The 263053-nt window shown below is 42.0% G+C and overlaps 2 protein-coding genes, 2 non-coding genes and 2 pseudogenes across 5 annotated transcripts; 3 read left to right on the top strand and 3 right to left on the bottom strand.

Annotated features, from left to right (window-relative positions):
• Positions 1-32114: 32114 nt before the first annotated feature.
• Positions 32115-195560, top strand: Mast2 (microtubule associated serine/threonine kinase 2). Of its 2 annotated transcripts, XM_051171943.1 has the most exons (30): positions 32115-32303; positions 56445-56592; positions 63457-63599; positions 110200-110231; positions 148746-148837; positions 160477-160552; positions 164391-164411; positions 167695-167773; positions 173417-173571; positions 175714-175789; positions 179073-179282; positions 181592-181693; positions 183649-183781; positions 184887-184948; positions 185296-185381; positions 185802-186010; positions 186891-187029; positions 188019-188151; positions 188789-188954; positions 189467-189568; positions 189768-189890; positions 190015-190124; positions 190455-190609; positions 190855-191126; positions 191222-191416; positions 192376-192602; positions 192787-192909; positions 193284-193420; positions 193534-193724; positions 193985-195560. In XM_051171943.1, the coding sequence occupies exons 1-30, from the start codon at positions 32130-32132 to the stop codon at positions 195505-195507; spliced, it is 5394 nt and encodes a 1797-aa protein (XP_051027900.1). In that variant the 5' UTR covers positions 32115-32129; the 3' UTR covers positions 195508-195560. The 2 variants fall into 2 exon arrangements, with proteins under 2 accessions (XP_051027900.1, XP_051027901.1); XM_051171944.1 differs by lacking the exon at positions 164391-164411.
• Positions 36687-39251, bottom strand: LOC127211902 (small nuclear ribonucleoprotein E-like; annotated as a pseudogene).
• Positions 47743-48092, top strand: LOC127211855 (60S ribosomal protein L34-like; annotated as a pseudogene).
• LOC127212128 (U6 spliceosomal RNA) lies at positions 51402-51503 on the top strand. Its single transcript, XR_007833510.1, has one exon. It is a non-coding gene; the product is annotated as a U6 spliceosomal RNA (small nuclear RNA).
• A 6660-nt stretch (positions 195561-202220) lies between the features above and the next one.
• On the bottom strand, positions 202221-256413 carry Pik3r3 (phosphoinositide-3-kinase regulatory subunit 3). The gene is made up of 10 exons (XM_051171934.1): positions 256262-256413; positions 233081-233189; positions 228614-228712; positions 220434-220614; positions 218743-218868; positions 212208-212350; positions 211951-212127; positions 210124-210195; positions 209546-209716; positions 202221-202800 (listed from the first exon to the last, which is right to left on the bottom strand). Exons 1-10 carry the CDS (start codon positions 256365-256367, stop codon positions 202602-202604), a joined length of 1383 nt encoding a protein of 460 aa, XP_051027891.1. The 5' UTR covers positions 256368-256413; the 3' UTR covers positions 202221-202601.
• Positions 228370-228435, bottom strand: LOC127212156 (small nucleolar RNA SNORD58). Its single transcript, XR_007833528.1, has one exon. It is a non-coding gene; the product is annotated as a small nucleolar RNA SNORD58 (small nucleolar RNA).
• Positions 256414-263053: the final 6640 nt, after the last annotated feature.

Below are 263053 nucleotides of genomic sequence, written 5' to 3'. Positions count from 1 at the left end.
CCAGCAACCACATGGTGGCTCACAACCATCTATAATGTAATCTAATGCCCTCTCCTGGAGTGCAGGTGTACATGCAGGCAGAGCACTGTATACATAATAATAAATAAATCTTAAAAAGAAAGAAAGAAATTATCAAACCAGGTTATTGAGCATGAAACCCATGTACAGATTCTTGGACCTAAATCTTTATAGGGGGCTGGAGAGATGGTTCAGAGAGTAAGAGCACTGACTGCTCTTCCAAAGGTCCTGAGTTCAATTCCCAGCAACCACATGGTGGCTCATAACCATCTGTAATGAGATCTGGTGCCCTCTGTACATGCAGATAGAACATTGTGTACATAATAAATAAATAAATCTTAAAAAAAAATAAATCTTTATAGGGTTAACAAAAATAAACATGTCAATAGTCATTTTAGAATTCTTGGGTTCCAGCACTTGGGAGGCAGAGGCAGGCACATCACTGTGAGTTCGAGGGCAGCCTGGTCTACAAATTGAGTCCAGGACAGCCAAGGCTACACAGAGAGAGAGATCCTGTCACGAAAAAAAAAAAAAAAAAAAAAAAAAAAAAAAAAAGAACTCTTGGGTTCAAGTAGGCATGGAGTAGGAGATAACAAAAATCTAATCCTTTCATTATTTTTAAAAATTTTATGTACACTGGTGTTTTGCCTGCATGTATGTATGTATGAGGGTGACAGATGCCCTGGAGCAAGAGTAAGCTGCCATGTTAGTGCTGGGAATTGAACCCAGGTCCTCTGGAAGAGCAGCCAGTGCTCTCGACTGCTGAGCCATCTCTCCAGTCCCCTCATTATTTCACAAGCAAAAGTTGAAAGTGAGGCCAGGCGTGGTGGTGCATGCCTGTAATCCCAGCACTCAGGAGGCAGAGGCAGGTGGATCAACTCTGAGTTCGAGGCCAGCCCTGGTCTACAAAGTGAGTCTAGGACAGCCAAAGCTACACAGAGAAACCATGTCTCATAAAAAAATAAAATAAAATAAAATAAAAGTTGAAAGTGAGCAACATGACAAATTGCAATAAGAATAAAAGGGATGGGGCTGGAGAGATGGCTCAGAGGTTAAGAACCCTGTCTGTTCTTCCCAAGGTCCTGAGTTCAATTCCCAGCAACCACATGGTGGCTCACAACCATCTATAATGAGATCTAATGTCCCCTTCTATTGCTCACATGTGGGCAGAATACTGTATAAATAATAAGTAAATTTAAGAAAAGAATAAAAGGGATATATATATATGTGTGTGTGTGTGTGTGTGTTCAAGTTACTGAATAAAGAAACCATGAATTCTTGAAAAATAAGATAGATAAAGCAGAGGAAGTGTTTGATTAAAGTCTTATAATTTAAGCATCAACGAAAACTAGTAATAAAATTGAAGAACTAGCCTGGTGCGGTGGCACACACCTGTAATCCCAGCTCTCAGGAGGCAGAGGCAGGCGGATCTCCGTAGTTTGAGGCCAGCCTAGTCTACAAATTGAGTCCAGGACAGCCAAGGCTACAGAGAAACCCTGTCTCCAAAAACAACAACAAAAACAAAAACAAAACAAACAAACAAACAAAAAAAAGCCAGACCAAACCAAACAAGCAAATTGAAGAACTGCTGTATGCTGACATTAAAAAACAGTTCATTAGCCGGGCCTGGTGGCGCAGGCCTTTAATCCCAGCACTCAGGAGGCAGGGGCAGGAGGATCACTGTGGGTTCGAGGCCAGCCTTGAACAAAGTGAGTCCAGGACAGCCAAGGCTACACAGAGAGACTCTGTCTTGAAAAACCAAACCAACAAACAACCCCAGTTCATTATATAGCATTCCGTCAAAATTATCAGTAAAAACAGGCTGGGGCTGGGCGTGGTGGTGCAGAGGCAGCCAAGACTGCATAGTGAGACCTTCTCCTAACAACAACAGCAACAATAACGACTACGTGGCTACCTAGAGACAAACTTTTTGAGTCTTGAAAGAAGCCACTAAAATTTCAGCTCAGCATGTACATGATGCCAACATATTACAAGGAAATGGCGCATAAACACAACCTATTTCCCTCCATGTGGATGTTATTAAACACGGCACGGCTATCAGGCTTGTTTCTGCTTTGTATTCTCCCCGGCAGCAGATTCTGAACCCCGGTGGTGGTGTGATTCCAGGTTACTTATGTTTGTCTCTTACTCAAGGTATCAAAATACAACCTACTCTACAGAGGGAGTTCCAAGACAGCCAGGGCTACACTGAGAAACAAAACCAAAACAGAACAAGAAACAGTTCGCGTAATATTCCCTCTGGCAACAGAGAACTGAATCGTTTGGTAACATCCTTCTCAGTAAATGGTGATACATTGCCACTGCCAGCGGAGTACCCCATCCCAAAACGCGGCACGGGAAATTGCAGTACATAATAGGAAAAGCATAGTTCTGGGATAATGCATAGGGATCCAAGGACTATGCCTCAAAAGATCCAGCTTGTAAGGCAGTTTATTGGCTAACGATGAAGAAGATCAGAGGAACTAGAGAGGATCTGTGCTTTGGTGGCCTCGATTTCCCTCTTAAGAGCATCTGAAAGTTGATTCAGGAAGGGCGCCAGAACTCCAGCGGAGCACCAAAACAACTGAGACTCTTTGTGCCTGAGCTGCAGGCTGCAGCCAGAGTTCTGCCTAGACTGGTCGACACTAAAGGCCGAAAATCAACTCGGTGCTACTGACGGCTCAAGAAGGGAAGACTTTCAGACCACCGAGCAGGCAGAAATCAGGGACAGGGACCCGCCTTGGGTTTCCCGAGTGGGGTCGGGGAAAGTAGAGGCCGCGGCGCTGCAGACGGGAGGAAGCGCCGGTGATGGCGACAACACTTGGACGATCAGAGCACCTCCGGAGGTGGCAGGAGTTAAGCCGAAGCACTGTGCGTTCCAAAGCGCCAGTTACTCGCATCGGACGCAAGGAAGTTCCCAACCCTGTGAGAAACACACAGACGGGGACGCAGTCCTCGCTTACCAGCCGCGTCCCTTGCCGCCGGCGCCCTCGGAGGCTCTGCGCGCGCAGTCGCAGGAGCAGCGGAGGGGGCAGGGACAGCCCGTGGTGACCGGCGCAGTTGGGGGCGGGGAACGGGGGGGGGGCGGGGTACCTACTGCGCGTGCTCGGCTCCTTCGCCCGCCTCCTCACAGCCGGGGGCGCTGAAGACCCGGGTAGCTGCCAGCCCCGCGCGGGAGTGGGTTCTGCAAACCTTCTTCCCGCCTTGGGTCGGTGGGCTCCCCTGTCCGTGGCGCGCACTTTCTCAATTCTAGAGAAGTCCTAGGCGGGGCACCGAACGCGTGCACAATGCTTCTCCACCAGTTTCATTAGATCGTTTCCTGAGCCTCTGTTTGATAGACAGTGTAGAGCATCGTACTGTGTCTCATTAGTGATTTCCGAACTCCTTTTTTTTAAGATTTTATTTTTAAAACTGCAGATTTGTGCATGGAAGTGCAGTCAGTGCCCATGGAGGCCAGAAGAGGGTGCTAGATCCCTTGATGCTGAAGTTATAGGGCTGGGAACGACTCAGGTCCTCCGCAAGCAAAGTGGGCTCTTGGCCAGGAGTTGTGGTGCACACTTGTGATCCCAGCACTCAGGAGGCAGAGGCAGAGGCAGAGGCAGAGGCAGGAGGATCTCTGTGAGCTCATGGCCAGTCCAGTCCACATAGTGCTATGAGTTCCAGGATAGCTAGGGTTATGTAGAGACACCAGAGAGACACTCAGAGAGACAGAGGCAGGTGAATCTCTGTGAGTTTGAGGCCAGCCTGATCTACAGAGAGAGTCCAGGACAGCCAAGGCTACACAGAGAAACCCTGTCTGGGGAAGGAAAAAAAAAAAAAAAAAAAAAGAGGCTGAGCAAGTCGTGGGAAGCAAGCCAGTAAGCAGCATGCCTCCATGGCCTCTGCATTGGCTCCTGCCTCAATGTTCCTGCCCTGTCTGAATTCCTGCCCTCACGGCCTTTAATGAACTGTTATATGGAACTGTGAGCAAAATAAAACCTTTTCTCCCCAACTTGCTTTTGCTCATGTTGTTTCATCGCAGAAACAGTAACCCTAAGACAATAAGTTTATGAAGGGAAATACAGATGAGGACATGGGGAGAGAGTTCTGGGAGATATATTATATATTAAAATGAGAATACTGAGATGGTCTCACTGAGAAGGTAAAATCTGAAGAAACAGACCTGAATGAAATGGCAGGAGAACTTACAAAAGAACAGTCTAGAGTGCAAAATGCCATGCAGGAGTGTTTGCTTATATCATGAAAAAAGCACCAACAGGAAACTAGAAAGAAGACAGGTGGTGGTGGTGGCGCACACCTTTAATCCCAGCACTCTGGAGGCATAGAGAGGCAGACAGGCTTGCACCACCACACCAGCCTGCAAAATAGCTCTTAACCACTGGGTGATCTCTCTCTCTCTCTCTCTCTCTCTCTCTCTCTCTCTCTCTCTCTCTCTTTCTCTGACTCCCTGCTACAGAGTCTTTTTATGGAGGCAGAAATTGACTTTTGCTCTAAATGAAATGGAAAGTCACTGGAGAGTTCTGAGCACAAGAATAACATAATCTAACATTAAAAAAATACACCAGCTTTTATTGAGCTATAATTCACATGACGTAACATTCACTCTCTTATGGTAAGTATATAATTCAAGGATTTTTTTTTTTTTTGCTTAATAGTTGTGCAACTGTCACCACTACGTAATTTTAGAATGCTTTCATTATACTAAAAGAAGTCTTTTCCTCTTATTCTTTTCTGTTCTGTTCTTTTTCCTTTTTTTTTTTTTTTTTTTTTTGGTCTTTCAAGACAGAGTTTCTTTCTGTAACAAGCCTTGGCTGTCTCTGGACTTACTTTATAGCCTAGGCTATTTTTGAACTCACATAGATCTGCCTACCTATCTATGCCTCCCAAGTGCTGGGATTAAAGGCACACACCACACTCTTTTGCTCAGTCCTTTGTTTGTTTTTTTTAAAACGAAGCAGACCCAAAGTCTAACTTCTCAGTGACTTTTTTCCCCCAAGACAGGGTTTCTCTGTGTAGCCTTGGCTGGCCTGGACTCTGCTCTATAGACCAAGCTGTCCTGGAACTCACAGAGGTCCGCCTGCCTCTGCCTCCCTAAGTGCTGGGATTACCAGCGTGCGCCATCAGCCGACTCTCAGTGACTTCTATACAGTTAGAGTAGCCATTTTGTACCTGTGGAGCTTCACTTTCAAAGAGTGAAAAAAAAATCTATGACAGAATTAGAACAACAAAAAGACCTAGCTTTCCTTTTTTAAATTTATTTTATTTTATTTTTTTATTTTCAAGACAGGGTTTCTCTGTGTTAGCCTTGGCTATCCTAGACTCTCTCTGTAGATCAGGCTGGCCTCAAACTCACAGGGATTCACCTGCCTCTGTCTCTCTGAGTGCTGGGATTACAGGCATGTGCCACTGCAACTGGCTTTCTTTGCATGTACTTTTTTTGAAGATGTATGTATGTATGTATGTATAGTGTTTAGAAGGGGGCATCAGATTTCATTATAAATAGTTGTAAGCAACATGTGGTTGCTGGGAATTGAACTCAGGACCTCTGGAAGAACTCTTAACCTCTAAGCCATTTCTTCTTCAGCCCAGCTTTTTTTTTTTTTTTTTTTTAAACAGAATGCTAAATTAAATGCTAACCTGGAATACACAGCAAGACCCTGTCTCAAAAATAAACAAATAAAACAATCTTTGCTTTCAAAAGATCATATTAACAAGTAAGAGAGTGCAGACTTCCCAATGAACCTATTTCACAAAAACTAGGTTTTTTGTTTTTTTTTTTTCGAGACAGGGTTTCTCTGTGTAGCCTTGGCCATCCTGGACTCGCTTTGTAGACCAGGCTGGCCTTGAACTCACAGCAATCCTCCGGCCTCTGCCTCCCGAGTGCTGGGATTAAAGGCGTGCGCCACGACGCCCGGCTCTAAAAACTAGTTTTAAAATGTATTTTTGTGTTTGGTTTTTTGAGACAGGGTTTCTCTGTGTAGCCTTGGCTGGCCTGGACTCGCTTTGTAGACCAGGCTGGCCTGGAACTCACAGTGACCTGTGTGCATGTGTGGTGGTGTACACCTTTAATCCCAGTGCTAGGGAGGCGAGGCAGGCACATCAATGTGAGTTCCAGGCCAGCCTGGTCTACAAAGTGAGTCCAAGACAGCCAGGACTACACAGAGAAACCCTGTCTCAAACAAAAAACAAAACAAAACAAAAAATAAGGACACATAAAAGATACTGTTTTTAGGTTTGGATGCAAAATTTGCTGTAGAACTATCAGAGACAGAGGTGGAGGCAAAACAAAATAGTTTGAATTGGCCAAAGAAATGTCGAAGCCCGAAGTGCAGAGCTGTGGTGGTTTCTAGAGAAGACGACTAAGAAATTAAACCTTCTGTCTGTTTTGGGTGCTGAGCCCAGGAATATTCAACTGCTCTGCCGACTTGTTTGAGAAAGAAGTCAACAGAAAATCCGAGGACAAGTAGCTTCTTTGCTGCAGCAGAACTGAGGTCAAAGTTCCTCATGCATCTCTGTCTTACTTCCCTCATTCCTCAGCCATCCCTGAATAAGTCAGGGCAAGAAAGGCTGGCTTCGGTTTTATGAAACATCCACGGTTTTGTTTTGGTTAACAGGAGAAAGGTAGATGCTGGCTGGATTATATTTCCTGGTGATCTGAGGTCAGTTCCAGTACTTCCAGAAGTTGGGCTTAGCCAGAAATTCACAGTCCAAATGAGCCACAAAGTGCTTTCCAAAGACAATTATCTATTGCATTGGGCATTGGTTCTCAGCCTTGGCTGCCTGTTAGTCTCAGGTGTCCATATGGTGGCTATGACTACCCATAGCTCCAGTTCCAGGGGGCTCTGACACCTTCTCTGACCTCCAAGGTCATCAGGCATGTACATGTAGCACAGTCACACATGCTGGCAAAACATTCATACATATAAACTAAAATAAATTAATCTTTTTGGAAAATTAAAATGATAGGGTATGCAATCAAGCAAGGAATGAAACCTACAATGGAAAAAAAACCAGCAACTGGACAATAAATCTAGAAATTACACTAGCCTAGGCAACTAAACGACTGTTATAACTCCATTTTATACTTTCAAGATGGTAGATGAACCTGGGACTGGTGACAACTGCCTGTCCCCCAGCTACACAGGAAGCAAGGGGGAATCACAAGTTTACAACCAGCTTATGAAGCAGAATAAACTGTAGGACAATTTAGCAGAGCCTCATGTCAAATTAAAAGGCGAAAATAGAAATGTAAGGATGCAGCTCGGGGGTAGAGTGTTGGTCTAGCCTGCACTAGGTTCAATCTCCTGCATGCCGAAAATAAACAAAAAGAGATAGCTGGACGATACTATTAAAACTGACTCCTAAAACCCGGTGCCAAGACTTGTGATACAGCTCAAGGGTACAGGGCTTGCCTAGCACACAAGAGGCACCAGGATTGGCTTCCAAGGGCAAAAAAAAAAAAAAAAAAAAAAAAGAATAAACAAATAAAAACAGAGAGAAAGAGAAAGAGAAAAAATGTGTTAGATGGAGCTAACAGCAAATTAATCAGTTAGCTCAAAGACATAGCTGTAGAGACAATCTGAAAGGAATCATGGGATGAGCAACTCGGAAAAATAATTGCTACAAATACATATACCTGTAACTGCAGGTGGAACCTACATCATATAATACTCTGTCCGAAAAATAACAGTAAAAAATAAGAGCTTCAAGTACAAGCTAGATGCCTTATGATAGTTACCCTATATCAGAAAACCTGTGTCAGTTCCGTTGTCTCTGACCTTTCCAATATGTGTATCAAACTGGAGTCCTTGAATGACACTATCAACCTTATTACCTAAATGACACGTAGAAAACCCTAATTCAAGCCAGGCATAGTGGTGAACACCTGGAATCCCAGACAGGGTTTCTCTGTGTAACAGCCTTGTCTGTCCTAGACTCACCAGGCTGGGCTTGAACTCACAGAGATCCTCCTGCCTCTGCCTCCTGAGTGCTGGGATTAAAAGTGTACACCATCATGCCAGCCTGTGTGTGTTGTATTATACTAAGGATTTAACCTAGAGTTTTGTGCTTGCTAGGAAAGTACTCTACAACTATATCCTGAGCCCTTCACCCCAGCAACAGCAGCGGTTTCTTCTCCTCCTCCTCCTCCTCCTCCTCCTCCTCCTCCTCCTCCTCCTTCTCCTCCTCTTCCTATTTCCCCCCCCTCCTCCTCCCCTCTTTTCCTCCCCCTCCTCCTCTCTCCTCCCCCTTCTCCTCCCTCCTTTTGCTCCTCCTCCTCCTCCTTCTCTCCTCCTCTTCTTCTTCCTCTTCTGGCTTTTCAAGGCAGAGGCAGGTGGATCTCTGTGAGTTCAAGGCCAGCCTGTTCTACAAAGTGAGTCCGGATAGCCAGGGATACACAGAGAAACCTTGTCTCAAAAAAACAAATAAAAAAAGTGCACAAGACCACAGCCAGGAAATTTAAATTTGTTTATTATTCTATGTGTATGAGTGTTTGCCTGCATATAAATCTGAATACCATGTGCATGTCGTAGGCCCTCAGGGTCACTGGATCCCCTGGGACTGGAGTTACAGACAGTGGTGAGCTGCCATGTGGGTGCTGGGAATTGAACCTGTGACCATCACTCCAGTCCTACCTCAGCTTCTTTAGGTCAGTTCTCTTAGATCATTCATACTGTATTCAGAGATCTAGACCTTTCTGTTGCTGTTATAACTTGCTAGGATCACAAGAAACTCTAGGGCTTTCTGTGACCATTTGACATTTCTATGACTCTAGGGAACAGTAGAATCTTGTTACTTCCTCTCTGGAGACCCCGGAAATAGGGTGTGCAGAGGCCACAGACTTGTCTCCCCTAAGAACACCACCAAAGCATCCCTATTGAGGCTTGCTGCCTTTTGTAGGCTCTATCTAAAAGGATGCCAAGGTCCACATTGCAACCGGGATTCTCTCCAGAACTGAAGGTTCTGCTATAACCCCACCAATCAAGCCTGGACTCAAGCCATCCTCCTTGCTTCCCCTCAACTCTTTTCTACTTCCTATACCCAAGCTAGTCTTAAGCACAGGAAGCTTGTTCTTTGCCATCATACGCACTTGCAGTCCAAAGTTTTAACTCCAGAAAGCCAAGGTACATATTTTTTGATACGCCATATCATTTCTTTCCAGCAGTAATAAGTGAAGCTATGAGTTCACTGAACTGTTGGAGGAGAAAAAAAAAAAAAAAGACAGGGGAATGGACTGAAATGAAAAGGGATTGTTTATGCACTCTGGTGCCCATGATTTGGTCACTGCCTCTAGGCAAGATGGCCTTGCGGGCACACAGAGGAAGGGCATGCAGCCTATCCTGATGAGACCTAACAGGCTGTGGCCAGACAGTGGGGTAGGAGGCCCCCCCCCATCAGAGGCCTAGGGGAGGGGAATAGGGCAGAATGGGGAGGGAGGGAAGGAACGAAAAGATAAGAGCATGCAGATAACAATCAGGGTGTAAGACGAATAAATTACAATTAAAAAAGAAAAGAGACTGTCTAATTTACTTATTCTCCTATAAATTAGGGTAAATATTATTAGTAATCTAAGACTCTTTAAGAAGAAAACTTGATATTTTCTTTTTTTTAGTTTTATTTTTATTTCATTTTTAAAATAATATTTATTATTTATACAGTATTCTGCCCCTATGTGGGCCTGCCCACCAGATCTCGCTACAGGTGGTTGTGAGCCACCTTGTGGTTGCTGGGAATTGAACTCAGGACCTTTGGAAGAGCCAACGGTGCTCTTAACCTCTGAGCCGTATCTCCAGCCCTGAAAACTTGATATTTTCATGACCAGGTACTGAGGACATTCAGGTCCCTTCCTGGGATGAGGGACATAGTACTTGATTCTGATGGAGGATACTAGAGTCACTTTTGCCTTCTCTACCTGAGCTGAAATGAACCAGGACTGACTATATATAGTCAAGATATCTATCTATCTATCTATCTATCTATCTATCTATCTATATCTCTCTATCTTTATATATAGACATATATATATATAGACATATAGAGAGAGATAGAAAGATAAAGGGAGAGAGCAAGATTCCTCACACATCTGAAACTTTCTGTTTACAAATCTTTTGCTTTGCCCAGCTCATACAAGTTTCTCTGGGTAAACATCCAGAAAGAGAGAGAACTGTGTGTGAGAGAAGTGAGGGCAACGTACTGAGGACAACTAAGTTCTTAGACTCACTTGAAAGAGAACCCTGTTTTTCTAGAGGACTCCATGCGTTTCCACAAAGGGAGCAATGAAAAGACCAACGTATGGAAGGCAACAAAAAGCCAAAAACAAACAAACAAAAAAAACCTAGATCTTTCTGGCTTTGGAGATACACATCTAAATTCCACTTTCAGCTGTGTCACCAACCAGTTATATAAACATGGGAAACCACTTAACCATTATGCATCGTTTTATCTATCTGTAGGTAGGGCATTGTCTCCAAGGAAACTAAATAAGGTTCAAATAGGGCTGCCAAGATTGTTCGGTGGGTAAAGGCAAATGACAAACCTAGTGATCTGAGCAACGGAAGAAGAGAACTTACTCCTAGAAGCCGTCCTCTGATCTCCACATGCGCACCATGACACGTGTGTGACCCCCCCCCCCACATAAGTTAGCAACTAGAAAGGAAAGTGTGATAACGTAGTTAAAGCACCTCATGCTCTGTTTGTCCCTGTGTAAACACAGCATTGTTACTGCGAGTGTGATTGTTTCCTGTATGGTCAAATAGGTTAATGGATTTCCTGCATGTGGGGCCTGCATCTGCTCAGGCTCTAGCTGCTGTGGGGCTCCCTGGGGAGCCAAGCTCAGTTTCCTCCTTCATGCAAATGGTTTATTTTGCGATGTGGCCCTGCTTCAGCTTGGGCTGGCATTGACCAGACTGCATCCAGGAAGTTCTGCCTGGCGGATTGGCGTCTCCTGAGGCAAGCCATTGGAAAATCATTATCTGGATCCTGTACGTTGGAGATAAGGGCTTTGCTGCTCTTGATCTTTAGCTCTAGTCCCGCCCGCCCTCCCTCGGAGATAGGATTTCCCTGTAGTAGCCTTGGCTGTCCTGGACTCACTTTGTAGACCAGGCTGGCCTCGAACTCACAGTCATCCGCCTGCCTCTGCCTCCTGAGTGCTGGGATTAAAGGCGGGCGCCACCACCACCCGGCTCTTAGTTCTAGTTTTTATGCTGCCTCATTCTGTTTCTGTTCTCATCAACCACTGCTTTCCCTGTTTTCTTGTTCATGCTTATTAATGTGTTCCTATACTCCGGCCCGAGGCTTGGGCCTCTCTCCAAACCGTACATCGTCAATTTAACCCAATCATCTACCTAGTCTATATTTACCTAGTCTGTATTTAGTTGGTTGCAAGCGGAAAGCCTGTTGGGTAATTTACCTCTATACCTTCTTCCTAATATACAGCCATAGGGAAGCTTTGAAGTAGAAGCACTGGCATTGGTAGAAATGATGGAGGAGAGTGGGCGCAATACTGAAATCATGCCTGTCTGTCACACATGGACCGACACATGTGCCCTCAGACACTCACAGTCCTCACACGTATTACGCATATGTATCGAAGATATGTATGGACATGCACACACCTACATAATGACAGAACCCAACATATACACATGTATACACAAACATGTATACACAGATGCACACTCCTTAGATCAGAGGGTCTCACTCAGTGAAAAGGCAAAGTGATTGTCTCCGATTCATTTCTATTCCCCCAACTCTGAGCCAGGATAGGAAAGAATTTTACCCAAGAAAAGACCTGGATGTTTGAAGGCTATAACCTCTGTCTTTGTTGACAACCTGTGAATGTTCTGAGATCATACAGAAAAGATGCCCTTTTTTGAATGTGTCTCTGTGCCTTTGTTGCTTTATCCCCTTGGTATATGCTACCTCGAGTACTCACCAAGCCTTGCACGCTGAGGACATTCTTGTCCTTACCAGTTGTAAGATTACTCTAACATGCTATCCAGTCACTGAGATAGTCTCCGTCGATTCATCTAGGACCCTAGTCTTCCTCAGCCATTCCAAGAGCCTCAGGGGTATCGCTCATACTCAGTGGTGTCTCTCAGTTATTGCTTACTATTGTGTCCCTGTGACTAAATTCCGGACAAAAGCATGATGCGGGAATGTAGTGAGAATTTTTGAGGTGTTTCGTTTTGTTTTTTTCTTTCTTTTTTTTGGTTTTTCGAGACAGGGTTTCTCTGTGTAGCCTTGGCCATCCTGGACTCACTTTGTAGACCAGGCTGGCCTCGAACTCACAGCGATCCACCTGCCTCTGCCTCCCGAGTGCTGGGATTAAAGGCGTGCGCCACCACGCCCGGCTCGTTTTGTTTTTTTTCAAGACAGGGTTTCTCTGTGTAATAGCCCCGGCTGTCCTGGACTTGCTTTGTAGACCAGGCTGGCCTTGAACTCACAGAGATCCACCTGCCTCTGCCTCCCTGAGTGCTGGGGCTAAAGAGGTGCGCCACCACACCTGGCTCAATTTTTGGTTTCTTTAAAAACACAGAAAAATTTCTAGGCATACACCTGTAATCCCAGCAGGTGTGAGTTCAAGGCCAGCTTGGTCTACAAAGCGAGTCCAGGACAGCCAAGGCTACACAGAGAACCCCTGTGTCGATAAAACAAACCAACAAGAACCCCACAGAAATGTTATGGAACTATGTTTTTGTTTTAATCTAGGTTTGGGAGATGACGCTGCTCACTATGATTTTGCCTCGTGCACTGGCAGGGGTGTGAAGACAGTTTACCTTTGGAATTCTGGGAACTTTTTCAGAGAATAGATAAATGCTAGAGCCCTGAAAGGGCCTGAGGTGGCTGCTGCTCTCCCTGCTGCTGTTTGCTCCTGCTGTTTCTGGTTGCTGGTTGGACATATCCTGATGACAAAGATCAAACTAGCCCCAAGGAACTTGAAGTCCCTAATCAACAGGAAGTATCGTAACAATATTGACACTCCCTTCCCCCTCTAACCTTCTTTCTCTTCTACTTAGCATTGGGGGTTGGTAGGGACAGGCATGGTGTAGGGAGGTAGGAAAAGTGCCCAATAAAATGGCTAGAAGTTTCAGTTACAGGGGAAGAAGTTATTTTAGATGACAATTTTAGAGGTGACTGTCTTGGAAAAGAGGGGCATGGTGGGGCAGAGCAGTTCACATCCACATCGTTGCATCCAAGAAGTCGAGAAGAGGCATATAGGACCAGGCTAGGTTAAGACATGTCCCTTAAGGACACCCCCAGTGACCTGCTTCCTCCAAGTAGGACCTACTCCTATGTTTTACCATCTTCCTGTTACCAGACGTTTTAGGATATAAACCTGGGCTCCAGCAGCCCTAACAAGCTAAGCTTGACCATCCAACCTCAATACTCCAACTGAAGGTAGAGAAAGGAGATTTTCCCACGTTGGGAAAAATGAACAAATAAGGAGGTCCAGTGACCTTTCAAGTCCATCTTTAGGGTTCGGTCATTAAGTTTAGGTTTAAAAAGAGGGCAAGAGGGTGCCTACCCTAGGAGTCCTGGTCAAGGTTAGTTCCACCTTCGCCATGAACACATCACTATCTCTACTGCGGTCTGTCCCGCAAATTGATTGCATAAATTGGCAAAAACTGTGAAATTTCTTCCTGGAAGACAAGTTCCTTCCTCTGGCTGGCGCCAGGAGTTCCAGTTTTTCTCTTGCCTGATCATAAGATTCCTGGAGACATTCCAATTCTTTAGGAGCCCCCCCCCGTTTGGGGTCCTTTGCTCGAGTATTCTGATAGACAAAGGGAAGGGCATGTGTCTTTTAGAATAATATCTTTGCTCCTGCCAAGACCATTTTGGGTAACACGCTTATAATGCCGTGGTATTAGAAATCTGTCAAGGGGTTAATTTGTTCGTTAAGTCAGAATCTTCATGATTTAATTGGTTCTAGGGACATCCTCACAGATCTACTCAGAGGTTGGCTTTAACACTCTTCCAGGCATTCCTCACCCCGATCAGGCTGACAGTTGAGGCTAAACATCATTACTCAGAAATAAGGGGACTTGTTTCTACTCCTATGCGCTAGTCATCTCTTTTGGGAACGTTGTCTTTACCCAGCATGCTTTGCCAGAACTCTCCAGGAGGCACAGGCATTCTCCTGCCTGTTTATAGTCGGGAAGGGAAAGAGGGCAATCAATTATCTGTTCCTCAGCTCTGTCTCTGGAGCCCCAATGATTCCCCAAGTATGCCACAAACCACACAAATATTTAATATTCTCTCTCTCTCTCTCTTCCTTCCTTCCTTTCCTTGCTGTTTGTTTTGTTATTTGGCTTTTTTTTTTTTTTTTTTTCTGTTTGTTTTTGGAGACAGGGTTTCTCTGTGTAGCCTTGGCTGCCCTGGAACTCACTCTGTAGACCAGGCTGGCTTCAAACTTACAGGGATCCACCTGCCTCTACCATCCCACCTCCCCTGGTTCTTTGCATATTTTTTGAGACTAGGTCTCACATAGTCCAGGCTGGTTTGGAACTCACTATGTAGCTGAGGATGACCTTGGATTTCTTGTCTTACTGTTTCCACCTCCCTAGAAGTGGGATTAGAGATGAGCACCATTATGCCAGGTTTCTTCCATTCTAGAGATTAAACCCAGGGTTTCACACACATTAAGAACACTGTCTCAGCCGGGCGTGGTGACACACGCCTTTAATCCCAGCACTTGGGAGGCAGAGGCAAATGGATCGATGTGAGTTCGGGGCCAGCCTGGTCTACAAAATGAGCCCAGGACAATCAAGGCTACACAGAGAAACCTTGCCTCGAAAAACAAAAACAAAACAAAACAAAACAAAAAACAAGAACACTGTCTCCTGACCAAGGTACCTCCTTCACCCCATGTCAGTCCATTTCTGCCCTTCCTTTTTTCCTTCTTCCATTCCAAACTCAACTATCTTTTGTTTGTTTGGTTGGTTGATTGGTTGTAGTTGTTGTTTTTGTTTTTTCAAGACAGGATTTCTCTGTGTAGCCTTAGCTGTCCTGGACTCACTTTGTAAACCAGGCTGACTTGGAGCTCACAGCGATCCGCCTCCTCTGCCTCCCTAAATCTGGGATTACAGGTGTGTGCCACCGTGCCCAGACAGATCTCAACCCTCTTATTTAACTATTTAACTTATTTAACTATTATGTTTCTATAAAAGAACAAAACTTGGTACCTAGCATAAAAACTCCAACCCATAGTATATTATGATATAATATATTGAGATATAGCATGTCTCAAATCAGAGCTGATGTGCTTTAGGCAGGCTCATCGCTGGCATGTAGTAGGATGGCATGTGCAGTGGGAAATGAGCATATCGTATGTTCCAAACCAAGGTCATAGTGAAGTTGCATGATCCAACACAGTGAGCATGCCCAACACAGTGAGCGAGCCCAACACAGTGAGCATGGCTCTTAACCTCTGGGCCATCTCTCCAGCCCGCCTGACCCACAATTTAACAGGCTGGGAAGTAGCGGCTTCAAGGCTACTTCCACCAAATACCAGGGCATTATCTCTCGTCTTCTAACCTGCCTGATGTTGGGCTGCAGAGTTTTCATCTCCTGAACACTAGGATTCCTACTCCTCCAAAATATGTGTTGAGCTAGGCTTGGGATTACAGGCCTATAATTCCAGCACTCAGAAGGAGGAAGGGGGAGAGGGAGAGAGAGAGAGAGAGAGAGAGAGAGAGAGAGATTTTTGTCTCCTCTGATTCCCATTTGGAGCTTGGGACTGAACCCAGGACCCTGTGCTTGCTAGGCAAGTGTTCTACCAATTTGACAAATTCCTAACCCTTTGTCTCCTCTAACAAGGCTTTAGACGTGTTGAAAGCTTTAATTTTGAAGACTGTCTGGTCAACCAGTTGCAACTGTAAACTGTAACACAGAGAGATCCAGGCCAGGTTTGAGAATTCACCGAGTCCTAGGAGAGTCTAGAGACCACTGCATCTCTGTTTTAAATCATCCAATACCTCTTAACTTTTATCAGCTTTTATTATTCATAGAGCCCCACAGTAGCTAGGGAGTAGATTACTCTAGGCAGGAGAAATCAATTTTACTACTTTGTCTGGAAACAGAAGAGAGATAAAGAAGCCCAGGGGGCCTATTTGGCTTTACTAAGGAGCCATGGTTGTCAGAGGTACCTGGACCAACTGGCCTGGGGCCTGCCTTGTTATTACTGCTGTTGCTAAGTTATAGAGAGAAAGTGTCAGCTGTGCAGACAGCTGCTGAAATCAGGACCATCCAGCCAAAGCGGATGCTAAATACACATGCTCACACGTGCTAAATTGGATCTAGAGAACACGGTCAGAAAAATACTTCTTTTCCAAGCCCCTGATTGTTAGATAGGTCTGTTTATTTGTTTGACTGAAAAAAGTATTCTGTATTTTTCTTCTTTTGTTTGTTTGTTTGTTTTTTGGTTTTTCGAGACAGGGTTTCTCTGTGTAGCCTTGCCTGTCCTGGACTCATTTGTAGACCAGGCTGGCCTCGAACTGATAGCGATCCACCTGCCTCTGCCTCCTGAGTGCTGGGATTAAAGGTGTGTGCACCACCATGCCCAGCCCGTATTCTGTATTTTTCATGTGACTGAATTTTAAAAGGATTAATGTGGGACAGTAGGACACCATGTCACCTAGTGTAAAAATCAGCATTTTCCAGAGAAACAGAGGGTAAAAACATTTACTAACCAAGCCTGACACCCTGCAGGCCATCCCTAGAATCCATTGTAGGAGAAAATTGACTTCTGAACATTATCATTGGCACTGGAGAGATGGCTCAGCAGTTAAGAGCACTGACTGCTTTTCCAAAGGACACAGGTTCAATTTCCAGCACCCACATCGTAGTTCACAACTGTTTGTAGTTCCAGTTGTAGGGGGATCTGATACCCTCACACAGACATACATTCAGGCAGAATACCAATGTACATAAAACTAAAAATATGAAAAGAAGTTTGAAAGTTATCCTTTGGAGCTGGGCGTGGTGGTGCTCGCCTTTAATCCCAGCACCCAGGAGGCAGAGGCAAGCAGATCACTGTGAATTTGAGGCCAGCCTGGTCTACAAAGCGAGTCTAGGACAACCAAGGCTACACAGAGAAATCCTGTCTCGAAAAACAAAACAAGAGCCGGACGTGGCGGCACACGCCTTTAATCCCAGCACTCAGGAGGCAGAGGCAGGCGGATCGCTGTGAGTTCGAGGCCAGCCTGGTCTACAAAGTGAGTCCAGGATGGCCAAGACTACACAGAGAAACCCTGTCTCGAAAAACCAAAAAAAAAAAAAAAAAAAAAAAAAAAAGAAAGAAAGAAAGAAAGAAAAAAGAAAAGAAAAACAAAATGAAAGAAAGAAATTTATCCTTTGACCTCCACAAGTGCACCTGTGCATATATATACACATGTATACATACATATACATAATATATAATATGTATTTATTTAGAGACTGGGTTTCACTATGTGGCTCTGGCTGGCTTGGACCACATACAAACCAGGCTACCCTCAAACTCACAGAGATCCACCTGTGTCTGTTTGCTAAGCTTTAATACATATGCCACCCCAACTGGTAATAAGTCTATTTGTAAAAGTGAATAGGATGCTAGAGAGATGGTTCAGTTGTTAAGAGCACTTGCTGCTCTTGCAGAGGACCCAGGTTCAGTTCCCAGCTCCCACACTATGTCTCAAATACTCTGTGACACATGGGCCACCCCTGCCCACCCCACGTTCTCTCGCACTCACAATAAATACACATTTTTGTTGTTATTGTTGTCGTTGTTTTGAGACAGAGTTTCTCTGTGTAGCCTTGACTGTCCTGGATTTGCTCTGTAGATCAGGTTGGCCTTGAGCTCACAGAGATCCACCTGCCTCTGCCTCCCAGAGTACTGGGATTACAGGCATGCGACACCACCATGCCTAGCTCTATAAATGTTTTTTATTTTAAAGTAAGTAGAGAAAATAGAGGGGAAATCAGTGTGAAGGATCAAGTAATCATGTGTGTGTGTGTGTGTGTGTATGTGTATGTGTGTGTAAAGAGAAGTGAGAAGGAAGTAGGTCACATAAATGGAGTGTGACTGTGTTTTGTCTCAAAACAATCCCAGTTGCTTGGGGACTGATGATTCTGTCTGGGCTTGACATTTCCTGTTTGTCCTAACACCAGTTCTGAAGATCTACCAACGAGGTTTACTAGCAGATACAACTAGATTTACTAACTGTCCTTTCTGCTGGTCTGTTTTGAGATGGAGGACTCTCTATGTTACATAAACTGGCCTAAAATCTGGTCTCAAAGGATTTCCTGCCTCAGTCTCCAAAGTGATTGGGATCACAAGCGTATACCATCAAACCCAGAATTATTATTATTAGCTTGCACAGCCCTAAGGACTAAACCCAGTGACTCATGCATGCTAGACAAATGCTTTTCCCTTAGCCTGAGAGTGGTGGCTTCCTCCTCCTTCTCTTCCTCCTCCTCTTTCTTTTTCCTTCTTCTCCTCCTCCTCCCCTTCCTCCATCATTTCCTCCTTCTTTTCCAAACATTCATTTTTCAGGAGGTGGTGAGACATGTGCCATAAGTGTACATATGGAAGTCAGAAGTCAACTTGCAGGATTCAATTCAGTTCTTCAACCATTCTGGGTTCTGGAGATTGAGCTCAGGTCGTCAGGCTTGCTGCCTTTACCTGTCCAGCCACTTCACTGAGAGAATGTAAGTCTGGGGATCCTGACTGCTCTCTTTCCCATAGGCAGAGGGGGGAAAAAACCAACAAACAACCAACCAGCCAACCAGAGCGAGTGGAAGAGAAAGAACACCACAAAATGGCTAGCACTTTGTACTTGGAAAATGTTAGTTTCCCTTTACTTGTTCTTCAGTTTTTCAGATGTCAAATACGTCTTCTCTACCAGGAGTTATCTAAGGGGGCCTGAGCGGTGCTGGCTGTGAAAACTTTGTAGGAGAGTATTCTAGCACTGAGCACAGGAGATAAGCGGCAGGTCAGAGGCAGTCTCTGGTCTTCTGCAGTTGATACTCTGCTGCAGTGGGGCAGAGTCGGAATAAAAACACAGTGATAACACAGTGTACCAAGTGCACTAGGGGCTGTGGACTGGATGGGCGGGCTTTCATGGAGGGATGCAGGGCAGGGGATGAAGGGTTGGTCTGTGTTCACACTGTCAATATGGATAGGTTCTCCAGGCAGCAGATGGCTCTGGGAGTACAGATAAGAACTTGGCTTCTGTGCTGAACGGTAGAATTGCTATATTTTTGACTCTTCCTAATGGCAAATAGAGTTAGGAGATCAGGACAAACACAGCCACGGCTCCTGGGCAAGAGGGAAGGTGGCAGGGGTGGGGTGTGGAACCAGGCAAGAGCCAGTGATGGCTGGAGAGCAGGTAAGAACACCCTGGGAGAAACACTGACAGAGATACAGCTGCTCCACTGGCCCTATCCAGTCGCCTGTCCTATCAGAAATCCAAATTCTGATAGACATTTCTATCAGAAAGCCTTGTAAGGGAGAACTTTAAGGTCTTTGCCAACAGTGTTGGAAGAATAGTTCTAGAACTTCTGTTCATCAGAAGTGTCAGGACACAAAGCTCTGACGAAGCATTCAATAGTACTAGTGGTTTTAAAAGTGCAAATTAGGGGCTGGAGAGATGGCTCAGTGGTTAAGATCATTTACTGATGGTGCAGAGGACCCAAGTTATATTCCCAGTAGCCACATGGTGGCTCGGAACCATCTATAACCCTAGTTCCAGGGGATCCAACAGATGCATTCATGCAGGCCCAACACTGTACCCCTAAATAAAAACAAATCTTTTTTGGTTTTGGTTTTGTTTGTTTCTGAGACAGTGTCTTTCTACATAGCTCTTGCTATTCTAGAATTAGTCATGTAGTCCAGGCTGGCCCTGAATTCACGGAGATCCTCCTGTTTCTTCCTCCCAAGTGCTGGGATCCAAGGTACTAGCCTGGCCAAAATAAATCTCTTTGTTGTTGTTTTTGTTTTTTCAAGACAGGGTTTCTCTGAGTAGCCTTGGCTGTCGTGAAGCTTGCTCTGCAGACCAGGCTGGACTCGAACTCACAGAGATCTGCCTGCCTCTGCCTCCTGATCCCTCTGTCCCTATCCTCTGCCCATGCTCAGCACTGCAGTTTAACCAAGGAGCTGTAACACTTTGGTATCACCACAGGCCTGTGGTTCATCTGAGGTTCATCTGTGGTTGAAGTTCATCTGTTTTCGTCCAGAAGCAAGCAGTGCCTGGACCAGCTGCGGAACATGAAACCCAGGCCACCTGCTGGACGATGAATGATAGTAGCCAGTAATATCTCCCAGCAATTTTTGAAAACCATTAAGAGTTTGTAATTGATCTCTCCTGATTTGTACTTTCTGTATAACTTATCTTATTGCCTAGATAAGTGATAGGACCTCCTTTTTGTATTTTTTTTTCAGGAGCAATTTGTAATCCTCAACAAAGCAAAATTCTCTTTACTTCACCAAACACTTTTTCCCTAAGGTTTCTGCATCTGAATCAGCCAATAAGATATCACCCATATAATGATAAATTATAGATTGAGGAAACTGTTTACAAATTATTTCTATTGGCTGTTGTACAAAATATTGGCATAAGGAAGGACTGTTTAACAATCCTTGTGGTAAGACTCTCTGATGACAGCTCTTTATTGTCAACTATTATTATAAGTAGGTGCTGAGAAAGCAAACCTTTCCCTAGCGTACTCATGCAGAGGGATTGTGAAGAAGTGGTTTTTTAAAATCAATTACTATCAAAGGCCACAACTTAGATAATAAAGAAGGCAATGGGATTCCAGGCTGTAAAGGCCCATTGGCTCTTATCTATGGCTCTTAAATCTGTTAACAGCCTCCATTTTCCTGATTTATTTTTTTAAGACAAACACGGGGGGGGGGGGGGCATGGATTGGTAGATTCCTGGATATGTTGACCAGTTAGCTGTTCCTGTATCAGCTGTTCCAGTACCTGACATTTTTCTTTGGTCATAGGTCATTGTTGCACTCACACAGGCTTGTTAGTTAACCATTTTAATGGTAGAGCAGTTGGTACTTTTGAAAGACCAACAGCTGTTGTGTCCTGCTTATGTACAACTTGGATAGTCTGTGGTTGTTCTTAGTAATACCTTTTAATATTTTTCTCAGAAGCACTTTTTATTTTATTTTATGGTTTGTTTCTGAGATTGGAGCAATGTTAATCCGTGTTTTCCATTATTGCAAAATATCACATCCCCATAAATTCATGTCTATATCAGCCGCATATGGTTTTAATTTTTCTATTTGTCCTTCTGACCCTATATACTCAACCCATCTTGCAGTTTGCTTTACCTGAGATAAAGTTCCAATCCCTAGAAGCTGAATATTTACCTCCTGAAGAGGGCAATCTGGAGGCCAAGATTCTCATAAAATTATTGTTATATCTGCTCCTGTGTCTATCAAATCTTCGATTTCAATGTCATTTATTTGTAGTTTTAGCTTAGGTCTCTGATCGTTTATAGCAGTTTGCCAAAATACTTGTTTTCTGGTCTCTTCTGAATCTGTTCTGTCCTTGATTTCAGCCAGAGCAGTGTTGTTTTTAACAACAGGCATTAAAAACCTTTTAACTGCTCTGTGGATGAGTTTCTCCAGCTCTGACAGGGACTGACTGAATCAAGTTGGGGCCTGCAGAAGGCCGCCCAGGGCATTCCCTGATGGGAAAGGGTTTCCTTGTTTGTCACTTGTTGGTCTGCATCCATTAGTCCAATACCGGCCTTTGCCAAACCTCCTGCATACTCCAGAAAGCTGGGGCCTTCTTTTTGGATTATCTCTAGAAAAAAACATTATTTCTAGGAATGCCTTGCCCACAATCCCTTTTCAAATTACCTAGTTTACCACAATTAAAACATCTGACACTTGGATTATTCTTTTTTTTTTTTTTTTCTTTTTTACAGATTTGTTTATTATGTATAGAATTTTCTGCCTGCACATGTGCCTGGCCATCAGAAAAGGGCACCAGATCTCATTATAGATGGTTGTAAGCCACCATGTAGTTGCTGGGAATTGAACTCAGGACCTCTGGAGGAGCTGTCAATGCTCTTAACTGCTGAGCCATCTCTCCAGCCCCCTCTACTAAAAAAACTTTACAGTTGTTTCCCTGATAATTTAGATCAAAGATGACTTACTTTGTCCTATAAGACTGTCTGTAATCTGGCTGTGTACTGCTGGTTTTCTCATTTTATTCATGTCTGTTGAGATAATACTTCTTTAGGAGTCTTTCTTAGGCTGGGCATGGTGGCACATGCCTTTAATCCCAGCACGTGGGAGGCAGAGACAGGCACATCGCTGTGAGTTCGGGTGGGGGCGGGGAGCTGCTAAATGACATAGCATCAGTTTGTGATCATCAAATTCAAGCTGCCTTTGTAACTCAGCATATGGCCTTCACCTAGGAACTGATCCCGGCAAATGCTAATACCTCTCGCCCTGTTTTGTTCTTCTATGGCCCTAGATTCCTCTTTCCACCATGAGTGCCACTGTAACTGAGGACCAGTTTCTAATATTGCTATTGCCAAATCTATCCAGTCCTGGGGGATAATTCTGTTCTGAGTTGCCAATGAATTTAATATCTGCTTCACATTGGGTAAATTCATACCCTATGAAATGATTGTTTCCTCAAATCTAATATTTCTATAGGATTCTACTTAACTTCTTCATAATCTTGGAGGTGACTATCATCTTCTGGCAGGTCTTGTATAGTAACTGGATAAACTAAGGTGGGCTTTCTTTCTTTCTTTTTTCTTTTTCTTCTTCTTCTTCTTTTTTTTTTTTTTTTGAGACAGGGTTTCTCTGTGTAGCCTTGGCTGTCCTGGACTCATTCTGTAGATCAGGCTGCCTCGAACTCAGAGATCTGCCTGCCTTGGCCTCCTGAGTGCTGGATAGGTTGGTTTTCTAACAACCATGGGCAGCCCTCTCTTCAGTTTCATCACACGGTGCCATGGTAGGTTCTTGTCTAAACTCTCCTGTCTGTGTCTGAATATTTTTCTCATTTTTATTTATAAATCTCTCTAATTTTTCTTCTAAGACTTATATCTTTTTGTTTTCTTTTTCTTTTTAAGATTTATTTATTCGTTATGTATATAGTGTTCTGCCTGCATGTATGCATGCATGCACACCAGAAGAGGGCATTAAATCACATTGTAGATGGTTGTGAGCCACCATGTGGTTGCTGGGGATTGAACTCAGCATATAGTGCTCTTAACTTCTGGGCCATCTCTCCAGCCCTAAGACTTGTATCGTATCAACCCACTTTTTATATTTTTCTTTTTCCTGTATCTCTAAAACTCTTTTCTTTGAGAGGGCACAGATATCCACTATGGCTATTAAGGATAAAATAGTATATACCAAAATGATAATAGTCATAATTGGTACTAATCTAATTTCAGTTACGTCATTTAGATTTTCATTTTCTGCTTCTATTTCCAAGCCACATAAAGTAGCACTATAAAGGGTCCTAACACTGTGTATTACGGTATTTCTCACCCTTAGCTCTCTCTTTGAGGACGTCCCAGGTGACTTACTGAATCTGATATCTTCTCAGTTTGTCCGCAGCTGGAGTGATTTCTCGGTTCCTGTTTTTGTGTCATGCATTGGAGTGCCTTTTTAAAAACAAAACAGAACAAAACAAAACAAAATCTCAGTAGGTTGACTTTACCAATAAAGACTCGGGAGGCAGATGCTGGAGTGAAATCCCGCTAGCTCAGAGAGGCAGGGAGAGCGCCCAGCTGGCATTCTTCCTCAGCTGACGTCCCAAAAGAAGGAAGCCTCCTGTAAAACGCAATGGTTTTTTTTTTTTTTTTTCCTATGCCCACCCTTGCTTTTTGTTTGTCTTTATTTAATTCTGTTCAAGCAGAAAGCTCTTGGATTAAAGATGTGTGCTATGGCTGACCTACACCATAACTAGAAACAAGGTTTTTCCAGTAAATAACATAATCTTGGAGGTCGTAGTGTGTTCAAATATCTTGCAACAATGTATTTAAAAATAATTTACATTTATTTATGTGTGGGTTGGGGGGAGTGTGGGCACTGTGTGGCAGCCAGAGCGAACAATCGAACAATCGGGGAGGGAGTAGGTTTTCACCTTTCACCATGTGCAGTGGCTCTTTCTCAACGTGCCCTTCCACAGGGATTTGTATCCTAAATGCCAAATATTTACATTACAGTTCATAACGGTAGCAAAATTAGAGTTATGAAGTAGCAACAAAAATAACTTTATGGTTGTGGGTCACTGCAACATAAGGCATGGTGTTAAAGGGCCACAGTGTTAGGGTGTTGAGAACTGCTGATTATGTGGGTTCCAGATAATCAGGGCACCAGGCTTACTGGCTGGCATCTCTGTGTAGCCCTGGCTATCCTGGAACTCGCTCTGTAGACCAGGCTGGCTTTGAACTCACAGAGATCTGCCTGTATCTTCCTCCTGAGTGCTGGGATTAAAGGCACGTACCACCACCACCTAGCAACAATTTTTGCCTTTTTCCAGACAGGGTTTCTCTGTGTAGCCCTGGCTGTCCTGGACCCATTTTGTAGACTAGGCTGGTCTCGAACTCACAAGTTATCTGGCCGCCTTTCCCTGAGTGCTGGGATTAAAGGCGTGCACCACCATGGTCTATGAGAGTTTCTTAAGTTTGATACTCACAGAGCTTCTTAGATCTGGCCACATCCATCTATATTCCTCATTACTTTCATGCTCAATATGGCTCATACTGAACCAAAACACCATTCACTTCAAACGCCTGCGTTTTCCTAAGGCTGTTTTCGTTGCTGTTGTTGATGATGCTGACGCTGTTGCTTTCATGTCTCTAAACATTGAAATAGGGCAAGGCTAATGGCATATTCTTGAGGTTATTTTGAACTCACAGCTGCAAGTTATCTATTCTTCTGTTGAGCTCTCACAAAACAGGTGATGCCTATTTCTGATCACTTGCACATGTTTCTCTTCACGTGCTAGACTCTGGTACCCTTGACTACAAGTACTTGACCTCTTTCCTTTTTGTGCCTGCCTGGAATATGGCATGAACAACGCTCAAGAACTGAAATATGGAATTCATGATTGAACACTAAAGGAGCATTTCTAGTAGGGAGTTAGCCTAGCTTCCAGCTCCAGAGAGACATTGTGGGAACAACTCCTGCCTAATTGCCAGGGCTGGCTCTAGGAGCTCTTCAGTCCTAATGTTCTTCCTTGTACTTTGATGGCTGATGGAGCGGCATTAATTCTTATGGTCTCTGTGTTCTACTTAGTTTAATTATATCTGTCATGTTCTAGTCAGAAAAGCAGAGGCCATGCCGTTGTAGCTAATTTAGATAGCAGGAATTTTACACACACACACACACACACACACACACACACACACACACATACACACTATTCCTTCCAGTGTTTCTACATCTCAAATTTACAATATAGGCCTTAGATATCAGGCCTTGGTTTGGCATACTGTGATGGCACAGGAGGATTTAGGGTACAAGGGAAGTGTCTGGGCTATGTAGAAAGAGCCTGTCTCAAAGCCAAAACAAAGGTCAAATGAGGATTCTAGTGATAAGGTTATTAAAGTTGTGAATATAACGCATAATAGTGGATTTGTAGGTGGTGGTAGAGATTAGGCAAAGTACATTGAAGAAATGAGATGCTTCTGTTTTGGTTTATATGTGGGGGTCCAGACAGGGTTTCTCTCTCTCTCTCTCTTTTCTCTTCAGTTTGTTTGTTTGTTTGTTTGTTTTTGAGACAGGGTTTCTCTATGTAGCCCTGGCTGTCCCAGACTTGCTTTGTAGACCAGGCTGGCTTGGAACTCACAGAGATTCACCTGCCTCTGTCCCCTGAGTGCTGGGATTAAAGGCGTGTGCCACCACACCCAGCATAAATCTCTTATTCTTATTGTTATAAAAATGGAATCTCAGCCGGGCGTGGTGGGGCACGCCTTTAATCCCAGCACTCCGGAGGCAGAGGTAGGCGGATCGCTGTGAGTTCGAGGCCAGCCTGGTCTACCAAGTGAGTCCAGGATGGCCAAGGCTCCACAGAGAAACCCTGTCTCGAAAAACCAAAAAAAAAAAAAAAAAAAAAAAAAAGGAATCTCTTGTCATCATGTGCTTCCTTTAATAATTACTTTTATTTTATGTACATTGGTGTTTTGAGTACATGTATGTCTGTGTGAGGGTGTCAGATCCCCTGGAACAGGAGTTATAGACAGTTGTGAGCCGCCATGTGGATACTGGGAATTGAACTAGAGTTCTCTGGAAGAGCAGTCAGTACTTCTAACCACAGAGCCATCTCTCCAGACTCTACTGCGTGCTTCTTAATATGGGGCACCAGGAAGTACACAACACCATGTATGGAATATTCCTGCAAAGGAAAACATGTCTATTCTTGCATGGTGATACCTGCCTGTAATCCCAGTATTCGTGACTAAATTAGATATTTGAGTCTTGTGATAGCTATTCTTGATTTTCAACTTGATTACATCTGGAATTAATTAACACCTCCAAATGGAGGCGTATACTTGTGAAGGATTTTTGCTTAATTTGAAGTGGAAAAGCACACCTTTAATCCAGATCTTTTGAGGTGGAAAGGATCTGTACTGCAGGCCACACTTTCTGATGGAAGCCTATGTTAGGACATGGAAGAAGGAAGATTTTGCTATGTGTCTGCTTGCTTTCACCTTGCTAGCAAGTCCATTCCTTCACTGGCATTAGAGTCTGCTTCTCTGGGATTCTTCTGGTATATACGGAAGACCAGCTGAGACATCCAGCCTCAAGGGCTGAACAACTACTGGATTCTCGGACCTGCTATTCATAGTTAGCTATTGCAGGATTATCTGGACCACAGCCTGTAAGTCATTCTAATACCTCTCTCTCTCTCTCTCTCTCTCTCTCTCTCTCTCTCTCTCTCTCTCTCTCTCTTCCCCCTTCTCTGTTTCTCTTTCTCTGTCTCTCTTTGTCTCTGTCTCTGTGTTTCTCTGTATCTCTCTGTGTCTGTCTCTCTGTGTCTCTGTCTCTGTCTCTCTGTCTCTGTCTCTGTCTGTCTCTCTCTCTCTCTCTCTCTATATATATATACATACATATATATATGGCTAATGCAGGTCTTATGACATCATTCTTCCCTTCCTAGTGTTTCATAGTATCTAAATGTGTGATGAGATTTAGATAGTTTTCTGGGTCTGGATCTCCCTAAAGTAGCATTCAGCTGGTTTGGAATCATGATCCTCATGCTCACTCTCCCAAGTACTGAGATGCCCGACTTCAACGTGTACATCTTGGGGTAGCACAAACATCTGATCCATAATATAGTTTCAGGAGACAAAAGCTATAATAGGCTCATTCAGTTATGTCTGGACTCAGATTTCAGAGAGAGTCACAGATTTGTCCCTTTCCTGAATCCTCTTTGACACGTAACTTTAGTTCCTTCCCAAAGGACTGTCTTTGGCAGTGACACAGTTGCCAATGTGGAACCAACAGAGACTTGAAATGTACTTTCATCATAAGTCAAGCTTTCTTCTTGGGATTCCTACTACTGTTGCCATGTGAAGAAGCTCATAGATGCCTAATGGATGGTGCAGCACATATGCCCTGTTAGCTTTCATTGCTATAACCAATTGCCAGATGTGTGAGAGAGGCCTGATGATCTAGTCACCAACCGGATTATCCTCAGCTGCTTGCAGAAATATGTGCAAGGCCAGCAACGACCATACAGTTGGCCCACATAAGTGCCAACTAAAAACTATTTGGGGGGGATTTGTAGATGGCTCAGTGGGTTTTGTAGATGCTCAATACTTCCTATGAAAATATAAGGACTTGAGTTTGAACCCCTAGAACCCAGGCAAAAAGCAAAAATTGGCTATGTGTGCTTATAAGCCCAGCATTTGGTGTGGGGGGTGGGTGGGGGCAGCAAAGATAGGCTGATCCTAGGAATGTGCTGGCTAGCAAGCCAGCCTATCATGAACAGCAAGCTTCTGATTTCATGAGAGACCTTAACTCTGGGGAATAAGAAAGAAAGTGATAGAGAAAGACATCCAAAGTCCTTTGGCCTCTGCATGTAAATGTGAACCCACATACTCACATGCAAACACCGTATACACATGAGAGAGAGAGAGAGAGAAAGAGAGAGAGAGAGAGAGAGAGAGAGAGAGAGAGAGAGAGAGAGAGAGAGATATTAAGGTAATTGTCTGAAAACAACAAATCCTTCTTCCTCTCCCCCCCCCCCACCCGTTCACCAAGTCTGCCTCCTGAATGCTGAGATTAAAAGCATGTGCCACTATGTATGCCTGGTTACATTAAAAAAATTCTTAGGCCGGGTGGTGGTGGCGTGTGCCTTTACTTCCAGCGCTTGGGAGACAGAGGCAGGAGGATTGCTGTGAGTTCAAGGCCAGCCTGGTCTACAAAAGCAAGTCCAGGACAGTAAAGACTACACAGAGAAATCCTCTCTCGAAAAACAAACAAACAAACAAACAAAAATTCTTATATATGTGTATGAATTTGTGAGTGTGTGCACACGTGCATGCAGGATGCACAGGTGGCCAGAAGAGGGCACGGAATCCCCTGGAGCTGTTATTATAGGTGGTTGTCATTGTCCTGACATGGGTGCTGGGAATCAAACCCAGGTCCTTTACAAGTGCACCAAGTGTTCTTAACCACTCCACCATTTCTCTAGCTCTATTCTAGCTTTTTTTCCCCTAGTTTGTTTTATATAGTATTGTGATAAAACATCATAACCAAAAGCAACCTGTGGAGGAAGAGGTCTATTTGGATTATACATTCCAATCACAGTCTATCATGAAAGGGAGTGAGGGTAGGGACTCAAGACAGGAACCTAGAGGCAGGAAGAGAAGCAGAAGCCATGGAAGGGTGCTGCATTCTGGTGCTTGCTTCTCCTGGCTTGCTCAGCCTGCCTTCTTATACAAGCCAGGACCACCTTTCAAGGCATTGCACTGCAGTATGTTGGACCCAATCATATCAATCATTGATCAAGAAAATGCCCCAAAGACTTGATCTATATGCCAGTCTGATAGAGGCAATTTTCCAGTTGAGGTTCCCTCTTTCCAGGATACTCAAACTGACCAACAAAACTGACGGGCACAATTTCCTGAGATTATCTCATGGTTCCGGTGGGTTGCAGGTCTGCTTCTGCCTTTGCTGGGTTCTCTGTCTCAGGATCTCACCAGGCTCACCAGGCTCCCATTGAAGCAATGTGGAGACACAATTGGAAGATGGCTTATTTTCAAACTAACTCTCAATATTGGGCTGTTGGGCACCAGCTATTCCTAATAGTTGAAGATGAGAAATTATGATGCAGTTCTGGTCTCAAGGTTGAGTCAGTGGATTATCTTTGTGGAGATGAATTGGCCTGAGCCTAGAGGAATTTATTTATTTTTTTTAAAGATGTATTTAGTTCTTAAGTATACAACATTTTGCCTGCAAGTGTGCCTGACCGCCAGAAGAGGGCACCAGATCTCATTACAGATGGTTGTCAGCCACCATGTGGTTTCTGGGAATTGAACTCAGGACCTCTGGGACAGCAGCCAGTGTTCTTAACCTCTGAGCCATCTCTCCAGCCCAGGGAATTTCTTTAGAAAAGACCACTGAATCATATAGAGGTTGGAGAATCAGCCTTATGAAACATCAGCAACAAACCCAGGATACTGTTTGTTTTTGTTTTTGTCCCTTTCCCACTAGACAGGGGTTACACTGCTTTGCAGGGGTGCGTAGTAATGAATTTTTCTTTCATTTTGTTTTGAGAAGGTCTCCTATTTCTCTTGAATTCTCTTGCCACACTGTTCATGTAGTTCTGGGATCAGACTCAGGACTGTGCATATGCTGGCCAAACGCTCTACCAAGTGAGCTACATTTCCAGTCCCCAAACAAAATCTTTTTTTTTTTTTTTTAATTCTAGGGATTGAACTTGAGACCTTGTTCAAGATAGCCAAGCACTCTAGCACTCAGCTATATCTCTAGCTCCTAGGAAGGGGAATTCTAATCTTCTCTTGTATGGTCATTCCAGATTCAGCATGTGTTTCTGCTGTTTGTCAGCAAGAATGTGCAGGCCCTATCGTGTAGCAGGGGTAGCTATAAATAGTGCTAACAGCATGGGCTAATAGAAGAAAGAGGTAGGCAGACTAGAGTTTGGATGATGATGGGCTTGCCTTCTTAGAAGGAATACACTTCGTCTTGAGATTTATTTTACGATTCTAATCAAGACAGTATTATGAAGGTTCTTCTTCTTTTTTTAAGATTTGTTTTTTTATTATGTGTACAATGTTCTGCCTGCATGAAGAGGGCACCAGATCTCGTTATAGATGGCTATGAGCCACCACGTGGTTGCTGGGAATTGAACTCAGGACCTCTGGAAGAACAGACAGTGCTCTTAACCTCTGAGCCATCTCTCCAGCCCTTATGAAGGTTCTTATGAGAGTCTTTGGGAAGGTGGCTCCTAACAGAATATGACTCGATGCACAGGAACTAGTCTGGAAGAGTTTCCCAGTCAAACAGGTGATGGAAGATAAAACTGGATGAGCTAGTGCCAATGGGACGACAAGAGAAGGCTGACTGGAGACACAGTGAGGTTACAGAGCAACAGGCCTTCTTCATTATTAGATATGAGAGAACGAGAAGGAAGGAGCCAAGGATGGCTTTCTGTTTCTACTTGAGGTAACCGGATGCATGGGGAGGACCTGGGACAGGGAGTGCAGAAGCAAACTGCATGTGTTGTACAACACACGGACTATGTATGTGTGTGGGTTCTGGTATCTCACAGACATAGGTTTGTGTCCTCTTTGCTGTTTCCTCAGCCGTAAAATGGAAACTGTAACAACTGACCTCTTTTGTGTGTGTAGGCGAATTGGATGCAGTGTCTGGAATCCAGTAGGCTCCACTGCACTAGCGGTTATTACTACTTAATTAAGGATTCAGGGAGGAGACCAATGACAAACGGATGGAACAGGCAGGAAAGGCTTCTGGAAATGAACTCCTCTTAGGCCAAAGAGGAAAAACAGCGTTGTGGCAGACCAGCTGAAGCCAGGGGGCCAGGCATGGCTGAGCTGTCTGCCACGTGTTGTTAGGCAGATGAGTCATTGGAAGGGGCAGGTCAGGCTACCCAGGCCGCAGCGGGCTGGACCGTGGCTACAAGATGACTTCATTGTCAATGAGAAGCTCAGATCTTCCGGAAGCCTTTTTAGTCTCCACACCCCAAAGAAATACATCATTTAAAAAACAAAAACAACAACAACAAAACAAACAAACAAACAAAAAACCCAGGACTTTACATATACTGTCTTACTATCTGGAAGGGTCAAAGTCAGTGTAAACAAGACAGGTCGACAAGAATTTTGGAGTCCTCTCTAATGGGACTGGGTTCGTTTCCCTACACCTCAGCCTCTAACATGAGGATGAGCTAACTTGTCTCTCAGGCGTGAGGCGACTTCCAGGTGAGCGTCTGCTGGCAAATAATATGCTGGCCTCTCCCGTTCCGTTGGAAGTCATTTTCGGATCCCGAGCCTGGCCAGCGCTCGGTCCCGCAGGCACGCACTTAAGAGCAAAGGGATGAATGGAAGGATCAATGGGGCGTGCCGCGGGTGCAGCGGGAGCGTCGGGAGCCCCGCCCCCTTCCGTTCAGACCGCGCGGCGCGGCCGCGGGCGGGTCTTCGCGACCGTTCGCCAGCGCGTGCGCGGCGGGCGGGCAGGCGGGCGGGCGGGCTCGTCGTGTGCGCGCGCGCGCGCGAGGGGCGGGGCGGGGCGGGCGGCGCGGCGGACAGGCGGGCAGGCGGGCTGGCGGGCCGGCAGCTGGCGGCGGAGCCCGCGGCGGCGGCGGTGGGCGGCGGCGGAGGGTGGCGGGCCGAGCGTGTGCCGTGCGGCAGAGGGCGCGGCGGCGGCGGCGGCGGCGGCGGCTATGCTGCCTCTGTGAGGTGCGCCGGGAAGGTCTCGGCGCCTGAGCCCACAGGAAGCGCGGAGACGCCGCGGGCCGGGTGCGGGTGGCTTCGAGTGCCCGCCCGGGCCATGGTGGCTGCGGACCGGGCTTGCCGCGGCAGCGCTGCGGCCGGGGGCCGAGCCAGGCCGGCGCAGTCGCGGTGCTGACCGACCCCCCGCGGGGCCCAGACGCGGAGATGAAGCGGAGCCGCTGTCGCGAGCGGCCGCAGCCGCCGCCCGCCCGCCGGGAGGATGCGGCTCCGCGGGCGGCCGAGTTGCCCCAGCCCTTGCCCCCGCGCCGGCGAGCGCCGCCCGGGAGGCAGCGACTGGAGGAGCGGAGCGGGCCTACGGGGCACGACAGCAGGGAGCAGGTAAGGCGGGCAGGGGTCGCAGGCGAGGGTGGGCGCGGTGGGGGAGGGGACCTCCGGGGAGGACCGGGCTGCGGCAGAGAGGGGTGGGGACTGAGTCGGTTAGGAGGAGCGGGAGGCCTGAAGAGGTTGAGGAAAGCGGAGCGGAGAAATGAAGGTGGGGGTCCTGGGGTTGCAGTGGGCATGGGTAGGGCGGGTCGGAGGAATGAATAAAATGGTTTTTTGGGGGGCATTTTTAGTCCGGAGTTCTGTATGGAGAGAAGCAGGGCTGGAATGTAGGCTGGGTGAATGAGCAGCAAAGAGTAAGTAGTCTTAAAATTGAGTTATCTCGAGGATAGTTTAAGGAATGCCAGGTTGATAGCGTTGACTGGTTTTAGAGTTAAATCTGCACAGTTATAAAAACGGGGCATTCCTGAGCATTCAGATTTGGTGGTCATTTTACTTTTTTATAGACACGTGCTCGGAATCGTTAACATTCTCCTCAGTAACCATCTATTTAACGGCAAACCGCTTGTAAAAAGTACCTGCAAAAGTGCAATCTCAAGGCCAGTGATAACGTAGATGAAGGCTCTGTCTTCTAGTTTACCTTTAACGGGAAAAGAGATAGAAACGTAAAAGTACTCATAGGACTTCGGAATGTACAGGATGTGTTTATATAATTTATTAGACGATAGTGTATTTATGAATAGGGAATAAAGGTCAGCAATATCAGAAAGGATAAACTGCCACTCACAGCGGTAGGAAGTTCAGTGAAAGGCGATTGGCAAAGGACGTTGGAAGATCCTTGATCTTGGATTTGTAGGAAAAAAATGTTGTGTAGTAATGAACTCCAGGCACCGCGTTGCTTTTTATACAGCCCTGCTTCAGACCCGGTTGAGATCCCATCTTTGAGCCTTCAGAGTTCCAGGTCTCCTATCTTGTTTCTCACATAAAATAAACTTCCCTAGGCATCACTTGAATTAGATGTTAGGCTATGGTTTTTAATTTTTTTCCACTGCCCCTACTTCCCCACTTTTTATTATCTGAGCCATGGCTTCTACACTACTGATTTGTGTCAATTGTCTTCTCTTAGTACCTGTTCAAAACTTTTGAAATGTGTTTCTTCTGGTTTAGTTTACCTGGTGCAGTTGGCCTTATTGCATGCCTCTGTGAAGTGCTCAAGGCTACTGGACACCCCCCTCCCTTTTTTTTTTTCTTAAATATGTTTTAATGATTTATTTTCAGTTTGTATGTGCATTGGTGTTTTGTCTTCAAGTATCTCTGTGTAAGGGTGTCAGATTACCTGGAACTGGAGATACAGTTGGAGCTCTCATGTAGGTGCTGGGAATTGAACCCCAGTACTCTGGACGACCAGCCAGAAGCTGAGCCATCTCTTTAGCCCCAGTTTCCCTCTTTTAAAAAAGGTGTTGTTTTTATTTTATTTATTTATTAAATTTTATTTATTGCATATGAGTGCTTTATCTGCAGAAGAGGGCATCGGATCACATTATAGATGGTTGTGAGCCACCATGTGGTTGCTGGGAATTGAACTCAGGACCTCTGGAAGAGCAGGCAGTGCTCTTAACCACTGAGCCATCTCTCCAGCCCTTATTTTTTATTTTATTTATTTATTTATTTTTTTGTTTTTTGTTTTGTTTTGTTTTGTTTTGTTTTTGGTCTTTTCGAGACAGGGTTTGTTTCTCTGTGTAGCCTTGGCCATCCTGGACTCACTTTGTGAAGCAGGGTGGCCTTAAACTCAGAGATCATGCTGCCTCTGCCTCCGGAGTGCTGGGATTATAGTGTGCACCACCACAGCCTGTCAGTCCCCTCTTTTTAAATGTAAATTTTATGTTCATCCATAGCAGTTACGGAGGAAGGAGTGTTTATCCTTCTCTCTGAGGCTACATCCTTGATATGCATCCCCTGTCTGTTGTAAAAATCTTAGTTATGGGGCCGGAGAGATGGGTCAGTGGTTAAGGGCACTGCTTGTTCTTCCAGAGGTCCTGAATTCAATTCCCAGCAACCACATGGTGGCTCACAACCATCTATAATGTGATCTGAAGCCCTCTTCTGGCATGCAGATAGAGCACACATTTACATAAAAAAAAATCTTAAAAAAGAATCTTAGTTATATTGTTCTCATACCTCAAATAAAATAAAATTAAAATTTTCCTGAAATGTGTAATTCCTTCTCTCTTAATACACCTTATCTTATTGTCTTACCAGCAACCTTCTTGAAGTTTTCTGTCTCAATTTCTTCACCTTTTATATATAATCCTAATATTATGGTTTGTCTTGGATACTTAACACTTTCCCCAAACTGCCTTTAAGGTCATGAGTAACTTCTTTTTATGGCTTGCTCTGTCTGTCTGTCTGTCTGCCTTTTGTATGCATTGGTGTTTTGCCTGCATTTTCTATGTGTGTGTGAGGGTGTTGGATTCCCAGGAATTGGAGTTAACAGATAGTTGTGAGCTACCATGTGTTTGCTGGGGGGATTGAACTTGGATCCTCTTGAAGAGCAGCCAGTGGTTTTAACTGCTGAGCCATTTCACCAATTGACAGGGTCTCTGTGTAGCCTGTCCTGTCCTGGACTCGCTTTGTAGACCAGGGGATTACAGGTGTGTGCCGCCATGCCTGACCTCTTGGCTTGCTTTGTTTGTTTGTTTGTTTTCGAGACAGAGTTTCTCTGTGTAGCCGTGGCTGTCCCGGAATCACTTTGTAGACCATGCTGTCCTTGAACTCACAGTAATCCACCTGCCTTCTGAGTGCTTGGATTACAGGCATGCACCACCACGTTCAGCTCTGGCTTGCTTTTTAAATTAAGATTTGAGTTACTTAGTTTAGTGCATACATTTAAGGTTCATTCAACTCATGAATTTTCTTTTTTTCCAAGACTGAGTTCCTTTGTGTAGCCTTGGCTGTCATGGAGCTCTATTTGTAGACCAGACTGGCCTCAAACTCAGAGATCCACCTGCTTCCTAACCCATCACTACCTGGCCAGCCCATGAACTTTTACAGACTATTATACACATGTCCATTACTAAGGTTAAGGTGGAGAACATTTCCAGTTCCCAAAATGTTCCCTTATTCTTCGTCTTACTTACTACCCTTCTCCAAAATAAACCACTGCTCCCACCCCTAGCACCACAGATTATTTTTTAGCTAATGCCTCATATAAATAAGATAATGAAGCCAGGCGTGGTGGCTCACACTTTTAGTCTCAGCAATCAGGAGGCAGAGGCAGGTGGATCACTGTGAGTTCAAGGCCAGCCTGGTCTACAAAGCGGGTCTAGGACAGCCAAGGCTACACAGAGAAACCCTGTCTTGAAAAACCAAAAAAAAAAAAAAAAAAAAAAAAAAGATAATGAAGTTTGTGCGCTTTATTACTGAATTACTTCATTCAATTAATTTCTGTGCATTCTTCTGTGTTGTATAATTTTCCACAATGTAGCCATTCTAAAATTTATTTTGCAACATAAAATAGGGTGTGGGTACTTGTGAAAAGACTCATTGTAAAGGAATTACAAAGAGAATTCTGTGAATGGCTCAGAGAACTTTTTTTTTTTATATAATTAAATCTGATTATTTTTCCTTAGTCCTCATCTTCGCAAGCTATGTGACCTGTTTGCTACTGTTGACCATATGTTCTCTTGTCATCCTCCTCCCTCCGTGTCAGACTCATTTCACTGTTGTTTGGTGGACTGTTCTCCCGTGTTTTCTTCTTGTTCTTAAAACATTTCTAGCTGGGTGTGGTGGCGCCAGTGTTTAATCCCAGTACTTGGGAGGCAGAGGCAAGTCAATCGCTGTGAGTTCGAGGCCAGTGTGGTCTACAAAGTGAGTCCAGGGCAATCAAGGCTACACAGAAACACTGTCTTGGAAAAACAAAAACCAAACAAATTCCTTGAAGACATGTCCTTGGTTTTAGCTTGCTTCTTATTTGTACTCCATTCTGTAGCAAGTGCTAGGATGTAGAGCAAAGGTCTGTAGTCTTTCATTCGTACATTGCATTATAGAACCTTCTGGCAGAGTCATTTGAGTCTTTAGGCTTGACTTTCTTTTTAGATCTACCTTGTTAACTTTGTGCTTAGTGTTTCAGCCAAAACTGAGTGAGTGAGTGTGTGTGTGTGTGTGAGTGTGTGTGTGTGTGTGAGAGAGAGAGAGAGGGAGAGGGAGAAGGGGAGAGTGTGTTTATGTAGACAGAGGACACCTTTGGATAATGCCTCAGGTACCATCTACCTTTTCTTTTTTCTTTTTTTATTTTATTTCATTTTTAACAAAAACAATCTCACAGCACTTATTATCACTGGATAGGGGGCATTAAACAATACAAATAAACATTTCAGGCTATTCTCGGAGCAGAAGACACTTTTAAAACCACTGAACTGTCTTCTTAGCTTCTCCGTGTGTGACCATTTCTAGTTGGAAACACTGTGGAGCAGAGTAATGTTATCTTCCTTTAGCATGATCCGACCCAGTTGTTTTCTTGACTTTGTTTTTGAATGAATCTCTTCTGTATCATCTAATACGAGGTTCATGTACTCATCAAAGCCAACAATACAACCCTCTATCTGCATGTTCACCTCCTCATACAGTTACGCCTGAATCCAAGATCTATTTTGCAAGTATCTGAAGATGAGGTTGATGGGCTGCACCATTGCCTTCTGCGCCTTCTGGCCCTAGCCGCGGTACACCGTGGTGGAAGGCACAAAGACCACACAAGTAAGAAAGCCCTACCTTTTCTTTTTAAAAGATTTTATTTATTTTTTTCAGTTTTTTGAGACAGGGTTTCTCTGTGTAGTGCTGTCCCGGAACTCACTCTTTAGATCAGGCTGGCCTCAGACTGAGAGATCTGTCTGTATCTGGCTCCCTAGTGCTGTTATTAAAGGCATATACCACCACTGCCCTGGCTTATTTCATTTTTAAAAGTGAATATCTACACATGTGTGTGTTGCATGTGGGTATGTGTATGGGAGTGCAGGTGCCCGTCAAGGTCAGTGAGGGTGTTGGATCGCCCAGAGCTGCAGTAATAGGCAGGTGTAAACCACATAGTGAGTGCTGGAAATTCAGTTCAGGCCATCAGAAAGAACAGTGAGCGCTTTCAACAGCTGAGCCATTTTTTCAGTTTCTACTTTGTTTTTTGAGACAGGATTCCTCACTGTACTAGAACTCACCAAGTAGGCGGTGCTAGCCAGTGAGCCCTTGAGATGTGCTTGGCTTTGCTCTTTTTTTTTTTTTTTTTTTTTTTTTAAATTTTAAAAGGAAAAAAAAAAAAAAAAGCCTTACCGTATGGCCCTGCCTGGCCTAGTAAATCAGGTTGGAGTCAGACACACAGAGATCTGCCAGCCTTTGCCTCCTAAGTGTTGGGATTAAAGGTGTGTGCCATCATGCCTTTTTTTTAAGCTTAAAAAAAAAAAAGCCATTTATATATTTACTTATTTATCTACCTAGCTACCTGACTCTGTGTGAGTATATATATGTGAATGTGTATGCGCAGCACCATGTGTTCCTGTGCATGTGGCCTAATACACACGTGGAGGTCAGAGGACAACTGTGGAGTTGGTTCTCTCCTTCCACTGTGTGTCTCTTGGTGCTCAAACTCAGGTTGTCAGGCTCAGCAGCAAGTGCCTTAACCCGCTCACCCATCTCACTAGTCTGTGTTTGTGTTGTTATTTTTGATTTCTTTGTTTTGGTTTTCTCCTTTTTTTTTTTTTTTTTTTTTTTTTTTTTAAGATTTATTTATTGCATATGAGTGCTTTATCTGCATTATAGATGGTTGTGAGCCATCATGTGGTTGCTGGGAATTGAACTCAGGACCTCTAGAAGAACAAGCGGTGCTCTTAACCACTGAGCCATCTCTCTAGCCCCCTTGTTTTGGTTTTCGAGACGGGGGTTTCTTTGTGTATCAGAGCCCTGCCTGTCCTGGAACTCACTCTGTAGACCAGGCTGTCCTCAAACTTACAGAGATGTGTCTGCCTCTGCCCCCTGGGATCAAAGGTGATAGTGACTGTGAGAGTTTATAACTTGCAAGAACTTAAGAGTTTGAAAAGACACATGTTTCAGGTAAGTAGATGGATCCTGTTCATTAATACAATAAATGACACCCTGTCCCCACCTTGACAGGGTCTCATTTAGCCTAGGCTGGCCTTGGAACTCTGTAGGGAGCTGAGGATGATTTTGAACTTCCCCTCCTGCTTCTACCACCTAAGTGCTTGGCAAATGACCTGTATAGAAGGTGGGTAGACAGGTGTCATGAAATGCATGTGGAGGTTAGAAGCCAGTCCTGAGTGTCTGTCCTTGCTGTCTACTTAGTTAGAGATAGAGTCTCTTGGTGGTTTTCCCACTGTGTATAAGCCAGGCTAGCTGTCCGTCTTAGTCTTTGTTCTGTTGCTGTGAAGAGACACCAAGATCAAGGCAACTCTTACAAGAGAAAGCAGTTAATTGGAGGCTTTCATATAGTTTCTTTTGTTTTTCTTTTTTTAGTTTTTTTTCTAGATAAGGTTTCTCTGTGTAGTCTTGGCTGCCCTGGATTCTTTGTAGACCAGACTGGCCTCGAACTCACAGAGATCCGCCTGCCTCTGCCTCCTAGAGTGCTGGGATTAAAGGTCTGCGCTGCCACTGCCTGGTTCAGTTTCAGAGGTTTACCAGCCCATTATCATCATGGCAGGGAGCATAGTGATAAATGTGGCAGCATGGTGCTGGAATAATTTCTGAGGGGGGTATTGAGATTGAGATATTAAAGCCCATTTCCAGTTACACACTTCCTTTAACAAGACTGCACCTGTATGATATTATAGGGGCTTATCTTATTCTTCCAGTGATTTTTGTCCTTCATCTAGTAGAAATAGAGAGATTACAGACACCGGGCCTAAGTGTCCAGTTCTACAGGTTCGGACGATTTGCGCTCAGGTCTTTATACTTGCACAGCAGCGTTTTACCCGACTGAACCATCTCCCCAGCTCTTTTGCTCTCCATTTCTTATGTTTGGCAGCAGTATGTGTTATACTTCAAGTTACTAAATATTTCTATTTAGAAATAAGGGCTGTCAGAGGCCAATGGCTTATTACATAATTAAAGTAGATGTATAGCATTATTTCTCCTTTGAAATATGCTCCTCTCCATCTGGTCTTTGCCATCTTCTATTCCCTTGTCCTAAGTCAGTCACCTGTTAGGCTATGCCTTCTTCTCTCTTCTTTTTGTTTTCTCCAGAGACAGGGTTTCTCTGTGTAGCCTTGGCTGTCCTGGACTCACTTTGTAGGCCAGGCTGGCCTCGAACTCACAGTGACTCACCTGCCTCTGCTTCCCAAGTGTTGGGATTAAAGGTGTGAGCCACCATGCCTGCAGGCTATGCTTTCTTACCTTTAACCCTTTACCCACTGTCCCTACCTCAGCACATAATAAATGTTTCTTGCTTGTTGCAATGGTTTAACTGAATTTATTCAATTGTTTGTTTGCTTTTTTGTTTGTTTATTGAGACAGGGTTTCTCTGTGTAGCCCTGGTTGTCTTCAAACTTGGAGATTTGCCTGCCTTTGCTTGCTTTGTGCTGGGATTAAAGGTGTGTGTCAGCCACCACTGTTTGTCTCACAAATCCACTTTTATTCATTTGCTCTCCATTAGTTTAAATCTATATGAAGTACAGCATCACATGGATTCTGTGTCCAGTGGCCTTTACAAGAGGCTGCTTCTGAATTTGGCAAGAACTATGTTACGTTCCCATAGGTGGAGTCTCCTTTGGTTTAGTTGGGATCATCTCACGCATAAACACCTTCAGTTTTGAGAAGAGCTTTAGACCTGGCTGTCTTGGACTCTCTTTGTAGACCAGGCTGGCCTTGAACTCATAGAGATCTGCCTGCCTGTCTCCTGAGTGCTGACTCCAGTTGACAAGTTGATCATTTTTTCAGTTGACTTCTGGTATTAGGATCTGTTGGTTTTCATCCTGTCTCATTGGAAGTGTTTCTGGGTGGTCAGTGTTAATCTGATTCTTTTATTCTTGTTGTTGATGTCATCAGGCTCTTCTGGCTTGACAGTTTCCACATTGATTTCTCTGTTCTTGATCTTTCTCTTGAGGTCAGGATTTATGTTTCTAGGGGTCTAGAGAAATGGCTCAGAGGTTAAGAGCACTGGCTGTTCTTCCAAAGGACCTAGGTTCAATTCCTAGCACCGACATGGCATCTCACAACTGTTTGTAACTCCAGTTCCAGTAGACTTGACGCCCGTACACAGACATACATTCAGGCAAAACACCAATGCATGTAAAATAAATTATTAAAATAAGATTTATGTTTATAGTTTACTCTACATTTCTATTTGAATAGTTTATAGATCTTTTAAGCCTAATATTTCCCTAAACTAAACTTTGTTTTAAAGATTTTTTTTGCTTTTATATTTATTTATTTTTGTGTATGGGTGTTTTGGTTGCATATGTGTCTGTGTGTCATATGCATGCTTGGTTCCCACAGAGGCCAGAAGAGGACATTAGATCTCTTAGAACTGGAGTTACAGACGTTTGTGTGCCACCATGTGGGTGCCGGGAATCAAATCTTGGTCTTTTGCAAGAGCCCAAACTAAATTCTTGATGTTCACCTTCCAGTCTGTGTCTTTCCTATTTATTTATTTACTTATTTCAGGTACATGTGGAGTTTGTCCTGTTGGGTATTGAACTCCATTCCTCTGGAAGAGCAGTAAGAACTAACAGATGAGCCATTTTTCCATAAATTTTGTTGTTGTATGGGCTGGGAGGTGGTGGTGCATGCCTTTAATCCCAGCGCTTGGGAGGCAGAGGCAGGCGGATCGCTGTGAGTTTGAGGCCAGCCTGGTCTACAAAGCAAGTCCAGGACAGTCAAGGCTACACAGAGAAACCCTGTCTTGAGAAACAAAACAAATTAAAAAAAATTTGTTGTTGTTGATGCAAGGTCTCACTATGTAGCCCAGGGAGGCCAGAGACTCATAATTCTCCTGCTTAAACCTAATAAGTACTGATTTGATTCATTCCTTTTCTTGTTATAAGACTTCTTTTCTCTCTTTGGTTTTTGGTTTTTGGAGACAGGGTTTCTTTGTCTAGTCTTGGCTGTCCTGGACCTGATTTGTAGACCAGGCTGGCCTCGAACTACCAGAGATCTGCCTGCCTCTGCTTCCCAGAATGCTGGGATTACAGGCGTGCACCACCACACCGCACTTATAAAATTTCTTTATTGTGTATCTGTGTGTGTTAGTTAGGGTTTTATCCTGTGAAGAAACACTATGACTATGGCAACTTTTTTTTTTTTTTAATATTTATTTTATTTATTATTTATACACATTCTGCTCGCGTGTATGCCTGCATACCAGAAGAGGGCACCAGATCTCATTGTAGGTGGTTGTGAGCCACCATGTGGTTGCTGGGAATTGAACTCAGGACCTTTGGAAGAGCAGACAGTTCTCTTAACCTCTGAGCCATGTCCCCAGCCCCAACTATGGCAACTCTTATAAAGGAAAACATTTAATTGAGGCTGGCTTGTAGTTTCAAGGGTTTAGTCCATTGTCGTCATGATGGGAGGCATAGAAGCATGCAGGACAGACATGGTGCTGGAGAGGAGCTGAGAGCTCTCCACAGGCTCCACAGGCTGAATGAAGGGAGAATGAAATCTCAAAGCCCACCCTCAGTGATACACTTCTTCCAACAAGGCCACACCTCCCAAGGGTGCCTATGAGCCCATGAGGGTCTGTTTTCATTGAAAGTATCACATTGTGTGTGTGTGTGTGTGTGTGTGTGTGTGTGTGTGTGTGTGTGTGTATGGGTAGGCTTGTACCTCTGCACACATGTGGAGGTCACAGGACAGGCTCAAAGAGTTGATTTGCTCCTACTTTGCGGATTTTAAAGATGGAACTAAGGTATCAAGCTGTGTGACAAGCGCCTTTACCCACTGAGCCAATCTGTTATCCTATGATTCTGTTTTTAACCTTTTATTTTACATTCAGTCCCCCATTTCTGTTAGGTACTACATTCGAGTTGAGGAAACTGCTCTATTTGTTTCCACCATTACTCTATACTATAAGACCAGTTGCTGGTGGCCCCCATGCCTTTAATACCATCACTTGAGAGGGAGAGGCAGGTGGTTCTCTGTGAGTTTGAGGACAGCCAAGGCTACATAGAGAGATCCTATCTCAAAAAAACCAAAACCACCCACCCAAAAAAACCACCTATCACCTTCTACCCCAAAGACTATAGAGTCTATGGTCTTACCCTATTTTGTCTTTCATGTAAGTTACTGTAAGTCTCCTGATTCCTCTGGTTCTAATCTTATTGGTCTCTTCCTTCTGTGATATTTTGCACATAGAAAATTAACTCTGTAAAACCTAACATATGAGCATGTCACTTTTCTACTAAAAAACTTAAAAAAAAAAAAAGATTTATTTATTATGTGTACAGTGCTCTGCCTGCACGTACATTGCAGGTCAGAAGAGGGCATCAGATCACATTATAATAGATGGTTGTGAGCCACCATGTAGTTGCTGGGAATTGAACTCAGGACCTCTGGAGGAGTAGTCAGTGCTCTTAACTCTGAGCCATCTCTCCAGCCCCCTCTAGTAAAAAACTTTACAGTTGTTTCCATCATAATTTAGATCAAAATCCAAAGTGCTGATGACTTACTTTGCCCTATAAGACTGTCTGTAATCTGGCTGTGTACTGCTGATTTTCTCATTTCATTCATGTCTGTTGAGATAATACTTCTTAAAGAAGTCTTTCTTGCTGGGTCGTGGTGGTGGCACACACCTTTAATCCCAGCACTTGGGAGGCAGAGGCAGGTAGATCGCTGGGAATTTGAGGCTAGCCTGGTCTACAATGTGTGTAGGCTCAATTTTCTTAACCAATATATTTTATTAACAACTTAGTGACCGAGCATACGTCACTTATAACCCGACTAACCAAAACAATAGGAAATGAGGATTAATGGACACAATAACAAAACCTTAAGGATATCAGTTCGAAGGAATGATTCTCTGGGCGTGAGCCACAGGATTTCTTCTGCTGGAACTTGGGGTAACCAGAATCCAGAACCTCAGCAGGAGCCGGAGCCCCTAAGCCGTCCCTCGAGCGGTTTTCTCTAGGAGCGTCTTGAAGTGCAGTGTTGAACAGCCAAATCTATCCCAAGTCTCCAAAAAGCCCCTGCCTCCAATTCTGGGCTCATTTATATATCTCCTCCCAGAGTCTGTTCACAGGATCTTTTCAGCTGGCAACAATTAAGCTCCTGCACGAGGTGGTTGGTCTTCTAGTGAATTAACATCACCTGTTCTCTGACAAGACCATTCTGATCCCACATTTGGGATCCTAAAAAACAGGTTTATCTCTCCTTCAAATGTGAGTCCAGGACAGTCAAAGCTACACAGAGCAACCCTGTTTTGAAAAACCAAAAAGAAAAAAGAAAAGAAAAGAAAGAAAGAGAAGTATTTCTTAGGCCGTGCATGGTGGCACATGCCTTTAATCCCAGCACTTGGGAGGCAGAGGCAGGCGGATCACTATGAGTTCAAGGACAGCCAAGGCTAACACAGAGAGACCCTGTCTTGGGGCGGGGGTGGGGGGGCGGCTGTGGGGGAAGGGGAAAAAGTCTTTCTTGACCGTTCTTTCTAAAGTTACTCTTGTCACTCTCTTTTCTCTTTGTCTTCTTATCATGGTATTTATTATTTTTTTCCACATTAGAACATTTGCTTCTTGAGAGTAGTAATTTGTGTCTGTTTTTCTGACCTCCAGATCTCCATGCTTTTTGAATTCTGTTCTTTACAAAAGGTAATAAATATTTCATGGTTGACCATACAGTGAATGAGATAACAGTCAGGCGCTGGGCTGCTGAGATGGCTCCTATAGGTAGGTGCTTGCTATGCAAGTCTGGTGACTGGAGTTAGATAACTTGGAGCCAATGTAAAATGCAAATCTGTAATTCTAGCTCTTCTATGGGCAAGATGGGATGTGGAAATAGGAGAATCAACCAGAAGCTCATGGTCCATCTAGCTTGAAGTATGAATTACTGCAGAAACAGCAAAAAAGATCCTCCTTTAAAAAAAAAAAAAAAAAAGGAAGGAGAGAACCAATTCTTGAAAAGTTTTCTCTGACTTTCACACATGCATTGTGGTGAGAGTGTGCCTGCGCTTGAAATGGAGGCTTTAATTTGTACATTTTTCCCTTCGGGGAAATGTACAGTTTTCTTTATTAAGAAACTGTCTTAGAATGGGATATATCTCCATTGATTTGAGAATGTAATTAAGTTCAGAGCTCTAGAGGCCCTCCTGTCTAAATTCTGAGGTATGCTGTGACATCAATAGTGTTAGGAGGGCTCACCGAGCGGGAAGTTGAGCTGTTGCAAAATCCTTTAATACTTAATAAAAGGAGATTAATTCACTACATAGACCTCTTGCCTATCTTTCACCAAAGTAGAGCTACTTTCTAGTATTGTTAGGCTTTCTGTTAGGTATTTATGAAGATTTATGAAGCAGAACATTTAGATATAGTTGGTAATAGTTTTAAAAGTTATTTCAAAGGGATGTTATTAATATGATTTTGTTCAGGTAACCCTGGATATTTAGTTCCTGCCTTTGACTAGTAAAAGAAAAGGGATATTGTTATTCTAGCGCAGTCTTTGGTCTTTATATTAGGGAACACTGGTTCCTGTAACAGATGCATTCAGAGTGACCTAGACTGATACAAACTTTCCCAGTTTCTGTCCAGGTTCTTGCAAGGTCAGCTGAGGAAAGTGGATGACGGGCCAGCACAATCACTTTCACTTGTGTTTTACTTCTCAACTCAGTTACAGGCCTATAGCTCAGTGATGGAGAGCTGAAAACATTATGTAGCTGCCCAAGAGGAAGGGAAATCATGTTTTATCAACTTGTAGCTACTCTCCCCACTGTATTGGTAGAATTTTAGGTTTTTCTTTTATTCCTTCAGAGCCCACAGAATTTTGAGTCACAGCCATTTTAGGTATAAGAAAAAGCCTTGCCCCAAAGCCTGCTAGAAATTCTGAAAAAGCTTCTTTCCCTTTGTTTTTGGCATAGTAGATCTTTGACACCCCGCCCATGAGCCCTTGATTTTTATCTTTATCCAGTGTTAAATTGTGATAGTCCTATAAAATAATGTCGATGGATTATCTTATAAGGGCTGGGAGGTAGCTCAGTATTTAGGGTACTTGCGTAGCATATGTGTGAAGCCCTGGCTCAATCCCTAGCACTGCAAAAACAGATGTGACGGTGTACTATAATCAGGGGACGGAGACAGGACCATCAGAAATCCAGAGTCATAGAGTTTGAGGCCAGCTTGGGAATACATGAGGCCCCATCTTAAAAAAGAAAGGAACAAAAGAAAAAGAAAAAAGTGTTAACTGATCCAATACGTTACATAGTGCCCCTGAAGTTGGAATTTCATGTAACGTCTATATTTTTCACATTGATACTATTTCATGAAGTAGTATTTTTATTTGCTTTTCAACTTTTAAAACATAAAAAAATACTTTTAGCTTCTTGCCTGGGCCTGATAGGTAGGTTTTGGCTTGCCAGTCCTGTTTTATGTTACTATATTCAAATCAGTTTCTTTAATTTGTAGTAATACTTTGATTGATTCATATTCTCTCCGTCCTTCCCTCCCTCTCCCCCTCTTTCCCTCTCTCTTTCTTTTTGAGACAGAGTCTTTATACCCTTGGCTAACCTGGAACTCTGTATAGACCAGGGTTGCCTGTCAAGTGCTGGGATTAGAGATGTGCCACCGGGTGGTGGTGGCACACGCCTTTAATCCCAGCATTTGGGAGGCACTCACCTATGTGCTCCTTTGCCACCATACCACACAGCATGGACAGAAGATGTCACCCAAGGGCCTTCCAATTGCATGGCCAGCCTATAGCTGAACCACCACAATGTACAAATATATGGTGGACCAATGGGAGCAGCTTGAGCATTATGAAGAGAGATGGAACTGGAGACTTGAGGGTGGAGAGGAGTAGCCTGTTGTGAGTGGCCAGCCCCTCCACCAGGGGCCAGGGTGAGGTCCTACCCCAAACTGCTGCTGAGGACCATGTCTAGGTCTCTGGCTGTGAAGCAGCAGCAGGGGTCGGTGCCGATGTCTGTGGCTCACATGACCACTAGAGAACATGGGGATGTCTTTGGTTGGGGCAGCTGCCAAGGACTATGTGGATGTCCAGGGGATGTGCAGAGCTGGCCCCATTCCTCACTGGCTGCAGAGCTTTGGAGAATTGGCTACACCTCTCACTGGCAGCAGAACTTGGAAGAGCTGGCACTTTGCCTCAATGAGGCAGTACAATGGAGCTGGCCCTGGTGGCAGTGGTATGGGAGAACTGAGTCCAGCAGTTGGGAAAGCTGACCACAGAATTAGAAGCATGGGAGAGCTAGCTTTGCTCTCACCAGCTTCAGCACTCCAGAAGCCACCTTGCCTGGGCAGTACAGTAGTGCTGGCTGTGGTCGAGGGGGTGCAGCCCTGAGGGCAAGAGCCAGAGAGAGCTGGCCCCACCACTCATCTGCCTTGAGGTGGAATGGTGTATGTGTGTGTGAGAGGGAGAGGGAGAGGGAGGGAGGGAGGGAGAGAGAGAGAGAGAGAGAGAGAGAGAGAGATGCGCCCCCCCTTACCCTTCATTACCTTTGGTAGTTGGGACAGTGGCCCTAGATTTATGAGAGCAGATGAGCTGCCTGGCTGCAGCACTCAGGAGAGCCAGGGTGGGGCGGGGGTCTGTGGGTATAGTTTGGAGTGCTGGCCATGAGAGCAGGAGAGCTATTCCTGCTCCCTCACTGGCAGTAGCACTTAGGAGAGCGGGCTGTGAGCATCTCACCTGGGCAACACAGTGGAGCTGGCCCTGAGGTGAAGGCTTGGTTGTGAGAGCAGGAGAGCTGGTCCAGTCCCTCACAGGTTGCAACACTTTGCACCTTGATTGGAGCTGGCTCTGGAGGTATGAGGTGAGGGTGAGCTGCCCTGAGGGCATGAGAACAGGAGAGCTGACCCTGCTTCCTGCTGATGGTGGCAATGGGTGGCCTAGCTGGAGCAGTGCTAGAGAGCTTGCTCTGGTGGTTTGGATAGGGGAGAGCAGCTGTGTGGATGATTGATATGGGTTATGGGAGCACTGTTCCAGTAGACCAAGGAGCATGTTATTTGTTGAGTAGGGCCAGTCCTTGCCTGCTGAGAGGCCTGGGCCACCACCAGCCACTGCTATTGCCACCCAGTAGCTGGCCTATTTGCCCTGCTGTGGTTAAGAGAGTGAGGCCCCACAGTGTTGCAAGCACAGAGGTCTTACTAGGGAGCCATTGGTGTGGCTGGTGCTATGAGGGCAGGGAGGCATACAAAGGCCTGGAACTCTCAAAGCACTGCCTAGCTGCAAGGTCACCCTGATTCTAGCCAACTACAGGATACCCAAAGATGAGTCTCAGTGATAGTACAGTATTACTTTAGAAACCTTGAACCAGCTCTTCCGGGGATGGTGCTTAGAGGCACTCAAAATGGTCCAGCGTTTGACATACCGTTGTAGGCTATCCTACAATACAGCCTCTAACAAAACTAGGCTGTCTTGAAACCCCGGCAACAGAATTTACCTGTATACCAAGAAGGTTGGGAAAGCATCTAAATCCGCATGAGGTGTGTGCCCAGGCCAACTGTGAGGGGTTCGTGCTGTGAGGCCTAAAGTCCTGATAAGACTGTCCAAGTCAAAGAAGCACGTCAGCAGGGCCTACGGTGGCTCCATGTGTGCCAAGTGTGTCTGAGACAGATCAAGCGGGCTTTCCTTATTGAGGAGCAGAAAATCGTTGTGAAAGTGTTGAAGGCACAAGTACAGAGTCAGAAAGCAAAATAAATATGTAGCTTTTTTAAGTAGTAAAAGTCAAGGTTTGGTCTATGGTTCTGTTAAAAACAAACAAACAAAAACCTTGAACCAGACCAATGACTTGTTGCATTAAGTATTTGTGTGTAAAGATGCTTAGGCAAAAACCAAAAACCAAAACCCCAGAAAGTGTGTGATACATAGCAGTTTGCTATGCCACTTTAATACATGAGTGTGTGATAGAGAGATGGAAAGATGGTGGAGTGGGTGGGGGATGCAGCATGAATGCCTGAGGCAGAGAAGGGTGACAGGTATGGGAGTGTGGCCAGCGGACACAGGAGCATGTCATTGCCAAGTCGTGCAGAGTGGTGTACAGCAGCCTGGAGCTTGAGCAGCTTCCGCCCCCTAACTCTCTGTCCCTCCGTGCTATCACCTTGGCTCTGAGCAATGACAAGATACCTTGGATGAAGAACGGTTCATCTTCTGGATTAAGCCTCCTCAAAAGACCTCCACGCTGATGTCTGTGGTCCCTGGTGCTACTTTGAGCCGTGTTGATGTCGTGTCTGCTGCTGCCAGAGGACATTTTTTTTGTTTTTCGAGACAGGGTTTCTCTGTGTAGCCTTGGCTGTTCTGGACTCACTTTGTAGACCAGGCTGGCCTTGAACTCACAGCGATCCGCCTGCCTCTGCCTCCCGAGTGCTGGGATTAAAGGCGTGCGCTGCCACGCCCGGCTCAGAGGGCATTTTCTATGTTGATTGACAGAGTAGAGCCTCAGGAATCCACTTACCTCTTTGCCTGTCTGTCCCACCCAATACTGGGGTTTCTAATCTTGGAGCCTGGGTTATTTGCTTGTTTTTTTAGAGATAGGGTTTCTCTGTGTAGTCTCGGCTGTCCTGGAACTCCCTCTGTAGATCAGGCTGGCCTTGGACTCAGAAATTGACCTGCCTTTGTCTCCCAAGTATTGAGATTAAAGGAGTGTACCTCCAATTGGCCGAGCCTGGTTTTGTATATGGCTTTTGGGAATTGGAGCTCATTTCACCATGCTTGTGTGGCAGGCACTTTGCCAATTAAGCTAGCTTCCCAGGACACCTTTTAGTAAAATTTAAAACCATAGATTACAGAAGGAAAGGCTAATCTATTTATTTATCTATGGTTTTTTTCTTTCTGATTTTCCATGGTTTATTCTTGTATTGTTTTTCTTTTGTTCAGAGAAATTCTCTTAGTTAACTATTAGGCTAAGTCTGCATTAAATTAATTCTTTTATCTTTTCAAAAGATATTTTCATGTGTCTTGCTTCTGAGCTGACTTTTTTTTCTTTAACATTTTATAAGTATTCGTTCTCCTTCCTCTGGTCTCAACAGTTTTTAATGAGAAGTTTGCCATTCAGATGATTTCCCCCTAGAGTATGGTTTTCTTCCAGCTGTTTCATTCTTTGCTCTTTGTTTACGCTTGTCTTAGTCAGGGTTTATGTTGCTGTGATGAAAACATCATGACCAAAGAGTTAGGTGGGGAAGAAAAGGTTTATTTGGCTTACTCTTCCAGATCATGGTCCATTACTGGAGGAAAAGAGGACAGGAACTGAAGCTGGACAGGAACCTGGAGACAGGAACTGATGCAGAAGCCTTGGAAAGTGCTGCTTATTGGCCTGCTCCTCATGGCTTTCTTAAAGAACCCAGGATCTCAAGGATGGTACCACCCACCATGGGCTAGGCCCTAACTTGTGTCAAATTGACACACAAAGCCAGTCAGTACATGCTTTTTCAGATTTTTTTATTTTAAGACAGGTCTCTGTGTATAGCCTTGGCTATCCTGAACTCACTTTGTGCATCAGGCGGGCCTCAAACTCACAGAGATCTGCCTGCCTCTTCCTCCCAGAGTGCTGTGATTACAGGTGTGGACCACTATTTTCAGCTGGAATTTTTATTATTATGTGTCTATCTTTAAAAAAAGAAAAAAAAAAAAAGATTTATTTATTATTATGTATACAGTGCTCTATCTGCATGTGCACCTGCCTGCCAGAAGAGGGCATCAGATCTCATTATAGATGGTTGTGAGCCACCATGTGGTTGCTGGAAATTGAGCTCAGGACCTCTGGAAGAACAGACAGTGTTTTTAACCTCTCAGCCATCTCTCCAGCCCCTATTATTTATCTTTTATGTATTTCTTTAAGTTTTATTTTTGTTTGATGTTCACTTATCTTCTTTGATTGGTAGGTTTGGGTCTTTGGTACATTTGGAAAAAGTAACTTTTTACTCTAGTACCATAGCAGCTGGTCTGTTCTTTCCTTTGAAACTGGAATAATGTGGACTTTAATTTTGTTAATTCTGCAGGTTCTCGAGTCTCTCTTATAGTTTTAAATCTTTTCTTTTTCTTTCTTTTTTTAAATTGTTTTTTTAGAGACAGGGTTTCTCTGTGAAGCCTTGGCTGTCTTGGACTCTTTGTAGACCAGGTTTGCCTCGAACTCAGAGATCGCCTGCCTCTGCCTCCCCTACTCCCCCAGCAAGCTAGGATTAAAAGTGTGGGACACCACTACCCGCTAATCTTACTTTTCTCAATTGATCATACTGAATGTCTTCTAGTCTGTGTTTCAGCTCAGTTTCCTTTTTCCCCCTTCAGTTCTAAAGCAGGATGTGATGGTGCATTTTATCAACTGAGCTATACATTCTCAGTGCCCTGCTGATTTTTTAAAGGTATTGCCTTTCTGGTCACTGTGGAGATTATATATAACATTCTAAATGTATTTGTTTTTATTTTTTGCTGTGCTGGGAATCAAATCCATCATCTTAGATATGCTAGGCAAGTGCTGTACCACTGACTTACACTCCTAATCCTTAAATTTCTAACAATCTAAGTTGAATTGGTATCAATTTAACTTTGATTGTATGCAAAACCAATGTTCCCTCCCTCCCTCCCTCCCTCCTTCCTTCCAAGATTTCTCTGTGCAACAACTCTGGCTGTTTTAGAATCTTCTGTAGACCAGGCTGGCCTCAAACTAGAAGAGATTCACCTGCCTCTGCCTCCGCAGTGCTGGGATTAAAGCTGTGTGCCACCACCATCTGGCAAACTTTTATTTCTTTTTCTTTTGGCTTTTTGAGACAAAGTTTCTTTGTGTACTAGTCCTGGCTGTCCTGAAACTCTGGCCTGCTGGCATTAAAAGCATGTGTCACCACACTGGTTCCAAAACTTTTAGTTCTGTATAGCTTCTTTTCTACCCATGTATATAGGATTTATTTTTTTTTTTTTGCAAATTACATTTTTATACATTTATATCCAATAACATAAATTCCTAATCTTTGAAATGTGCTGCTCTTTAATAATGTAGTTTTTTAAAAGTTCTCTGATGTTCTCTTCGGCAGCACATATACTAAAATTGCAACAATACAGAGATCAGCATGGCCCTTGCACAAGGATGACCTGCAAATTCATGAAGCATTCCATATTTAAAAAAAAAGTTGTCTAGTGCCATAATTGTAGCAGTAAGTACTTGTCTAGTCCCAGTTTCTTGGGGTCTGAAGCAGGAAGATAGTGAGTTTGAGTCCAGCCCAGGCAATATAAGAAACCTTGTCTCGGGGCCTGGAGAGATGGCTCAGAGCTTAAGAGCACTGTCTGCTCTTCTGGAGGTCCAGAGTTGAATTCCCAGCAACCACATGGTGGCTCACAACCATCTGTAATGTGATCTGGTTCCCTCTTCTGGTGTGCATAAAGACAGTGTACTTGTATACATAAATAAATCTTTAAAAAAAAAAACACCTTATCTCATTAAATAAAACAAAGCAAAAAAAAAAGTACAGAAATGCAGAAATATTGGCTTCATATTTGCTCATGTAAGTTGTCTTTATTGAGATGTTTATTATTATTTTCATAGACCACCAAGTTTCTGTTTACTGTCTTTTAATTTTAATGAAGAGCCAGTTGTGGTGGCCTTTGCCTTTAATTCCAGCCCTTAGGAGACAGAGGCAGGTGGATCTCTGAGTTGGAGGCTAGCCTGGTCTACAGAGCTAATTCCATGACAGCCAAGGCTATACAAGAGAAAAAAAGAAAAAGGAAAAAAAAATCATTTTAACATGAAAAACTTTTTTTTAAAAAAAGATTTATTTATTATATATACAGTGCTCTGCCTGCATGTACACCTGCACACCAGAAGAGGGAACCAGATCTCATGATAGATGGTTGTGAGCCACCATGCGGTTGCTGGGAATTGAACTCAGGACCTCTGGAAGAGCAGACGGTGCTCCTAACCGTTGAGCCACCTCTCCAGCCCATGAAAAACTTTCTTGTTTTTTGTTTTGTTTTGTTTTGTTTTTTTGAGACAGGGTTTCTCTGTGTTGCTCTAGTTGTCCTGGATTTACTTTGTAGACCAGGCTGGCCTTGAACTCATAGTAAATCCATCTGCCTCCGCCTCCAGAGTGCTGAGACTAAAGGTATGCATCACCATGCCAGGCTGAAAAATTTTTATTTAGCACAAGTGTAGGGGCTGGAGAGATGACTCAGAGGTCCTGAGTTCAATTCCCAGCAGCCACATGGGGGCTCACAACCATCTATAATGATGGTGTGCAGGTATATATGTAGGCAGAACACTATACATAATAAATAAATCTTAAAAAAAAAATGCAAGATTAATGGTAATGGACTTCTGCTTTTGCTTGTCTAAGAATGTCTCTTCCTTATTTTTGACATAGTTGACATATGTTTGAATAGTTCTGATAGACTTAATTGCAAGTTAACAATTTATCATTTAGCAGATTAAGCATTTTTAAAATATTTAAAAAATACATTTATCAATATATTTGTTGTTGTAGATGTGTGTTTGTGCCTTGCCCACATTGTAGGTATATGTGTTGAGGTCAGAAGACAGCTCAAGGGAATTGAATGAAATACATTCAAAACACCTGACCACATCATGTCTTTTGTAAACTTGTAAGCACGTCGAGTAAGCAATAACAGCTTGATTTAAAAATGACCTTAAAAAAAAAAATCCCTTTTAAGCGGAGCTTGGTGGCGCACGCCTTTAATTCCAGCACTCGGGAGGCAGAGACAGGTGGATCTCTCTGAGTTGGAGGCCAGCCTGGTCTACAGAGTGAGTCTAGGACAGCCAAGGCTACACAGAGAAACCTTGTCTCAAAAAACCCAAAAAAACCAAAACCAAACAACAACAAAAACCCTTTTACTTTCTGAATTTTGGAGGTGTGAATGTATGTAGGCTCGACAAAGATAATGACTTTGAAAAAAATATTTTTTTTTATTTATTTGAGACAGGGTTTCTCTGTATACCTCTGGGTGCTCTGGAACTCACTCTGTAGACCAGGCTGGCCTTGGTGGCACACAGCTTTAATCCCAACACTTGGGAGGCAGAGGCAGGTGGCCAGCCTGGTCAAAAAAGCATGTCCAGGACAGCCAGGACCACACAGAGAAACCCTGTCTTGAAAAACCAAAATACCAACCAACCAACCAACCAACCAACCAAACCAAACCAAAACCCGAAACCCCTAACCTCTGAGTCATCTCTCTAGTCCTCACCTAGAATTCCCTCTGTAGACCAGGCTGGCTGTAAACTCAGATTAATCTGACTGGGGTGAGAGAGGCAGTGCTGAGACTAGAGGTATGCACTATCATACCACCATGCCCTGCCTCAGCCCTGTGAAGATTTATTTATTGTGTATAATGTTCTGCTGTATGTGAGCCAGCAGGCCAGAAGAGGGCACCAGATCTCATTATAATGGCTGTGAGCCACCACGTGGTTGCTGGGAATTGAACTATGGTCTTTTGGAAGAGCAGGCAGTGCTCTTAACGTCTCATCCATCTCCCCAGCCCCTCAGTTTTGTTCTGTGAGGAGGAGACAAAGAAGGAAGAAGTAAGGTTAGAGAAGGTAGATTGGAATAGGAGGCTAAGGAAAGTTAGGTACCTGAGAATTTCTCTGTCGTTGCAGCATAGCCCTGGCTATCCTGAATCTCATTCTGGAGATTAGGAAGGCCTTGAACTTAAAGATCTGCCTACCTCTGCCCCTTGAGTGCTGGGAATAAAGGTGTGGGTCGTCATACTTGGAAAAGTTTTTCTATTTCCTAGGTATTTTTAACATCTCTTAACCTAGATGAAATTTTAAAAACTCTTGGGTCTGGAGAGTTGGAAATGGGTCTGGAGAAATGATTCAGTGGTTAAGAGCACTGACTGCTCTTCCATAGGACCTACACTCCATTCCCAGCAACTACATGGCAGGTTACAACTATTTGTAACTCCAGTTCCAGGGGATCAACACTCTGACACATACATATATGTAGGAAGACACCAATGCACATAAAGAATGAGACAAGCAAAACTCTTAATTAACAGGGTTTTTGTTTTGTTTTGTTTTTTTGTAGTCCTGGCTGTCCTGGACTTGCTTTGTAGATCATGCTGACTTTGAACCCCCAGAGATCCATCTGCCTCTGCCTCCCAAGTGCTGAGATTAAAGGTGTGCACCACCATCTCTGGCTTTATTAAATACTTTTATAAATTACCAGTCTTATGATTTTTAAAGATGCTTTTGATTTAAAGTAGATTGTCTATACAAGATAGCAAAATAGCAGCAGGAATAAAAACCCCATAAAGCCTAATTCAGAAATATCAGTATTTCCCACAGAGGAAAATCTACAGCCAGATTATCTTTAAGTAGATTTTTTCCTAATTTTGCAAATATTTGCAACTTTAATCAATACAGCTGTCATATATAAAATCAGCTGGAGTACCAACTGGCAGACTTTTTCAAAAATTTCTACTTCCTCTGTTTTATACTTAGAAAAATTAATAGTTCTCTCATTTCCTGAACCCTAGGGTTGCTTCTTTTCACTGAATCTTGGGCTTGTGCTGCACATTTCTGTGAGCATGAGGAGGCTGAAGACATTAATTTACTCTTATATGCGTCTTTGTGGCTGAGCCAATGAAGTTCCTGCCTCCCTTGAACAGTGGCCTATGTCTTATAGATTTTCTGGTGAGGCAATTACCTTCACCCTGTGGGGATGAACGGGACAAGCGTCTCCTCAGCATCTTCATGATCAGACAGTCAAACATCTCCTAAACTAAGAAACACTGTAGTAAGCAGAAGCCACAGGAAAACACAGAATTAAATACTGGAACAGTGGCAGAAGAAAAAGACTAGCAAATTAACAAACTGCAAGTTTTGAATGCTCTGAAAACAGATGACTGGAGTGGTTTATTTTAAAACAAGATTCTGTCCGTGAGCTGGCTCATTGGGTAAAGGCATTTGCTGCCAAGCCTGATGGCCTGAGTTTGAATCCTGGGACTCATATGGTAGAAGATGAAAACTGACTCTTGCAAGTTTTCCTTTGACTCCTCATGTTTCCGTGGTGCCTATGAGTGTTGGGACCTAAACCTGAGCACTCTGCAAGCCCAGTAACTACTTAACTGCTGGGGGTTCACTCTGTAGCCCCAAACCTTCTGTTTGGGTTGCTATCACAAAATACCTTAAACCAGTTAGCTTACAAACAGTATAAAATTTTTTAAAAACAATTCTGTAGACTGGGATGTCTGAGCTCAAAGCGTTGGCAGATTTGGTGTCTGGTGAGGACACTTCTTGCTGTGTTCTCATGTAATAGAAGTGGTGATGGGGGCAGGGGTGAGAGAATAAAAAGAGAAGTAAATTAAGTAAACAGAATTGATCTGTATATCAAAATGTTGTAAGTTGTCTTGTGAGCTGATTCTTCCATTGTTTCCTTTGGCATTTTGTGGTTAATATTTCAGGTTCTTGAATAGCACACTAAGCTTTATTTAAGAAATATATTTCTGATTTAGCTGTATCATTCCTAGGTATTTGCCTAAAAGACTTCATATTAGTCTCTCAGAGATATGTGGCCATTAGTTTTTATTGTAGTACTTTTGGGGTCAGCAAGAGGGGTCTGCAAGTAAAGGTACTCACTGCTCAGCCTGATGACCTGAGTTCTGTTTTTCCTACCCACACAATGGAAAGAGAGAATAGGTTCCCGAAAGTTGTCTTCTGACGTCTACACTTGTACTGTGCATATGCATAACCCCTCCAATAACTGAATAAATGTTTTTAAAAATCGGTACTTTTAAAGTTTATGTTTACTTTATAAGTATGAGTATGTTGCCTGCATTTATGCCATATGCATGCAGTTCCTATGAGGACGGATGAGGGCATTGCATCTTCTGGGTGTGGAGTTACAGATGGTTGTCAGCTGCCACTCGGATGCTGGCAATTGAATTCCAGTCCTCTGGAAGAGCAGCTGGTGTTCGTGTTCTTAGCTGCGGAGCCATCTCTGTCAGCTCTCATGCTCCCTTTTTTATTGGAATGAGTGTTGCATGCATGTTTAATATACAGTTCTTTAGAGAAGATATTAAAGATTCACGTTTTACTCCTTTTTTTCATTGAAGGATATGGTTGCTGGACTTAGTCCCCTGCTCTTCAGGAAGCTTAGTAATCCTGACATATTTTCACCTCCTGGGAAAGCTAAACTCCAGCGACAACTTAGTCAGGATGACTGTAAGTTACGGAGAGGAAGCCTGGCCAGTTCTCTGTCAGGTAAATACCAGACTTATTTTTTTAATGGAATGTGGGGGAATGAGCATATTAGTATGTGGTACGTAGTGCTTAGCATGCACAGAACCTGCTGGGTTCAATTTCCAGAACCAAAAAGTGGAGATGTGGATGATTGTGGGACTGTGTTGTTAATACATAAAGAGACATCAGTCGACTTGGCGTCTTGATGGCCTCTTTGATGGAATCCCACAGGATACGGTGGGAAAGCCTGTTACCCTTCTACTACTTTATAGATGATCTGAGTGCTAAGCACCTGAGCATCACAGGCAGTTGTCAGCTAACTAGTACTCTACGCTGTTCCAGTGTGGGTTTTGCTCCTTCTGCAACTTTGTAGATCTCACATTCCTTTCTTCTCACCCCGTTGCTCCAGTCCCTGTCTCTACCCCTACACCCCCCACACCCAAGCCATGCTGGAAAAACTGAGGGTCTTGTGTATGCCAGGCATGCGCTCTGCTACTGAGCTGTAACCCTAGCAAACCCCCATAGTTATCTTCTTAATTCGTCCAAAGAAAAGGTGATTATCCAAGATACAGAGTTGTAAAAGTCCTGGTCTAAATAGAATTCAGTTAAGATACAGTATAATTTTAATCAATCAATAGATTATGGACTATGAAAAAAAAAAAGTATGACCAGTAGTGAAGATCAATAGAGAAAAAATGTCCTGCTGTGCTTCTTCCCCAGTAGTGAGCCATTATCAATTCTTTTCTTTTTCTTTCAGATCCTTTTCAGTGATATTCCTCTTGGCTTTATTATCTCATTGTTGCACTGTCATTTTTATTTTGTTATTTCTGCTTTTATTTTTCATAGAGCTTTATTTATCTTTTAAGAGCAGGATTGTCTTCTGACTGTTCATGATAAATTGAACTTTTAACAATCTTACTGATTGGTGTGTTTAGGGGTGTGTGCCATAGCTTGCATGTGGAGAGCAGAGGACAATTTTTAGTCATCTCTACCATGTTCTCTCTGCCATGCTGATCTGGAAGATCATTGAAGTTATCAGTCTTGGCCACAATACCTTTACCCTGAGAGCCATTTCAATAATCCTATAAATTGAGTTTTGAATTAAGAATTAAAAAGAAAAACAAGCTGGGCAGTGGTGGCACACTCCTTTAATTTCAGTACTTGGGGAGGCAGAGTCAGGCAGATCTCTGTGAGTTTGAGGCTAGCCTTGTCTACAAATTGAGTCTAGTCCAGGATAGCCAAGGCTGCATAGAAAAACCCGGTCTCAGAAAACAATAAAAGAGCGGGTTGGCGGTGGCACACACCTTTAATCTCAGCACTTGTGAGGTAGAGGCAGGCAGATATGGCCAGCTTGGTCTGCAGAGTGAGTTCCAGGACAGCCAGGGCTACACAGAGAAACCCTGTTTCAAAATACCAAAAATATATAGAGAAAAAAGAATGTATAATAAATTAATAAATATAGTATGCAAATAATAACATAATAAATAACACATAAAATATAATAAATATATAAAGAAAAACAAAACAAAATAAAACTGTAGTTGAATAGATAGTGTAGCTGTTAAGAGCACTTGTGGCTCTATTTGATTCCCAACACCCACATGTTGCTTTATGACCCTCTGTAGCTCCAATTTGAGGGGGTCTGACTCTTCTGACTTTTTTGCAGGCACCAGGCATGCATAGACACACACACATGCAGACAAAACACTCATACGTTTAGAGTAAATACATTAAAAAATATTTTAAGAAGGAAGAAAACTGTAAGTGTTGGGATAACTAAGTTGATTAGGTCATGTGTGATGGCGTCACTTAGAATCCATGCCAATGTGGAGGTTCCTAGAATTTACTGAACTGTCCAGCACACAGCCCAGCCTATTCTGTGTCTCACACAAAAGAACCTCCAAGGCTGTCCTCTGTTTTCCACACACATGTATACCTTCATACACACATGCATTTCTATACATAGGCAGTTTTTTTTTTAATATAAGACTGGCCTCGAACTCACAGATTTCTCCCCCTACCCCTTTTCCGAGTTATAAGGATAAAGTATGAGTTACCATGCCTGGGTGGTGGTTTTGTTTTGTTTTTTGTTTTGTTTTGTTTTTCTGGGTGTTTTATTTTTTAAGTGGTTAAAATATCCACTCCAAATGGGTGCCAGGAAGGGAACAAAACTCTGGTCCTCTGAAAGAGCAGCAAGTAGTCTTAGTCACTGAGCCATCTCTTCAGCCCCATTTATTTGTTTGTTTGTTTATTGCTTATTTATTTAGAGACAGGGTCTTTGTAGCCCTTGCTAGCCTGGAACTAGCTACATAGACCAGGCTGGCAGCAAACTCACAGTGATCCACCTGCCTTTGTCCCTCAAGTGCTGGAATTAAGGTGTTTACCTCCATACTGGGCTTTTTTTCTTTAGATTAAAAAACAATTTTTTTTTTCAAGTCAAGGTTTCTCTGTGTAACCTTCATTGTCCTAGACTCACATTGTAGACCAGGCTGGCCTTGAACTCACAGAGATCCGCCTGCCTTTGCCTCCCGAGAGCTGGATTACAGGCATGTGTTACCTTGCCTGGCTAGATTTAAATTTTTTATTTTATATGTATGAATGTTTTTCTTGCATGTATGTTTGTCACTTGTGTGCCTGGTTCCTAAGGAGGTCAGAAGTGGGCTGGGTCCCTTTAGAAGTTGACTTATAGTTAGTTGTGAGCTGCCCTATAGGCACGAGGAATCAAATTTGGGTTCTCTACAAGAGCAGCAAGTGCTCTTAACTGTTGAGCTATCTCTTTAGCCCCTTAACTTTTCTTTTAATTACTTAAGCAACTCTAGTTCCTATGTTGTGATTGTAATGTTTATCACTTCTATTCTGTGTGGAAGAGTGTTCTAAAATGTGGAAATTGTTTGACTATTCTATTTGTGATATTTTTAGTTAACTTGATTTCAGCCTTGTATCTGTTGTAAACATTTATTAATTTATGTTCTAGTGTTTTGACTATGTATGTCTGTGCACCATGTGTATATACTGCCCATAGAGGCTAGAAAAGGCCTTCGAACTGGACTACAAATGTTACCCACCATGTAGTTTCTGGGAATCAAACTGTGCCCTTGACTACTGTGCCATCTTTTCATTACCTCAGCCTGCATCTTGCTTTATGCTTTAGGTGTTTTCATTTTTTTCTCCTTTTCTTTTTGTTTTTGGTTGTTGTTGTTTTGTTTTGTTTTTGAGACAGGGTTTGTGTATCCTTGGCTGCTCTGGACTCGGTTTGTAGACCAGGCTGGCTTCATTCGAACTGACAGTAATCCATCTGCCTCTGCCTCCTGAGTGCTGAGATTAAAGGCGAGCGCCACCACTCCCAGCCCTTTTCTGTTGGCTTTTATTGCAAGAGAGTCTTACTATGTATCCTTGAGTACTCTGGAACTTATTGTGTAGACCAGGGTCATCTCAGAACTCATGGAAAGAGATCTGTGGGTTTCTGCCTCCCACGTGTTAGAATTAAAGGCCTGTGCCACCATGCCCAGCAGTTGTTTTCATTTGTCAATACTGTACCTATCTAAGATTTTGCTGGGCAAATGAATATTTTTCTTAGCTGCAACTTAAAAAAAATATTTTCCTGGTTATGTTCCACCTATCTCCTTTTAGTCTCTCTCTTTTTTTCTTTTCTTTTTTTCCCTTCTGTTGTGAAATAGGGGACTGTGCCTTACGTCAAAGCCAGGGCCTCATACCTGCTTTTTATTTTTATTTTTATTTTATTTTATTTTATTTTTATTTTTTTTCATACCTGCTTTTTAAATGCTATATGTCTGATCTATATTGAGCTAGTTCTTGACAAAATATTTTTGTCCCTTTTGTCCCTTTATAGGCACTGTTTGTCTTTGATATTTTCTTTCTTTATTTTACAACTTCATTCTTGTTTTCATGGTATTTCCTGAAGGACGGAAGGTCAAAGGATGCACTTATTCTGTCTTGTATGAAGGGCTCTAACCCAGCTGCTTATACATGCTAGCCACCCTTTTTATGTGAGTGACGCTCCATCACACTTCTGCTATGTTTAATGAGCAGTTTTCCATTTGTAGCATGTTACTTGTTTATTTGAGGAGCTAGTTCTGTTTGTTCATATTTTTTCTTTAATTTTATGTTACTAATTTTGTTCAAATTATTAACAGTTTATTACAGATATTTGACCAAATTGGTTTCTTCTAAAGCTGTATAAACCTCTCTCAATAAGCCCTCCTCCTCTCCCTTGCCTTCCACTTACTCTGTAGACCAGACTGGCCTCGAACTCATAGAGATCCACCTGCCTCTGCTTCCTAAAGCCTGGGATTAAAAGTGTTTGCCACCACTGCCTGGTTTGTCCCTCCCTCCCTTTTAATGGTGACACAGGATCTCCTTTTTTATAAGGAGAATTTGTGATCCTCTTGTCTTTAACCTTCCTGAGTGCTAGGATTACAGGCATAAACCACATTGCCTATCTGTCACCTCTGCTCTTTGAGACAGTATTCCCGGTTTTGAAAGTTTTGAGTAGAGAATCCTCCTCCTGTTTTTACTGTAGAGATTGAGCCAAGGCCGCACAGATACTAATGAAACACTCTACCATTGAGCTATGGCCTTAGCTTTATTATCTTTTTTGTTTGTTTGGTTGTTTTTTTTTTTTTTTTTTTTTTTTTCAAGACTGGGTTTCTCTGTGTAGCCTTAGCTGTCTTAGACTTACTTTGTGGTCCAGGCTGGCCTTGAACTCACAGTGATCCACCAGCCTCTGCCTCCCAAATGCTAGGATTAAAGGCGTGCGCCACCACTGCCCCGCCTATTAACATTTTTTTTATCAAGGGCTTTATGGAAAGACATTTTAGGAAAACGTCATTTGACAAGATAAATAGGCTTTAAAAATCATTTTATTGCTGATCGTGGTGGCACATGCCTTTAGTCCTAGCACTTGGGAGGCAGAGGCAGGTGGATCGCTGTGAGTTCGAGGCTAACTTGGTCTACAAAGCAAGTCCAGGACAGTCAAGGCTACACAGAGAAACCTTCTGTCTCTAAAGAAATTTTTTTTAAAAATATTTTTCGTTTTAAAAAGCAAAGCAAAATAGTTATAAAAATTTGAGTATAATCCTGGGTGCTGGTGCATGCCTTCAATCCCAACACTCTGGAGGCAGAGGCAGAGTTCATCCCTCCAGGGTGACACAGAGTGACCCTGTTTTGAAAAACTAAACAAAAAGTTTGAATATAAAATAAGTATCATGGGCTGGAGAGATGGCTCAGAGGTCAAGAGTACTAACCGTTCTTCCAGAGGTCCTGAGTTCAATTTTCAGCAACCACATGGTGGCTCACAACCATCTATAATGTGATCTGATGCCCTCTTCTGGCAGGCAGGTGTATATGTGGACAGAGCAATGTGTACATAATAATAAAATCTTTATAAAAAAATAAAATAAGTGTCATGTCAAAGTGAAGTCATTTTTTTCCTTTTTAATATATAATTTACTCTTTTATGTGCATTGATGTTTTGCCTGCATGTATGTCTGTGTGAGGGTGTCAGAGGCCCAGGGACTGGAGATACAAACAGCTGTGAGCTGTGATGTGGGTGCTGGGAATTGAACCTGGGTCCTTTGGAAGAATAGCTAGTGCTTTAACCACTCAGCCATCTCTCCAGCCCTTGAAGTCATTCTTTAGAAATATTATTTTTGTTTTGTTTGTGGTGCTGGTTTGGTATAGGGCTTTGATATAGCTTATGCTGCTCTCAAGCTCACTGTGAAGCCCACGTTGGCCTCAGACAGTTCTCATGCTTTCTCTTTCTCAGTGTTGGGATCCTAGCTATTTGTATCATGCCAAGTAGATTGTAGTCATTCTGAATCTTTATTTTCTCCTGCATTTTAATTTCCTTTGTTTGGTTTTACCAGGTTGCTATTCAAATGAATTGCATCATATTTTGTTTGCAACAAATACAAGAAAAACTCTAAATAGCTAAGATTGTGTCAGGTACAGGAAGAGTTTTCAAGTGAACCGAGTAATCAAGATAAAGCCAATGGAAAGTGCACGGCAAAACAGTCAAGTTAGATAAGAGAAGAATGTGAAAGGAGTAGGAGATGAGGCCAGAAAGATAATCTGAATTTTGGAGTTCTTTTTAGAATCATTAAATGTTAGATTTACTTCTTTTAAACATGGGGGAAGCCATCAGATGGCCTTTAAGGGAAATAAAGGACACAATCACATTGATTTTGGTTAGCAGCAATATGAAGGATGTGAAGAAAAGGGGGAAAATGGGACTGGACATCTCCTGCAAAATCATTGAAATTCTAGGTACTTTGTCTTTATAGGTGACTTTCCCTTAGTTGCCCCTCCGTACCCCTAAGATAGGATCTTACTGTATTTTCCTGACTGGCTTGATACTTACTATGTAGCCCAAGCTGGTCCTGAACTCATGTCTCTACTACTGTGTCTAGCTTGACTTTCATTTATATTTCAGTGAATTAATGTAGTGGGTAAGCCTGGAATGAGCACGTGGAATCTGGTAAGAACAGTATAGATTCAGTGTCTGTCTTCCAGAATCACACTGCTCAAACTTGTTTTGAATAATAGTTCTGCACCACTCATTGCACTTCATTAGGGTTGTAGAAGGGCTTAGAAAACTCTTAAGACTGCTAGTTTAAGTGTTAAGGCGTGAGGTTAGCATGGTGGTGACTGTTACTGAGAACTGAGTATGCGCAATGTGCTTTAGTGTCCCACTTGCACGTCTCATCACTAAGACATTTAGCCCTTTCAAATTCTAACATGGGTACGGATGAACTTCTTTTGGTTTGGGTCAATATTATTTTGTCTACCTGACACCATTGTGTTTGTATTTTTTCATTCATTTGTCAACATACAATTACGTTAATGTTTTCTGCCTTGTGTTTGAAGGTAAGCAGCTGCTCCCTTTGTCCAGCAGTGTACACAGCAGCGTGGGACAGGTAACTTGGCAGTCTACAGGGGAAGCATCAAATCTGGTTCGAATGAGAAACCAATCCCTTGGACAGTCTGCACCTTCCCTTACGGCTGGCTTGGTAAGTGTAAAGCTACGGGCTGCTCTAGGAATGATTCCGTGACCTTCATTTATCATTGATGTTTGTTCTCTTTTCATTTTTAGGGTTTTTAGTAATTCTTCCAATTGAATAAGATTGGCATTATAATAAAAAAACGTTCTGATCTCTTGATTAGTGATTATCAAGAGAGTAATTGAGTATGGTTGTAACTTTTGTTTGGTTTTTAGAGACAAGAGTTTCTCTGTGTAGCCTTTAGACCAGGCTGGCCTTGAACTCAGAGATCCACCTGCCTCTGCCTCCCATGTGCTGGGATTAAAGGCGTGCGCCACCACCGCCTAGCCATATTTTGTATATTTATCATTTGTTAGGTACTTCGCCTGCTTCCACCTTTTGACAATTATGAACAACGTTGCTATATTAATAGATTTTTATGTGGACACATGTTTTTATGCCCTTTGTGTGTGCATGAAATTACTGTTTATAAGGTTTAATCATTGAGAATTTTGCTTTCTTGTCATTTTTAGCTATTATTTTGATTTTAGTCATTCAGATGAGAGTAAAGTAGTATTTTGTTACTTTGATTATCTCTGTTATAACTAACGATGTTCATTGTCTTTCATGTATTTATTGGACAGTATATCTTCTTTGAAGTGTTTGAATTCTTTGCCAAGTTTAAAAACTGAGTACTCTCATTATATTTATTTTCACATTGGCTTGATTTTTGTTTTTGTTGGCTCTCTGAATTCATGAGAATTCCAGAAGTTTAAAGATGTTCAACTTGAATTTGCTGCATACCAAGCTCTACCCTAAACCCGCTTGAATGAAGTGATGAGTTGTGGGCACACACAGTTCTTATCTGACCATTTGTACTTTTGGCTTTGATTTTTTTTTTTTTAACCTGTGCTTAGCAGTGTATTAGACATTTTTTTCATTCTACAAACAGTACAATAATAACCAGTTATAGAGCATTGATGTTACAGTAGACATTATAAGTAATCTAGAGCTTATTTAAAGCATATGGAGGGATGCGGTTGGGTCCCTTAAACTTAAAAGATTTTTAAAGATGTTTTTATAGCTGGGTGGTGGTGGCGCATGCCTTTAATCCTAGCACTCGGGAGGCAGGGGCAGGCAGATTGCAGTGAGTTCAAGGCCAGCCTGGTCTACAAAGCAAGTCCAAGACAGTTAAGGTGACACAGAGAAACCCTGTCTCGAAAAAAACCAAAAAAAGAAAAAAGATGTTTTTATTTCATATGTATAGTAAGTGTTTGCCTGCGTGCATGTGTATGACATCACATGTGTACATGGTGCTGAAGGAGGCCAGAAGAGGGTTTCGGATCCTCTGGAACTGGAGTTATTAGATGATTGTAAACTCTGTATGTGCTGGGAACTGAACCCAGGAACTCTGCCAAAGCAACAAGTACTCTTAAGTGCTAAGCCATCTCTCTACTATGTGGAATTTTCTAAAAGGAGTTTAAACAGTCCTCTGATTTTAATGTCACTGGGAGATTTTGTAATTAGTGGATGTCTCAAGGAAAGAGTTAATTATTTTCTCCCAGCAATCTGCCTTTTATTTTCCCTGGTGCTCTTCTCTTAGTTGTTTACTCATCTACTGTATCCTCAGGCAAGCTTGTTTGATTTCATTGCTTAGAAATTTCCAGTTGGACATTTATGTTTGTTGACACATTTACCTGTTTGTATTCGTCTTCTTTCTGCTTTCCTATTGCATATTGAGATGTATGCTCTGGCTGTTATATATCTGAAAATAATCTAAATGAAAATTTGTTAGCGTCATTATATATAGAACCTAGAGAGCTTTTAGGTTATACATAACAAGATCATATAGAATAAACATCCAATTTCAAAGTAATAAAATGTAACCTTTATAGAAATTATGTGTTGATTATGATTTCAAAAGTGACTAAAGGGTGGCTGGGGATCTACCTCAGTTGGTAGAGCCCTTCTCTAGCATGCACAGAGTCCTAGGTTGACTCCCTGGCACTCCATAAACCTGGTGTTGTAGCACGTTTGTATTCCTGCACTCAGGAGATGAAGGCAGAACTTCAGCGTCGTCCTTAGCTGTATGGTTATAAGCCAGGTTGGGATACATAAGATTCTGGCTCAAAACAAACAAAATTCCTAGACCTAAAAAGTATCCAAAGGCAATCAAGAATCATTCTGGCTATAATTATCTGGGAGGTAACATGCCAAAGGTTAGACCTAATTAGAGTCTGGAAAACAGGGAAGCAAAAGCCTTTAATGAAGCAAACACTTTAATTGTTAGGCCACCTACATGACGCAGCGGTTCTCAAGCTGTGGGCCTTGATCCCTTTGGAGGTCTCACATCAGATACCCCGCTTACCAGACACTTACATTATGACTCATAACAATAGCAAAACAGTTAAGAAGTAGCAAGGAAATAATCTTATGGTTGGGGATCACCACACCATGAGGAACTGTATTAAAAGGTTGAAGCATTAGGAAGGTTAAAACCACTGATATAATGTGTCTAATCAAGTGATATTTGGACATCTCTCTCATTTTAAGCATATATTGAAGGGGACTTGTTGAAGTGTGTGTGTGTGTGTGTGTGTGTGTGTGTGTGTGTGTGTGTGTGTGTTTGCATGCATATTTACCATCATGCTTGTAAGGAGGTCCCAAGATTCCAAGATAGCTTCTGAGAACTGGTTCTTTCCTTCCTTAGTGTGGGTCTTGGGGAACAAACATAGGTCAATCATCAGGCGGGACAGCAAGCACCTTTACCTAATCCTGAGCTGTCATCCCTGCTTCTCCTCTCCTTTTCTTTTTTGAGACAGGGTCTCTCTATGTAGCCTTGGCTTTCCTGGACTTGCTTTGTAGACCAGGCTGGTCTTGAACTCACAGCAATCTCCCTGCCTCTGCCTCCCAAGTGCTGGGATTACAGGTGTGCACCAACCATGCCTGACCACTGGCTCTTTCTTGTTTTGAGAAGACTGCCTTTTTTATAGGTATGATCATTTGTAAGGAGTATGTCTTTCCATTGTTACGTTTCTAGTAACATGAATGTATCTGGTACATAATAATTGTGTTATTAATGGAGTAAAGAACTTTTACGCTATGAATTAAGTATGTGTTATATCTGATTGGGTTTATAAAAGTTGTTTGAAGTATGATGTCCATATAAGAAGGTTGTTCAGTATGTCCTTACCAGCCTGATACAATGTCACACAAACCTCTCTATTTTTCTTTTACTAATCACTACTTTATAAACTTGTTGAATAATGCATTCTACATGATAAATTTTGTAAAAAAATAGTGGTTTAAAAAATGCCTCCCTCCCCAAATTACCCTCAGCAATGGGACTAGGACTATAATTTCAGTGGTAGAACTCTTGCTTAATCTATACATACTGAATATGATATGTTATTTCAGAAACCATGTTATTTTGAATTTTTTTTTTATTAATGTGAAATTGCTAAAGAAAAATTCATTTCAGTTTCTCCTACTACGTATCACAACATAGACTACTCCTGTGATCCTAGATCGTTTGAAGATCCTACATTTTGAAGGCTCCGTTTAAGATATTAGTTGCCTATCTGGACTCCTGTAATTTCTGATTGACTGGATACAAATTTACATTTTTATGACTGTCTGATTAGGGTTGTTTAATTTGCTAGTCTTGTGGAAGCCAGGGAACTACGTATTGTCTGGTTTATTATAAAGGGTATTTAAAGGATAAAATACAAGCTGATAAGAACTAGGTGAGGTGAGGTTTGGAAGAGTCTTGAGTGTAGGAGCTTCTGTCCATGTGAGTTGGGTGCGCCCTCCTCATGGCACATGGGTGAATTCTTGTTGGACTACCTGTAAGCCAGGCCTCCGTGTCTTCAGCCATTCAGAAACAGTGGAAACTTGGTTTTTAGGGTTTTTATTGAGACTTCATTGCACAGGTGTGATTGAGGAGTCTATAGTTGGTATATAAGTGGATATTATCTGGTGCTAACAGTTTGTGGAAACCCAGCTAAGTTTGTCTGTTTGGATTCTTAGTTTCTTTGTGCAGCAGCATTTCTTCTTCTCATATATAAAGCAAAATTCCTTTCAAAGTGGTAGTAGTGGTGGGCTATTACTGTTACACAAAGGTGGTCAGACTTTTCATTGTTTTTGTGAATTTCACATCACGCACCCCAATTCCATTCATCTCCCTGTGCCTTTGTATCTACCCTCCACCCTTGCAACTTCCCCCCAAATAAAAACAAACAAACATCTCATCGTGGAATCTGTAATGTATCACAATATGTCCCATAGTATACTTTTTGTCCACACATCTTTACTCTGAAATGTTTATTTGCAGTGAGTCATTGGTCTGGTTTGAGTCTTCTGACTTCTGTTATACTATCAGTCAATACTGGATCCTCACCAGGACTCCTCTCAGATAATTCTGTTGTTACCATGGCTCATGGAGATCCTGCATCTTTGGGTCCTTTTATGCACTCCAGCAGTTCATAGATGGGGTAGATGTTGGGGTGGGTCAACTGAAAGCCCTGGACCTGGGCCTGGGTGATAGCTGAGTTGGGTGCTAGGTTTCCTGCACCCATATATACCACTAGGGCTAGCTCTTCAGTGCTGCTCCAGCTAGTCACTTAATGCTGTAGCTGCCAAGGGGCAGGGCCAGCTGTCTTGCACTCATGCCCTTGGAGCGGGCTTACCTGAACCCACACCAATACCACAGCCTCAACTCTACTGTGTTACCCAGGAATGGTGCAGGGCCCACTTTCAAGTGTCTCAGTCAGTGAGGTGAGGGGCCAGCTCTGCACAGCCCTTGGATAGCAACATGTTCCTAGGCCCAGACCAGAGACATCTGCATGGCCACTGGTAGTAATATGAGCCTCAGACATTGACACAGATCCTTGCTGCTGCATGGCCCCCACATCAGACCCAGACATGGCCCTCAGCAGCAGCGCAGCACAACCGTGACTTCACCATAGCCTCAGGTGGCAGGGCAGGCTACTCAACATCAGGCTATTCTGCTCTACCCTTGAGTTTCCAGTTCTGCTTCTCTTCATAGTGCTCAAACTGTTTTGCTTCTTTTTCTCTATCTCTCTCCCACAAAACTTGACCATCACAGTAGCTCCACCTGTAGGATGGCCATGTGGTAGACTGGTGGGCCTCTGGGTGTCTTGCATCTGCCCGTGCCACCTCAGATAACTTTTCTTCCTTCCTTCCTTCCTTCCTTCCTTCCTTCCTTCCTTCCTTCCTTCCTTCTTTCTTTTCTTCTCTTTCTTCTCTTTTCTTTTTAAGGTTTATTTTTATGTATATGAGTGCTTTATCTGCATGTATACTTGCATGCCAGAAGAGGACATCAGATTAAATTACAGATGATTGTGAGCCACCATGTAGTTATTGCGAATTGAACTCAAGACCTCTGGAAGAGCAGAGAGTGCTCTTAACCTCTGAGCCAGCTCACCAGCCCTCAGATAGGTTTTTTTCTTTTTCTTCTTCCTTTCTTTTTTTTGGGGGGGGGGTTTCGTTTTTTGAGACAGGGTTTCTCTGTGTAGCCTTCACTATCCTGGACTTGCTTTGTAGACCAGGCTGACTTCAAACTCACAGCAGTCTACCTGCCTCTGCCTCCCAAGTGCTGGGATTAAAGGTGTGCACCACCACTGCCCAGCTCAGGTAGTTTCTTAATGGTCAGTTTTTAAAGATTTTCTTTCCATTGTAACATGCATCAAATTATTTTGTATTGGTGAATGATGTTTCATTGTGTGGATATACACTTGTTCCTATTTATTTATTTATTTATCTGTTTATTATGTATAGTGTTCTGCCTGCATGTACACCTGTAGGCCAGATCACATTACAGATGGTTTTGAGCCACCATGTGGTTGCTGGGGATTGAACTCAGGACCTTTGGAAGAGCAGGCAAGCACTCTTAACCACTAAGCCATCTCTCCAGCCCTTTACCTGTACTTTATTATCCAAGGTTTTAATAATCTAAAAATATTTCATAAAAATTTCCAGAAACAAATAATTTAAAATTTCAAATTGCATGTTATTTTATATAGATTGATGAAATCTTGCATTGTCTTGCTGTGTTGTTCCCAGGATGTGAGTCATTCCTTTGTTCAACCATCTATGTTGCTCATCTGATAGGATCTTAATAACCATCTTAAAACCATCAGACCAGCCATTCTATTGTCACTGTACTTAAATGAAAGTAATCCTGATTTTACTTACCCTGGAGCATAAAAGCAGTTATATTAGACATTTTACTACAGTATATTATTATAATTGTCTTATTTTAATGAAAGTTTCTAACTTAAACTTTATTGTAGATATGTGTGTTACTATGGTTTGTTCCCCAAGGGCTCATATAGTAGAAGCTTTGCTCTCAAGATGGTGATATTAAGAGAGCATTGAGGTAGAACCTAGTTAAATGTCTTCAGGTTTTTGGAGAGTGCTGCTCTCAGAAAGATTAAGGTAGGTCTTATAAGATCCTTGTTCTTTCTGGGTAGAGGTTCATTTTGAAAGAGAGCCTGGGGCCTGGCCAGATGGATAAAGGCTCTTGCTGCCAAACCTGACATACCCTAGACTCACTCACATGGAGGATGGAGAGAACTCGTTTCCAAAGGTTATCTTTTTACCTTGCATAAACAAATAGTTTTCTTGATAGAACATTGATTTTTATTACTTAAAAAAGCTTCATATTTATTTTGCTTTCTGACTCTGTGATTGTGCCTTCAACGCTTGGAAGGATTTTCTGCTCCTCAATAAAGGAAACCTGTTGGCCCTGTTATGGGCAGACTTAGCACACTTGAAACCATCATAGGGCCTCATGACTGCTTCCTTTTGATAATCTCATAAGGACTTTAAGTCTTAGAACATGAGCCCCTTGAAATCTGCCTGGGCACATACCACATGTAAATTTTGGTGCTTTGCGAATCTTGGTATAAAGGTAAACAACCCTATTACCAGGGGTTCAAAGACAGTCTAGTTTTGTTAAAGGCTGTATTGTAGGAAAGTTTACAATAATATGTCTGTAGGGCTTTTTGTTGCCATGGTAGCAGCTGTGGTGGAGATGGTGGCCCACCCCTCTAAGCCTTCTGCCCCTCTGCCTCAAGACATAGTTATTTGCTGCCACACCCACCCTTCCCCCACCTCCGTCATAGTGGCCCAATGCACCTCTCCCCTCCCAAGAGCTGTGTCTAGCCCCTGAGCAGCCGCCCACTATAGCTTTAAGTGGCAAGCAGTCGGCCCCTTTTTCCTTCCTTGGCACTTCTCAGCCCCTGGTTTGTGCCCTGGGACAGTGGAGACAGGAGACAAAAATGACTCCTCAGTGGGAGCTGTCCTTAGGGACTTTTCCTGCCTGGCTTACTACTATGATGGGGCCCTACACCTTTCCTGCTTCAGAATGCCTACTGTGGCCATGGGAGCTGTCCATGGTAACAATAACTTTTCCTGCTTCAGCCTCCTGCCTTCACTGGAGCTGTCCACAAGGGCACTGCGTCTTCTTCAGTCTGTCAGCTAGTCAGTCATGCTGCAGGAAAAGGCTTCCCTGCTCTGGACTCTCTGTAAATTTTGTATCAGGGTGACTCATCTCCTTCCTTTTGGACACTGGGGCCATTTTTTCTGTTCTGAGGAGTTTTGGGAACCCACTTCTCCTTGTTCCCCTGTTGTCAGAGCAGAGGGACAGCCTTATCGATCTCATATCGTCTCACCACTTAGCTGCAGTTTTAAAGGTTTTCCCTTTACTCACTCCTTTCTAATGATGCCAACCTGTCCTGTTCCTTTATTGGGAAGGGATCTTTTAGCCAAAATGGGAGCCTCTACTATTTTCTTTGCTCACCACATCCGCTTAACTCCAGCCTCGCCAGCTGTTTCTCTCCATCTTTTCCAAACCATACAATGTGACACACTTTTCCTTTACCAGCTTCCCAGGAGGATTTCCAGGTATGGAACACCCAAAACTCTCCATAGCCAAGCACCATCTTCCTTTCATCATTCAATTACAAAGTACTTGTGCTCAATACCCACTCTTTCTCCAAAGCCTCAGGGCACTTATCTTTGACTTTTTAAGAAAATCTGTTCTACGCCCCACATCTTTCCCCTTTAGCACCCATACTTGCAATTAAAAAACCCAGTGGAACCTACCACTTTGGGATCTCCGGCTTATTAACTCTACAGTGGTTCGTTCCTCTTCGCCCTGTGGTACCAAACCCCTATGCCCTTCTCTCTACCATCCCCTCACAGACTGCTCATTTCTACGTCACAGCCTCAAGGATATCTTCTTCTCAGTTCCTCATTACCCACAGTCACATGTTATACTTGCTTTCATCTGGATCTACCCAGATAATCATCTATCTATCCAAATCACTTGGACTGTCCTATCCCAGGGGTTCTGGGCAGCCCACATTTATTTGGTCTGGCTCTGGCCTCTGACTTTTCCAAAATCCAAGTTTATTCAATGCGTACATGATCTTCTCCTTTGTAGTCTGACCTTACAAGTTAGTCAGACAGACACCTCCACCTTATTAAACTTTCTGTCCAGCTGGAGATAGATGGTCTCACCCACTAAGGTCCAATTGTCCACCTCTCAGGTTACTTATCTGGGACTATATATTACTTCCACTCACAAGGCCATTACCCTAGATAGAAAACATCTAATCTAGTCACTCACAGTCCCCACCACTAAGGACAAAATTCTGTCATTCTTAGGGATGCCTGGTCTCTAATGCTCTTGGATTCGGCCTTTATATGGGGTGGCCCATGGCTCCTCTCATGACCCACTCCTTTTGCCCATTACCAAGCCCTTTCCTAGGCTTCAGCAGGCCCTCTTCCAGGCCCCAGCCCTACATCTTCCAGATCCTTTTCCCCCTCTGTTACGGAGAAGGAAGGGTATATCCTAGGAGTCTGTGTCCCCACCCAGGACCTTCCTTTGCCCTTGTCGCATACCTTTCGGGGAAATTAGACCACACTATGCAAGGATGGGCACCTTGTCTGTGAGCTGGACTTCCTATATGTGAGTCACAGCAGTTAGCCTTTGGATTGCCTGTCGCTGTCTTACCTCCTCACCACCTTCCTTCCTTCCTTCCTTCCTTCCTTCCAGAGTTTCTCTGTGTAACAGCTCTGGCTGTCCTGGCCTTCTCACAGAGATACACCTGCCTCTGCTTCCCTTGTGCTGGGATTAAAGGCGTGCGCCACCACCACCCCTGAGTTCTTTCTCTTCAGGTAGCTTTAGTGAGGATACCACACTCACCTATCAGCTATGTCCACCTCTGAACATTTCAAATCTTCTTCCCCCCACCAATCCTGGAATTTCCCCCATCCCACTCCTGCATTGAAACCCTAGAAGAACTGCTTTCTCATTCCATACACGTACATGAACAATCACTGCCTCAGCCACCCACACACGGTACACAGATGGCAGCTCCTTCCTACTTGAAGGAGTATACAAAGCAGGTCATGCTATTGCTTCAGACACTATGGTGTTTGAAGCACAGGCCCGTCTAGCTTGAAGTAGAAACCAATAGCCAGACTGATAGCTCTTACTCGTGCCTTCCATCTAGCAAAGGGACAGTCCCTAAACCTTTAGACAGACTCCAAGTATGTTTTCCACATTCTCTTGTCACGTGCAGCTATTTGGAAGGAGTGTGGGCTACCAACAGCCAGAGGAGGATCCAAAACCAATTCAGAACAGATTATGGCCCTGATAGAGGCCTCTCATCTTCCCACAGCCACAGGAATTGTACACTGCCCATCACACGAAGAGAACAATTCTGTTTCCACCAGAGGAAACAATGGAACTGATGAGGCATCTAGAATTGTAGCTCTTAGAAGCTTGAATCTCTCTCACATGCCACAAGGCTCCAGATCTTTCACCCTATTAGCCAGGCTTGTCTCCCTTTATTAAAACTTATTTAGAGTCTACCTCTGAAGATTTATCCTTCCTTAAAACTATCACTGCTTCTTGTAAAAATGGCCAAACCTCTAATCCTACTTCTAGGCTTAGGGAGTCCGCCTTTCTCCACTCATCAAGCCAGGGGATCCCTCCCTGTGTCAGACTGGCAGCTCGACCTTACCCACATGCCCACAGAGGTTTCAAATACTTCTTGGTCCTGGTATACACATTCTCAGGATGGGTAGAAGCATTCCCCACCACTAATTAAAGATCACAGACAGTTTCTGATTTTTTTTTTCAGTGATTGTTCCCCATTTAGGAGTTCCAACCTCCCTTCAATCAGACAATGACCCTGGATTTACCTCTCAAATTTCTAGCCAAAGCCCTTAACATCCCATGTCCCTTATCACATCCAGTCTTCAGGCAAGGTTGAACAAACACCAATTGCTTTCTCAAAAACATTCATTAAACTTTCCCAAGAACTTCATACACATCGGGCAAAACTACCATTAGCTCTCCTGCAATTTGGAGCCCTCCCAAAGAAACTCCTCACCTCCCCTTTCGAACTCATGTATGCACAACCTATTCTGCCTCCTGGCCTCACACCTCAACCGTCACCTCTCTCTGACCCTTCTCAACTCATTATGCTACCTTCCCACTTTCCTTTAGAACTTTACCCACCACCATTTGTCTCAGCCTCATCCTGATCCTTTTCTCTCTTCAGTCAGTATTGGAGACTTAGTCTTCCTTTCTCCTCCTGGTCATAATCCTCCCTCCCGCAATGGAAGGGCCCTTTTAGGGTTGTTCTGACTACCTCAGCGGCTGCCAAGTTCAATGGTTTTCCTCACTGGATTCAACTTTCTCATATCAAGTCCTTTATACTATCATCTCAAAATATTTTTCCTTACGTTTCCACCCCAACATGACCTTGTTCTCTCTTGGAAGACACCAAGGTTGACCAGCCTGTCCCTAGGCTCGTACATCTGCTGAAAACCAGCCCTGACCCTATTGGGTCCTGTTATGCCTCTTTTCATGCCTCCTCTTGGTCACACCCATTGGTAGTGACTCTATGTATGGATATTTCAGGTTCAGAGAACCTATACTCAGCAGTTTAAGCAGACCACTCATGTGATGGGGTCTGGAGACTGCTCACTAACTGGTTGCCAAAAGGGGACAATTATCCCTTTAACCCCCAAATACATTTCTAGAGCACCTGTCCCCTATGCTTGCTTTCTCTATGATCAAACTAAACTTTACTGTCAACACTGGCCTGAGAGTTATGGAGGCTGTCCCTATTAGTCCTGTGGAGGCACAGTGCATACTTAGTAAGGCGATCTGCCTTAAGGGCTACATAGCTGTTGGGTTGGGGGCAGTAGGCTCCCCTCAGCTTGGGGAAGGTATCCTGTCACAGGTCTGGGGTGTGGTGGTGGTTGGTAGTGTTAGGTACGGAGAAATCCCTAAGTGTGTGTGTGTGTGTGTGTGTGTGTGTGTGTGTGTGTGTGTGTGTGTGTGTGTGTGTGTTTTGATGGCTGAGATGGCAGCAGTAGCCACCCACCTCAGGGTTTTGGAGACCTGAGGAGACAAAATGGCAGCTTCTGTTAGCTTCTCAGTGGGAAATGGCTATGGTTACCTTTCCTGCCTTAGCCTACTGTTAAGATGGGAGCTGACACTTTTCCTACCTCAGAATGCCTTCTGTTACCATGGGAGGTGTCCATTGTAACATGAACTTTCCTGCCTCAGGTTACTGCCTTTACTGGAGCTGGACAGCCTTTATCAGAGGCTGAAATTATGACACTTCCTGATCTTGGACTTTTTGCTCCATTAAGATTGAGCCAAACCTCTTTCTTATACACTATCTAATCTTAGAATCTTAGCTAATAAAGATATATAGGATAGGGGCTGGAGAGATTTTAATTGTAACTTTGATTGGAAAGGTATCATGGCAGTCTGAGAGCCAAGGAATATCACAAAGTGACACTGCACAACCAAACCTCACGAGAGATTTATTGGGAGGGAAAAACCCAGGAAGGTGGCTACCTGTTTGGGTGAGAAATAGCAGGGAACTGAGCAGACATAGTATTACATAGGGATTTTTCTGGGGAACAGAGTGCAGAGCCTTTCCAGTGTGGAGATTCCCAGGGAGAGGATTAGTAATATTTCAAGCCTTGAGCTTCTGGGAGCTCCAGGATTGGTGTGTTTTCCTGTTTTAGGGTTGGTGGATTTCTCTGATAAGCCCAGGTATTCGTGGATTTTTTGTTCAGTGATTGGTTGGATTTTTTTCCCCCGTAGGGCAGGGCCTGGCCATCTCCTGCTTCAGGGTTGGGAATGGCCATTACAGCCATTAGAAAATGACAGTTATGGCCATTAATGAAGTCTTAGCTGGGTCCTGGCTGGAGCTCCTCAGATGGAGGGTGGGTGAGGACTTATTTACTTTTCTGCCTTGAGGGTTTACAAAGGGAGTTCACAACAGAAAGGCTTTCTCTGATACTTAAATGGGAGTAAAAGCCAACAGATGATTCAGTGGTTCAGAGTACTGGCTGTTCACAGAGGACCTGGGTCCAGTTCCCAGCACCTACAAGGTGGCTCACAACTTTCTGTAACTGCAGTTCCAGGGTGTCCAACATGCTCTTCTGTGTGCACCAGGCAGAACATGGTGCACAGACATTATGCAAAATGGCGATACATAGAAGAGGAGATAAAATAAAAACACAATTTAAAACATATATACTGTATATATACTGTCCTTCCTGCTATTCCGGTTGAAAGGTGTCCTGGTACTTGGGAGCCCAGGAACAGCACAGCTTGGGATCCACAGCCCTGTGCCTCCTTCTCATTTCCAGCTTCCAGAAGGGAGTATCCCCCGCTGAGCTGAGGCGCTCAGGAGCCTCAGGCTCACTCCTCCTCCGTACAGTTCCCAGAGGAGGGTCATCTCCAGCTGAGCTGAGGAGCCCAAGAGCTGTAGCCCTGCTTCTCCTCTGGTGTCTTCTTTTTGCTTCTTCCAATGAGTGAGTCATACTAGGCAGTAAATCTCTTAGCAGTAAATCTCTTAAAAGAAATTTATTGGAGGGACGAATCCAGAAGAGTAAGGAGAAATCCACGTGTGGCTGCCTCTGCTCCCTGGAGAAGGCAGAGGGAACTAGGCAGACACAGCCTTTATATAGAACTTCTTAGGGGGGCAGAGATTTCTAAAGCAGTGATTTTCAGAGTGAGGATTGGTGGGATTTCAAGTCCTGAGTTTGAGGAGCTCAGGGATTGGTGTGTTTTTGTCCAGACTTTCAGACTTTTTACCTCTAATTAGCATACTCTCAGGTGGGTCTTGTTGAAGGGCTGGAGATGACCTTAGTGGCAGATGCAGAGATCTGGGGTAGGGACTAGGCTGCTGGAGCTTCCTTAGGAAGGAGTCTGGCCATTTTCCTGCCTTGAGGGTTTACAAAATTTGTAAAGTTTACAAAGGAAGTCTATGACAATAGGCCGAGGCAGGAAAGGCCACCATGGACATATCCCGCTGAGGAGGCATCACTCTTTTGACAGGAGATGTCATTTTCTCTGCTCCTGTCTCAACAGCCTGGGTTGGGGAAGAGGTTCTCTGACAACCTTGAGGCAGGAAGGAAGGGTTTGACAGCCCTGGCAGCACACTGCTTAAAGCCTTTGTGGTGCACTGCTCAAGGACTACACTGACAGTTCTTGTGGAGGAGGTATGGCGGGCTGCCACATGCTTGCTTTGACTGATCACTGTCACGCCTGCAACAACCATTTTGATCACTGCCACAGCAGGGGTGTTGGGAATATATAGGATTTGGTACTATCCATAGCCTTAGCTATCCACTGGAGGTCTTGGAACATAGAGTACGGGGGAGAATTATAGTATCGGATTTTACGTATCAGTTTGTCACTTGATGGACTTTTGGATTGCTTTCACTTTTTGGCTGGCTGTCATGAAATAGTACTGCAGTGAACATGTGGTTTTAGCACTTAGGAGTAGATACCTAGGAGTGAAATTGCTAGCTTGTCTGATAATTCTATGTTTAACTTTCTAAAGAATAACCCAGCTTAAAAAAAAAAAAAAAAGAATAACACAGCTATGGATTGTTATACCATTTACATTCCTACTAAAATGTTAAAATGTCAGTATTCCAATATATATTTGTAAGAATTTCTTTCTTTCTTTCTTTTTTTTGCTTAGGTTATTAGTGTCACGACTGCTTTGCTCAGTGGAAGGCCAGATCTGAAGCATAGGGAGACCCTATTTAATTTTTGTTTTTTTTTTTTTTTCAAGACATGGTTTCTCTGTGTAGCTTTAGGGCAGGCTGGCCTCGAACTCACAGAGATCCTCCTGCCTCTGCCTCTCCTGGTGCTGGGATTACAGATGTGTTCCACTATGCTTGGCTGTTTTGCTTTGTTTTTTTTTTTTTTTTGAGTGTTAATGTCTGTCTCATGAGTGCGCATATGTGGATTCATGTGTGGGGGTGCATGTGGTAAAGTCTGTAACTGGGCTGTTTGACCACTCTCCTGGGCTCCTGTATCCACCACCCTTCTCCACTCCCAATTTTTTCCAACCCCCCCAACACTAGGTAGATGAGTAAGAAGGTTAGAGGGCAAAGGAGGTGTATTCCCCTCTAGATAAATTCCTGCTAATTAAGGGCATTGAGTTTTATGGGGCAAGTGTAATCTTCATCATCAGGAAACCAGCAATCCAGCAATAGCAAAAGCATCAGCAGGGACCACCAGCCAAGGCAGTAGCAGCTACACAGGCCTTTTCCATTGCTTACATATGCCTTCCAGGAGTCCCCAGAATTCCAAATGTAAACTATCTGTAGCTGGCAAAAATCACGCCTCTCCTTGAGCATGAGACAATTAGTTAACAGCGCTGGACAATCTGAAGTAGCCACATACCCTACACCTGTGATTAAAAACAAAAACATATTCATATAACACAACTGGGTTTTGGGGTGTGTGGTTTAAGACAGTTTCTCTGTGTAATCTTGAATATCCTGGACTCTCTTTGTAGACAAGGCTGGCCTGTAACTGGGTTTTTAAAGAAATCAAAATTTGTACCTAAATGACTTTCTTATCATAACTTGCATTTACCACTTTTAAAACACCTTAGACCCTAAAACACTTTCTTAGATCCTTCACAACTCAAGTTTTTATGTCTTATAAACTGACACTTCTTTTGTGAGTTTTCTTTTTGTATCTGATAACAAGGAAAACTGTAAGACCATAATTGTCTAATCTTCAACCCCATCAGAGATGGAGAAAGATACATTTTATCTGAGTGAACAGAAGTCCAGGACAAGCAGCTTCCATAACTATAGAAATGACAGAGACTGTTGCCTATCTGAACAATCACTCAAGGTTTCTCTGTATCAGTGAAGGAGTCAATCTTTGGCTGACAGGCCCAGAGTATCTGGCAGATTTCTGTGAAGCAGGAAATTTGAAGGACTGGCCTACCTTGTCTCAGCAGCATGTCTGGGCAGCATGCTGTCAGTAGTCCAGGCAAGAACAGTTTTTGGCCTGGTGGCTAGCTTTGCCACATTTGAAGCAAACTCCATGTGGAGTTTCTTCAGTGCCCATTGTCATCTTTGAAGTAGATTGGGGTGCTTCCAGGAGCTGATGTGTCTCTCTTGTCAATCATCATCATCATCACCGTCATCATCATTATTATTAATTATTATATCTTAAATGCCATATTCTATAGATCTTTGAAATGTTTGAGGATCACCTATTTACCTCAGTATATCTAAGTAGACAAACATTGCTTGTTTGTAGCTATTTACTTCTGCTTAACTTCAAAAACGTACACAGGAGACTAAATAAAGCTTATTTCTGTAATTAACTAAACTAGTACCTAACAAGCCTACTAGTTTGATTATATATTACATTTAAAAAGAAGTTGCATATGTACAATACCTTAAACAAAAGTATGGTATATTATAGCAAATATAACCTTAAATTTCCATCAGTATACAATAATCTATACCAATATAAAATGTTTGAGACTTCCTTCCTTCCTTCCTTCCTTCCTTCCTTTCTTTCTTTCTTTCTTTCTTTCTTTCTTTCTTTCTTTCTTTCTGTTTTTGTGTTTGGTTTTTCGAGACAGGGTTTCTCTGTGTAGCCTTGGCTGTCCTGGACTCACTTTGTAGACCAGGCTGGCCTCAAACTCACAGCGATCCTCCTGTTTCTGCTTCCCAAGTGCTGGGATTAAAGGCGTGTGCCACCACCACCCGGTGACTTGTTGCTTTCTTAATCTAAAAGGAGGTGAAAAGGCATCTGTGAATATTATAAGTCTGTTTGGATTGCATAACCAAACTGTAATTTAAATCTCCATCCATGCCATGTGAAAGGATGGCATGTAATAATACATCATGAGAAGCAGGTAACGAAAAAGATGTATTAGCTGTGTAGAGAGATTCATGCCTCAGCTAGTCTCCTGAGCTGTTCCCGTGTGAGGGAACTAGCGGTTGTGTCTTCTGTTTTGTTGTACTTCTGGGTCTCTTCTTTCACATCTGGAGCAAAGATTTTCAGGAAATCTTTCCTGATCAAATCTAATCTTTATAAGTTTTTATGGTATCCATATCTTTTCATTCTCTCTAGAAATGAAAGCAAAACAGTGTCCTCAATTGAAAACTATTTCTGGCTTCCACTCTGATATTAGCACAACCTTATTGTATATAGGCTGATTTTATGCTACAGCCTTTTGTATAACCCAGTGTCCCTTAGCTGCTGTTGTTCCTTTTTCATTAACATTAAGAAAATTTAAAGTTAACAAAGCACTATTTAGTCTGTCCTTGGTGGTTTTCACTCTCTCTTTTTGTTTTATAAGCATTTCTTTTAAAGTTCAGTTAGATCTTTCTACAACTGCTCATTTTGTAGGATTGTCTGGTATACCTTTATTGTTCTTTGTTTATCAGAATATGCAAAGAATTGTTTCATCTTACTGTAGACATATGTAGTGGCATTATCAGTCTTAATTTGTGCAAATATCATCATAATTGCCATTATTTCCAATAATTGTGTAATTACATAATCTGGTTTTTCAGAATTAAAAGCAGTTGCCAATTGAAACATCAAACGTATCAATGGTATGGTATATAAACTTTAGTTTTTCAAATTCTGCAAAATGAAATAATCCACCTGCCAGATTTCCTTTTTTCTTTTCTTTTTTTCTTTTTGGTAGCCATTGGGTTACTTCAGGGGGCAATGAAGTTTGGTTATACAGGATCAAGTAGCTACTTTTTCTTACAATTTCCGTGGCTTGTTGCCAAGTGATAGAAAAGAAAATACCATTACTGTTAACATGGTATTTTTCATGAAATTTTAAATCTTCTATCACATTTTCTAATACTAATTGATCAATTTCCTCATTTTCTTGGGCCAATAGACCTGGCAAACCTCTATGAGACTAAATATGAGTTATTTCTGATTGCCTGTGCAGTTGCATAAATAACAAAGTTAATTCTGAATTATTAGGAATAAATGTAGCGTTTTTTTGTTTTTGTTTTTAAAGATTTATTTATTATGTATACAGTGTTCTGCCTGCGTGCATACCTGAGGTCAGAAGAGGGCACCAGATCACCTTATAGATGGTTGTGTGCCACCACATCATTGCTGGGAATTGAACTCAGAAGAGCAGCCCGTATTCTTCTGAGTGCTGGGATTAAAGGCGTGTATCATTCCAGGACCTAAGCTTTTCTTTACCTGGAGCTTGCTGTGTACCTGGCGGCCTTTGAACTCAGAGATCTGCTTGCCTCTGTCCCATGGGATTAAAGACTTGTCTATATTCCAGCCCCATCTCATAGACCTAGGTCTTCAAATATGACCCCTAAGAAGATCAGAAGCATTGGATCCCAGCTATTTGACGTGGGTGCTGGGAACTGGGCTTTTGTTCTCTGGAAGAGCAAGAAATGTTTATTAATCATTGAGCCATTTCTCTCTCTTTTTAAATAAACGATTTATCTTTATTTTATGTACATTGATGTTTTGCCTGCATTGTATGTATATGTGAGGGTTTCAGATCCCTTGGAACTGAAGTTACAATTGTGATCTGCCATGTGGATATTGGGAATTCTGGGAGAGCAGCCAGTGCTCTTAACTGCTGAGCCATCTCTTGTACCCATGAGCCATCTCTTCAGTTCTTGTTTTGATTTTCATAACAACAACCTTTAAAGAATAGAAGTTCTTAATTTTCTTTCTTTAAAAATTGTTTTTCAATAGCTGGAGAAGTGGCTCAGAGATTAAGAACACTGGCTGTTCTTCCAGAAGTCCTGAGTTCAATTCCCAGCAACCACACGGTGGATCTGGTGTGCAGGCACACATGTAGGCAGAACACTTTATAAATAATAAATAAATAAATAAATCTTTATTAAAATTGCGTAGCCAGGCACTGTGGCTCATGCCTGTAATCCCAGCACTGGGGTTGGGTGGGGGACAGAGGCAGGCAGATCGGTGTGAGTTTGAGGCCAGCCTGGTCTACAAAGTCCAGGAGTCCAGGATAACTAAGGCTATACAGAGAAAACCTGTCTTGAAAACAAATTCCCCTTTATTATTATTGTTGCTACTGTTATTTTATGTGTATGAGTGTCTTACCTGAATGTATACATGCATACCACGAGTGTGTCCATGAAGGGTAAGGGATGGTGTCAGATCTTCTGGGACTGGATGTACAGATAGTTGTGAACTGCTGTGCCTATGCTGGGAATTACCTGGTCCACTGACAGAGCAGCCAGTTCTCTTAACTGTTAAGCCATCTATTTAGCCCTTTAAAACCTCCACAATTTTCAAATCAAATATATAACTTTTAAAAATTTCTGGTTTTTGCTTTTGATATGTCAAAGATGTCCTTGCCTAATCTAAATTCTATCTGTAACTCCAGCCAAGGCACCTGACACCCTCTTCTTGGCCTCTTTGAGTAATCAGGCATACATGTGGCTACACAGATACATGTATGTAAAACACTCATACACATTAAATAAATAGATATTTCTTACTCTAAATCATAAAATCATAGGGAGCTTAATGAAAATTGCATTTTACACGTAAGCACTTTTCTGTTTGTTTAGATCTTTGACTTTTTATTTTGAGACAGAGTTTCTACGTAATCTTGGCTCTCCTGGAGCTTGCTCTGTATACCTTCAGCTCACAGAGATCTTCCTGCCTCTGCTTCCTGAGTGCTGGGATTAACATACCCAGCAGATAATTGATTTTAAAGAGGGGGGGGGTGAGAGAGAGACAGACACACACACACACACACACACACACACACACACACACACACACACACACACAGAGACAGAAATTTTGCTTGCATGCATGTCTATCATTTGTGTGCCTGGTATCTGCTGATGCCAAAGAGGGCATTGGGCCACCTGTACCAGGAGTTTTTGGACCTGCAGTATGGGTGCTGAAAATCAAACTCAGCTGAGCCATCTCTCCAGTCCCACAATGATTATTTTTTCTCTTCTGAGGCTGGGTGTCTTGAGGGAGATAGTTAGATTATGGAGGACCTGTTATACAGAAAAGTTCTAACAAATGCTTGTTGAACAAATATTTAAATGACTCAATGGCTCTTCTTGTATGATGCCTTGAGAAAACATTTTCTGACAAGAGGTACTGTAACTCAAGATGGATAAATAAGTGAGAGTCTGTTTGTGCTTGCATGTGCAGTTGCATAAACACTTTATTTATTTAAAAGATTTATTTATTATGTATATAAGCACTCTATCTGCATGCCGGAAGAGGGCGTCAGATCCCAGTATAGACAGTTGTGAGCCACCATGTGAGTACTGGGAATTGAACTCAGGACCTTTGCAAGAGCAGCCAGTGCTCTTAACCGCTGGGCCATCTCACCATCCCCTACTTACTTATTTTTTGCAAGTAATTTGTGGGCTTTGTTGTTTTGTTGCTTTTCTTTCTCTGCATTTATGCTTGATTGAACAATGAATTCTTGCCCCATTGCATGTGACTTAGTTAATTTTGCTATGGATGTATAAAATACATCTCATTGTGTAGCTGAGAGTAGTTTTGAATTTTTGGTCTTTTTGTCTCCGCCTGAGTTTTGTAGGATTCTAAATATGTACCACTACACCCAGTTTTCCTCATTATTCTAAAACATGGTACTTCCCAGACCTGCCAGCACCTCTCTAGATTCTTCTACCTTCTTCCTGGTCTTTAATTTTCACTTCCCTCTAAGTATAGACTTCATAGCTGATTAACTCTTATTCTTTACATATTGTGATAAATCTTTACCCTCATATTTTAGTTAGTGTACTTTATAAATTTTTTTCTGGCAACATTTTTATCTCTGTGTTACCAAGTTCTGTGAAATGCATACAGAGGAGTTTTTATAATTTTTCAAGATTAAAATATAATTACATCATTTACCCCTTCCCTTCTTCCCTCCAGGTCTTCCCATGTTCCCACCTTACTATCTCAAATTTATGGCCCCTATTTTTTTGTTTAACTGCCCCCCTCCCCATATACCTAAATAGATGTAATTTGCCTAGTCTGTATAATGTTACTTGTCATACGATTTCAGGGCTGACCCTTGGTATTGGATAGGTCTTTTGGAACCTCTCCCCTGGGGGAGATTATTTCTCCTGTGCCCACTCTTAGCATTCCTTAGCTGCCTGTAGTTCTTGGTCTATGGATGGGAACTAGTGAGGTCTCTCCTTTACATGTTAGCATGTCTATTCGTGTCATCTTGTTTAGGCAGCATTGTTGGTAGACTTCATGAACTTAGCATCTCTGACATTTGTAGAGGTTTCTCAGTGTCTCTTACAGCCTCTGACCTGCGCTTTAGCAGTGGTCCCTGGTCCTTAGATGTAGGAGTTACACTGTGGATGGATTAGTTGAAGCTGGACACCACACAGTCACTTGTTCTCTGCGTTTTGATCAGCTGTGGGTTCTTTTTGGTTTTGTTTTTGTACTGGGTTCCATCTGCTGTAAGGATGTTGTGATGAGGGATGTGTTCTATAAAATCTTCATAAGTGTTAATGTCAGTGTTTTTTCACTAGTAATCATTGTCATTTTTCCCCTCTTTCAAGTAACACCTGGTCTTTCCTATGTAGCTCTGACTGGCCTTGAACACTTCCTCTTCCTTTCTCTACCTAAGTTTTAGACAGGTGCATCAAACCTGAATCTTAATTATATTTTTGTTTCCCAGTCTTCTTAGTTCTCTAATATTTTTGCTATCTAATAATTTTATTATTTCATAGGATAAATTGTGGTTTGTAAGCTTTGGCTTCTTTACCTGTGAGGTTGAGCTTATACTTGTTTAAACATCCCTTTCGTCTCTTCCATTCATGGTCTGCATCCCATCTCTTCTACTCAACATTAATTTTTTTGGCTGTGAAGGTGGGGAAGAGTTCACTTGGAAAGGCTAGAGAGATGACTTAGTACTGTCTCCCTTTCCAGAATCACAGCTGTCTGTAACTCCAGATTTAGGGCATCAAACACTGTCTTCCAGCCTCTTTTACCACTAAGCATGCAGCTGGGGCACATACATACATAGAGGCAAAATACCCATATATAAAAAATGATAAATTAGTAAAATTTAAAAACTCAGTTGAAGCTGTCTAGATATTTTTATTTACTCTCTTAATTTTCTCATTTTGTACTCATTATGTAGCTCACTGTTTCTGGACTTTGGTTCCTACCACTGACCCAGCCCTTAAATCACTATTATAAAGATACCAGTAGCTTCCAAAAGTATTAATTCAAAGCATCTTCTTTGGCAGTGGGCCCCTCTGCAGCTTCTCTAACTGTTCACTATGCTTATTTTCTATACTATTCAGTCTTGGGTTTCTTTCTACTTCTTTGATAACTCATGTTCAGTTTCCTGTGGTTTAATCAGTAATTACAAATGCTATTTTAATACTATATATTTATTAGGAGGCTGCAGAGTTTAAAAAAATAAACTTTAACAAAATGTTAGGCTGTAAAGACTCCTGTTGTTCTTACGAAATGTCAGTCATTTGATTTTACCAATAAAGACTCAGGAGCCAGTTGCTGGAGTAAAAGCCTGCTGGCTCAGAGAGGCAGAGAGGGCACCCAGCTGACCTTCCTCCTCAGTGAACATCCCCAAAAGATTTCCATGCCATCTCCAAGGCACCTCAAACTCAGTGTTCGTCCCTTCTACTTCCTGTGCGTCTCTGTCCTGACTCCTTCTTACTCTCTATGGTTTGTTTTTTTTTTCAATGTTCACTCCATGTCCACTCGTTGCTAGCTCTGCCTCTTGAGCTATGGTTGATTTTGTTTAATTCAAGCAGAAAACTCTGGGATTAAAGGTGTGTGCTAGGGCTGAGCCACACCACAACTAAAACCAGGCTTCTCCAGTAAGCAACACAATCTCATTGTTCACAGTGTGATCAAACATCTAGTAACAGAGTCCAGGTTGTAAGAGGAAGTTTTCTTCAGCGTGTACACTCTATGCTGTTAGATACTCAGAAAGTTTAAGAGGCATCTGTAAGATGGTTCAGTAAGTGGAGGTCCTTACTGCTGCGCCTAACAATGATCTGAGCTTAAGGTCCAGAGTCTACATGGTAGAAGGAGATAACCTCTTCAGGCAGTCACATACACACCCCCTCTCACACACAACATAAATGTTAAAAAAAAAAAATTAGGAGCTGGAGAGATGGTTCATGGGTTAAAAGTGCTCAACTGCTCTTGCTGAAGACCTTGGTTTAGTTCCCAGCAGCCATGTGGCAGCTCACAAACAACTCTTACTCTAATTACAGGGTATTTGGCAACTCTGGCCCCTGTGAGCACCTGCACAAACATGGTGCACATAAACTCAATAGGCACACACATACATGAATAAAAGATAAATCTCAAAAAAGAACTTTCTTTTTTAAAAAAAGGTATTTATAATTTCAATGACCCTTTCTAACAACCTTATAGGATAAGCAGCTGAATTCCTGTTTAGTCAAAATGTATTTGAGGGGGATTATGTTCAGAAACAATGTTCTTTCTGATTGAAAAACTAAGTTCTAGTAAGGGATAGAGTTAAACTCCTTTGTGTTGTGGGGCTTTGCGTACCAAGGGAAGGAGCTGTTACTTAGCATGCTTAGGTAGATAGATGGTGTTTAGACAGTAAGTTGCTTTTATTTTTCAAATAAAAACCATAACAGGTTCTTACTGTGTAGTCCTGGTTTGCTTGTAACTGTAGACTGTGCTATCTTCAAACTCAGAGGGTTCTACCTACCTCAGTCCACTGAGAGCTGGGACTAAAGGCGTGTGCCGCCATGCCCAATTAAAAGATTTTACATCCTTAAATATGAAGTTCTTTTATAAGCAAGCACTGGTATTTCTATAATATTAAGCATTCAGTAATCAGATGACAGTTTCCTTGGAGTCTTTTTGCAGCTTCCCCCATGTAATGAACTAACTCCTCTTACCCCCTGTAACACTTTGTTTTACTTGTGTTAGTTCATTACTTACTTCTCTTCGGCTTCCACTGTGTATTTGAGCTTTTCTAGAGTATACTCAAAAGCTTGTTAGTAATTGGTGTTATAGTCTTTTCCATCCCTATTTTAGGAATTAGCATTATATAAATGATTTTTTAGTAAATGAGTAGGTGTTTTGAATCTTTGATTTGAACGGCTTATCAGAATGTACTTCAAAAATATTTCTATAGAGCTGGAGAGATGGCTCAGAAGGTAAGAACACTTACTGTCTGTTCTTCCAAAGGTCCTGAGTTCAGTTCCCAGTAACCATATAGTAGCTTAAAAACATGTATAATGAGATCTGGTGCCCTCTTCTGGCATGCAGGCACATGTGTGGGCAGAATACTGTTTAAATAAATCTTTAAAACAATTTCTGTAAATTGGATTTGAATGAATTAGATATTATTCCTCCTTGATTTCTGCTCATATATGTATGTTTTGGTTAGCAAAGTTATTTTTGATAGATTCTGTGGTTTTCAAAGTCAGTGACTTTGTAGATAGTAATATACCATGTTGCATACCTTATACCAACCAGCTGTCTGCTCAGGTCTTGTTTGTTTTCCGCATAGACATAGTCTAGTTGTTTAAAAAGCAGCAGATGGACGAAGGGGATTAGAGTTATTAGCTTTCCCAATGAATGGCTACACTAGTTGTGTTAAAGGACTTAAATTTTTTTCATGAATGAAAAAGATACGCGTTTTGCTTTCTGTGCTATTTTCAGCAGTGAGGATAACTCTTGTTCCTGTAGTCAGCTGTAAGAGAACCAGAGAAAGATCTTTAAAATAGAGCTTCCGTGTAAGCCCCAGACTTGGTTGCAGCTGGCATAGCTATAGGAGAGGCAGCCTCTTCTACTTGCGGGATACATACTGAATCTGCCCTACAGCTATTGCCATGTTTACTCCTTAGGGAATGTGAAAGGTTGATTTAGGTGTTCTGTACATACTTTTTTCTGTCAGTATAGGAAATTTGGGTAATGGAATCCTTTTGGGCTTAATAACTTAGCAGTATATCCTATAGTTTAAAAAACAATGGTTGTAAATTAAAAGGTAATCTATTAATCATCTTGATAATGTAATCCTACTTTCATGAATTTCCATATGACTTATTAGAAGAATTACTAATTTGCTTCAGTTTTTCACTTTCTTAGGATTTTTGCCATTTTTACAATGTTAGAAAATCTAAACACTTATGAATATTTAAGTGACAGACTCCTATTATAAGAGCTAACCTTTTTGCTCTTGAAATCTAAAAAGATGTGTTTTGATCCATGAATTAAGGAATTGACATTTGGCTACTTTGAGTATGGCAGGCAGTGACCAAAGAAATAATTCTGAGTTTATTATAGCTTGGTGAAGCTAAGCTTTTGCTTGCTGTGTCCTTTTAGACATCTGGTGGAATAGGGAGTGTTTTCTGTGGCAGCACTGTCAGCGATGAATAGATGAATGAATTCATCCATGCTCAGAACTCATAACACGTGTACTTTCTTCTCCCAAGGACATAAAAGAGCCGTGAGACCAACCTTAGCAGTGGCCCAGGCTTCTGGGTAGGGGGTGGGGGAAGAGGCTTTGGGATTGTCCAAGAAGGGAAGATCTGCGTATCTAGCGGTAAAGAAACAAAAGAGCCTGTGACAGTATCGAAAGAATCTGACATTTGCTTTGTCTATACAAAGGATGAAAGGAATTTTGCCGATTTAACCAAAACAATAACTGGTTTTGTATCATTTTGAGCCTGAAAACAGGCAACAGAATAATATGGTTTTTTTTTTTGTTGTTTTTATATTTCTGAAGAATTTTTACTGTAAGGAATGGATGTAGAGCAGTTTTGTTTTTGGAAAGGAAAACGGGGTACTGAATTTATGGCTTAGTAGCTATAGGTGGAGATTCTTGTTTGCCAAACCTTTTTATTAATAAGCAGTGAAGTCTAGATAAAAAAGATTGGAATTGTTTTTCCTGGGACCTTTGTTCTTTTCTTGGTATTTAAGATAATTTCAGACAAAGGAGCGCATGTTTGGAAAAGAAAGCAAATATCAAGTATTTTCTCGGTTTCTGCTTTGATTCTAGTGAGAGCTTTCTGTATTTTTTAGCATTAGGCATAATTGTGTCCTGACGCTGGCTGGGTTAGCAGTGTGCTGGATTACTAGTCACAGCCTGCTGTTCTGAACGGACTGTTTACCTCTTTATTCAGCAGCAAGTAGGTGCTAGTAGTTGGTGTCTGGGGAGTGGCCTTTTTTGGGGGGGCGGGTGTCTGATATTTGCTATGGATGATTCCAGTATTCTGAGAAGGAGAGGGTTACAGGTGAGTAAAAGAAAGCCTCCTTTTTAATACTGTTAGTGCCTTTTGAAGATGTTTCAGATTGTTGCAATTTTATTCAGTGAATGGGGGAAGGGAGTATCACTAAGTACTTTATTCTTTTATATATACTTATGACTAGAAAATTTTTGTTAAGATCTTGCTACTTTGTTTTCTTTTTGTTTTGTTTTGTCTTGAAATGGGGTCTGGCTATGTTGCTCATGTTGATCTCCAACTCTTGGGCTCAAGAGATCCTCCTTTTTCAAGCTTCCCGAATAGCTGGCACTACAGGGAGTGTTACCACACCTTGCTTAGCTATTACTACTTTTGATAGAAAAATGCTACTTGGGTTAAATGAGTGGATCAATTAAGTCAAACCTATGTAGGATACAGATCTAATTTTTGGACATTAGATATGCAAATATTCTGTTTCTGACCATCATGTTTATCCCTACCTCATAATGATGTCATATGTGTGTGCATGTGTGTGACATTTGATTTTGTGTAAAATATTAAGAACTTTTCTAAATCTTTGCTTTGCCTATATGCCATCCATTTATATCTTCCTGCTTCTATGTCTTTCTTTCTAGCCATCTGCCCATCTATCCTTCCATCTTTTTCACTTTTTAGATGTTTAGTATATGAAGAGGCACATAAGGTATTTAAGAATGAGAGGAAATACAGAGACTGACAGGCAACCTAAACCGAATTTTAATCAATACATTTAACATTAAAATAACTTGTCAAATTCTTTCAAATTTGGTCATGTTTATTATGGGCTGTAAATCAGATCTTCTTGCCCTATTCTTATTTGTAAAGAACAAGCTTAGCACTGAATGTTTTTGAGAACTGACACAATGAAGGTTCCAGTATAAATTCTAGCTAATCAACCAACTTAGGATGGTCTATCTATGTGAAACATAACAGTTTCTCTTGTTTTTGTTTGGCTTATTTGACAGTTGTAAAACTATCCCCAACCCTCCCCAAAAGCATCTTGACTCCTCTTAAGTATTATTATTTTATTTCATAAGTATGTTCAGAATGAATATGTGTAGGATAGGATTAGTAAACTTAAAGCTTAAGGTGGAACAAATGCTACTTGTAGTTATGATTATACTTTTTATTTATTTTTTCTGTGTGTGTGTGTGTGTGTGTGTGTGTGAGAGAGAGAGAGAGAGAGAGAGAGAGAGAGAGAGAGAGACAGACAGACAGACACACACACACACACACACAGTAGTGGAGGCAGACATCAGAGGTCCCTTGGAACTAGAATTATAGGCATTTGTGAGCCACTAGATGGTGCCAGGATCCAAACTCCAGTCCTCTTAATGGAGCAGTAAGTGCTTTTAACCACTGAGTCATCTCTTAACCTCATGCTTGTTTGTGCCTCACTAATATTTTCATATTGCAAACACTCAAAAACCAAGAGGAGCACCTCCTGAGTTCTTCAGTGACGACGATCCAGCATGGCTTGAAGTTGAAGTCATCACAAAACCTAGCAGGTTATATTGTGTCCTTCTGGTACAGTGGGTTCAGTGACTTGTCAGAAATTCTAAAATATATTTAAGAAGTATTCAGGGCCTCTTATAAGTATAGCTGCTAATTAAAAATGACTGGTTCTAGAAGCATGTTTAATTGTATTTTCTAATATAAATGCATTTCTCTTTAGTTGCTGGGATTCAAAAATGGAATCTTATTCCTCTGGTGATAAATTTTAGGTTTTTGTTGTTGTTGTTGTTGTTTGTTTTGTTTTGCCTACTTTGTGTTAAATCAAACATCTTTTTTTTTTTTTTCCTCTACTGACTAAGGCATTTTCAGGATCTGTTGCTTTGTTTATTGATGCCCTCTCTTTTGAATCTATTTTTGTCTAGTAAGAGTACCAAACTGTCAGCTTACATAGCTGGAGGGTGGTTTTGTTTTGTCTTAAATAGCTGTATTATTTTTTTAAACCTTAAGGTTTATTTTCTAGAAGACAGCACTGGCAGGTTCTGAAATAGAAGCAAATATTTGATATTAAGATTGTTTAGTTGTACAAAGAAATAAAACTTTCAAGGCAAGTGTTAGGTTTATGTCCCTAAGCATATAAAAATTGACTTAACTTTCTTTCTTTCTTTCTTTCTTTCTTTCTTTCTTTCTTTCTTTCTTTCTTTCTTTCTCTTTTTTGAGACAGGGTTTCTCTGTATAGCCTTGGCTTAGACTCACTTTGTAGACCAGGCTGGCCTCGAACTCACAGAGATTGCCTGCCTCTGCCTCCTGAGTGCTGGGATTAAAGGCGCACGCCACCGCACCTCCCATAATGCAACCAATGTTGGTACACACTGGTTTTTGTTTTTGTTTTGTTTTTCAAGACAGGGTTTCTATGTGTAGCCTTGGCTGTCCTTGACTTACTTTGTAGACCAGGCTGGTCTTGAACTCACAGAGATCCGCCTGCCTCTGCCTCTGAAGTGCTGAGATTAAAGGCGTGCCTCACCATGCCCGGCTCTAAAGTAATTGTGTGCCTAGCTAAGCAAATACTCATGCTATTTTGTAAAATAAGTTAGACTACCTAAAAGTTTTCCAGAAAAATCAGCCAAGATACAAGCTGCTTTCATCTTACCAACTTCTTTTACCAAGTTTCTTGGAAGAAGCAACATAGTAAATATTTAGCCAAGAGAAGGGGCCATGTCTAATTAGTTTGCCATTCTATAGCCAATGATGAGAACTGGCCAAGTACAAAGCTACATTTGCGGAATGCATGAATAAGCACAGCATTGGCTATCTCTTTTTACCATTGTTACTAATTTTTGTTTGTTTGTTTTTGTTTTTCGAGACAGGCTTTCTCTGTGTAGCCTTGGCTATTCTGACTCAGTGTGTGGACCAGGCTGGCCTCGAACTCACAGAGATCCACCTGCCTCTGCCTCCCAAGTGCTGGGATTAAAGGCGTGCACCACCACTGCCTGGCGTTAACTAAAAGTTTAAAAAAGTTCTAAATGGTTGGATGGTGGTGGCACACTCCTTTAATCCCAGCACTTGGGAGGCAGAGGATGCAGAGGCAGGCGGATCTTAGTTTGAGGCTAGCTCCTCTCCTCTACAGAGTGAGTTCCACGACAGCCAGGGCTGCATAGAAAAACTTGTTTCAGGGTGGTGTTGGTGGTTTTAGACAAGATAATAAGTGAAAAACAAAGCAATGCATAAATACTGATTAAAAAGAAAAAAGATACTAATAGATACTATTGAGGTAACTACTGGAAATGTCAAAGGAGTTAACTAAAAGTTATTAAAATAAAAAGTTTAGGTCTTGATCAGGTACATAGTTCAGCTGGCAGAGTACCTTCTAGGCATTCATGTGGCCTTGGGTTGGATCCCCAGTACATATAAACTAGGCGTGCCTCTGGTGCCTGTGACCAGGAGATGTTGGATGTCCACGGTGTCTTAGCTGTATAGTGAGTTTGTGAGATCAGTCTGGGAAACATGAGATCATTTTTTCAGAAGGAAGATGGGGGAGTTTAGGATGGGAGTGGTGTAATTCCTGCACCGAGGAGGCAGAGGCAGGAATTTCAGAAGTTTATGGCCAGCCCCAGCTATGTAATGAATTTGAGACAGGCCTGAACTACATGAGACTGGTGTCAAACAGTTGATGGAAATTGCTAGACATAAGATCAAAAAATAATATTCTAATATACTAGCAGTAGCCCATTAGAAAATATATAGAAAAAAATGTCACCACTGTTAACAACAGAATTTCCCAAATAGAAAAGATAAACTTTACCAAGAAACATGTCTATTAAAAGAAAACTATGAAATGTTTTGAGAGACATAGAAGGAAAGAAGTGTTATATAGAATGAATGGTGTAGAGAGCAGTGTTGTAAAAACACTAATTTGTAGAGTTGATGAGAAAGACCTAGTGGTGTGGCGTCAGGTACTCCTTTGATCCTTGCACTAGGTGTTTCCCTGAGTTGGAGGTTAGTCAGGGCTGTATAAGTGATAACTCTGTTTCAAAACAAGCAAATGAAACAACTAAGTAACTAAATGGCCCCATACTTTTTGGGAGAAAATTGCAATAACTCTAAAGAAGACTTTTAAAAAGCAAACAAAAGCCAGACAGAGCAGTGTACACCTTTAACCCAAGCACTTTGGAGGCTAAGACAGGCACATCTCTGAGTTTGAGGCCAGCCCTGTTGAAACAGTTAGTTCCAGGACAGTCACAACTACATAGTAACACCCTGTATCAACAAAACCTAATTAAAACCAGAGAAACAACAACTACACTCCCCCAACCCCAAAATTAAGTCTAGAGGCTAGAGAGAAGGCTCATCAACTAACAGTGTGTACTGCTCTTGTGGAAGACCTGAGTTCAGTTTCTATAACACCCTTATAAAGTGGCTCGTTATTGTTTTTAACTTTAGCTGTAGGGGGATCTGATGCCTTTGGCCTCTTTGGGCATCTGCACTCATGCTTACACACCCATACCCATACACACATAGTTAACAATCATGGTGGTGGTGGTAAATTTTTAAGAACTAAAGAACAACAATAACAACAAAGCCCATCAATTATGAGCAAAGGCAGCCTTTGCCAGATCAGCTGCTTTGAAAGTAAAAGAACTAAACCACTATAATTTTGGTACAAAATAGTGATAATAAATACTGAGTAGAAACACACTGGTTTATTTAATCACTTAATATGAAAGAAGGCACAAGATGGGAGAATAATAGCTTGGCATTATTGTTCTGTGTTGACCTTATTCTCAGGCTGGAAAAAGAAGAGGATAAAAAAGTCATACACTGCACATCCGTACTTCTTACTGGTAAAAGATGCCTGGAGATTGTATACCAGCATCTTTTCTAGAGGTATTAGGATTGACTGTTTTGCATGAAAAGCAATTTAGATTTAAGTTTTATAGTAAAACTTGACTTTCACCCCCTATTTCTGCTTTCGGAACAACTGCAACATTTGATGTCAGAGTTCTTTGTGAATCGAAAAGGGCGTTTCTATAGTGCCCTATTTCCCGTTCACTTTGTTGGAAATAATTTTATTTGAACTTCGGAAGTTCAGCTGACTTGTCACCACAAACAGATGCATTTTGTTCTCAACTCTCAGCACCATCCTCTCCACACCAGATATTTGCCATAAAGTCTCTGTTACATAGAGGTTCTATCTTCTGGTTCTAAATTCAGAATACTTATTGTAGGTGAAGTTATTGGCCTCTGGTAAAAACGAACTTGTCACCTCTCGGTCTTTTTCTGCCTGTGCTACTCAGAAATGAGGGTTTTTTAAAGTGCCGTTGTTCAGAAGTATTTAATACTTAGGGCATACTGGGAAACATTACTGCTGCTGAAACTTAATTGGGATTTTTATTTAATAACTTATGGTCATAATATAAAAGGTGGTTCAGCTTTCATCCTTAAAAACAAACTCAAGAGGCACAGGAATACCAAACGTTCTTTTTCTATTTTTCTTTCTTTGAGATAGGGTTTCTCTGTGTAGCCCGGGCTGTCCTGGAATTCTGTAGACCAGGCTAGCCTCAAACTTAGAAATCCACCTGCCTCTACCTCCTCAGTACTGGGATTAAAGGCGTATACCACCACTATTTGGCTTCCTTCTATTTTTGTTTTTTAATTATTTTTTTTCTTTTCCTGAAAATAGATTCTCAGCAGGGCAGAGGCAGTGCACACCTTTAAACTCAGCACTCAGGCAGAGGCAGATGGATCTCTGAGTTTGAGGCCAGCCTGGTTTACAAAGTGAGTTTCAGGACAGCCAGGAATACACAGTGAAACCCTGTCTCAGGACAAAAAGAAAATATTCTTTTTCATACAAAATAAGACCTGATTATAGTTTTCCATCCCTCTACTCCTCCCAGTTCCTGTCCACCTCTTCCTCTCTGGATCCACTCCCTTTCTGTCCTTCAGTAGAAAAGAATGGGCTTCTAAAAGATAAATAAACATGACAAAATAAAACAATAGTACAAAGGGAAAACTAAATTAGACACCAATTTGTATCCTGGGAGCCTAGATGGAATAAATAAGGAAGAAGGAAGCTCATTAACACTGAAGTTTGTCTCTAATTCCTGGACATATGATGTGAGTTCTTCTATATGTCAACCTCTTGCGAGACACCGAAGCCTATGAAACCCTGAACAGAGGAAATCTTTCCTTAAGATATTTCCTTCCTTCCTTCCTTTCTTCCTTTCTTCCTTCCTTCCTTCCTTCCTTCCTTCCTTCCTTCCTCCCTTCCTGCCCCCCCCACCCCCTGTTTGTCTCTGTCTCCCCTCCCCCCTTCCCCCTAGTTGTTTAGGTATTTGGTCACAGGCACAGACATACACAAGCCTGCACACTGAGAAGTCTTTAGAAAGTCTGTGGGATGTTCAGGGTGGGAACTGCCTCAGGAAGAAACAGCTTAATTTATAGACCTGAACTGGACTGGAATGTAGTTTAGAAAGGGAGTGAAGCCCTGGTTTCAGTCTCTAGCACTGGGGGGATAAAACACAAACCAAACTAAACCCAGTCACAAGTCAGCTTACCCATAACTGGTGACTATGGACATAAGGACAAATGCCAGCCTATTACTTTTGCTCGCATATTGTGGGAGTAATGGATATTATAGCCTTTGGACTGTTGGCTTTTGTCCTTTCTTTGAAAATATTTTAAAGGTGTAAGTATTTCAGTACTGAGTAATGCATATATAGGCAGTGATTCTTGATCTGTCTGGCATCATTTAATGTGTTGTATAATACCGTTAGAGATTTGCTTTATGGGTAGGTGAATGGAATTAAGTGATTTTTTTAGGATTTAGTGTGTGTAGTCTGCTCTACAACTTCAGAATATACTTCATGGACTTTTGCTTTATTCAGATGTAATCAGAAAGCTTCCTCCCCCCTGTGGGAAGTATGCAAATGCTGAATTTGAAGGACTTAAAGGGTATGAAACTTTAGACTCTTCAGACAATATGTTAGAGTTTTGGGGATAGCAATCGTTTTTTAGAGACTAGCATTTTGTTTGCTAGAGTTAGATCTTTTCTAAACATGTTTAACATATTTTTTAGTTATTAAAATGTATATGTGTGTGTGTGTGTGTGTGTGTAGGCTATATATAGGCATGGGCTCCTCCCAGAGTTTGAGTTACAGGCTACTTAAACCTCCTGGTAGGGCGTGAAAATTGAACTTTGGTACTGAAAAAGTAGCGCCAGCCTTTAACTACTTAGCAGTCCTTCAGTCATGTTAGTCAGATTAGAAAACTTAACTTCTCGTCAGTTATAGTAATCTAAAATATCTAACTTTAAACTTTTTAAGTACAGTTTCTCATTCTATTTTTGGAAATAATTTGAATATGATTGTTGTTCTTTTGAGGCAGGATCTTTGTCTGTATTGCTGGCTGTCCTGGAACAGTTACATATACCAGACTAGCCTCGCAGAAATCCTCCTGCCTCTGCCTCCCAAGTGCTGAGATTAAAGGTGTGAGCCATCAGGCTTGGCTGTTGCTTTTTATTTCTGATACGTAGAAAGGAAAAATAAAGTTTAGAAAAGCTTAATTACTACTAAAATTTTATGGAGCATATCAGTAACAGAACTTACTATTTCCTTTGGTTTTGAGCCCTGTGTCCTTAATAGCATGTAGATATAGCCTGATGGGACCATCACACTGTTTCCAAAACTCACCCGAGAGTGACAAATCTACCACTTATCCATTAAGGTACTTTCATATGCACTGATTGATTTGACTTTTATAAGCATTGTTTCTGAGCCTTGGAGATTAGTGAAATCCCAGGTTAAATTTTATTAAGCCACGACATGAACCTAATTGAATCATATTCTTTCACTCACCCACTCACTCACTCACTCACTCACTCTCTGTGTGTGTGTGTGTGTGTGTGTGTGTGTGTGTGTGTAAGTAAGTAAATGAAGTCTCACTGTATAGCCGTGGATGTCCTGGAACTCACTTTGCAGACCAGGCTGGCCTCAAACTCACAGAGATCTGTCCGCCGTTGCCTTTTGAGTGCTAAGATTAAAGGCCTGGCCTATATGTTTGTGTTCTTAACCACAATTTATTATTTATTTTTCCAAGACAGGGTTTCTCTGTGTAGAGTTGGTCACCCTGGATTCTCTTTGTAGACCAGGCTGGCTTTGAATTCACAGAGTTCTGCCTGTCTCTGCCTCCCAAGTGCTGGGATTAAGCGTGTGCACCACCACACCCGGCCATAACCACATTTTAAAATATTTTTGTATACTATAACTTCTCTATATTTTTGTCTTAGTTATTTTTAATTACTGTGATAAGATACTATGACCAAGACAACTTACAGAAGAGTTTATTTTGGACTATTTTTAGAATCCATAATGGCTGGACAGAGGCAGCAGGCAGCTGAGAGCTTATATTTTGAACCACAAGCAGGAGGCAGAGAGTACTAAATTGAAATGGCAGAAGTCTTTTTGTTTGTTTGTTTTTGTTGTTTTTCAAGACAGGGTCTCTCTATGTAGCCTTGACTGTCCTGGACTCACTTTGTAGACCAGGCTGGCCTTGAACTCACAAAGATCCACCTGCCTCTGCCTCCCAAGTGCTGAGATTAAAGATGTGTGCTAGCACCACCGGCTGAAATGGCAGGAGTCTTAAGTCCTCAAAGCTTCTCCCCGAGCAAGGCCACACTTCTAATTCTCCCCAAACAGCCACCAAATGGAGACACAATATTCAAATATTCTCAATTTATAGGGGATATCTTATTCCAAGGAGTGCATCTTGAAACCTGTTTTCAGGATAATACCATGGAGATATAATGGAGAAAGCAAATGATTGAGAAAAATAAAATTCATAGAATTTCAGAGGTTCCATAGCTGCAAATACATTGGCTTCTATCTTGGCTGCTGTCCTCAAGATAGACTTGTTTTAAGCTGTGAATAAGTGAAGCTGTAACACCACAGTGCTCAGAGCAGACATGTGGTAAATTATTACATAAAAAAGACAGGCTTTGAGTCATTAAGCAGATTTACTTGCTTCCAAAGCTGAGGAATGCCTATATTTGAAATAATCATCTGGTTTGTTTGTTTTTTTCTTTTCTTTTTCTTTCTTTCTTTCTTTTTTTCAAGACAGAGTTTCTCTGTGTCGCCTTGGCTGTTCTGGACTAGCTTTGTGGACTAGGCTGGCCTTGAACTCACAGCGATTCGCCTGCCTCTGCCTCCGAGTGCTGGGAGTAAAGGTGTGCACCTCCACGCCCAGCCTGAGGTAATCATCTTTTAAAGGCCAGTTAATAAATGGTATTATAGATTTCCTTGCTAGCTGTTTCTCCTTAAAACATTATTTCTGATGCCTACTATGATAAGTACTAGCCACAAAACTCTGTTATATATAGATGTGCTGGCTAGTTAATTGTCAGCTTGATATAAGCTAGAGTCATCTTATAAGAAGAAAGCTTAGTGGAGATTAAGCTGGTGCCCCCACCAGATTGGCAAATGAACAAGCCTCAGTACATTGTCTTAATCGATGATTGTTTTTTGGAGGTCCCAGCTCAGTGTAGGGGATGTAGAAGGTGTAGATGGTGCCACATCTAGACTGGTAGTACTGGGTGCTGTAACAAAACAGGTTGGGCAAGCTGTGAGGAACAAGCCAGTAAGCAGCAATTCACCACGTCTAGGTTTTCGCCTTGAGTTCCTGTCTTGACATCCCTCAGTGATGGACTTTTGCCTGGAAGTGTAAGCAGAATAAACCCTTTGCTTCCCAAGTTACTTCTGGTTATAGTGTTTTAAGACACGAATAGAAACCCTAACTAAGCCATGTGATAATAATTTTGTTCTTTTGCCAGTGAAGTTTCTTGGTAATCTTAACTGCAGCTGAGAATTTTCATAAATATAACTCCAAATTGGCAGATGGGATCCTATTATGATTCTTAGAATAATGGTGATAATAGCAAGTACCATCAGCTTGTTTGTTTGTTTGTTTGTTTGTTTGTTTGTTTATTGTGCTACTTGGCGTCCATCACTGTAACCAAGTGCTTGAGATAAATCAGTTTATACAGGAGAGTAATTTCATTCACTCAACTGGTTTTCAGGCTTCTGTGGTTCCATTGCTTTTGAGACTGTGGTGAAGCAGCTTATCATGTAAGCTGAAGGTGGAGAAGGAGCTTGTTGCTCTTCTCATAGTGGCCAAGAAGCAGAGAAAGCGTCCAGTGGTTTCTGTCAAGGGACCTAACTTCTTTCTACTTTCATGAGTTATTCAAGATGGAAGAGTAAATAACATTGAATGCTGCGTATGAGTCAAACATAAGAATTGTGAGCTATAAAGTACATGGTACCTTTAGATTGTTGGTAACTTGGCAGCATTGTTCAAATGGTGTGTAAGGTGTATGCTGAAGAATGTGTAGGTAGTGAGAAGTTGGAGACTATGGATATAGATAACTTATTCAAAAATATGGCATTGAAGGAAGTTGATGAGGTAGTTCTTGAAAAAGGTATATAGGAAGATTTTGCTTTCTTACTTCAAGAGGGATAGGTATTTGGAATGCTAATTGAAAGTTTAAAAAGAATAAGGAGAGTTTGAAGTAATGGGGACAATTCATAAATCAGAGAAAGCTGTGATGAGCTTCTTCTGATATTACAATGTATTGTCAGATAATTCTTACTTTTTTCTAAGAGAAGATAATCAATCAGAGAATTTATGGTTAATTACCTAATCGGGAGTGCTGTTACTTCATCCAGGTTTCTGATTATGTAGCTTTTTTTTTTTTTTTTTTTTTTTTTTAAACCAAATGTTCTATTCTTACTCCCTGGGATAGGGAAGATTGGGAAGTCATTGCTCCTTTTCTTGCCCTTACCAGTTTGGAGGCTATTTCTTGTTCTACTAGAATTTAGTCCTTTTATGTATCCAAGACTTTGGCTCAGAATGTGGTAATCCAGAGCACCAAGTGTGAAACATAGGACTTATGGTACAAGGAATGATAAGGAAAATAGATCGGGAAGGTCAATTTTTATGTATTCATTCTATGGATACATTTTTCTTTATCCCATAAGGGGTTTCATTTTATCTTGTTGTGCTTATCACTGTTAACCTAAAATTATGCCCCATGATACTCAGTGAAATTATTTTTTAAAAACTCAGAAAGTTGCCAGGCATGGTGGTGCACACCTTTAATCCCAGCACTCGGGAGGCAGAAGCAGGCATATCACTGTGAGTTCGAGACCAGCCTGGTCTACAAAGTGAGTCTAGGACAGTCAAGACTACGCAGAGAAACCCTGTCTCAAAACACACACACACACACACACACACAAAGTCAATTATTTCCAATATTTTGTATCGGTTATTTTAGATGCTAGGAAAAAGGAATATACTTCCCAAGCATTTTCTGAATATCTTTTTCATTCATGCTGCTATAACAAAATGCCACGGACTGTATAATTTGTAAAAATGAGACATTTTTGTGAGACAGCAATGGTACATGCCTTTAATCCCAGCACGTGGGAGACAGAGTCAGGGGGAGGATTGCTGAGTTGCCTATAGTGTAAGTTCCAGGACAGCCAGGGCTACACAGAGAAACCCTGTCAGGGGCGGCGGGGGGGGGGGGGGGGGGGGGAAGAAGGAGGAGGAGAAGAGAGAAGGAGACAGAGGAGAGAGGAGATCCTGAGTTAGGCCTCTAATAAAGGTGTTAATCTCATTTAGGAAGGTAGGACCCCTTGTGAGCTATTCCCTTCTGAAGATCCGAGTTTGTAATATTGACACATTGGAGTTTAGCTCAAACATGAATCATGAAAATTAATAGCATAGCAAATGAGGTTAATATAAATAAGAGATGGACAAGAACAATTTGAGAAGAGGAATAATCCATCACTTAGTACAGAGGCCAAAATCCTAAATATGAAGCTTCCAGGCCTAGATGATTATGTATCAAAGTCTAGCTTTGACAGGGTCAAGGAAAACTGAGGCAGGTCATGTAGAGTCCACGCATGGGGCCAGGGGCTAGTGGTTCCTGGCATCTGGAATTGGATATTTTCTGTATCCTGACTTTGCCTTAGCTTGAAGTAACAGGCAGTTTAACTCTTCAGGGGCCAGTACTTTACGATTGAAACTCTTCTGAGGTCAGAGTTACAGAACCCTTCCTACTGATTATCAGCAGGTGGCTAAGAAAAGAACCTTACTTACCCAAGCCACCAAAAAACTGTGGCCTCTTTTTCTCAGAGACTAGAGGCCTGGAGCAGGCTGAGGCTGGGGCTACTTCCCTGCACCAGATCTCATTAACTCTTTGTGAGCTGGAGAGGAAGAGAAAGAAAAACAAAACAAAACAACCAACCAAACAAACAAAAAAACCGGGCACTCACATTCAGTGGATGAAGCAAAGCAGGCTCCAACACCTCACGCGTACACCATGCCTACATAAAGAACAACAAGTATGTAGACATGCAGACTTATACATAGTCACACATTTCGTGGAGCAAAGCTCAAACCATTTTACATACGTGTGTGTGTGTGTGTGTGTGTGTGTGTACACATGTATGAGCTTATATCTGGTAGACAGAGCAAAATCAGACAAGCAAGCTCTAACAGTTTCATACACAACATACATACATCTATACATAAACACATCTGTTGGATAGAGTCAGCTTGAGTGGCTCCAGTAGTCTTTTATTTTTGTCCATGAGCTTATGTATGTGTCAGACAGCATTCTTAATGTAAGAAGAAAAATTGCCTCATGGCCATAAAAGCCATGTGTTTACCATTAAGAATCCTATCTAACTAAATATTTATTATCTCTGTCTTCATTCCACAGGTTTATTGTGAGTTTAAAGCAACTGTTTTTCATATTATAGATTAGCAATATTTAAGGTTAACAGGACTCAAGGGGTTACAGCAGGATTATTGTTTATATGTCTTTCCATTAAGACTCTGACCAAATGTTCTTCAGCTATCCACGAGTTCATTGAAAGTTCAAAACAACAGGTTTTTTGTTGTTGTTTTTTAAATGTCACAGGTTAACAAGGTTTACAAATCTGCTTTTTAACAAGAAACAGGTCATCTTTTTGTTTGTTTTTGGTTTTGGTTTTTCGAGACAGGTTTCTCTGTGTAGCCTTGGCTGTCCTGCCCTGGACTCACTTTGTAGACCAGGCTGGCCTCAAACTCACAGAAATCTGCCTGCCTCTGCCTCTCAAGTGCTGGGATTGCTACATATATATACACTAATCTGAAACCGACAGAATTTATGTAATATTTATGTGGCAGGTACGAAGAAAATTTTATTAAACAGTAGTTGTTGAACTAGGATAATGATGGCAGACCCTCCCACTGCCACAAACTATCAAAGAACAAATAATTGTTATACATATTGAAAAAATCTAAACAACAATTTAATATGTTCTTTGTTAAGCATTCTCTGTGTTGTAAATATATGAGGTCTGTCAAGGTCAGCTCTAGATTGAGCATGTTGTCAATCCAAGTATATGTCTACAAGGCGATTTGAAAGTGTATGTGCAAGAGCTGAGCCTTAAGAGGAGCTCCTATAATTTTGATTAGTAATAAAGAGGTAGGATGGATATTGCCTTATTAGTATAAACATGTAAAGCCAGATTATAGCACTTGAACCATGCGGTGTAGCAGTGTCCGACAGCCCAGTGAGATAGCCAGATCCCTGCACATAATGTGTGATGCTGCGTGTCACTTAAAAATGGGAACATTTGAGGGTAATTGATTTTCTTATAGAAATAAATAGAATGGCATTTCTATCTTTCATATTTCAAAATGTTTCAAGATGTTAACAGACTAGGTATATCTTCATGTCTTAGATAGAGAATTGGTTTCTTGCATATACAAAAGATTATAATATAAAGAAAAGTCTGATACATTTTGAATAGACAAAACCAAAACCTTCCATGGCAACAATCTGATGAGTGCAAAGATTGAGAAAATGTTTTCAATGATTATAACGTACAATAATTATTTAATATTTTATTAGTAATAAAATAAAAATTATTTGGCAATAGTTATTTAATATTTTACCTTTTTAATTGATAGGTTATAAATGTGCATCTTTAAGAATACTAAATGTGCTGGTGGTGGTGGCACACACCTTTAATCCCAGTACTGGGAGGCAGAGAGAGGCAGGTGGAGTTCGAGGCCAAGCTGGTCTACAGTATGAGCTCCAGCACAGCAGGAACTACATAGTAAGACCCTGTCTAGGAGTAACCCCCTCTCACTTATACATTACATGGCAATCAATCTAGAACATTAGGCTATTCATTATGCATTATATAAATATATGCCATTTCTTTGTAATGAGAAAATTAAAAATCTTAGGTGGCTCAGTGGTTAAGAGCACTTGTTGCTCTTTCAGAGTATCAGAGTTTGGTTCCAAGTACCCACATCAAGTGACTCACAACTTCCTGTAACTCTAGCTCCACAGCATCTGATGATGCCTTCTGTCTTCTGAGGCATCCCCGTGGGTGTGTACACACACACACACACACACACACACACACACACAGAATAATTCTTAAAAACACTTCTGTAACTATTTCGAATTACACAATTCAAGATTATTGGCTACATACCCGTTTATAATTATTCACTGCCACCATTTCTGAAACAGAACAAATAAACTTTTCTATAACTGTAGCTCAGTCTCTTCTCCCCTCTCTTTTTAAACCTCTGATAACCACTGTTCTTCTGTACTTGATAAACTTTGCATTTTTAGATTTTGCACATGTAAAATCACTATGTTTCTATGTCTGGCTTATTTCAGCTAGTATGATTTGTTGTCACAAGTGACAGGATTTTCAGTTTTCATAACTCAATAGTGTTCCTTTGTATGGCTTGTATGTGTTTGTGATTGCATTTTCTTTATCCATTTTCTGTTGATTGACACTTAGGTTGAGCTGGGCGTGGTGCCGCATGCCTTTAATCCCAGCATATGGGAGGCAGAGGCAGAAGCAGGAGGATTGCTGTGAGTTCGAGGCCAGCCTGGTCTACAAAGCAAGTCTAGGATAGCCAAGACTACACAGAGAAACCCTGTTTAAAAAAAAAAAAAAAAAGATACTTAGGTTGCTATATGTCTTGCCTATTGTATAGGTTTTAGGAATTAAAATAATATAGCCAGGGTTGTGCTTTTAGCAGCTGAAGCCATTCTCACCAGACTGCAGATACTATTTGACATACTGATTTTGTATCCTTTGGATGCTACATACCCAGAAATAGAATAGCTGGAGCGTATGCTGCCTCTACATTTGTTTTGTTTTGTTGTTCGAGACAGGGTTTCTCTGTGTAGCTTTGACTGTCCTGGACTCACTTTGTAGACCAGGCTGACCCCGAACTCACAGCGATCCACCTGCCTCTGCCTCCCAAGTGCTGAGATTAAAGGCATGCACCACCACCACCCGGCCTATGGTTCTACTTTTAATTAATTTTTGGAGGGGACATTATAATGTTTTCCAGTGGCTGTACTAATTTATATTCATATGAACAATATTTAAGAGTTTACCTTGCTCGACATTCTTAATAGCAGCTGGGTTGTTGGTTTTTGGTTTTTGGTAATTGAGTGTTAACTAAAGACTGATTTTATTTGCCTCTAATAATAGTATTGTAAAATTTCTTATGCATTTGTTGGCCGTTTGTAAGTCTTCTATTTTAGTTTTCTGCTACTGTGATGTTATTTAGTGTAGTAACATGACCAGAAGCAACTTTAGAAAGAAAGGCTTAATTTATTTTATTTAAAAAAAATTTTTTTTAATTTAATTTTAATTTATGTGTGAGGGTGTCAGATCTTAGAGTTACAGACAGTTATGAGCTGCCATGTGGGTGCTGGGAATTGAACCCAGGTCCTTTGGAAGAGCAGGCAGTGCTCTTAACCACTGAGCCATCTCTCCAGCCTGAAAGAGCTTAATTTAGATAACAACTACAGGTTAGAGTTAGGGGGAAAGTGGCAGGACTTACATCTATGTCTGTCATTGAGAACAGAGAGAAGTAAATTGATTTGTGCTTTTTACTTAGCTCACTTCATAGACTGCTATACAGTACAGAACTCAGACTCAGGGAATGATGCAGAACCACAGAAGCTGGTTCTCCCCATATTAAAGTAATCAAGAAAATCCCTCAGACCTGCCCATAGGCCAACTCAACCTTTATTGAGATTCAGTTCCCAGGTAATGCTAGGTTGTATCAAATTGATGAAATCAATCATTGCAGCTTTTTCAAGTGGTACCTATTTATTCTAATTCAGATTATAATAATATTTGGCCTTTTTTATGTTGAGTTCATTATGCACTCTTTGTCAGATATAGAGATTATGACTGCTCTTATTTGCAGGATGGTAGTAAAGGCCAGGCTGTTCATTTACTCTGTTGCTTTTTTTGTAAAGAATCTTTTAAATTTGATATCCCATTTGCATATAATTTTCTGTTGTTATATCTCATTCAAATATTCCCTTACCTAGGAAGGCGTGGCATGTACTTTTAGTCCCCACAACTTGAGAGGCTGAGGTGGGAGGATCAGTGGTCATGAGTTTCAGAGCATCATGGGGAACTGAACATGACATTATCTCAAACAATTATTTCCCATACCAATATGTAGAACACTTTTATGTTTTCTCTTGGTAGTACATACAGTTAAATTATCTGAGATGGGATGAAAGACTTAGGGGTAGAATCCGGCTTGATTTTTAAAAAAAAAAAAAAAAGTTGATTATTGGAAGTTTCAGCCTTGAGATATTATATAGGCAAGTAGTTAGAAGTGTTTAGGATTAGAACTAAGTCTGAGAATGAAAAATGTGCAATGTGTTGGAAGTGGAGGGTTATTGGTCCAGTGGTTCTTTGGGAAAATTTGTAATACTGATACTTTATGACTTAACAATACCACATCTGAGTGGGTAATTATTTCTAAGAAACCTTTTTTTTTTCTTTTTTTTTAAAGATAGGATCTGATGTAGCCCATGTTGACCTCAGATTTACTATGTATCTGAGGATTACTTTGAACTCTACTCCTCCTGCCTCTACATTTCCAATGCTGATATTATAAGTCTGCAGCACTTTGCCCAGTATAAGAAATGTTTGGTAGGGCTGGAGAGATGGCTCAGTGGTTAAGAGCACTGGCTGCTCTTCCAAAGGTCCTGAGTCCAATTCCCAGCAACCACATGGTGGCTCACAACCTTCCAAAATGAGACCTGGTGTCCTGGTGTGCAGCTGTATAGGCAAAACACAACATTGTATACATAAATAAATTTTAAAAAAGAAATGTTTTGTAGATGTATCCTAGGAAATAAATACAAGATTTTTTTTTTTTTTTTTAAATAGGAGTGTATGGAACTCTGCTGGATAAGGTTGAAGTCTGATGTCTCCAGATAACTGTTTTGTGCTTGGTCTATAATGGGGGACTCCTTTTTTTCAGTGGAGTTCCCACTCCACCTGATCTGGTAACCCCATATTTGTAAGGAGCCCTCACATAGCCTTTAAGGAAGATTACAGGCCAGGCCCCTTCCTGATAAGGAACTTACTCAGAAAGCACAGAGAATTCCTGGAAGTACTTCACCATATGCTAAGGAGATCCTAGCCTCAGCAAATGACCTTTAATAGTACTTAGAAGTTATTCTCTTATCCTTAGGATAATTAAGTACTTTGTTTTCCTTCTTGTGATAGGACCCCGGCTACTGCATGTAAATGAGGTACCGTGCCACTGCATGTAGATTAAGTATCCTGGCACCTTTAGCCCAAGCAAATCAGACACATTCTTCCACAAACCCCTCCCCACTGCCCAAGGTTTATAAATAAATGCTGGACATCTTGCTCGCTCTCTCTTGCTTGCCATTCCCCGACTGTGACTGCCTGAGACTCCATTTATTCTGGGGAAGAATCACCTCTGGACACCCGGTGTTCAGTCAGTGATGGTGGAACTACCTTGACACGCACTTTGTTGCTGCTGGCTAGGTGGGACCCGTGGTGAAGCGCTTTGGGCCTGCATCTCACTGGACCTGCCTTTGAGATGAGTTGGTTTTAGGTTTCCACCTGCTTCCTCTGCTTAGCAGGGCAGAAAGGGTTGTAACACTTGATATCAGTTCAGGCTTGTGGAGCTCCTGAGGCTCCACTGCTGTCTGATACTAACCATCTCATATCTTCTCTCTCTCTTTCTCTCTCTCTCCTTCTCTCTTCTCTCTTCTCTCCTCTCTCCTCTCTCCTTAAATAGCCTTAGTTAATCTGGGGCAGGGCAGATATTAATCCTCTAAACTACTTCCCATTGTGGGGCAGGTATGGGATGCCTGCCCTTATTAATTTCTATCAAGCTACTTCCCGTCCATAATCCCAAATACTTGCTAATTATCATCATCTGGGCCAAGTCTCCATCCATCCTGGCCATGTGCTTCACCTCCACCTAACCATGGCCCAGCCTTCTTCTCCTTCCCTCTCCTTCCCAAGATTCTTTCTGTCTCCCCAAGTCCTGGAACCTTAGCCATGCCTATTCCATTTGCCCTGCCCAGGTGTGATGGCCTTTTATTTGGTCAAACAGGTTAGGCTCTTAGGCAAGGTACAGGTGGGGACATAGAGACAGCAAGCAGTAATTAGCATCAATATATACCAGGCCAACCTCCAACAATTCCCCCTTTCTGTGTAAATAAAAAGGCCAGTTTTAAAAATATATAGTAAGAACAATTATGAAAAATTGTAAAAACCAATAGGTAGGACTTACATACACGATGTCTAATCAAAAGGTATTTGGCAACCTTGAAGAAAATATTATCTATTCTAACTTGGTGAGTCAAAAGTTTTGAACCTAAGTCAATATCTAACAAAGCTCCTATTTATCTAGATCTAAAAGTACCTTCTTAACTCCTAAACAAGTAAGCTTAATTTTAAAACTACCTAGTCTTCAACCCCAGCAGACTTGAGAAGGAATAAATTTACCTACTTAAGTAAACAGGAAGTGTAGGTTGGCAGCTTCCAAAATGGGGGAAAAAAAAAAATGACAGAGACAGTTTGCTGCCTGAGCAGTCACCCAAAACTCTTGGAACATCATCTTCAGCCTTCTGGCCTAACATATCTGACAGACATATTTATGAAGCAGGAGCTATTGAGGACTTGTTTACCCTGTCTGGCAGAGTTTTGCTGTCGACTCTGCCTGCATTTAAGCTTGCCCATTTTAGGCAGAATTCTGTCTGTGGGAGAAATAAGGACATTTTTGCCCAGTGGCTGCTTTGCCGTACTCAAAGCCATCTCCACAAGGAGTTTCTTTGATGCTCTTCATCTTCTTTGAGGTAGGCTGGTTGTTGCCAAGAGTTAACCTGTGTTAGAGTTGTCAAAGAATCCTTAAAATAATAAAAACATCTTTAAATGCTATATTCTATAGGTCTCTGAGGATTTTGAAGACCTTATCTATTTTACCTTATTTATCTATAGAATCATATCTATCTGTTAAACCTAGGATGTATATTCCAATACTTTGATAGTACTATTGCAAGCTGTTTTGGATAATTAAGTAATACAAGTCAATTGTTAGTTGATCAACTCATGGTCAGCTATCTCATTCTAAAAGATCTAAATTGTAACACTGGTGAAAACTCATTTTCCACCTCCCCAGTAAGACCAGGAACCTGGCTTGTCACCCAGGTCATGGACCTCACATTGAGCTCTCCAAGATGCCCCTAAGTAAGAAATGGGACCTTGAGACCTTTGATCTTAAGGTCCGGACGTGGGACCCAGGCCACCTGCTGAACACTGACCAACAGCAGTGTAGTTCTGATGGGGAGTAGAAAGAGAATTAAAGAAAATAATCTTATATTTGAGAATGGATAAATACATATTGGCCTATGTACAAATCAGACTATATGCATAATAATAAGACACATAAAATAACAAAGGAATTATAGTTCTAGTTACTCCAGATGACTCCGCTCTGTAATCTAGCTTTCTGGAGATTGAGGCCGAGGTTTGCAAGTCTGAAGCCTGCCTAGGCCACAGAGTGGTTCAAGACTAGCACGGACAACTTAATGAGACCCTGCCGTGAAATAAAAAGTAAACTGTGACCTGGGGATATAACTTACTAGCACGTACAAGACCCTAGGTTCAATTTCTGGACTAGCCAAGGGGGATAAGGGAGGAATTCTTTTTTTAACAGTTTTTTTAAAATTTAAACATTTTTTCATGTGATATATTTTAATCATATTCTTTCCTGATCCCAGTTTCCTCCTAGATTCTTCTCAGCTTCCTACCCAACCAACTTTATGTTCTCATTGTTGGCTCTGTTTCTTAACAATTAGTCTTTATTATACAACCCAGCTATCCTATATAGGAGGGAAAGAAAAAAGGTTAAATGGAAATAAGAATAAATCTTCTGGGTATCAACTCCACGGAATGGATCCCTAGGTGTCTCTGGGCCTGCACGCTGATCCTCTCCCTGGCTTAATGAGTACTTTCAAAGCAACATTTTAAGTCTTAGCAATTCATTTGAAATGGAGAGCCTTTGAAATCCTTAAGTTCTCAATTTTTGTTTTATATTGTTATTTTATTGTTATCCGTATTTTAGCAAGACAGTAAATCTCTTCTGAATGTAAAACATGGCTGAGCATTTGTGTAATGGAGGAATATTTATGAAATAGTACGGACAAGTGAATGGTCAGAACCTTGTGCATCCCTGGCTGTCCTGGAAGTGACTATTTAGATCAGGCTGGCTTGAAACTCACACTTTCCTGACTGCTGGAGGAAAAGGCTTGCACCACCATACTTGGCTCTCATAGACTCTTACAGGCAAAGGAAAAGATTACTAAATGGGCTGGAGAGATGGCTCAGAGGTTAAGGGCACTGACTGTTCCTCCAAATGGTCCTGAGTTCAATTCCCAGCAACCACATGGTGGCTTACAACCATCTATATAATGTGATCTGATGCCCTCTTCTGGCCTGCAAGTGTACATGCAGGCAGAGGATTGTATACATGATAATAAATAAATAATAAATATTTAAAAAAAAAGAAACAAAAAGAAACATTTAAATGTGCTATTACTAAGGTGATGCTGTAATTTCTTAGACCATTTAGGCAAGCTCACAGTATTCAAATGCACCTTTATTTGTCTAACTTGTTTATGTGTTTTGTTTTTCAGAAGGAATTGAGCCTTCCAAGGAGAGGCAGCTTGTAAGTAGATGGCCCTTACCGTTACGATTTTGTCTATGATGATCTCCTTAAGAACTATTGTTTATGAACTTTCTTAAACTATTGTTAATATCCATTGTATAAATTTCATTTAAGAGTCTTGTTTTCTGGGTGCTGGAAAGATAGATGGCTCAGTGATTGAGAGCAGAGGACATGTGTTCAATGTCCAGAACCCACACAGCCTCACAGCCACCCAAAACTCGAGGGCCAAGGGATCTGATGCCCTTCTCTAACTCCAGAGGCAATAGTCATACTTAGGCACACATGTGGTACATAAACATACACACAGGTAAAACATTCATATCCATTTAAGAAAAAAAAAGAATCTTGTCTTCTGCTTATGTTTCTCATGAGGTCAGACACTTTTTCCTTAGTGACCTGTGGGAAGGATTGTAAGCGTTGTCACAGGTGAAAGCAGTCTTGGCGGGCTTTGCCCTTGGACACACCACAGATACTCCCTGAGATTAACCTTGAGATAGACTGGATGGAGTCCCCAGGTCCGCTTCCTGAATTCCAGGCCTGCCAAGACTGCTTTCACCTGTGACAATGCTTACAATCCTTCCTATAGTAACCTCCATCGCCAAGTCCTCTTCTCTGACCCAAAATTTGCCTAACAATTTGGTAGAAATACTATCACCTAGATACCTGTTACAATTATATTCTTGGGATTTACTTTTTGTAGATTTATTAAGCTAAGAATGTTGGGGTATCATCATCAAATCTGAAATTCTTTGTGTCTGTATCACACAATATTACTACGGTAAGAAGGATTCTTCTTATAAGTTGGAGCAAGGGTAACCATATTTAAAGAGTAGACTGAAAGAGGTCACCTCCTCTGTCCTATTCTGAATTCAGGGTTAGTGGAAATTGGAAAGTAATTTTTGTCCTTGGATTTTAATTTCAAGAAATGTCTTATTTTGCTACCTTTTCCCCAAATAATTCTTGGGGGAATTCATTACTGATTTGGCTAATTAGAACCTGTGGAATGTTGTTAAAACCATAATCTGGTGTTGGAGACTATCTCCGTATTAGCAGAGTGTATGTTTAGCTTGGACGTGGCTTGTGTATACAGTTCCATATCTGGCCGTGCAGAGAAAGAAACTGTAGAATGTGAATGCGCTGGATAGGAATTGCCATGCTAAGGTCCATCAGGTATCGTTTGATGCACCTTTACTAAGCTTAAACTCATACCAACATCTACTATGTTTGACTAATAATCAAAATTTGGAAAGCACCAGTCTGAGGATACGTCTCAGTGGACAGTCTGCATGTGACACAAGCATCACGACCTGATTTCAAATCTTGCAAACCTATCTAAAGCTGACTTTGGTACCATGTATGTGTATCCCAGTGTTCTTGTCGGGAGATGAGAGGTGAAGTCAAGAGAATTCCTAGAAAAATAGGGACTTGCTGAACATGTACAGTGGTGAACAATGCAGAGATTCTGTCAAACACTGGAGGTGGTCCACTGACCACACTTACACAGGCATGCATGTACATAATACACACCTATTAAAACACATACATGTACACATATATACAATTATGGGAACTTTTAAAGAAATAGAACTGCGATAAAACAAGGATTTGAAACTTTTTAAATGAAAACATTTAAGTGGACACCGTGCTATTGTTTATTAAATTACTAAAGACATTTATTTAATGTATGTGTGGATGAATATGCTTATGCCACAGTATGTATGCAGACCAGAAGACAGCTAGCAAGAACCCATTCTCTCCATGTAGGTTCTGAGGCTTGAACTCAGGTAGTCAGTTTTGAGGGCAAATACCTTTACTTGTTGGCCCACTTGCTAGCCCTTGTGTGTGTGTGTGTGTGTGTGTGTGTGTGTGTGTGTGTGTGTGTGTGTGTGAGAGTGAGAGAGAGATAAGAAGATAGATAGATAGATAATATACCCCTCCACACACCTTTTAAATGAATTGGTTTAATTCAAGGTGATTCAGAAGTCAGTACAACAAAGGTGAAGTGGTAGGCTCTGACAGGATTGTGTATTGGGTTTGCTCTGTGTTCACAGCTGAGGGAGGAGCAGCTGAATGAGAACTATAGACAGTAGCCACTTTGATTTTTTTTTTTTTTAACAGAAGTTAATTAAAATGTACAACAGACTCCATGACAACATTTTATTCTAACTGTAAGTGGTAAAACTGTAGGTGGTATGACAGAGAATCCAGATATTTTGTTGTTGTTTGATATAGTAACTGACACTTAAACAACTGACCATTCAGTAAATGTTCACTGATAATCTACTGTGTGCTGGAAGCTAACTGAAATTATCTGGTTAGAGCTTTGAATTAGATATATTGCTTTGAAGAGTTTACAAGGTTGACTGAGGCAGAAGTTCTTTACTTTCTCACTATAAACAATATCTGTGTATCAACATCAGCACATGTATGGGCAGGTATTCTTGTATTGTGTATGAGCAGTTGTGTGTGCGTCTTCATGAGTTGCATGTGCATTTGGAGGCCAGCAGTCAACTTTTGGTGTCATTCAGATTTTTAAAATTTTATGACGAGCTTGGACTTCACCAATTAGACAAGACTATTGGTCAGCGAGCCCCTGAAGTCTGTTTTACACTTGTTGTTCTTAAATGTGCAGGCCATCAAACTGGGCTTCTTTGTGTAAATTTTGAGCATCAAAATCAGATCCATGTTTATTCAGTGACCATTTTACCCACTGATCTGTGTTTCCCAGCCCAAAGCGGCTTTTTAAATCTTTAGCTTTGAAATATTCCTGTTTTTCTTGTTGTTCTTGTTTTGTTTTCCTGAAAAGAAGAGGAAACATAGATACTGTTTTAAAGAGTTTTTGTTTTGTTTTGTTTTGTTGTTCTTCTTCTTCTCCTTCTTCTGCTGCTTCTTCTTTCCTCGTATCCTTCTCCTCCTCCTTCTCCTCCACCTCCTCCTCCTTCTCCCAGCAATATGTGAGACTGGCTTATTTACAAAGAATAGGATTTTAATTTAGGTTGTTTGTTTAAAAACACATACCAGCCTCTGCTTGGTAGGCTGTGTGGGCTTAGGCTACCTCACCTCACAGCAGGAAGAAGCAGCACTAAGAGTCACATGGAAAAAAGCTTACATGGGAGTGACAGCCTTGTTCCTTTTGAAGTAACTAAATTTAGTGGTAGGATTAGTTCTTAGTAACCCAATCATTTTCTGAAAGCCCTCCATAATGTACCTTGGAAATTACATTTCAACATTGGTTTTGTAGGGGATAAGCCATATTTAGACTGTAAGAGACACAAATCTGGGCTTTGGCCATTAACAGGCTTTTTTATAGCTTTAAATAAGAATTGTTATCTCAGCATCTTAATTGCCTTACATGAATTGAAATGAATAGTTGCCAGATCTTTGTTCCTGGTTAATCTCCTCAGACAACTGAAGCTCCATGGAACCTTTTTTATACACAGAACTTGACAAAGCTTTTTAGGCAGAGTGTTGTTAGAGGCAAAGTGCTACAAAGCATTTTTAGTAAAGAAGCTAAAAAAGTAAGAACCCTAAGACATGAATATAGTGAAAAATTTGTAATTTTGGTTTCTTTGAAAAATAGGTGGGGGGATGGGGGCCAGGGAGAGGGAGGGAGGATGGGACCAGAAGGAGACAAGGCTGGAGCGGGAGGAGGGTGGAGGCTACGATCAGTGTGTAAAGTGAACAAATTAAAAATAAAAACGAAGTAAAGCTGGACATGGTCGTGCACGCCTTTTATCCCAGCACTCGGGAGGCAGAGGCAAGCAGATCTGAGTTCCAGGTCAGCCTGGTCTACATACAGAGTCCAGGACAGCCAGGACTCTGTATAATAAAGAGAAGCCATGTCTCAAAAAAGCAAAACCCAAAAACAAAATACAGAAATATTATGGGAATATGTTTTCATTTTAATCCCAGCGGTTATGAGGCTGCCTCACAGCAGCTGACTGTGATTTACCTCATGCTCTTAGCAAAGTCATGATTTTGCCAGCTATAGATAGTTTCTGTAATCGTGGGACATTTGGAATTCTAGGGACTTTTCAGAGTGTATATAAATACTCGGGCCCTGAGAGGCAGTGTGGGATGCTGGTTAGTGGTTGAATGCTGTTGGTTGCTGTTTGTTAAGTAGTTGTCCACAATCAATAAATAACAAGGAGAAATTAGATGTCCTGACAATGAAGATTAAACTTGCCCCAAGGAGCTCAATACCCCAATCAGCAGGAAGTAGTCACTCCCTTTCCTCTTTATCCTTTTTTCTCTCCTAGTTAGTGTTAGGGGGTTGAAAGGGAAGAAGAAAAGGGGCAGAGAAGGGCAGAAGAAAAGGGAACCTACAAAGTAGGAAACACCGGCTGCACATGTACTTTGGTTCAGCTCAATTAGTACTCAGTTTATAAAAAGTGTAGAGAAACTGATGTCACTGAAGAGTGATTTACAATTTGCTCATTGCTTTGTATCCTTATAACCTCATATGGAAAGTTTTAGAAGGATTGTACTATTGTCCTCACGAATTTGTCAGAAGGAGGAAGTGTATTGTCTTTGTGTCTTTGTTTGTGTCTTTCCCATAGTGGTGCTACTGTGTCCCACTTTTATGTGGAACTGTCAGTCTAGATCAGGTTTCATGCTTGCATAGTAGACAGTGTACTCACTGAGCTGTCTCCTTAGCCCTCTCTTTCTCCAATGTATACCTGGGTGGTTTTTATATTCAAATTCAGCTTAATATTTTATTGTATTGTGAAAGGCCTTTCTGACCTCATCACACTTAGACCCCAGACAATTCAGACTAAGTCGAATTTCCTAGAATATATCTTTCATAGCTCCTTTTTTGTTGTTTTTTGAGACAGAGTTTTTCTGTGTAGCCTGACTGACCTGAAACTTTTTTGTAAACCAAGCTGGTCTTTCTCCTTCACCTTTAAGGCAGGGTCGCCTGAAACTCACTATATAATAGACCAGGCTGGGCTCAGACTCATCCATCATTGTTCGTAAGACAAATGTCAAAAAATAATTATATCGTATTTAGCCTATCGGCTGGGTGGCTTAAGCAACAAAATTAGATCATAGTTTTGGAGGCTAGAAGTACAAGATTAAAGTGCATCAGTTTTGGCTTCTTGTAAGGACTCTCTGACGCCATCTGCTCACTTAGCCTTTTAAAAATATAGATGCCGAGAGGTGGAGGGATAGATCTGTTTCTTTTCTTGCTTGGTTAGCTTTTAAGTTAAGGTGCTGGAGAGGTAATTTAGCAGTTAAAAGCACTTATTGCTGTTGTACAGGATCTGGGCCCTGAGATGGCAGCTCTTAGCCACTGTAATACTAAATCCAAAGGATCCTGCATCATTGTTGGGACTCTGTCAGCTCCAGGCATGCATATGATGGACATACATGCACACAGACACTTTCATATAAAAATAAATTTTTTTCATTAAATGAAAAATATTATATGTGTGGGAGTTTTTGCCTACATGTGTATTTGTGCAGCACTTGTGTGCCTGGTGCCAGTAGAGAGTGCTAGATTACCTGGAACTGGAGTTATAGATGGTTGCCATGTGAATGCTGAGAATTGAACTGGGTCCTAAGATAGAGTAATACTGTTTTTTTTTTTTTTTTAATTGAAAATGTATTTTTTTCATATAATATACAATGGCTCCCCCTTCCCTAACTCTTCCCAGATCTACCCACCCACCAAAACCCATAACTTTTCTTTCTCTTATTAGAAAACCAACATCTAAAAATAATAATAAAATAAAATAAAACCAAACCAGAACAGAACAAAACAAACAAGAAAAAAAAAAATGCCAAAGAAAAAATTACAAACATACTCTTCCCCCATATATACACATTCCCACATACAGAAATCCCATAAAAACACAAAATCAGAAAACATAACTGACTTCGTTAGGGTTTCTATTGCTGTGAAGACTTGAACTATGGCATCCCTTATAAAGGAAAACATTTAATTGGGACTGGCTTAGAGTTTCAGAGGTTTAGGTCATTATTGGCATAGCGGGGAAGCATGACAACATGCAGGCAGACACAGTGCTGGAGAAGGAGCCAAGAGTTCTACATGTGGATCCACAGGCAGCAGAAAGAGAGAGTAAGCCATGCACATTTGAAACCTCAAAGCTCACTTCCAGTAACACATTTCCTCCAACAAAGCCACGCCTCCTAATAGTGCCACTTGTTGGTGATCAAGCATTCAAATCTATGAGCCTATGGGAAATGTTCCCATTCAAACCACCACATCTTACTCCTTGCCCGGCACCTTAGGCTTGTAGCCATATAATAATGCAGAAATGCATCAGCCCAACCTCAAAAGTCCCCGTAGTCTATAACAGTCTCAACACTGTTTAAAAGTCTCTTCTGAGCTCATGGCGATCTTGAAACCCCTGTAAAAGCAAAACAAAAAGGCAGTTCACGTGCTTCCAACATACACAATGGCACAGAATATATGTTATCCATTTAAAAGGGAAGAAATGGAGCATAGTGAGGAAATACAGGACTAATACTAAAAATCCAGCTGGGCAACCTTCAAACTCTGCATCTCCATGTATGGTGTTCAAAGCATTCTTCAGATCTCCAACTCCTTTCAGCTTTGTTGACTATAACACTCTTTTTTCTCTTGCATTGTGTAGTGACAATTCTGGACTTTTGGTTTCTTTAAAAAACAGTTGTTATAAGAATATATTTTTATTTTAATCCCCCAGTATAAGGATGTTGCGCTGCTTCGAACTGTTCACAGCAGCTGACTATGATTTGCCTCATGCTTTAGCAGAGGCGTGGTTTTGCCAGCTGTGGATAGTTTTTGTGATTGTGTGACTTTGGAATTCTGGGAACTTTTCAGAGGGTATGTTAATGATAGAGCCCTGATAAATGAGGTGGTGATTGTTGATCATTCAGGACTGTTGGTTGTGATTTGTTAACAGTCATGCTAAAAAAACAAAAAACAAAAACCCAAGAAGAATGAAATTAGATTCAGAGATCTCTATTTCTCTCTTTACCCTGTTGTTGTTTGGTTTGTTTTTTCGAGATAGAGTTTCTCTGTGTAGCCTTGGCTGTCTTAGACTCGCTTTGTAGACCAGGCTGGCCTCGAACTCACAGCGAGTCATCTGCCTCTGCCTCCCGAGTGCTGGGATTAAAGGCGTGTGCCACCACGACCAGCCCCCTGTTGTTTTTTAACCAACCAAGAATCTCAAACTTTTAATTTTACCAATGAAGACTCAGGAGCCAGATACTGGGGTGTAAGCCCATTACCTCAGAGAGGCAGAGACAGCACCCAGATAACCTTCTTCCACAGTCTCCCAAAAGGAAAAAGCTCCTTTTCCTTCTCCATATTGTCTTAAATACCCTTCAACTCAATGTCCTTCCTTCCTTCCTGTGTTTACTTACGTTTACTCTTTGTCAACTGGTTGCTTGCTCCACCTCTTGACCTATGGTTGGCTTTATTCAGCTCTTGCTTACAGAAAGCTCTTGTTAAAGGTGTGTGCTAGGGCTGAGCCACACCACAAGAAACAGATTTTTACAGTTCACAATCTCAGGGTTCACAGTGTGATCAAATATTCTGCAACACTCCCCTCTATACTCCTTTCTCTCCTAACTAGTGGGTGTGGGAGGAAAAGAACTCACAAAGTATCAAAGACCAACTACAGGGTTATCTGATGGTTTGACTGAAACTGGCCATGGAGAGAGGCACTATTAGAAAGCGTGGCCTTGTTGGAGGAAGGCCGTTTGTGCGGGGTGGGCTTTAAGGTCTCAGCAGCGCAGGCCCGGCGGCTCGCTCTTCCCGCTGCCTACCGAATCAGAGGCAGGACGCGCAGCTGCTTCTCCAGCACCATGTCTGCCAGTTCGCTGCCATGCTTCCCGCCACAATGATAATGGGCTAAACCTCTCAAGATGTAAGCCAGCCCCGATTAAATGTTTTCATTTATGACAAGAGCCATAGTTGTGGGGTTTCTCCACAGCAATAAAAACCCTAACTAAGACAGGTTTGACGCACACCATGTTAGCAGCTCTCCTTGGCAGGAGCCGCACAACTATGATTTCTCCAGCATCTTGGTGTCTTCAGGGCAATCCAGGCTTCCCTTTCACAGCTTCACACAATGGCCTCCCTTTGCCTTCATGCAGGGACACCCCTGTCACACATCTGGCCGTGGCTTGACTCTAAAGCCAGAATTACGTGGTAAAAACTGCCAAGACCTTTTGCTTGCTGAGGCTGGAACATGGCTCCCTTATTTAAATCATTTTCACCAGCTTTATGTTTTCAATGGTTTCCTTCACTGCCTAATCATGGCGAAAGACCTGTAAGGTTAAGTAAATAAATAATTATATAAATAGCCCAGAGAAGGCATTGAGAAAAAAACTTTCAAAAATACCATTGAATTTATCTTGTGTTGGCCACCTACTGCTGGGGATGGAAAATGCCCTTAAGGGTGTTTTGTAGATCCATTTACCCAGTGAGACTGTTGGAGAAAACAATTTTTTCTTTGTTAGAGATTATCAATTGGCCTTAGCTTCTGGGTTATGCATGGGGACTTGTGTCCCTCTCAGTGCTGGGACCCCATCTAGGCCAATATTTTTAACTACTGAGCCATCTCTCCAGCTTTCATATAAATCTTTTTTAAAAAGAAATGTTTTAAATTAAGCTAATAGACTCTAAAGTGCATGTCCTATGTCTGTATCATGAGAAATATAATCTCAATTCTATACAGAAAAACCCAGCTTTGCAAAATCTTGTAACATAGTAACAAATATAAATAAAATATACATAAAAGTACTGACTTAAAAGACAATTTAATTATTTTATCCAATTAATAAGGGAGACAGATACATTTAACAGTACAAAGAAGTTGATTTATATAAATTGAAGAAAGATTAAAATAATGTACAAGTTAAAACTGGGTTCTTGTATGGAAAAGAGAAGTAATTGAATCTTTACAGAATTTATTTGCATATATGTAGACAATATTTTTATTGCCATCAGTTATGTGTAGCTTATGAGTTATAAAAACTAGTTTAAATGCAATAAAAGACTAGAATCAAATAAACAAAAGAATGATTTCTCAACAACACATAGCCTTCCTTTGGAAATACCTAATTTGATTCTTTCCTTTCCTCCCCTCCTTTCTGGTCCTCTTTCCTCCTTTACCCTGTTCTTTCCCCATCTTTTTAAAAAATCTAAAATCTTGATTTTTATACACACACACACACACACACACTTTGTTGTAGCTTTTAACAAATCGCAGGCTCTTTGGCTGAAGAGATGTCTTAATGATTGAGATCACTTGCAGCTCCAACTGAAGCCTCAAGTTTCTCGAACCCACATGAGGTGGCTCACCACCACCTGTAACTACACTCTCAGAGGATCTGACGCTCTTCAGGCCCTCCAAGGACCTGTGCATGTACATGGTACACAGATAGACAAACAGGCACATACACAAAAGTAAAAATAAATAAATAATTAATTTTAAAAAAATCTCACAAAAATGTGAAAACTTCTGTTTTTTGTGATTTGAGGCCAGGAAGCCACATCTAAGAAAATTTCCATCAGACTGGGGAGTTTGTCTCCTTTCAAGGTCTCAGTTATGTTACAAACTATGGACATTCCAGGAAAAGAACTTTCTGTAAGATTTGACCCTATAAGCCAAGTACCAGGTCAGTTTTCCTGGGAGGGTTTTATTTGAACAAGCCACACAAAATTATCTGTAATTCCTTAAAAGTGTCTTGTTAAACCTGATTGAATGACTATCATTCTCAAATTGGACATCAGAGACAAGTCCTTGGCTGCATAACTTTTTTACAGTTATATTTTAGTGTTAAGAAAAAGAAGAGACTTGTATTACATCTATTCAGATAACTATATTGCTTTGAAAATTGAGGAGACTTAGTAAGCCTTTCTCAATCTGGATGGAGGTGGGCCAAAGAGAATGAGAAGTGATTTATCAGTGTTTCATTACACAAGAGTTGAGGCTACCAACTTAAGGATTATAAATAGCCTAGGGAGGAAGATAACAGGCTTCTTTTATATATTAGAAAAATAACTACCAAGAAGAAACTTGATACCCTATGAGCATATACAGGGGTAGGAGGTCCCCCTCAGGCACAGTCATAGGGGAGGGGAGTAAGGGGAAAATGGGAGGGAAGAATGGGAGGATACAAGGGATGGGATAACCATTGAGATGTAACAAGAATAAATTAATTTAAAAAACTATAATAAAAAAAGAAAAATAAGCATTAGAAAAATATTTGTAACAACTACAATCTTTCCTTCTCAGCTTATTCAGTCCTGTATATTCATTTTCATTTTACTAGTTCAGACATTAGCAGTCCTCTTCTCTACCAAAAAGAGTTTTGGAAATTCTGACTCAGCCCACTGGAATGATCTGGAAGTTCTCCAGTAGTCCTAGTGATACCACAGGAGTCTATTCTTTGACACGTCAATAGTTTTAAAACCCTGCTGACTCCTTTGCCGTGTAGCTCTGGGATAAGCTTTCTCTGTTGGAAACACAGACTCTGGCTACTAATTGATTGCATAGCTTTGAAACAAGCTTCACTGTGAAAGAAGCTCTCTGTAGATAGCAGAGATGTGAAATTATAGTTATTTTATTTTGAAAGATAATTTTCAAATGTGAACATTCTGTTAAAAATTCATTAAGAGGATACAATTAACAGGTGAATTAACTTGTTTAACACCATGTAAAGGCAAAACAGCTGGGTAATGGTGGCACATGTATTTAACCAGCACTGAGGAGGCAAATGCAGGCCTGATCCATAGAGAAAGTTCCAGGACAACCAGGATCATACAAAGAAACATAAAGCCAACCCAAGATTTGAGCACAGTGTTTATAGAATAGTTCTTTCTGAAGACAGTGAATGATGCGTCTGATTTACAACACATGATTATATAGTTATAGCAGAGGAAGCAAACCTAATATATGACATGTAGTCTTGTGATACAATATGCGTACTAAACGGAACTAGGAATTATCATGTAAAAAGAATCAGGATTGGGGCTGGAGAAATGTTTCAGTGGTTAGAAGTGTTGGGTGCTCTTTCAGACGACGTGGGTTTGGTTCCTATCCCCTACATGAGTCAGTTCTCAACCTTCCTAGTGCTGCAGCCCTTTAGTACAGCGTTCCTTGTGTTGTGGTTACCCCCAAACATGAAATTATTTCTGTTGCTACTTTATTACTGTAATCTTGCTACTGTTATGAATCATAATTAGATATCTGATATCCAGAATATCTGATGTGATCTCAAATTGGTCAAGACCCACAGTTTGAGAACTGTGGGGTCAAGGAGCTGTGTGACTTGGGGATACAGCTTAGAGCAAGAGCGAGGTTGAGATGTGTCCAAACCCTACATTGATACTGGTAGGAGTAGGACCATTTCCTCCCTGTTCTGACACTGCATGTCCCAGTATATGTGGTACATGAAGCCTTATGTTCCCCTACCTCTGCCACTCTTGAGGTCTCCATAGGCTGGTGGCCAGGTTATGGGTTACACTTCTTATTTCCTTATTAGGGCATATCCAGCAAGTACCTGTAATTCCTTTTCATGCAAATAAGACATTCCCAGGTCCTTGGTACCACCCAACGATGTACACTCATCCCGAAAGCTTCTACCAGCCCTCCAAACATTTAAGTAATGTTTGTTCTGTCCAATAAAGAGCTGTCTCACTGAAGCTGTCTCCAGAGAAGTCAGTTTCTCAGGCGTGCTCACTAGCTCCTGAGGTTTCCATTCCCAGGCCTTTCCTGCCTTGTTCCCCTTCCAAGATCTACCAGTTGTGATCCTGGGTGGTCAGGAAGCATGCAGGGAAGAGGTGCCAGGAACAGCAGAGAACCTCCGCCCTCCATGATGAATAACAACCATTTGAAACTCCAGTTCCAGGGTACCTGACACTTGTTTGGCCTCCATGAGCACTGCATGCATGTGGTGCATAGACGTACATGCAGGCAAAATGCATGAAATACACGTGAAATAAAAATAAATCTTAAAAAGAAAAAAAAAAAGAGTGATCTAGGAGTCTGGAATAAATATTAGATATCAGTGTTTTTATAAAACTATGTTGATCCATTAAATATTTGATGACAGATTTTAAAGCAATGTCATTACTAAATGAGTATTTTAGACAACTGAAGTCAATATTGAAGATACCGAACTGTTATTTCCTAGTATGATAAGACAGGGCACGTTCAGGACATTGGATGCCATTTTTCTAACTATATTACAATACGTATAGTTTTGTACAGATATAAACTTCATCATAGACTGCCTGTACTGGTTTACTGAAATAACTGTCCATTTTGAGGAAAGCATAGGTGTGATAGTTAATGTAGATTGTAAAACTAACAATGTAGAATTGCCTCAGAAAACAACTGGGCCACCAGACTGAGGTTTTTTGTTTTTTGTTTTTAAAGAAGGAAGTAGGCGGAACATTAGCATTCTTCTTTCTCTGACTGTGGCTGTGACGTGACACTTAATTTTCACTTCTGTGCCATGACTTCTCTGTCATGCTGGACTGTGCTCTCAAACTGTGAGCCTTTCCTTCCTTGGCTGGTATTTGATTATAACAATGAGAAAAAGTAACTAATAACACTGGGTGAAAAGGAACTTAGAGTAGCTTCTTCTAGGCTTTACAAGGGTAATAATGTAAAGTTGATAGCAGAAAATAGCTAGCATTGTCTTTTTGTTTTGTTTTCAAGACAGGGTTTCTCTGTGTAGCCTTGGCTGTCCTGGATTCACTTTGTAGACCAGGCTGGCTTGAAACTTGCAGCAATTCACCTGCCCTTGCCTCCTGAGTGCTGGGATTAAAGTGTGCCCCCATGCCTTACTGGATTATCTTTTTTTTTTTTTTTTTTAAACCACAAGGAAATGAATTCTTTCAATGAACTGAGCTTAGAATTGGAATTGTTGTTTCGAGAAAGGGTTTCTTTGTGTAGCCTTAGCTGTAGATCAGGCTGGCTTTGACTCACAGAGGTCTGCCAGCCTCTGCCTCCTGAGTGCTGGGCTTAAAGGCATATGCTACCACTGCCCAGCCTAGAATTGGATTTTTTTTTAAATTTTTTTTTATTAATTTATTCTTGTTACATCTCAATGTTTATCCCATCCCTTGTATCCTCCCATTCTTCCCTCCCTCGCATTTTCCCATTATTCCCATTATTCCCCTCCCCTATGACTGTTCCTGAGGGGGATTACCTCCCCCGGATTTTTTTTTTTTTTAAATCAAGATTCTTGTGGAGGGAAAAATGTTTAGATAACATCTTTTTAAAAATATTTTTAATTAATTAATTATGTATACAATGTTCTGCCTGCACATACAACTGCAGGCTAGAAGAGGGCATCAGATCACATTATAGATGGTTGTGAGCTACCATGTGGTTGCTGGGAATTGAACTCAGAACCTTCAGAAGACGAGCCAGTGCTCTTAACCTCTGAGCCATCTCTCCAGCCCTAGATAACATCTTGATTACAGAGTTTTGAAACACTGAATAAGAAACCTAGCTAGACTGCATTTGCTAATAAATATATGCTGCTTTAAGTGGCCAAGTTTGTAGTCATTTATTATGCAGTAGAAAAACACAGGCGTTGATTTTGATTCTTTAAATTATTCATTCATTCATTCATTTATTTACTTAAGGCAGAGTCTTATGTTTCCTAATCAGGCTTTGACCTCTTTGTAGTAGAAGGTGGCTTAAACTACTGATCCTTTTGCCCTCACCTTCTGAGATCTTGGCTTGCAGATGTGTGCTGACACACCTGGTCAGCTTCAGTTTTTCTGCGCAAATTGTCATTATTCTCAGACAGAGTTCTCTTTCTGGAGTTTCCAGTTTCATAGCACATTACTGGCATTCTGACAGTTTTCCCTCCATACCTTTAAGGAAAGAAGAAGAAAGACGTAGTCATCTTCCTGGGTTCTGAACTATAGGTTCTTGGGTGGAATTTTAGCATTCCATTTTGCCAGTGTAGGTGGCCAGGTCTTGTGACAGAGGCAGCTTCATTTCTTTAAGGAGCTTAGTTTTTGTTTGTAATGTTTAACAGATGTCTAACGTGAGTGATGTATTTCACAGGTTCTTTCCCCCTGCCTCTGATAACATAGCCCACAAATATTTCTGCAAACAAATAGTGAAAATTGGATGTCTCATTTGCCATACTACCAAGTAGTAAGCCTTGTTATTAGTTCAGTAAAGCATTAGGCCTTCCCTGTGCTGGCAAATGCACAGGGATAGTACATAGACTCCAGTGCCTGGGGAAGTGTCAGATTCTGGAGGTAGAAGTAGTATCCTCTTTGATGTTAGATAAAAGATAGAAGATAGGACTTAATCTTTAAAAATCAAGTATTTTCCATCTTCAGAATTATTGAAGAAACCACATTGTGCCAGTTTTCCTGCAGTTAGTATAGTCTAGAGAAAGATCACTTTGCTGCTGTTGTTAGAAATTTGTACTGAAAAGTATAGCTCAGAAATTTCTAACATGGATTCTATAGGGATACTTTGGACTAATAAAATTCATATGAAGGGAAACTAAGCATAAATACTGAGAAAACTGATTTTCAGTTTACCAGTATGGTTTACTCTCTTTTGTTTGGTTTTAGGTGGTTGTTGTTGCTGTACACAATGGTTTGTTTGTTTTTTTTTTTTTAAGATTTGTTTATTATATATACAATGTTCTGCCTGCATGTGTGCCTGCCTGCCAGAAGAGGGCACCAGATCTCATTATAAATGGCTATGAGCCACCATGTGGTTACTGGGAATTGATCTCAGGACCTCAGGAAAAGCAGCCTCTGAGCCATCTCTCTAGCCCCATAATGAGAATATTAATAGCACATACTTTATAGGGCTACTGTGAGTATGGGTATTGCCTGGGAAGAACTTGGGTTTTAACTTACTAGCTAAGCACTTAATAAAGATTAGTTTGGTTTGGTTTTTCGAGACAGGGTTTCTCTGTGTAGCCTTGGCTGTCCTGGACTCACTTTGTAGACCAGGCTGGCTTGAACTCACATAGATCTGCCTGCCTCTGCCTCCCGAGTGCTGGGATTAAAGGCATGTACCACCATGCCTGTCCCTAAAGATTGGTTTTTATGTCATTACTTGCTATTAACCTTGGTTTAGATATTACAGGACTGGAAAATACTGGGCAGAAGTGTAAAGCGTTTCCATAATAGTAAGCTGAATCTAGGAATGGGGTAATTTAAGGCTGTGGCTCTTGTGACTGATCCTGATATGGGACCGTACTTGTTGAGATTTCTAAGAGCATTCAGTTAATTTTAAGATTTGGAGAGAAAATGTGAAGGCCAAGAAATTGAGCTAATATATGGTGGCAAAGTATGTACCTATTGCTACTAGGTGAGTGTGTATTTGCCTGGGTGATTAAAACTGAACAGTGGCTTTCAAGTGTTTTAGATTGTTAGTAACAAATAGATTTTGTATTGTGTCTCATCACTCGTGTTTCACACATATTTTATGTATTCATTATAATTGTAATAAACTAATTTCATAAAACAGCATTTAACCTCACTATGTGTAATACTCTGACATACTATAATTTTGTTTCTCTTTTCTAAAAAACGTTGATCCTGCCTTCCTCACTTGCTTTAATTATTAAACGTGGAGTTGCAGAAGCACTGGTTGGAGTACAAACTAATCTTTTGTTGTTCACCTAGAAAGCAGCTGGACATGCTTGCTGTGTGCGTGAGGGAAGCGTGTGTCGCCGTTGGCTGGTTTGCGGTGGCAAGGGATGAGACTTCTTACTCTTTAGCCCCTGCACACTTTCCTTTGGTTGCTTAGCTTTCTACAGATCAGGCTGGTTTTCTCAGATGATTGCCTGGTACCTAGATGCATCTCCTTTAAAATAGGAGGATGTATAATAGCACCCAACATTTCCACAGTACTTCCACTGTGCTCTGCGCTTTTATGTTTTACATATTATTCATCTATATCAGGTACCTTAATTATCTTCATTTTACAGATGGGAAACTAAAGCATACTCAAGTAGCTTACATTAAAGCCTAGAGTGTCTTTCATGTAAATGGTTTCTGTGATAGTCATTAGATCAAATTTCATTAGTTTCTGGTCTTGCAGTTGTTTGTATGGTTTCATGTATCCCCAGGTGGTCTCAATTTGCTGTATAGGAAAAGATGACCTTGAATCTGATCTTTTTGCCACCACCTCCCAGGTCCAGGTATTACCACGCCTGACTCTTCTGGACTTATTTTCTTAGCTTTTCTTACTGCTTTTCTCAGCACAGGTTATTTAAATGGTAAAAGGATAATGGAATTGAATAAGATTGATGTCAAAATCCTAAGGAATGTAGATTATTTAAATTGGTCAGTTTTAGAATTTGAATAATGGCTACACTTGGAGTCTTAAAATTAATGTTCCGTTATCTTCTACCAGGCCTTGGTCTGAGAATGAATAATGCTGCAGGAATATCTACTTATTCTTAGCTCGTTAATTTACCAATTTGAGATCTGTGAGAGGCTTTTATCCAATCCCTGCCCACTGCAACAGCTGTTTGTATCCTGGCCCATGGCTCCTGGGTTAATAGTATTTCTGACACAGTGTGAGTTTTCAAGTTGGTATGTATAATTTCTGCCAGAGCCTTTGCTGCTGCCAAGTCAGAGGGTGGGAAGGTACAGCTGATTTGTGGGGGAGGGTGCTGTGACTCTGCGGGAACAAGGTGCTCTCTGGGTCTCTGATTTGCTGCAGGCTGAGTGTGAATGATGTCAGGCAGATCAGAGGACAGCTGGTTCATTTAGGATCTGTAACTTTTTGCTCTCTTGTGCTCTTAGTTTTTGTGAGGGGATTCTGACAGTCGTGCTGGTTACTTCTTTCTTCTTTTTTTAGAAAAATACCTTAATGTTCCCCCTGAGTTTTGGGAACGTTTCTAAGTTTTCACTGGCTGAAATGCCCCTTACATAAGAGAAATGTCTGCTGAGATTCCAGTGTGAGAGGGCAGATCTTGAGTAGTCAGGAGAATGATGAAACGGAGGAGAGAGAGACTGGGAGCACCATGCCTGCGGATTCAGTAAGGAGGCGGGGGTCTCTGACTTCAAACTGGCAAATGCCAGAAAAGAACTAATGCCAAGTAACTCCTTCATTTGCGTGAATGTTAGGAAGAGGGCATACCTGACTTTTGTCAATTCACGGTCAAAAGAGTGGTCCCTGGTAGGGATCTATTGTGTTTCCAATTCTGGAAACTGAGTTAGGTGTAATTTTAGAAGTTCCTAGGTGCTTGGGGAAGCTGGGTTAATAATAAACATGGCTTTCCCCTTGTGGAAAGCAAGATTTTAAAGTTATTGTCAAAGGTGCAAATATAAAAGCCTCAAGATGATGAGGAAGAAGAAATAAAAAGCAAGCCTCCTTTGCCTCAGGCTGTGGAGGGTCACGTTTCTGCCCTTGGCCTGTCAGTTCCTAGCCTCAGGCGGCTCTTGCAGATCCTAGTGAGTGGGCTGTCTTAAATTCTGTTTCTCCTTTGGTTTAAACAGAAACTGTTAGGTGAAGATTTCAAGGCTGAGAGATGAGGAAGAGGGTTCTATCTTCAGGATGGTTTATTCAAGATCTGCTCAGGTTTATTTAATAAAGAAATGTTGAGAAAATTGTTGAGTAAACCATGGACGAGGGGGAGAATTCTAGTGCCCACGTCTCCTCAGTATGTCTTGAGCTGTGCCTTAAGTTTCAGAGTGGAGGGAGCACACTTTCTTCCTGGGTGTTTGTGCTCACAGTGATTTTCTGTAGGTTGGAGCCCTTAGCATGCTCATTAACTGAATTACTAATTATGCCAGTACAAAATATTATTCTTTTGGGGGGGGGAGACTGACACTAAAGTGAAAAGAAGCAAAAGGAAACATAATCAATTGAAGTAGTATTTAATAAGTAACTATGACTTAGCTGAGCATGAATTTTATGTGGTAGTTGTAAGCTTACAAAAATATAAGTGGTCAACAATAACGATCTTTGAACATTTGTGTACTATGTTGGGAATTGTATATCTGTTTAGAGATGAAGTTGAAAAATAGCCCAGATGGAGGAGCTAATAAGTAATTTATTAATATTTTTTTCTTTCAGAGACAAGATTTTTTTTTCTGTGTAGCTCTGGTTACCTTGAAATTTAGAGAGTTCCAACCTGTCTGCCTCCCATGTGTTAGGGTTAACGGCATGTGTGCCATCACTGCCCTGCCACCTCTCCTCCTCCTCCTCCTCCTCCTCCTCTTCTTCCTCCTCCACCTCCTCTTCCTTTTCCTCTTCTTCTTCTTCTTCTTCTTCTTCTTCTTCTTCTTCTTCTTCTTCTTCTTCTTCTTCTTTTTCTTGTTCTTGTTCTTCTTTCTTCTTTTTTCTTTCCCAAACAGTGCCTTTTAAACCACAGACATTGCATGATTAATTTGCTGAGTAGTAATTAGGAGCAAAATGAAAATGAGATTAGGTTTTTACAGAGTTTCATAATCCTGATAACATAGTCATTAGAATGACTAAACCTCACATTATGTGATAAGATTTAAGACTGCCAAGTATGGTGATAGGTGCTCATAATCCTAGCTTTGTGGGAGGCTGAAGTAAGAATACCACAAGTTAGATACCAGCTTGAGCAACTTAATGAGATGCTGTCTCTAAAAGAAAGGTTTAAAAATTAAGCATTATTTTATAGGATAACAAAAACAGAGTAGCTTGGTGTAGGTTCTAATGAATTCTAACATATATACAAGAGAAAATATGTTGCATTTATGAAAATTTAGTTATTCCTATAATTTACTTTTCTCATTTTGAGATAGAGCCTTGATATGGAGGCCAGACTGGCTTTAAACTTTTGATTTTCCTGTATCAGCTTACTAAGTGCTGAGATTTTCGATGTACCATTCTGAGTCACTATTTGCCTTCCACCTCTTTTTTCCTACTGTGTCTCCAAACTGTTTATCCATCCAAGAAATAAATTGAATTTAGCTGGAGAGATAATGAGAAGAAAGGTAAAGATTTCCTCTGTGTGTGTACATATATGCATATATATGTATGTGTATACAGGCAAAACATAATATATTTAAATAGACTGTCATTGTATCTAAACTACAATAATAGTACTGGAAAGTGACATTTTGAAATAATGTAGGTGCTTATATGATACTTTTTAAACTTTAGAATCAAAATACTTTTCTTTGTAATACTGTGTATATATAAAGCTATGCTAATTCTATAGCAAGCTAAGTATTATTAATCAGTCAGCTATTTTCATCATATTTTCCATTTATGCCACTGACAGCAAATTAAAAATCAGTAACACCGTTTTAGCTTTATTATCAAAATAGTCTGCCAAAGCACCTAAAGTATCAGTATAGCTAGATTATTTTTAGGGATAAGGGGAGCTGAGACACTAAAGTTTTAAGTAGAATTAAAATGTGTTATGCTGCATTAAAAGCTGTTATTAAAACTGCTTCAACAGCTAGGCATGGTGTTGGCTTTAATAATCCCAGCACCTGGGAAGCAGAGGTAGGTGGAGCTCTTAGTTAGAGGCCAGCCTGGCTTACAGGGTGAGTTCCAGGACAGACAGCCAGGGCTACACAGAGAAACCCTGTCTCAAAAAACAAAACAAAAAGCTGTTATTTGATGCATTAACTGGGGAAAGTTTACTAGATATACTAGAGTCACTGTAGATGCTACAATTTGTAAACTTTAGGAAGTTTTAGAAGTAATTTGTCTGAATCCAGTTCTAAACACTTTAAATAGACAAAGCTGATTTTTATTCTTTATGCTGTTTACCAACTGGAGTAGAATAGTTGAGAATGGGTTTTGACTACTTTTCTTAAGCATCTTGAACAAACTCACTTTGAATATGCTTCTTTTTGGTGGAGAAATTAACATGACTTTTTGTTTTTGTTTTTTGTTTTTTTACTGTGATACCTTGTCAGAATCTCTACTCTTTGCCGAGGAGCCGACGTAAATCAGCACATGTTCTCACCTTCATCGGCTCCAGCCCTCTCCCTGGCTAAAGTCCCATTTAGTGCTGATTGTGTGCTGTCTACTTCTCCTCTTGTCTTTTTCTTGAACCCTCAAGCCCACAGCAGTCCCTGCAGTCCCTGTTCCAGTCGTACACTGCAGTGGAGGTAAGGAAGCCTGCAATGAATTGATTGGGCTACTGGCAGTTTCTTCTAGTTTCATAGATAAAGTCTGTACCTTGCTCCTTAATAATGAGAAGAATTCTGTAATAAGCTGTAAAAGTGTTTCATGAGTCCCTGTTATATTCCAATTTTCTAAAGTAGGATAGCATATTGGCACTAAGATAGTTTTATGGACATCCTAACCCTGTGACTATGACTACCTCAAACCCATGTATATTTTATATAACAGAAGTATCTGAGTATAGGGCCTAGAGGGGTGGCTTAGCAGTTAAGAGCACTTGTTCTTGTGGAGGACCTTGGTTTGATTCCTGGCACCCACATAGTAGCTCACAACTGTCAGTAAACTCAGTTATGCAGGCATGCAGGCAAAAGATTCATATAAATAAAGTAAAAGAAATAAGTATTTAAAGACCTACACCTACGTCTAAAAGCAAGCCAAATGATTTTTTTTTTTTAAGATTTATTTATTTATCACATATACAGTGTTCTGCTTACATGTACACCTGCTCACTGGAAGAGGACAACAGATCTCACTACAGATGGTTATAAGCCACCATGTGGTTGCTGGGAATTGAACTCAGGACCTCTGGAAGAGCAGGCGGTGCTCTTAACCACTGAGCCATGTCTCCAGCCCCAAAGCCAAATGATTTGATCCAACAGATAAAAATAGCTCTCCTTTTATTTTTTTCTACTTTCCTTTTCATATATCCAGCATTGTTTGATTATATGCTGTCTTTAGGCACTGCATTTGATGCAGAAGACAAAGCAGTGACCACAAAATGATGAAGTCCCTATCCTCAGAGAACTTTAGATACAGTGGGAGGAGACAGAGTTAATGAGTAAATATATAACATAAAAGCAGGATAGAAACATTAGAAATATGAGGATTAATGATCAGTTGACATTGAGAAAAGACCTGAAAGAAGTACGGCCAGACAGTGGTAGCACACGCCTTTAATCCCACCACTCAGGAGGCAAGGCAGGTAGATCTCTGTGAGTTCCAGGCCAGCCTGGTCTACAAAGCAAGTTCTAGCCAGAACTGTTACACAGAGAAACCCTGTCTCAAAACAAAACAAAAAGCATAGAAAAAAATATATATTTCCTCATGATGTGGTAACCCTCAGTCATAAAAGTATTCCATTGCTGCTTCATAACTGTAATTTTACTACTAATATGAGTTGTATTATAAATATCTGATATGCAGGATATCTGGTATGGTACCCCTGTGAAACACTTGTTTGACCCCTGAAGGGTTTGCAACCCGTAGGTTAAGAACCATGATCTAGGAGCTCCCTTCCTCTGTGATCTGTGCAGTACTCTGGGGAGTGCTGGGAAATGAGATCAGCCAGATGAAGTGGAGCTTTGAAGGCCGTTGTATGCAGATTTGTTCTTATGCAGAGTGAGGTGAGTAGACGTTGAAGTGTTTAAAGCACAAGAATTTATGGATATAAAAGTTCCTCTAATTACCCAGCTGCACAACTGTTACATGTATGCAGAGGGCATAGGTCCATCCCATACATGATCTCTGGTTGGTAGTTTAGTCTCTATGAGACCTATGGGCCCAGGTTAGTTGATATTTGTGATTTTCCTGTGGTGTTCTTGATCTCTCTGGTTCCCTCAATCCTACCTCCCCCTCTTTCACAGGATTCCCCACCTTAATGTTTGGCTCTTGGTTTCTGTAATCTTGGCTACATATATATAAACTAAAATTTCCATGTATGAAGCTATGAATTGAAGTTAGCATAACATTTTTCTCCATTTTGTTCAAAACTTTACAAAGTTGTGTCCTGTGTTGATTTTAAATGCACCAGGTCCTAACATCATAAATTTAAAGCGATTACATACACATTTCTATGGCAATACAAGTTTGTGGGGAATTGTGCCTGTAATTAATATATTGTGTATTCACCTATAATAAATTACCTTGCATTTTAAAAAGTTCCTCTGAAACAGGCATGATGGCATAATTCTGAAATCTCAGCACTTCAGAAGTGGAAGCAAAGAGGCCAACCTGGATACACAGTATATACATATAAGCCATTCTAGACTACTTTGTCTCAAATGTGATTGAAAGAGGGCTGCATCAGTGGCTCAGTGTGTAAATCTAGATAAGATATACTTGTTCTTTGAACCTATGACAGTAGTGATCTTTGAGAACTTATTATTACTTTTAAAATATTTTTTAAAGTTTTTTATTGATTTTGGGGGGGCATGTAAATTTCTGATCATGCATCCTAGTCCCACTCATCTTTCAGTCCCTCCATGGCTGCCCTCTGCCCTTGCAACTTACCCCCAAAAGAAAAACAACAGCGACAAAAACATCTCACAGTGGAAGCGGTAATGGTGTCACGGTGTGTCAACCCTTTTGCCCAAAGGGGTTTACTTACAAAAGCTCATTGCAATGAGCCACTGGCCTCTGGTTTGAGACCTCTGGCTTCTGCTACACCATCAATACTAGACCTTCAACGAGTCTCCTCTCGGATATACTGTTGTTGCCCTGGGTCATGAAGATCCTGCACCTTTTGTTCTGCAGGACTGTCCCCTTCACACACTCCAGCAGTTCATAGATGGGGTAGATGTTGGGGTAGACCAGCTCAAAGCCCTGGTCTCCCAGACTGCTGGGGCTAGCTCTCGCAAGTGGGACTGGGGGAAGGCAGCTCTCCAGCATGGCCCAGGAGAGGGGCCAGGCCAGCTCAGCTCAGCCCTCAGACACCAACATGGTCCTAGGCAGCATCCCAGATCACAGATGTTTGCATGGCCTTTGGTGGTAACATGGGCCTTGGACATCTATACAGACCCCTGCATGGCCCTTGGAGGGAGCACGGGCCTGGATATTACCATGGCCTCAGGTGGCAGGGTAGGCTACTCAGAGCATGCTGTTCCTCACTGATGTTACATCTCCAGTTCTGCCTCTCTTCTGAGTGTACAAACCGTTTTCTGCTTTTCTTTCTCTTGCATTTTTCCATTACTTCATCGTAGAAGTATGGATGAGTTCCAGAGATCTTCCTGGCTCCATCTTTCCAGCAGTGAGATTACAAGTGCATGCAGCCATACCTGGGCTTTGCATAGGTTAGGTCTTCATGCGCACATAAGCACTTTACCCATTGAGCCATCTCCTTAGCCCCAATATGTTATTTTAAAGGTAGAATTGATAGGATTCGCCATTTGTTTAATGGAGTCAATGTGGGATTTGAGAAAAGGCTAAGTTAGGAATGGCTAAAAACTTTTAGACTCAATAGCCAGAAAATTGGAGTTAAGTAACAACAGATTGGAAAAATGCAGGATAACTAATTACATAGTTAGTGAGAAAGAAGCAAAGTGTGGGTTATGAGTAATCTAGTTAGAAACTGAGAGCATATTAGATTTATGAAGTAATCTTTGAGTTTCTATTGATAGAACATGAAAGCATGGCGCAGGACTGAGTGGCCAATCTGACTTGTAAAAGGCAGGGAGATATGAAGAACCAGAAGAGTAAAGATGGGGAATAACTTCTCAGAAAGAACCAAGAAGGTATCTTGAAACCCAGCTGTAGGTAAAAAGAAGATTGTTTAAAAGGTTTTATATTAGAAAAAAAAAAAAGCAACTGAGAAGTCCAAAGGCTAAGTAATTTTTACTTACAGAGTATTCAGATTTAAACGACATAATTTGATTTTAGAAATCAAATCTGCAGGTCACTTGGGATAGTGTTGGATACTGGACAGTGCCAGGAGCTTGATTGTACCTTTAGGCAGCTCTTCATTTGTGAGGTTGACACAAAGAGTTGAATAGCACACACAGCCTAATATGGGTCTAGTCTTGGCACACTGCTTGAATTAGTAGCACCCCTTAATTCTGTAGTTTTAGATCACACAACCTTGAGCATTGATAGACATAAACATGTGAAATTTGCAGTTGTTTTCTGATAACCTTGTTTGCATGTTTATTCGTTGTATTAGTGTCTTATTTCTCCCCTTTTTTCTATTCAGTACAAAATACTAACTAGTTCAATGTATGACAAGGTGGTTTTGAATGTTTACAGATTATTTTTGTATTTCTTTAGACAGTCTTAAGATTCTAGGGTGTACTTATTAAACTATTTGATCCTTTGTGGGATTATTTTTAATCTTTGGTATAACTTAAACAGAATATGGAACGCGTTTCCCTGCTTTTTGAGGAAATACTCTGAATATTTGACCTGATTTCTATATATTGTAAGTTTCTGAAGTCAGGCTGCTGGTCCTGTGTGAGGTGGAGGAGTATGCCATCTGCTTAATTCTCCGGCAGTTTTCTTATTCTCATTCAGTAATATTCAGCTAAGACCTTGGAAGCTACCCCTGTGCTTTGCAGATTTCCATAGTTCTTTCTGTAGTCTTCTCCTTTTGGTACTCTGTCTTGAAACTTCTAGCAGCCTCCGCCTCTCCAAATTTGTGTCCTTGATTCAGAGTGTTTTGGGCTCTTTGTGTATCCTCTTTACCTGTTGTTTCCTAGAAATATTCTCTAGGTGGTGAGCTGGAGCAGTCTTAGTGTTCTTTCTGTGAGTTTCCCTTCTGTTGTATGTCTGTTTACATACTCTCCCTAATTTTATTTTAAATGAGGTCTGGCTATGTTGCCCAGCCTGGCCTAAAACTAACGTGGTTAAGTGATCCTTCAGCCGCAGTATTCTAAGTATTTGGAAGTATAGCTACAGACTACCATACCTGGCTGATTGTTGCTTTCTTGATTGGTGGTTGGTTTTAAAGACACAAAAGTAAATCTGGTTAGTTCCCTCATTATCTTGGAGAACAAAAATCTAGTATTCTTAATATTTGAGCTTATGTTTCTGCTATCTGAAATTGATGTTGACTGATTCACACATTTCTTAAATCTAGTAGAAATGTAACAGATTTTTAAATTGTGTTTTATCCTGCTTTATCAAGAAAAGTTGTGAAGGTGGACATAGTGGTACATGCCTGTAATTTCCAATACTCGGGAAGTGAGGCCAAGAGGAGTGGAGTTCAAGGCCAGCCCAGCCTGTATGATGTAGGAGCCCTTGTCACACGCACACACACACAAGAAAAGCAAGGAAAGGCCGAGAAATGAAATTAAGTGGCTGATATATACTGATTTATTTAATCCTTACCAGGATAGATAATACAAGGTGATATTACCAAAGTGGTCATTATGTTTCTATTCAGTCACTAGCCCAGCTCTAAATCAAAATAGAAGTTTGGTAATAGCAACTTTGTGGGACACAGAGCTGTAAGTCAGTTTTTAATTGCTTCAGCAGGTTTGCAGCAAGAAATCTGTGGTATTTAAAGGACTCCAGCTTTAGCTTACCTTCTGTTGCATAGTAATTCTTTTCATATAGTGTCTAACAAAATCTCTTCAGTTTTCAATTTCATCAACAGGTAGTTTCTTTCTGAAGTTGCAGGCATTGGTACCATTTCAGTCCACTCGCCCTCTTCTGCCACAAGTGAAAGAGACTTCCTGTAGACTTACATGGCAAAAGGATAGGGGCTCTTGTGGGCTTCATCCAAAAATTTTGAAGCCTCTATTTTGATATTCTTCAAAGACAGTATTACCCTGATAACCAAGCTGAATAAGAATACAAAAAGGAAAAAAAGAAAAGAAAAGAGAAAAGCACAGACAAATTTCTTTGACCATAGATACAAGAAAATTGCGATAAAATTCTTTTTGTTTATTTTGGGTTTTTGAGACAGGGTCTCACTATATAGCCTTATCTGGCCTGACATCAAAGTCATATGTAGACGAGGCTGGTTTCAAACTCATAGAGATGTACCTGCTTCAGCCTCCTAAGTGCTGGGATTAAAGGCGTACCACCATGACCCAACTGCTCACATCTCAGCATTCAAGCTTGACTCAACATACAGAAATTCACAAAGACAATATAACATGTACATCAGGTTAAGGACAGAAAACACATAGTCATCTCAATAGATGCAGATAAAGCTTTTAACAAAGTTCCATATCCCTTCATGATAAAATCCCTGAAAAGACTTTAAATAGATGCAACATACTTCAACATACTAAAGACCACATGTGACACGCCATTAGCCAGCATTGTACTAAATGGGGGGAAACGGAAAGTGTTTCCTCTAAAATGAGGGACACCGCAAGGATGTCCATCCACTTCTCTGCTAGTAATAAAGCGTTTATTTTATGTAGAGACAAGAGAGATGAAGGGATGCAGATAAAGAAGTATGATTATCCTTCTTTACACATGTCATGACCCTAATTTTCTTCACCATTCTTTTGTGTGTGCTTGTGTGATAGTATGTGCCATTACACATATATTCTTAAGATAAAACAAAATAAGGAACATGTAATACAGACTATGTGCAACCTACTAAAGCCAAAATACACTTAAAGAGCAAGCAAGCTCGTAAGCACTGCCACCTAACTCATAACCTTAATGCATACTTAAGCTTTTGTCCCCGTAAGGTCTTGCAACACAAAGGTCTGATCCAGTATAACCCAAAAAGCAAAGGAAATGAAACAAAAATAGATAAGGAGTGTTAAATGAGAAGGCTGTAAAGCACAGAGAGCAGCCCAGCAGCAGCAGGAGCTACATAATGAGTATGAAAGCAATACAAACTACACAAGAAGAACTGGAGAGCTGGCTCAGGTGTAAGGACACTGGCTTCTCTTTCAGAGGACCTGCATTCAATTTCCAGCAGCCATGTGGCAGCTCACAGTTATTTGTATCTTTACTTTCAGGGGACCCAAGTACCCTCTTCTGGCCTCTGTGGGAGCCAGGCACACATATGGTACACACCCATACATATAAATTTACATTTTTAATTGAAAATACATATACACAAGGAACTCAAACTACCCCATCACAATAAAGCATCACTTTGTTTTAAGTTAGTGAAGGAGAGCTGGGCGTGTAGCCCAAAGGTAAAGTGCTTGTGTAAAGCCTGAAGTTCAGTCTCTACCGGGGATAAATGTATTAACTAGCCTATTAAGTCAGCTGAACAATAATACTTACGTAGGTTTTTTAAAAAGACATACAAATTGGCCAATTGATATTTAAAAATATTTTTTAGCCAGGTGTGGTGGAACACTCCTGTAATCCCAGCACTCGGGAGGCAGAGGCAGGCAGATCTCTATCTCTGTGAGTTGGAGGCCAGCCTGGTCTACAAAATGAGTCTAGGACAGCCAAGGCTACACGAAAGCAAAAAAGCAAAACAATAAAGTAAAGTAAAATAAAATATGTGTATATATTACCAGCATCTCTATTGGAGAAATGCAAATAAAAACCACAGTGGCTCTCATCTCGCATTTGCTATGCTGGTTATAATCAGAAAGATGAGATTTTGTAAAGATTAAAAGACTGAATGGTATCCGCATTGCTGACCACGTGCACCAGCCAGCTTTTTCACACAGTACCTGGGAAAAGAGTTAGTAATCTCTACATCCTTAGCTTTGTGAGAACCCTTACTGTCAAAGACACTGGCTAGTAAAGTCACCTAGAAGATAGGCCCTTGTGTTTCTTCTTGGAGTCCCAACATTCTTGAACTGAAGAGGTATGATACAGAGTCAGCTGTCTTGAAGTATGGCAGAATTGTGGTGTCTGTGTTCATAGAGCGCTTGCCTTCATCTAATATGTTAATGAGAAATACCTGAGCTGATGGCCCAGGAGATAATAGTAGAATGGTTGCTGAGCAGGATTTAAATATTATGTTTACTGAAGAGCCAAAAGTAGATTAAGGAAGTGCTCTGCGGTGGAGATATATGACTCTCCATTTGACTTGGACTATGAGCCCAGTGAGATTGTTATGATAAAGGTGTACAGTTACCTAGCACAGGTAGCACCTTTCCTTTTGCTCAGATGATGGTGTCCTTAAACATCAGTGCACACTGGAAAACACCGTATGAAGGGCCAAGATAGCTTAATTTCTAAGTGGGGATCTTCCAAGTTTGAAGACTTGAAAGTAGATGACCTAAGGCCAGTAAGAAGCTGACTCAGATAAAACTAAAAGTGGAAAAAACTGGAAAACACTTGAAAAGAACTAAATAGGGGAATGGAGTGGTTGCTCAGTGGTTAAGAACTCTTGCTACTCTTGGAGAGGGTGTGGATTTAGTTCACAGTGCCCACATGGTGGCTCACAACCATCAGTAGCTCCCTGGGAGTTTAATGCCTCTTCTGACCTCCAGAAGTACCAGGCACACAGATGATATGCCTTTACTTACAGGCAAAACCCTTGCATACATAAAATAAAATAAATTTTTAAAAGAGCAAACAAGCAATAGTGATGAAGAATGGTAAGTTGTAGAGGACCAGAACAACAGCTTGCTTCCCAAAGAAAGATGAGCCTGCTGTGAAGATGGGCTCTGAGGCAGATGCAGATGACTGCAGAGGAGGGAGCCCTGTTGGATGATAATAGTAAGTGTTGGGGGGTGACCGGCCTAGAGATAATCAAGATGATGGAAGGAGGCCAAGGAAATAGAGGACAGCTCTTAAGCACAGTGGGTTTAGAAACTGTATCCCATCATTATGGAGGCCTTTCTCCCTCTTCAGTCCTGCCGTCAGCTGGGCTATTGTCCTTCTCGCTCCCATGAGCTCTGCTGCTCTGAGCTCGGCTCCTTGTTTATTCTCTTCTGCTAAGTAGTTAAGTCTTATGCAGTTATTTTCTTTCTTTTTTTGATGACTTGTTATTACTTAACAATAAAAAGAATTTTGAAAATTAACTGCCTCTAAGATAATCTCTTGTCATTCGCGAAAAACTTTTTTTCCAGTAGTTTCAGTTGTTGCTTTCTTGACTGCAAAAGCAATCTCATTTAGTTACAGCTCCAAAGAGCAGCTCTGAACTAGAGACTTGTTATACCCTACATACGTTATGGGCCTGATAAACACAACACAATGGTTATAATGGATTTTTGTGAATTAGTTGGTATTTCAATGCATCTTCTAGAAAAATAACTTTAAGGGAAAAACAAAAGAAAGATGAAAATAATGTAGATTAAGAGAATCCTTGGTGTATATACTGTTGGTGGGAATGGGCAGTTGGATCAGCTATTTTAAAAACATTGGTCTTGTGTTAGAGAGATGGCTCAGCAGTTAAGAGCACTGACTACTCTATCAGAGGACCTGGGTTTGATTGGGACTAGCCATATGGTAATTCACAACTGCTTGTTTTTAACAAACAAGACAAAAAACCAAAACCAAAACATTTTTAAACTAATTAAAACAAAAATAAACCCTATGAAAAATAAAAACTGAGACAAGGCTGCCAGTCAGTAGAGTACTTAGCTAGTGTCTTAGTTACTTTTCTTCTGTGACAAAGCACCATGACCAAGGCAACTTACAAAAGAAAGTATTAGTTTGGGGGCTTACAGTTCCATAGTGTTAGGGTCTGTAACCATCGAGGTAGCTGAGAGCTCACATCTGATTCACAAGCAGGATATTGGGGCAGGGAGAGGGAGGAGGACAGCAAGCATGCTAACTGGGAATGTCCTGGGTTTTTGAAACCTTGAAGCCCACCCCCCAGTGATACCAACTCCAACAAGGCTACACCTCCTAATCCTTCCCAAACAGTTCCATGCACTGGGGGGTGAAACATTCAAATATATGAGCCTATAAGGGTCAGTCTCAGTTAAACCACCCCAGCTAGCATGAATTAAGCCTGGGATTGGATTTTCAGCACTGTATAAAAACAGATATGGTACAGGTCTAGAACTCGGGAGATAGAGGCAAGAAGATCAGAAAGGAGTTTAAAGTCATGCTTGGTTACCTAGCAAGTTTGAGGGCAGGGCTCCCTCCTCCCAAAAAAGTAGCATTATCATTTGAAAGATTGGGGGTTTAACGCAGTTCAGTGGAAGAGCAACTGCCTAGCATATATGGTCTTATTTTATTTCAGAGTTTTATGCATGCATCAAAACATCACATTGCACTCTAGAAATACATACAGTGGTAAAAGTCTGCTGTGTTATGGATTTTATCATCTCTGTATTCTCTTATCTAGAGCAACTTTGCTTTCTCAGTGTTCCTTGACACTTTAAAAAACCAACAACCAGGCCAGAAGGCCAGATGGTGGTGGCGCATGCCTTTAATCCCAGCACTTAGCAGCAGAGGCAGAGCTCTCTGTGTATTCAAGACTAGCCTGGTCTACAGAATGAACTCCACCACAAGACTGCACACAGAGAACCCTGTCTTGAAAAATCAAAAAAACAGACCAAAAAAGAAAATTACAACCAGTTATTTGAAAGAACATTCATCTATTCATGTTTGTCTAATACTCCATTACTATTAGATTCAGGTAGGAATGCCATCCAGTCAGGTAACAACAGGCTTCATTTTTATACCATTATTTATGAAGTCAGCCTTGATTTGAATAAGGTGGTGGCTGCCTGATTTCAACGTAGCTACCCTTTAAGAAGAACTTTATTTGGCTGACCGCTTATGCAACAACACACATATATGCAGGTCAGAGTTCAACTTGGGGGGGCGGGGGCGGGGTTCTGGCTTTCTCCATCTTGCTGGTTCTAGAGATAAAATCCAGATCGTTAGGCTGAGCAGCAAAGTTCTCTGTCCATGGAACCATCTTACTAGTGCTTTTAAATCTTTCCTAATTGACAAATATCTTGTGAGAATGTTCTTGTAGTTACCTGTACCTTATCAAATTTTTAAAATTTAAATTATCCTCACTAATATTTTACCCATTGAGCTGGTGATATCACCCCGTAGCAAAGTGTCTGGCCTAGCATGTTCAAGGCTCTGAGCTTGGGACCCAGAATCAATGAAGGATAGATAGTAGCCAAATAGACAGACAGACAGACAGACAGACAGACAGACAGACACACACACACACACACACACACACACACACACACACACACATGCAGACAAAAAGACAAATATATAGAAACATAGAATAATAACTTTGCCCACTGATTTTTAGTGTCCACTGATGATTGGTGGCATTAAGTGTATTATTATATTACTTGGGTTGCTAAATAATACTTTTCCACTTTAAAAAAGTTTTTCGGGCCGGGCGTGCTGGTGCACAGCTTTAATCCCAGCACTTAGGAGGCAGAGGGAGGCGGATCTCTGTGAGTTCAAAGCCAGCCTGGTCTACAAAGTGAGTCCAGGACAGCAAAGGCTACACAGAGAAACCCTGTCTGGGAAAAACCAAAAATAAATAAATAAATAAATAAATAAATTAAAAAAAATTTTTTTCCTAGCTGGGTGTGGTGGCACAGGCCTTTAATCCCAGCACTTGGGGGGCAGAGGCAGGTGGATCACTGAGTTCAAGGCCAGCCTGGTTTAGGAAAGGAGTCCTGTACAGCCAGGCCTACACAGAGAAACCTTGTCTCAAAAAACAAACAAACAAAAAGGATTCTTTTTGTTACTTTTTTTTTCACTTGCTGTATCACACAAACCTAACAGATTGATACTTTTCTTAATGTGGTATGATTTGTTTTAAATTTTATTCTCGTTTGTGTGGTTTGGTTTTTCAAGACAGGGTTTCTCTGTGTAGCCTTGGCTGTCCTATACTCACTTTGTAGACCAGGCTGGCCTTGAACTCACAGAGATCCGCCTGCCTCTGTCTCCTAAGTGCTGGGATTAAAGGTGTGTGCCACCACCTCCCGGTTCTTAAAATTTATTCTTTTTTTACATATGTGGATGTTTTGCCTGTGTTTTTGTCTGTGTATCACATGAGGCCAGAGGAAAGTGTCAAACCCCCAGGAACTGACATTAAAGATAGTTGTTAACTACTGTACAGGTAATCAAATCTGGATCCTGTTAACTGCTAAACCATCTCTCAGCCCTATAATCTGTTAATATCCTTGTATGTGATGGTGCTGAAGTTATACCATTTGGTCCAGAGGAGTTTCTCATTCTTGGGAAAACTTCCTTTTTGGCCCCATAATGTATTTCTGTATGGCTTATCTTTTACATTCCCTTCACTAGCCCTTCGAGTAGTGTTTCTGTAGAATACATAGTTCTTGTCAGTGGGGAATATTATTAAAAGAAGTTGCTGATACTTGTATACATAATTTTTAGGTAATATGTGCATGTATTACATACACTCCCTTAAAATTCTTGGGGTAGTTCATTTTAGTTTTCTGTTTGTAATTTCTGTTTTTGTAAACCCCCCCCCCATTTCTTTTTCTAGCGAGAACCCTGATTCCAATTATCCTCAATATTGTCACTTAACTTATTATTTTTTTTTTCAGTTTACAACTAATCTTTTTACCCACTGACAATGTGTGGATACAAAAGCTTTTTTTTTTTTTTTTTAAACTGTGTTGGTTGTCCAGCACCTTATGACACACCAACACCACTGTTCTATAAGTATATAATATCTCAACATCTCTGTCAACTCATGCCAAGAACCTCACCACCTACTCTCATCCACATGGCCACCACAAGTATCTAATGGTCTCTACGTTGAATTATTAAGGAAGGGAAGGAGAAAGAATCCGTAAGTCCACTGAATATACCACAAATAAGTAGGGATGTGGCTTAGTAGTAGAAGGCTTGGGAAAAGGCTTTTAATATATATTTGCATATTATTTAGCACAGCAATTAAAGGTGACCTGATAGTTTTTGCTACATTTAGAGAAAGATGCTATTGTTGCCATAATACTCGGTTAGATCATTTCCTTCTCTTGGGAAGTTCCCTTTTACCCATTGTATTTAATCCTTGTGTTAGTCCTAGCCTTAGGCAACAGCTGGCCTGATCTTTTATTATTTTATTTTATTTATTTTGAGATTGGATCTCACAATGTAGTCTTGGCTAGCCTGGAGCTCACCATGTAAACCAAGCTGGGATGGCACTCATAGAGATATCTCTGCCTCTGGAATGCTAGGAGTAAAGATATACACCAACACACACAACTTAAACATTTTACATACATGTAATTGTAGCAGTGTTTTGATTCTGGCTTCTTTCAGTTGATGTAGTGATTCCACGGTTTAATCATGTTTGAACGTTATTCCTTTTTTTGGATAGATAGTATTTTGTTTAGTCACCAGTTGATAGACATTTGGATTGTTTCCAATTAGGACTAGTCCACATGATAACATATGATGTTCCTGTGACCATTTGTATATACCTATTTCTATGTTCTCTCCCTGCTTTCCAGACCAATTCATAACTTTAAAAACAATTATATCCTGTCATTTTGAGTGTTGTGGAGGGAGTGCACATGAGTGCAAGGTGCCTGCAGAGGTCAGTACTGGATGGCAGAACCCGCTGGAGCTGATATGGTGCTGGGAACCAAACTCTTGTCCTGTGCAACAGTACTAAGTACTGATTGCTGAGCCATCTTTCCAGCCCCTGTCAGAAAAAGGATGAAGAGGCTAGTTAACCTCACACTTTGTTAAGACAAGAATGCAGTTTAATTTTAGGAGAGTTGCTGCTAGCCTTGAAGCAAAGGAATTTTAGACTTCTCTCCAGAGCTCCTGCTAGGTAGTGGGGAGGACTCTGGCTGCCTGTGGCTATGAAAATACAGTCATTTGTTTAAGATTAGAAGCATTAGTCTGGCACAGTGGCACACTCCTGTAATCCTACCACTCAGGAAGGCAGAGTCAGGTGGATCTCTGAGTTCAAGACCAGGTCTACAGAATGAGTAAGTCCAGGACAGCCAAGGCCACAAAGAGAAACCCTGTATCAAACAACAAAAACAAAAAGGGATGTGGTAGTAGAGGAGAGATGGCTCAGTGTCTGCTCTTCCAAAGGATTGGGGTTCAATCCCAGCACTCACGTGGCAGCTCACAACTGTCTGTAGCTCCAGTTCCAGGGATTCCAGGGATTCTGACACTGTCATACCAATATATATAGAATAAAATTAAATAATTTTTTAAAGTTTAAAAAAAAAAAAGATTAGAAGCATTGACCATGCTGCAGGCACTATTTCTGAGTGACAGGGATATCTTTTGGGGATTATTGTAGGAGAAGAAATAGACATTATTCCAGTGAATTAGTTAGTTTATAATATGTCAGAAGATGATAAGTGCTTCTTGGGAGTAAAGATAAAAGAAAACAGATCCTGGTATCATATAGGGAAATGGGGAAGGTAGCCTTTGAATAGTTTTAAAGGAGTAAGAAGTTTTTGCCATGTATTACTGAAAAAGAAGGGCATCGTAGGTAAAGGGAAGAATTAGTTAACACATTGCACCTACTAGCAACTTATTTCTATGTAGAATCAATACCCTTTGGAAGATTTTGACTGGAGGAATGAAGTTACATAATTTAAGAGGATCACTAGTGGGCTGCTGTGAGAACAAGTAAGAAAAGAGGATAAATATGAGAAGGAGGGAGAGTAACAGACTATTGAAATGATCTTTGTAAGAGAAACAGGATGCATCAGTGATGATTACTATATAATGTTTAAGTAAATGCCTCTCTTTATTGGCCACAAGTGGCATATTTTCTACTATGTTTATATCTTAGTCTTAACAAAGACACAATCTTGGTTATTACTCCAGTGTCTGGAAATGCTTGGCCTAAATTGCTCCAGGTTTTGTGTCTTATTTACACTGAATGAAACAGATATGGTCTTTTCCTGACCTTAAAGGAATTAGCCAAGTGCTTAAATAAGAGTTGGACCTCTGAGATTGGAAATTCAGAGGTGCTTAAGGATTCCACAGCAGAGCGTCCTGTCCACACTATGTTGTTTCACAATTCAGTGATGTTACAGAGACTGCATGGGATGCCTGAGACCCTGGTCACACTGTCCATTGAAATGGCCACAGTGAGGCAGGTAAGATGAAATGCCAGGCCTCACTCTGACTGACCACATATTTGTAGTTAGCAGCAGAGCGTCAGCTCACAGAAATTTCAGGTTACTTGCCATTAGTTGATTTAGTATACCTGGCTGTTAGGACACCAAGTACTTTGTTTTCATTGAGATGAAAGAATGAAGCCTTGATCCTCTCCTCTGGTCCTGGGGAAATGGCTAGAGCCTATTGAAAGGGAAATGTTAGCCAGCTCCTTGTTTTGGATCTCAGCTGATCACGACGTCTGTACCAAAGCATCTGACCTTTCTTCTCCCTCTGGGAGCTGTTACAGATTAGCCAAGTGAGATTATGTGTACCTTTGTTAAAAGGCATGTGGCCTAGAAATATGATCCTCAGTGTTCTATATTTTAAAGTTTAAAGAAGCAAATGAGTTCAAATCAATTATTGATCCCTTAAGTTTCATGGGAGTTTCACTTTATACAATAGTAAGTTTAGATATAATAATTTGATTTACATGTAACAGGTAAACATGTATTATCTTTATTTTAGTTCTTATAGCAAATCATACTCATGAATTTATTCATTTAGCAAACTTTTGAGAGCCTGCCTTACATTGTTGTAGGCCTTTAGCAACCTGCGGTAAGCAAAGCAAGCATAAAAGCCACTGTCCTTCAAGCTCCAATGGGAAAACAGATAGCAAAATGGGTGTGTAAAATAGTGTTGTGATGATGTGAAGAAACTGTAGTGGGAAAGGAGGATAGAGTTTGGGGGGTAGAGTTTTAAATAAAATGCTTAGGGCAGTGGTTCTATACCTGTGGTTTTCAACCCTTTTGGTCAAACGGCCCCCTACACAGGGGTCACCTAAAGCCTTCGGGAAACAGATATTTACATTATGATTCATAGAAGTTATGGAAATAAAAATTACATTATAGCAATGAAATAATTTTATAGCTGGGAGTCACCACAATGAGGAACTGTATTAGAGGGTTGCAGCCCTAGGAAGGTTGAGAACCACTGGCTTATGGAGAAAAAAAGTTTTAAAAGCTTGGGAGCCAGGCGCGGTGGCATACGCCTGTAATCCCAGCACTCTGGGAGGCAGAGGCCAGTCTGGTCTACAAAGCGAGTTATAGCACAGCCAAGGCTGTGCCCATGGAGGCTCATGGAGATTGAACCACCAACCACAGAGCTAGCATAGGATGGACCTAGGACCTCACCATATATATGTAGCAGATGTGCAGCTTGATTACCATGTGGGTCCCTTAGCAATGGGAGTAGGGGCTGTCTCTGACTCTGTTGCGTGCCCCTGGATCCCTTTCCCCTAGCTGGGCTTCCTTGTCAAGCCCCAGTGGGAGAGGATGTACTTAGTCCTACTGTAACTTGAGGTACCAGAGTGGGTTGGTATCCTTTGAGGGTCTTCCCTTCTCTAAGATGAAGGACAAGGGGGAATGGGGGAGTGTGTGTGAGGGTGGGACTAGAAGAAGAGGAGAGAGGGAGCTGGGACTAGGCTGTAAAGAGATTAAATAAATAAAGTAAGGGAAACGTCCTTTTAAATTATTAGAACAGGAGCATGAGGCTTGTATTTATGCCTTTTTTTTTTTTTTTTTAATGCCTATTTCTAATGGCTTCTTTTTGTAGTCATCCAGATTTGTATCTGCTATAACTTTCCTTTGGTCTAAGGGGCTACATTTAAGTAATTGTGTATTTGTTTGCTTTAATTTATTTTGAGAAAGAGCCCCGCCACACACACACACACAAATTTGTTTATGTGTCTACAATGCCACAAGTGCACAGGTTTTTTTCAGAGGCCTGAAGAAGGCATTGCATTCTACTTGCAGTTGGAATTAGGTAGTTAGGAACCATCTGATGTGGGTGGTGAGAATTGAACTCAGGACCTCTAGATGGACAACAACATGGTTTCAGCCACTTTCCTGTCTCACCAGCCCAAGGAAGGGCCTTGTGATGTAGCTCAGGTTGCCTGTAACTTTTGATCCTGGTGGAAATTTTTTAGGTATCAGAGCAAAAGCTCAGTCCACAAAAGCAAAAATAAGAAATGGAGGTCCACAAACTGTGAAAAGCTCCTGTATAGCAAATGGTTTTTCGAGACAGGGTTTGTCTGTGTAGCGTTGGCTGTCCTGGACTCGCTTTGTAGACCAAGCTGGCCTAGAACTCAGCGATCTGCCTGCCTCTGCCTCCCGAGATGAATTCAGTTTTTGAAGAGATTATCCAACAGTATTTAAGCATAGCAAATAGCGTTTTTCTCCATACCTTTACCATTCTTTGGAATCTTGTGTCTGTCATTCAGATTTCTGTTCAAATCTCCTCGCAGGAGTCAAACTTGCCCTGGATACAACTGCTGCCACTCCCAGCACAGTCTCATTTCCTTTTTCTTTCTTTCTTCTGTACCACTTCTTCCTTATTCTCGATTTGGTTGATTGGTTATCTGTTTTTTTGTTTTGCTTTGTTTTTTTCCCCACTTTCCATAGCTCTATTCATTCCAGTTACATACTTTATTTCTTACTACCTTCCTAGCACCTGGAACAGTGCCTAGTGTGTAAGAGATTGTCTACTCAGTAAACATATATTATTCTCAATGGCAAACTTCCCTGTCTTTTTTTTTAATTGACAAATTCATTTACTAAGTAATGCCAACAATCTGTGCAGAAAAGTTGCAGGCGTCTAACCTCACGGAATGTAGTACTTCTCGTGCTTCTTAGACCCATCAGCTTCTTCCAAGTCCTTTCCACTCTCTGGTGTCGGTTGAATATGTCGATATGCGTCCTCTAACCTTCTCTGGCACTCTGGGATTGTCAGGATTCTGGTATGATTGATCACTGGCTGCTTTTAAATGCCATAATTTTCAGCATCTTCAGCTTTTTTTTTTCCCCCCAGTCTTTTTATCCTGCTGCTTTGCTTCTTTTCATCTATCACGTTCTTGTTGACCATGGTGCTCTTGATCTTGCTCCTCTTCACATGAAGATCTGGTCAGCCTTGAGGGTGGGGGGTGGGGGAAGGGTAGTTGGACGCAGGCCAGCCAGCAGGGGCAGCAGAGTTCTTAATGCCTTTTTGTTTTGTGTTTTAAATATATAAAATATAGGCTGGCTTTAAAATAAATTTGTACATTCTTTTTAGTAATAAATGTGGCCTAAAATGGCTTTTCATCATGATTTGGTTTTCTCTGATCATTGGAAAAACAAGGCTAAGAAAATTTTAGTTTTACGGAAAAAACTCCAAATGAGGATGTTAGGTAATTCATCAATTAGCTATTTCGTTTAACAGGCTGTGTTAACTAGCTTTATTTTTTTATGACAGAACATTGAATTTAAGGTAAAAGTGACATCTTTTTTGTGTCTTTGCTTGTTTATGCTGACACCAAACTCAGAGGCTTGCTTGCACGTGCTTGAGAAGTGCCCTGTACCAGCCTAGATAAAGTAGTGTTTTAACACATGCTAAGTTTCCAGATTAAGTTTACAATTTAGAATAAGATTGTTGCCTCTAGAGATGCTCTTGGGTTATTTCAGGAAGCAAACTTAACACTGGAAAAATGCAAGTCAGTACAAAAGTCAGGGCACCAGCAACAGATATTCAAGGTAGACCACATTGAATTATGAAGTCCAAGTGGTTCACATAGTAATTGCTGAGCAGTGAAGTTTAGAACACTCTGTTGTCCAACCCAGGGGCTCATGCTGCTCATGTGCCTTCACAACCACCCATCAAAGCCCTGTGTGCAGTTATAACTGACATTTTGTTTTTATTGCAGTTGTCGGACAAGTAACCGCAAGAGCTTGATTGTAACCTCTAGTACCTCACCTACACTACCACGGCCACACTCCCCGCTCCACGGCCTCACGGGTGAGTGCTTGCATGTTTTTAAAAGTTGTGATAAAAACATTTCCACAGACACTAGGTTTCTTTACTGCTCACGTTGTCTAACTAATGCGTATTATTAGGATAAAGTGGCAAAATGTACCTTGGCCAGTTGGAGCCAAGGAACACTATGCAGCAGATCTAGTGCAAGGGAGATTTACTGGCTAAGGAGGGAGAGCAAAAGGCCATCTTGGTGTGGGGACATGAGAGAGGGATAGAGGCAGGCAGACAGAGAGACCAAGCAACAGAAAGAACGAACAAGACAGAAAAGGGAGCGGGCGTCCAGTGGTATCCAAGGGGACCTTTGAAGAAGTGAGTGCTCGTGTTGCTAGCTACTCCTAGCAGGCTGATGACGTCAGCTGCTGTCGCTGAGTTGCTGAAAGGGAGACGGGCGGAACACCAAGTTTACCACACATAGAGTTCATAGACTTGCTTGCTTTCTATGGAGAATGTGTACAGTAGGCTTTTGACTCCTTACAGTGAACATTACTTGTAGTCTTGTACGTCTCCTGAAGCCACTTGTGTCTTCTGATCCATAGCCTCTGTTCTAATGTTTCCTACCACATATGGCTTAATCTTGGTTCATATAAGGACCATCCAGTAACATTTTGTCCTACTATTGTGTGACAAATTTTTTTCTGGGGAGACACAACACACACGCACACATGTACTAACTCCAGATAGAGATCCCCTGACAGACCAAAGTACAGAGACCACCAAAGTCCACTTGGTGGTGAGCCAATGAATTGTATTGGGGTTACTTACAGGAGTAGAAGTGGCTCACGGACAGCTGCACCACAAAGCCCACCCCAGCAGAGTAGACAGCTCACAAAAGCTGGGGACCTGGAGCACACTAGACAGCCTGCAGGCAGCTCAGCAGGTAGGAGAGCACCCCTTCCAGTGACTTCATTTGTTTAAACCTCTTTCAAGCAGCTCTGCTGGCTTGTTTCTTTAACTAGTGAGGTCTCAGAGTCATTTTCATGGATTGACTAGTTTGAGAGTCTTATTTTATAACTTGGTTTTGTTTGAGGGACTTTGAGCTCTTATTGTTTACTCTGGCAAAAGAGGCCCTAGAGGAACTGATCAGTTTCAGGGACTTCTGGACCATAGTATTAAACATTTTATAAACAGGTACAGTTTTAGTAAGATTGGTTCAGTAGGCACTCAACTATTCTGGAAATGGGCATGTCTTAGTTCTGTTTTATTTTGGGTTATTTTTTGATTGTGTATATATGAGAGACACAGACACACACACACAGACACACTCACTCACTCACTCACTCACTCTGGGGTTTAATTCCAGTGCCTTCTGCATACTATACCTCCTAGTCTTTTTTCTTTTTTTAAGTAATCCTTATATTTTAGATTAGTTTTAGGCTAATAGCAAAATTCAACAAGATATATACTCTCTGTCCTGACACATGTAAAGGCTCTCTATTATCAGTATCCTTTACCAGAATGGTACATTTGTTACACTTGGTAAACCTATACATGTATCATTATTATCCAAACAATAGTTTTGCATTTGAGTTTACTACTGATGATAGACATTAGACACACTTAAAATAATATATGTTCCCCTTTGTAGTACCACACAGAACTATGCTATGCCTATTTTGTTGAATTAGCTTGCGTTCCTGAGGTAAGTCCTACTTGGTCATGATGTATAGTTCTTTTTAAGTTAGCTTTGCTAGACTCAACTTGTTAATGCTGTATTGATAATTTTTGCAATTCTTCATGAAAGATAATAGTCTGTGGTTTCTATTTTTGTGTTTGTCTGATTTGGGTATTAAGGTAGATGCTTGCTTTAGAATACGCGGGGATGTAGTCCTTCCACTTCTTTCTTCTGGAAGAACATGTGAAGAATGGGTGTGTATGTGTGTATTTTTTTTTGCGGGGGGGGATTGGTGCTTTCTGTCTTGAAAGGTTATTAATTATTGATTCAATTTTTAATAGATTGAGACCTGTTCATATTACCTATTTTTAAATGAATAGTTTTGTCAAATTATGTCTTCTATAAAATTAGTCCATTTTAATCACACTATGATATTTGGGGGCATAGAATTATTCATAATATTTTCTTTTTAATGCTTTTATTATATGAGATCTTTAGTGATAGCCAACACTTAATTTCTGATATTAGTAATGTGTGTGTTGTTGTCCCCTCTTTCTTGTGTCTCTCACATGCTGTTCTTTAACCTTATTTTGACAAGAGGGTGATTGGTTTCTCTTTTCAAATAACCAGCTTTAGGTCGTACTGGTTTTTCTCTATTTTCTTGTTTTTAACTTATTTATATCTCTAGATTTTATTTTCTTCTGCCTAAATAGTCAATAACTTAATTTCCCTTCTTTCCTAGTTTTGAAAAGTGTAAGCTTAGAGTATGAGTTTAGACTGTCTGTTTAGTACATGCAGGTGCTGGCGTCACTGCTTCTCACGGTCTGAACAATTAGGCTTTCAGTTTTATTTTGTTCTGAATATTTTCTAATGCTTTTGAGGGTATGATTAATATTATAGACTTTTCCAGCTATCTTTCTTTTACTGATTTTTTTAAAACTTAGTTTATTTTGTTCTAAGCAGATAGGAAAGGATTCCTGTTCTTTTAAGCTTCGTGAGGTATATTTAGTGGCCAAGACTGTGGTCTGTTTTGATGACTTTTTCATATGAACATGAAAAAGTATATATACAATAAACAGTAATGTCCATTATATCCATATGATTTACTGTGATAAGCTCAACTAAATTCAGTAGTTTTCTGCTGAAATAGGATCTGCTGTTTCTGTTGAAAGGACATTAAAATTTCCAACTATTACATCATATTCTGTCAGTCTTGATTCTGTTCATTTTTGCCTTATGCATTTTGATGCTCTGTTGTTTGGCAAATACACTTTAAGACTTGGCATACTCAAGCTGGAGAGATGGCTGCATAGTTTGAGAGCACTTGCTGTGCACTGGGTGTGGTGCCGTGCGCCTTTAATCCCAGCACTCGGGAGACAGAGGCAGGTGAATCGCTGTGAGTTCGAGGCCAGCCTGGTCTACAGAGTGAGTCCAGGACAGCCAAGGCTACACAGAGAAACCCTATCTTGAAAAAAACCAAAAAACAAAAACAAACAAAAGTTAGAGAGTAGTTCAGAGTGCCAGCTGCTCTTGCAGAGTACCTGCGTTTGGTTCTCAGCACCCACATAACAGCACATAACATCTGTAACTAGTTTCAGGAGATCCAATGCCCGTTGAGCCATCTCTCCATCCCTGGCGTGTAGTTCGTAACCACACCCAGCCCCCCACTCCCTACCCCAATGTAGCCTTGGCTGTCCTGGACATGCTTTGTAGACCAGGCTGGCCTCAAATTCACAGAGATCCACCTGCGTCTGCCTCTACAAGTACAGGGATTACAGGAGTGTGCTGCCGCGCCCAGCTAGTCCTTAAGTCTCACGATAACCTATACTGAGCTTTGGACAAGTCACCCATTGCATTCAGGCCATCCTACTTCCTCCACTGCTTCCCATAGAACAATGACGTTCTGGTCTTTAAATTCAAATTTTTGTGCATCTGCTTCTTTGTCTCCTCTCTGGGGAACAGTATTTGTCCTATAACTTCAATTTCTCTGGTAATCTGAGGTTCTTATTTTGTAACCAAACCAAACAAAACATGTAGCACTTGACTTATTATATTCTCCTCAGCTCCGTTCCTTTGTTATTGGTCATTTCAGTATGTTCATAATTTTAAGCTTCCCAGTTTTGCACCATTCAGATTTATTTTTTCTACTTTTAACTTTGCAGTGAGCTACCCTCCTCTTGTACTCTAAGCCTATTATTTGTTTTAGACTTTGCCTCCATAGTTTCAGTTTCCTTCTTTGTGCTCTGTAGACACTACCTCCAAGCATTCTAGTCCTATCTTCCTGAAACTCCACCTCTGATCCCAGCACCTCTGGTCCTGTGGTCCTTCTAGTGAGATGTCTTCTGTGCTTTTATGTAAACAAGTGAGTATGTTTACCTTGAGTACATGGAAGGCGTAAATAAACATTGCAGATAAGAAGATTAGAAGCTGTAAGCTAGATGAGATCCTGGGATAACGAGCAGAAGCTGAAAGACTAAAGGTACATAACGAAGCTGAGGGACACTCTAGAGGCCAAAGAACAGGGAGAGCACAAAGAGAAAAGAAGACTGCTGAGAAACACTAGTTTCCTGGAGCCAACATTAGAAAGAGCAAGTATTTCAAGTGGACATAGAGTGATCTGAAGTCTGAGAACTCCCATCTGGAAGGAGCAGTATAATGCCAGTGTTGGTGTTTGTTAGCTGTTTTGATGTAATGTTAGGGGCCACGGCCTAACTAGGCAGTCAAGAAGAAAGAAAAAGAAAACAACAGTCATAAGTGTAGAAGTATTACTGTAAAAAGTAGGAAGCACTGTAACTCAAGCGTGTAAAGCCCTTTGTATGAACAAGACCCTAGGTTAGTCCCATAGCACAAAGAGGGGGAAAGTAGAAATGAGATGTATTGTGGGCAGATGGAAGTCATTCCATACAGAGAGAAAACATGACTTTTCGTGAGAAAGAGAATGGCTGCCACAGTCCTTATGTGACTGAAAGGAGATGAGATCTAGGATATAAGCAGAAGATTGGCCTTAACTAGGAAGTAGCGGGAAGAGTGGGAATATAGCACAGACATTAAAAAGTATAGTGATAAGAGCTTATTGAAGGTATTTCCTGATTACTATCTAAGGTCGAAAGTGAGGTGATTATCTGAGAGCCCGGGGACAGGAGTAAACTATAAAGTAGTGTTCGAAACCAACAGGAGAAACAACACAATAAAGCTTGCTCTAAATCAGGGCCGGTGGGGCTAGTGGATCAGAAGTGTAACACAAAACTGGTCAGCTTCATTATGTGACATTCTCTAGAAACTTCACGAGGCTGGCATGTTGAACGATTATCTATGAGGATGTTGAAATCATTCTTGTCAAAGCCATGATAAAGAGAATGTCAGGAACTTAGGAGTAAAAACTTTACAATGGAGGATATGGAAAGGTGTGTGTAGTATGTTTAGATGACTCCCAGACAGAGTAGTTTCTGATGACATGCTTTCAAACCTGGGTATTTTTATGTCAAAGGAAGGAGAGTGCCTAAAAGAGGAAATGGAAGGCTAGCAAGATATTTAGGTCCAGTGTGAGGAGGGCTGTCTGAAAGGAGAGCTGCAGAGGAAGCTGTCACAGGGGACAGCCGAGGTTCAGCCTAAAATCTTAAGGGCTCTGTTAAACCTATGCTTATTTAAAATCCTTCTTTTGTTCATGTGTTTGTTTTCCTCAAAATGGAGTTTCTCTGTGTAGCCTTAGTTGTGCGGACTCACTTTGTAGACCAGGCTGGCCTTGAACTCACAGAGATCTGCTTGCCTCTGCCTCCATGAGTGCTGGGGTTACAGGGGTGTGCCACTGCGCCAGGCTGGTAATGCCTTATAAGATAGTCGTGAATAAGCAAGGTGTTTACAGAGTTAGCTCAAGCAGATCTGTAAGTATCGAATAGATTGCTATACTTAGGAAATTTAAAATGTAAGCCTTCGTGGTGTATGTTTCCAGATTTTAAAAGTGCCAATTGAATTTGGGTAAGAGGGTAAACAGGAAGTCGTGGAAGGACTATAAGTTATATTAAGAGTTAAGACATTAATATCTTGTGGCATTTATTTCTTTTACCTAATATCTGTGGACTGTGCATGTTTTTATGAAATGTCTAAGTGTCCTAAGGTTGTATTGCCAGTTTTACACTTATACCTATGTTCATTCTCCTGGAAGGAGAGCTTATGAAATTTTCTAAAGGTTGTTGCTTAATCTAAAAAATGAGCCTGTCATGGTTGCTCATGCCTGTAATCCCAGCACTCAGGGAGGCACCTGATCCGCCTGCCTCTGCCTCTCGAGTGCTGGGATTAAAGGCATGCACCACAACGCCTGGCCTATAAAATATTTTTTCAAGAAGAAAAACTGTCAAAGTTACCTGGCAATTGGAAAAAGAGGCCATTGCCTCTAATTAGAGGTTATTAGAAACAGAGAAATGTATGAACACAAGAAAAATGTAAGTGGCTAAAGCAACTAGTGTGCAGTGACTCCATATTTCCTGCTCGGGTAATTAATGGATAAGTATGCCATTAATTGAGACAAGGAATAATAAAGAGGAAGAATAGACTTAAGCTCTTCTTTCAGTTTCCACATAGACACTGACTTATGACAGTAGTCTATTTTTTTCTTTTTCTATCTTTCTTTTTTAAATTAATTATTTATTTCTTATTTATATAGTATTCTGCCCACTTGTGTGCCCGCAGGCCAGAAGAGGGCTCCAGATCGCATTATAGACGGCTGTGAGCCACCATGTGGTTGCTGGGAACTGGACTCAGTCTGGAAGAATAGATTGTGCTCTTAACCTCTGAGCCATTTCTCCAGCCCCAACAGAAGTTTCTTGTAAAGCAATAACAGAAAGATTGTCTTCATTAAGTGGTGCTGGGATGGCCGAATGTCCATATCAAGAAACATTAAAGCTCAGGGCCAAGGAGATGGCTCAGCGACTACAGTGCTCGGCCAGGCAAGCGTCTTGATCCCAAACCTACACAAAGGCCTGGCAGTCAAGGCAGCCTGCCTGTAATTCTGTACTCCCAGCATCCCCTGCAGAGCCTGGCTAGCTAGAAAGCTGGAACTGTTGAATGCAAGAGACCCTCCTTCAGCTGGGCATGGTGGAGCACACTTTTAATCCCAGCATTCTGGAGGCAGAGGCAGGCGAGTTCGAGGCCAGCCTGGCCTATAAAGCAAGTCCAGGACAGCCAAGGTTACACAGAGAAACCTTCTCGAAAAACCAGAGACAGACAGACAGACAGACAGACAGACAGACACTCCTTCAGTAAGTGAAATGGGAAACAATTAAGGAAGGCATCCACACCTACTTCGAGCCTACATATATGATAAAGGGACTGAATTACATAGTAATCAGAAACTGGGGAGTAGAGGCTCAGCTTCTGCGCTAGGGTAGAAGCCAGGATGAGAGGTTCAGCCATAGGTACTGATTGAGACTTGTCCCAGCTTTCTTTAGGACTTCACAATAAAAAGATTGATAATTTGACTACTTGAAAATTAAGAATTTTTAGTTATTAAAAGATACTCCAAAGACAAGTGAAAAGGCAATGAAACAGAAGATAGTTGTGGCACATGTGACAATGGGCTCTCTATTCAGAACACTTGTAAATAATAGTTTAATTGAGAAATAGCTGAAGACATGTATGAAAAGATACATTAATTTCATTGGTAATTCTCTTACGTGACTCCCTTACTAGCTTACTGAATGGTTGGGGGTGGGTGGGGAGAAGGAGAGAGAATGGCCCTGATGGCGGGAGTATAAATTGATGACTTTTTTTTTTTGAAACACAAAGTTGAAAAAATGGACAAATTAGAACACAAAAGGCCACTTATATAATTCCATTTCCATGTCCAGGATAGGCATTCTGTAGGAACAGAAAGGAGCCTAGACATTGCCAGAGGTAGAGAGGATTACAGAATGACTACTGTGGGGGCTGGAGAGACGGCTCAGCGGTTAAGAGCTGCACTGTCTGCCCTTCCACAGGTCCTGAGTTCAGTTCCCAGCACCCACATGGTGGCTCACAGCCATCTGTAATGTGATCTGATGCCCTCTTCTGGCCTGCACACTGCAGGCAGAGGATTGTATACATAATAAGTAAATAAATCTTAAGAAATAAAAAGTAAAAAAAATGACTGCTGTAGCAGGCAGAGTTGTAAAAGAGTGAGTTTTATAATACAATTAGTTTTTTGTTTTATGTGTTTTATTTTGTTTTGTTTTGTTATTGAGATAGGGTCTCTCTTTGTAGTCTTGGCTTCCTGGAACTTTCTCTGTAGATGTCTACTTAGTAAAGCTAAAGTGAGGAAGTATTTAAAGTCAGGATAATGTTGACCTTTAGTGGGGAGGGAAAGAGGACTGATTGGGAGTGACTGTGTAGATAGCTTTGGAAGGCAGCATTGTTACTCTTGCTGCTTTCTACGTGGGTAAGGGAAGCAGCTGATTCAAGGTCAGTGGACTGTTCCTGTTTGTATGTGATTGTTATTTCATTATAACTTCTTATGATTACTTCTCTTTGAACCCTCTTTCCCACCCACTAAATTGCATGCTAAAGTCCGAAAAGCATGTTTCCCTTCTGAATTTTCTTTTTTTTTTTTCTTTAAAACATTAACATTCTAACATGTTAATCTTCCCCAAAATAAGTCTGATTTAAATTATTGATTTTTTTGTTATTCTGTTGTAAACTTCAACATATTCACAACCTTTTAGTTTTTAAGGTAAAATATGAATTTGAAAAATAAAGAACTACAATAAAAGTAGTTATACAAATATTCTGTTGGACTTTTGACATGTATAGTATACTAAAATAAATTCCTGGCTGGGCGTGGTGGTACACACCCATAATCCCAGCACTCAGGGAGTTAGAGGCAGGTTCTAGGCCATCCCCGGCACAGGGATGCTTGTTTTGTTAAAGTGATGACTCATGGTGAACCCCTAAGTTAGTTTCAGGTGAAGGCCTGGTCACCAGAGAGACTAACCATATTGTTACAGAGTTGGAACTATGAGCTATCCTGACCTCCAGGAAAGAGACGGAGCCTCAAGATTGAGTTTATCTATGTAATGAAACCCCAATTTAAAACAAGCAAACTCTGGACACAGAAGCTCAGAGGGGCTTCCTGATTTGTAAGCATGCTTCTGTGCTGATAGGCACTCCCTTACTGCACAATACAGGCACTGCAGCTCTGATTCCATCACAGACCTTACCCTCCCCTAGTACATTCTTTATAGTTCAACCAGAATAAATATATTGCTTTCTTGAGTTGTTCTAGTGAATTATTGAATCCTTAAGAGAAACTATGGGGACTCACAAATTTGTGGCCAGTCAGTTAGAAACACAGGTAGTTGGGACTGTTTTTAGAAGCATGGATGTGTTCTTGAAGAATTTGTTGTTAAATCTCCGCTAAGACCTTAAGCTGCATTATAGTACCTCCCATCAGAAGTGAAGCTGAACAGCTTTGGGAAGACTATTGGAGCCTTGGCCAGGCTATAGGGATGAATCATTTCTGAGTTTGTTTGTTTATTTGGCCAAAAACTTTAGCACGCCCCCCAACACCCACTGCATAACATGATATCTTCTCACTAATTAATCAAAAACAAATGCCAGCTGATCTGTGGTGGCTTATACCTTTAATCCCAGCATTCCGTAAGCAAAGACAGGCAGATCTGAGTTTGAGGACAAACCTGGTCTACAGAGTGAGTTCCAGAACAGCCAGGTCTGAACAGAGAAACTCTTGTCTCTAAAAAACAAAACAAAAACCCAGAGATTTCTCTTAATGTTTCTTTTACTAATTTATCATTAAATTTCAGAATGTTCAAAAACATTTTATATCATTTAAAAATTTTAATGTATTGCATTTTATTATGGCCCCGAGTATGATAATCTTTAGTAAACTTTTTCTGCCATTGAAAAGAATGTATAGTCCACTATTGCAGTGTTCTACGGCAATGAGGTGAAATTGGTTGATAGTGTTTAAGTTGTCTGTATATTTTTTTGTCTTCTTCCACTTGTTAATCAGTTTGATTAGTATGAACTAATAAGTATTTAGTGTCTAGTTTGAATCTTATTTACTTATCCGTTTAAATTGTTGTAGCGTTGGCCATTGAAGGGAAGGCCCTTCATTTGCTTCCTATTCTCCTGTGACACACCTCATCAGTGCTGTTTGATTTCTGCTTTCGCTTTTTAGTTGGTTGTGACTTCTAACATTATGAAATGCTCCCTGCTCATCTTTATTTATTATATCAGTCTTAGAGTCAGTTATTTCTTCAAGAAGCTTGAATTCTTTTTGGAAGGGGGGGTAGTATTAAAAACCAAGACCTGAGTAACAGCTTTGTTGCTGGAGTGCCATCTTTCTTTTGGGCACAGTTTTATTATGCACACTAAGCAGTGTACATACACCTCTGTAAGTGGTTGTGAGCAGGCATCTGTATTTGTTTGAAGCACGAGTTCGTCCTGATGTTCCGACTCCTCCACGGTGACATGGATCATCACAGTTTCTTCTCTGACCTGGAGATTTACATTCTAACAATAAGAAGCCTGGCTCCTACCATCTGCCATCCATACGTAGTCACTCATTTACAGTGCATATGTATGGTAATGCCAGAACTTTTAACCTGTACCCTATAAGAAACTACTTTGTCAACCTGAATCAGTACTTCGTTTTGTAGTTCTTTTCCCCTTAGTCTTATAGATTCGTTTCTTTTTTTTTTTTTTAAATGATCTATTTATTCCATGTGCATTGGTGTTTTGCCTTCATGTATATGTCTATATGAGGGTGTAGGATTCCCTAGAATTGGAGTTACAGACAGCTATGATCTGCCATGTAGGTGCTAGGAATTGAACCCAGGTTCTCTGGGAGGTGCTTGTAACCTCTGAGCCATCTCTTTAGCTCTATAGACTCCATTTCTAAAGTTTCTTATGGCAGCAGTTTTTCCTTCACTCTTTCAGTGATGTTGCTTCATGCATTTGTAATGTGGTTAGATTCCCTTGTCAGTCTACATTCTTTCTTTGGATCCTCTGACATGATACACGATGTTTGAAATTTGCATATCTTCCCTGGATGGGTAGCAACCTGTAGTCCCAGGTACTTGGAAGGCTGAGCTGGAGGATCACTGAAGCTGAAGAGTTTTAGGCCACCTTAGACATCTTAGGGAGACAAACATACCTCATTTCAAAAATAAAACCTAGCCGGGCATGGTGGCACATGCCTTTAATCCCAGCACTCGGGAGGCAGAGGCCGACAGATCTCTGAGTTCGAGGCCAGCCTGGTCTACAAAGTGAGTCCAGGACAGCCAAGGCTACACAGAGAAAACCCTGACTCGGGGTATGTGTGGGGGCGGGGGAGATGAAAACCTCAGGTTCTGAATGAATCCCATGCTGAGGCAGAACAATTGAGTTCAGCCTGGGCTTCTGTCTCAAACACTAGTCACTAGCATAAATGAAAGTACAGCATTTTGTTCAGAGGTTCTGAATTTCTTAGTTACAAAGTTAATGGGAATATGTAAGAACTAATTGAGAAAATGGTAGTTGAGGAGACTGACCATGCTTTATAGACCTCAGAGTTTGGAATATAAGGCATTTTATGGTATACTTCTATCCTGAATTCCTGGCAAAGAACTTCTGTTTACCCTTAAAGAATGTACATTTTTATTTAGCACTTTAGATGTAGTGTAACTTTCAGACCAGGTGTTCTGTTGTCTTTAAGAAAATCTTCAAACATTTGAAATAGTGTAATTTGATCTGTTCCTGGGAGGGCAAGAAGCATGTAAATTAGGGCTACATACATCTAGAGTGCACGTCCACGAAACAGCTGTAGTCACAGGCACCTTGAGAGTAACAGAGAAAATCTCTGGGCTGTCAAGCTTTTATAAAGATTCATACACTGATGACTGGCCTGAGAAAATAATTAAATATACCAGATTAATAATGTAGAAAAATTTCTTATCAGAAATTAATACCAGTAGCCCACCCTCACCCCTCATTCTCAAAGCAAACCTCAAAAAGGTTTTTTTTCCTTTCTCCATCACAGGAAACAGTCCCTTGGACAGCCCCCGGAATTTCTCTCCGAATGCTCCTGCTCACTTTTCCTTTGTTCCTGCCCGTAGGTAAGTTGCTTGAGAACCTCCTATGTGACTGACTGGCATATGTGTGCTTTGTTGTTGTTGTTGTTTCCCTGGCTGTCATGGAACTTACTCTATAGACCAGGCTGGCCTTGAACTCAGAGCTGAGTGCTGGGATTTGGGTGTGCACTGCTGCCACCTGGCTGCTACATGTGCTTGTTAGATGACAGAGCCATACTTCAAATCAGTGCTCTCCCGTGTGGATTGGGTTGCCTTGGACTACCAGCTGTCAAAACTCCTTTCTTTCTGTCTTCTCCCAGATTACAACTATCTTGTTCAAGTTTTCCGTTCTAAGTGACTGTGTGTTTGCAGCTGAACAGAAACATAGAAATATATTCAGTAGTGCCCTAAGACTATATTCCACAGCACTGTACCTTAATTGAGAGTTATCCTCAGGTGACAGAAGAGAAGATGGACTCTGGTTCCAGGAAGGATCCAAAGTAACACTCTTACCTTGCATCCCATTTAGTTCCAAGAAGCTGAAACAGCCTAGTATACCTCTCTTTCTTCTCAGATTTTGTTGGAGTTTTTTATTCTTGCTTTGTTTTGTTTTAAAGACTTGGTCTTGCTATGTAGCCCTGGCCGGCATATGAACTCACTAAGTAGACTATACAGGCTGCCTTATTCACAGAGGTCCACCTTGTCTCTGCCTCCCAAATGCTAGGATTATAAATCTCAGTTTTGAGTTGGGGGTCCAAGTGTGGGTTTAAAAAGACTATACAGTCTTCACTTGTTACCTGAGCTTAGAAGGATTCACTAAGTCCCATTTCTCTGCTGTCTAAAAGTGATATAGTATTGTTTGTGGCTTCTCCTACTTAGCATCCCTGACAGTTCCATAAATGGCTAGAGCACATTAAGTGGCCTCTGGAGAAGTCCATGCTGACAGTCTCTTCAAACCTTTTGCTAAGGCTCTCTATGTATTGTGGCTTCTTTTCAAAACTTTAGAACTCTTTCTTAGCTAAAGCTCAAGTTTGTGAGACTTTTGTTTTTTGTTTTCTTGCTTGTTGTTTAGCTTTGAGATGTTGTTAGGGAAAGCCCTTTCAAAGCCCATTCAAAATAAATAATAAGTCTCTGGCATTGTAACTGTTAATGGCTAGAGAATATAATAATACCTTGGAATAAGACTGCGTTCTTGACCAGGTAGCCATGGCGCATGCGTTTAGTCCCAGCACTCAGGAGGCAAAGGCAGAGGCAGGTGAATCTCTGAGTTTGAGGCCAGCCTGGTCTACACAGCAAGTTCAGGACAGTTGGGCTACACAGAGAGACCCTGTTTGGGGGGAGCGGTGCTGTTGGTTGGAAGGACTTCTTTCTTAAAAGATGTAGCACAAGGCTGGAGCTCAGCTGGTAAAGGGCTTGTCTACCATACACAGAACACCACATAACCAATGTGGAGTACTCACACCTGTAATCCCACATAACCAATGTGGAGTACTCACACCTGTAATCCCACATAACCAATGTGGAGTACTCACACCTGTAATCCCACATAACCAATGTGGAGTACTCACACCTGTAATCCCACACAACCAATGTGGAGTACTCACACCTGTAATCCCACATAACCAATGTGGAGTACTCACACCTGTAATCCCACATAACCAATGTGGAGTACTCACACCTGTAATCCCACACAACCAATGTGGAGTACTCACACCTGTAATCCCACATAACCAATGTGGAGTACTCACACCTGTAATCCCACACAACCAATGTGGAGTACTCACACCTGTAATCCCACACAACCAATGTGGAGTACTCACACCTGTAATCCCACATAACCAATGTGGAGTACTCACACCTGTAATCCCACACAACCAATGTGGAGTACTCACACCTGTAATCCCACACACGAGAGGTGAGAACAAGAGTTGGAAAAGACATTCAAGATCATCCTCAACTACATACTGAATTTGAAGACAGCCTGGGTGACCCTGTCTCAAAAGTATTAAAATAAAATAATAAAAACAACAAATAAAGGAGAAGGCTGGAGAGTTGGCTCAGAGGTTAAGAGCATTTGTGTTGTTGCAAAAGACCTGGGTTCGATTTCCCAGAACCACATGGAGGCTCGCCATCTCTAAAAATATAAATAGAAGTAAAGCAGAAACAGGAGATTGCTGGGACTAGCACTTACTATTCACATTTCAAGCGAGAAGAAATGCACCCCATTCTTCCCTAGAATTCTGGGTGGCTAAAAAGGACAGGTGAGGAGGGTCTTGATGGTGAATTTTGGTGCTTTTCCTCATTTAGTAGTTGCCTTACTCTAAAGAAACCTCATGTGCGTTTGTTCTGTGAACTTAGGTCTGTCTCATAGTTCTTCCATCCGGTTCATGAAGGGCTGTGTGTAAACTTAGGATCAGATTAAGTATGAGCTGGAACAATAAAGCTTGTTACCAAGCTAGGCAGTGGTGGCACAAGCCTTTAATCCCAGCACTCAGGAGGCAGAGGCAGGTGGATTGTTGTGAGTTCGAGGCCAGCCTGGTCTACAAAGTGAGTCCAGGGCAGCCAAGGCTACACAGAGAGACCCTGTCTCAAAAAAACAAAACAAAAAAAAAAACCCTAAAAAAATCAAAAAGACCTACATAGGTGGCATTGGGTCATTTCCTATTTGTTCAATAAATATTTACTGAGACTAAACTTTGAGCCAGGCTCTTTGAGTACTTAGTTATTCCATGGTAGCACAGTGGACATACACTGCGCTTTCTCCAAGTTTCAGTCTTACTAGACAGTTTATTTACTTGTCCTGGCATAAGGAAATTGTGCCCCTAGGCTTTAACTTAGTGGACTCATTCATATCTCATCTTAAATGTTATCTCCTTAGAGAGACGTGTTTGTGTGTGTGTGTGTGTGTGTGTGTGTGTGTGTGTGTGTGTGTTTTGAGACAGGATTTCTCTGTGTAGTCTCAGCTGTTCTGGAGAGAGGCCTTTTTAACCACACGTTCTTTATCAGATCATCCCATTTCATCTTCAGTACTTTCTAATGTATGATATTTTCTTGCTTCCATGTTTTCTATCTTGCCTGACCTAGAATCAAATCATCTTTTAATTAGAGGTTTCTTTAAATATATTAAAAATTGCTGCCTAGTAAATAATACACCCTTAGTGCCTATTGGTCCCATGTGTGGTTCAAGTAAGACAGTAAGTGAGGAAGCAAAGGATTGCATAGTTATAAACTGGAGGATGGAGGTTTAGCTCAGTGAAGGATCTGATTCCATCCTCAAGTTTGAATAAAAGGACTGGGAAGACAAAATTATAAACCAATGAGTACCACAGAGGGAAGGAACATGATGTTTCATGGAAAAAAAAAGAAGAACAGGGTCCCCACTGGGTGGATACACACGGCCCCTCTGAAGGCCAAGACATAGCTACTATTGGGCATGAGGACAAAGCCAGAGGGAATGTATATACTAAGCAGAGGAATGGCAGGTACTGTTGATGCCCCTGTACTGCTTCATTTAGACTTGAAATAGGGACAGCCAACGGCTTTGAAGCCTGGTAGCAACCAGTGTAACCCAAACCTGTCCTGCCTGGGAGTATGGCATTTGAGTTGTAGTCATGGAATAAGAGCCCCCAGCCTATCCTTTTGTAGAACATACATGAAAAATGGCCAAGTGTGTAGAGTAAGGATCCCTTCAGGATCAAAACGACAGATTTAATGGAATCCTAAGTATAGACCATCTATAGTACAGTTCCACTTCAGACTGCCACACGTTCTTGAACAAAACATGTGTCTCTGCCAAGCTATACAAAATCTGGGTAGGGGAGGCGGGTTGAATTGCTCACACTGGTTCCCTTTGGTTCTCATAATGTATGTCTTTTCACTACAGCCATGGCCACAGAGCAGACAGGTAATAATGGGTGTGTTGGGGGCATGGGCTGGGCTGCTGCTCTGCATGATCAATCAGTATATCTTGTGGTTTTTGTGTTTGGTGGGAGAACTGGTTGTTATGATTTTTTTTTTTTCCTGAATGCAGTTGTGAAAATTGAGCCTTTGCATAAAGAGGCCATATGGGGTCTCAGTGCTCTATTTCAGTCTATTCTCACAGACTTCCTCAGTCTCTGAGTGAGATGAACAGAGGAAACAGACATCCAGTGTTGCATTTTATACTGGCTTTGGTCTCTGCCCATCAGTCTATACAGAAAAGTAGCTGTCTTACAAGTGGTTTCCTTTTTCATCTCGAGCAGTGGTTCTTAGCCTTCCTAAAGCTGCCAGACTTTACTACAGCTCCTCATGTTGTGGTGACCCCAACTATAACCGTTTATCATTGCTACTTTATAAACTGCAATTTGCTGCTGTTATGAATGTAGTGTAAAATCTGTTTTTCAATAGTCTTAGGTGACCCCTGTGAAAGGGTCTTGTACCCCATAGAGGGTTACAACCCACAGTTTGAGAAATACTGATCTAAAGGCTTGAAAATCAGCTGTGAAAAAAATTTGACAAGGGCATAGAAAATCTATCCCTGAGTTATATTTGACTAATCTTTATTCAGCTTCTTTTCTGGACTTGAGTGGCTTTCTTAGAGATCAAAGAGGTAAGAAAGAAAATCATTTTTTAGCACTCTCCTGGACACTGGACACTGTTTTGCCTCAGAGTATGAGTTACAGCAGAGTTCTTACTTACATGAGCTGGCTGGGCGTGTGAAGCTGCATGTGACATGGAACTGCCAGCTCGTCCCTTTACAAATCGTGGTAGAAAAGCTAGATAATATTGGGGAGGAAGACTTGAAAATGAAAAGTCCTACTAGGATTTCTTCCTCTCCTTCTCTTCTCCCTCCTCCTCCTCCTTCAATCCACTGGTATAACTAAGACCTTGAACAAATAGACAAATCTATGCAAATCATTGTAATTTGCATCGTAGCTTCTAAAGATCCTATATTGTTGATGTTTTAAGATTCTGTGATTCTGTGGAGGTATATGCCTTTAATCCCAGCACTCAGGAGACAGATAAGTGGATCTCTATGAGTTCAAGACCAGCTTGGTATACAAAGCAGTCTAGAACAGGCAGAGAAACCCTGTCTCAGAAAGACAAAAAAGATTCTGTGGGAAAAAAAAAAAGATTCTGTGATTCTGCGCTGGAGATTTGGATTATTGGTTAATAGCAGTGGCTGCCCTTCTAAAAGAAAAGGATTCAGTTCCCAGCACCCATGTGGCTTCTCTGAACCTTGGTAATTCTAGTCCCAGGGACGCTGAAGCCCTCATCTGGCCTTCATGGGCAGTGCACACATAGGCTGCGCGTGCATGCGCGCGCGCGCACACACACACACGTAAGTACCTATACACATAAAAATAAAATTAAAAATCTAAAAAGTATCCAGTAAATAGTAGCAAACTTATTTTTATTTAACTTCAACTTGAGAAGGATATGCCACCAAACTCTGAAGAAAGAATGCTTAGCTGGGTGTGGTGGTGCAGGCCTGCAATCTGGTACTCAGGAGGCAGAGGCAGGTGGATCGCTGTGAGGTCAAGGCCAACCTGGTCTACAAAGTGAGTCCAGGACAGCCAGGGCTACACAGAGAAACCCTGTCTCGAAAAACCAAAACTAAACAAACTTTAGAACCAACAACATGGCACAGCAGGTAATGCTACTTGTTGCCAAACTTGACAGCATGAGTTTAATCACCATAACCCACGCAGTGAAAGGAGGGAACCAACTCCCTCAAGTCTTTCTTGATTTCCATCTGCAAACCCCTTAAAGTACCTTTGGTCTTCTCTAGGCCAGTGGATTGACAGAGGTAGACACTATTGAGTGTCTGAAATGAGTATCAGTTAATAGCAAATAGTAATAGGCCCTCTAGGATTCATTAGGATCCATTGACTGGCTTCAACAGTTTTTTCCAAAGAACAGCAATAACCTTGTGAAAGAATAGGGAAGTGACTGTTGGCTATTTATAACTTTGAGGGAGGCTTCCTGCTGGTTTATTCCCCTAAAGCTCTCAACACAAAGAACACAGTTCTTTGCTTTTTACTGTTATGGAAATGGCAGGTTTCTGAGCTGAAGCTTTTATAACATGGATGTGTAATTATTTGTTTGGGTGGTGGGATGTGGCATAAAGTATTTTTTATGTTGCTTACATTTATTTACCAGATGTGTATCTGTGCACGCATGTATGCCACAGAGCACAAGTGGAGGCCAGAGAACAGTCCATATGCTTTAGTTGTCTCTTTCTACCATATGAGTCCCTGGAATCAAACTCAGGTCATCAAACTTGGTGGCAAGCACCTTTATTCGATGAGTCATCTCACCAACAGTGTAGCATATGTTCCTTTAAAATTTTTTTTGTTGTCAGACAAGTTCTCATTTTATAGCCTAGGTTGGCCTGGAACTAACTCGCTTTGTAGACCAGTCTTCCCTCCAACTCACAGAGATCCTCCTGCCTCTGCTTCCTGAGTGCTGACATTAAAGTTGTGTGCCACCTTGCCCATATTTTTTTTTAATAGTTTTTCTGAGCTATCAAGATGGCTTAGCAGATGTAGGTGCTTATTGACTGCTCAAAGTTTGATCCCTGGGCCCTATGTGGTAGAAAGAATCTGTTCCTGCATATTGCCCTCTTATTTCCACATACATACTGTATAGCATAGGGGCTCACACATAGACACACATGCATACAATATGAACTACAGTCTTAAAAAAAAAAAGCTAGAGAGAGAGTGCATGCTTGTGTACAGAGGGCAACTTACAGGATCTTCTTCCAGTATATGGACACTGCATTCAAACTTGGGTTTTGGATTGTCAGGCTTGGTACCAAACACCTTTACCTACGGAGCCATCTGGCTTATCTATAACTGATGCTGTCATTCAAAGTAGCTATCTTTGAAGTAAAAATCACACAGTAGGGCCCACACAGTAGAGAATTGTGAGAACTCATGCCAAACAGACAACATGTCTTGTGTTTGGAGATAGTGAATTAACTGCCTAAATATGTTAATGGACACAATCAGGCAGGCCTTGAAGTTCAGAGTGTGACATAACATTCCTTTTTTTTTTTTTTTAATTTAATTTATTCAGATTACATCTCAATTGTTATCCCCTCACTTGTATCTTCCCATTCCCTCCTCCCTCTTTCATCCTCTTCCTCTCCTCTAGGTCTGTGACAGATCTTATAGTGGGGCAACATTCCTTTTTTTATGTAGGACTGATGGACGGCGCTGGTCTTTGGCCTCTTTGCCTTCTTCAGGCTATGGAACCAACACTCCTAGCTCCACTGTCTCGGTAAGTAGCCAGAGCTGTAACTATATGTGGTAATTTGAGTAGGACTGGTCCCCAGAGACTCATGTGTTTGAATGCTTGACCCATAAAGAGTGGCACTATTAGGAGGTGCGGTCTTGCTGAAGTTAGCACGTCCCTAGGGGGCTGACCTTGGAGGTCTCAGAAACTCAGTCTTCCTTCTGCTGCCTGCGGCAGCACCGTCTTCACTCTAAAAGTATTTTCTTACACTTGTTCTCCATCCAGTCCTGCAAAATGATACTCCAGCTTTCCTTCCAAATTCAGCAAGGTTTCTTGAGTATAGGAGAGGATTTTTTGAGAGGAAGAGCCTTGGTAACTTTCACCTCCATAATATTTATAAGGTCTTCAGAAGGATTAGCCAGTTCTCTCCCCAATTTCTCCAAGTGAACTCAGAAAAGAGCTCTCTCTCCCAGTGAGACAAGGTGTCAGAGCTCATAAACATGGTTACCTGTCTCCCTCTACTTTATTTGTAGGAGTGCAATAAAGAGTTTATCATTTTTCCATGTCCCAAAGGCTTGGTAGCCTTCATCGTTGTTAAAAACCTTTCAGAAAGGACGAATGGTTATATGCTGCTTGTTATGTCAACAAAAAGCTGGACCTGTCTCTAAAATGGTTGTTCTAGTGAGAGTTTCAGTTTTCAGACAGTTCTTTCTGATTTAAATTGCCCTCTGTACACACGCATGCACTCTCTCTGTAGCTTTTTTTTTTTTTTTTTTTTCTTCTTCTTTTTAAAGACTGAGTATGTACAATGGATCCTGAAATCTATCCTCCTCTTGGAGCAGCTTTTCATCAAAGCTGGGATTACAGAGCTGACAAACTTTGTCAGCAAACGAACAAGTGTGTCTTAGGATTTGCAACTCATATACTTGATGACTCCATCCCCATTTCTTCTATGGGTCTTTATGTCTTCTCTGCTCCGTTTATCTATAGTCATGAATCACATGAAAACAAACAAAAGGACTTTACTTCTTCCATTGGCCCCGTCACTTTAATCCAGAGGTCTTAGTGGCCTTTAGTAGTTAAAGCTTAAAATTTTTCCCTATAAACACCCCCTTAGTCATAATCCTTCACTTAAACAAGTGGTATTTTGTAAACTCTAAAGGAGAGTCATATTTATGTGTCTTTCCGTTGCAGTTAATCTATCTGTAAGGCCTAGGAAGCCCGTAACTGACACAATGAGACTGAAATGTAATTCAAAGCCGCAAGCACTACCCTGGGCAGAATCTAAACTGCTGCTAATCTACTAGTAAACTAAAATAAACTACTCCAATCCTGTGTCATCATAACCTACTACATCCCAAACAGTTGCCAATTTGATCCTCCTAGGGCAGCTTCTCTCTCAACTGTCAACTCCCAGCTCCTCCTTCTCTCCTTAAGCCCCGCCTTCCACTTCCTATCCTTCTGCCCAGCTGATTGGCTAAACAGTGCTTTATTGACAACTGCTACATCCACTCAAGGCGTTCCTCCACAATTCCCTTTTAGTCTAATTAAAAAAATAAAAAAGCCTTTATCTATACATTTACATTATTACACTAATATACAATACACACACACACACACACACACACACACACACACACACACATCAAAAAGGACCACGAAACAATCATTATATTCATGTTACAGTGTTTGGCTGTCCTCCACCCCATCAGAGACTTGAGAAGGAATAAAATTAATTACCTGAGTAAACAGGAAGTGCAGGTTAACAACTTCCAAAATGAAAAAATTACAGAAACACTTTGCTGCCTGAACAGTCACTCAAAACTCTCTAACACATTGGAGCATCATCTTCAGCCTTCTGGTCCACTATATCTGACAGACATATTTGTGAGGCAGGAACTATTGAGGACTGGCCGACCCTGTCTTGGCAGAGTTTGGCCATCAACTCCACCTGCATCCAAGCTTGCCCATTTCAGGCAGAATTCTGTCTGTGGCAGAAAACAAGGACATTTTTGCCCAGTGGCTGGTTTGCCACATCTGAAGCCATCTCCATAAGGAGGTTCCTTGATGCTCATTACCTTCTTTGAGTCAGGCTGGGTGTTGCCAGGAGTCAACCTGTCTCATTTTCAAAAAATCCTCAAAACAGTAAAAAAAAAAAATCTTTAAATGTCAAAAATCTGTAGGTCTCTGAGGTTTTTGATGACCTTATCTAAATATTTTGTCTTATCTATCTATTGAACCTAGGATGTATATTCTTGTGATAAAATTGAGTAGTACATGACATGACCATGAGTTAATCAACCAGAAATTAACTTGTATTACTAATTATCCTAAACAGCCTACAATAGTATTTTCAAAGTATTGAAAATAAACCTTGTATCATAATCGAGTTGTAAGAGAACTATACCTCATATTAGGGTAGAAATATATAATAATCTTAAGTTAGATTTTATACCAATGAATTAAAAATAACCTTGTGAATAACAATTAAGGCCTTAAGTTGAAGAGTAGATTCAATAATCTACCTTTTGTCCTATCGTCCCTATATATTTCTATATTTTCAGAGGGAAATCCCTGAGTCCAATCTCGTTCTCTCTCTGAATAAGACCAATAATAAAATAACCAACTCACAATGAAAATAAGCATCCATAGCCCAAAACCTTATCCAACCCCCTTAAGGGAAATGGGCCATCCTTCTCTTTTTAAGGCTTCTTCAGACTGATTTGAGATGAATAATACTTATGTAGGAGCCCAAATAAAAATGGGAAAATGTTTAAACAAGCTAGAGATAGCATTTATGGTCCAGACTCTAAATGTTGAGAAATTCCAGGCTTAATAAAAGCCCTGTGTCTGAAATGCTGGACCAATTGGAATCAGGAGCTTACTTGGAAGCTGTCCTGCGAGCTGTTCTGTTCTGATGACAAACAGCAACCGAAGCATGTGACTGGAACATGAAGAATGCCACTGCCAGCATCTCAGCACACTGGAGGATGCATCCTGTCGGGTCTGATCCAGCATCAGTGTCCAGTTCTTTTGTTCTGAAAATGTATAATTCCTCACAAGCATTATACAGTCTTAAAACTATAAATGCGTAAGGTGTGCAGGATGCCCAGAACAATCAAGGCTGGTTCTCTGTTCTTTGTATGAGCAGAAGACAGACATCTATAATTCTTCACTCGTGCCATGCAAAGAATGGCATGTAATAATATGTCATGGGCATTCTGTAACTAGTGAGGAGCATTGGCTATGCCCAAATTTTCATGTCACAGCCAGTCTCAGAGTAGTTATTCCCATGTAATGGAATTAGCAATACATGTTACCTGCTTGTTGTATAGTTTAAATTCATGTACATATTGACTGACTTCAGTTAGCAGTCTCCTTTTCATCCAGGTCGGTTTCATTCTGAGCTCTTTCAAAGAGGAAGTATAATATTACCATTACCAAAGAACATACAATCATTATCTAACTGAAATCAAAACAAGATTGTATAGTTCTAAATGTCCTTTTCTAGGCTCTATGGTGCCTGATGGTGCCAGGCCACTTCTGTTTCCCGAGAAAATGTATCTCATTTTAGAGACAAGCCTGTTGCCCTGAGCAAAAGGAAAGGCATTAAATTTTAAACAAATTTATGCGTACCCTAGGCATCTTGTACCTGGGTTTTTACATTTATTGCAGGTGGTTTTGTCTTATTCCTCTCCATAGGGCATGGACACATCCCCCTTTTAAACTTTATATAAACTCCCGTTTTATTTTAGGGTTTATGCATACCCTAGGCATCTTGTGCCTGGGTTTTTACATTTGTTATGGATGTTTTTGTCTCACCCCTTCTCTCCTTAGGGGACGGTCACTTTTACTTTTTAGTTCTGAATGTCCTTCTCTAGGCTCTGTGGCGCCTGATGTATAGGTCGGGCCGATACCTGTTTCCTGAGAGAATCTTATCTCATTTTAGAGACAAGCCGGTTGCCCTAAGAAAAAGAAAAAGTGTTCAGCTGAAGCTTACTCTAGGCATCTTGTGCCTGGGTTTTTATTTTTCACTAATATATAACCCTTAGCCATAATTCTTCATTCAAGTGGTATTTTGTAAACCCTAAAGGACAGTCATATTTATGTGTCTTTCTGTATGTATATATGTAACACATAAGTATTTCTGATCAGTCAACTTTAATTGACTCAACCTACGTACTCCCTCCACTTAAAACTTTGAGACAGTATCTCAATTTCACTGTGTACTAGGCTGCAGTTAAACATACACCACCACACATAGCTATTGAATACCGTATTTTCCAGTGTATAAGATGACCCCAACTTTAACTTTAACCTTTCCACAGGATGTGCATTGGAAGAGGGGTAGTCTTATACAGCGAGTATATTGCAAATTCTGTATTTTAACTGGGAAAGTTAAAATTGGGGATCATCTTATACTCTGGAAAATACAGTACTTTAAAGTATCAGCTTTGCACACTGTAACTTACTACATTGCCCACTAGATTCATATCAGCTGTGGTTGAGTGAGTATTCTGTTTGCAACTTACATACAAACCAATCAAAACCCTATAAAACACCACAGTAGCTATTTATGACCCCTGTATTAGGAGCTGGCGAGATGGCTCAGGCCTTCAGAGCACTTACTTCTCTTACAGAGGATCTGTGTTTAGTTTACATGGCAGTTCACAACTGCCTGTAATTCCAATTTCCAGAGAATCCAACACCCTCTTCTGATCTCTGTGAGCTCATGAATACATGCGGTGCATATAGTGTGTGTGTGTGTGTGTGTGTGTGTGTGTGTGTGTGTGTGTGTGTGTACACACTCAGGCACACACATAAAATAATGAATTTTTTTAAGCTTCATGTATTATAACATTCCATGAGAGGCTTGCACAGAGCTCATTTCTCACTTGATGATCCTACAACAGTAGGGTGCATTGGTACTGGAGCTCTGGTGCTAAATAGATCTAGCTGGGTGAACCCCAAGCCCTTGGTTGACTGGTATGTGAAGGTTGGGCCAGTAATGTCTGATTTCCCTACTCTTGGGGCCTAGTAAAGGAAGAACTTTGGCATCCTAAAATTTTGTGGCTTGCCACAGAGTAGCTACATGTGTGGGATTCCCACCATAGGACCAGCTTGCTCCCTCCTCCCTCAGATTGTTGTGAATAGTGAGCTCTTGTCAGAAATCCTTAGGTTTTAGTCCTATTGAGAATTTGAGATTGCTTTTCGTACCAGGTCTAATCTTTAAGTCTAGATCTAAATGCAATTTTCTTTCCTGTTGAATTTTCCTGCCTTATAATGTCCCTGGCATCTCACTACAGTCTTCCTAACCTCAGCAAAACTATTTTTCCTCTGGATAACAAACAACTAAAAGAAAACATTGCTGGACTGTCAGTAGGGTGGTGCTCTCTGGGTTATGAAAGGGCAAACAAGGGGATACCTTTGCACCTGAACATGCCTGGAATATTTACAGAGCTGGGAAGCATGGCTGATGAATTGCTATCCCAGCTAGCTAGGAGCTTTATTGAATGAGGCAAAGAGTTTACATAGAAGAATCTGCTTTACTGATCCGGCTTATTGATCGGCTGCTGAGGTCTGAACTCTGGGCCGTATGGTAGTGTCACAAGTACTCTTAACCACTGAGCTATTTCTCCAGATCCCTTGTATGTGTCTTTAATGCTGGTGGGTTTGTTTGTTTTCTAGTCATCATGTTCCTCACAAGAAAAGCTTCATCAGTTGCCTTTCCAGCCTACAGCTGATGAACTACACTTTCTGACAAAGCATTTTAGCACAGAGAATGTACCTGATGAGGAAGGGCGACAGTCCCCAGCCATGCGGCCCCGTTCCCGCAGCCTCAGGTAAGGAGTGTTCCAGCCTACTGCCCTAGTACCTGTGGGCCCCAATGTATCTGTACAGAGCAGGGCTCAGTACATGTGTCCTGTGAAGAGCTGAGATGGTACATGCATTAGGTTTTGCTGTCAACTCATTTCTATCAGAACTGTGTCACTTCACTGTTGCAGTACAGTTAACTTCCTTGGGTAGTGTCCTCAGACTCATTATTTACAAAAACCATCATTTGCTGACTCTTGGTCAGACCCAACCAGAGCTCGAATGAGTCAAGTACAATGACACTTGACTGTTTTGGCTTCGAGTGCAAGGTCTTTTTTTTCTCTCCAGACTGTACTCAGTAAAGGAGAATCATGATGCTATCGGTTCTGAAAATGAGTGTGGCTTTAATGACTTAGTTCAGCCTTCCTTGAGTTTCTGGAACATGATAAACTAGCTAAAGCACAGGCTGGGATTCCAGAGGAGCTGTGCCTCCCAGGAAGAGTCCCATCAAGTAATGTTAGCACTGGGAGTGACACGGAGTCGTTAGCCAGATCTCAGAGACATAATTCAGACTCACAGACTGACGAAAATGTAACTGGGGCTTCCGTCCAAAGCATCAAGAATGCAATGAAAGTGTGGGTCGTAGGCTCAATTTCCTTAACAATTATACTTTATTATGAACTTGTACCTCCCTCACAACCTGACTAGCCTAAACAAGAGGGAAAGGAGATTAAGGAAAACAAGAGTGAAACCTTCTGGGTTCCTAGGAACGATTCTCCTGGGGTAGTTAGCAGGATTTCAGCAGACCAGCAGTTCCACCAAGGTTGCTGTTGGAACCTGTAACAGCCAGAACTGGAGCCTCAGCGGCATCGCAAAGCAGAAGCCCAAAGCCTTGAAGCCTTCCCTGGAGCCTCGGAGTGTCTCCAAGTGGAGCAATGAACAGCCAACAATACCAAGTCCCAAAAAAGCCCAACCTCCTGTTTGGGGCTGATATATATATCTCCTCTCAGAGTCTGTACTAGGATGTTTTTCAGCTGACAACAACCAAGCCCCTGAAGTGGTTCAACTTCTAAGTGGATAAACATCCCCTGCTCTCTCACAAGTCTGTTCCCCATCCCATGCTTGGGATCAAAACAAAAACATGTTTAGCTCCCCTACAGTGGACCCCAGGGATTTACTTGATTTCATAAAGGAACACCTAAGTCACAGTGGTCTAACAATTCTCATGAACTATGGGTACCTTTTAAACTAGTTGAGATTATAAGAGTCATAGTGACATTCAGGAAATCTTTAAAACAGGGCCAAAGGACAGTTTGTTTTTGTTTGTTTGTTTGTTTGTTTTTGGTTTTTCAACACAGGATTTCTCTGTGTAGTCTTCGCTGTCCTAGACTCACTTTGTAGACCAGGCTGGCCTCGAACTCACAGAGAATCCGCCTGCCTCTGCCTCCTGAGTGCTGAGATTAAAGGCGTGTGCCACCACGCCTGGCTCAAAGGACAATTCCAAAACCTAAACTAGCTGACAACTGGGTCATGAGTTGGCACTAAACTTGATGTTCAACTGTTTGACTCAAGATTTGAAATGTCTAAGGAGATATGTTCACAATGTGCTGTGTGGAAAGACGCAGGATGGAGAATAATGAAAAAGCTGGAAAGTTACTATCTACCTTCAGTAAAACATCCGGACTTAGACCTCATTATTGCTTTTGTATCCTCTAGGTGACAACCAAAGTAGCCTATTGGCTGTAGCTTGTTTTAGAAATGAAAATGTTTTAAAAAAAAGAAAGAAAAGAAATGAAAAGTAGATATATGTCGGCTTTCTTTGGTTGCTTGTTTGGTTTGCTTCCTAGGACATATCCCACTAACCAAAGCTATAAGAACAGGGAGTCATTTGCTGGGAAAGGTTATCCTAGGGAGCCAGTGACTGAATTGACTGGCAAGTTGACTTTTCAGCCATGGCCAGGAAGGTAGATTATTTTCACATAGCACAATTTTAAAACTATAAACAAATGTGCTAAGAGCTCTAAGAATAAAGAGCTCTCTAGCTTTCATAAATACAGGAATATGTGAGATACTGAAGGCAATTAGGGCTGAGGGCCTCAAAGAATAGCCATATTTCTCCCTGATTTTTTTCTATGGCACTAAAATAATATGGTTGTTTCTCTTTTATTTAGTCCTGGACGGTCCCCAGTTTCCTACGACAGTGAAATAATAATGATGAATCATGTGTACAAAGAAAGATTCCCCAAGGTAAGGATTTATTTTAAAGGAGAAAATAGTATCCAAGGGTGGCTACCTATAGCCAGCTCAGTAGGAAGACTTCAGAATGGAGGTTTCAACGCAGAGTAACCAAAAAGATGGCCAGCTTTAGAAGCTCCTAGAGGGGCAGAGAGAGAGTAGAGGTCTTTCCTTGCAGAGCTTTTGTTTCTGCATGCCAGAGCAAGAGGTGAGTGGAGGAGAGGATCACATTATTTGTTAAAGAAAAAGATCCAGAGGCCTGGATTCTTACTATGCACATTGCATCTGTGACCCAAGAGTCTCTGCAGCCTGCCCCCTTTCCCTTTGACATGATTTGCCCTCTGGTCACACCTTCATTTGATACAGATTTGTTTATATACTTTATGTATATGAATGTTCTATCTGCATGAACACCTGTAGGCCAGGAGAGGGCACCAGATCTCATTATAGATGGCTGTGAGCCACCATGTGGTTGCTGGGAATTGAACTCAGGACCTCTGGAAGAGCAGTCAGTGCTCTTAACCTCTGAGCCATCTCTCCAACCCAATACAGATTTCTTTTTAGGTTTCAAAGGTACTTTATTTTTTCTTCAATATGCCATAAAATACAAATTTCTTAAGTAGTATCTCAGAACATACACAGCCAGAGGAATGTTGAGCTGGCAGGAGAAGTTAGGAGAAAACAGGGCAAGAAGCAAGAGCCCCAGAGTAGGTTGTATTTTCAAACTGAGAAGAAAGATTGGTGCTATCCCAGGAGGCCTAGGAAATAGTCTTCACACCGTTGCTATAAACCTCTTTGCCTTTGGAACCAGGACATCACTTTGCCTGCCTCCCCTGTCCTTATCCTCTCCTCCTTTATTTTTTTTTTAAATTTGCTTTTTGTGTTTTTGTTGTTGAGGGTTTTGTTTGTATGTTTTGTCTTTTGAAGCAGTCTTACTTTGTAGGTGGAACTGTTATGGAACTTGACATTTAACCCAGTATATCCGCAAATTCAATCCTGTCCCAGCCTTGTGAGTGCTGGGATTATAGCCTACCACCACAGGTGTGAATTTGCAGCTCTGACCAAAAGCCATTTGCTATGCATTCATACTTAGCCTTCTAAAGATAGGCTGTTCCTGCAGAAAGCAATCGGGGTTCTCTAGAGTAACAGAATGTCATACAGAATAAATCTCACTATATAAAAAGGAATTTATTAGAATGACTTATAGGCTGCGGTCCAGCTAATCCAACAATGTCTGCATGTCTGCCTACGATCCAGAATTGACGTAGTTGTTCAGTCTGTGAAGCTGATTGTCTTAGCTGATCTTCAGTATATGCCAGAATCCCAAAGAAGTACTTCACTGAGGTGGTTCAGTGAAGGAATGGAGTTGTTAGCAAGGGCAAGAACAAGCAGGCAAAAAGTAATGTCTTTTATTTAGTCTTCCAACTGAAGGTGTGGCCCAGATTAGAGGTGGGTCTTCCCACCTCAGTGATCCAGTTTAAATGTAGATTTTTCCCGCTTCAAATGACCTAATTAAAGAAAAAATCTCTCACAGGTGTGCCTAGCCGTTTTTACCTTTTAATTAATTCTAGATGTAGGCAAGAAGACAACCAAAGTAGCCATCACAAGCCCTATCTGAGAGACAGCAGGAGGCTGTGCAGGCCTCCCTGCATTGTCTGTCTGTTTCTCTCTATCTGGGGTATGTAACTGCTGCTTTCGGAGGTCCTTGTCTTAAACTGTACAGTCTCTTATATATATGAGACAGCTGAAGATGATGACAAAAATGCTCCGTGCTTTTCCTTCTTGACAGATACCATTAGAGCCTTGTAACAAGGACCCAGATTGCCTGCATTCATCTCTGCCCCATTTATTAGCTGTAGCTGTAAGATTCTGGACAGATTTTTTTTTTTGTTGTTTGTTTGTTTTTGTTTGTTTGTTTGTTTGTTTGTTTTTTGGGTTTTAGCTTCCTTGAGCTTCATTTGCCTCATCTACAATTTATAATGATAGAATATTAGAATCTGTCTCATATGAGGGCCAGTGAACACTTATTGTCTAACAGCATACATAAGAAGCATTCATAACTATTGGCTGCTATTTTGTTTAATCTTTTCTCTCTGGCCTCCACATTGTAGCCTTGGAGTAGGCACAAGAATAAGAGCAAAGAATGAGCAGAAAAATGGCTAGGAAGTCATGTTGTTGTGTTGTGTCATGAGGCTCTAGAGTGTGCAGTGTTGAGAAATGTGTCCTGCATGTTTCATCCTCTTTGTACAGAGATATGTATTAACACCTTCATGTAAGATAGACTTCAGAGAGAATGTGTTAAGACTTCTTCCCCTCATGGGAGGATACAAGGGAGGGGATAACCATTGAGATGTAATATGAATAAATTAATAAAATAAAATTTAAAAATAAAAAAGACTTCTTCCCCTCAAAAAAATAAATAAATAAAAGACTTCTTCCCTTTCTTTTCTCCCTGCTGCTCTCAGTGCTTTTTTATTTTTTTTTCAGTGCTTTTTTAAATCCCCCTGTACACACACCACTCACACACATACCACAGATAAACACATATTGGGAATCAGAAGTCATCATGTAGTGACAAAGAAAAGAAGTCCAAGTCACTGATAAATGTTTGTCATTTTCACGTGGCTGCTTAGTTAGAGGCCCAGGAGCTCTGAGCCAGATCTCCACTCTGCTCTTCTGGGGATCCAGGCCAAGGTCATGTTGCAGTCCAAACCTTCCATCCCTGCCTAGCTTCTCAGACCAGGCAGAGTCATACCTCCATACGTGCTTGAACACCTCTTGTATTCAGCGTGAATTAAGTTAGATGTGAGAATCCTGTGATGATGAAACTCTGACTTGCCAGAATTTCTTATGCATAGAAAGGTTCAGGAACCAACGTCATGTATGCACTAACGTGCCCAGTCAGCTTACCGAGTTAGACGCAAAAAGGAAAGAGAACCTTTGTTTCCCAGGAAGCAAAAGACTTGCCTGAGGATTCGTGATGCTTGGGCAATATAAGGAGCAATAGGAACGTGTAAGGAAGGCCACCCCCAGAGAAGAGTATAATAAAACGATGGCAAGTAGTACGGCAACCCTTGTATGTCACATGTAGCAAGAGACAGGCAAAAAGGTGATAGAGGACCTTGAATCTGTCTTGGAGCTGTCTGACTTACCTGAGGAGAGTCCTTTATGCCTTCAGTCTTAGGCTTCCCAATGTAACATGAGGCCGTCAGGCACATGGAGATCTCATCCTTAAGAATTTGCTGCAGCTAAGCTGGGATTGAAAGGAAAATTTTAACTTTCTTTTTATTTTCAGGCCACTGCACAGATGGAAGAGCGACTAGCCGAATTCATTTCCGGTAACACTCCAGATAGTGTGTTGCCCTTGGCAGATGGAGCCCTAAGCTTTATCCATCATCAGGTGATTGAGATGGCCCGAGACTGCCTGGATAAGTCTCGGAGTGGCCTCATTACATCACACTATTTCTACGAACTTCAAGAGAATTTGGAAAAGCTTCTGCAAGACGTAAGTGTCTTGATGAGGGGACTGGTGAAACTTGCACGAGGCAGTCTCAGGGATAGCAGTGAACCCACTTTTCCTAACTGCTGGCCACCACCAGCTCTCCATGCTAGTGTGTAGGGATTTCCAAATTTGCCGCCCATGAGCTGGTATCCCTCTCTAGAACTTTACATCACTAAGAGAAGCCTGCTTGGTTTCAGAGGAACTCAGTTCTGTAAATGGTTTTCTCCTTCTTCTCCTTCTTCTCCTTCTTCTCCTCCTCCTCCTCCTCCTCCTCCTCCTCCTCCTCCTCCTCCTCCTCCTTCTTCTTCTTCTTCTTCTTCTTCTTCTTCTCCTCCTCTTCCTCCTCCTCCTCCTTCTCCTACTCCTCCTCCTCCTCCTCCTCTTTGTTTTTTGGTTTTCTGAGACAGGGTTTCTGTGTGTAGCCTTGACTGTCCTGGATTCACTTTGTAGAACAGGCTGGCCTCGAACTCATAGTGATCTGCTTGCCTCTGCCTCCCAAGTGCTGGGCTTAAAGGCGTGCACCACCACAGCCCGGCCTGTGAATGGTTTTCTAAAGCCAAAGCTATATTTCTCTGAGACTACATCATTGGTGTATTTAATTCTAACATTGTATTATACATAGGTATTTGGCTTTTCACTGAAATCAAATAGTGCAGCAGAGGATAGCCCACACCTTGAATCGTAGCTTTTGGGAGGCTGAGGCAGAGCCCAGTGAATTCTAAGGCAGTCTGGTCTACATAGTGAGTGCCAGGCCAGCCTGGGCTATACACAGTGAAACCCTATCACAACACAAGCAAAAATAATAATATAAAATACAGTAGTGGAGCCAGTGTGGTGGCGTATGCCTTCAATCCCAGCACTCAGGAAGCAGAAGCAGGAGAATCACTGTGAGTTCGCGGCCAGCCTGGTCTACAAAGTAAGTCCAGGACAGATAAGGCTACACAGAGAAAGCCTGTCTCGAAAAACCAATTACGCCCCCCTCCCCCCCCCCCCCAATATACAGTAGTGGATGTATAGACTTCTACTGAAAATCATTTATTTAAGCACAGCTTTCTAACTGTCTTGAACCTAGGTGTTCAGGGGTAGGGCTTATCCTATGAGAATGTCTGCTACTTGATATTTCTTTGACACAGTAATACACTCTAACTTTAAAAATGTGATCTTTCCAGTATAAATAGTCTCTGGGAGGAATTGAAATGGTGGCTCGGCAGTTAAGAGCACTCGCTGCTTTTCTGGAGGACCCAGGTTCAACTCCCAGCACCTACATGGTGGCTCACAACAATCTATAGAGAGATGGTTTGGTGGTTAAGAGCATGCAAAGTCTCTGGAAAACAAAAGACAAAATAATCCAGAGTTAGCAAAAACTAAACCATACACTAATTCCTTAAGCACTGCCTTCTTCAGGCGCTCATTCACCTTGCTGTCTGTCAGCTCTCAGATCAGGTGTGCAGATGCTTCTCACTCAGCTGGCACCATGAACGCATTTGGGGGAAGAAGCACCTGTGTCTCCAAGGTACTTCCTGGCACTAAAGTAGTCAAGGACCCTCTAGACCCTCTCAGGATTAGTAGTAGGGAGCTGGGGTTCCAGAGCTAATGATCAAACAGGGTTAGGAAGAACAGGCATTTCAAGAGACCATTAATCTAGAGACAAATGATTCAAACTGATGATGATTATTACTTTCAAATACCAGATCAGTCTTCATGCCCTTGAAGATAGAACTCAGTAGGCAGTAGTTACAGTGAGAAAGTTTTCTTTAAATAATGTATTTTAAATTAATTTTATCTATAAAAAAATTCTTCCTCTGATTTTGAAGTGAATACTTAAATATAAATGTTGTATAAGAGCAACTTGAAGATGCCAAATCCCTATGAAAAGCAACTGTTTGTTTCTGTACAAAATGAAGTTTGGTGTTGGTAAGATGGCTCATCAGATTAAGGTGCTTGCTGCCAGGCCTGATAACAAAGTACGATCCCCAGGGTGTACACAAGGGAAGGAGGAGGACCCTTCACATGCACAGCATGGCACAAGCATGTCCACATGCACACAAAATGAATTAAGTACAAGTGTATCCGCCTAGTGGTATGAGGCTCTAGTAATCCTTAGCACTAGGGCATGAAGATTTCTAACCACAAAACAAAACATGACAGGATGTGGTGGCACCCACCTATAATCCCAGAACTTGGGAGAATAAGTTTGAAGTTGACTTTCCAACGTACACTTTCGTATTTCTTTCTTAAGTCTGTACAGTCTGATTCTGTTTAACCCAACCACATTAGGATAATGGTTTAAGCAGCCTTTCTCTTCTGTGTAGGCTCATGAACGCTCAGAAAGCTCAGATGTAGCCTTTGTGATACAGCTGGTAAAAAAGTTGATGATTGTCATTGCCCGCCCAGCTCGTCTCCTGGAGTGCCTGGTGAGTCAACGTGGAAGATCGGATGTTCTGGTGGGGATTAGGGGATGTAGAGGAAGCATCTCGCAAAAAACTGGCAGTACAATTAATGTTTTTATTGGTAAATTGTTTATTTAAATATGATTTGCAAGCCCTTGGGGACTGGTGGTAATAAATATTAGTCTGGCCTACCTCTGTGCTAAATCAGCATACCTCGTACCCTCACACCCCCAAGTCATGGGAACCTTGTGCAAAGAGCATAAAAAGAGCCTAGTCCAGTTTAGTTCACATGAGTCCTTCATGTAAGTCTTTCAGTGCACATCACTGAATGCCTACCTTATGTTGGACACTCAGGATCCTGATAGTAAAAGCTTCCTGTGCCATAAGCAAGTATAGGGCATGCAGATGTGTGAATGATGATACTGTTATGAGAAGAGTCACATCTGGTTAACACAGGGTGTAGTGGGAACCTGGTGGAGGACATGTTTCCATTCTTGAAATGAACACACGTGAAAGGTCCCTGGGAGACGTGAAGTTTATTCAGCAACTTGAGTGCAAACTGGCCAGTGAGGGCTATGAACACAGTAGTGTATTTTGGAAAGTGGTGAGACTGAAGCTGGACAGTAAGCTCTGCAAGATCATGGAGAATGTTAAGCCTTTTGGAGCTGCCAAAAAAGTTAGGCTAGAATGTGGCATGGTCAGATACATTTTGTTATTTGAGACAGTGTCTCAGGTAACCCCAGCTGGCCTCAGATTCACTATGTAGCCGAGGCTGACTTTGAACTCCTGATCCTACTATCTCTATCTCCTAAGTACTAAGATTATAAGCATGTATCCATGGGAAGCTTTTTTTATTAATTGACATAAGATACATACTTTTGAGGCATGCCATCCATTGAGTTTTAACAAACATTAAGATATAACTATATGGGCTGGAGAGATGGTTAGAGAAGTGTTTATGACGTGGGTGTTCTGATCAGATGGAGACTGAGAAAGAACAGGAAGTAGATGGACTCTAGGTGTTAGATTTTACCCTGATTATAATAGTGTAGTCCTCAAATACAGAGACCAGAGAGAATGAAGACAAGCATAAGGAAAGAGCTACAGATCCAGTCTCTCTTCATAGGAACGAGTGTGAAGTCTGATCCAGGAATAGCAGTGCACACCTTTAATCCCAACCCTTAGGAGGCAGAGGCAGGAGGATATCTGTGAGTTCAAGACAAGCCTGGTCTACATAGTGAGTTCTAGGACAGCCAGGGCTATGTAGGAAGACCCTATTCTCCTACCCCCTCAGAAAAGTGTGTGGTCTGTACTAAGGTGTAGGCTTGTAGCCAGTAGCCAGGAGGGTTTGCATGCCAGATTTCTACTTCTCCCTACTTCTGTGACCATGAATAAGTCAGTGACAGGTCAGCATACCCTATACAGCTTCGTTTCCTCTCTGAAGTCAAAGAATTGGTAGTGTAGCCCAGAGTGTAACCTAGGGTAGGCAACCAGAAGTAAGTTACTTATTGTTATTTGCAAATCATGTTTCATCAACATTAGTACTCCCGGCCTTGCACGTAAGTGCTCAGTGGTGTTTAAAGGCATATATACAGTGCTGAGGCTGTGGGCCAAAGTTCTTGTGAGCTACGATTGAGTATATGCCTGCCAGTGCTCTAAACTGACTACTTGAACATACCTCGCATAGCTCCCTGGGTAAAAGAATCTGACTTGGAAACAGGTGACTAGGCTAAACTGTCTTAAAGCTAAAAACTCTTGTGCTTGTTACTAGAAAGACTATACTATACTTAGGAAGTCATCTGGAGGTGACTGTGGTAAGCCAGCTGTGTTCTGTTATCTATAAATCGTGTTTCTGGATCTTTAGGGACCATCACAAAGAAGTTTAATTTCTTTCTTTCTGGTATGTGCTTTAAATCCAAGAAAGGCAGCAGCATTCGCTTGTATCTCAACCCCCTGACCACCTCTTTTCTCCTGCACAGGAGTTTGACCCTGAAGAATTTTACCATCTGTTAGAAGCAGCTGAGGGTCATGCCAAAGAAGGACATGGAATTAAATGTGATATTCCCCGCTACATCGTTAGCCAGCTGGGCCTCACACGGGACCCCCTAGAGGGTGAGCATGCTGCTTAGCGGCTATAAAGAAGAGATTTAGCCTAGACATGGACATAACGTGACCTCAGGGGTCTCAGGCCTACAGAAGACGCTCTGTGGTCTCTACTATTACACAGCCTTTCCTTTGCCTTTGGCCCAGCTAGGTTGCATTCAGAGCCTCAGATCAAACAAGGCTCCTATGGACCATAATCACATTGTTTTAAAATGGTCACCCTTCAGGGGCTGGAGAGATGGCTCAGAGGTTAAGGGCACTGTGTGTTCTTCCAGAGGTTCAGAGTTCAATTTCCCAGCAACCACATGGTGGCTCACAACCATCTATAACGAGATCTGGTGCCCTCTTCTGGTAGGCAGGCACACATGCAGGCAGAACACTGTATACATAATAAATAAATATTTTTTTTAAAAAAAGAAAGAAGAAAGCCCACACTTGTCTTTAAAAACAAAACAAAAAGGTCACCCTCTGTATGCTGGCCACCGTACAGGCCTTTCTTCCTTTCTTTTTTTTAAAAGATTTATTTATTATGTAAACAATATGCATCAGATTGCATTATAGATGGCTGTGAGCCACCATGTGGTTGCTGGGAATTGAACTCATGACCTCTGGAAGAGCAGACAGTGCTCTTAACCGCTGAGCCATCTCTCCAGCCCCCGTACAGGCCTTTCTGTTTGCGGCTTGTTCAGTTCTGCTTTAGAGTTCCACTTTATTCTTCTGAACTTCATGATGAGCTGGTGCATGTCTAGCTCTGTACTTGTTCTGCTCATGTCTTCTCTCTTCCCTGCCCCAACCCTAAAGGATGGGTTCCAGAAGCCTCCCTTAGCCCTGTCATCCGGGAAATGCCCCAAGTTTGAGAGTTTTTCTAGACAGTGCCAGGCCTTGTAAATGGCATTGAACTTCTAGAAATAGTCGAGTATCAGCACTTGGATTATTTACCTGTCTGAAATCTGTGCCATACTCGGGATAGAGCCATATGACTAGATTTACATTTCAGGCTTATCTAGGAAGTATTCATACCCACCCCACGTGGACCTGTCTGTGATGTGAGGATGTTAGCAGAATGCCTACTACTGCTATGCAATTTTCTCTGCTATGCTTGCTGTGTTTCTAGAAATGGCCCAGTTGAGCAGCTATGACAGTCCTGATACTCCGGAAACAGATGATTCAGTTGAGGTAAAGATCCTGAGCTCCTGCCTGAATCTTTGAGACCCACATTGGTGACCGCAACTACCTGGAACTCTAGTTCCAAGAGATCCAGTGCCCTCCTCTGACCTTCACGGGCACCAGTCACATATTACATGCATGTGGAAAAATATTCAAACACATAAAATAGCATTGAAAGTCTTTTTTTTTTTTTTTTTTTTTTTAAAGGACCATTTGGGGAATGGGGAGTTGGTGCTACCAACATGAAAAAGTGTGGTTCCTGAGAAAGAATGGGCAGGAGCTGGGGCTACACAGCTTCCCCAAGCGTACGTGCTCTGGAAGCTTACCCACTTCCTTCCTTTTTCTTTGTTTCCCAGGGTCGTGGGGCATCTCAGCAGTCTAAAAAGACTCCCTCTGAAGAGGACTTTGAAACCATTAAGCTCATCAGCAATGGAGCCTATGGGTAAAGGCATGGGTCATGTTTTGTCCAAGACTAAAACTAAATCTTCAGTTCTCTTCCTTCTGAACGTGTATGGTTCCCAATCCCCTGGACCAAAGATAGCCCAAGGTAGACCCACTCCCTCCCTGAATTCTCCTGGAATGTCAAGAGTTCAGTTTCCCCTGGCATCTGAGCATTGATTCTTTGCCCAGGCAGATTCCCACCTGTCTTAGTAGCACTCTCTTAGTTCTAGAAATACTGAACGAGGTCCCCAGGACCTAGTCTGCCAGGAAACTAAAGAGTTAATTGGGCCAGAAACCTAGTTCTTCTTAGTAGTAGGCACAGACCCAAGATCTTTGTTGTTCTGTGCCCCTGTGTGAGATGAAGAGGCAGTTTGGGGCTGAGAGCCCCTGGGTGCTGGGCTGAGCTGGCTGTCTTTCCCAGGGCCGTCTTTCTGGTGCGGCACAAGTCTACTCGGCAGCGCTTTGCTATGAAGAAGATTAATAAGCAGAACCTGATCCTGCGGAACCAGATCCAGCAGGCGTTTGTAGAGCGCGATATCCTGACTTTCGCTGAAAATCCCTTTGTGGTCAGCATGTTCTGCTCCTTTGAGACCAAGCGTCACTTATGCATGGTGATGGAATATGTTGAAGGTACTGGGGGAAAGGTGGCCTGTGTGGAAGTCAAAGTGCAGTCTGAGACTTAGGCCTAAATAGGGACCGGCTTCTTTGTATGGTAGTGAAGTTTCAGGTTCCAGCTTCCAAGGCCTCTTTGTCATCAATTTCTGCTTAGGAACTCTGAGACCATTGGTCACAGTGAGCTCATAGCTCCACAGTGAGAATGGTGCCCCACTATGAGGCACTCTGGGACTGATGTGGCAACCTAGCCCTATAGAGTCTTCCCCAGAGTCTGTGGCAGCCACAAAGCCCAATGTGGGGCTCTGAGAAGATTGCGTCCGGCTGATGACTTGTAAAGGGGCCACCCCAAAACCCAGTCAAATACTCTAGGAATAGACTAGAAGAACAGCATGTGCAGAGCTCTAGAGAGGGGCAGCAGCCTTGTAGTGGCTCTCCCTGTGACGAACACACACACACACACACACACACTGTGTACAGCTCCAAACATATTTTCCCTATGGCTTAAAAGTCAAACAGAGCCACACTTTTACTTCAGTGGGTATTTGCTGGAAAAAAGGAAGTGAAAAAGCACGAGTGTTTCAGCAGATGCATTTGTTGAATATGGTATTCCCATCCTAAAAGCCTTAGTCTTATTTCTGTAAGTCATGATGAACGTATGAACCTTCCTTCTGTCATCTAAGTGATAGTCTTAAAAGCCACTGGCAAATGGCTTTTCCTGCTTCCTAGTAGCGATCTCCCATTCCTGCTAGTAACAGAAGGGCTGGAGTCACAGGCTCCAACATCAGCTGTTCTGTGAGGCTGTTTCCTTGGGTACTGCAAAGCCTGAGAACTGGTGGGGAGCAAGACCCTATCATGATGACCTGCCTTTCTTCATGGTAGCCTGGGCTTTTCACAGGGGGAGACTGTGCCACTCTGCTCAAGAACATCGGGGCCCTGCCTGTAGACATGGTGCGTCTGTACTTTGCGGAAACTGTGCTGGCTTTGGAGTACTTACACAACTATGGCATTGTGCACCGCGACCTCAAGCCTGACAAGTATGCCCCCTGTCTGTGTCTGTTGTTGAAGACATCCTCTTTAAGTCCCTTGATGAGTGGGACAGACATATGTTTGTATCACCTTAGAATGGCAACTAGGAGACAGAAGAAACCAAGCAAAACAAAAGAATCAGCACATGTGGTAATGACTGCATGAACTAGCTTTGACACCCTGCAGGGCCTGTGTTGAGATGGCGCTGGCTAATTCTGAGTCTCTTAACTAAAGTTTTGAGCATCAAATCCCTTCCTTCTAAATTGAAAATGGCTCATTTGCGATCCTCAGTATTCTAGAAATAGGCCCCCTTTTTCCTTCTTTGGTGCTGTTTACTAAAGCCAAGGTTGTATGCATACTAGGGAGGTACTCTGCCACTGAACTGCATCCCCAGTTCAGAACAGTGTGGAGACCATCACAGAACTCAGTATGTCACAGAACATGTCTCACTCAGATGATAAACCAGGCAGGAAACCTGACTTGGGGATAGTTTGAGTTTATGGCCTGGGCAACTGGACAGACATGGAACCCATTAAAGAAATCAGGACCAGAGAAAGTAATTTGGGAATCACTAGAAGAGAGGGGTGGCAGGGTGAAGCCCTTAGCACCAAATAGAAGGCCCAGGCTGAATATGTAAGGAAGTCTCTGATTTCTGGTTCCTTCCTCCGAAGACATCCAAGGGCATGGAAAAAGATTTTGTTAGTTTTCCTTCTCCCTGAGATGGATATGGTAAGCCCCTCAGCTTAGGGCAGGATTGTCAGTGACTGCAGCAGCTGCTTCAGGAAGACTGATCTCAACCCTGAAGGAGGAAGTCTCTTCTACCAGTTCAGTTATAGAATTCAGGCAGAACAACAAAGAGATGCAGTTGCAAGGAGGGACTTGATAGCTGCCTAGCTCCCCATTTGTGTCCCTTGGTACCATGCAGAGGCTAACACTAAATCAGCACTAAAGGACAACTGAGAAATAACCCCATGGTTTTATTTCTGTGGTCTCACAGCCTTCTGATTACATCCATGGGGCACATCAAACTCACTGACTTTGGACTTTCTAAAATTGGCCTCATGAGTTTGACAACCAACTTGTATGAGGGCCACATAGAAAAGGATGCCCGGGAGTTCCTAGACAAGCAGGTAAGGAAGTGTGGGGACACCTCAGAGAGTGAAACCCAGGCCTCAGAACAAAGCCTTGGAATCGTTGCTTACCCTGTGCCTGAGTATTAACATGATGACGCCATGGTTTTGCCTTTAGTTCCAGGCAACCATTGAAATGAGTAGCACATTTGGAAAACAGGATGAGCTCTGAGAAAAAGGGAGTACAATTTTTCATGAGGTTTGGATGAAATAGGTGTTTAACTGTTGATGCAGCATCCTGTGAGATCAGCCCAAGGCACAGCTCTCCTGGGCCTGTTGTCCGTGTTTACATTGGATGCTGTGCCATTTTCTGGAGAGCAGCCCCTGGATGTGTTCTGACTTGCTATTTCAGATTATGATGTCCATAGGTGACTGGTAAGCTCTGTTCTGGGGGCAGGAGACAATTCTAAGACCAGATCCAGAAGAGAGTGATGGGCTTGGGTAACTGGTTCCCTGGGATTGCAGTAGGTCCTGTGTATTAGTTAAGATAGGCTGCCTAAAACAAAAAACAAAACAAACAAACAAAAAAAAAGATAAGCTGCCTCTTATTCTCTGCCCCAGCAGTAGGAACATCCCCTACTGCCATGCCAGCAAGCTATCCTAGGATACTAAGCCAGCCTGGCTTCTCTGTGCTCAGGTATGCGGGACTCCGGAATACATAGCACCTGAGGTGATTCTGCGTCAGGGATATGGGAAGCCAGTGGACTGGTGGGCCATGGGCATAATCCTGTATGAGTTCCTGGTGGGTTGCGTCCCTTTCTTTGGAGACACTCCGGAGGAGCTCTTTGGGCAAGTGATCAGTGGTAGGTACTGTGCCCCGGATCAGTGTATAGTCAGACTGTATGTACACAGCTGGTGGGCTCTTCAGCTCTTTTTCCACCCAATGAGTATATGTGCCTGGTAGGCTTCCTGCTTTGGGTACATGTGTGTGTTTGTGCATGCATGCATGAGCACACATCCTTTGTGTCCCACTGGGGCTTTGTCTGTGTTCATGTCACTCTGGTGCCACTGTGTTCTATGCTGTGCTTTTATCTGCGAGAGTGAGTTCTATGTCTAGAATAGACTGGCAGGTGAGCTGGAGCTTCAGAAGTGGGGAGTCCCTATTTGCAATGCCCACACTGGATCACGGATCAAGCTATGTAGGGACTGTGAGATTCCACTAGGGGTGGGGAACCTATAGGACTTAAGGAACAAGGGTCCCAGACAAGGCTTTGAGGACCTCTAACCGGCTTTTCCCCTTCCTTATACTATGCTTCGCTGCATCTCCCCATTCTACCCACAATTTTTCCTTTCTCTCTCACCCATGATATTTCAGATGAGATTGTATGGCCTGAGGGTGACGATGCCCTGCCCCCAGACGCCCAAGACCTCACGTCTAAACTGCTTCACCAGAACCCACTAGAAAGACTGGGCACAAGTAAGTTGGGCCTCTTTCCTTTTTCTCACTACTTGAAAAAGGGACAGAGATGCTGAGTCTTATGCACCCTTAGGTCTTGATCCCGAAACTCCCCTATTCCTGTAGTCAAAGGAGGAGGAGCACTTGAACTGAGATTCCCAGGCCTGCCTCCTTCTCACAAGACGCCCCCATTCCCTGTCCCCACCCACTGTGTCTGCAGGCAGTGCCTGTGAAGTGAAACAGCACCCGTTCTTCACGGGTCTGGACTGGACAGGACTTCTTCGCCAGAAGGCTGAGTTTATCCCTCAGCTAGAGTCAGAGGATGATACCAGCTACTTTGACAGTAAGACTACTGGTGGGGTGAAGTGGAGCGTGGACTGTATGTGCCCAGAAATGCGTCTGCATCCCTGGGTCAGGATGATACCAACGATGGCACTAAAGCTAACTGAACTGTGTGTTTGGTCCAGCCCGTTCAGAGCGATACCACCATATGGACTCTGAGGATGAAGAGGAAGTGAGTGAGGATGGCTGCCTTGAGATCCGCCAGTTTTCTTCCTGCTCTCCAAGGTTCAGCAAGGTATGACTAAGGAAGCCCAGGTTGCTGGGGGATTGAGAGAAGAGCACCTGTCAAGGGACAGGACTGAGGCTGACTCAAGGAACTTTGATAGGACCACTTCCAGAAAATGAGATCAGCGGGCTAGGGCTACAGACAGCAGGAGCTTCTAGGGTCACCCTAGGTCCTGCCAGGGTCAGGTCAACAGAACAGCTTTTGAAGATATGCAGCTTAGATGGAGGGGGCCAAAAGGAGGGGTTCCCTCAAATCCCGACTGTCAGACCCCAAAGAGACACCTTGTTCCTCAGAAGGTGTACCTGTCAGAACCATCCCATGTGTTTCCTGTGCCCACAGGTTTATAGTAGCATGGAGCGGCTTTCGCTGCTTGAAGAACGCCGGACACCACCCCCAACCAAGCGCAGCCTGAGTGAGGAGAAGGAAGATCGCTCAGATGGCTTGGCAGGGCTAAAGGGCCGAGACCGCACCTGGGTGATTGGTTCCCCTGAGATGTAAGCATCCAGGGCTCACGCGGGTGGGTAGTAGGTCAGTCATCCCCTAGCTGTTGCATCACAGGAGAAATTGAGATGCTGGGTGGGGGTGGGTATTGGTAGTTAAATGACACTCTCCAGGGACGTCTGGCAAAATGTCTAAAGAGGTCTGTGACTATAATTGTGCTCTTAGGTACCCTCAGCAGAGACAGGAAAGGGCGACCACCTGGGTCACCTCATCCAGTACCTGGGTCCTCTTTTCACAGATTACGGAAGCGGTTGTCTGTGTCTGAGTCGTCCCACACAGAGAGTGATTCAAGTCCTCCAATGACAGTACGACACCGTTGTTCAGGCCTCCCAGATGTGCCTCGCCCTGAGGAAACCAATAGCACCCCTCGGAGGCAACAGCAGGAGGGTATATGGGTCCTCTCACCCCCATCCAGAGAGGGCTCGTCTGGGCCTGGCCCTGAACGACCAGTGGAGAGGCAGCTCAAGCTGGAGGAGGAACCTCCTGGCCAAAACAGTGGGTCTTGTCCAGGTATGGCCCAGATGATGCTGAAAGGGTAGGCTGGGGTAGAGGACAGGGAGGGAAGCCTAGCTGCATTGCAGGTCTCACTGTCCTTGGGCCCACAGCCATGGAGACACGAGGCCGGGAGACTGCACAGCTAGCTGAAGAAGCTGCGGCCAAAGCCATCAGTGACCTAGCTGTGCGCAGAGCTCGTCACCGGCTGCTCTCTGGGGATTCTATAGAGAAGCGCACCACTCGCCCTGTCAACAAAGTAATCAAGTCAGCCTCAGCTACAGCCCTTTCCCTCCTCATTCCTTCAGGTAAGGCCACCAAGGAACTAAGCTAAACCTCTTTCAAGGACATGGGAAGCTGGAGCTGGCAGGGTCTCCTGTGGAAAGGAGGAATCTGAGAGGCTCCCTCCTTTCCATGCAAGTGGTTTGATGTCTATGGTGTGCATGCCCGTGCAGCAGAGGGCAGGGTTGTAGTGGCATAAGGAGTCCCGGCTCTGAGGCAAACAGCGATAGTCAGATCATCAGTGCTAAAGGCTCTTGACCTTGAATACATTGTCTGACATTTTAGGCTTTTTGTTTGTTTTGTTTTGTTTTTCATGACAGGGTTTCTCTGTGTAGTCTTGGCTGTCCTGGACACACTTTGTAGACCGGGTTGGCCTTGAACTCACAGCGATCTGCCTGCCTCTGCCTCCCAAGTGCTGGGATTAAAGGCATACGCCACCACACTTGGCCTTACGGGTTTTGTTTTGTTCTCGTAAGTTCTTATTTTTAAAATATGGTTATATTCGGGGCTGGAGAGATGGGTCAGTGGGCCCAGGTTAAATTCCCAGCACCCACATGGCATCTCACAATTGTCTGTAACTCCAGTTCCAGAGGATCGCTCCAACACCTTCATACAGACATGCATGCGGGCAAGACACCAGTTCACATAAAATCAAAATAAATCATTAAAAATTTTTTAAATTGTATATAAATAATGAGCTCACAGGATAACTGTGATGTTTAAATGCTTATGGCATGTTTACATAGTCTACTGCATACACATAAGTGCTAGCCACACCGTTCCCTACCACCTGCACCCCAATCTAGAGCCCAAACAGCTCCGTACAGATAAGGATATTTTGTGAATCAAGTCCTGTGGAGAAGATGCCCCTCAGCCCTAGCTCCGTCCATGACAGGAGTGGACTGGGATCAGAAGCCTGGACCAGTCTGGGATTGTGACCAGGCCAAGGCCTCTGAAGACTAATTCTTGGTCTCTGTTTCTCCAGAACACCATGCCTGCTCACCATTGGCCAGCCCCATGTCCCCACATTCCCAGTCATCTAATCCATCGTCCAGGGACTCCTCTCCAAGCAGGGACTTCTTGCCAGCCCTTGGCAGCTTGAGGCCTCCCATCATCATCCACCGAGCTGGCAAGAAGTATGGCTTTACCCTGAGGGCCATTCGTGTCTACATGGGTGACTCAGATGTCTACACTGTCCACCATATGGTGTGGGTATGTCTGGCCAGGCAGAGCTGTTGCCCTCCAGCTTTGTTACCCCCGCCCTCCCCTCCCCAGAGCCTACCTGCCCTTTCTTTGGTCACTGCCTGCTTTACTCAGAGAAACTAAATTGTGGTGGTCAAGGGTCACAGCAGCAGACCCAGGCTCCAAATTAAAGCCTCTTCTCTTCCTGTGGCAGCATGTAGAGGATGGTGGTCCAGCCAGCGAAGCAGGGCTTCGTCAGGGTGATCTCATCACCCATGTCAACGGTGAGCCTGTGCATGGGCTGGTCCATACAGAAGTGGTGGAACTGGTTCTGAAGGTTAGTGCTGGGTTTGTTCTGTGTAGTGCATGACTGACCCTACACTTGAGAGCCTGGACTAGCCGTAAGGGGAGTGGGATGGTCAGGGACACATACATCTAGCCTTAAGGATAGATGTAGAGACATGGCAGAATTTGAATGTGCAGTACAGGAGATTTTCTCCGTGTGGTAATTAACCTTTGCTAGCCAAACCCCAGTGGCCCTTCTAAACTGCAAGTTAGACTGATGAGCAGGGCAAGAGAGGCGCTGCTGTCTTCCCATTGCTAAACCACTGTGGGGAACCACTTGGAACCATTTTTCTATCCTGTGAGGGGAAAACAGCACTTGCAGATGTACTTGTTGGTGTACATGCTTTTCTCTGCTCGGCTTCCCAGAGTGGAAACAAGGTATCAATTTCAACAACTCCCCTGGAGAACACATCCATCAAAGTGGGGCCAGCTAGGAAAGGCAGCTACAAAGCCAAGATGGCCCGAAGGAGCAAACGGAACCGGGGCAAGGATGGGCAAGAAAGGTGAGACAGACTCAGTCCAGAGGTCCCTTGAGGACCTGGGTGCTTGCTTCTGCTCCAGGCCTAGAGTATGATGTCCCCTGTGTAACTCAGCCTGGCCCCTATCTCCACAACAGGAAAAGAACCTCCCTGTTCCGGAAGATCACCAAGCAGGCCTCTCTGCTACACACCAGCCGCAGCCTTTCTTCCCTTAACCGCTCCTTGTCATCGGGGGAGAGTGGTCCAGGATCTCCCACACACAGCCACAGCCTCTCTCCCCGATCTCCTCCTCAGGGCTACCGCGTAGCCCCTGATGCTGTGCACTCAGGTACAGGGGGAACCATGCAGGCCAGAAACCATCCCTTGGGAAATGGGAATGAACCCTGAGCCCTCTGGTTCCCGTGGGGAGGAATTGATGGGCCGGGGATGGATTAAGTGGACTCTAGTCCACTAGTAGCATAAAATAGACGGTCCTTGGGCATTTCCAGGGCTAATTTCTACCTTACCACCCAGTCTCTTCTAACAGCTAACACTAGTGTGCTTTTATTTTCTGTTTTTCTGTCCATCCATTCATGCAACTATCCAAAGTGGGAGGGAATTCATCGCAGAGCAGCTCTCCAAGCTCCAGTGTGCCCAGTTCCCCTGCAGGCTCTGGACATACACGGCCCAGCTCCCTACATGGTCTGGCACCCAAGCTCCAGCGCCAGTACCGCTCTCCACGGCGCAAGTCAGCCGGCAGCATCCCACTGTCACCATTGGCCCACACCCCTTCTCCACCCGCAGCAGCAGCTTCCCCTCAGCGTTCCCCATCACCCTTGTCTGGACATGGATCTCAGGCCTTTCCTACCAAACTTCACTTATCTCCTCCACTAGGTAGGCAACTCTCTCGGCCCAAGAGTGCGGAGCCACCCCGCTCCCCACTACTTAAGAGGGTGCAGTCTGCTGAGAAGCTGGCTGCTGCACTGGCAGCTGCTGAGAAGAAGTTAGCACCTTCCCGCAAACACAGTCTTGACCTGCCCCACGGGGAGCTCAAGAAGGAGCTGCCGCCCAGGGAAGCCAGCCCTCTGGAGGTAGTTGGAACCAGAAGTGTGTTGTCTGGGAAAGGCCCTCTTCCAGGAAAGGCAGTGCTGCAGCCTGCTCCCTCAAGGGCCCTTGGGACCCTCCGGCAGGATCGAGCTGAACGCCGAGAATCACTGCAAAAACAAGAAGCTATCCGGGAAGTGGACTCCTCAGAAGATGACACTGATGAGGAGCCTGAGAACAGCCAGGCCACCCTGGAGCCGAGATTGGGCCCCTACCCAGGAGCAGGCCAGAATCTACCCACTAAAGGTTCAGGAGAGGGTAGAGAAGAGGACACTTTCCTGCACAGGGATCTAAAGAACCAGGGTCCTGCACACGCAGGCCTATTAACAGGAGTCATACTAGGTTCCCCCCGAATAGAAATTCCTGGGTTCTCCCAGAGGAGACTCTGGAGGCCACAAGCCTTTGAGGAAGCTACCGACTCTTTACAAGCCCCTAGCCTGAGTAGGTCTGGGCCCACGAGCCCCACCCCCTCTGAAGGCTGCTGGAAGGCCCAGCACCTCCACACACCGGCACTAGTTGCACTTTGTCCCACCTCTTCAGAACTTACCCCTGCCAGTTGTTCTGCTGCCACCTCCACCTCTGGAAGCCCAGGGACATGGTCCTGGAGATTCCTTATTGAAGGTCCAGACAGGGCATCCCCAAACAAGAAGATAACGAGGCCAGGTGAACCAGCTAGCTCTCAAGATGTAGAAACCATAGTTCCAGCTCTTCCTAAGAACCTGTCTCCTGAGCGGGAGAAGCCACAGCCACCTAGTGTCCCTGGGCTGACCTGTCCACTTCATAAGGTCCCCAGCCAGAACTGGCTATGGGAGTCTGAATGTGAACAAATGGAGAAAAAGAAACCAGCCCTGAGCATCACCGAAGTGCCTGATGCCTCAGGCGACAGGAAGCAGGACATTCCATGCGGAGCCCACTCCCTGAGCCCAGAAACTGGGCCCAGCCTGCACTGGAGAAGCCAAGAACATGGGGGCCAGCAAAAGCACCAAGACTTAGCACTGACATCAGATGAGCTTTTAAAGCAAACATAGCAGTTGTTTGCTTTCCTTGCACTCACCTGTGTAATACACCCTCCTGGAGACTATCTTGGCCTTTGTTTGCTTCTTTCCATTGGTCGGGGGCCTTTTGCTACAGGGACTGGCACTAAGTTCCCACTCAGGAAGAGAACTTAATCCAATTGCGTTTCTCAGATCATTAAATACCTGAGCTCAGATCTAAATGGATGCTGCATAGTAAGTTTTCTGGGTATAAGAGTAGGGAGTGACATAGGAAGGAATGGCCATAAAGTAGCATACACAATATACCTGCTATGTTCAAGGAACAAAACAAAACAAAAAAAAAGCTCTATAAAGTGGAGTTTGGTCTGCCAGTTTAAGGACAGACTGTGGCTTACAGCCCTTCTGCATAGCCATCAATGTACACAAGGAACAAAGCAGGGTCCAGCTCTGAGCCTGTAAGTTATGGAGTGCTGAAAGAGGATTTATGGCTGCTAATATTCCTGCTTACTAGATAAGGAATTGAGCCTTTTTGTTCAAGCAATACAGTTTGGGCAGAGTTGGAATTAGAATTTGGGCCACTGATTCTAGAACCTTTTGGGCAGAGTTGGAATTAGAATTTGGGCCTCTGATTCTAGAACCCTAACCTCCTAACTTAATGTCTTGGCCAGTAAGTTTTAAAAAAAAAAAAAAAAAAGAAGGAAGTGATGAGTTTAACTTTGGGTATATTTACTTTGAGCTATATATGGGGTATTCAGAAGGTAATAAAGTATATGGAAATGAGAGCTAACATCTTAATCACAGCGTTCTGGCACAGCAACATTAAAGGCAAGGAGTTGGGAGACATAGCTCAGTGGTAGAATTGTCTAACCTGAAAAAAGGTCCAGAGTTAAGTCAGTTACACACATTCCAGAACACAAGAGCCAAGAGAGGAAAGAGCTTCAAAATAGAAGGCATAGTGGCTTGATAAAATGCTGAGAGGCGAGATAAGATGAAAACAGAATTACCTATTTAGTGACAGAGCATTCCTGGGCTGTTGTAGGTTAGGACTTATGATGGCAGACAGTGCAGTGAGCAGCCCTTGATGATTAGAAATGTAGTGTTTGGGAGGAAAAGAAAGCGGAAACATACAAGGACCCAGGGGTAGATAGAGGAGGTAATATCACAGTGCAGGAATCAGGTAGAGAATCTGGGAGATTATCCATGGTTATGCTGTTTGCCCCATAATCTAATGCGTACCTCTTAGGGAAGTCGTGGGAGGCCTGGAGACCAAAGTCAGTACTTCTGGGATACTACAGCTTTGTCATTCTGCATGGGTAAGACAGTGACCACCAAAAATTAGATTGGCATTAACAGGTTCCTGTAAACATGAACTGAAGCCTTCCTGCATGAAAGCTATAGGGTTATGTATGCTTTACTCCTGTTTTGGAATAGAAGTAGATCAGGTGCTATGATCAGAGTTAGTAGCATCACAGGACAGAGAACCAGACTTAGCATGTCAAGGCTACAAGACTTGGGCTCCAAGGGTCCATATTGGATGCCTTCTTTACTCTTCACTTCTGATAGCTACTGAGCCTGGGCTGCTGCTGCACTGGGTCCTGAGAAGAGGTCATAGGTTATTATTGCTTTGGAAGATCACTGGATGGCTAAGGAGGTAGTGATTGTCTCACGTCAAGATCTGGTAATAAGCACCATAGCATAGGTGAAGGGAATGGATGGGAGGAAGGAAGCATTTCAGTTTACTGGAAACAGCCCTAGGAGGTTGGAAGGAAGCACAGCCATCAAGCATCTTGTGACAAGGGCATCAAACCAAATGCAGTAGTACCCCCTTAAGAAACACTGCTGGAGCTGGGCATGGTGGCACACACCTTTAATCCCAGCACTCGGGAGGCAGAGGCAGGTGGATTGCTATGAGTTCAAGGCCAGCCTGGTCTACAAAGCGAGTCCAGGACAGCCAAGATAACATAGAGAAACTCTCAAAAACAAAAACAAACAAAGAAACACTGCTGGGTGTGAGGAGTTTCTCAAGGACAACTTCAGGTAAGTGATATCAGGTTTGCTTTAGCTTTTCTCTGGCTATAATATAGACAGGCTACAGTGGTTCGTGTAAGCCAGGGAATAGTGCATGAACCTGTCAACACGGACCGATCAGAAGATGGATGGTAACTAAAACCATCTAAGGACTGCCTGAGGAGCATATAGAATGAAATGAGAAATGAAACCCAAAAGGCCCCATAACATTTAGTAGACACAGCAAGTACAAACAAACCAAAAAACTAAAACAAGGAATGAGATCCTCAATCGGAAGTTAGACCCACCACGTATGGCAGAGCACACTTAATCCTGCACTTGGGGAAGCAGAAGCAGGAGGACCTCTGAGTTTGAGGCCAGCTTGGTAGCTTGGTTTACGTCGTATGCTCCAGGACAGCCAAGGCTACGCTAACCCTATCTTTAAGAAAAAAAAAGCTGACCGGAGCAACTTTAAAAAGTGTTTAATTGGGTTTATGGTTTCAGAAGATTAAAGTCAATGATGGTGGAGCAAGGCAACGCTGCAGGAAGAGCTGAAACCGCACATCTTGGTCCTCAAGCAGGCCACAGAAGGAATACTGGGAATGGCAGGAGCCTTGAAACCTCAAAGCCCACCCCTATTGGCACACCTCCTGTCCTTCCCAAAAGTTCCATCAACTGGGACCAAGTACTTAGAAGCCTGTTGGGGCCATTCTCACTCAGAGAACCACAGCCTGCACTCCTGTGCTACATTCAGCATATGCTGAGAATAAGATCTCTTACAATAGAGATCTAGGCAAGAAATTGCCTAGACATAGGTGAATTCAGTGATGGGGGCAAAATTTAGGTTAGAAGAGGCCTAAGGTGAGTCTAGAAAAGCTGGAGAGATGAAACATGTCAGAAGAAAATAGGCAAATGGGCCGTAGTGGAGTGGATTCAGTGAAGAAAACACAGCATTGGTTACTTAGTACTTCAGAGGGTACAGTTTTGAGTTACAACCAAGAGGAAAATTTCAGATAAGGAAATAGACACTGAGGTGGCTCTTGTTGTGAAGGAAGATAAGGGTATAAATACAGTTTAAGAGTAGAATGAGGCTGCCCAAATCTGTTGTGTAAAGAAATTAAGTGTGGGGGTGTTTTGTTTGTAAATCTATGCACCATGACATTCTGTGTCAAGAGGCCACAGGGTGTTAGGTCCTTTGGAACTGGATTGTGGGTGTTTGTGATCTGCCACACGGGTGCTGGGACTGAACTCTCTAGTGCTGTACACCCAGCCATTTTAAATGTAGGGTAGGTATGATCTGCCTTAAGAAAACAGTGAACAAAAGATTCCAGAGATGAGAGGAAATAGAATCCAAAATGTACATGAAGGATGGCACCAATTGGAAGATGCCTAATTGCGATTTAACAAAAAGGAGGCTGGTAGTCAACCTTTCTATGTTCTCTAAATCCAAAATGCCTATGAGATGCTATATCCTAGTGGAGATTTCCAAGGACAGGTGGACAGGAGGTAATTTTGACCGAGGATTAAACATCATTCATGACAGTTCACGACACAACAGGAAAGAAGTGTACAAAACAGGCATTCCCTCAACACGCAACATGGATAATGTGCCTTGGAGAGGGACAAACTGCGAGACTAAGTTCATTTCTCCTAACCCCAGAGTATGATGAGATGCTTACTTCTGGGCATGAGAACCAATAAATACACTTACTGGAATGGGTATTAAGGGGAAGAAATGGTATTTGATATGCTTGTGTCCTCTTTGGGGTAGACAGGTGTTGAGAGTTGATTTTCTCTTACAGAAGACTGCAGAACCACTTACTTACCTTCCTCCCTAAATGCTGTAAGCCCATTGCCCTCCATGCAAAGACGACAAAAAGGTGCTTCACTGCAATGTCTTTATTGCATCTGGAGCAATCAGTCAGACCATCCAATCTTGGAGAAGGTGCTTTTAAAAAAAAAAAAAAAAAAAAAAAGGCCCCAATGTTCTGGCCTTACCTTCCCCCTGCCCCTTCCCCACAACTGCACAACAATGTCTAAACACATGGTGACGAGAACAATTTGCAAGAGTAATCTAGGAACTACATTATGAATTGTCCCAACACAAGACACAACTGGCTTCCTTCTGAGTTGTTTTTACATAAACTACATGAACTTTTTATTACATCAAAGACAACAGAATAAACTCTTCACAAGAAACAACTGTGTACCAAAGTTACATGCGCAAGGATTTGTAAGGAAACAAGGTTGGTTGTCACAAATGGCTAGAGCTAAGTCAAGACTGAGCAGTTGGCAGCAAAGGACCGAGCATGGACCCTCTTGGTTTGTGCCATGGAAACCTCACAGAGAGCTACTCTGGTGTCCTAACTAGCAGCAGAAATCATCCTAGAAACCAGAAATTTCTTGGATACATTTTTTAAGCTCAAAAGAATGCATGGAGCTGGTACCTTGCAGCAACAAGAGACGGGGAAGATGCCACACTGGATCGAGGAGTCTGAAATAAATGTGGAGATCCTATGTCTCAGGAGTGGAGCTATAGGATGTCTTCATCCATGGCTGGAGCAGTGACAAGAACACAGACAACCTACCGGTGCTTGAACTATAACAGGTGGAAACAGCACTGTTATTTTTTTAAAAAAGGACCTAGCCAACCCAAAGCTGCTTTCATGTTGGGGACTGGCTGTTCTGTCTCTCTACACTCTGCTTCAGACAGTTAAGAGGCCAAAATAGAGACTCAGGGGCCCAAATTATGGGACAGAACACTGAGCTAGACTTGGGAAGACCAATACCTGCTTCCAGGCCATGGAGCAGTAGCATGTTGACTCAGACACTAGGGCCACTGTTAGGAGACTGGTCCTTATGCCATTTCCACAGCTCAGGATCAAGTACATCATGTGGCAAACATGTCAGAAAAAGGTAACGTCCAATTTTTTAAATGATCCATTGGTCTCAGATTCCACAAAGCAATCACTTAAAGAGAAAGGAATACAGAGCTGAAAACCAGCCTTTCTTCAGTCTAGCCCAAGTATAGATGCTAAGATGCTGCTTGCTCTCTCCTGTGCATCTTCCATATCTGCCTACAAAGTAATGACAATATTCAACACTAAAGTAGTATATCCTATTCCATTTTGACTCAGTTGGGAAAAAAAGAACTCAGGACATACCAAAATTTTAGTGCTTGATCGGAGGCATTCCTCATACCTAATCTTGAGAAGGTAACTTAACTGCCTCAGCAGGTTCAACGTCAGGTGCAAAATCACACAGGCATGCCAATCGGCAAATAGCCTGGCATTTCTTGGTAGACTGAGCAAGATTTCAAGCTGGCAATTTTGAGAAAGGCAGGGCCCTGAACAGTGGCTGCTCATTCCATACTGGAGCATGAACAGAAAAGGCAGCATAATATACCCTTTCCTTCCTGTCCTCACTGTGATGGCTTTCCAAAACTTATTGACCTATCTCTATACTGCAGTTCGTTCTAGACACTGTCACCAGAGTAAGTGCACGGGGAAAGTCATCTTTGTCTTTATTTTGGCCCCCAAACTCTTATCTTCCCTAATCGTAGGCCTCATGAGCCAAGACCCAGGTACAGGTTGCTTATCTTGTTCACCTAGAATGCTTGACTGCACATCACTGCACTCAGCATCTGAGTCATAATGAGCCTGCTATGGCTCCAGGATTGGCTCTGAAGCAGCTGGACTCACTTAACATGAGTGTGAAGCCAGGAACAGATGCTTGCCCTCTACCTAGCTTCACTTAGCTGGAGGGCCTAAACCACACGGAGCACAAAATTCCTGGCCTAAAATCACAGCCACTGAGGCATGAGAGCAGGCTGTGCACAGTGCCTTCATGGCTCGCTCACAAAGAAGGCAAATAGGAAAGCCTCAGATACGCTGAACTCCATGCTATCCCCTCTCCTGTCAGAAGTTCCAACTACAGTATGGAGTAACATGCAATGTGATGGGGCCCTTCACCCTGGACACCAGGGCCCATGTGCCTGTGATTTACCGAGATTTCTGACACAAACTGAGTCCTCCCTTAACTACCTATGGCTCCCTAAACCCCACCCAGAAAAGGAAGGGGAAATGAAGGCAAATTAACCCTCGTATAGTTTTGGCAAGGCTTTTTTAACCCTGGGGAAGCACACAACAATGTTGTTCTCTATCATTATTTGGTATATCAAGCCATCTAAAAGCACTGGATCGCACCTTTTCTTTACTCATAAAACAACTTAGAAAGGTTTCAAACATCATTCCTTAGACTAAACAAACACCACACAAGCACCAACTTCATTATGACTCAAAGCTCACTATCCCCACAAAATAATTCTATTCCTCATTTCTGAGAAATGAGGCCAGAGCAAAAGGAAACACACTGACCAATTTTAGTGTTTGTTGAAACTCACATTTCTAGTTTTCTTTCAAGTTTTGGAACAGAAGTGCACATTCAGCTACGACTGTCCTCCCCTTCGGCCTTGGTCTGGCAATGCTGCTCTGTTGGTTTATGAGCACAGTGCTTTAGAGGGAGGAGATGGTAAGATGCTGAAGCCTAAATTTCATTGGTAAAATTGAAGTAACATTGACTGAAGGAGTCTTTTGCCTCCTTGGTTTAGATTCTGTAAATGAAGCCCTATACCTCCCTATTTTCCTTTGGTTTTTTTTTTTTTTTTTTCCTTTAAACCCCAAATCCCATTTTACCACAGTGCCAAAGTCAGCTTCATATTGGGGGGGTGGGGAGAGACTATTGAAGCAAAACAGCTCCCAACAGAACCATGACCTACTACATTCTCAGAGTTGAAGACAAGAGGACATGGCCTCTTCAGAAGCTTCCATGTGAAAGCCCCGCCCCACCCCCACCAAGTTAACTGCTCTTTTAAAGGTGCCTGACAACAAAACCAAACCCCCATGAAACCAGTATCTGCTTCCAGCTTAGTACGTCAGTGCAGCAGCACAACTGAGTCCAGAGACCCTGGGCAAGTGGCCAGCTACTGCTTGGCCTCTCCACCTCACATTCACAGAATCACTTGTGCAAAACAAGCAGTCTCCGTAGAAAGAATGCCCTCATCGTAGTCTAATAAACACCTTAGGCAAAAACTGCTAGAGAGCGTGTCTCTGCCACTCTGCTTATCTGCAGAGCGAGGGCATCTGTGCGTGAACAGGGTAGGCGAGCCTGACGTTGAGGGAGTCATTGTGCTGAACCAGGGACGTCTGTTGGTAATGGAGTACCAGCTCCTTCAGCGAGCTGTACAGGTTGTAGGGTTCTGCAAAGCCGTATCCTCGAGCGGTGCTGTAGATCACACAGTGCTTCACTTCTCCATCCGCACTGCAAGACACCGTGGGAAAACAATAAGGTGGGACACAGTAGGCAGGAAGTTCAGAACAACTGTTATACAAAGGATCCCATGCAGAAGCATCCTGTCAATCAAACGTAACTGTGCCTCTTAAAGGCTTGACTTCGATTCTTAAAACAACCACCAATGTCTCAGCCCTCGATTCCTGTCACTCCCCATACATGTCTATCCTATGTTAATTTCTCATGGCTGTTGGTTGCTATAGCTTACAATTGTGAATTCTGAAACCAAAGTGGTAGTGTTACAGCTTACATACTTATTTTCTTGAAATTGTTTTGGTTATTTTGGGTCCCCTGCACTTCTTAGAAATTTTAGAACAGTCTTGTTTATTCCTGCCAGACATTCAGCTAGGGTTCAGGATTCTGTTTGATAACTGCATAGATCAACTTTATGAAGGGCTGATAGTTCACATTTATTACGTCTCAAGGAGCTGAGTAGGTGAGACAGTAACAGGAAGACTCCTCTAGACCAGCAGTTCTCAACCTGTGGGTCATGACCCCTTTGGAGGTTGATTGACTCTTTCACAGGGGTCACTTAAGACCACTGGAAAACACAGACTTACATTATGAATCATAATGGTAACAAAGTTACAGTTATGAAGAAGCAACAAAAACAATTTTATGGTTGAGGGGTCACCACAACATCAACTGTATTAAAGGGTCCCAGCATTAGGAAGGTTGAGAACCACTGCTCTAGCTATTAATATTTTCAATCACATTTTCTCAGATATCATTATACAACTCTCATTTGTTTAGTTCCTAGGCAATTCATAATTTTAAATGGCATGCCACCTCATTTTTGAATTTTCATTACTAGTACAAAGAAATACACTTTAAAAAAAAATAAACTAGGCATGGAAGCACCCAACACTTGGGAAATAGAAGCCTGAGTACCAGAAGCTCAGGGTAACAATCAGACAGATACACAACAGGTTCAAGGGCTGCCTGGGGTACATGAGACCCTATCCAAAATTAAATATATACTAAGAGTAGTTATACACTTACACACACACACACACACACACACACACACACACACACACTGATGTAGCCTGCAACCTCTATAAGTCCAGTTTACCTCTTCTTTTCCAATCATAAATCTTTTTTTTTTAATTTTTCTTTAAATATTTTTTTATGTATATGAGTGCTCTATCTACTTGTATACCTGCATGCCAGAAAAGGGGATTAGAGGGTATAGATGGTTGTGAGCCACCATGTGGTTGCTGGGAATTGAACTCAGAACCTCTGGAAGAGCAGCCAGTGCTCTTAACCGCTGAGCCATCTCTCCAGCCCCAGTCTTTTTTTGTTTTTAAGACAAGGTCTAACATTATACCTTGACAGGCCTGATACTCCCTACGTAGGCCAGGCCGGCCTGGAACTCACAGAGATCCACCTGCCTCTGCTGTTTAGTACTGGGAAGGATTACAGGCATATGCTGCCACTCTTGGTTCAATCACAAAGCCTTTCAGAGTAGACAGAGTGCTCTTAGAGGAAGGCGCCCAAACTTTTGTATCAATTAAGTGTGACACCTTTTATCTGGTAACAGAAATTCTCCCCTACTCCTAGGAAATGAAAGTATTTGCATTTTGCAAATACTATTTGTGAATATGTTGAGCATATAATGTGATTCTTTTAGGGAGGTTCCTTTCCTAATATGACATTAATTGGCTTTTCTGTGGTTTCTTGTTGTTTTGTTTTGTTCCTTTTATTGAAAATAGAATTAAAAAGTTTCTTCTTACATAATACATCCTGATTACAGTCTCCCTTCCCTCTACTCCTCCCATTCCTCCCCACCATGTGCATCCACTCCCTTTCTGTCTTTCATTAGAAAATAAACTACTAAGGGATAATAATAAAGTAAGATAAAACAAAAATTAACACATGGAATTGGAAAAAACAAACAGAAGGAAAAGAGCCCGAGAAAAGGCACAAGAAACAGAGTTTCATACCAGGAATCCCCCAAAACACTAAACTGGAAGCCATAATATATTCAAAGAGGCCCTGGTGCAGGACCCATGCAGGCCCTGTGCATGCTGCCTCAGGCTCTCTGAGCTCATATAAACTTTGCCCTTGTTGATTTAGTGGGCTTTGTTTCCTTACCCTCCGGCTTTTACACTCTTTCTGCTTCCTCTTCCCTGAGTCCTGAGGGGAGGAATTTGATGGAGGGTTAAGTGTTCCAAGGTCTCTCATTCTCTGAATCTGAATAATGTCTCGATATGGGTCTTTGTATTTGCTCCCCTCTGCTACAGAAGAAAAATTCTTTGGGGGGAGGGGATTGAGATAGGGTTTCCCTGTGTAGTTCTAGCTGTCCTGGAAATTGATTTGTGGACCAGGCTGGCCTTGAACTCTGAGAGATCCACCTGCCTCTGCCCAAGTGCTAGGATTAAAGCCTGTGAATCCACCACGCAGCCAGGAAGATTCTTTTTCTTTCTTTTTTTTTCTTGGGGGGGGGGGGTTGTTTGTTTGCTTGTTTTTGTGTTTGTTTGGTTTTTTGTTTTTTTGTGTTGTTTTGTTTTGTTTTTGTTTTTTCAAGACAGGGTTTCTCTGTGTAGACTTGGCTGTCCTAGACCCACTTTGTAGACCAGGCTGGCCTTGAACTCAGCAATCTGCCTGCCTCTGCCTCCCGAGTGCTGGGCTTAAAGGTGTGGGCCACCAACCGCAGCTCAGGAAGATTCTTTAATGATGGCTAAGCAAGGCACTGAACTGTAGTGCACAGCAGAATGTCATTAGAGATCATTTTATTGCTCTTTTTTTTTTTCTTTTTTTAAGATTTATTTATTTAATGTGAGTGTTCAATCTGCATGTACACCTGCAAGCCAGAAGAGGGCATCAGATCCCATTATTGATGGTTGCTGGGAATTGAACTGAGCACCTCTGAAAGAGCAGCCAGAGCTCATAACCTTTGACCCATCTCTCCAGTCCTTTATTGCTCTTCAAAAAAAAAAGAGCGGTAGTATTTGTTTCACCCTAGGTCCTTAAGCTACAGTCTGGTTCTTGATCACCCAAGCAGTGTCAGGTATGGTTTCTACCTCGTGGAGTGGGCTTTATGTCAAATCACACATTGGTTGGTTACTTCCTGGACTCACTTTGTAGACCAGACTGGCCTCGAACTCACAGCGATCCGCCTGCCTCTGCCTCCCAAGTGCTGGGATTAAAGGCGTGCGCCACCACGCCCGGCATGTTTTTGTTTTAATCCTAAGTGTGGGGTTTAAGTTTGAGCTTTAGTTTGTCCACATGTGATAACTGTCTCATGCAAGACATGGTCTTTGCCAGCTGGTAACAGCCTGCCTCGCGCATCATGGAGAGGGGCGTGGTCTAGGACTCTGATCTGAGGAGGATGAACAGCGAGCAGGGAGAGAGAAATGTGGGGTGCTATGATGGTGATGTGAAGCGTGCAGCAGTTTGGAGAGACCAGAGACGGACAGTGTGGCTGATGGAGAGAAATGTTTCAATGCAGCGGCTTGGAGGAGACTGCTTGCTGCGTTTGCTGTTGACAGAGATTGGTATTGACCCTAAACAACCAGAGGTAAAGGGGTCTGTGCCCACTCTCCCCACTAACCTTTCTCATACCCAGGGTTAAGGGGTTGGTGGAAGGGAGGTAGAGGCTTCAATACCCCAGATAAAATAGGGTTTAAAAAGCAAGTATCAACAGGTATAGCTAGATCTTGAGGTAGATAATTCCCATCTTCCCCTCACTGATTTCCACAGTGGCTGTATAAGCTTGCACTCCACCAGCAATGGAGGAGTTCCCTTCGCTCCACATCCTTACCAGCATGTGCTGTCACTTACTACTTTAGCCATTCTGACAGGTGTAAAATGCACTCTTAAAGTAGTTTGGGTTTATATTTTCCCAGATGACTAAGGATGTTGAACATTTGTTTCATTGTTTCACAGCCATTTGAGATTCCTCTTTTGATGGTTCTTTGTTTAGATTTTTACCCCATTTTAAAATTGGGTTATTTGTTTCCTTGCTCTCTAGTTTTTTCAGTTCTTCTTTATATTTTGGGCAGTAACCCTCTATTGGATATGTAGTTGGTAAAAACCTTTTTCCCATTCTGTAGGCTGCTGCTCTGTCCAAATGATGGTGTCCTTTGCCATGGAGAAGCTGCTCAGTCTCATGAGGTGCCACTTATTATTGGTAATCTTAGAGCCTGTGCCAGCAGAGTTCTGCTCAGAAAGTCTTCTCCTGTGCCAGTGAGCTCAGGGTTACTCCACACTTTCTCTTCTATCAGGTTCAGCGTTATCTGGTTTTATGTTGAGGTTTGGTTTTCCGAGAAAGAGTTTCTCTCTGTGTAGCCTTGGCTGTCTTGGACTCGATCTGTAGACCAGGCTGGCCTTGAACTCAGAGAGATCCTCCTGCCTCTGCCTCCCAAGTGCTGGGATTACAAGTGTGCACCACCACACCCAGCTTTATGTTGAAGGACTTTGATCCACCTGGAGTTGAGTTTTCTGCAGGGTTTATTTGGATTAAGTAGGGGTTTATTTGGATTCTTCTACATGGAATTATCCAATTTGCCCAGCACCATTTGTTATAGATATTTTCTTTTTTCCATTGTGTCTTTAGGGACACCTGACTTTGCTTTTTAATAAAAAAGCCAGAGTGTCCAGAGGTATTCAGATTCACATATGAGTCTTCAATTCAATTACAAAGATCAACGTTGTCTGTTTTTATGCCAATACCATGCAGTTTTTATTATTATTGCTCTGTAGTACAGCTTGAAATCAGGTATGGTGACACTTCTAGCATTTTCTTCATTGTTCAGGATTGGTTTAGCTATCCTGGTTTTGTGTCTCCATATGAAACTAAAAATTGTCCTTTCAAGATCTGAAAAGGATTGTGCTGGAATTTCAATGGGGATGGCTTAGATTGCTTTTGGTAGAATGGCCATGTTTACTACCCTAATAATCCATAAGCATGGGGGATCTTCTGAAATCATCTCAATTTCTATCTTAAATCACTTGAATGAAGCTTTTATTATACAGGTCTTTCACTTGCTTGGTTAATTACTCCAAGATACTTTAAATTATTTGAGGCTATTGTGAAGGTTGTTTCCCTTATTTCTCAATCTACTTATCATTTGTGTGAGTTAATTTTGTAGCCAGCCACTTTGCTGAAAGTGTTTATCAGCTATGGGAGACACGCTGCTACCTTCCTTTCCTTGTTCTTATGAGACTTAATGTACTGGGTTGTTTTAAAAAAAAAAAAAAAAAAGGTTTGAAGCCTGGCACTGCCCTCTCTGTCATTTCTACTCAAACAACTTAAGCCATGTAAATCAAACAAAAGTGGGATGCTGTACACAGTCCTGCCTTTAGACGGCAGCAGCACCGCCGTACAGCAGCGTGCGTCTCAGTTCTGCCTTCATTTTCTTCCATGACAGCATCCATGCTTTAGGGCCCAGCTCTAACGCCTTTGCTACAAACCTCAAATTCTCTTTTTTCCCAACCAGAACACATTTTCCCACACATGAAAGAGCTATTAATGATGGCTATGTCACAGTGACCTCATTTGTCTTAGATACTGTAGGAAATGAAGCCTGGGAGCGGAGTGTGACAGCTCATCTTGTAGTCGTGCCACTCTGTGAATCCCTTTCTACCTGGCCCTCCTTTTTTTTTTTTTTTTTTTTTTTTTTTTTTGGTTTTTTTGGTTTTTCGAGACAGGGTTTCTCTGTGTAGCCTTGGCCATCCTGGACTCACTTTGTAGACCAGGCTGGCTTCAAACTCACAGCGATCCACCTGCCTCTGCCTCCCGAGTGCTGGGATTAAAGGCGTGCGCCACCACGCCCGGCTTGCCCTCCTATTTTTTTACGTTAACACACAAAATAATGGGTTTCAATGTGACTTTTTAAAGGGTTTTTAAATTACACTAATTTTTCGTTTTTGTTTTGGTGTATTTTGAGTCAGGGTTTCTGTGCAGCCTTGGCTGTCTTGGACTCAGTTTGGTAGACTAGGCTGGCCTCGAACTCACAGAGATCCTCCTGCCTCTGCCATCTCGAGTGCTGGGACTAAAGGCGTGCACCACCATACCTGTCATATTTCTTTATGTTGGGGCACACATACATGTGAAAATCAGTAAACAAACTGAAGGAGTTGGTTTTCTCCTTCTGCTGTGTCAGCCTGGAACACTGGTCATCAAATTTGACAAGTGCCTTTACCTACTGAGCCCCATTATGACTTTTGAGACATATGTGTCATTGTACCTCGATCATACTATATTCCCCTAGCTACCCTCTGTTCCCCTTGATTCTCCCAAATAATGACAGGGTTTCTCTATGTAGCCTTGGCGGTCCCTCTTCTGCTATTGTGCTGTTTATATTCATTCTTATATTGTGTGTGTGAAAAAAAACAGCCATCGTTGTCTAACCCTTGCTCTCTTTGACAGCAGTCACTTGGTTACCTTCCTTTGCTTTCTACCCCGTCTTACAGTGGCATTATTATCCTAACAATATTAACAGGTAGCATTTACTCAGCGCAAGTATTATTATTACCTTTGCTTTACATGTAAGACTAGACATGGGACAGGTAAGCTATGTACCTACATTACACAGCAAGTACGCAGCAGGGCCAGACTCAAATCTGTTACATCCTAAAGCCATTAGATAACCACTGGTAGTAGACCATAATTTATCACACTATGCGCTAATTCCATCTCAATTTTATGATAATGACTTTCACTAATTAATATAGATTTGAAAAGGTCATATCCCCAGAGACGACTTACACAACAGAACAAGCGTAACATCCTTTCTTGCTGCTCTCACGAATTAAGAATGCACCATCTGGTTTCCCATAAAGCAAGTCCTCTGCTTGTACTCGGTTGATATCCTCCACAAACCAGGTTTTCTCATCATAATGCGGCAGGTTCTCATCTTCCTCATTGATAAAATAGCTTCTAAAAATTAAATATTTGAAATATTATTCTAGCAATCAGTTTTCTTATATCAAAAAGCTAATAAAATGTTGTTCTAGGTCTTTATAAAATTAGGTGAGTATTTAGTTTTAAACAACTTTACTACTTATTACGTTGCAAAAACTACAGAACTCATTCAGTAACCTAAGACACTGGAATGGCAGTGTACGCATGCAGGTTTGGGGGCTTTCTACACTCAAGTGTGGACACAGTACTCTTCAGGGAACTCAGTTCAAAAGAGGCTCAAAGTCCTCTGTTCTACAAGTGACCCTGGGAGCCAACTTCCCACGTGCATGATGTGGGGGAGCCTTACACGGAGAACAAAGCCCTGGAGCCAACTTCCCACGTGCATGATGGAAGAACAAAGCCCTCTGGCGGGAGGGACTTACTCAGCATCCTCACTCTTGATCCCCAGCCAGGCATTCAGGCGCTTCTGCCTCACTCCTTTGTGACTGAGCCATCTGCCAAGAGGGAAGACACTGTGAGAGTCTGCCTGCCTGGATAAAGGAAATATGTTGAAACCAGCCAAGCTCTGAAAGATGGGGAACCTCCTATTTTTTTCCTAGTCTCAAGAAGAGCGGCCAGAGTTTTCCCTAAATTAATCTCTCCATTACTTTTCCTTCAATTAATACCACAATGTTTCCCTGCAAAAAGGAAAAAATAGAAAAGCACTTGAAATTAGGGATGTGTCTTATTTTCTTTCTTCTCATTTCTAAAAGTACACACATACTTGCATTCAAACATAGTAAAGGTCCACGGTCTAAAACAGGAGTGTACACGCGGAGTATAAAAACACTCATGAGCCAGGCCTGGTGGCACACACCTTTAATCCCAGCACTCAGGGAGGCAAAGGCAGGAGGATCTCTGAATTTGAGGCTAGAGTGAGTTCCAGAACAGAGAAACTGTCTCGAAAAACTAAAAAACAAACAAACAAACACACACTTGTTCATCACAAACCAAGGCTCCTTTCCTTAATATTCACTATCATAAACATCATCTCAAAGCTATCTATTCTCAAAAACATGTATGTGAGTGTTTGTAGCCACATTATTAATAACAACCAAAAGACAAAACAACCCAATAATTGATATCGTTAAATAAAATGATATGTCCAAATAATAGGAGCTGTCTTAAAAGGAATGCAGAGGCTGGAGAGGTGGCTCAGAGATTAAAAGCACTGTCTGCTCTTCCAGAGGTCCTGAGTTCAATTCCCAGCAACCACATGGTGGCTCACAACCATCTGTAATAGGATCTGATGCCCTCCGATGTACTCTGTTACATAAAATAAATAAATGTTTAAAAAAGAAAAGTTCTTACTGTATTTACTGAGTTACAACACACATGAGGTGTGTTGATCTTACATATACAAACTGATAAACCAGTGTATATATATATATATATAAACACATCTAGCCACAGTCATGTCAAAAATCAAAGCATTTTTAAGGACCCCAAAACACTTTTTTTTTTTTTTTTTTTTTTTTTTGAGGCAGGGTCTCTCTGTGTATCCCTGGCTGTCCTGGACTCACTTTGTAGACCAGGCTGGCCTCGAACTCACAGCGATCCGCCTGCCTCTGCCTCCTGAGTGCGCCACCACCGCCTGGCCAAATTTCATTTCTTAAACATAAAATTTCCTTAAGGAACTACCTGTTCTATTTACTTATTTGTAGAATTTACCTTGAGAGAATAATTCTACTTCTGTGATTCTACCATAAAACTACAGTTTCTAGTTTTTATGTTTTAAGAAAACATCAACATATGCTTTTCATTTTTTTATCTTATGACTATCTTGCCTGCATGTATGTCTGTACATCATGAACCTAATACCCACAGATTTCAGAAGAGGGCATCAGATCCCTTGGAATTGGGGTTACAGATGGTTGTGAGCCACCATGTCAGTGCTGAAAACCAAACCTGGGTCCTTGGGAAGAACAGTATGTAGACTTAACCACTGAGCCATCTCTTGAGCCCCAACATGTACCGTGTAACATTTTGCTAATTTTACCTGAGAGTTCCCAATTATTTGCACGAAGTAGAGTACTATATTCTAACTTGATTTGTGCCATTCTGGGACCTCCTACTATAAAGGGCCACATTCCTAAATTCTTAAATATCACCTTCTTATTTTCAAGTTCTTCTCCCATTGGTGACAATTCTAGTTCCAGTAACAACCTGAAGCTGCTGAGTCCCTCAGCATTCAGCCTCAGATTACTCACACAAGGTGCTGATCTCGGATCTTACGCAGCTGGATCAGATCAGGTTTGATGCTATTCATTTTTTTATCTATTTCCCGGTTGTCCAAAGCTTGTTTCTTCAAATCCTGCTCTAGACGCACTTTGCTATCATGAATCTCACCAAGACGTGACTTCAATTTATCGTAATTCATCATAATCCTGTGAAAATGTATGACATATTAAGGCTTAAGTAGTAACAGTCTTATTCAGTATTCACATGGAGTATTAAGTACACTCACCGTTCAATCTCCTTTTCATTCCCCTCTCGACGAAATCGCTCAATATATTCTTTACTGTGTTGTTCTTGGGTATGACACTGCTCCTCAAATATTTTAATTGTTTCGTTAAAGGCTTCAATTGCAGTCCTCTTCATCTGTATCTCCTACAGGAGGAAAAATAAAAATATACACTTTATAACTAGGCATGGTGGCTCTTGACTGTAATCCCAACACTCAAGAGGAAAGAAGTAGGAGGAGCAGGAGTTCAAGGGTAGCATCACAAAGGGCAAGCTTAAGACCAGCATCAGGGTTAGGGTTAGGGTAGGGTTCTGCTTTTGTCTTTGCAGGAGAACAAAATCATCCAGCTGAAGAATATGGAGACCACTGGACAAATAAAACATCTGAAGAAAAAGGACTAGACACCAAAGAAGACAAGTAGCCCAGACGATGCAGCCTCACAAACTGCCTCAATAGCTGTTTCTTCAAAAATCTGCATCCAGAACAACCTCAAAACGGCTAGCTAAGATGGGCAAGCCTCATAGACTGGTCCAGTCAGGACTTCATTTTCATAGCACATACAGACTGGACAGCAAATATTACAGCTAGACTTGACCATTTTCCCAATTTCTTGGGCCCCCAAAAGGAAACTATGTCTCAAATCAGCAGGAAGCAATTTTAAGAGAGTACTGCCCCATTACCAAGAGATGGGGTGGCTAGTTTTTGGTCTTTCAATGGGCGATGGATGTTTGCTGTCATTGTAAGGGATTGGTTCTAAGTTATTAACGGCATTGGTCAGGGAGGGAACAAAGTATAAGTATAGGAGGTTAGATTCAGGGACTCTCTCTCTCTCTCTCTCTCTCTCTCTCTCTCTCTCTCTCTCTCTCTCTGAGACAGGGTTTCTCTGTGTAACCTTGGCTGTCCTGGACTCACTTTGTAGACCAGGCTGGCCTCAAACTCACAGCGATCCGCCTGTCTCTGCCTCCCAAGTGCTGGGATTAAAGGTGTGTGCCACCACGCCTGGCTCTTTCTCTCTTTTTCTTTCCTCTATTCTTCTTTCTCTCCTATCCAGGAAAGAAGGGGGGGGGGGAGGGAAGAAGGGTAGAAAAGAAAAACGGAGGGATATAGAAATAATATAAGAATAATAGCAGGGAAAGGGTAGATTATTCAATCTACTCTTCTAGATCTTTGTATACTGATATGAAGTTAAGGTTATATTTGGTTACATTTGATATAGATCTTTGTATACTGATACAAAATTAAGGTTCTATCTTAGTCACAACATACTATGTACCAACTCTTTTTTAAGGTATTATACTGATGTTAATTCTTAAAAATTCAATGTGAAGTTCTAGTCCTTTTGAAAGCTACTGTCACAAACCATTTAGGATAATTAAGAAATGCAAGTTAATAATCGAACTTGTGGTTTTGTTATGTTCTAGTTTAAACAGGTGGTTTGTTTTGTTTTATTTTTAAAGATTTATTTTATTACATATACAGTGTTCTGCTTGCATGTACACCTGCACACCAGAAGAGGGAACCAGATCTCTTGATAGATGGCTATGAGCCATCATGTGGTTGCTGAGAATTGAACTCATGACCTCTGGAAGAGCAGACAGTGCTCTTAACCACTGAGCCATCTCTCCAGCACCCTAAACAGGTATTTTTTAAAGTTAATCAGATACTAAATAGCTAGAGACAAGCAACATTTGCCTATTAAAATATACTGAGATAAATAATCTTTAAAAACTCAAAAATCTACAGAATATGGCATTTAAAGATGTGTTATTAATTTAAGACTTTTTTGATAAGACATGTCAATTCCTGGCAACATCCCATACTACTTCAAAAAAGATGATGAGCATTAAAGAGCCTTATGGAGTTTGCTTCATTTGTGGCAAACTAGCCACTGGAAATAAAATGTCCTTACTTTAACTTCAGACAGAATACTGGACAAACTGGACACAGGGAAGTCAACTGCCAAACTTTGCAAGGACAGGGTAGGCAAGTCCTTTATAATTCCTGCTTCACAGGAAAAATAATCTATCAGATATTCGGGGCCATTAGGCCAAAGATATGGATGCTCCAAAGTTGCAGAAGCAATCTCTTCTCATTTCTAGTTTTTAAAGCTGTTTGTTCAGGCTGGAGAGATAGCTCAGTGGTTAAGAGCGCTGCCTGCTCTTCCAGAGGTCCTGAGTTCAATTCCCAGCAACCACATGGTGACTCACAAACATCTATAATGAGATCTGGTGCCCTCTTCTACAGATAAAGCACTCATATACAATAAATAAAATAAATAAATCTTAATTTTTAAAAAAGCTGCTTGTTCTATGCTTCCTCTTTATTCAGATAATATTTATCCTTCTCAGGTCTCTGATGAGGTTAAAGACTAGATAGTTATAGTCTCACAGTTAAGCTTAAATTTTTTTTAGAAGTTTAGAAAATTGTTTTAAGGTCTAAAAAGATGTTTTTAGGTTGATAAATACAAGTTATGATAGAAAGTGATTTAGGTACAGAACTTTGAACTCACAAACATAGGATAGATAACAGTAATTTCTCCAAGGCTGCTAAATACATATGGACTAGACACTGTGAGTATAACTCTTCCCAGATAGTATATAGTTTATTGATGTTAGAGAAAGGATCTTTTATTTAGACAAAAAGGAGGAAACGTTGCAGGCTATTTGATCCCATTGTGAACTATAAAAAACCTGTTTTGAATTGTGCTATGATTAAATCTGTAACCCAAGAACTTTCTGTTTATTGCTTAAAAAAAAAAAAAAAAAAAAGTGGTTGTGGTGTGGCTCAGTCCTAACACATACCTTTAATCCAGGAGCTTCTATAAAAATAAGTAAATAAGGTTAACACTAGGCCAAGAGGTGGGGCAAGCAACCAGCTGACAGGGACTAAAGAGATTGGAGGGACACTGAAGAGGAAGGTAAAGACAGTGTGGAGAAGAGAGGCCTTTTGGCTTTCCTGTTCTGGCATGTGAGCTGAGTAGGAGCTCAGCTGGGGTGCTTTCGCTGCCTCTCTGAGTTAGTAGGTTTTCACCCCAGCATCTGCCTCCTGAGTCTTTATAGGTTGGGTTCCACCCATTGACACTTACTTTTAAACTCTATTTTATTTGGGGGTATGTTCTCTATGTCTTGGTTATACATTATTGGCTTATAAATTATTGAGTATGGTTAAAAGTCTGTAACACAGGAGATGGGCGCAATGACGCACTCCTGCAACCCCAGTACTCGGGGAGGCAGAGGCAGGCATGTCTCTGTGTCCAGCCTCGCCTACTGGGATTAAAGGCAGGCACCACCACATGTGGCTCTGTGCTCTGTGTCTTTACTCTTTAAAAACTATTTATTTTGATACTGAAAAAACACACAATTGAGAGATTTTGAAGTTTTACAGAAAATTAAACACTGGATATTTAAAAACAGCTTTTAAAAATCTTTTAATTTATAAGCTATGGGACATTTTACAGTTTATCAGCTATTGTACCATAATGTTTTAATCAATATATGATCTTACTAAATAAATAAGTAAAAGACTAAAAATTAGGGCCATAGCTAAACACCAGAATCTGAAAAATTCCTATCTTATGATGAAATAAAACAATGACCTTAGGCAATCTGACGACGACCTTGGATATTAGATGGTTACAACATTGAAAAAGAATAATTGGTTTAAAGATATGTCTCTCCTTACCTAAGGCCTACTCAGGCTGACAGAGGCTGAGCTAACCTCCTTGCTTTTACTAGCACTGTTCAGCTATAGCTATTTTAGTAAACTGAGTCATATAAAAAAGCTGTTATGTTCTATAATAATATACCATATTAGGATTAAGAAAGTTCCCAGTCTCTATATTTGAAAGTCTTGTTTTGATACTGAAAGAGCTTTAGTTTAGAAACTGTCATTTAATTACAAACTGTTAAGGATAATTTTTAAAAATATCAGCTAGTAGTCAGCCACCTTATATGTTCAGAACTATATTTGTAGTCATGCTAAATACTAATGTAATTAACTACAGGAATAAGCCTTATTTAGCCTCCTATTTTATGTTTTCAAGGTATAGTTTAAAGCAAATAACTAAAAACAGACAAGAATTGCTTAACTCAAATATGCTTGATAGATACTAGCCCTCAAACCCATCAGAGATCTGCTAAATATGGTATTTACAATATTTAAGCTTACTATGACAGAGAGACTCTCAGATCCTAGTAATGACCTTCAGGGCCTCCAAGAAGAAAATGGACACCGCGGCAAAGGACTCCACCAGAATTATGGTAACACTAAACCACTGGGCAAGACTGCTCCAGTACCTCACCCACTGCTAGGCCCTAGCCTGAACTGTGGATAAGCAGGACACTGGAGAACTGACTACCCTACTTTGTCTAGACAAGATGAGGTAAGCCCCTCCCATGCGCCTCCAACACAAGAATGTCTCTGATGCTATCCTGATACCTCTGCACCCATCACCATGGAGACCACAGGAGCCTGGGATGGCTGTCTAGGTAACGGACTACGGACTAATCTTTGTCATTTTATAGTTATTTAGTTAGTTAGCTAGCTAGCTAGTTAGTTAGTTTTTTTCAAGATGTAGTTTCTCTGTGTAGCCCTGAGGAAGTCAGAAGGACCCGGAATGTAGCATCACCTGCAACTACGCTGGGCTAAATGAGGCCAGGCCTCAAACAGACAGACCAAGAGAGGAGGAGGGAAAGGGAAGAAGGGTATTAGAAGGGGAGGGGAAATCAATAAAACCAAAAATTGTTCTTGAAAAAGATCAATAAAGTCAATAAAACTTTAGAGTAAGCATTAAAAAAAAAAAGACTCAAAAAAGGGACATTACTACCAACTTTATAAAAATAAATAGGAGCCAGGTGGTGTTGGCGCACACCTTTAATCCCAGCACTTGGGAGGCAGAGGCAGGCGGATCACTGTGCGTTCAAGCCCAGCCTGGTCTACAAAGCGAGTCCAGGACAGCCAAGGCTACACAGAGAAACCCTGTCTTGAGAAACCAATAAATAAACAAATAAATAAATAATAAAAATAAACAGGAAGCCGTTTTAAAGCAGAAAACCTCAGGCTGGAGAGATGGCTCAGTGGCTAAGAGCATTTACTAGGGCAAGAGAGATGGCTCAGCAGTTAAGAGCACTGACTGTTCTTCTAGAGGTCCTGAGTTAATTCCCAACAATCATCTGTAATATGATCAGATACCCTCTTCTGGTCTGTGGGTGTACATGCAGGCAAAACACTGTATGCATAATAAATAAATAAATATTTAAAAAGAAAGAGAGAGAGAAAGAGCATTGACTATTCTTGCAGAAGACCCAAAAAGCACATGATGGCTCACAACTATCCATAACTCTAGTTCTAATGGCCTCTTCTGACCTCCATGGGCACCAGGCATGCACGTGGTGCACAGACAAACAATCACAACACTCAACATTTAATAAATAAACAAATTTGTCTTAAAAAGCATAAAACCAGCTGGATGAGGTGGCACACAGCTTTAATCCCAGTGCTTGGGAGGCAGAGGCTGCTGGATCTCTGAGTTTGAGGTTTGCCTGATCTACAGAGTAAGTTCCAGGCCAGCCAAGGCTACATAGAGAAATCCAGGTAGGGGTGGGGGTGGGGTCTTTCTTTTTGTCTTCTTTTCTATTCTTCCTTTCTTTAGAAATGTAGTGATGGCTCATGTTAAATATGAAGAGCAAGGGCTGGAGAGATGGCTCAGAGGGGCTGACTGCTCTGCCAAGGGTCATGAGTTTAGTTCCTGGCAACCACATGGTGGCTCACAACCATCTGTAACAAGATCTGGTGCCCTCTTCTGGTGTGCAGGCAAATGCTGTATACATAATAAATAAATAAATCTTTAAAAGAAGAAGAAGAAGAAGAAGAGGAGGAGGAGGAGGAAGAGGAGGAGGAGGAAGAAGAAGAAGAAGAAGAAGAAGAGGAGGAGGAGGAGGAGGAGGAGGAGGAGGAGGAGGAGGAGGAGGAGCAGCAGCAGCATAAAACGGGGAAATCTAAGAATCATGATGACAGTGGTGCTGTTCACACAGCCCTGTACTGCCCATTTGGACAAAAATTAATTTAGATCTCAAAAATTTGTCATTTTGCTAATTTTTATCATTTACAACTGTTTATTTAATATTACCTAAGTTTTTAAAAGTTTCTTGGGGCTGAAGAGATGGCTCAGAGGTTAAGAGCACTGTCTGCTGTTCCAGAGGTGCTGAGTTCAATTCCCAGCAACCACATGGTGGCTCACAACCATCTATAATGAGACCTGGTGCCCTCTTCTGGCCTGCAGACTCAAATGCAGGCAGAACACGGTATAAAAAAATCTTTTTTTTTTTTTTTTTGGAAAGCAGGGCGTGGCGGTGCACATCATTAATCCCGGCCCTCAGTGAGGCAGAGGCAGATGGATCTCTGTGAGTTTGAGGCCAGCCTGGTCCACAAAGCAAGTCCAGGACAGCAAAAAACAAAAAACAAAAAAACAAACAACAAACAAGGGCAGCGAGGACATGAACACAGCAGACCCGGTCAGCTGCCCCCAGCCGGCCCTCACCTGGGACGTCCTGGTGTACTCTTCATACAGCCGGTCGTACTCTCTGCTCTTCTCCTGATACTGAGAGTGGAACTCTTGCAGGTTTTTACCTACTGCATCAATGTTGTCTTCTTTTACCAACTGATCCTACACAGGCAGACAAAAATAAAATGAAGCAACGTTATTGACTCTGACATGTTTTTCCAGGCCTATTTACATTCAAATTATATTTCAACTTTAGAAATGCTGTTTTAATAGCAAACACCAAAACCACTTTGAATTTATAACGATTTTGTTCTTTCTTTTAAGGCAAGGTTCTCACTCTGTTGACCAGGCTGACCTGAAACTCAGAGTGATCTTCTGCCTCTCTAGTGCTGGGATTAAAGGCATGAAACACCACCCCCAAAAGAAAAACACTTAGTAACAGATTTTAAGTCAGATAAAAATAGTATTTTTTAAATTAAGAAACACGGGGCTACAGAGATGGCTCAGCTGCTCTTCCAGAGAACTTAGGTTTGATTTTCAGCACCGACATGGTGGCTTAAAATCTGTAACTCCAGTTCCAGGGAATCCAGTGTCATTTTCTGGCCTCAATGGGCATCAGGCATGCATATATATATATATATATATATATATATACACACACATACATAAACAGACATACCAGGCAGGTAAAACATTCATACAAGTAAAGTAAAATATAATAAAAGCTTTAAAAAGAGAGAAAGAAATAGGACTGGAGGCCCAAAGTTCATTCCCAGCACCCACATCCAGCAGTTCCCAATATCTGTAACTCCAAGAGATGTGATGTCATGTCTTCTGGCCTTCTTTAAAAGAAGAAAAAGAAGAAAAAAAGAAGAAGAAGAAAAAGGAAGAAACAGGGCTGGAGAGATGGCTCAGTCTGTAAAACGCTTGTTACTTAAACATGAGCACTTACATCTGACCCTCAGCACCTAAGTGTAAAGTGAGAATTGCTGCCACATACTTGAATGCCACTGTCAAGGATCCACTGGGTGGATCCGGAGTCATCTAGCCTAGGCTAATCAGTAAGGCCCAGGTTCCAATGAGAGATTCGGACTCAAATAAAAAGGTGAACGGCTCCTGAGGATCATCTCTAACCTCACATACACTCTCCTCTAACCCACCCCCCCCCACACACACACAAGCTGGGGCAGGAAGATGGTAAATTCAAGGTCGCTGTCAGCTACATAGTGATTTCAAAGCCACCCTACCTACATGAAGCCCTAGTTCAAAAAAACAAAACAAAACAAACAAAAAACTAAACGAAAATAGTTAAAATGTTACTTAAGAAATGTAACCTTGTCTTTTTGAGATAGGGTCTCACATAGCCCTGACTGGCCTAGAATTCACAGAGATCCACCTGCTTCTGCTGGGATTAAAGGAGTGCACCACCACACTCAGGATTAATTAGGAAAATAAATATGAAGTAGACTTTAAAAAAAAAAAAAAAAGCCAGGCGGTGGTGGCACACACCTTTAATCCCAGCACTCAGGAGGCAGAGGCAGGTGAATCCCTGTGAGTTCGAAGCCAGCCCGGTCTACAAAGTGAGTCTACAATAGCCAAGGTTACACAGAGAAACCGTGTCTCGAAAAACAAAAACAAAAAACAACAACAACAAAAACCAACCAATAAGCCCGAAAAACAGAAGACAATGCTATAAAACAATGCTGTGACAACACCTGTGGTCATACCTGCTGGTGTCTGGACACTGGGTACATCAGCTTCACATCCAGTTTGGGATTGTACTGAGCAAGTGACTCATGATGATAGTGGTTAATGAGCTCCACCACAGAATTAAATGTCAAGGGGTCAGAAAAGCCGTATTTACCATCCCGATGATAGATCTTTATTAGTTTATTATTTCCTCCCTTCCTGTGAACAACAAAGCAATAGCTGTGGCATTTTCCCAAAAATTCTATTAAAACACTAATTTCATATGGAGATATAAAAACTTAGTTCACATAAAGTAAATATATGCTAGTAAGACCAGAGGTGATAAAACATCATATATAATTATGTGTTTAAAAATACCTATTATTTCATGTTATTATCTTACCTATTTTTCTTTCTTTCTTTTGGTCTTTTTTGTTTTGTTTTTCAGACAAAGTCTCTGTGTAGCCATGGTTAGCCTAGAACCTGTTTTGTGGATCAGACTGGTCTTAAACAGCAGAGATCCCCTTGCCTCTGCCTCCAAGGAAAAGGCCATCACACCTGGCCTATTTCTCTCTTTTGTTTTTTGTTTTTTCTCCTACTTGTTTTGTCCATAAAATACCTTAGTTATTAAAAATCACATCTGGGATGGCTGTGGTGGTGTACACCTTTTATCCCAGGCAGAGACAGGAGAATCTCTGTGACTCTGAGGCCATCCTGGTCTATAAAGTTCAGGACAGCCAGGACTATAGAGAGAGACCCTGTCTCAAAAACAAAACAAAACAAAAAACTCAAACCTATGTAATATTCACTATCAACAAATTTAGTCCAAAATATTACGTAAAAATAACTAAAACATAAGTAAATTATTTCCTTTGGTTATTTTGTGAAATTTTACACATTTGTCATGGAGGACAGAGGCAGTATCTTTGGGACTTCCCTATCTTTGTGCAGAAGCAGAGATCATCTCTATATAAAGGAATCAGAAACATTTCTTTCAGTATCACCAATACCTTCAGGGTTTTCAGATATAATTTGATTGGTTTTGTTGTTGCTGTTGTTGTTGGGTTGTTTTTGTTGTTGTTTTCAAGACAGCGTTTCTCTGGGTAGCCTTGGCTGTCCTGGAACTCGCGCTGTAGACTAGGCTGGCCTCGAACACATTCCCTGCCTCTGCCTCCGGAGTGCTGAGATTAAAGGCGTGTGCCACCTCTGCCTGTCTTTATAATTTTATGTTTCAGTATCTCAGAGCACCTTTATTAGATCATTTATAGGACCAAGTGTGGCAGCACATGCCCGTAACCATAGCACTTTGAAGGAGGACCACAAGTGTGAGGACAGTACATCTGGGTTACAAGGCAAGACCCTGCCCCAGAAAAGAAAATCAAAGAGAAGAAAAGAAAGGCGGGGAAGGAATAAGTAAGAAGAAAAAATGTATAACAAAAATTTAAATAGCAATGTTTTGTAAGCTCCACAAAGTATAACCTAACCCCACATCAGGTTGATTCGTTATATAACAGCAAAATACTGTGTTATTCCCATTCAGTTTTTCTAATAACACCATGAAAGGGGGGAAGGGCATATGTGCTTTATGCTGTGCATTTATTACACATGACAAATAACCCACTGGACTTGTGAGAGACTAAACAAGATAGGTCTAAATCTATAGACTGGTTGAAATTCAAATTACACAAGGCTTAGAAGTCTTAGATGATGAACTAGTCCTATGAAATACATGTTAGAAGGACCACGTAATAGTGCATGATTAGGATAAATGCACATACATACATTTATAATAAATCCAAGATGGTCTCTTAAAATTCATTCAAATTAATGGCTGAACATCTACAGAAGGCATGAAGTCCTTATATCCACAGGTAAGTACTAGGCAAGCCAGGAATGTTACACAGACAGGATTCTCCTCAACTGGGAGGTATATGCCTAATTTCCACTCAGAAGGCTTATTAGTAACCTGGTGGGGTTTGAATAAGAATGACCCCACAGGCCCACAGATTTGAATGCCTGGTCACCAAGGAGTAGCACTACTTAAAAGGATTCAGAGGCGTGGCTTTGTTGGAGGAAGTGTGTCATTGCGGGTGGGCTTCGAGGTTTCAGAAACCCATGCCAAGCCCAAAGTCTCTTTCTTTGCTGCCCTGGGATGCAGATGTAGAGCTCTCAGCTGCCTTTTCCAGCACCGTATCTGCCTGCATGCTACCGTGCTCCTACCATGGTGAAAATGGCCTAAGCCACTCACACTGTAAGAAAGCCCATTGACACTGTTGACCTTTGCTATCTGTAGGGCTAGTCTGTATTTATTTTTTTAGACTTACTTATTTATGTATATGAGTGCTCTGTCTGCATACTAGAAGAGGGCATGGTTCTATTACAGATGGTTGTGAGCCACCATGTGGTTACTGGGAATTAAACTCAGGATCTCTGGAACAGCAGCCAGTGCTCTTAACTACTGAGCCATCTCTCCAGCCTCCTGTAGAGCCGAGGGTTCACCCAAATCCCCTAGACTATTATGTTTGTTTATCCCAGACTCTGCTTCTCAGTCAATAAAACCCATCCTTATCAAAGATGTCGCTTGTACTTTACAACTGCCTAGGGCCAGGCCATGACCCCCACAGACTATTATGTTTACCTCAGTCATTCTCCCTAGACCCTTATCTTTAGTGTTGTTTCTGAGTCAACAGAACCCATCTTTATGGAAGGAGACTATATGTACTTTGTAAAGAGCTTCAACATAAATGTATCTTAAGCTTTGTTTACACATAAGATTGAATTAATTGTCATCAAGAAACTTTTTTCATAATTGTACTGTGTTTAAATATGGCTAAAATAAACTCTCCCAGGGTCACATACTACAAGTTTGAACCAACACTGGCTAACTAAATTGTATAGACCGGGATTTCCTTCTTGCCTCACTCACATTGTTACTCTGACAGGACTGGTGTTTGCAGAACCCCCCCCCCCCCACAAGCATGTACTATGTACCAAGAACTACACCAAGTGCTACGAACACAATGACAGAGAAGCCAGATACAGTCCATGCTCTCACAGAACTCAAAAGAGCATATGTGTATTTCATAGATCTCAGGTTTAGGGAGGGAGAGGGTTGCATTCTGATTTTTAGACTGGGAGGCTTTTTGATGTTGGGCTTTGGCTTTTTGAGACAGAGTTTACACTGTAGCCAAAGTTGGCCTGAAACTTGCTGTATAGATCAAACTGGCCTCAAACTTGTAGCAATCCTCTTGTCTCAGGCCAAAAATAGAAAATTAAAGAAGGGCTACAGAGATAGCTCATCAGGTAAGGGCCCTTGCCACCAATGCTGACAATTTCAGTTCAAGCCATAGAACCTACTTTCTTTTTTCTTTTTTCTGTCTGTGTAGCCTTGGCGGTCCTAGACTCGATTTGTAGACCAGGCTGGCCTCGAACTCACAGGGATTCACTTGATTCTGTCCCCTGAGTGCTGGGATTAAAGGCCTGCACCACCATGCCAAGCTGAACATACTTAATAGAAGGAAAAAGCCAGCACCCATGAATTGCTCTCTGACCTCCACAAGCATACTATGATACACATGTAAGCCAGCAGGCAGGCAGGCAGGCAGGCAAGCAGACAGACAGACCGACAGAAAAAAGTAAATAAAGTAAAAATACAAATAACAATAAAGGATAGTAAGCAGTGGTGTACACCCTTAATCCCAGTACTCAGGAAGCAAAAGCAGGCAGATATTTGTGAGTTTAAAGCCACCTTGTTCTACACAGAAAGTTCCCAGCCAGCCATGGCTACATAGTGATACCATCTTTAAAAAAGACAGCACGGGGGCTGGAGAGATGGCTCAGTGGTTAAGAGCACTGTCTGCTCTTCCAAAGGACCTGGGTTCAATTCCCAGGACCCACATGGCAGCTCATACCTGTCTGTAACTCCAAGATCTGACACTCTCACACCAACACCCGTAAACTAAAATTAAATTTAAAATATTAAAAAAAAAAAAAAAAGACAGCATGAGCAGGGAAGGCGTGGTGGCACATCCCTTTAATCCCAGCACTCAGGAGGCAGAGGCAGGCAGACCGCTCTGAGTTTGAGGCCAGCCTCGTCTACAAAGTGAGTCCAAGACAGCCAAGGCTACACAGAGAAACCCTGTCTCGAAATACCAAAAAAACAAAACAAACAAAAAACAAAAATTATAAAAAGCAGCATGAAGGTAAGTAATTTGGGGACTGAATAACCAAAGGAGAGAACAGTAAGTGGTATAAGAGGAGGTAGAAGATCATGAAACAGCTTGTAGACTATAGCAAGGCTTTATTTCTTTGGTAATATTTTATTTTTAAAAATAATTTATTCAGATTAGATCCCAAATTGTTATCCTCTCACTTGTATCTTCCTGTTCCCCCTTCCTCTTTCACCCTATTCCCCTCCCCTAGCTTTACTTGCAGGTGTCTCATAAGGCCATAGGCTTCTTGGAGCTAAATCTACAGGTGTTTGTGAGCTGCCAGAAAGAGGTGTTGGGAACTGAATTCAGGTCCTCTGCCCCATTTCGGGGAGCCCACAATCACCTATAACTCCAGCTCTAGATCAGTTGCCTCTTCTGCATCCACAGGCACTTGCATTCAAATGCACTTACCCACACAAAACACATAATTAAAAATAAGTCTTTTTTGAAAATAGCATTTCAAAAGTTTTCAAAATAAGATTATCAACAAATATAATAAGCATTGGGTTTGGCAAAGTAAGACCTTGAATGAAGTCTTAAATTGTTATAGCTAATGATATGTACATAAATCCAACTAAAATGAATTGAAGATAAGGCCAAGTTTGGTGTCATGTATCTTTGATGACAGCAAAGATGTGAATTTGAGGTCAGCCTGGTCTATGCAGAGAGTTTGAGGCCAGTCAGGCTACATAGGGAACCCAGCATTTGTTTGTTTGTTTGTTTTGTTTTGTTTTTTGTTTGTTTGCTTTAAGAAGAATAGGAGGAGGAAGAGAGGAAAAAGGGAAACAGGATAATTATTTGGAGGAGAGGGTGAGGCAACACTAGGGACTGAGCCTAAGGCTTCATTCATGCTCTACCACTGAGCTGTAGTCCTAAAACTTAGATAAAATAATCTGTAGAGTGCTGGACATCAGCACGTTAGTGGGATGACCAGCAGCCATGCCACAATAGAGATGTAGCTGCAGACCGAAGTGGTCATTCACCAGACAAGGAGAAAGGCAAAGTGTTCTCCTTACTGACAGCTATGGCAATGAGAGTGTGAGGAAACCCTCATGTGTATACATTCCCACTGAAATAGGAAGTAAGTTCTTTAGCTAACAAGGAGAATTGCAGATCTGAGCTGGAAACACAGACCATGTAAGACTGTCTTCTAGGAGAGTGGGAAAATAAAGGGATTACGGGATGCAGAGATGGAGCTGGATGCTACCAGAGATCCATTTATGGCCAGTAGTCAATGTGAGCTCAGTTCCCAGCACGGACACTGGGAGGCCCCAGGAGATCTGATGCCCTCTTCTGGCCTTGTCAGGCACCCGCACACAGGTTGTATTCACACACATACACATAAAGAAAAATCAACATCTGATCCAATTGCCTACTTCTGCAAATGGCATACATGGTCTAACCCTAGAGAGTTCAAACCGCTATCTCTTTCAACTTCTACCAATTCTGTTACCAAGCTCCTTTGGGTCTTAATGCTCCACAACCTTTTATCTTAGGACTGTCTTAGGACAGTGTGTAATCGTGGCTGGACTGGACCTCTCCCTTACACCTAGAAATAAAATTCAAATTCCTTCCTGTGGGTCATTAAGTTTCCATTCTAATCGCAACTTCATCACTTGCTCTGCTTGATAAACGTGAGCCAACCACAACATGGTCCTTACACTCATCACAGCCATTAAATCTTCCTCCAAATCCCTGCTTTTGTATTTTTTGTTCTCTCCCCTGGGGACACCGCTCTGGCTGGTGATGTCTAATCATCTTTCAGAGGTCATCACCTCAGAAACCCTTTGGGAACTCCTCACACCAACACTCCCCAGCGCATCAGGCTCCCTTGTGCACAACTCACAGGCTATGGAGTTATCTCGTTTCTTTTTGGTTTTTGTTTTGGTTTTTGGTTTTTTCAAGACAACGTTTCTCTGCGTAGCCTTGGCACCTAGACACCAGGCTGGCCTCGAATTCACAGTGATCCGCCTGCCTCTGCCTCCCGAGTGCTGGGATTAAAGGCGTGCGCCACCATGCCCAGCTTCATTTCTTTTTTTAACATGCTTATTTTGTCTTCCTTTCTCCCTTCCTCTCACCAGGAATAAAACCACCAGAAGTTCCCAGCACTCGGGAGGCAGAGGCAGGCGCATCGCTGTGAGTTCGAGGCCAGCCTGGTCTACAAAGTGAGTCCAGGATGGCCAAGGCTACACAGAGAAACCCTGTCTCGAAAAACAAAAAACAAAAACAAAAACAAAACAAACAAAAAAACACCAGAAGGGAAAGGCCACACTAAATTGTCACGTTCTTTGCCTAGAAGAGTATTGAAGACTGTTAGTACTCAATAACTGTTAAATGATTAAGCAATAAATCCTAAATTCAATCATGACTCCCTCTCACTTTGTCAAAGCTTCCTAAGTAACTCTCTTTATTTCTCTAATTGTTTTGTTGTTTTAAGACAGGGTCTCCTACGGCCAGGGCTGGCCTCATACTCATCATGTAGCCAGGTATGGCCTTGAAGTTAAGGATCCTCCTGAGATCCTGCTGAGATTACAGGCATGTGTCAGCACACCTGATCCTAAGAATCAAACTCAGCGTCTCTCAAATGCTAGAAAACTACTTTTCAACTGAGCTGGAACCCCACCCTGTTTATCCTTTGCCTCCTGAATGCTGGGCATGGTAGCATTCCTAATTCCTTTGAGAGAGAGAGAGAGAGAGAGAGAGAGAGAGAGTGTGTGTGTGTGTGTGTGTGTGTGTGTGTACACATGCTCCTGAGTCTGTAGGAGAGTAGGAGTCAGTTCCCTCCTTCTACCATGTGTGTCCCGGCCATTACTGCTGAACCGTCTTGCTAGCCCTGTTATAGAACATGTATAGGCTTTTCTCTTATGCATAACATAAATAACTGCTATTTTTAGGTAGGTATGACTAAGAATTTGGGGATAAAATAGCATCTCAGTGAGATTAAAAACATCTAAGGGCTGGAGAGATGGTTCAGCAGTTAAGAGCACTGGCCACTCTTCCAGAGGTCCTGAGTTCAATTCCCAGCACCCACATGACAGCACACAACTGTCTGTAACTCCAGTTCTCACAGACAAACATGCAGGCAAAACACCAATGCAAATAAAATAAATAAATAAATAAAACATTTTCGAGAACCTGGTATGGTGGCACATGTCTTTAATCACAGCACTCACGAGGCATAGGCAGATGGATTTCTGAGTTCAAGGCCAGTCAGGTCCTCAGGAGCTATATACGCTCTTAAACACTGAGCCGTCTCTCCAGCCTACAACTGTATGAGTCTAATGACTAAAATTAAATGTTGAAATAGATAATGAAGTTTCTCTTCAACTGTTTTTAATGTTTGTCCCATCCTTCTAAGTATAAAATATCATATCTCTACCATTTATAAAATAATATGTCCACGTGAAAGGTAAAGGTCAGGCTAGAACTGTTTTACCCTCTCCATATCCTAATCTGTCAAAATTATACTGAGTTTTACTTCCTAAAGCCCACATTAAAGAAAAATAGTTTTTAGAAAATAGGCCCATTAATAACTTTGAGGTACCCCCATGACTTTTACTTCATTAATAAAGTAAGAAAATAAGATAATATATTCTTTATTCACTAACATTTAGGAATTTCAGCCTTTTAATTTTATTGCTACATATATTTAAAATATAAAAATAAAATAGGTGCCATTTTTTAATTTTAAAAATTCATTAACAGCTAGTAACTAGCAGCCAGCTAGTAACCACAGAGCTTAAACATTAAAATACTACCAGTAGCTGCTCAGAGAACAGTCACTTTCACAGCTAATCCAAAGGCGTCCTAAGAAGTGGCATAACTGAAGAACGGGTGCCATCTTATGTTTAGATATTTTATGTACAGGAAAGGAACTTTAAAGTTAGAATGTTAGTCAAACATGTACGTATCTAAATTTAATATATACATATAGTAGCGACCTAAATACAGAACTCGCTATATGCTCATGCTAGGAAGATCCTCGCCAAAAGCAGAAAAGCACTTACCTCAAGGTCAAGGTGTAGTCCCCCTGCATTTTTGTTGAGGCATCACGAACTAAGAAGGTACCATCTGGCATATCCCGTAATTTGTCATTTACCTCTTCCCTGAGAAGCAAAATTATAGGAAACATTTGAAAAAGAAAAAAAAAATCTTAAACAACAGTTGTCCCCACATATTATTATCAAGGCATGCTGGAAGGTTACAGTGCCCTTAAGTCTCCAGCGGTCACCCAGTCCTCCCCACGGGAACGATGTCTGTTTTTATTGCTGGTATTATGTAATCTAGGGTAAGAATACTCAATGCTTAAATCCTCCAGCTTGCAACTGTCTACACAGATGTGTTTCTAATAAGCTCTTAGGGCTTTCCTAGGCAGGTCTGAGCATGAAGAGCTTCAAGAAAACCCACCGCTATTTAGGAAGAAGGTCACTGCTTTAAGCAGCAGTGGCAGCTGGTACCGAGCAGAGGGGACATCACTGGAGCTCACAGCTATCAATGCAATGCACTCTAATTTAAATTAATGTTAGCAACAAATTCCTTCTGCAGTTTAGTAATTTCAGAACCATTATTCAGTGGAACATAAAGATCCTTGAATTACAGTAGAGCATGATTTTAAATTATAGTTTAAATGACATTTAAATATTTAAAAACACTTTTATTGTATAATACTAAAAATTGGCTACTGAATTTTAATATAAAGTGTATTAAGTCCATCTCAAAAGTTAAACAAATTAACAAATTATCAAATTAACAAATAATCTAGCAGCCCTACTTTTGGGTAAATATCCAAAATCATCAAAGGCAATAACTCAAGCAGATATTTATAAATAATAGATCCATTTATAACAGCACAAAAGGTAAAAAGACTAAATAACCTAAATGTCCACCAAATCTTTATAATTTAGATGAATATACAAAATATGATGTTTATAAATACTAGAATATATTTAGACTTAAAAAAAAAATGACTACCAGGCAGTGGTGGCCCACACCTTTAATCTCAGCACTCAGGAGGCAGAGGCAGGCAGATCTCCGTAAGTTCGAGGCCAGCCTGGTCTACAAAGTGAGTCCAGGACAGCCAAGGCTACACAGAGAAACCCTGTCTCGAGAAAATTTAAAAATAAATAAATAAATAAATAAATAAAAATAAAAAAAGAAAGAAAGTGAAATGAAATTCTGGCACATCAGTGAACCATGATGACATCTGAAATAAGTGAAAATCCAGAAACAAATGCAGATTATTATATAATCTCTCTATCTATAGTAGCTACAGACAGAAAAGAGAAGCCTGGTTAGGAAGGATACATTCTATCTTTCAGTTAGAAAGATGTGAATGCAGATGGTGACTATATGGGTGACAGTGTGAATATACCTAATACCAATGAAAAGACACCCTTAAAATGGTATGGGTAATCAGCGCTCAGGAGGCAGAGGCAGGCGGATCTCTCTGAGTTTGAGGCAATCCTGGTCTATAAAGTGAGTCCAGGACAGCCAAGGCTACACAGAGAGACCCTGTCTCAAACAAAAAATGATATGGGTAAAAAAGAAATGGCTATCATTTGGCAGCAGCAGCAAGACAGATGAGAGAAAGAAGGAAGGAAGGACTAAGGCACTGCAACATCAAACTGGAGCCTGCTTGATATAAAAAGATAAAGGGCTGAGGTTTAAAAAGGAAAAGGACACTGAACCTTTCTTTTTTTTTTTTTTTTTTTTTTCTTTTTTTTTTTTCACTGAACATTTCTTGAAGTGCTTCTCAACCACGTGAGATTCCTCTGTTGGAAATTCTCTGTTTAGCTCTGTACCCCGCTTTTTAATTGGGTTATTTTGTTTGTTGATGTTTACTGTTTTAAGTTCTTTATATATTTTGGATATTAGCCCTTTGTCAGATGTAGGATTGGTGATATTTTTGTTCTATTCACAGTATTCTTGACCTTCCAGAAGCTTTTCAGTTTTAAGAAGTCCCATACATTAATGGTTGATCTTAGAGCCTGAGCTGTTGGTGTTCTGTCGAGGAAGTTGTCTCCTGTTCCATTGAGTTCAAGGCTCTTCCCACTTTCTCTTTTAATAGATTTAGTGTGTTTGGTGTTAGAGAAAAGAGAAACTGTGGACTAAGTCAGGTCAACAGAATATGCTTCTAGCCAGACCAGAACACAAAGCGAGACTCTGCCTCAAACAACAAAACCATGAGATTCAGTAAACTTTAATGAGAAAAAATTATAAATAATAGATACAGTATTCAAATTAAGAAAAAAATGTGTAAGTATACATATATTCCCTCTCTGTGTTCCAAATTATTCAGACCAATAGTTTTCTCAAAAACCAGTTCTGTCTTTGATGTCTATTTCTGAGAATAAGCTATATAAAGAAATTATAAAAAGAAGTCATGAATTTGAAAGAGAGCATAGAGGTGAATACAGGAGTTTAGAGGGAGGAAAGGGAAGGGGGGAAACAATGTAGGCTCAAAAACTAAAAGAAATAATTATCTTAAAACTGCATCAAACCAGGTGTAGTGCCACACACCACAATCCCAACACTCAAGAGGCAGAGGCAGGCTAATCTCTATAAATTCAAGGCCAACCTGGTCTACACATAGAGTTACAGGACAACCAGCGCTACACAGAGAGACCCTGGTTCAAAAAATGAAAACAGTAAGAGCTGCATCAAAATTACCTAATGATGGGTATGGGTATTAGTGCCTAGGCACTAAACAGGCCTAGGCAAGAGATCTAAAATTAAGGTAGGTGCAGTGGTACACGCCTGTGATCCCAGCACTCAGAAAGCAGAGGCAAGTTGATTTCTATGAGTTCAAGCCCAGCTTGGTCTACAAAGCAAGTCCAGGACAGCCAGGGATACAAAAGAAACCCTGTCTTGGGCGGGGAAAGGGAGAGAGAGAGAATGAGAGCATGGATTACAAAGCAAAACCTTGCCTCAGTGGTTTTGGGGCTCCACCTCAACTGACTCTTGTGTATGCAAAGATTTTAGAAGCTCAGCTTAGAGGGAAGGCGGGAAAGGAGCTCAGCCAGGCAGTGCAGGCCTAGCATCCCTGCTATTTGGAAGGCTAAGGGTGGAGGCCAGACTGAAAAGTAAAGGAAGGCCAGGCATGGTGACGCATGGGAGGTACACGCAATCTCTGTTAGCTACAAACTGAATTCAGGCCAGCCAATACTGCAGAATGAGAGCCTACCTAAAAGAGAAAACAAACAAAAAGGTAAAGGGAATCTAAGCACCTAAAATAAGCATCGTTTACTCTAAATCACATGTAACTATCTTAAATGTATAAGGATTATCTATTCAAAAGTTCATCCTTGACACAGTATGAAAAGTACAATCAGCACTTGGGAGGCAGAGGCAGGTGGATCACTGTGAGTTCGAGGCCAGCCTGGTCTACAAAGCAACTCCAGGACAGCCAAGAATACACAGAGAACCCTGTCTGGAAAAATGAAAAAACAAAACAAAACAGAAAAACAACAAAAGAAAAGAAAGAAAAGTACAATCACACACATAAGCCAAAGATCTCCCTGTCATTTTGTCATGAGAATGAGTGATGTTTTTGTTTTAAAAGAATTTTTAGAATATATGGGTGTTTTTCCTGTACATGTCTATTCACTACATGCATGCAGGACCTATGAAGACCAAAAAATGATGTCATATCCCCTGAAACCAGAATTATAGATGTTTGTGAGCCTCCATGTGGGAACTGAGACTCAAACCCACGTCCCCTGGAAGAGTTAACAAGTGTTCTTTAACCGCTGAGTCCTCACTGCAGCTCCTGAAGATACTTTAATATTTTTTTTCGTGTGTGTGTGTGTGTGTGTGTGTGTGTCACACGTGCCACACTACATGTGAGGGATCAGGGACAACTTGTATAGTCAGTTCTCTTCTTCCACATGGAGATCCACAGGACTGAACTCAGGTAATCAAGTTTGGCCACAAGAATCTTTAAATCCTGAGCCATCTTACCAGCCCCTAAATACACTTTTGGAGGGGTCTCACACACAACTTTCTGTTTTGTTTTGTTGCTTTGGAGACAGGGTTTCTCTGTATATCCTTGGCTGTCCTGGACTTGTTTTGTAAACCAGCTGGCTTCAAACTCACAAAGATCCACCTGCCTCTGCCTCTCTGAGTGCTGGGATTATGGGCGTGTGCCACCACACCTGGCCACACACACAATTTTTAAAATGGTAATCTTTAAATAAAAACCAATAGATTATTAAAATGTTTAACTGTGGGCTAGAGAGATGGCTCAGAGGTTAAGAGCATCACCTGTTCACCCAGAGGTCCTGAGTTTAATTCCCAGGAATCACATGGTGGCTCACAACCATCTATAATGAGATCTGGTGCCCTCTTCTGGGCTGCAGATATAAAGCACTTATACATATTTTAAAAAAGAAAGAAAGAAAAAGAAAGAGAAAAAGGAAAAAAAGTTTAACCGCTAACTCATTAACTGTATTTAACTATGGTAGCATTTTAGTTACCTGGAAATATCTCCCCAGTACCATTCTGCATCTTGAAGAGAAATGAAATTGTCCTTCATGCCATTTGTAACTGCTGAAGTCAATGGTTTAGGTGGCTTTGGTGGAAGAGCTAGAAGAAAATTTTATGTTATTTTGTATATGAAAATTATTAATTTTCTAATTTCCACATCTAAGAATAGCTCCTTAACCAATGTACAACAAGATTCCAACAACTGCCAGTCAAATTAGCTGCCATGTTAGTGTTAGCCACAGTGCACTTTTGAAATGTTACCAATAGTTGCATGAAAGGTAAAGGTTTTTCCTCCTCAAATGATCCTTTTACTTAAGGAAATTTCACATCTTTAAAATACAAGTAAAGCTCCAACCTGAGCAATTCATCCCAAAAGCTGCTAAGTAACTAATACAACAAAAAGACTCAAACCAATACTATTATATTGGATATTGGCAATGTGACACCATATCAGAGTTTAGGTTTTCTTTTTTTCTTGAGATGGGGTCTCACGTGTAATCCTAGCTGTCCTGGAATGTTCTATGTAGACCAGGGTGGCTTCCAGATAATGTGTGAGTTAAGCTAGCCTGTGGCCTAAGTTCAAGTCACCAGGGTCCACAGAAAGGTGAAGGGAGCCATCTTTGGACTACATACACATTGTGACTTACACATACGTACACATTTTTTAAAAGGATACACACACACAAGGATATACACATGGCCAAAGCAAGCATATGAAAAGATGCTCAACATTATCAGTCATCAATGAAATACAAATCAAAATTAGAGAGACGGGGCAATATGTGCATTTCTGTACTCCCAGCACTCGGGAAACTGAATAAGAGTTTGAGGTCAGCCTGAGATACACAAGCCAGTTTGAGGCATATGGTTCTTAAAAAATGATCTTCAAGGGGGCTGGAGAGATGGCTCAGTGGTTAAGAACACTGACTGCTCTTCCAGAGGTCCTGAGTTCAATTCCCAGCAACCACATGGTGGCTCACAACCATCTATAATGTGATCTAATCATACTGTATACATAATAAATAAAATATTTTTTAAAAAAAGAAATGATCTTTAAAAACAAACAAAAATTCTATAGTGAGCAAAGCAGTGGTGGCGCACATCTTTAATCCCAGCTCTCAGAGGCAAGTGGATCTCTGAGTTCAAGACCAGCCTGGTCCACAAAGCAAGTTCCAGGACAGCCAGAGCTACACAGAGAAACCCTGTCTTGAAAATTAAAACAAAACAAAAATATCTATAATGAGACACTATTTTATACTCAATAAAGTAAGTATAATTCAAAGACAGAATAGCAAGTGAGTGAAGATAGAAAGAAGGCACTCCCCTATACTTATGCTAGGGAAATAAAATAATGAATTTCTTAAAGAACAGCCTGTCATCCTCAAAGGCTAAACAGTCACCTGGTGGCTCAACAATTTTATGTATTCAAGAAAAATAAAATATTGTTTCCACAGAAAAAAGCTAAACAACTTGTAATAGCCAAAAAGTGGAAATAATAAGAGTTTATATTGGGAGACAAGACAAGCTGTGATTTCTATCTGTCTAATACAATGTTATTCAATAATAAAAGTAATGAAGTAGTGATACAGAGTACAAGATAGATGGGCTGAGAACCCATGACCACATATATCACCATCAGGAGCAAAGGGAACTCCCAAACTTCAAAAGGCAGAAGGGACAAACCAAAGTGCATGCTGGCCTCCAGGCCCCCTCAGTACCACAAGTACCTGTCACACACGTCAAGGTCTACACTGGCATCCTAGCTCTTCTCACCTCATCCCCATGCTAAACTCTCTCCAGCTCAGAAGCTTCCCTCCCCACAACTACTCATTCTCCTTATAACCCTTGTATCTCAGCTCTTCTCCTCCTCCTCCTCCTCCTCCTCCTCTTTTGGTTTTTCGAGACAGGGTTTCTCTATGTTATCTTGGCTGTTCTGGACTCGCTTTGTAGACCAAGCTGGCCTTGAACTCACAGTGATCCGCCTGTCTCTGCCTCCCAAGTACTGAGATTAAAGGCGTGCGCCACTACATCCAGCTTCCCTCTTCTTTTTGATCCTTTCCTGTCTGTGTCCCTTCTCCTCTCTCTCTGCTCTCCCACCTCCACTCCCCCTCACCCGCTCCTGCTTCTCTCATGGTCAGGTCCAGTCTGCTGGCCATGTGGACTTTACTACTTTTCTCTCTCTGCTCTTCCAGATGCTTCTGGTCTCTCTCTCGTATCTACTATAAAAACCTTTCACTTAATTATATGTAAAGCCATGTTGTCATGTCGTGTGTGTGTGTGTGTGTGTGTGTGTGTGTGTGTGTGTGTGTGTGTGAGAGAGAGAGAGAGAGAGAGATGCCAAGACACTCAGCAGGGGCAAAAGTAGACCTTTCCCAAGGATCCCAGCCTCTCCTAACTAAACCAAACTGATTTAACTCTCCTGAGGTATGAATCATTGGTTTTTGTCAGCTTCTGCCACCCTCCAAATTTCAGAGTATGCCTCTTCAAGTGCTTCCTCCCTCTACCTGCTCTCTCCTGTAATCAGGTACTCTGTGCCACCTCAGAGTTGCCATCTCTGTCTATGTCAGCTCCTGGAGCCTTCTGCTATTGCCTCCTTGCTCAGCTTCCTCCAGCAGCTTACTCTGTCTCCTCAAAAGTTACTCTGATTCTCCAGGCAGCTTCTTTTGCCCAGATGGGCATCCATCACATAGAAAGGGACATCTTTCCTTTATGGTATGAGACATTTTTCTCTGACAAGTCTCTAGGTCCACTTGGAGATACCAGATTGTAAAATTCTTGTCACCAGGACTCTTACCCTTCTCTCTCCCATCCTTGCTGCCCCTCCTCATATGTCCTCAGCTCTCTCTCGGAGCTTGCTCTGTCTCTCTTGCCTATCTTCTTACTCTGCTCCTGGGCTGCCTCCTCAAATCTCTTTTCCTAAAAGATTCCATTAAGCCTGGACGTCTTACTGCAAACGGCTTGGCCTCAATAGCTTAACAGCCAAAAATGGCACACTAGATCTCCACATTCTTAGATTGTAATTGCTTCTTCTACTGCACAAACAAATCTCTTATCTCTAAACTTTCTCTGCTCTCCACTCTCAAAAATCTCTTTTCTCTGTCTTCTTTACCCTGCTTGCTCATCTCTCCCTCTGACTGCTAAATTCAGTTTTCTGTATATCCCTGGCTGTCCTAGAACTCACTTTAAAGCTGGATGTGGTGGCGCACTCCTTTAATCCCAGCACTTGGGAGGCAGAGGCAGGCGGATTGCTGTGAGTTTGAGGCCAGCCTGGTCGACAAAGTGAGTTCAGGGCAGTCAAGGCTACACAGAGAAACCCTGTCTCAGGAAAGAAAAAAAAAAAGTGTGCACCACTACATCCAGCTAAATTTAGCCTTAATAGAAATTTAAATGTCTTCTGAGAAATGGTGTTTCCTTTGGACCTGAAAATTAGGATTCCATTGTCTAAAATAGGCAAACTGACAGAGATAGAAAATAGATCAATGTTGACCCAGACTGAGAGATTAAATTAAGGAGGAACAGGAAGTGACTACAAGTTTATACAGGATTTCTTACAGGCTAATAATATTTCAATTTTTACTGTGATGATAGTTGTACAACTCTGGATATACTAATTTGAGAATCATTATGCCAGGCAGTGGTGGTACACGCCTTTAATCCCAACACTCAGGAAGCAGGTGAATCTCTGAGTTTGAGGCCAGCCTGGTCTATAGAGTGAGTCCAGGACAGCCAGAGCTACACAGAGATATCCTGTCTCAAAAAACCAAAAATGAATGAATAAATAAACAAACATGGAAAATAAACTGCAATGCGATGTCCATGAATTATGTATGGTATATAAATTATTTTGCAATAAAGCTCTCTTTTGCTTTGCAACACTAGAAACTAAACCTAGGGCCTTAAGCTTATTAGGCAGGCATTACACTGATGTGTATTCCTAGGCCTTGGGCCTTGAAGTTTTGTTTGATTGTGGGTTGGTTTGTAGGAGGGGTGTAAATCAGAACTATCAGACTGCTGAAGTTACTAGACAGGGAAGAACTTGCTTCAAAAATATCCATTCTTGCCGGGCGTGGTGGCGCACGCCTTTCATCCAGCACTCAGGAGGCAGAGGCAGGTGGATCGCTATGAGTTCAAGGCCAGCCTGGTCTACAAAGTGAGTCCAGGACAGCCAGGACTACAAAGAGAAGCCCTGTCTCAAAAAGAAAAGGGAGGGGGGCTGGAAAGAAAGCTCAGCAATTAACAACACTGGCTGTTCTTCCAGAGGTCCTGAGTTCAATTCCGAGCAACCACGTGGTGGTTCACAACCATCTATAATGAGGTCTAATGCCAGCTTCTGATGTGCAGGTGTACATGCAGGCAGAGCACTGTATACATAATAAATAAATCTTTTAAAAAATTCATTCTTTTATTACAATCAAAGTAAAAAACACAAAATAAAATACACAACACAATTTGCTGGGTCTGGGTCGGGGCCTAGAAGTCTGCATTTCTACCGAGTTCCCAGGTAATGCAATTGCATTTGTTCTAATTTTTACAGAAGTTTACTTTAGAAAACAACAAAGTAGCCTGCACACAGTGGGTAAAATGTAGGGGAAAAGTTACATGTAGTTCTTTATTTCTTCTATTAATCAACCCCAAGTGGCAATAAAACACATTTTGCAGATTTAAACACAGCAGAGTTAAGAGATTTAGAGAAGAGACAAAACAAAACTAATAAAGGAAAAGAAACAAGACAAATTGGTAGGGCTCAAAAAATTAAACGCCTAAAGGAAAAAGCACCTAAAGAAAAAAATTCAGTCAAAGGCAACATGATATTGTACCCTGCAGGAATTAAGAGGTATAATGTGTCTCTGAGGGAAAAATTCAAGAACGGCCCCCTAGGGCTGCAGAGTGGCTCAGTTGTTAAGGGCATTGGCTGCTCTTGCCGAGGTCCTGTTTCAATTCCCAGGAACCGTAAGTATAGTGGCTTACAACCATCTATGATGGGATCTGATGCCCTCTTCTGGGATGCAGACAGAGCATTCATATGCATAGAACACATAAATAAATTTAAAAAATAAAGGATGGCAGCCAAATAGAACTGGCTCAGTGTCTACTCAAAGAATAGTTAGACCTTGGGTTCTTTTCCCAGTTCCACCAAGTAGCCAGGCAGTTACCTTCCTCTCCCCACGTCCCACACAAGGTCTGCATGACGGCTAGCTTGGTTATGTTAAGATGTTATTTTATTGATGGAAGCGGAGGAAGGGAGGAGCATCTCTGTGAGTCTGAGGCCAGCCTGTACGTAGAGAGTTCCAAAACAGCCAGGGGGCCACACAGACAAACGTTATCTCAAAAATATTTTTTTGTTTATGTGTAGGTGTGTGTTTATTTGCGTGTGTGCCACACATGTACAGGGGCTCCTGGAGGCCAGAAGAGGAAACTAAATCCCCTCAGCTGTTGTGAGCTACTTGATGTGAGTGCTAGGAATTGAAATAGGGTCTTCTGGAAGAGCAGCAAGCACTGATGGTTAACTTAATTGTCAGGTTGATGTACCAGAATCATTGGGAGGAACCTCAGTGAACGATGGACTACACTGACCTGGCCTGTGGGCATGTCTGTGAGAGACTATGTAAGCTAATGGATGTGGAGAGACCCAGCCCGATGTGAGTGGCACCACTCCCTAGATAGGGGCCTGCACTGCCTATGAATGGAGAGATCGGTCTGAGTGTGTGCATTTGCTTCTCCTTGCTCTCAGCTACAGATGTGCCGTGACTAACTGCTTCAAGTTCCTGTCTTGACTTCTCAGCAATAATGAACTATACCCTGGAACTGTGGGCCAGTTCTCTGGTTTTTGTCATCATGGCAACAGAAATGAAACAAGAACAGATGTCAATTCCCACGTTCCCATAAATAACTAACGAGCTATTTATTTTTGAGTCTCTGGACTCAAAGACACCTAAGAAGAGAAGTGAATCCTCTGCTGAAAACAGCAGAAATAAGTGAAAGTCTAAAACAGGCAGATATCATGCTAAATTTAAATCCCCCAGGAGAAATGGGGGAGAAGTTTTTCTCTACAGAAACAAACAGGATTTTAAAAAGAAAATCTTAAAAATGCAAATATTTGGGAATTACCCAATAAAAAAGATATTTGTCATTTTATCTTTAATCAGCAAGATTTCCATCAAGTTTTGTTCATTCACACAGTGGGTTATTTTATTTTATTTTATTTTATTTTTGGTTTTTTTATGACAGTATTTCTCTGTGTTAACTTTGCTGTCCTGGACTCACTTTTGTAGACAAAGCTGGCCTCAAACTCACAACGATCCACCTGCCTCTGACTCTGTCTCTCGAGTACAGGGATTAAAGGCGTGTACCACCACGTCCGGCTTGTTTTTTTATGTTTTTAGAGACAAGCTACTCCATAGCCTTGGCTGTCCTGGAACTCTGTAGGCCAGGCTGGCCTTAAATCCAGAGATCCACCTACCTCTTCCTCCTGAGTGCAGGGAACTAAAGGCGGGCACCACCACCACCCGGCTGAGCTTTTTAAAGAATAAAGCCAGTGTGCCTGCTCCCTTGGTTCAGGTTGCTGGGCAGCCTTGGTTCCCTTTTAGGACACCTTTAACACACACTACCAGGGCGAATGAGGCTTGAACAGACTGCACCAAGTGAAACAGCCACAAAAAGATAAACATCTAATTCCTTTTACATCAGGTCCCTACAGTGGCTGAATCCACACAGACATAAAGCAAAAAGGTGCTTCCTAGAGTCTAGCAGGAGTGAGGATAGAAGTTAATATTCAATTGCTACAAAGTTTCAAATGGGCAAGAATAAGGCATACCTTGGTGATACGGTGAGTTTACATCTAATTCGCCACATCAAGTAAGCATTGCAATAAAGCATGTCATGCTAGGCTTTTTGATTCACCAGTGTTTTGTTAAGTTAAGCTTATACTATACTATGGTATGCCAAAACCACATTCATGTATTTTAAAAAGTACATTACTATTAAAAATGCTAATGATACCCAAGGCTTCAACAAGTCATCATCCCGGATGAGAAGCTTGGTGTCGACAGCTCTGACTGGTCAGAGTCCTGATTCTGAAGGCCAGTGTCAATTTCTAAAGTTTGCCATACTGAGGAAAGCCTTCTCTGCAGCATGTGATGATGCTGAACTGTATTTTACCAGAGTACAACTTTTACAAATAAGAAAAGGCCTGGCGTGGTATTCCACATCTGTGATCACAGCACTCAGGAAAGTCAAAGCAAGAGGATCAAGAGTCTGAAGCTAGCAGGAGCTACATAGTATAAGACAAGGCTGATTACATAGAAAGACCTTAGCTCAACGTACAAAAGATAAAAATAAAATTCACAGAGAAGCCTCTCAAACTGTGCCTTACCAGCTAAGAGTATGTAATGTCCTAAATTCTTTGTATCACTTCATCGGTGACCACAGTCTCTCTAATTAACAGATTCCACCTCAATAAACCAATTCTAATTCAAATTCTCTTGTGACTTCTACCACAGCTGTAGTTTTTAACCTTTCAATGTTATATCTAATCAAACCAAATTCCTACGAGTGCTTGTTAATGCTAGTATTCTGATTATCTTCCATGACTCACTTTTTTTTTCTTTTTTGAGAGAACATCTCATTATGTAGCCGAGGCTGCCCTCAAATGTGCAGTCATCCCGCCTCAACCTCCTGCACGCTGGGATTGCAGGGATGCACCACCGCCCAGCCACACCTTTTTTGTTTATTTTTTCTTTGGGGTATCTGTAACAGTGATTCCTTTCTAGAGGATTTACCATTTCCCTCGTTCATTTATATCCATCAAAGGAATCACTATGGTAGCTATCACCATTAAAAACACAATCACTGGGTAAAGGGTTTACTGTATAAGCCTGGTGACCTGAGCCTAATCCACAGAACCTACGTCAAGGTGAAAGGGACAAACAGACTCCACAAAAAAATGCAGTCACTTTTTGATCCCTGAGCTATACAGAATGGATGTTACAATAGCAGGCAGGCATAAAAACTGTATTTATATTATGTTTCCATCAGGGCTCTCAGGTAACCATGTATATTGTGAACAAGCAGCATTTTGAAAAAAATATTTTCTCAGCCGACTTCAGTGTTTTCAGTAAAACCCATTATACACAGATTTACTGCCTTACTAGTAGGAATTTATTAGTTTCAGATTAAATTCAACAACCACATTTACTCCTAACAAGAAAGTGAGCCTGTCCTTTCATGTCAGAGACTGACTTCTCCACAGCTATAAAACCATAGGTGACACCATCTCAACAGCAGTTCCGTTTACACTGTAATCCCTGCTTACTACAGCCAGCTTCATCATCTATCTCCACCGGATCATGTGCGTAGCTGCTACAGCAGCACAGGCTGTTGCACGTTGTTTTGGTTACAGAGATAGTTCTTTCCTAAATCCGTATGAACCTCCACTGCCTCCACACTTCTTTCCCTCTACAGTGTCTCCTCTTCCTTCATCCTTCTCAGAATTCAAGTTAGGGCTTGCTCTGGATCAGGTCTCGGTTTATAGGAATACAATGATCAGTTTAATCTTCCATCCAGACCAGTCTAATTTTCTCTTATCAATATGAAGTCTATTTTGTTTTCTTATCATTCATAATGTTCAAAGGGCAGCACACTTAATTTCCTTCCACAATATTCCTCTGTATTCGCTCTTCGGCTGTTTGGCAAAGGAAAACTATCGTTTGGCCTATTTCAGCTTTCTTGAAATGCCATCCTTACTAAATTTACTCATTTCTAGTATTTGCATTAAAGTGAGACTTGGAGCCAGGTGTGGTGAAAATGGGCCTCTCGTGGAAGCATCAAGGGAGTGGAAGCAGGAGGATCAAGAGTTCAAGGTTACCCTCTGCTACACAGCAAGAGCGGAGCTAGTCTGAGCTAGACAAGAACCTGATTCAAGAAAAAAATCTAAATAAATAACACTAGGAAGACAGCTCAAAAAGTACAAATTCAAAGACCTAAGTTTGATTCCCAGAACCAACATGAATCCTGCCTAGGATCAAGAGATCCTGCCCCGACACACACACACACACACACACACACACACACACACACACACACACACACACAATTAATGGTGATACAGACTGAATAATAGCCCTTATCCAAAAGCCTAGGACCATGAGGCAGATTTTGGAATGTTTGCATTCACATAAAAAGACATCTAAACATACAATTCATCTAAACACACAATTCATTCATGCTTCACATACATTTAGCCTAAAAGTAATTTTATACAACATTTTTACTCTATCTGTCTTAATTGTGAACTATCACATGAGGTCAGGTGTGAGATTTCTACTTTTGGTATCTGAACACTAAAAAATGTTGGGTTTTGAATATAGTGTGGTAGCACACACCTGCACTCTTAGCACTATGGAAGCTGAACTCTTAGGAGGACCTAAGAGTTCAAAGCCAGCCTAGGCTATATGTGAAACAGGGGTTAGCCTGTGCTACATAGTAAGACTTTATTTCTAAAACAAAACAGCTGGGCAAAGTGACTCATGTCTGTAATCTTAGCACTTAAGATGGCTGAGCCTAGAGAATAGCCCATAAATTCAGGCACAACATGCATTACATGGTGAATACCAGGCCAGCCTGGGACACAGATCAAGAACTCTGTCTCAAAAAAGACAAAGGCTTGAGATTTCAGACTTGGGGTCTTCAAATAAAGGATAATCAATTTGTACTAACATAGTGGTTTAACAGTAAATAATGAAAGGCAGAAACAGTTGTAAGATGTCTGTGGTGTTTGAATGAGACTGACCCCCATAGGCTTATATACATGAATACTTGTCCCCCAGTTGGTGAAACTATGTGGGAAGGATTAGGAGGTATGGCCTTGTTGGAGGAGGTGTGTCACTTTAAAGTTACAAAAGCAATGGGCGTGGTAGTGCACACTCGTAATCCCAGAACTCAGGGAGGCAGAGGCAGGCATATCTACATGAGTTCAAGGACAGCCTGGTCTACAAAGTAAGTCCAGGACAGCCAAGGCTACACAGAGAAACCCTGTCTCAAAACAAAACAACAACAAAAAACAAAAAAACAAAACAAAAAAATGTAATCAAAGCACTCAGGAGGAGAGGCAGGCGGATCTCTGTGAATTCGAGGACAGCCTGGTCTACAAAGTTGAGTCCAGGACAGTCAACGCTATTACACAGAGAAACCCTGTCTCGAAAAAAAGTTTAAAAATAAAAATAAATAAATAAAAGTTTCAAAAGCCCACACTCTTCCTAGTTAGCTCTCACTCTATTTCCTGTTTGTGGATGGGATATAAGGTCTTATCTACTGCTCCAGTGCCATGTCTGCCTGCCTGCTCCATGCTCCTCACCATGATAGACATGAATTTACCTTCTAAAACTGTGAGCCCCAAGTAAACTCTTTCTTCTCTAAGTTGCCTTGGACATGCTGCCTTCACAGCAACGGAAAAGTAACTAAAACAGCGTGTCAATATTTTCAAAGAGCTATATGCATAATATTATAAAGTCATGCACGAGTAAGAGGCGTTTTCAAAGTACGAAGCAAACCAATGATTTTTTAAAATATTGTGTGTGCATGTGTGCCTGGGTGTGTATAGGTATACCACATGGGTGAAGAAGCCTGCACAGGTTAGGAGAGAGATTGGGTCCCTGGAACTGAAGTGATATCAACTTGCAGCTGGCCTAAAGGCAGTGAAGACCGGTTAACCAACAGCAACCACATGGTGGCTCACAATCATCTATAATGTGATCTGACGCCTTCTTCTGACCTGCTGGTGTACGTGCAGCAGAGAACTGTATACATAATAAAAAATAAATAAATAATAAATATTTTTTTAAAAATATTATCAGTAAGGTATAACGGAAATTGTGACAGCTGCCTCAGGACCCACAATCCTACTTCTAAGAGATGGGACATTCCAAGTACCAGCAGAGATGTCACTAAGCCAACAATGCTTTCAGAAAACGTGCTGTTGGTCAACTGTTCTTCACTGCCTTTAGGCCAGCTGCAAGTTGATATCACAGTGAGGAGAAACTTCTGTATCAGATGGCTTCCTTAACCTCTCACTGGCACATCCCCACCTCTGCTGAATAATTGAGCTCACACACAGGTGATGTCAAGCCCCTCCACAGTGAGGCTATCGTCCAGTATTAAAGCTGAAGAAAGGAGTCACAGAGAAGAGACTTGGCTTCACGTTGCTTCTATTAAAGGTGATATACCTTCTGCTGGATACCTTTTGCAAAATGAAAACAGCTCAAATATAAACCATGCTGGATGGACACCACTGCCTTAAGCCTGTAGTCACGGGCACCTGAAAGTAGTAGAAGTGCTGCTCCAGCATACATAATGCTCTGGTGACCACCACTGGCTATCAGAATGACTCACCACTCCACTATGTGACCAAGAATGAGCACATAGACATAGTCAGGGTGTTACTGTCCTATGGTGCCTTCAGGAACGCTGTTAACGATTTGGTTATGTGGCCTGTGTATCACACACACAGTGAGAATGTAAGATCATTGTTGCTGCTACCAGAATGAATCATTCTCAACTACCTAGGGCTCAACCGCAAATGCTGGGCAGCAGAGGAGTGGGCTGCTGGGGCTTACAGGCAGTGGGCTTTCACAGCAACAAAATGCTCAGCAAGCAAGACAGTTCTCTTCTTTTCTGGTTTTTTGAGACAAGGTCTCTCTGTGTAGCCTTGGCTGTCCTGGACTCACTTTGTAGACCAGGCTGGCCTCGAACTCACAGAGATCCGCCTGCCTCTGCCTCCTGAGTGATAGGAAAGCTTTTAGGTTAGTGGGTAGTCAAAAGGTGGAGATTTCTTAATTCATCACACTTTCACCACATCCTACACAAAGGCCATAGCAATGAATACATAGGTATGAGTGAGAAGATACTTGATAGTGAGGCAGCCAAGGCAGAGAAGTAGAGAGGACACCTGAGCATGAGGGCGGCTCGTCCTGTCTGTCCTGCAATCTCTCATCATGAATGGACAGGATCTACAGTGCTCTTTAACAAACCCTCGAAGTAGTTCTAATAACTACTGTCCAGACAAGAAAGCTACCCAGATTCTAAAACAGTGATCCTTCAGAACATGGAGATGGTCCAGTTACTGTCAAGATCAAGCTTTGGGTGTTATCTTTAGCTCCTATGAATGAGGACATTTGTAATTCCAGGAGCCCAAGCCAGCACCCACTTTATCACCAGGAAAGCCAGCTTGAGAAAAAAGCTGACAACGATTCTTAAGTGCAAGAGAACTGGAGAAAAACAATGCCAAAGCTTAATACCATTGATCATCATATGCCAAATGCCCTTACCCTCTCTGGTCTTTTCAATTACATAAGTTGTATGTCTCCTGCTTTAGTGAATTTCTCTTGAATTTTCTTTCAGATATCTACTGCACCAAGTTACACATCACTATACAGAAAGTATACTAGAAAATGTGGTCTACTTAACCAACAGCCTCTCACTAAATTAAGATTGCTAGATTTAACATATACAAATATAACACCCAGCTAAGTTTGAATTTCAAATGAACAATAATTTTTTAATGTAGTATGTCCCACATACTGTGTGAGACACATAGTACACATGTTTTCTCACTACTCTAAAGTTTCATTGCTGAACCCTACGAACCAAAGGACAGCTCAGATCTATCCCAATCAAACTCTTACAGTTAATGATTATTTGGAAAAAGATGAACCCCCAAGTTCTGAATTAATATCCCAAACTCTTTAATCACCCAGTGGTGCTTTTTAAATTAAGCAAGAAACTTTCTAAAAGCCAAACATAGCAGCTAAATGGAACACGAATGAAAGTGCTGCTGTGTAGTATTTCACAGATGCAGGCATGTGAGTCTCTGGGATTGGGTTCAGGTCATTAGGCTGTGCAGCAAGTACCTTTATCTCTGAGCCATCTTCTGGTCCACCTCTTTAAATTACTTATAGTTATTATTAGTAATTTAGCTTACTCCTTATTAGGCTATAAATTCCATTAGGATATGGACCGAATCAATAATTTCTCAATCTCCAATGCCTAGCTCTGTTAGCAACTAGTGGTTGACCAAATGTCTGAATCATACTAAATGAAAGTCATATAAGCAGGAGGAGGAATGTATGTATTACTGGTGAAACCATGAAGAAGCACCAGCCTCAGTACATGTGTGGGTTAATGTACCTTAAGTTTTATTGAAACATATGTAATGAGGGAAGTGTGTTAGATGTGTCTGATAGGCAAATGAGATCCAAACCACGGGAGGCCCCAATATACTTGGGGTTAGACTGCTGATCTCGCCAGCAGCTGTGTAGCACCATTTAACTGGTTGACAAATGAAAAATACTTTCAACTCTAGCACTCATGAGTTTGAGGCTAGCCTGCTCTACATAGTGAGTTCTAGGCCATCCAAGGATACAAAGTCAGACCTTGCCTCAAAAAAAAATAAATAAATAAGAGCCGGGCGTGGTGGCGCACGCCTTTAATCCCAGCACTTGGGAGGTAGAGGCAGGCGGATCGCTGTGAGTTCGAGGCCAGCTTGGTCTACAAAGTGAGTCCAGGATGGCCAAGGCTACACAGAGAAAACTTGTCTCAAAAAACCAAAATAAATAAATAAATAAATAAAATAAAATAAAAATTCTGGCCAGATGTGGTAGTGCACTCAGGGGAGGCAGACGGATCTCTTGGAGTTCAAGACCAGCTTGGTCTACAAAGTGAGTCCAGAACAGCTAAGGCTACACAGAAAAACCCTGTCTCAAAAAAAAAAAAAAAAAAAAAAAAAAAACTGGAGCTGGAGAGATTGCTCAGAGGTTAAGAGCACTGGCTGCTCTTCCAAATGTCCTGAGTTCAATTCCCAGCAACCACATGGTGGCTTACAACCATCTGTAATGTGATATGATGCCCTCTTCTAACATGTAGGCAGAGCACTGTATACATAATAAATAAATAAATATTTTTTAAATGGTTGAAAAGTTGTTTTAGTATAAAGGAGGGGTTTACGAAAGCTTAAAGGTTAACAGCAGTAAGTTTCTTGGGTTTACGGAGTGTCTATGCTGTGTGTGTAAAAGAATTCAAATCGTAGCACTTATATAAAGGCAAAAGGACAACAATACAAAGTCAAGTTCTCTCCTTCCCCCTGTACGTGGGTCCTGGAAGTCAAAATGTCACCAGGCCAGCACAGCAGTGCTTTATGCACTGAGCAATCTTGCAGTGCCCCTCCTTTTGTTCCCCGATCCGTTTATTTATTCCTGAGTTCTCAAGCCACAGCACAAGTGGGAGTTGGAGGGTAACTCTCTCTACCATGTGGATCCCAGGGGGGAACCACTTCACTGTCCTTGAACCTTTAATTTGTTATTATCTGGCCTTGTGAACTCCAACTCAGAAAGTGAAATGGGGTTCCCATCAATAACCTTTAGTTCTAAAATAGGAGAACAAATAACTTCCTAATATTTTTTATGTACAAATATAAGAACAATCTTGAGGAAAGCTATGGTTCTCCAAATCATAGCACTGTTGTTGGCCGCTCACCTGGCATCCATTTCCTTCTTTTCCTAATATAGTCCCTCCAGGTTACAGTCAGCACGCCTTAGGGGAAACCAACACTATTCCACTTTCAGGAACAAAGGCAGAGCAAGGGTAATCCACTATGATTGGCTCAGGAACTAGCATATGACCTGACTCTAGGCAAAAAGACAGGAAAGAAGTCTGGGAAAGGTTCCTGGAGTCTCCTCGCTGAAAACTGAGGCACAGAAGCAGACATCTGAATTCTTCTAGAAGCCATGTATGAGTTTGTCTGGAACCACTGTAACCACTTTACTGCTAGACTGATGACTACGCTAATCTCAAGCACGGAACATTTGAGCCGTGTATGAGTTGAAAATAAGAGAGTTTTTGGTTGTTTGTTTGCTCTTCGAGACAGGGTTTCTCCATGTTAGCCTTGACTGTCCTAGACTCACTTTGTAGACCAGGCTGGCCTCGACTCACAGTGATCCGCCTGCCTCTGCCTCCCAAGTGCTGGCATTAAAGCCACCGCTCCCAGCTAAAATCAGAGGTTTTTTTTTTTTTTTTTACTGTTAAGCCGCTAAAATCAACAAACCCTGAAGCCTGCTAAATGGAAAAATAAATTTTGGGTTTTTGTTTTGTTTTGTTTGAGATGGTTGGGGGGAACAGTTCAAGACAGAGTTTCTCTGTATAACAGCCCTGAAACTCATTGTAGACCGGGCTGGCCTTGAACTCACAGAGACCTGGCTGTCTCTGCCTCCCAAGTGCTGGGATTAAAGGCATCCACCATGCCTGGCAAATTTTAGTTCTTATGCCATTTTGAATCAGTGCTACAACATGCCCCTGAAAACAGTAACTACTATTTTATGAAACATATCCCAATAGCAGAAAATGCTTATTAATAAATTATACCACACTGAGTATCCTTACTACAAAACTGAAATTCAAAACATCTAACACAGAGCTGGGTATGGTGGTGTATGCTTTTAATCCCAGCACTCAGGGAGGCAGAAGCAGGTAGATCTCTGTGAGATTGAGGCCAGCCTGGTCTACAAAACGAGTCCAGGACAGCCAGGGCTATAATACAGACTAGCCATGGTGATGCACGCCTTTATGCTAGCACTCAGGAGGCAAGGGAGGCAGGCAATCTCGGTGAGTACGAGGACAGCCCAGTCTTTGCAGCAAACTCCAGACCAACTAGGACTGTATAATAAAACTCTGTCTGGGGAAAAAAAAAAAAGTAAAATACATATTAAAAACAAGCTCTAGGGTCAGAGAAATGGATCAATGCCACCAAGTCTGGTGACCTGAGTTCAATCCCAGAATACACATAGTGCAGGAGAGATTCCTGAAAGTTGCCCTCTGGTCTCCACGTATGAACACACACACACAAACAAAAAAACAAAACAAACAAACAAACAAAGTAAAACAAATATAGGACAAAAAGTATAGACTCTAAAGCAATTTATTTCAATAAGATTTTTCTCAAAACTTATAATCACTATAAATTTTGAGTCATGGCAGGTTTATCATAAATTTAAAAATAAAAATTTAAGTTGGGCATCGTGGCACACGCTTTTAATCCCAGCACTTAGGAGGCAGAGGCAGGTGGATATCTGAGTTTGAGGCCAGCCTAGTCTACACAGTCCAAGACAGCCAGGACTCCATAGAGAGCAAAAACAATGACAATAATATCAATAAATTAAAATGTCTTAAAGATTTATTTATTTATTATTATTATACAGTGTTCTGCCTCCATGTACACCTGCACACTAGAAGAGGGCATCAGATCTCATTATAGATGGCTGTGAGCCACCATGTGGTTGCTGGGAATTGAACTCAGGACCTCTGGAAGAGCAGGCGGTGCTCTTAACCTCTGAGCCATCTCTCCAGCCCCCAATAATTAAAATTTTAATACAATTCAAGAGCTAGACAAGGGTGGATGGTACTGACTTCGGCTTTGTCCTCACTCCTCACCAGGAGACCACAGGGTAGATTTCACAGTGATACGGGGCATGCACAGTGGCATGACTTCACAGGTTGGACTTACACTACTATTACCTCTTTTATTAGAATAGATACCTTTATAAAAACCTACGAGCATGCACAATCGTGGGCTGGAGAGGTGGCTCAATGGTTAAAAGCACTGGCTGCTCTTCCAGAGGGCCTGGGTCCGATCCCCAGCACCCACACGGCAGCTCTGTAACTCCAGCTCCTCTGGTCTCTAAGACATGCACACATGTAGTGCACAGACACGTACTTAAGCAAAGCATCCATACAGACAAAAACAAATAAATCTTTAAAAATAACAAAAACTATTCCACATAACAGGCAAAAAAATTGGAAAATGATTTTTTTTCCTTTTTTTTTTTTTTTTTTTTTAGACAGGGTTTCTCCATGTAGCGCCTTGGCTATCTGGACTCACTTTGGTAAACCAGGCTGGCCTCGAACTCACAAAGATCTGCCTGTCTCTGGAAAATGATCTTTTAATAGGGCTCAATAGTTGGTTTTATGTTATCACATGTCAAGTTCTACATATTCTAACTGTATAATAAGCTAGCTGGCATAATAACATATTTGGTAACATAAGCTTCCATTTGGTCATGTGCATTATAAAACTAAGCTAACAACTCCAAAAAGCATACTCATTTCTAATTTCTCAGTCCCAAAAATAAGCTTTAATCTAAACTAGAAAATGTTGATGAAAGTAATGTACATTTTATTTCCTTTATTAAAATAAATATCCACTACAACATCAACATTTTAAAACTTAAGCCACGAAATGAAACTGGCTGAATACAAAAGATTTAACAAGACACTCTGGCACAGGGTATTGAGACAAGAGAAACCAATAAGACCCAAATGCCAGAGAGATGGTGCAGTCACTTACGGAGCCTGCATATAAGCATAATAATGAGTTCAGACTCCTGGCAACTATATAAAAGCTGGGAGCAGCGGCTCGGCTCTGTAACCCCAGGAGCAGGGAGGATGGTGTGTCCGCCCAACGAGTGGGCTCCAAGTTCATTAAGAAAGGAAAGCACTCTTACTCTTCTTCTTTTACAATTATTTATTTAGTGTGTACGTCACCACATGTGTGCGCCAGAAAGCACAGGTATTAGTCGGAGACAACTTATGGAGGCTTCTCCTTCTGTCATGTGGATTCTGGGGATCAAACTCAGTTTACCAGGCTGGATACTGTTAGCAAGAGCGTTTACCTAATGAGCCATCTTGCCGGCCCAGCCCACAGCCCTAACTCTTGATATTATTTTTTTCTCTTCTTTTGGAAACAGATCTCATATCCCAAGCTGGCCTCAATTCACTGTGTGGCTGTGAACTTCCTGACAACCAGACTCTCTGCCTCTACCTGGAATTACAGACGTGCATCACCACACCCAGTTTACCGTGTGTTAGGGATCAAACCTGGGTCCCTTGTATACCAGACAAGCACTCTAACAACTGAATTGTTTCTAACCCCAATCTTAACGTTTCAAAGGTAGTTTTACATTTCATGCAAACAGATTCTCTACAGCTGCCAGATAATAGAGGAACATTAAAACATGAAACCAGACGGCTCACGCTGCCAAGCCTGACGCCCTGAGTTTGATCTCCAGGGTTCACGTGGTGAGAAAAAAAAACCAACTCCTATAAATTATCATCTAATTGCCACAAGCACACCATGCCACTCCTGCTCCCACACATACAAATAAATAAATAAATGGATGGACAGATGACTAGATAGATAGATAGATAGATAGATAGATAGATAGATAGATAGATAAAATTAATTTCCCAGGACTGGAGAGACGGCTCAGCCATTAAAGGCTAGGCTCACAACCAAAATTAATTTTCCAAAAAAGATATTAAGCTCCCATTTAGATTCAATTCTTTTCCTTTTTCCTTCTCCCTTTTTCTTTTCATTCATGCATTCATTGTTTGCTTGCTTGTTTGTTTGTTTGTTTGTTTGTTTGTTTTGGAGACAAGGACTTTTTATTAAGTAGCTCTGGCTGCAGCCAGTGATCTTGACAGGTGGGTCATCTCCCCAGTTTGTTTGTTTGTTTTGGAGACAAGGACTTTTTATTAAGTAGCTCTGGCTGCAGCCAGTGATCTTGACAGGTGGGTCATCTCCCCAGTCCCCTCAGACGAGGAGTCTAACCAGGCAGTGGTGGTACACATCTTTCATCCCAATGGATATCTGAGTTCGAGGCCAGCCTGGGCAACAGAGCAAGTTCCAGAACAGCCAGGGCTACACAGAGAAACCCTGTCTTGGGGGGCGGGGGGAACAAGAAAGAGAACTATGAAATGAATGATAGCAATTGAAAAGATAGTTTTTAAGACTATAGTTTTAAGACAGGTAACAATTTTTATTATATTTATAGTTCACATGAAAATCAACACAATACACCAAAATATTGATAATGTTCCAATTAAGGGCCCTAATAAATAAACTAACTCAAAAGTTAGGCAACTACAATAGCCAAGGAATGGGGTGACCAAAGACCTTAGCAAAAAGCACCTAAAACTAGAAAGAAACAATGATCTTAGTTATCTACTAATGCAACATACATTGATTAAATTGTCTACTACTTCCAAGACCCTAAACAAGCTAAGAAGCTTCCAACCAAGTAGGAAGATAATTCCATAGGGCAAAATATACACAAACAAATGCAGTAGCTGCTGTAAACATGACGAATTCCATCTAAGAAGGACTCAATAAATAAGAAGGGAACAGGGACTTCTAACAAAGGTGTCAAGGGAATGTACATTCTGGGGAAAAAGGCATCTGATATGAGTTCAAAACATACACAACATTTTGACAAGTGACTATTAGAAGAGATAGGAAGATAGGAGTGTACGTTCAAGTAACGGGGCTGGGGGAAGCTTATCTAGAAGTTATACTGGACCCCAGGAGAAAAATGGACTAGAAAATTAGGAATAAAAGAAGGATGGATTTATATGCAAGGGTAAGCAATAAGGGGCTTTTTTTAGACAGGCAAAAGAAGCCACTGGGTATTTTTTTTCCTTCCGAGACAGGATTTTTCTGTGTAGCCTTGGCTGTTCCACAACTCACTCTGTAGACCAGGCTGGCCTCCAGCTCTCAGAGATCCACCTGCCTCTGCCTCCAGAGTGCTGGGATTAAAGGCTCACGCTGCCACTGCTGCTGCCGCCTCCATACCCCACCACCCAGGGCCACTACAAGATTTTTTTTTTTTTTTTTTTGGTTTTTCGAGACAGGGTTTCTCTGTGTAGCCTTGGCCATCCTGGACTCACTTTGTAGACCAGGCTGGCCTCGAACTCACAGCTATCTGCCTGCCTCTGCCTCCCAAGTGCTAGGATTAAAGGCGCGCGCCACCACGCCGGGCTTAAGATTTTTTTTTTTTTAATTAGAAGATTTATCGTTGTATCATTGTAAGCTAAATCATCACATGATATTGTAACAATAACACTGTAGACTGGGGACTAGAGAGATGATGGCTCAGCAATTAAGAGACCTTTTTGCTCTTCCAGAGGACCAGGGGTTCAATTCCCAGCATCCACATCATGGCTCATAACTGTACCTCCAGTTTGAGGGGATTCAGTGCCCTCTGAGGGCCTCTGAGGGCCCCAGGCAGGCATGTAGTACACAGATGTACACTAGGCAAAACATCCACAAACAAAAACTATACACTGGACAGAACAAAAATGGGAAAACAATAAGTTTTCACTCAGTCCAAGAAGGGAGAATTTTTGTTAGTGTTGCAGGCTAGGAAGAAGACAAGACATAAACATGCTGCCCATCATCTCGTTGATAATTTACTCATAGTTTAACATATTAGAAACCTTCACTTATCACACAAAACAAAGGTGGCATTCACATTATTTCCATCAAAAATTATTCAAAAAAGGATACAAAGTTGGTGGGTAGGAAAGGGGGGTGGTTGGAAGTGGGAAGAGTTGGTTCAAGACATGTTGTATAAAACTCAAAGAAAAAAGTAAATTTTTTTGTTTGTTTTTGGTTTTTTGAGACAGGGTTTCTCTGTGTAACCTTGGCTGTCCTGGATTCACGTTGTAGACCAGGCTGGCCTCAAACTCACATAGCTCTGCCTGCCTCTGCCTCCCGAGTGCTGGGATTACAGGCGTGCGCCACCACACTAGCATGAAAAGAGTAAATGTCATTGTGTCTTGGTTTTGCCAAGAAGAGGTATGCCTTATTTAGCTCTTTTTGTTTCCTCCCTGGTAACTGAAGAACTGTTCTGTAGTCATTATTATGGTGTCTGATACTTTAAATAAATTATGATCTGGCACAAAAAAAATATTTTAAATATAATGCACATGCAAAAAGTTATATAATTTTACTTTAGGCCAGGTGTGGTGGCTCACCCCTTTAATCTCATCACTTGGCAGGCAGAGGCAAGTGGATCTCTATGAGTTCAAGGACAACCTGGTCTACATGGTGAGTTCCACACCAGATAGGGCAATCTAGTGCCTGCCTCTCCCACCCCCCCAAAAAAAAGAAAGAAGAGAAATTCACTTAATACTCAATGTTTCAGCATTATTTAAAAGCAATTTCTTTTTGAAATACTATTAGGAACAATTATATTCTACAGTAAGAATGCAAAACAAAAGATAACAGTATAAATGTATTTTCAATATTCTGAATATTTAGCATACAGAATCTTATTCACGAATAAACATCTTAAACTCAAAAGTTTATTTCAGTGAAAAATAAAGTTTGGATCAGAATTTTCTATCCATCCATATTAAAACCCACATTTTACATAATTATAATAGCTTTCTGAAAAATTATTTTTGGGTGGCACATGCCTATAATCTTAGCACTTTCAGAAGATGAGACAGGAGGAATGCAAGTTTGAGAGCCCAGCCTAGACCACAGAGAGTTATAGGCCAGCCTGAGCTATATTGTTTAATTTAGTCTCAAAAATAAATAAATAATATATATATTCAACTCAAGTTGGCCAATATTTTTCTACAAGATTAAAATGTTTCAATCATTAGTACCTTCTTCGTTTTCTACCCTCCTCCCTACTCAACTCCCCGCCCAACAAATTCCCTTTGTATGTCTGGAAAGCATGATCCTCTATGATATAGCATGGTTCTAAGGCAACGTGAATATATAATTCTCACAGACACAGATGTATAGCACTATTTACTTTCCACAGGAGAGAGGCCAGTGACACACTGGATTTCTGAACATGTGAATGACAGATGTGTCTAACAGAAGCTGTGCTTTACCATGGGGGGAAACAAAGGAGAAAACACACAATAGATGGGTGGCAAATCTTACAAACTTTACAAAACACTGGAAAGCTGCATCTGGGTTACAATCACAATTACAAAAGTAAACCAAGACAGCTCTAAGACAAAGGAGAAAAGCACAACTGTTAGTGATCATTGAGAGTTTCCTAAAATGGGTTATTTTCAATAGTAGTATTAGTTTTTAACACTATCACTAATTTTTAAAGAAGATAAGTTTTCATTCACGAGGACACAAGAAATAAATACCTCCTACAAGATATTTATACTTCATTATATTTGCTGCACTCCGTTTTTTTCAAATGTTTCCAAAAATACATAGTCCCTATGACAAACACTTTATTCTGTAGGATTAACTATAACACATTTTAAAAGACAACAAATTCATCCTGCATTAAAAAGAATGAATCACAAAGGCCCTCTGCTTATTCAAAATCATTACATAAAGCACTCCATGTAAATGCAAAGACGGTTTTAATATCTGGCAGCTACAATAACCATAAAATAAGCCACACTTTAAAGAACAAAAAAACTTTTTGTTTCCCTTTCTTTTTCCTTCCCTTATCAGAGAACAAAATATCTCAGCCTCAGACAAAGCTCTCAACTAAAAATATATTTATATGTACACTTCACATGTACGTGTATACAAACGTATCACATACATGTATATATCCTATTCACAGGAAAGAGAAAGGTTCTTTATTTCTAAGAGTCGAAATTATATCAATTCTATGTCCCAAATTGAGTTAAATCACCATAAATTAATTAACGAGTAATAAAATACTGCATGCATACCTAAGAGGCTATATACATAAAAGGGGAAAAAAAAAAACCTCAGACTAAGGCCATGAATGAATAAGACCGCCCAATCCCTGAAAATCACTAACCGGCATTCGGTTTCTATGAGAGAGACACGGAGTCTCAAAATGAATAATCACAAAGGCAACTCAGTTTCTGAAGTTAACCAAGGTAAAACACAACGAACCAAATCAGACAATTGCATTAAAGTATAAACTCTAAGGAATTCCCACAAAGAGAAAGACTGTCTTCAAGCATGGATTATAAAACATCCCTTGCACGTAGAAATCTTGGATTATTTAAAAAAAAAAAAAAAAGTGGAGGGCCGTCAAAAACCTGAATGACATGCAAAGGCAAAACCGAAATCGGGTCTTTCCTTCCACCCCCCCCCACTCCATTCCCCCCACCCCCACCTTCTGAGGACAATGGGATCAGGGTCCTAACTGCAAACTTTAAAGGTGTAAACTAGAACAGATTTACTGCAGCTGTAACTGCAATCTGCCCCTCATCCCGAACCTGGCGCACCCAAGAATACTTCTAGCCTGAAAAACATCACCGGGGTTTTGTTAAGCACAAATGAGACCCATCCAAAAAAAATAAGAAATAAAAAGTTTGCTCCCAAATACCTGGAGGATCCATTTCAATATAAAAGATCAGTTCTGTAGAATAGGGCATCATCACCTCCCTCCAGTCTGCGTCATCGCGGTCCATACTCCACACCGTATTGTACATCGCGCTGTCAGGGCCAGGTCGTCAGGAAATATATAGAAAGCATATATATCTTTTATCTGATATTTAAAAATCTAAATATATATATTTGCAAAAGTTCCACACGGAAATGAATGTACTTGGGGCTTTCCAACGGCCAGAACAAGTCCAGCCAACTCTACTGGGATGAGGACAAGGTCCTCCCCTACTCTCCTCTTACAGCACCCAACAAAACGCCCCGAACTTTCAAGCTACGGGGTTTTTACCTCAGAGGGTAACTGGGAAGCTCGGAAAGCAGAGAGCCGGGGTGGTTAAAAAAAAAAAAAAATTAAAAAAAAAAAAAAAAAAGCGGCTTCCCGAAAATCCTTCCTTACAATCGCTCTCCAAAAGGGAAAAGCTCCCACCGCCTCCTAATCTTTCAGCGGAAGCCACTTTTGTGTGTCCTTCGGAGGGTGGGGGAGTGGGGGGGGGGGAGAGGAGAGAGAGAGAGGGAGAGGGAGAGAGAGAGAGAGAGAGAGAGAGAATGGAGAGGGAGAGAGAGAGAAAAAGATCGCGCTGGGAGAAAGCTGGGGAAGTGACAAAGGCTTGAAAGGGGGGGGGGTTGCGTTCAAGTTTCGGGGTCCCACTGGTCTGCAGAGAGCGATCCCCTCTGGGACTGGGACTCGGGCTCTGTTGGCGTCAGGCTGGGGACCCCAAGCGTCCGCAGCTTCGGGACGGCGACCCGCCGGTGAGTCCACTCAGCTCGGCAGCGCGCGGGTAGCAAAGGTAAACCCGACTACCCCGGCTCCCTTCACGCTCTGCCCAGGCTCCAACCACTAGAGTTTCATTTTAACTGCGCTGAGGGGACCTCCTCCTCCTCCTCCCTCCCTCCCTACGTCTCCCTCCCTCTTCCCACCCCCGCTGAGGCGCCACCCAACTGTGCGGGGGGGGGCAGCAAGGGGAGCAGCCGGTAGCGCGGCCGCCCTTTCCACTCCGTACCATCTGAACGTGCAGAGGAATGTCAAGCGCCTGAGAGGGAACAGCAGCCACTGCCCTCCACTCCGACTTTTAGCTCTCCTTGTCGCCCCGTAAGGCGCGACTCTTTCCTCAGACTTTGCCTGTACTCCCCTAGGCTCACTCAGAGTGGTGCGGGCCGGGCGCTGGCCGCTCGCCAGGAGTCGGAGCCCGGCGCACGCGAGCTCAGCCGGGGGCGGGGGCTGCGGGCGCTGATTGGCTGGTCCCGGTTGCCGGAGCCCGAGCCTGCGTCTTTTGTCTGCCCTGCTCCAGTTGAGGAGCGGAGACGGCTGCGCGCTCCGAGCGGGCCAATCAGCTGGCAGCCGGCGCCGGCCGGTAAGGCGGCGATTGGTCGGACCTCAGTTACTAAGCGGGACAAAGGCAGAAGGGGGAAGGGGGGGGGAGAAAAGAGGAGGAAGAGGAGGGGTGGGGGGTGTGTGGAGAAAGAAAGAAGGCGCAAAAGGCGGTTACTGACAGGCTGGGCGAGCGCTCGGGGGGCTCAAGCTGCCCGGAGACTGGCGGGGCTCCCGTTGTGGCTCGGTCTGCCCGGACTAGTGACGGGGAGGGGGGGGACCGGCTGGCGCGAGACTCTTCTGCCTGGAGACTGGCCGCGGGGGAGGGGGAGCGGTGGTAGCGGGGCGTGCTGTCACTTGGCGGGGCGCACACTCTCCTGCTCCATTGGAAGTCTCTGGGCAGGAGTTCCTCCTCACAGACCTCCTCACCTTGCTGCGTTCGCTCTCCCCTACCCAGGTGTTAAATCATCGGATATGGCAAAGGTCGCCAAGCCCACTTGCAGGACTGTTCGCGTGCAGACGAGATGCCCATCGACACCCCCACCCCGCAACTCCCTGCGGGTGCCTGAACCTTGGGTATTTCTTGGGGAGTCATTTTCCCGCTACTCTGCTTCCCACTGAAGGACTTTTGAACCCACAGTAACTCAACGCTCAAGTAAATAGTGAGACATCTCAGCAAGCCTTCCAGTTCCATTACTCAAACCAGGAAAAAAAAAAAACAGGGACGGGGTGGATTACAGGGCCTGTGTGATTTCTGAGATAAATCACAGGTGATGGATTCTCTCGCCAAAAAAATTCTGTTTCCTAACAGACCCCTCTTCCTCACACACAGTCTCCTCCCTCCAAGCTTAAAGCTCTGAGACTGTCTTCAGTATAAAAATGCTGAACACTTCCACGCATTTCAGAAACAATTAACTTGCTGGGGGAACCCTGAAATAGCTAACCTGTGCCTGGAATTGCCAGCCTGCCCTACAATACAGTCCGAGAAGGCCAAAAACTGCTGTTTCCTCTTTACTCTGGAGTAACAAAGCCCATTGTGTTTGACAACCTGATTTAAGCCCCAGCAAAACCTATCCTGAGGAGTTCTGTTCTTGATTGGCCTCTGGTAGGGTCGCCACTTTTCATCCTCTACCTCCTAAGGGAGTTCTGCTTTTCTTAAAAACATTCTGAGCTAGGCCAGGCAAGGGGGGCCATTCCTTTGGTCCCAGCACTCTGGAGACAGAGACAGGCATATCTCTGAGTTTGCAGCCTAGGTTCGAGGCCAGTTTGGTCTACAGAGCTAGCTCCAGGATAGCCAGGACTACACAGAGAAACCCTAAATCAGGGAAAGAAAAAAAAAAAAAGGAGTTGAGACAGGTACAGAAAACACAATCAAAATGCCTACAGACTAGATACAAAGTAAACGGATAAAAATCCAGACATGGTGAAGCTTTAAAGGAAACAAATTTGAAAAGAATTGTTTTTAGAACCCTGGCGGTCTCTGTCTGTTGAGTTAAAATGTATTTCGAAAGCTGGAGCAGCTCTGGGGCAGGGCTCATTAATTTTAATCTCCTAAACTGCTCCTTCAGGTAGAAGACGTTGGAAGATCAGCTCTAATTTGTGGCTGGCTTCCCAGCAGTCTCTACTTCACCATAGCTGAGTGCCAAAAGTAGTCACATTTGATAAGTCAAAAGGCTGGACAACCAGTCAGGAGCAAGGAGGTGTACACAGGTGTCCGTGTGCATTCCCAAACAAAATGAAAGTGAAGAAACAAACAAAAGTGTGGAAAAGACAACAACTTTGGCTTTCATGTTTCCACAGCGCCGCTTTTGCCTGGACCACTTCTCAGCAGTTAGTAATGGGGTTTCAGTTTCTGACGTACAGAGTAATTACCCAGGCCTTTCGCATAGTTAAGGCTTGGTGGGGGTGGAGTGAAAAAGTAACATAGTATAAGCCGAGTGCTCAAGGTTGATATGTGGCGTAGAGCAGTTGTGCTGGATAGGGTTGGGTTTGGTTTAGTTTGGTTAGGGTTGTTTTGATGTTTTGGGGTTTGTTTGCTTGTTGGTTTTTTGTTTTGTTTTTGTTTTTTGCCGAGACAGGGTTTCTCTGTATAGCCTTGGCTGTTTGGCTCTCCCGGACTCACTTTGCCGACCAGGCTGGCCTCGAACTCACAAGATTACAGGCCTGCAACACCCATCCTGCCTCTGTTGGATAGCTTTATGTCAATTTGAAGCAGCTAACATCATCTAAAAGAAGGGAACCTCAATTAAGAAAATGTCTTTAAGCAGGGGCAGTGATGGTACACACCTTTAATCCTAGCACCTGGGAGGCAGAGGCAGGTGGATCTCTGAGTTTGAGGCCAGCCTGGTCTACAGAGTGAGTTCCAAGACAGCCAGGGCTCCAGAGAGAGAGAGAGAGAGAGAGAGAGTAGAGAGAACAAAGAACACAAAGGCCTTCATAAGATCATGCTGTAGGCAAGCCTGTAGAGAATTAGCCCATTGTGGGTGGGTAGTGCCATCTCTGGGCTGGTGGTCCTGGGTTCTATAAGAAAGCAGGCTGAGCAAGCCAGGGGAAGCACCCATCCATGGCCTCTGCCTCAGGTCCTGCCTCCAGGTTCCTGCCCTGCGTAAGTTCCTACCCTCAGTGCTTTCCATGATCAACAGTGAATGAAATAAGTCCTTTCCTCCCCAAGTTGCTTTTGATAATAGTGTTTCATCACAGCGATAGTGACCCTAAGACAACAATGAGTCAACCTTGCCACCAAAACGTGTCTGACCCAAAGCTTCAATTTAAATAGACCTTTGACTTCCAAGGGATGAATGGCACACAAGGCTATGAGGATGTCCAGAACGAGAGCGTTCCTTTAAGATGGGCTTAAGTCGGTGGCCTACCATGGTGGGAAGTGCCTGTTGCATGATGTTGGCTTTTTTTCAGTTGAGAAACAGAACCAAGGTTCTGATTGCATGTCATTTAACTGCTTCTGGCTCTTTGGCAAAGGTAGAAATTGTTAGCTCTGGTGTCCTGGACCGCTTCCATCCTGGAGGATTATATTTGGCCTGAGTGTGGATTAAATTCAGCCTCAAGAGCTCAGACTCCTGGGTCACAACCTGCTAGTTTGGGAGGTGCTTTTTTTTCTTTTGCCTCCTTTCTTTCTTTAATTTAAATTAGCCCTAGGTAAATCACAAAATCTATGTGTCTTCATTTATATATTTGGAATAGGAGATTGCCTTTCGATTTATGCAAGCTACTTAATTTATTGTGAAACACTCTTGAGAATGAAAACGAAATGTCACTTAATAGTTAAAACAGCACCTTTCTACAATCCAAATAAAAGGCCGGGCGTGGTGGCGCACATCCTTTGAATCCAGCACTCCGGAGGCAGAGGCAGGGGATCTCTGTGAGTTCCAGGCCAGCCTGGTCTATAAAGCAAGTCCAGGACAGGCAGGACTAGGAGAGAAACTCTGTCTCGAAGGGGGGGGGAAACAATCCAAATGGATAGGACACACTTCTTTTTTTTAACCCTGGTGTGGTTTGTGACAAAGCTGTTCAGACATGCTCCATGGCCTTCATTCTCTAGATTTCAGAAATGGATGACATTTTTCTTCTGTGCCCTGAATGTAGCGTGTGATGTCAGGGTTCTCTGCGCCAGCAGAGCCTGCCTGGAGCTCAGCCAAAAGCTGCTCGTGATTAAAGGCACCATCTGAACACAATTCTTTTTTTTTTAAAGCTTGGCAAAATGAAAGCCTACCTTTTCCCCTGAGGCCATCGGCCTTAACATCGGGACTGACTTTAGCCTTTGAGGAAGAATTCCACTGGCCTCAGTCTCCTCCCCCACCCCATCATCTTCCCTTGACCATTTATCTCCTGAAACCTAGTCCATGCAGCTAAATAAATTTACTTAATAAACGGAAAGCAAAGAAAAACACTTAGAATGATCACTTACAGCTTCTAGGGCCTTCATAAGCCACGTGCTTTTGGATGGAAAATGTTCCCCTTACATTGCAAAAAGATCAATGGTGGTAAACCTTCCAGAAAGTCATTTCACCTGGGAACTGATAGACACATCTTTTTTTTGTTTTGTTTTGGTTTGGTTTATTTTTGTTTTTTTCAGTTTTTCCAGACAGGGTTTCTCTGTGTAGCCTTGGCTATCCTGGACTTGCTTTATAGATCAGGCTGTCCTTGAACTCACAGAGATCTGCCTGCCTCTGCTTCCTAAGTGTTGGCATTCAAGGCCTGTGCCACTACGCCAAGCAATAGATATCTCTTGAGATAACTGTGCTCAAAATCTTTCTGAAGAGCATCTCTCTTAAATGGCATTTACAATATTTTTTAGCTTCCCCTCATCTTTTTTTTAATACTTGAATAGTCATGATACAGTTAATCATATTAGCTTAAGGCCCTGAGATATTATGACAGCAGATGAATGAGGGGGCTTTAGAGAAGCGGCGTTTGCCCAAATGTTGAAGTCCTGGGCTTAGGGGGCTTAGACCCATCAGCACATGATGGAGATCTGCTCTGCCTTATTCTCCCCACCCTGGATTCTCCTTCAGCTGTAAGGGATATAAAAGTGCATCTCTCTGTAGCCTGACATGTTCCTCTTCTAGCAGCACAGAGGTCACTGATGATATGTATGCCACTCTACAAATGTCCCCTCCAACAAGGCAACAGATTTCAGCTTGGCTCTCACCAGGAGACAGAGCAAATGAGATCCAAATGACAGGAACAATAGTCCAGGCTGTTTTGCTAGGGCAGGGTACAAACCGGGCAAGCAGCTGGCGAGCTGTTACCACGTTTAACCTCCATAACCCTGGGGAAGAGGGTTGTGCTTTTATTCTCATTACAGATAAAGAAATTGAGACCCAAAGCAGTGAAGGAACTTGTTCAAAGTCATGCCATCACTTAGTAACAGCAACACTGGAGCCCCAGGTTTCCACTCCAGGCCCACTGCATTCTCTGTGACATCAGGGTTTCATTTCTTTGCTTGTTTTTACCTGGAGATACAAAAGTGAGTAAGAAAGAAACAGTAACATTGAACTCTCCAGACTCATAGAGGAGAGCAAACAAAGGAACAAATAATGGCATGGAAAGTGAAATAGACAGAATGCTGTGGGAGCCCCAAAGAAGTGATGACCTGGACACACATGCAGGTAAATAGAAGCTTTTGAGTAGCTAGGATTCCTTGAACTTTTTTTTTTTTAAGATTTATTTATTATGTATACAGTATGCATCAGATCACATTAGAGATGGTTGTGAGCCACCATGTGGTTGCTGGGAATTGAACTCAGGACCTCTGGAAGAACAGTCAGTGCTCTTAACCGCTGAGCCATCTCTCCAGGCCCCATGGATTCCTTGTACTTTTTACATACCTGATTTAAACATGTGCTCTCTTTATTTCTGTTTCTTCAATACATATAATTAGCTTCAAGCCTGAAAACGGTCTATGGA

The sequence above is a fragment of the Acomys russatus genome, chromosome 29, assembly GCF_903995435.1.
Source record: "Acomys russatus chromosome 29, mAcoRus1.1, whole genome shotgun sequence".
Classification (NCBI taxonomy): Eukaryota; Metazoa; Chordata; class Mammalia; order Rodentia; family Muridae; genus Acomys; species Acomys russatus.
This window is presented reverse-complemented; position numbering and strand designations above follow the sequence as displayed.

What these genes read in the sequence shown, in the direction of transcription:
- Mast2 (XM_051171943.1), top strand. Translation starts at nt 32,130, where the DNA reads ATGAAGCGGAGCCGCTGTCGCGAGCGGCCGCAGCCGCCGCCCGCCCGC. An exon ending in CCTGGCCAGTTCTCTGTCAG is followed by an intron (nt 56,593 to 63,456) that starts GTAAATACCAGA and finishes TTGTGTTTGAAG; the next exon opens with GTAAGCAGCTGCTCCCTTTG. An exon ending in CACACGGGACCCCCTAGAGG is followed by an intron (nt 183,782 to 184,886) that starts GTGAGCATGCTG and finishes CTGTGTTTCTAG; the next exon opens with AAATGGCCCAGTTGAGCAGC.
- Pik3r3 (XM_051171934.1), bottom strand. Translation starts at nt 256,367, where the DNA reads ATGTACAATACGGTGTGGAGTATGGACCGCGATGACGCAGACTGGAGG. An exon ending in TATTGAAATGGATCCTCCAG is followed by an intron (nt 233,190 to 256,261) that starts GTATTTGGGAGC and finishes ATTTTCTTCTAG; the next exon opens with CTCTTCCACCAAAGCCACCT. An exon ending in AATGAAAAGGAGATTGAACG is followed by an intron (nt 212,128 to 212,207) that starts GTGAGTGTACTT and finishes ACATTTTCACAG; the next exon opens with GATTATGATGAATTACGATA.